This window comes from Drosophila suzukii, chromosome 3 (assembly GCF_043229965.1).
Source record: "Drosophila suzukii chromosome 3, CBGP_Dsuzu_IsoJpt1.0, whole genome shotgun sequence".
In the NCBI taxonomy this organism is placed as follows: Eukaryota; Metazoa; Arthropoda; class Insecta; order Diptera; family Drosophilidae; genus Drosophila; species Drosophila suzukii.
Genome location: NC_092082.1, coordinates 55,912,164 through 56,200,521, shown reverse-complemented (window position 1 = coordinate 56,200,521; position 288,358 = coordinate 55,912,164). Strand labels below are relative to the sequence as shown.

General features: G+C 41.6%; 2 protein-coding genes across 4 annotated transcripts; one reads left to right on the top strand and one right to left on the bottom strand.

Annotated features, from left to right (window-relative positions):
- Window positions 1-54,240: 54,240 nt before the first annotated feature.
- On the bottom strand, window positions 54,241-56,383 carry ND-MLRQ (NADH dehydrogenase (ubiquinone) MLRQ subunit). The gene is made up of 3 exons (XM_070995799.1): window positions 56,215-56,383; window positions 55,997-56,143; window positions 54,241-54,395 (listed from the first exon to the last, which is right to left on the bottom strand). Exons 1-3 carry the CDS (start codon window positions 56,254-56,256, stop codon window positions 54,333-54,335), a joined length of 252 nt encoding a protein of 83 aa, XP_070851900.1. The 5' UTR covers window positions 56,257-56,383; the 3' UTR covers window positions 54,241-54,332.
- Window positions 56,384-62,938: 6,555 nt separating this feature from the next.
- alpha-Cat (catenin alpha) lies at window positions 62,939-217,238 on the top strand. 3 transcript variants are annotated; one of them, XM_070996779.1, is made up of 12 exons: window positions 62,941-63,205; window positions 66,986-67,362; window positions 95,351-95,668; window positions 119,885-120,088; window positions 120,140-120,824; window positions 129,150-129,301; window positions 152,833-152,905; window positions 189,272-189,339; window positions 189,396-189,577; window positions 216,438-216,678; window positions 216,744-216,860; window positions 216,919-217,238. In XM_070996779.1, the coding sequence occupies exons 1-12, from the start codon at window positions 63,052-63,054 to the stop codon at window positions 217,081-217,083; spliced, it is 2,736 nt and encodes a 911-aa protein (XP_070852880.1). In that variant the 5' UTR covers window positions 62,941-63,051; the 3' UTR covers window positions 217,084-217,238. The 3 variants fall into 3 exon arrangements, with proteins under 3 accessions (XP_070852882.1, XP_070852880.1, XP_070852881.1); XM_070996780.1 differs by lacking the exon at window positions 95,351-95,668; XM_070996781.1 differs by lacking the exons at window positions 189,272-189,339; window positions 189,396-189,577; window positions 216,744-216,860; window positions 216,919-217,238 and having other exon boundaries at window positions 62,939-63,205; window positions 216,438-216,570.
- The last annotated feature ends 71,120 nt before the right edge of the window (window positions 217,239-288,358 follow it).

Here is a 288,358-nt window from a genome sequence, read left to right as displayed (position 1 = left end):
ATGGTTCAAAAACTAGTTGCGAAGCTCATTTCATTGTTTCGAAATCCCCACTCACCAATGGTGGCTTTCGCTCAGCATGGAAAAACTTAACTGAGCGATTCGAAAATAAGCGATTGTAGGTGAACAGTCACCTGAAAAATCTCTTCAATATGCAATCCATAACACAGGAGTCTGGAGCAGCCTTAAAAGAACTTTAACGCACTATTCAAGGTAGCTTAACGTCCTTAAAATTTTTCGGCATTAATATTGAGAATTGGAAAGTCGAAATTCCTACGTGGCTCGAGCTTGATACCTTTTTGACGGTTGCTCCACCGAAGCACCGAGCTCTTAAGGCCGTCGATAGCTTCCGATCTGCCAATTTCCTCCACGTCCAATCCAAAGAAACAATTCGAAAGACAGAATTTCTAAAAAATTTTAACACAAGGGTAGTTCGAAGGGTTAGTTGCGATCTATGCTTAAAGAAGAAGCACCTCGTGCGTATATGTCCACGCTTCCTACAAATGACGGTAGGCGATCGCCTATCTATATCCAAAGGAAACAGTTTTGCTCCAATTGCTTTGCAAGCAACCATTAATTCCGGGATTGCAAAAGCGCTTGCGACTGTTTCACTTGCCAAGATCGGCCTCACACGTTGTTGAATCGAAACAGAGACCCAACTATTACGCCGATTCCATTCGACCCTCCAAACAGTATTCGCCTCTGTTCCACAATTTCGTCCTATTCAGCGAAGTTTCCAGAGTACCCCGTACAAAAAGTCCCTCCTACGAATAATTCATCCGATTATTAAGGCTTATATCCAGCCTTAGATGGCTAGTACGCCAGCCAGGTATTAAATCTTACCAAAACCGAGTCTGCCAAAAGATCCATCCTCTACGGAAGTGCCACCACTTTCTGCGGCTTAGCGCCCAGAAACGGCTCCAGGAAGTACATATCCACAAGTGCTGCTCCAATTGTTTGGCTCACAATCAATCCAAGTACTCCTGCCGCAGTGATCATCACTGCCACAAGTGTGGAAAGGACCACCACTTTCTCCTATGTAAGGACGACCGATCTTCCCTTCAATTTTGGTGTTGAGCCTGCTATCGTGAGGTTCTTGCTACGGGTGTCATGTTTACGCCATATGGGCGTTTAATTTCTGGAGGCAGTGTCGAGCGGCGTTTTTCTCCGTATGTCTACATCTCGTTCGGTCGCACTGCCCACCGCTCTCCATCTCCAATTCTCCCGTGCTATTCCGCTTCGCTCTGGAGCGCTTAAATTAAGCTAGGCTTAAGCGAAAATACTCCTGTGCTTATCTTACCTTCCTATTTCAGCGACCAAGTCATCTCCGGTCCAATTACTTGGTCCAAGGCACGTTAACATGTTGCGGATGCCAACTGCCATCCAAACGGCATTACTTTTCACTGGAACAGCCCCTTTAATGCTTGTTTCTTCCAGATAATGATAATCCTTGCTTCCTGTAGTTGGTCTAGGTATACGTCCTTCACCGGTTATGCGTTGATCTGCCTGAAATCGACACAAAATCTCCATTTGCCGGTTTTTTCTTCACCATCACTCTGTTAGTGCTGCCTCTAAAAATTGCTCGATTCTCTCTTCCTTCTCGCATTGAACAACTGCCACTGACAACTTTTCTCCAGCCATCCGTTGTGTCTGTGCCAAGCAGGCATAAACATTACGTTACGACCTGTGTGAGGAAATGTTATCCCAGCACCAACGCGTCAACTACCCTGGTAATATCAGTAGGCTTATGGTCAGTCGTTTGTTTCCGAATTCGATTTCTACCTCGAGCTGTGCTTTTACTGCGCTGCATCTTCCGTCTGCGAACCTAACTTGGCATCTTGTCCTTGTAATCATTTCCAGAGGAGCCAAATTGTACGCCAGCTCTTCGCTAATAAATCTCGCTGTTGCCCCGGTGACTATTGTGGGTTTGTACAAATTTCCACCGATCGTCACCGCTGCGGACAACTACTGCTTTTCTTCGATTAGTTTGTCCGTTAGATTGGAGGGTTGTGTTTGATGCCCGTCAGTGTCATCGCACCTCCTGCACGTCCTCATTGCCAACCGCAGGTCTGGAGTTTAGTTCTTCTTTATGATCGCTAGCGTTTCCTTATTGCTGGTGGTCTTATGGTCTTATTAGGGTCTGTATCTCTTCACCTTGCTTCACCTGGTCTGCGAGCTTAGCGTTGTAACCACTTGGTAGGAATTACGTGTGAAAGCTTTCTATGAACTCGCTCCAAGTTCTCCACTGCTTATTGTTCGATATGAACCACTTTAACGCCTTACTCTGGAGCAGTTCCGGCATTGTTCGTGAAATTTCGTATGTGTTCGCGGGCCATCAACCTTCTCCAGGAATTCGAGTGGTTTCTCCAGGCCGTCCAATTTGAAAGACCATTCTCGGACCTGCTTCGCGATATTGGCGTAGTTCGGCTGGTTAAAACTTTGTTTTTCTCTGAACCTTTCTTATGGGCCCTGTTTTTTGGGTAAACTTTGCTTTCCCGGCTTGCATCCCTCCCATGCAATTCCCGCTTCTCGGCGTACTTTGCCCTAGTTCGGCACAGTGTTGTGCTCGATTTGAATAGTTTTATATTTGCAAATAGTGCTTAGTTAGTGTGCGACATGGGGAAAGTCCTTCTTGACGCGGTATATCAAACATCTTTCCATTTTGTTATTCATTTGTTTTTACTGCTGGGACAATCACGTTTTGGGCGCAAGATTTAACGAACTGTTTTCTATGTTTGTTCGCTACGGAACTCGGGCGGCTAGCACAATATATTCGTCCCACCAAATTTATAGTAAACTTAACCGCCCGGTACCAGTAACAACAAATCAGAATTCGGGCTATGAAGCGTTTATTCACGGCTCTGGGTTACAAGGTTTAGTTATCTTTTGGTGGTGCTTATTGCGCCAATGCTTCACGCAGTTTTCCGCTTTCGGGGCCTCCGCTGCTCCGGGTACTTCTGCCGTTACTCGCGAGAGATGACGAAGAGTTGGGCTTAGAGAAGCGTAACCATTCGCAGACTAGGGTAAAAAGGCGTCGGGCTCTTAAGACAACGGCCCTGGCAGTCACAGCCTCCTGTCCCTTGCTCTGTCCTGACCGGTCCCGCCAAACGCTCACTCAGTTTCCTTTGACGCTAAGGGCGACCGTCCGGATTACGTCAGCAGTCCCTGAAGCGAACACCCAGTAAAAGACGAACGTTCCAACCTAGCCTTCTCTTAGGGTTGCGTGGCTGGATTCAGGGTGCATTCCTGCGACGTCATGCGTTACTCGCCGTTGTCCTTACTTGTCGATGCTCCTGCGCTGCGATGCCCCTGCGCTGCGATAACTTCCGTATCTGGGTCTCGAGCTCTAAGGTTGTCGCCAACTGCGCGCGGCACCACACGATGGTCCAAAGTCCGCGGTTTTTCCGTTCGACCTTTCGCCCTCTGCGCGCGGCACCACACTAGGTTCAAAGTGCGGCGATTCGTCGGAAAGTATGTAACAGGCAGAAGGAAGCGTTTCCGACCCCATAAGGTATATATATTCTTGATTAGGATCACTAGCCGAGTCAATCTAGCCATGTCCGTCTGTTCGTATGAACGCTGAGATCTCGGAAACTATAAGAGCTACAATACTGGGATTTGGCATGCAGATTCCTGCGCAGCGCAAGTTTGTTTCAGCAGGGTGCCACGCCCACTCTAACGCCCACAAACCGCCCAAAACTGGGGCTCCTACAGTTTTAATGCTAGAATACATATTTATACTGAAATGTATTGTTCTCGTCAATACCTATCGATTGACCCAAAAAAAAGTTTGCCACGCCCACTTTAACGACCACACACCGCCCACAAACTTCAAAAGATCGTAAATATGAGCGCGGATATCTCGGAAACTATCAAAGATAGAGAATTGGGATTTCAGATTTAGATTTCGTAGCCTTGTACGAAGCGCAAGTTTGTTACGCGAATATGCCACGCCTACTCTAACGCCCACACACCGCCCAAGCCTGTGGCGCCTACAATTTTTATGCTAGATAAAAAATTTTAACTGAAGTGTATTATGCTCCTCAATACCTATCGATTGATCCGATTGCCACGCCCACTCTAACGCCCCTAACGCGTAAATATGTCTACCGCCCACATAACCATATATTGAGATCACGGGTAGGTGGCGCATTTCAATCTCGCTTTGCTGCTTGCATGTCTCCATTTGCCTTTGGTCCCTTTAGCTGAGTAACGGGTATCTGATAGTTGAGGTACTCGACTATAGCGATCTTCCTTGTTTTTATTGCTTTCGAAATTCTGAAGCATTAAAAGAATTATATCGCCAAGGGTAGAAGTTAACATGTCAAAAAACACCGAAGCTATCATATTTTTACACTTTTAAAAAATTATTTTTTTGATCATTTCCATGGGAGCTGTAGTATAGAGTTGTCCGATCCGGCTCGATCTGACCATTTATACTACATGCAACAAAAACAAGACTTTTGGAATGATTTCATACAAATAACTTGTAAGGAATTAAATAACTCCGCACATATTAAGCGAATAAAAATACGAAGGCCAGCCAGTTGCAGAATAGGCATCTAATTCGCATACTTGTGACACTGCGCGAAAAAAAAGTTTTGAGAAATCAGTTAGAGAGAGTATGCAGAGTACGAAGAAAGAGACGTTGGAGAGAACGAGGAAAGAGCCCTTGGAGAGTACGAAGAGAATTTGGAGAGTACGCAGATAGAGTTTGGAGAGTACGCAGATAGAGTTTGGAGAGTACGGAGCAAGGCAGTTTGGAGGGAAAGAACCCATAGACAGCAACAGACCGCGCCAGCAGTAGTATGAACAAGACAGCGCAAGGCGAGAGCGCAGCGGCGTGCCAACAACGGTACATAGCCGCACCTTGGACCGCAGTGTGGTGCCGTTCACAGAGACCGAGGACTTACGGTACAGGAAGCCTATATAAGCGGGCCCAGTCATCAATAATCAAAAAGCAAGTGAACAACGTCAAGTAAAGTCGAAGTCAAGGAGATACAGCCGTAAAGGTCAGCAAGGAGCAAGATCGCTACGTCAAGTCGTTTGGACAGCTACGTCGGACGGACTGCGAGAAGCATCAGCGCAAAAAACACCAGTCCAAGACAATTCAACTTTGTAGCCAAGAGCCGTGAATAAACGCCTCATAACCTGAATTCTAAATTGTAGTTACTGTTAACCGGGCGGTCATGTTTAAGTTTGGTGCGACGAACACACAAATCTTCTGAGCTAGCTATTAACGACACTGCGGGAAAAGAGAGTTTTGAGAAATCAGTTAGAATGTGTTTGCAGAGTACGAAGAAAGACTTTATAGAGTACGAGGAAAGAGAGTTTGGATAGTACAAAGAGATTTTGTAGAGGAAATCTAGAAAAAAAAGTTCGTTGAAAGCTTTAAAACTGAGAGACTAGTTTGCGTAGAAACGGACAGATGGACATGGGTAGATCGACTCGTCTAGTGATGCTGATTAAAAATTCATGTAAGTCTCCCGCACACCTTATATTAAATAAGTAGACAAAAAATGTGTTGCTCGGGACCGAACCCGTTCCCTATGGCTTCATAGACAAAAGCTATACGGACTAGGATACTTCGAAATGTTTTAACTCAAGAAATAAGTTACTCCTCCCTATTCGATCAGAACACAAAATTAGACAAAAAAACATTTTTATATGTTGTGTTAGTCATTTTTACTGAAAGTTTGTGACCTTTGCGCACAGCCTAAACTTTCATGTATAAAGTGTAATTGTGCCTAAATAAATAAATTGTATGTATACGCAGAATCGCAAAAAAGGGATGGGTACACCATGCTGGACTACGTGAAGGACGTTCGGCTAGCTTTTGTGCGACCAAACAATAAAATTTAAAAGGTGAAGTGCGCCTGTACACCCCCGCACAGAAGAGCGATTCCGATTTAAAATTATTTGTTCTTAAATATTAAAAGAAAAAAGAATTATGAAAATAAAATTATTTTTTATGTATTCCTCGGAAGAGCTAAAAGATATTTATTTTTTGCAAGCATATACATATATGCATTCCTGTGTAAAGTGTACTGGCGCGTTCTAATGTACATAATGAATTTATTTGGTGCATATAGGGGCGTTCTCGGGTACAGTTTACAGGCGCATTCTGAATAAATGCGTACCAGAATGGTATTGTTATTATCTTTAATAATTTTTTTTTGTTTTAAATTAATAAAATGAGGGAAACGCAAAAGAAAATAATGGGGATCCATGCTTCCTGTAGTTGGTCTAGGTATACGTCCTTCACCGGATTTGCGTTGATCTGCCTGAAATCGACACAAAATCTCCATTTGCCGGTTTTTCTTCACCATCACTCTGTCAGGGACCGAGTGGTCTTATTAGGGTCTGCACCTCTTCACCTTGCTTCACCTGGTCTGCGAGCTTAGCGTTGTAACCACTTGGTAGGAATTACGTGTGAAAGCTTTCTATGAACTCGCTCCAAGTTCTCCACTGCTTATTGTTCGATATGAACCACTTTAACGCCTTACTCTGGAGCAGTTCCGGCATTGTTCGTGAAATTTCGTATGTGCTCGCGGGCCCTCAACCTGCTCCAGAAATTCGAGTGGTTTCTCCAGGCCGTCGAATTTGAAAGACCATTCTCGGACCTGCTTCGCGATATTGGCGTATTTTGCCTGGTTAAAACTTTGTTTTTCTCTGAACCTTTCTTATGGGGACTGTTTTTTGGGTAAACTTTTCTTTCCCGGCTTGCGTCCCTCCCATGCAATTCCCGCTTCTCGGCGTAGTTTGCCCTAGTTCGGCACAGAGTTGTGCTCGATTTGAATAGTTTTATATTTGCAAGTAGTACTCAGTAGTACATGGGGAAAGTCCTCCTTCTGGACGCGGTATATCAAACATCTTTCCATTTTGTTATTCATTACGGCTGGGACAATCACGTTTTGGGCGCCAGGTTTATCGAACTGTTTTCTAGGTTTGTTCGCTACGGAATTCGGGCGGCTAGCATAATATTTTCGTCCCACCAAATTTATAGTAAACCTAACCGCCCGGTACCAGTAACAACAAATCAGAATTCGGGCTATGAAGCGTTTATTCACGGCTCTGGGTTACAAGGTTTAGTTATCTTTTGGTGGTGCTTATTGCGCCAATGCTTCACGCAGTTTTCCGCTTTCGGGGCCTCCGCTGCTCCGGGTACTTCTGCCGTTACTCGCGAGAGATGACGAAGAGTTGGGCTTAGAGAAGCGTAACCATTCGCAGACTAGGGTAAAAAGGCGTCGGGCTCTTAAGACAACGGCCCTGGCAGTCACAGCCTCCTGTCCCTTGCTCTGTCCTGACCGGTCCCGCCAAACGCTCACTCAGTTTCCTTTGACGCTAAGGACGACCATCCGGATTACGTCCGCAGTCCCTGAAGCGAACACCCAGTAAAAGACGAACGTTCCAACCTAGCCTTCTCTTAGGGTTGCGTGGCTGGATTCAGGGTGCATTCCTGCGACGTCATGCGCTACTCGCCGTTGTCCTTACTTGGCGATGCTCCTGCGCTGCGATGCCCCTGCGCTGCGATAACTCCCGTATCTGGGTCTCGAGCTCTAAGGTTTTCGCCAACTGCGCGCGGCACCACACGATGGTCCAAAGTCCGCGGTTTTTCCGTTCGACCTTTCGCCCTCTGCGCGCGGCACCACACTAGGGTCCAAAGTGCGGCGATTCGTCGGAAAGTATGTAACAGGCAGAAGGAAGCGTTTCCGACCCCATAAGGTATATATATTCTTGATTAGGATCACTAGCCGAGTCAATCTAGCCATGTCCGTCTGTTCGTATGAACGCTGAGATCTCGGAAACTATAAGAGCTACAATACTGAGATTTGGCATGCAGATTCCTGCGCAGCGCAAGTTTGTTTCAGCAGGGTGCCACGCCCACTCTAACGCCCACAAACCGCCCAAAACTGGGGCTCCTACAGTTTTGATGCTAGGATACATATTTATACTGAAATGTATTGTTCTCGTCAATACCTATCGATTGACCCAAAAAAAAGTTTGCCACGCCCACTTTAACGACCACACACCGCCCACAAACTTCAAAAGATCGTAAATATGAGCGCGGATATCTCGGAAACTATCAAAGATAGAGAATTGGGATTTCAGATTTAGATTTCGTAGCCTTGTACGAAGCGCAAGTTTGTTACGCGAATATGCCACGCCTACTCTAACGCCCACACACCGCCCAAGCCTGTGGCGCCTACAATTTTTATGCTATATAAAAAATTTTAACTGAAGTGTATTAGTCTCGTCAATACCTATCGATTGATCCGATTGCCACGCCCACTCTAACGCCCCTAACGCGTAAAAATGTTTACCACCCACATAACCATATATTGAGATCACGGGTAGGTGGCGCATTTCAATCTCGCTTTGCTGCTTGCATGTCTCCATTTCCCTTTGGTCCCCTTAGCTGAGTAACGGGTATCTGATAGTTGAGGTACTCGACTATAGCGTTCTTCCTTGTTTTTATTACTTTCGAAATTCTGAAGCATTAAAAGAATTATATCGCCAAGGGTAGAAGTTAACATGTCAAAAAACACCGAAGCTATATTTTTTTTACACTTTTAAAAAATTATTTTTTTGATCATTTCCATGGGAGCTATAGTATAGAGTTGTCCGATCCGGCTCGATCTGACCATTTATACTACATGCAACAAAAACAAGACTTTTGGAATGATTTCATACAAATAACTTGTAAGGAATTAAATAACTCCGCACATATTAAGCGAATAAAAATACGAAGGCCAGCCAGTTGCAGAATAGGCATCTAATTCGCATACTTGTGACACTGCGCGAAAAAAAAGTTTTGAGAAATCAGTTAGAGAGAGTATGCAGAGTACGAAGAAAGAGACGTTTGAGGGAACGAGGAAAGAGCCCTTGGAGAGTACGAAGAGAATTTGGAGAGTACGCAGATAGAGTTTGGAGAGTACGCAGATAGAGTTTGGAGAGTACGGAGCAAGGCAGTTTGGAGGGAAAGAACCCATAGACAGCAACAGACCGCGCCAGCAGTAGTATGAACAAGACAGCGCAAGGCGAGAGCGCAGCGGCGTGCCAACAACGGTACATCGCCGCACCTTGGACCGCAGAGTGGTGCCGTTCACAGAGACCGAGGACTTACGGTACAGGAAGCCTATATAAGCGGGCCCAGTCATCAATAATCAAAAAGCAAGTGAACAACGTCAAGTAAAGTCGAAGTCAAGGAGATACAGCCGTAAAGGTCAGCAAGGAGCAAGATCGCTACGTCAAGTCGTTTGGACAGCTACGTCGGACGGACTGCGAGAAGCATCAGCGCAAAAAACACCAGTCCAAGACAATTCAACTTTGTAGCCAAGAGCCGTGAATAAACGCCTCATAACCTGAATTCTAAATTGTAGTTACTGTTAACCGGGCGGTCATGTTTAAGTTTGGTGCGACGAACACACAAATCTTCTGAGCTAGCTACTAACGACACTACGGGAAAAGAGAGTTTTGAGAAATCAGATAGAAAGTGTTTGCAGAGTACGAAGAATGACTTTATAGAGTACGAGGAAAGAGAGTTTGGATAGTACAAAGAGATTTTGTAGGGGGAAATCTAGAAAAAAAAAGTTCATTGAAAGCTTTAAAACTGAGAGACTAGTTTGCGTAGAAACGGACAGATGGACATGGGTAGATCGACTCGTCTAGTGATGCTGATTAAAAATTCATGTAATTCATGACAAAAAATGGGTTGCTCGGGACCGAACCCGTTCCCTATGGCTTCATAGACAAAAGCTATACGGACTAGGATACTTCGAAATGTTTTAACTCAAGAAATAAGTTACTCCTCCCTATTCGATCAGAACACAAAATTAGACAAAAAAACATTTTTATATGTTGTGTGAGTCATTTTTACTGAAAGTTTGTGACCTTTGCGCACAGCCTAAACTTTCATGTATAAAGTGTAATTGTGCCTAAATAAATAAATTGTATGTATACGCAGAATCGCAAAAAAGGGATGGGTACACCATGCTGGACTACGTGAAGGAAGTTCGGCTAGCTTTTGTGCGACCAAACAATAAAATTTAAAAGGTGAAGTGCGCCTGTACACCCCCGCACAGAAGAGCGATTCCGATTAAAAATTATTTGTTCTTAAATATTAAAAGAAAAAAGAATTATGAAAATAAAATTATTTTTTATGTACTCCTCGGAAGAGCTAAAAGATATTTATTTTTTGCAAGCATATACATATATGCATTCCTGTGTAAAGTGTACTGGCGCGTTCTAATGTACATAATGAATTTATTTGGTGCATATAGGGGCGTTCTCGGGTACAGTTTACAGGCGCACTCTGAATAAATGCGTACCAGAATGGTATTGTTATTATCTTTAATAATTTTTTTTTGTTTTAAATTAATAAAATGAGGGAAACGCAAAAGAAAATAATGGGGATCCATGCTTCCTGTAGTTGGTCTAGGTATACGTCCTTCATCGGATTTGCGTTGATCTGCCTGAAATCGACACAAAATCTCCATTTGCCGGTTTTTCTTCACCATCACTCTGTCAGGGACCGAGTGGTCTTATTAGGGTCTGCACCTCTTCACCTTGCTTCACCTGGTCTGCGAGCTTAGCGTTGTAACCACTTGGTAGGAATTACGTGTGAAAGCTTTCTATGAACTCGCTCCAAGTTCTCCACTGCTTATTGTTCGATATGAACCACTTTAACGCCTTACTCTGGAGCAGTTCCGGCATTGTTCGTCAAATTTCGTATGTGCTCGCGGGCCCTCAACCTGCTCCAGGAATTCGAGTGGTTTCTCCAGGCCGTCGAATTTGAAAGACCATTCTCGGACCTGCTTCGCGATATTGGCGTATTTCGCCTGGTTAAAACTTTGTTTTTCTCTGAACTTTTCTTATGGGGACTGTTTTTTGGGTAAACTTTTCTTTCCCGGCTTGCGTCCCTCCCATGCAATTCCCGCTTCTCGGCGTAGTTTGCCCTAGTTCGGCACAGAGTTGTGCTCGATTTGAATAGTTTTATTTTTGCAAGTAGTACTCAGTTAGTGTGCGACATGGGGAAAGTCCTCCTTCTTGACGCGGTATATCAAACATCTTTCCATTTTGTTATTCATTACGGCTGGGACAATCACGTTTTGGGCGCCAGGTTTATCGAACTGTTTTCTAGGTTTGTTCGCGTCGGGCACTTAAGACAACGGCCCTGGCAGTTACAGCCTCCTGTCCCTTGCTCTGTCCTGACCGGTCCCGCCAAACGCTCACTCAGTTTCCTTTGACGCTCCGAGCGACCGTCCGGATTACGTCAGCAGTCCCTGAAGCGAACACCCAGTAAAAGACGAACGTTCCAACCTAGCCTTCTCTTAGGGTTGCGTGGCTGGATTCAGGGTGCATTCCTGCGACGTCATGCACTACTCGCCGTTGTCCTTACTTGGCGATGCTCCTGCGCTGCGATGCCCCTGCGCTGCGATAACTCCCGTATCTGGGTCTCGAGCTCTAAGGTTTTCGCCAACTGCGCGCGGCACCACACGATGGTCCAAAGTCCGCGGTTTTTCCGTTCGACCTTTCGCCCTCTGCGCGCGGCACCACACTAGGGTCCAAAGTGCGGCGATTCGTCGGAAAGTATGTAACAGGCAGAAGGAAGCGTTTCCGACCCCATAAGGTATATATATTCTTGATTAGGATCACTAGCCGAGTCAATCTAGCCATGTCCGTCTGTTCGTATGAACGCTGAGATCTCGGAAACTATAAGAGCTACAATACTGAGATTTGGCATGCAGATTCCTGCGCAGCGCAAGTTTGTTTCAGCAGGGTGCCACGCCCACTCTAACGCCCACAAACCGCCCAAAACTGGGGCTCCTACAGTTTTGATGCTAGGATACATATTTATACTGAAATGTATTGTTCTCGTCAATACCTATCGATTGACCCAAAAAAAAGTTTGCCACGCCCACTTTAACGACCACACACCGCCCACAAACTTCAAAAGATCGTAAATATGAGCGCGGATATCTCGGAAACTATCAAAGATAGAGAATTGGGATTTCAGATTTAGATTTCGTAGCCTTGTACGAAGCGCAAGTTTGTTACGCGAATATGCCACGCCTACTCTAACGCCCACACACCGCCCAAGCCTGTGGCGCCTACAATTTTTATGCTATATAAAAAATTTTAACTGAAGTGTATTAGTCTCGTCAATACCTATCGATTGATCCGATTGCCACGCCCACTCTAACGCCCCTAACGCGTAAAAATGTCTACCACCCACATAACCATATATTGAGATCACGGGTAGGTGGCGCATTTCAATCTCGCTTTGCTGCTTGCATGTCTCCATTTCCCTTTGGTCCCCTTAGCTGAGTAACGGGTATCTGATAGTTGAGGTACTCGACTATAGCGTTCTTCCTTGTTTTTATTACTTTCGAAATTCTGAAGCATTAAAAGAATTATATCGCCAAGGGTAGAAGTTAACATGTCAAAAAACACCGAAGCTATATTTTTTTTACACTTTTAAAAAATTATTTTTTTGATCATTTCCATGGGAGCTATAGTATAGAGTTGTCCGATCCGGCTCGATCTGACCATTTATACTACATGCAACAAAAACAAGACTTTTGGAATGATTTCATACAAATAACTTGTAAGGAATTAAATAACTCCGCACATATTAAGCGAATAAAAATACGAAGGCCAGCCAGTTGCAGAATAGGCATCTAATTCGCATACTTGTGACACTGCGCGAAAAAAAAGTTTTGAGAAATCAGTTAGAGAGAGTATGCAGAGTACGAAGAAAGAGACGTTTGAGGGAACGAGGAAAGAGCCCTTGGAGAGTACGAAGAGAATTTGGAGAGTACGCAGATAGAGTTTGGAGAGTACGCAGATAGAGTTTGGAGAGTACGGAGCAAGGCAGTTTGGAGGGAAAGAACCCATAGACAGCAACAGACCGCGCCAGCAGTAGTATGAACAAGACAGCGCAAGGCGAGAGCGCAGCGGCGTGCCAACAACGGTACATCGCCGCACCTTGGACCGCAGAGTGGTGCCGTTCACAGAGACCGAGGACTAACGGTACAGGAAGCCTATATAAGCGGGCCCAGTCATCAATAATCAAAAAGCAAGTGAACAACGTCAAGTAAAGTCGAAGTCAAGGAGATACAGCCGTAAAGGTCAGCAAGGAGCAAGATCGCTACGTCAAGTCGTTTGGACAGCTACGTCGGACGGACTGCGAGAAGCATCAGCGCAAAAAACACCAGTCCAAGACAATTCAACTTTGTAGCCAAGAGCCGTGAATAAACGCCTCATAACCTGAATTCTAAATTGTAGTTACTGTTAACCGGGCGGTCATGTTTAAGTTTGGTGCGACGAACACACAAATCTTCTGAGCTAGCTACTAACGACACTACGGGAAAAGAGAGTTTTGAGAAATCAGATAGAAAGTGTTTGCAGAGTACGAAGAATGACTTTATAGAGTACGAGGAAAGAGAGTTTGGATAGTACAAAGAGATTTTGTAGGGGGAAATCTAGAAAAAAAAAGTTCATTGAAAGCTTTAAAACTGAGAGACTAGTTTGCGTAGAAACGGACAGATGGACATGGGTAGATCGACTCGTCTAGTGATGCTGATTAAAAATTCATGTAAGTCTCCCGCACACCTTATATTAAATAAGTAGACAAAAAATGGGTTGCTCGGGACCGAACCCGTTCCCTATGGCTTCATAGACAAAAGCTATACGGACTAGGATACTTCGAAATGTTTTAACTCAAGAAATAAGTTACTCCTCCCTATTCGATCAGAACACAAAATTAGACAAAAAAACATTTTTATATGTTGTGTGCGTCATTTTTACTGAAAGTTTGTGACCTTTGCGCACAGCCTAAACTTTCATGTATAAAGTGTAATTGTGCCTAAATAAATAAATTGTATGTATACGCAGAATCGCAAAAAAGGGATGGGTACACCATGCTGGACTACGTGAAGGAAGTTCGGCTAGCTTTTGTGCGACCAAACAATAAAATTTAAAAGGTGAAGTGCGCCTGTACACCCCCGCACAGAAGAGCGATTCCGATTAAAAATTATTTGTTCTTAAATATTAAAAGAAAAAAGAATTATGAAAATAAAATTATTTTTTATGTACTCCTCGGAAGAGCTAAAAGATATTTATTTTTTGCAAGCATATACATATATGCATTCCTGTGTAAAGTGTACTGGCGCGTTCTAATGTACATAATGAATTTATTTGGTGCATATAGGGGCGTTCTCGGGTACAGTTTACAGGCGCACTCTGAATAAATGCGTACCAGAATGGTATTGTTATTATCTTTAATAATTTTTTTTTGTTTTAAATTAATAAAATGAGGGAAACGCAAAAGAAAATAATGGGGATCCATGCTTCCTGTAGTTGGTCTAGGTATACGTCCTTCATCGGATTTGCGTTGATCTGCCTGAAATCGACACAAAATCTCCATTTGCCGGTTTTTCTTCACCATCACTCTGTCAGGGACCGAGTGGTCTTATTAGGGTCTGCACCTCTTCACCTTGCTTCACCTGGTCTGCGAGCTTAGCGTTGTAACCACTTGGTAGGAATTACGTGTGAAAGCTTTCTATGAACTCGCTCCAAGTTCTCCACTGCTTATTGTTCGATATGAACCACTTTAACGCCTTACTCTGGAGCAGTTCCGGCATTGTTCGTCAAATTTCGTATGTGCTCGCGGGCCCTCAACCTGCTCCAGGAATTCGAGTGGTTTCTCCAGGCCGTCGAATTTGAAAGACCATTCTCGGACCTGCTTCGCGATATTGGCGTATTTCGCCTGGTTAAAACTTTGTTTTTCTCTGAACTTTTCTTATGGGGACTGTTTTTTGGGTAAACTTTTCTTTCCCGGCTTGCGTCCCTCCCATGCAATTCCCGCTTCTCGGCGTAGTTTGCCCTAGTTCGGCACAGAGTTGTGTTCGATTTGAATAGTTTTATTTTTGCAAGTAGTACTCAGTTAGTGTGCGACATGGGGAAAGTCCTCCTTCTTGACGCGGTATATCAAACATCTTTCCATTTTGTTATTCATTACGGCTGGGACAATCACGTTTTGGGCGCCAGGTTTATCGAACTGTTTTCTAGGTTTGTTCGCGTCGGGCACTTAAGACAACGGCCCTGGCAGTTACAGCCTCCTGTCCCTTGCTCTGTCCTGACCGGTCCCGCCAAAGGCTCACTCAGTTTCCTTTGACGCTCCGAGCGACCGTCCGGATTACGTCAGCAGTCCCTGAAGCGAACACCCAGTAAAAGACGAACGTTCCAACCTAGCCTTCTCTTAGGGTTGCGTGGCTGGATTCAGGGTGCATTCCTGCGACGTCATGCACTACTCGCCGTTGTCCTTACTTGGCGATGCTCCTGCGCTGCGATGCCCCTGCGCTGCGATAACTCCCGTATCTGGGTCTCGAGCTCTAAGGTTTTCGCCAACTGCGCGCGGCACCACACGATGGTCCAAAGTCCGCGGTTTTTCCGTTCGACCTTTCGCCCTCTGCGCGCGGCACCACACTAGGGTCCAAAGTGCGGCGATTCGTCGGAAAGTATGTAACAGGCAGAAGGAAGCGTTTCCGACCCCATAAGGTATATATATTCTTGATTAGGATCACTAGCCGAGTCAATCTAGCCATGTCCGTCTGTTCGTATGAACGCTGAGATCTCGGAAACTATAAGAGCTACAATACTGGGATTAGGCATGCAGATTCCTGTGCAGCGCAAGTTTGTTTCAGCAGGGTGCCACGCCCACTCTAACGCCCACAAACCGCCCAAAACTGGGGCTCCTACAGTTTTGATGCTAGAATACATATTTATACTGAAATGTATTGTTCTCGTCAATACCTATCGATTGACCCAAAAAAAAGTTTGCCACGCCCACTTTAACGACCACACACCGCCCACAAACTTCAAAAGATCGTAAGTATGAGCGCGGATATCTCGGAAACTATCAAAGATAGAGAATTGGGATTTCAGATTTAGATTTCGTAGCCTTGTACGAAGCGCAAGTTTGTTACGCGAATATGCCACGCCTACTCTAACGCCCACACACCGCCCAAGCCTGTGGCGCCTACAATTTTTATGCTAGATAAAAAATTTTAACTGAAGTGTATTAGTCTCGTCAATACCTATCGATTGATCCGATTGCCACGCCCACTCTAACGCCCCTAACGCGTAAATATGTCTACCACCCACATAACCATATATTGAGATCACGGGTAGGTGGCGCATTTCAATCTCGCTTTGCTGCTTGCATGTCTCCATTTCCCTTTGGTCCCTTTAGCTGAGTAACGGGTATCTGATAGTTGAGGTACTCAACTATAGCGTTCTTCCTTGTTTTTATTACTTTCGAAATTCTGAAGCATTAAATGAATTATATCGCCAAGGGTAGAAGTTAACATGTCAAAAAACACCGAAGCTATATTTTTTTTACACTTTTAAAAAATTATTTTTTTGATCATTTCCATGGGAGCTATAGTATAGAGTTGTCCGATCCGGCTCGATCTGACCATTTATACTACATGCAACAAAAACAAGACTTTTGGAATGATTTCATACAAATAACTTGTAAGGAATTAAATAACTCCGCACATATTAAGCGAATAAAAATACGAAGGCCAGCCAGTTGCAGAATAGGCATCTAATTCGCATACTTGTGACACTGCGCGAAAAAAAAGTTTTGAGAAATCAGTTAGAGAGAGTATGCAGAGTACGAAGAAAGAGACGTTGGAGAGAACGAGGAAAGAGCCCTTGGAGAGTACGAAGAGAATTTGGAGAGTACGCAGATAGAGTTTGGAGAGTACGCAGATAGAGTTTGGAGAGTACGGAGCAAGGCAGTTTGGAGGGAAAGAACCCATAGACAGCAACAGACCGCGCCAGCAGTAGTATGAACAAGACAGCGCAAGGCGAGAGCGCAGCGGCGTGCCAACAACGGTACATCGCCGCACCTTGGACCGCAGAGTGGTGCCGTTCACAGAGACCGAGGACTAACGGTACAGGAAGCCTATATAAGCGGGCCCAGTCATCAATAATCAAAAAGCAAGTGAACAACGTCAAGTAAAGTCGAAGTCAAGGAGATACAGCCGTAAAGGTCAGCAAGGAGCAAGATCGCTACGTCAAGTCGTTTGGACAGCTACGTCGGACGGACTGCGAGAAGCATCAGCGCAAAAAACACCAGTCCAAGACAATTCAACTTTGTAGCCAAGAGCCGTGAATAAACGCCTCATAACCTGAATTCTAAATTGTAGTTACTGTTAACCGGGCGGTCATGTTTAAGTTTGGTGCGACGAACACACAAATCTTCTGAGCTAGCTATTAACGACACTGCGGGAAAAGAGAGTTTTGAGAAATCAGTTAGAATGTGTTTGCAGAGTACGAAGAAAGACTTTATAGAGTACGAGGAAAGAGAGTTTGGATAGTACAAAGAGATTTTGTAGAGGAAATCTAGAAAAAAAAGTTCGTTGAAAGCTTTAAAACTGAGAGACTAGTTTGCGTAGAAACGGACAGATGGACATGGGTAGATCGACTCGTCTAGTGATGCTGATTAAAAATTCATGTAAGTCTCCCGCACACCTTATATTAAATAAGTAGACAAAAAATGGGTTGCTCGGGACCGAACCCGTTCCCGGATACTTCGAAATGTTTTAACTCAAGAAATAAGTTACTCCTCCCTATTCGATCAGAACACAAAATTAGACAAAAAAACATTTTTATATGTTGTGTTAGTCATTTTTACTGAAAGTTTGTGACCTTTGCGCACAGCCTAAACTTTCATGTATAAAGTGTAATTGTGCCTAAATAAATAAATTGTATGTATACGCAGAATCGCAAAAAAGGGATGGGTACACCATGCTGGACTACGTGAAGGACGTTCGGCTAGCTTTTGTGCGACCAAACAATAAAATTTAAAAGGTGAAGTGCGCCTGTACACCCCCGCACAGAAGAGCGATTCCGATTTAAAATTATTTGTTCTTAAATATTAAAAGAAAAAAGAATTATGAAAATAAAATTATTTTTTATGTATTCCTCGGAAGAGCTAAAAGATATTTATTTTTTGCAAGCATATACATATATGCATTCCTGTGTAAAGTGTACTGGCGCGTTCTAATGTACATAATGAATTTATTTGGTGCATATAGGGGCGTTCTCGGGTACAGTTTACAGGCGCATTCTGAATAAATGCGTACCAGAATGGTATTGTTATTATCTTTAATAATTTTTTTTGTTTTAAATTAATAAAATGAGGGAAACGCAAAAGAAAATAATGGGGATCCATGCTTCCTGTAGTTGGTCTAGGTATACGTCCTTCACCGGATTTGCGTTGATCTGCCTGAAATCGACACAAAATCTCCATTTGCCGGTTTTTCTTCACCATCACTCTGTCAGGGACCGAGTGGTCTTATTAGGGTCTGCACCTCTTCACCTTGCTTCACCTGGTCTGCGAGCTTAGCGTTGTAACCACTTGGTAGGAATTACGTGTGAAAGCTTTCTATGAACTCGCTCCAAGTTCTCCACTGCTTATTGTTCGATATGAACCACTTTAACGCCTTACTCTGGAGCAGTTCCGGCATTGTTCGTGAAATTTCGTATGTGCTCGCGGGCCCTCAACCTGCTCCAGAAATTCGAGTGGTTTCTCCAGGCCGTCGAATTTGAAAGACCATTCTCGGACCTGCTTCGCGATATTGGCGTATTTTGCCTGGTTAAAACTTTGTTTTTCTCTGAACCTTTCTTATGGGGACTGTTTTTTGGGTAAACTTTTCTTTCCCGGCTTGCGTCCCTCCCATGCAATTCCCGCTTCTCGGCGTAGTTTGCCCTAGTTCGGCACAGAGTTGTGCTCGATTTGAATAGTTTTATATTTGCAAGTAGTACTCAGTAGTACATGGGGAAAGTCCTCCTTCTGGACGCGGTATATCAAACATCTTTCCATTTTGTTATTCATTACGGCTGGGACAATCACGTTTTGGGCGCCAGGTTTATCGAACTGTTTTCTAGGTTTGTTCGCTACGGAATTCGGGCGGCTAGCATAATATTTTCGTCCCACCAAATTTATAGTAAACCTAACCGCCCGGTACCAGTAACAACAAATCAGAATTCGGGCTATGAAGCGTTTATTCACGGCTCTGGGTTACAAGGTTTAGTTATCTTTTGGTGGTGCTTATTGCGCCAATGCTTCACGCAGTTTTCCGCTTTCGGGGCCTCCGCTGCTCCGGGTACTTCTGCCGTTACTCGCGAGAGATGACGAAGAGTTGGGCTTAGAGAAGCGTAACCATTCGCAGACTAGGGTAAAAAGGCGTCGGGCTCTTAAGACAACGGCCCTGGCAGTCACAGCCTCCTGTCCCTTGCTCTGTCCTGACCGGTCCCGCCAAACGCTCACTCAGTTTCCTTTGACGCTAAGGACGACCATCCGGATTACGTCCGCAGTCCCTGAAGCGAACACCCAGTAAAAGACGAACGTTCCAACCTAGCCTTCTCTTAGGGTTGCGTGGCTGGATTCAGGGTGCATTCCTGCGACGTCATGCGCTACTCGCCGTTGTCCTTACTTGGCGATGCTCCTGCGCTGCGATGCCCCTGCGCTGCGATAACTCCCGTATCTGGGTCTCGAGCTCTAAGGTTTTCGCCAACTGCGCGCGGCCCCACACGATGGTCCAAAGTCCGCGGTTTTTCCGTTCGACCTTTCGCCCTCTGCGCGCGGCACCACACTAGGGTCCAAAGTGCGGCGATTCGTCGGAAAGTATGTAACAGGCAGAAGGAAGCGTTTCCGACCCCATAAGGTATATATATTCTTGATTAGGATCACTAGCCGAGTCAATCTAGCCATGTCCGTCTGTTCGTATGAACGCTGAGATCTCGGAAACTATAAGAGCTACAATACTGAGATTTGGCATGCAGATTCCTGCGCAGCGCAAGTTTGTTTCAGCAGGGTGCCACGCCCACTCTAACGCCCACAAACCGCCCAAAACTGGGGCTCCTACAGTTTTGATGCTAGGATACATATTTATACTGAAATGTATTGTTCTCGTCAATACCTATCGATTGACCCAAAAAAAAGTTTGCCACGCCCACTTTAACGACCACACACCGCCCACAAACTTCAAAAGATCGTAAATATGAGCGCGGATATCTCGGAAACTATCAAAGATAGAGAATTGGGATTTCAGATTTAGATTTCGTAGCCTTGTACGAAGCGCAAGTTTGTTACGCGAATATGCCACGCCTACTCTAACGCCCACACACCGCCCAAGCCTGTGGCGCCTACAATTTTTATGCTATATAAAAAATTTTAACTGAAGTGTATTAGTCTCGTCAATACCTATCGATTGATCCGATTGCCACGCCCACTCTAACGCCCCTAACGCGTAAAAATGTCTACCACCCACATAACCATATATTGAGATCACGGGTAGGTGGCGCATTTCAATCTCGCTTTGCTGCTTGCATGTCTCCATTTCCCTTTGGTCCCCTTAGCTGAGTAACGGGTATCTGATAGTTGAGGTACTCGACTATAGCGTTCTTCCTTGTTTTTATTACTTTCGAAATTCTGAAGCATTAAAAGAATTATATCGCCAAGGGTAGAAGTTAACATGTCAAAAAACACCGAAGCTATATTTTTTTTACACTTTTAAAAAATTATTTTTTTGATCATTTCCATGGGAGCTATAGTATAGAGTTGTCCGATCCGGCTCGATCTGACCATTTATACTACATGCAACAAAAACAAGACTTTTGGAATGATTTCATACAAATAACTTGTAAGGAATTAAATAACTCCGCACATATTAAGCGAATAAAAATACGAAGGCCAGCCAGTTGCAGAATAGGCATCTAATTCGCATACTTGTGACACTGCGCGAAAAAAAAGTTTTGAGAAATCAGTTAGAGAGAGTATGCAGAGTACGAAGAAAGAGACGTTTGAGGGAACGAGGAAAGAGCCCTTGGAGAGTACGAAGAGAATTTGGAGAGTACGCAGATAGAGTTTGGAGAGTACGCAGATAGAGTTTGGAGAGTACGGAGCAAGGCAGTTTGGAGGGAAAGAACCCATAGACAGCAACAGACCGCGCCAGCAGTAGTATGAACAAGACAGCGCAAGGCGAGAGCGCAGCGGCGTGCCAACAACGGTACATCGCCGCACCTTGGACCGCAGAGTGGTGCCGTTCACAGAGACCGAGGACTAACGGTACAGGAAGCCTATATAAGCGGGCCCAGTCATCAATAATCAAAAAGCAAGTGAACAACGTCAAGTAAAGTCGAAGTCAAGGAGATACAGCCGTAAAGGTCAGCAAGGAGCAAGATCGCTACGTCAAGTCGTTTGGACAGCTACGTCGGACGGACTGCGAGAAGCATCAGCGCAAAAAACACCAGTCCAAGACAATTCAACTTTGTAGCCAAGAGCCGTGAATAAACGCCTCATAACCTGAATTCTAAATTGTAGTTACTGTTAACCGGGCGGTCATGTTTAAGTTTGGTGCGACGAACACACAAATCTTCTGAGCTAGCTACTAACGACACTACGGGAAAAGAGAATTTTGAGAAATCAGTTAGAAAGTGTTTGCAGAGTAAGAAGAAAGACTTTATAGAGTACGAGGAAAGAGAGTTTGGATAGTACAAAGAGATTTTGTAGAGGAAATCTAGAAAAAAAAAGTTCATTGAAAGCTTTAAAACTGAGAGACTAGTTTGCGTAGAAACGGACAGATGGACATGGGTAGATCGACTCGTCTAGTGATGCTGATTAAAAATTCATGTAAGTCTCCCGCACACCTTATATTAAATAAGTAGACAAAAAATGGGTTGCTCGGGACCGAACCCGTTCCCTATGGCTTCATAGACAAAAGCTATACGGACTAGGATACTTCGAAATGTTTTAACTCAAGAAATAAGTTACTCCTCCCTATTCGATCAGAACACAAAATTAGACAAAAAAACATTTTTATATGTTGTGTGAGTCATTTTTACTGAAAGTTTGTGACCTTTGCGCACAGCCTAAACTTTCATGTATAAAGTGTAATTGTGCCTAAATAAATAAATTGTATGTATACGCAGAATCGCAAAAAAGGGATGGGTACACCATGCTGGACTACGTGAAGGACGTTCGGCTAGCTTTTGTGCGACCAAACAATAAAATTTAAAAGGTGAAGTGCGCCTGTACACCCCCGCACAGAAGAGCGATTCCGATTAAAAATTATTTGTTCTTAAATATTAAAAGAAAAAAGAATTATGAAAATAAAATTATTTTTTATGTACTCCTCGGAAGAGCTAAAAGATATTTATTTTTTGCAAGCATATACATATATGCATTCCTGTGTAAAGTGTACTGGCGCGTTCTAATGTACATAATGAATTTATTTGGTGCATATAGGGGCGTTCTCGGGTACAGTTTACAGGCGCATTCTGAATAAATGCGTACCAGAATGGTATTGTTATTATCTTTAATAATTTTTTTTTGTTTTAAATTAATAAAATGAGGGAAACGCAAAAGAAAATAATGGGGATCCATGCTTCCTGTAGTTGGTCTAGGTATACGTCCTTCACCGGATTTGCGTTGATTTGCCTGAAATCGACACAAAATCTCCATTTGCCGGTTTTTCTTCACCATCACTCTGTCAGGGACCGAGTGGTCTTATTAGGGTCTGCACCTCTTCACCTTGCTTCACCTGGTCTGCGAGCTTAGCGTTGTAACCACTTGGTAGGAATTACGTGTGAAAGCTTTCTATGAACTCGCTCCAAGTTCTCCACTGCTTATTGTTCGATATGAACCACTTTAACGCCTTACTCTGGAGCAGTTCCGGCATTGTTCGTCAAATTTCGTATGTGCTCGCGGGCCCTCAACCTGCTCCAGGAATTCGAGTGGTTTCTCCAGGCCGTCGAATTTGAAAGACCATTCTCGGACCTGCTTCGCGATATTGGCGTATTTCGCCTGGTTAAAACTTTGTTTTTCTCTGAACTTTTCTTATGGGGACTGTTTTTTGGGTAAACTTTTCTTTCCCGGCTTGCGTCCCTCCCATGCAATTCCCGCTTCTCGGCGTAGTTTGCCCTAGTTCGGCACAGAGTTGTGTTCGATTTGAATAGTTTTATTTTTGCAAGTAGTACTCAGTTAGTGTGCGACATGGGGAAAGTCCTCCTTCTTGACGCGGTATATCAAACATCTTTCCATTTTGTTATTCATTACGGCTGGGACAATCACGTTTTGGGCGCCAGGTTTATCGAACTGTTTTCTAGGTTTGTTCGCGTCGGGCACTTAAGACAACGGCCCTGGCAGTTACAGCCTCCTGTCCCTTGCTCTGTCCTGACCGGTCCCGCCAAAGGCTCACTCAGTTTCCTTTGACGCTCCGAGCGACCGTCCGGATTACGTCAGCAGTCCCTGAAGCGAACACCCAGTAAAAGACGAACGTTCCAACCTAGCCTTCTCTTAGGGTTGCGTGGCTGGATTCAGGGTGCATTCCTGCGACGTCATGCACTACTCGCCGTTGTCCTTACTTGGCGATGCTCCTGCGCTGCGATGCCCCTGCGCTGCGATAACTCCCGTATCTGGGTCTCGAGCTCTAAGGTTTTCGCCAACTGCGCGCGGCACCACACGATGGTCCAAAGTCCGCGGTTTTTCCGTTCGACCTTTCGCCCTCTGCGCGCGGCACCACACTAGGGTCCAAAGTGCGGCGATTCGTCGGAAAGTATGTAACAGGCAGAAGGAAGCGTTTCCGACCCCATAAGGTATATATATTCTTGATTAGGATCACTAGCCGAGTCAATCTAGCCATGTCCGTCTGTTCGTATGAACGCTGAGATCTCGGAAACTATAAGAGCTACAATACTGGGATTAGGCATGCAGATTCCTGTGCAGCGCAAGTTTGTTTCAGCAGGGTGCCACGCCCACTCTAACGCCCACAAACCGCCCAAAACTGGGGCTCCTACAGTTTTGATGCTAGAATACATATTTATACTGAAATGTATTGTTCTCGTCAATACCTATCGATTGACCCAAAAAAAAGTTTGCCACGCCCACTTTAACGACCACACACCGCCCACAAACTTCAAAAGATCGTAAGTATGAGCGCGGATATCTCGGAAACTATCAAAGATAGAGAATTGGGATTTCAGATTTAGATTTCGTAGCCTTGTACGAAGCGCAAGTTTGTTACGCGAATATGCCACGCCTACTCTAACGCCCACACACCGCCCAAGCCTGTGGCGCCTACAATTTTTATGCTAGATAAAAAATTTTAACTGAAGTGTATTAGTCTCGTCAATACCTATCGATTGATCCGATTGCCACGCCCACTCTAACGCCCCTAACGCGTAAATATGTCTACCACCCACATAACCATATATTGAGATCACGGGTAGGTGGCGCATTTCAATCTCGCTTTGCTGCTTGCATGTCTCCATTTCCCTTTGGTCCCTTTAGCTGAGTAACGGGTATCTGATAGTTGAGGTACTCAACTATAGCGTTCTTCCTTGTTTTTATTACTTTCGAAATTCTGAAGCATTAAATGAATTATATCGCCAAGGGTAGAAGTTAACATGTCAAAAAACACCGAAGCTATATTTTTTTTACACTTTTAAAAAATTATTTTTTTGATCATTTCCATGGGAGCTATAGTATAGAGTTGTCCGATCCGGCTCGATCTGACCATTTATACTACATGCAACAAAAACAAGACTTTTGGAATGATTTCATACAAATAACTTGTAAGGAATTAAATAACTCCGCACATATTAAGCGAATAAAAATACGAAGGCCAGCCAGTTGCAGAATAGGCATCTAATTCGCATACTTGTGACACTGCGCGAAAAAAAAGTTTTGAGAAATCAGTTAGAGAGAGTATGCAGAGTACGAAGAAAGAGACGTTGGAGAGAACGAGGAAAGAGCCCTTGGAGAGTACGAAGAGAATTTGGAGAGTACGCAGATAGAGTTTGGAGAGTACGCAGATAGAGTTTGGAGAGTACGGAGCAAGGCAGTTTGGAGGGAAAGAACCCATAGACAGCAACAGACCGCGCCAGCAGTAGTATGAACAAGACAGCGCAAGGCGAGAGCGCAGCGGCGTGCCAACAACGGTACATCGCCGCACCTTGGACCGCAGAGTGGTGCCGTTCACAGAGACCGAGGACTAACGGTACAGGAAGCCTATATAAGCGGGCCCAGTCATCAATAATCAAAAAGCAAGTGAACAACGTCAAGTAAAGTCGAAGTCAAGGAGATACAGCCGTAAAGGTCAGCAAGGAGCAAGATCGCTACGTCAAGTCGTTTGGACAGCTACGTCGGACGGACTGCGAGAAGCATCAGCGCAAAAAACACCAGTCCAAGACAATTCAACTTTGTAGCCAAGAGCCGTGAATAAACGCCTCATAACCTGAATTCTAAATTGTAGTTACTGTTAACCGGGCGGTCATGTTTAAGTTTGGTGCGACGAACACACAAATCTTCTGAGCTAGCTATTAACGACACTGCGGGAAAAGAGAGTTTTGAGAAATCAGTTAGAATGTGTTTGCAGAGTACGAAGAAAGACTTTATAGAGTACGAGGAAAGAGAGTTTGGATAGTACAAAGAGATTTTGTAGAGGAAATCTAGAAAAAAAAAGTTCGTTGAAAGCTTTAAAACTGAGAGACTAGTTTGCGTAGAAACGGACAGATGGACATGGGTAGATCGACTCGTCTAGTGATGCTGATTAAAAATTCATGTAAGTCTCCCGCACACCTTATATTAAATAAGTAGACAAAAAATGGGTTGCTCGGGACCGAACCCGTTCCCGGATACTTCGAAATGTTTTAACTCAAGAAATAAGTTACTCCTCCCTATTCGATCAGAACACAAAATTAGACAAAAAAACATTTTTATATGTTGTGTTAGTCATTTTTACTGAAAGTTTGTGACCTTTGCGCACAGCCTAAACTTTCATGTATAAAGTGTAATTGTGCCTAAATAAATAAATTGTATGTATACGCAGAATCGCAAAAAAGGGATGGGTACACCATGCTGGACTACGTGAAGGACGTTCGGCTAGCTTTTGTGCGACCAAACAATAAAATTTAAAAGGTGAAGTGCGCCTGTACACCCCCGCACAGAAGAGCGATTCCGATTAAAAATTATTTGTTCTTAAATATTAAAAGAAAAAAGAATTATGAAAATAAAATTATTTTTTATGTATTCCTCGGAAGAGCTAAAAGATATTTATTTTTTGCAAGCATATACATATATGCATTCCTGTGTAAAGTGTACTGGCGCGTTCTAATGTACATAATGAATTTATTTGGTGCATATAGGGGCGTTCTCGGGTACAGTTTACAGGCGCATTCTGAATAAATGCGTACCAGAATGGTATTGTTATTATCTTTAATAATTTTTTTTTGTTTTAAATTAATAAAATGAGGGAAACGCAAAAGAAAATAATGGGGATCCATGCTTCCTGTAGTTGGTCTAGGTATACGTCCTTCACCGGATTTGCGTTGATCTGCCTGAAATCGACACAAAATCTCCATTTGCCGGTTTTTCTTCACCATCACTCTGTCAGGGACCGAGTGGTCTTATTAGGGTCTGCACCTCTTCACCTTGCTTCACCTGGTCTGCGAGCTTAGCGTTGTAACCACTTGGTAGGAATTACGTGTGAAAGCTTTCTTTGAACTTGCTCCAAGTTCTCCACTGCTTATTGTTCGATATGAACCACTTTAACGCCTTACTCTGGAGCAGTTCCGGCATTGTTCGTGAAATTTCGTATGTGCTCGCGGGCCCTCAACCTGCTCCAGAAATTCGAGTGGTTTCTCCAGGCCGTCGAATTTGAAAGACCATTCTCGGACCTGCTTCGCGATATTGGCGTATTTTGCCTGGTTAAAACTTTGTTTTTCTCTGAACCTTTCTTATGGGGACTGTTGTTTGGGTAAACTTTTCTTTCCCGGCTTGCGTCCCTCCCATGCAATTCCCGCTTCTCGGCGTAGTTTGCCCTAGTTCGGCACAGAGTTGTGCTCGATTTGAATAGTTTTATATTTGCAAGTAGTACTCAGTAGTACATGGGGAAAGTCCTCCTTCTTGACGCGGTATATCAAACATCTTTCCATTTTGTTATTCATTACGGCTGGGACAATCACGTTTTGGGCGCCAGGTTTATCGAACTGTTTTCTAGGTTTGTTCGCTACGGAATTCGGGCGGCTAGCATAATATTTTCGTCCCACCAAATTTATAGTAAACCTAACCGCCCGGTACCAGTAACAACAAATCAGAATTCGGCTATGAAGCGTTTATTCACGGCTCTGGGTTACAAGGTTTAGTTATCTTATGGTGGTGCTTATTGCGCGAATGCTTCACGCAGTTTTCCGCTTTCGGGGCCTCCGCTGCTCCGGGTACTTCTGCCGTTACTCGCGAGAGATGACGAAGAGTTGGGCTGTTGGGCTTAGAGAAGCGTAACCATTCGCAGACTAGGGTAAAAAGGCGTCGGGCTCTTAAGACAACGGCCCTGGCAGTCACAGCCTCCTGTCCCTTGCTCTGTCCTGACCGGTCCCGCCAAACGCTCACTCAGTTTCCTTTGACGCTAAGGGCGACCGTCCGGATTACGTCCGCAGTCCCTGAAGCGAACACCCAGTAAAAGACGAACGTTCCAACCTAGCCTTCTCTTAGGGTTGCGTGGCTGGATTCAGGGTGCATTCCTGCGACGTCATGCGCTACTCGCCGTTGTCCTTACTTGGCGATGCTCCTGCGCTGCGATGCCCCTGCGCTGCGATAACTCCCGTATCTGGGTCTCGAGCTCTAAGGTTTTCGCCAACTGCGCGCGGCACCACACAATGGTCCAAAGTCCGCGGTTTTTCCGTTCGACCTTTCGCCCTCTGCGCGCGGCACCACACTAGGGTCCAAAGTGCGGCGATTCGTCGGAAAGTATGTAACAGGCAGAAGGAAGCGTTTCCGACCCCATAAGGTATATATATTCTTGATTAGGATCACTAGCCGAGTCAATCTAGCCATGTCCGTCTGTTCGTATGAACGCTGAGATCTCGGAAACTATAAGAGCTACAATACTGAGATTTGGCATGCAGATTCCTGCGCAGCGCAAGTTTGACCCAAAAAAAAGTTTGCCACGCCCACTTTAACGACCACACACCGCCCACAAACTTCAAAAGATCGTAGATATGAGCGCGGATATCTCGGAAACTATCAAAGATAGAGAATTGGGATTTCAGATTTAGATTTCGTAGCCTTGTACGAAGCGCAAGTTTGTTACGCGAATATGCCACGCCTACTCTAACGCCCACACACCGCCCAAGCCTGTGGCGCCTACAATTTTTGTGCTATATAAAAAATTTTAACTAAAGTGTATTAGTCTCGTCAATACCTATCGATTGATCCGATTGCCACGCCCACTCTAACGCCCCTAACGCGTAAATATGTCTACCACCCACATAACCATATATTGAGATCACGGGTAGGTGGCGCATTTCAATCTCGCTTTGCTGCTTGCATATCTCCATTTCCCTTTGGTCCCTTTAGCTGAGTAACGGGTATCTGATAGTTGAGGTACTCGACTATAGCGTTCTTCCTTGTTTTTATTACTTTCGAAATTCTGAAGCATTAAAAGAATTATATCGCCAAGGGTAGAAGTTAACATGTCAAAAAACACCGAAGCTATAATTTTTTTACACTTTTAAAAAATTATTTTTTTGATCATTTCCATGGGAGCTATAGTATAGAGTTGTCCGATCCGGCTCGATCTGACCATTTATACTACATGCAACAAAAACAAGACTTTTGGAATGATTTCATAAAAATAACTTGTAAGGAATTAAATAACTCCGCACATATTAAGCGAATAAAAATACGAAGGCCAGCCAGTTGCAGAATAGGCATCTAATTCGCATACTTGTGACACTGCGCGAAAAAAAAGTTTTGAGAAATCAGTTAGAGAGAGTATGCAGAGTACGAAGAAAGAGACGTTGGAGAAAACGAGGAAAGAGGCCTTGGAGAGTACGAAGAAAATTTGGAGAGTACGCAGATAGAGTTTGGAGAGTACGCAGATAGAGTTTGGAGTGTACGGAGCAAGGCAGTTTGGAGGGAAAGAACCCATAGACAGCAACAGACCGCGCCAGCAGTAGTATGAACAAGACAGCGCAAGGCGAAAGCGCAGCGGCGTGCCAACAACGGTACATCGCCGCACCTTGGACCGCAGAGTGGTGCCGTTCACAGAGACCGAGGACTAACGGTACAGGAAGCCTATATAAGCGGGCCCAGTCATCAATAATCAAAAAGCAAGTGAACAACGTCAAGTAAAGTCGAAGTCAAGGAGATACAGCCGTAAAGGTCAGCAAGGAGCAAGATCGCTACGTCAAGTCGTTTGGACAGCTACGTCGGACGGACTGCGAGAAGCATCAGCGCAAAAAACACCAGTCCAAGACAATTCAACTTTGTAGCCAAGAGCCGTGAATAAACGCCTCATAACCTGAATTCTAAATTGTAGTTACTGTTAACCGGGCGGTCATGTTTAAGTTTGGTGCGACGAACACACAAATCTTCTGAGCTAGCTATTAACGACACTGCGGGAAAAGAGAGTTTTGAGAAATCAGTTAGAATGTGTTTGCAGAGTACGAAGAAAGACTTTATAGAGTACGAGGAAAGAGAGTTTGGATAGTACAAAGAGATTTTGTAGAGGAAATCTAGAAAAAAAAGTTCGTTGAAAGCTTTAAAACTGAGAGACTAGTTTGCGTAGAAACGGACAGATGGACATGGGTAGATCGACTCGTCTAGTGATGCTGATTAAAAATTCATGTAAGTCTCCCGCACACCTTATATTAAATAAGTAGACAAAAAATGGGTTGCTCGGGACCGAACCCGTTCCCTATGGCTTCATAGACAAAAGCTATACGGACTAGGATACTTCGAAATGTTTTAACTCAAGAAATAAGTTACTCCTCCCTATTCGATCAGAACACAAAATTAGACAAAAAAACATTTTTATATGTTGTGTGAGTCATTTTTACTGAAAGTTTGTGACCTTTGCGCACAGCCTAAACTTTCACGTATAAAGTGTAATTGTGCCTAAATAAATAAATTGTATGTATACGCAGAATCGCAAGAAAGGGATGGGTACACCATGCTGGACTACGTGAAGGACGTTCGGCTAGCTTTTGTGCGACCAAACAATAAAATTTAAAAGGTGAAGTGCGCCTGTACACCCCCGCACAGAAGAGCGATTCCGATTAAAAATTATTTGTTCTTAAATATTAAAAGAAAAAAGAATTATGAAAATAAAATTATTTTTTATGTACTCCTCGGAAGAGCTAAAAGATATTTATTTTTTGCAAGCATATACATATATGCATTCCTGTGTAAAGTGTACTGGCGCGTTCTAATGTACATAATGAATTTATTTGGTGCATATAGGGGCGTTCTCGGGTACAGTTTACAGGCGCACTCTGAATAAATGCGTACCAGAATGGTATTGTTATTATCTTTAATAATTTTTTTTTGTTTTAAATTAATAAAATGAGGGAAACGCAAAAGAAAATAATGGGGATCCATGCTTCCTGTAGTTGGTCTAGGTATACGTCCTTCATCGGATTTGCGTTGATCTGCCTGAAATCGACACAAAATCTCCATTTGCCGGTTTTTCTTCACCATCACTCTGTCAGGGACCGAGTGGTCTTATTAGGGTCTGCACCTCTTCACCTTGCTTCACCTGGTCTGCGAGCTTAGCGTTGTAACCACTTGGTAGGAATTACGTGTGAAAGCTTTCTTTGAACTTGCTCCAAGTTCTCCACTGCTTATTGTTCGATATGAACCACTTTAACGCCTTACTCTGGAGCAGTTCCGGCATTGTTCGTGAAATTTCGTATGTGCTCGCGGGCCCTCAACCTGCTCCAGAAATTCGAGTGGTTTCTCCAGGCCGTCGAATTTGAAAGACCATTCTCGGACCTGCTTCGCGATATTGGCGTATTTTGCCTGGTTAAAACTTTGTTTTTCTCTGAACCTTTCTTATGGGGACTGTTTTTTGGGTAAACTTTTCTTTCCCGGCTTGCGTCCCTCCCATGCAATTCCCGCTTCTCGGCGTAGTTTGCCCTAGTTCGGCACAGAGTTGTGCTCGATTTGAATAGTTTTATATTTGCAAGTAGTACTCAGTAGTACATGGGGAAAGTCCTCCTTCTGGACGCGGTATATCAAACATCTTTCCATTTTGTTATTCATTACGGCTGGGACAATCACGTTTTGGGCGCCAGGTTTATCGAACTGTTTTCTAGGTTTGTTCGCTACGGAATTCGGGCGGCTAGCATAATATTTTCGTCCCACCAAATTTATAGTAAACCTAACCGCCCGGTACCAGTAACAACAAATCAGAATTCGGGCTATGAAGCGTTTATTCACGGCTCTGGGTTACAAGGTTTAGTTATCTTTTGGTGGTGCTTATTGCGCCAATGCTTCACGCAGTTTTCCGCTTTCGGGGCCTCCGCTGCTCCGGGTACTTCTGCCGTTACTCGCGAGAGATGACGAAGAGTTGGGCTTAGAGAAGCGTAACCATTCGCAGACTAGGGTAAAAAGGCGTCGGGCTCTTAAGACAACGGCCCTGGCAGTCACAGCCTCCTGTCCCTTGCTCTGTCCTGACCGGTCCCGCCAAACGCTCACTCAGTTTCCTTTGACGCTAAGGACGACCATCCGGATTACGTCCGCAGTCCCTGAAGCGAACACACAGTAAAAGACGAACGTTCCAACCTAGCCTTCTCTTAGGGTTGCGTGGCTGGATTCAGGGTGCATTCCTGCGACGTCATGCGCTACTCGCCGTTGTCCTTACTTGGCGATGCTCCTGCGCTGCGATGCCCCTGCGCTGCGATAACTCCCGTATCTGGGTCTCGAGCTCTAAGGTTTTCGCCAACTGCGCGCGGCACCACACGATGGTCCAAAGTCCGCGGTTTTTCCGTTCGACCTTTCGCCCTCTGCGCGCGGCACCACACTAGGGTCCAAAGTGCGGCGATTCGTCGGAAAGTATGTAACAGGCAGAAGGAAGCGTTTCCGACCCCATAAGGTATATATATTCTTGATTAGGATCACTAGCCGAGTCAATCTAGCCATGTCCGTCTGTTCGTATGAACGCTGAGATCTCGGAAACTATAAGAGCTACAATACTGAGATTTGGCATGCAGATTCCTGCGCAGCGCAAGTTTGTTTCAGCAGGGTGCCACGCCCACTCTAACGCCCACAAACCGCCCAAAACTGGGGCTCCTACAGTTTTGATGCTAGGATACATATTTATACTGAAATGTATTGTTCTCGTCAATACCTATCGATTGACCCAAAAAAAAGTTTGCCACGCCCACTTTAACGACCACACACCGCCCACAAACTTCAAAAGATCGTAAATATGAGCGCGGATATCTCGGAAACTATCAAAGATAGAGAATTGGGATTTCAGATTTAGATTTCGTAGCCTTGTACGAAGCGCAAGTTTGTTACGCGAATATGCCACGCCTACTCTAACGCCCACACACCGCCCAAGCCTGTGGCGCCTACAATTTTTATGCTATATAAAAAATTTTAACTGAAGTGTATTAGTCTCGTCAATACCTATCGATTGATCCGATTGCCACGCCCACTCTAACGCCCCTAACGCGTAAAAATGTCTACCACCCACATAACCATATATTGAGATCACGGGTAGGTGGCGCATTTCAATCTCGCTTTGCTGCTTGCATGTCTCCATTTCCCTTTGGTCCCCTTAGCTGAGTAACGGGTATCTGATAGTTGAGGTACTCGACTATAGCGTTCTTCCTTGTTTTTATTACTTTCGAAATTCTGAAACATTAAAAGAATTATATCGCCAAGGGTAGAAGTTAACATGTCAAAAAACACCGAAGCTATATTTTTTTTACACTTTTAAAAAATTATTTTTTTGATCATTTCCATGGGAGCTATAGTATAGAGTTGTCCGATCCGGCTCGATCTGACCATTTATACTACATGCAACAAAAACAAGACTTTTGGAATGATTTCATACAAATAACTTGTAAGGAATTAAATAACTCCGCACATATTAAGCGAATAAAAATACGAAGGCCAGCCAGTTGCAGAATAGGCATCTAATTCGCATACTTGTGACACTGCGCGAAAAAAAAGTTTTGAGAAATCAGTTAGAGAGAGTATGCAGAGTACGAAGAAAGAGACGTTTGAGAGAACGAGGAAAGAGCCCTTGGAGAGTACGAAGAGAATTTGGAGAGTACGCAGATAGAGTTTGGAGAGTACGCAGATAGAGTTTGGAGAGTACGGAGCAAGGCAGTTTGGAGGGAAAGAACCCATAGACAGCAACAGACCGCGCCAGCAGTAGTATGAACAAGACAGCGCAAGGCGAGAGCGCAGCGGCGTGCCAACAACGGTACATCGCCGCACCTTGGACCGCAGAGTGGTGCCGTTCACAGAGACCGAGGACTAACGGTACAGGAAGCCTATATAAGCGGGCCCAGTCATCAATAATCAAAAAGCAAGTGAACAACGTCAAGTAAAGTCGAAGTCAAGGAGATACAGCCGTAAAGGTCAGCAAGGAGCAAGATCGCTACGTCAAGTCGTTTGGACAGCTACGTCGGACGGACTGCGAGAAGCATCAGCGCAAAAAACACCAGTCCAAGACAATTCAACTTTGTAGCCAAGAGCCGTGAATAAACGCCTCATAACCTGAATTCTAAATTGTAGTTACTGTTAACCGGGCGGTCATGTTTAAGTTTGGTGCGACGAACACACAAATCTTCTGAGCTAGCTACTAACGACACTACGGGAAAAGAGAGTTTTGAGAAATCAGATAGAAAGTGTTTGCAGAGTACGAAGAATGACTTTATAGAGTACGAGGAAAGAGAGTTTGGATAGTACAAAGAGATTTTGTAGGGGGAAATCTAGAAAAAAAAAGTTCATTGAAAGCTTTAAAACTGAGAGACTAGTTTGCGTAGAAACGGACAGATGGACATGGGTAGATCGACTCGTCTAGTGATGCTGATTAAAAATTCATGTAAGTCTCCCGCACACCTTATATTAAATAAGTAGACAAAAAATGGGTTGCTCGGGACCGAACCCGTTCCCTATGGCTTCATAGACAAAAGCTATACGGACTAGGATACTTCGAAATGTTTTAACTCAAGAAATAAGTTACTCCTCCCTATTCGATCAGAACACAAAATTAGACAAAAAAACATTTTTATATGTTGTGTGAGTCATTTTTACTGAAAGTTTGTGACCTTTGCGCACAGCCTAAACTTTCATGTATAAAGTGTAATTGTGCCTAAATAAATAAATTGTATGTATACGCAGAATCGCAAAAAAGGGATGGGTACACCATGCTGGACTACGTGAAGGAAGTTCGGCTAGCTTTTGTGCGACCAAACAATAAAATTTAAAAGGTGAAGTGCGCCTGTACACCCCCGTACAGAAGAGCGATTCCGATTAAAAATTATTTGTTCTTAAATATTAAAAGAAAAAAGAATTATGAAAATAAAATTATTTTTTATGTACTCCTCGGAAGAGCTAAAAGATATTTATTTTTTGCAAGCATATACATATATGCATTCCTGTGTAAAGTGTACTGGCGCGTTCTAATGTACATAATGAATTTATTTGGTGCATATAGGGGCGTTCTCGGGTACAGTTTACAGGCGCACTCTGAATAAATGCGTACCAGAATGGTATTGTTATTATCTTTAATAATTTTTTTTTGTTTTAAATTAATAAAATGAGGGAAACGCAAAAGAAAATAATGGGGATCCATGCTTCCTGTAGTTGGTCTAGGTATTCGTCCTTCATCGGATTTGCGTTGATCTGCCTGAAATCGACACAAAATCTCCATTTGCCGGTTTTTCTTCACCATCACTCTGTCAGGGACCGAGTGGTCTTATTAGGGTCTGCACCTCTTCACCTTGCTTCACCTGGTCTGCGAGCTTAGCGTTGTAACCACTTGGTAGGAATTACGTGTGAAAGCTTTCTATGAACTCGCTCCAAGTTCTCCACTGCTTATTGTTCGATATGAACCACTTTAACGCCTTACTCTGGAGCAGTTCCGGCATTGTTCGTCAAATTTCGTATGTGCTCGCGGGCCCTCAACCTGCTCCAGGAATTCGAGTGGTTTCTCCAGGCCGTCGAATTTGAAAGACCATTCTCGGACCTGCTTCGCGATATTGGCGTATTTCGCCTGGTTAAAACTTTGTTTTTCTCTGAACTTTTCTTATGGGGACTGTTTTTTGGGTAAACTTTTCTTTCCCGGCTTGCGTCCCTCCCATGCAATTCCCGCTTCTCGGTGTAGTTTGCCCTAGTTCGGCACAGAGTTGTGCTCGATTTGAATAGTTTTATTTTTGCAAGTAGTACTCAGTTAGTGTGCGACATGGGGAAAGTCCTCCTTCTTGACGCGGTATATCAAACATCTTTCCATTTTGTTATTCATTACGGCTGGGACAATCACGTTTTGGGCGCCAGGTTTATCGAACTGTTTTCTAGGTTTGTTCGCGTCGGGCACTTAAGACAACGGCCCTGGCAGTTACAGCCTCCTGTCCCTTGCTCTGTCCTGACCGGTCCCGCCAAACGCTCACTCAGTTTCCTTTGACGCTCCGAGCGACCGTCCGGATTACGTCAGCAGTCCCTGAAGCGAACACCCAGTAAAAGACGAACGTTCCAACCTAGCCTTCTCTTAGGGTTGCGTGGCTGGATTCAGGGTGCATTCCTGCGACGTCATGCACTACTCGCCGTTGTCCTTACTTGGCGATGCTCCTGCGCTGCGATGCCCCTGCGCTGCGATAACTCCCGTATCTGGGTCTCGAGCTCTAAGGTTTTCGCCAACTGCGCACGGCACCACACGATGGTCCAAAGTCCGCGGTTTTTCCGTTCGACCTTTCGCCCTCTGCGCGCGGCACCACACTAGGGTCCAAAGTGCGGCGATTCGTCGGAAAGTATGTAACAGGCAGAAGGAAGCGTTTCCGACCCCATAAGGTATATATATTCTTGATTAGGATCACTAGCCGAGTCAATCTAGCCATGTCCGTCTGTTCGTATGAACGCTGAGATCTCGGAAACTATAAGAGCTACAATACTGGGATTAGGCATGCAGATTCCTGTGCAGCGCAAGTTTGTTTCAGCAGGGTGCCACGCCCACTCTAACGCCCACAAACCGCCCAAAACTGGGGCTCCTACAGTTTTGATGCTAGAATACATATTTATACTGAAATGTATTGTTCTCGTCAATACCTATCGATTGACCCAAAAAAAAGTTTGCCACGCCCACTTTAACGACCACACACCGCCCACAAACTTCAAAAGATCGTAAGTATGAGCGCGGATATCTCGGAAACTATCAAAGATAGAGAATTGGGATTTCAGATTTAGATTTCGTAGCCTTGTACGAAGCGCAAGTTTGTTACGCGAATATGCCACGCCTACTCTAACGCCCACACACCGCCCAAGCCTGTGGCGCCTACAATTTTTATGCTAGATAAAAAATTTTAACTGAAGTGTATTAGTCTCGTCAATACCTATCGATTGATCCGATTGCCACGCCCACTCTAACGCCCCTAACGCGTAAATATGTCTACCACCCACATAACCATATATTGAGATCACGGGTAGGTGGCGCATTTCAATCTCGCTTTGCTGCTTGCATGTCTCCATTTCCCTTTGGTCCCTTTAGCTGAGTAACGGGTATCTGATAGTTGAGGTACTCAACTATAGCGTTCTTCCTTGTTTTTATTACTTTCGAAATTCTGAAGCATTAAATGAATTATATCGCCAAGGGTAGAAGTTAACATGTCAAAAAACACCGAAGCTATATTTTTTTTACACTTTTAAAAAATTATTTTTTTGATCATTTCCATGGGAGCTATAGTATAGAGTTGTCCGATCCGGCTCGATCTGACCATTTATACTACATGCAACAAAAACAAGACTTTTGGAATGATTTCATACAAATAACTTGTAAGGAATTAAATAACTCCGCACATATTAAGCGAATAAAAATACGAAGGCCAGCCAGTTGCAGAATAGGCATCTAATTCGCATACTTGTGACACTGCGCGAAAAAAAAGTTTTGAGAAATCAGTTAGAGAGAGTATGCAGAGTACGAAGAAAGAGACGTTGGAGAGAACGAGGAAAGAGCCCTTGGAGAGTACGAAGAGAATTTGGAGAGTACGCAGATAGAGTTTGGAGAGTACGCAGATAGAGTTTGGAGAGTACGGAGCAAGGCAGTTTGGAGGGAAAGAACCCATAGACAGCAACAGACCGCGCCAGCAGTAGTATGAACAAGACAGCGCAAGGCGAGAGCGCAGCGGCGTGCCAACAACGGTACATCGCCGCACCTTGGACCGCAGAGTGGTGCCGTTCACAGAGACCGAGGACTAACGGTACAGGAAGCCTATATAAGCGGGCCCAGTCATCAATAATCAAAAAGCAAGTGAACAACGTCAAGTAAAGTCGAAGTCAAGGAGATACAGCCGTAAAGGTCAGCAAGGAGCAAGATCGCTACGTCAAGTCGTTTGGACAGCTACGTCGGACGGACTGCGAGAAGCATCAGCGCAAAAAACACCAGTCCAAGACAATTCAACTTTGTAGCCAAGAGCCGTGAATAAACGCCTCATAACCTGAATTCTAAATTGTAGTTACTGTTAACCGGGCGGTCATGTTTAAGTTTGGTGCGACGAACACACAAATCTTCTGAGCTAGCTATTAACGACACTGCGGGAAAAGAGAGTTTTGAGAAATCAGTTAGAATGTGTTTGCAGAGTACGAAGAAAGACTTTATAGAGTACGAGGAAAGAGAGTTTGGATAGTACAAAGAGATTTTGTAGAGGAAATCTAGAAAAAAAAGTTCGTTGAAAGCTTTAAAACTGAGAGACTAGTTTGCGTAGAAACGGACAGATGGACATGGGTAGATCGACTCGTCTAGTGATGCTGATTAAAAATTCATGTAAGTCTCCCGCACACCTTATATTAAATAAGTAGACAAAAAATGGGTTGCTCGGGACCGAACCCGTTCCCTATGGCTTCATAGACAAAAGCTATACGGACTAGGATACTTCGAAATGTTTTAACTCAAGAAATAAGTTACTCCTCCCTATTCGATCAGAACACAAAATTAGACAAAAAAACATTTGTATATGTTGTGTGAGTCATTTTTACTGAAAGTTTGTGACCTTTGCGCACAGCCTAAACTTTCATGTATAAAGTGTAATTGTGCCTAAATAAATAAATTGTATGTATACGCAGAATCGCAAAAAAGGGATGGGTACACCATGCTGGACTACGTGAAGGACGTTCGGCTAGCTTTTGTGCGACCAAACAATAAAATTTAAAAGGTGAAGTGCGCCTGTACACCCCCGCACAGAAGAGCGATTCCGATTAAAAATTATTTGTTCTTAAATATTAAAAGAAAAAAGAATTATGAAAATAAAATTATTTTTTATGTACTCCTCGGAAGAGCTAAAAGATATTTATTTTTTGCAAGCATATACATATATGCATTCCTGTGTAAAGTGTACTGGCGCGTTCTAATGTACATAATGAATTTATTTGGTGCATATAGGGGCGTTCTCGGGTACAGTTTACAGGCGCATTCTGAATAAATGCGTACCAGAATGGTATTGTTATTATCTTTAATAATTTTTTTTTGTTTTAAATTAATAAAATGAGGGAAACGCAAAAGAAAATAATGGGGATCCATGCTTCCTGTAGTTGGTCTAGGTATACGTCCTTCACCGGATTTGCGTTGATTTGCCTGAAATCGACACAAAATCTCCATTTGCCGGTTTTTCTTCACCATCACTCTGTCAGGGACCGAGTGGTCTTATTAGGGTCTGCACCTCTTCACCTTGCTTCACCTGGTCTGCGAGCTTAGCGTTGTAACCACTTGGTAGGAATTACGTGTGAAAGCTTTCTATGAACTCGCTCCAAGTTCTCCACTGCTTATTGTTCGATATGAACCACTTTAACGCCTTACTCTGGAGCAGTTCCGGCATTGTTCGTCAAATTTCGTATGTGCTCGCGGGCCCTCAACCTGCTCCAGGAATTCGAGTGGTTTCTCCAGGCCGTCGAATTTGAAAGACCATTCTCGGACCTGCTTCGCGATATTGGCGTATTTCGCCTGGTTAAAACTTTGTTTTTCTCTGAACTTTTCTTATGGGGACTGTTTTTTGGGTAAACTTTTCTTTCCCGGCTTGCGTCCCTCCCATGCAATTCCCGCTTCTCGGCGTAGTTTGCCCTAGTTCGGCACAGAGTTGTGCTCGATTTGAATAGTTTTATTTTTGCAAGTAGTACTCAGTTAGTGTGCGACATGGGGAAAGTCCTCCTTCTTGACGCGGTATATCAAACATCTTTCCATTTTGTTATTCATTACGGCTGGGACAATCACGTTTTGGGCGCCAGGTTTATCGAACTGTTTTCTAGGTTTGTTCGCGTCGGGCACTTAAGACAACGGCCCTGGCAGTTACAGCCTCCTGTCCCTTGCTCTGTCCTGACCGGTCCCGCCAAACGCTCACTCAGTTTCCTTTGACGCTCCGAGCGACCGTCCGGATTACGTCAGCAGTCCCTGAAGCGAACACCCAGTAAAAGACGAACGTTCCAACCTAGCCTTCTCTTAGGGTTGCGTGGCTGGATTCAGGGTGCATTCCTGCGACGTCATGCGCTACTCGCCGTTGTCCTTACTTGGCGATGCTCCTGCGCTGCGATGCCCCTGCGCTGCGATAACTCCCGTATCTGGGTCTCGAGCTCTAAGGTTTTCGCCAACTGCGCGCGGCACCACACGATGGTCCAAAGTCCGCGGTTTTTCCGTTCGACCTTTCGCCCTCTGCGCGCGGCACCACACTAGGGTCCAAAGTGCGGCGATTCGTCGGAAAGTATGTAACAGGCAGAAGGAAGCGTTTCCGACCCCATAAGGTATATATATTCTTGATTAGGATCACTAGCCGAGTCAATCTAGCCATGTCCGTCTGTTCGTATGAACGCTGAGATCTCGGAAACTATAAGAGCTACAATACTGGGATTAGGCATGCAGATTCCTGCGCAGCGCAAGTTTGTTTCAGCAGGGTGCCACGCCCACTCTAACGCCCACAAACCGCCCAAAACTGGGGCTCCTACAGTTTTGATGCTAGAATACATATTTATACTGAAATGTATTGTTCTCGTCAATACCTATCGATTGACCAATAAAAAAGTTTGCCACGCCCACTTTAACGACCACACACCGCCCACAAACTTCAAAAGATCGTAGATATGAGCGCGGATATCTCGGAAACTATCAAAGATAGAGAATTGGGATTTCAGATTTAGATTTCGTAGCCTTGTACGAAGCGCAAGTTTGTTACGCGAATATGCCACGCCTACTCTAACGCCCACACACCGCCCAAACCTGTGGCGCCTACAATTTTTATGCTATATAAAAAATTTTAACTAAAGTGTATTAGTCTCGTCAATACCTATCGATTGATCCGATTGCCACGCCCACTCTAACGCCCCTAACGCGTAAATATGTCTACCACCCACATAACCATATATTGAGATCACGGGTAGGTGGCGCATTTCAATCTCGCTTTGCTGCTTGCATATCTCCATTTCCCTTTGGTCCCTTTAGCTGAGTAACGGGTATCTGATAGTTGAGGTACTCGACTATAGCGTTCTTCCTTGTTTTTATTACTTTCGAAATTCTGAAGCATTAAAAGAATTATATCGCCAAGGGTAGAAGTTAACATGTCAAAAAACACCGAAGCTATAATTTTTTTACACTTTTAAAAAATTATTTTTTTGATCATTTCCATGGGAGCTATAGTATAGAGTTGTCCGATCCGGCTCGATCTGACCATTTATACTACATGCAACAAAAACAAGACTTTTGGAATGATTTCATAAAAATAACTTGTAAGGAATTAAATAACTCCGCACATATTAAGCGAATAAAAATACGAAGGCCAGCCAGTTGCAGAATAGGCATCTAATTCGCATACTTGTGACACTGCGCGAAAAAAAAGTTTTGAGAAATCAGTTAGAGAGAGTATGCAGAGTACGAAGAAAGAGACGTTGGAGAAAACGAGGAAAGAGGCCTTGGAGAGTACGAAGAAAATTTGGAGAGTACGCAGATAGAGTTTGGAGAGTACGCAGATAGAGTTTGGAGTGTACGGAGCAAGGCAGTTTGGAGGGAAAGAACCCATAGACAGCAACAGACCGCGCCAGCAGTAGTATGAACAAGACAGCGCAAGGCGAAAGCGCAGCGGCGTGCCAACAACGGTACATCGCCGCACCTTGGACCGCAGAGTGGTGCCGTTCACAGAGACCGAGGACTAACGGTACAGGAAGCCTATATAAGCGGGCCCAGTCATCAATAATCAAAAAGCAAGTGAACAACGTCAAGTAAAGTCGAAGTCAAGGAGATACAGCCGTAAAGGTCAGCAAGGAGCAAGATCGCTACGTCAAGTCGTTTGGACAGCTACGTCGGACGGACTGCGAGAAGCATCAGCGCAAAAAACACCAGTCCAAGACAATTCAACTTTGTAGCCAAGAGCCGTGAATAAACGCCTCATAACCTGAATTCTAAATTGTAGTTACTGTTAACCGGGCGGTCATGTTTAAGTTTGGTGCGACGAACACACAAATCTTCTGAGCTAGCTACTAACGACACTACGGGAAAAGAGAATTTTGAGAAATCAGTTAGAAAGTGTTTGCAGAGTAAGAAGAAAGACTTTATAGAGTACGAGGAAAGAGAGTTTGGATAGTACAAAGAGATTTTGTAGAGGAAATCTAGAAAAAAAAAGTTCATTGAAAGCTTTAAAACTGAGAGACTAGTTTGCGTAGAAACGGACAGATGGACATGGGTAGATCGACTCGTCTAGTGATGCTGATTAAAAATTCATGTAAGTCTCCCGCACACCTTATATTAAATAAGTAGACAAAAAATGGGTTGCTCGGGACCGAACCCGTTCCCGGATACTTCGAAATGTTTTAACTCAAGAAATAAGTTACTCCTCCCTATTCGATCAGAACACAAAATTAGACAAAAAAACATTTTTATATGTTGTGTGAGTCATTTTTACTGAAAGTTTGTGACCTTTGCGCACAGCCTAAACTTTCATGTATAAAGTGTAATTGTGCCTAAATAAATAAATTGTATGTATACGCAGAATCGCAAAAAAGGGATGGGTACACCATGCTGGACTACGTGAAGGACGTTCGGCTAGCTTTTGTGCGACCAAACAATAAAATTTAAAAGGTGAAGTGCGCCTGTACACCCCCGCACAGAAGAGCGATTCCGATTAAAAATTATTTGTTCTTAAATATTAAAAGAAAAAAGAATTATGAAAATAAAATTATTTTTTATGTACTCCTCGGAAGAGCTAAAAGATATTTATTTTTTGCAAGCATATACATATATGCATTCCTGTGTAAAGTGTACTGGCGCGTTCTAATGTACATAATGAATTTATTTGGTGCATATAGGGGCGTTCTCGGGTACAGTTTACAGGCGCATTCTGAATAAATGCGTACCAGAATGGTATTGTTATTATCTTTAATAATTTTTTTTTGTTTTAAATTAATAAAATGAGGGAAACGCAAAAGAAAATAATGGGGATCCATGCTTCCTGTAGTTGGTCTAGGTATACGTCCTTCACCGGATTTGCGTTGATTTGCCTGAAATCGACACAAAATCTCCATGTGCCGGTTTTTCTTCACCATCACTCTGTCAGGGACCGAGTGGTCTTATTAGGGTCTGCACCTCTTCACCTTGCTTCACCTGGTCTGCGAGCTTAGCGTTGTAACCACTTGGTAGGAATTACGTGTGAAAGCTTTCTATGAACTCGCTCCAAGTTCTCCACTGCTTATTGTTCGATATGAACCACTTTAACGCCTTACTCTGGAGCAGTTCCGGCATTGTTCGTCAAATTTCGTATGTGCTCGCGGGCCCTCAACCTGCTCCAGGAATTCGAGTGGTTTCTCCAGGCCGTCGAATTAGAAAGACCATTCTCGGACCTGCTTCGCGATATTGGCGTATTTCGCCTGGTTAAAACTTTGTTTTTCTCTGAACTTTTCTTATGGGGACTGTTTTTTGGGTAAACTTTTCTTTCCCGGCTTGCGTCCCTCCCATGCAATTCCCGCTTCTCGGCGTAGTTTGCCCTAGTTCGGCACAGAGTTGTGCTCGATTTGAATAGTTTTATTTTTGCAAGTAGTACTCAGTTAGTGTGCGACATGGGGAAAGTCCTCCTTCTTGACGCGGTATATCAAACATCTTTCCATTTTGTTATTCATTACGGCTGGGACAATCACGTTTTGGGCGCCAGGTTTATCGAACTGTTTTCTAGGTTTGTTCGCGTCGGGCACTTAAGACAACGGCCCTGGCAGTTACAGCCTCCTGTCCCTTGCTCTGTCCTGACCGGTCCCGCCAAACGCTCACTCAGTTTCCTTTGACGCTCCGAGCGACCGTCCGGATTACGTCAGCAGTCCCTGAAGCGAACACCCAGTAAAAGACGAACGTTCCAACCTAGCCTTCTCTTAGGGTTGCGTGGCTGGATTCAGGGTGCATTCCTGCGACGTCATGCGCTACTCGCCGTTGTCCTTACTTGGCGATGCTCCTGCGCTGCGATGCCCCTGCGCTGCGATAACTCCCGTATCTGGGTCTCGAGCTCTAAGGTTTTCGCCAACTGCGCGCGGCACCACACGATGGTCCAAAGTCCGCGGTTTTTCCGTTCGACCTTTCGCCCTCTGCGCGCGGCACCACACCACATTCGTCGGAAAGTATGTAACAGGCAGAAGGAAGCGTTTCCGACCCCATAAGGTATATATATTCTTGATTAGGATCACTAGCCGAGTCAATCTAGCCATGTCCGTCTGTTCGTATGAACGCTGAGATCTCGGAAACTATAAGAGCTACAATACTGGGATTAGGCATGCAGATTCCTGCGCAGCGCAAGTTTGTTTCAGCAGGGTGCCACGCCCACTCTAACGCCCACAAACCGCCCAAAACTGGGGCTCCTACAGTTTTGATGCTAGAATACATATTTATACTGAAATGTATTGTTCTCGTCAATACCTATCGATTGACCCAAAAAAAAGTTTGCCACGCCCACTTTAACGACCACACACCGCCCACAAACTTCAAAAGATCGTAAGTATGAGCGCGGATATCTCGGAAACTATCAAAGATAGAGAATTGGGATTTCAGATTTAGATTTCGTAGCCTTGTACGAAGCGCAAGTTTGTTACGCGAATATGCCACGCCTACTCTAACGCCCACACACCGCCCAAGCCTGTGGCGCCTACAATTTTTATGCTAGATAAAAAATTTTAACTGAAGTGTATTAGTCTCGTCAATACCTATCGATTGATCCGATTGCCACGCCCACTCTAACGCCCCTAACGCGTAAATATGTCTACCGCCCACATAACCATATATTGAGATCACGGGTAGGTGGCGCATTTCAATCTCGCTTTGCTGCTTGCATATCTCCATTTCCCTTTGGTCCCTTTAGCTGAGTAACGGGTATCTGATAGTTGAGGTACTCGACTATAGCGTTCTTCCTTGTTTTTATTACTTTCGAAATTCTGAAGCATTAAAAGAATTATATCGCCAAGGGTAGAAGTTAACATGTCAAAAAACACCGAAGCTATATTTTTTTTACACTTTTAAAAAATTATTTTTTTGATCATTTCCATGGGAGCTATAGTATAGAGTTGTCCGATCCGGCTCGATCTGACCATTTATACTACATGCAACAAAAACAAGACTTTTGGAATGATTTCATACAAATAACTTGTAAGGAATTAAATAACTCCGCACATATTAAGCGAATAAAAATACGAAGGCCAGCCAGTTGCAGAATAGGCATCTAATTCGCATACTTGTGACACTGCGCGAAAAAAAAGTTTTGAGAAATCAGTTAGAGAGAGTATGCAGAGTACGAAGAAAGAGACGTTTGAGAGAACGAGGAAAGAGCCCTTGGAGAGTACGAAGAGAATTTGGAGAGTACGCAGATAGAGTTTGGAGAGTACGCAGATAGAGTTTGGAGAGTACGGAGCAAGGCAGTTTGGAGGGAAAGAACCCATAGACAGCAACAGACCGCGCCAGCAGTAGTATGAACAAGACAGCGCAAGGCGAAAGCGCAGCGGCGTGCCAACAACGGTACATCGCCGCACCTTGGACCGCAGAGTGGTGCCGTTCACAGAGACCGAGGACTAACGGTACAGGAAGCCTATATAAGCGGGCCCAGTCATCAATAATCAAAAAGCAAGTGAACAACGTCAAGTAAAGTCGAAGTCAAGGAGATACAGCCGTAAAGGTCAGCAAGGAGCAAGATCGCTACGTCAAGTCGTTTGGACAGCTACGTCGGACGGACTGCGAGAAGCATCAGCGCAAAAAACACCAGTCCAAGACAATTCAACTTTGTAGCCAAGAGCCGTGAATAAACGCCTCATAACCTGAATTCTAAATTGTAGTTACTGTTAACCGGGCGGTCATGTTTAAGTTTGGTGCGACGAACACACAAATCTTCTGAGCTAGCTATTAACGACACTGCGGGAAAAGAGAGTTTTGAGAAACCAGTTAGAATGTGTTTGCAGAGTACGAAGAAAGACTTTATAGAGTACGAGGAAAGAGAGTTTGGATAGTACAAAGAGATTTTGTAGAGGAAATCTAGAAAAAAAAGTTCGTTGAAAGCTTTAAAACTGAGAGACTAGTTTGCGTAGAAACGGACAGATGGACATGGGTAGATCGACTCGTCTAGTGATGCTGATTAAAAATTCATGTAAGTCTCCCGCACACCTTATATTAAATAAGTAGACAAAAAATGGGTTGCTCGGGACCGAACCCGTTCCCGGATACTTCGAAATGTTTTAACTCAAGAAATAAGTTACTCCTCCCTATTCGATCAGAACACAAAATTAGACAAAAAAACATTTTTATATGTTGTGTGAGTCATTTTTACTGAAAGTTTGTGACCTTTGCGCACAGCCTAAACTTTCATGTATAAAGTGTAATTGTGCCTAAATAAATAAATTGTATGTATACGCAGAATCGCAAAAAAGGGATGGGTACACCATGCTGGACTACGTGAAGGACGTTCGGCTAGCTTTTGTGCGACCAAACAATAAAATTTAAAAGGTGAAGTGCGCCTGTACACCCCCGCACAGAAGAGCGATTCCGATTAAAAATTATTTGTTCTTAAATATTAAAAGAAAAAAAGAATAATGAAAATAAAATTATTTTTTATGTATTCCTCGGAAGAGCTAAAAGATATTTATTTTTTGCAAGCATATACATATATGCATTCCTGTGTAAAGTGTACTGGCGCGTTCTAATGTACATAATGAATTTATTTGGTGCATATAGGGGCGTTCTCGGGTACAGTTTACAGGCGCATTCTGAATAAATGCGTACCAGAATGGTATTGTTATTATCTTTAATAATTTTTTTTTGTTTTAAATTAATAAAATGAGGGAAACGCAAAAGAAAATAATGGGGATCCATGCTTCCTGTAGTTGGTCTAGGTATACGTCCTTCACCGGATTTGCGTTGATCTGCCTGAAATCGACACAAAATCTCCATTTGCCGGTTTTTCTTCACCATCACTCTGTCAGGGACCGAGTGGCCTTATTAGGGTCTGCACCTCTTCACCTTGCTTCACCTGGTCTGCGAGCTTAGCGTTGTAACCACTTGGTAGGAATTACGTGTGAAAGCTTTCTATGAACTCGCTCCAAGTTCTCCACTGCTTATTGTTCGATATGAACCACTTTAACGCCTTACTCTGGAGCAGTTCCGGCATTGTTCGTGAAATTTCGTATGTGCTCGCGGGCCCTCAACCTGCTACAGGAATTCGAGTGGTTTCTCCAGGCCGTCGAATTTGAAAGACCATTCTCGGACCTGCTTCGCGATATTGGCGTATTTCGCCTGGTTAAAACTTTGTTTTTCTCTGAACCTTTCTTATGGGGACTGTTTTTTGGGTAAACTTTTCTTTCCCGGCTTGCGTCCCTCCCATGCAATTCCCGCTTCTCGGCGTAGTTTGCCCTAGTTCGGCACAGAGTTGTGCTCGATTTGAATAGTTTTATTTTTGCAAGTAGTACTCAGTTAGTGTGCGACATGGGGAAAGTCCTCCTTCTTGACGCGGTATATCAAACATCTTTCCATTTTGTTATTCATTACGGCTGGGACAATCACGTTTTGGGCGCCAGGTTTATCGAACTGTTTTCTAGGTTTGTTCGCGTCGGGCACTTAAGACAACGGCCCTGGCAGTTACAGCCTCCTGTCCCTTGCTCTGTCCTGACCGGTCCCGCCAAACGCTCACTCAGTTTCCTTTGACGCTCTAAGGTTTTCGCCAACTGCGCGCGGCACCACACGATGGTCCAAAGTCCGCGGTTTTTCCGTTCGACCTTTCGCCCTCTGCGCGCGGCACCACACTAGGGTCCAAAGTGCGGCGATTCGTCGGAAAGTATGTAACAGGCAGAAGGAAGCGTTTCCGACCCCATAAGGTATATATATTCTTGATTAGGATCACTAGCCGAGTCAATCTAGCCATGTCCGTCTGTTCGTATGAACGCTGAGATCTCGGAAACTATAAGAGCTACAATACTGGGATTAGGCATGCAGATTCCTGCGCAGCGCAAGTTTGTTTCAGCAGGGTGCCACGCCCACTCTAACGCCCACAAACCGCCCAAAACTGGGGCTCCTACAGTTTTGATGCTAGAATACATATTTATACTGAAATGTATTGTTCTCGTCAATACCTATCGATTGACCCAAAAAAAAGTTTGCCACGCCCACTTTAACGACCACACACCGCCCACAAACTTCAAAAGATCGTAAGTATGAGCGCGGATATCTCGGAAACTATCAAAGATAGAGAATTGGGATTTCAGATTTAGATTTCGTAGCCTTGTACGAAGCGCAAGTTTGTTACGCGAATATGCCACGCCTACTCTAACGCCCACACACCGCCCAAGCCTGTGGCGCCTACAATTTTTATGCTAGATAAAAAATTTTAACTGAAGTGTATTAGTCTCGTCAATACCTATCGATTGATCCGATTGCCACGCCCACTCTAACGCCCCTAACGCGTAAATATGTCTACCGCCCACATAACCATATATTGAGATCACGGGTAGGTGGCGCATTTCAATCTCGCTTTGCTGCTTGCATATCTCCATTTCCCTTTGGTCCCTTTAGCTGAGTAACGGGTATCTGATAGTTGAGGTACTCGACTATAGCGTTCTTCCTTGTTTTTATTACTTTCGAAATTCTGAAGCATTAAAAGAATTATATCGCCAAGGGTAGAAGTTAACATGTCAAAAAACACCGAAGCTATATTTTTTTTACACTTTTAAAAAATTATTTTTTTGATCATTTCCATGGGAGCTATAGTATAGAGTTGTCCGATCCGGCTCGATCTGACCATTTATACTACATGCAACAAAAACAAGACTTTTGGAATGATTTCATACAAATAACTTGTAAGGAATTAAATAACTCCGCACATATTAAGCGAATAAAAATACGAAGGTCAGCCAGTTGCAGAATAGGCATCTAATTCGCATACTTGTGACACTGCGCGAAAAAAAAGTTTTGAGAAATCAGTTAGAGAGAGTATGCAGAGTACGAAGAAAGAGACGTTTGAGAGAACGAGGAAAGAGCCCTTGGAGAGTACGAAGAGAATTTGGAGAGTACGCAGATAGAGTTTGGAGAGTACGCAGATAGAGTTTGGAGAGTACGGAGCAAGGCAGTTTGGAGGGAAAGAACCCATAGACAGCAACAGACCGCGCCAGCAGTAGTATGAACAAGACAGCGCAAGGCGAGAGCGCAGCGGCGTGCCAACAACGGTACATCGCCGCACCTTGGACCGCAGAGTGGTGCCGTTCACAGAGACCGAGGACTAACGGTACAGGAAGCCTATATAAGCGGGCCCAGTCATCAATAATCAAAAAGCAAGTGAACAACGTCAAGTAAAGTCGAAGTCAAGGAGATACAGCCGTAAAGGTCAGCAAGGAGCAAGATCGCTACGTCAAGTCGTTTGGACAGCTACGTCGGACGGACTGCGAGAAGCATCAGCGCAAAAAACACCAGTCCAAGACAATTCAACTTTGTAGCCAAGAGCCGTGAATAAACGCCTCATAACCTGAATTCTAAATTGTAGTTACTGTTAACCGGGCGGTCATGTTTAAGTTTGGTGCGACGAACACACAAATCTTCTGAGCTAGCTATTAACGACACTGCGGGAAAAGAGAGTTTTGAGAAACCAGTTAGAATGTGCTTGCAGAGTACGAAGAAAGACTTTATAGAGTACGAGGAAAGAGAGTTTGGATAGTACAAAGAGATTTTGTAGAGGAAATCTAGAAAAAAAAGTTCGTTGAAAGCTTTAAAACTGAGAGACTAGTTTGCGTAGAAACGGACAGATGGACATGGGTAGATCGACTCGTCTAGTGATGCTGATTAAAAATTCATGTAAGTCTCCCGCACACCTTATATTAAATAAGTAGACAAAAAATGGGTTGCTCGGGACCGAACCCGTTCCCGGATACTTCGAAATGTTTTAACTCAAGAAATAAGTTACTCCTCCCTATTCGATCAGAACACAAAATTAGACAAAAAAACATTTTTATATGTTGTGTGAGTCATTTTTACTGAAAGTTTGTGACCTTTGCGCACAGCCTAAACTTTCATGTATAAAGTGTAATTGTGCCTAAATAAATAAATTGTATGTATACGCAGAATCGCAAAAAAGGGATGGGTACACCATGCTGGACTACGTGAAGGACGTTCGGCTAGCTTTTGTGCGACCAAACAATAAAATTTAAAAGGTGAAGTGCGCCTGTACACCCCCGCACAGAAGAGCGATTCCGATTAAAAATTATTTGTTCTTAAATATTAAAAGAAAAAAAGAATAATGAAAATAAAATTATTTTTTATGTATTCCTCGGAAGAGCTAAAAGATATTTATTTTTTGCAAGCATATACATATATGCATTCCTGTGTAAAGTGTACTGGCGCGTTCTAATGTACATAATGAATTTATTTGGTGCATATAGGGGCGTTCTCGGGTACAGTTTACAGGCGCATTCTGAATAAATGCGTACCAGAATGGTATTGTTATTATCTTTAATAATTTTTTTTTGTTTTAAATTAATAAAATGAGGGAAACGCAAAAGAAAATAATGGGGATCCATGCTTCCTGTAGTTGGTCTAGGTATACGTCCTTCACCGGATTTGCGTTGATCTGCCTGAAATCGACACAAAATCTCCATTTGCCGGTTTTTCTTCACCATCACTCTGTCAGGGACCGAGTGGCCTTATTAGGGTCTGCACCTCTTCACCTTGCTTCACCTGGTCTGCGAGCTTAGCGTTGTAACCACTTGGTAGGAATTACGTGTGAAAGCTTTCTATGAACTCGCTCCAAGTTCTCCACTGCTTATTGTTCGATATGAACCACTTTAACGCCTTACTCTGGAGCAGTTCCGGCATTGTTCGTGAAATTTCGTATGTGCTCGCGGGCCCTCAACCTGCTACAGGAATTCGAGTGGTTTCTCCAGGCCGTCGAATTTGAAAGACCATTCTCGGACCTGCTTCGCGATATTGGCGTATTTCGCCTGGTTAAAACTTTGTTTTTCTCTGAACCTTTCTTATGGGGACTGTTTTTTGGGTAAACTTTTCTTTCCCGGCTTGCGTCCCTCCCATGCAATTCCCGCTTCTCGGCGTAGTTTGCCCTAGTTCGGCACAGAGTTGTGCTCGATTTGAATAGTTTTATTTTTGCAAGTAGTACTCAGTTAGTGTGCGACATGGGGAAAGTCCTCCTTCTTGACGCGGTATATCAAACATCTTTCCATTTTGTTATTCATTACGGCTGGGACAATCACGTTTTGGGCGCCAGGTTTATCGAACTGTTTTCTAGGTTTGTTCGCGTCGGGCACTTAAGACAACGGCCCTGGCAGTTACAGCCTCCTGTCCCTTGCTCTGTCCTGACCGGTCCCGCCAAACGCTCACTCAGTTTCCTTTGACGCTCCGAGCGACCGTCCGGATTACGTCAGCAGTCCCTGAAGCGAACACCCAGTAAAAGACGAACGTTCCAACCTAGCCTTCTCTTAGGGTTGCGTGGCTGGATTCAGGGTGCATTCCTGCGACGTCATGCGCTACTCGCCGTTGTCCTTACTTGGCGATGCTCCTGCGCTGCGATGCCCCTGCGCTGCGATAACTCCCGTATCTGGGTCTCGAGCTCTAAGGTTTTCGCCAACTGCGCGCGGCACCACACGATGGTCCAAAGTCCGCGGTTTTTCCGTTCGACCTTTCGCCCTCTGCGCGCGGCACCACACTAGGGTCCAAAGTGCGGCGATTCGTCGGAAAGTATGTAACAGGCAGAAGGAAGCGTTTCCGACTCCATAAGGTATATATATTCTTGATTAGGATCACTAGCCGAGTCAATCTAGCCATGTCCGTCTGTTCGTATGAACGCTGAGATCTCGGAAACTATAAGAGCTACAATACTGGGATTAGGCATGCAGATTCCTGCGCAGCGCAAGTTTGTTTCAGCAGGGTGCCACGCCCACTCTAACGCCCACAAACCGCCCAAAACTGGGGCTCCTACAGTTTTGATGCTAGAATACATATTTATACTGAAATGTATTGTTCTCGTCAATACCTATCGATTGACCCAAAAAAAAGTTTGCCACGCCCACTTTAACGACCACACACCGCCCACAAACTTCAAAAGATCGTAAGTATGAGCGCGGATATCTCGGAAACTATCAAAGATAGAGAATTGGGATTTCAGATTTAGATTTCGTAGCCTTGTACGAAGCGCAAGTTTGTTACGCGAATATGCCACGCCTACTCTAACGCCCACACACCGCCCAAGCCTGTGGCGCCTACAATTTTTATGCTAGATAAAAAATTTTAACTGAAGTGTATTAGTCTCGTCAATACCTATCGATTGATCCGATTGCCACGCCCACTCTAACGCCCCTAACGCGTAAATATGTCTACCGCCCACATAACCATATATTGAGATCACGGGTAGGTGGCGCATTTCAATCTCGCTTTGCTGCTTGCATATCTCCATTTCCCTTTGGTCCCTTTAGCTGAGTAACGGGTATCTGATAGTTGAGGTACTCGACTATAGCGTTCTTCCTTGTTTTTATTACTTTCGAAATTCTGAAGCATTAAAAGAATTATATCGCCAAGGGTAGAAGTTAACATGTAAAAAAACACCGAAGCTATAATTTTTTTACACTTTTAAAAAATTATTTTTTTGATCATTTCCATGGGAGCTATAGTATAGAGTTGTCCGATCCGGCCCGATCTGACCATTTATACTACATGCAACAAAAACAAGACTTTTGGAATGATTTCATACAAATAACTTGTAAGGAGTTAAATAACTCCGCACATATTAAGCGAATAAAAATACGAAGGCCAGCCAGTTGCAGAATAGGCATCTAATTCGCATACTTGTGACACTGCGCGAAAAAAAAGTTTTGAGAAATCAGTTAGAGAGAGTATGCAGAGTACGAAGAAAGAGACGTTGGAGAGAACGAGGAAAGAGCCCTTGGAGAGTACGAAGAGAATTTGGAGAGTACGCAGATAGAGTTTGGAGAGTACGCAGATAGAGTTTGGAGAGTACGGAGCAAGGCAGTTTGGAGGGAAAGAACCCATAGACAGCAACAGACCGCGCCAGCAGTAGTATGAACAAGACAGCGCAAGGCGAGAGCGCAGCGGCGTGCCAACAACGGTACATCGCCGCACCTTGGACCGCAGTGTGGTGCCGTTCACAGAGACCGAGGACTTACGGTACAGGAAGCCTATATAAGCGGGCCCAGTCATCAATAATCAAAAAGCAAGTGAACAACGTCAAGTAAAGTCGAAGTCAAGGAGATACAGCCGTAAAGGTCAGCAAGGAGCAAGATCGCTACGTCAAGTCGTTTGGACAGCTACGTCGGACGGACTGCGAGAAGCATCAGCGCAAAAAACACCAGTCCAAGACAATTCAACTTTGTAGCCAAAAGCCGTGAATAAACGCCTCATAACCTGAATTCTAAATTGTAGTTACTGTTAACCGGGCGGTCATGTTTAAGTTTGGTGCGACGAACACACAAATCTTCTGAGCTAGCTATTAACGACACTGCGGGAAAAGAGAGTTTTGAGAAATCAGTTAGAATGTGTTTGCAGAGTACGAAGAAAGACTTTATAGAGTACGAGGAAAGAGAGTTTGGATAGTACAAAGAGATTTTGTAGAGGAAATCTAGAAAAAAAAGTTCGTTGAAAGCTTTAAAACTGAGAGACTAGTTTGCGTAGAAACGGACAGATGGACATGGGTAGATCGACTCGTCTAGTGATGCTGATTAAAAATTCATGTAAGTCTCCCGCACACCTTATATTAAATAAGTAGACAAAAAATGGGTTGCTCGGGACCGAACCCGTTCCCTATGGCTTTATAGACAAAAGCTATACGGACTAGGATACTTCGAAATGTTTTAACTCAAGAAATAAGTTACTCCTCCCTATTCGATCAGAACACAAAATTAGACAAAAAAACATTTTTATATGTTGTGTGAGTCATTTTTACTGAAAGTTTGTGACCTTTGCGCACAGCCTAAACTTTCATGTATAAAGTGTAATTGTGCCTAAATAAATAAATTGTATGTATGCGCAGAATCGCAAAAAAGGGATGGGTACACCATGCTGGACTACGTGAAGGACGTTCGGCTAGCTTTTGTGCGACCAAACAATAAAATTTAAAAGGTGAAGTGCGCCTGTACACCCCCGCACAGAAGAGCGATTCCGATTAAAAATTTTTTGTTCTTAAATATTAAAAGAAAAAAGGAATTATGAAAATAAAATTATTTTTTATGTATTCCTCGGAAGAGCTAAAAGATATTTATTTTTTGCAAGCATATACATATATGCATTCCTGTGTAAAGTGTACTGGCGCGTTCTAATGTACATAATAAATTTATTTGGTGCATATAGGGGCGTTCTCGGGTACAGTTTACAGGCGCATTCTGAATAAATGCGTACCAGAATGGTATTGTTATTATCTTTAATAATTTTTTGTTGTTTTAAATTAATAAAATGAAAATAATGGGGGATCCATAAGTACAACCGACGATATACATTTTTATCGGTTTTCGAGGTAAACAACGCTTCTTATATATGGTTTTAATTCATAGCACTTACAAATATGTCTGTCCCAAGGATAATTTTAAGCTTTGTGCGAGTGATTTGCAGAGCGAAAGATGTCAATGCATTTTACATTTGCAATTGGTTAACAGAGTAAGGGCTCCTGTTAAACGAAAATAGGCTTAGAAAAAGCTGTACGACGTAACAAAGTTATCCAATCGAAACATTTCTTGATGCAATGTAGTGGGTTATTTTAATATTCTTATGCAATTTGAAACATTTTCTTTATTTAAATTACAATAACCCAATAAACGTAATTTATTCATCAAAGTTTGGTGCAGCACTCTTAGTTTTTGAATAATCCCTCACAGGCGAGTAAAACTGAAACGAAAAAAGGTTGTTATTAATATAATTTTTTATACAAAAGTACACGTTCAAAAATCTTTAAAATTAGATGGGGGAGGGTATGTAAATTAGAACACTTTTTTTTCTGTTATTTAGTCATTTGGGGGTGCCACAGAAATCGCTTTCCGTTAAAATGGGGTGATTCTTACGTGTATCAATGTAAAGTGTACACGATTCTACCTTGATTAACTTTAAAAACAGAAATCGTTATACAAAGTTGTCCTTAAAAATTATACAAAATATTTGCTTTTCTAATTTTATTAATTAGATAGACAGAGTATATTAGATTCGTCGGAACGTATGTAACATGTATAAAGTATATATATTCTTGATCAGGATCACCAGCCGAATCGATTTAGCCATTCTAGAGTTTCTAGCGCAGCGCAAGTTTATTTCAGCAGGGTGCCATAATTGTTCAAATCAGACCATTTATTAAAAAGATATAAGCGAATAAAATAAAATCTTGGGAACAGTCACATTGCTACTTAGTTAAAAGACAAGTATAGCTGCCCCTAGCGGCTTAAGCTATCTCTTAAATTCGCGATAGTTTTTATAGGAGCACCGTCCAAGGGGTTACATTAAAAGCCTTAGAATAGTAGAGAAGCTACAAATTATTTTTTGTCAATGTCAAATTTGAAAAAATACTTTCATTCTGTTCGATGCGAGTTAGTTCAACATTGGTTGAGTTTTGTAAAATGATTTATTTTGATTGATTCTTGATTTTTAATTAAACTTTTTTTTGTAATAGGTAATCTTGAGAGTTGATTCTGGTCGCGGTATTGGTTGTATCCACCTGTGAAGAAGAGCGTAATGATCTAATGATTAAACTCAGCAAAGCGGTTCAAGACGCGGTCAATAATAGTTTCCGGCTCGCAAATTTGAACCGATAATGGTATATACATAGTTATTATGATTATTGTTATAGTTTATAACAATCATTATACTGCCATACATTTCAATTAGTGCAGAACTTTTCGTCGAACAATTTAATTACCCGACGCATTCCTCCAACTATGTCCATCTTCGGCTACAATATATAACGTAAATAACTTTTGGAGCCAAGTCCTAACAGTTCACCATAACTTTAAAATCTAAGCCCATTTCAGCTTTTCTAGAAAACTCAAAATGATTAATTGTTACCTTACAAAATTTATACAAACACAGAAATTTCGTTATATAACTTACTGTTCTACGAAAAGTATAATTTTTTTCAGCTGTCCGAAAACTTTAGAAATTTTCATTTTTAGCGGTGTTTTAATTAAATGGGCATATTAAGAAACCTGGCATGCGTATATCTACTTTGAAGTGGTATGCCAATAGCATGATCAAAACAACAAATTAATTTAAATTCTTATTTACAACATTCATTTGACGTTAAAACTTTGTTGGAGCTGTACGCAGGATATTCCATAAAATCGAAAAGGGGTAAAATGGAGTATGACTAGAAAATTATTTGAACGCTAATAAACTTATAATATATTTATGCGAGCAAATATACATTTTCCTAGCCCTTATCACTTGGCACACGAGAACTTCTAAGATAACCGAAATAGCCGCTCTAATAAAAATAAATTTACCTTATATTGTTTGTCTTTGTACTCTTGCCATGGCTCGGGATTTGATGTGCGGTTCCAAGTGACATCTGGGTTTCGAGTAGCCAGCCGAGCCATATAGTAGACGGCTCCAATAGCTCCCGCTCCAACACACACGTATAGTGGAATCAACTTTAAATTGTAGTATAAAATTACGGTTATGTAACAAATTAATTAAACCTAATTATGTAATTTTGGCTTACTGCTGGATTTTTTTTTAAACTTTGAAGCCCAAGTCCTTGCATTTTCCTTGATTGGTTAATAAACTTATTTACTTATTACAGAAATAAAAACTATTAGAAGCAAGTTATCTAATACTTTTACGAAGATCAGTGTGGTTGAATTTTTTAAAAATACAAAACCGTCGATTTAGACCAAAAAATACTAAGTTCTTTCTTATCTTTTGATATATTTTGCATACTCAAAAATACTTAATACTTTAGACCCACAGAGTGCGTGCCTATAATAGTGTTGTCACACCATGTCGGGTAACCCATAGACTGATCCTCTGCACACAACCGCTTAAAATCGCTGTTGCATTAAACAGTTGCAGGCCTTTCTTAGAAGTATATGAGAGGGAAGGCAGCGTGTTGATTGGGTTTTTCGAAAAAAAATTGAAAAACTACGATAAAACTAAATAAAAATTGATTGCGCCCAATTATTTCTTCATTGCCATCAACAAGTTAATCAAGGATGGGCTTTCAACTCAGGCGAGGGTAGTTAGAATTGAATATTGACTATTGTGGGTCAACAGAGACGCCAGCAGAGACTTCCAAATAATATAACCGCTTGGACTCTTTCAGTTATTTTAACACCTTACTCGCATTCGGTTCCTTGATCATATCTATTTTTTAAACCACGATACTAGCCAATTTGGAGAAATGGATGCGCCTATAAGTGAATTTTCTGTAAACCTAGTACTAACATCGCCAAAAACAGTGAGCTACCTATACGAGTGAGCGGGGTGCAAATAGGCAACTAACGTTTTTCGTCGGGTCTGTTTTTCAGAGCGGTACTAAGATGAGCTAAGGCAATATCAGGAAAAATACCAGATTTCTCGATAGAATTTTGATGAACGCCCATACCCGCGCCACTAAGAATAAAAGCTTCCGGTATGTCAGTGCAGAATCGGTGCTAAAACGAAAATCTACAAATGGATGGCAATACCCAAAACGCCTGCAGGTCAGTGCAGCTAAAAAAGGACAAGCCCAGCTCCTTGACAGAGCATGCTACATGCATTGCGGGTGAACTCTGAAAGCTTCGGTCACACTACAAAGACTAAAGAATCTCTCCATTATGAACGCATCGAGTTTGCACCCATATACCGTTTAACACACCGCAAATAATAAACAAACTTAAGCGGTGGGGAGGGAGGAATAATTCCGCGTTACAGGGATGAAAGGTAGATTTTTTGGTATTTTCCATCACCATTACCCAGCTCTATTAACCAGGGTTGGCCGAAACAGCTGACAATGGCGTGAAAAATGAATCACGGAGCAGGTCATTGTATTGTGTTTATTTATTTACCAAATTTTATTGAACGATGTTCTTTACAGCAAATAGAAAAACTACTTGGTCAGCGGATGAGAACATGGAATGGTTTATCAATTGCACCAAAAAATGTCGGGAATCCTAATTTTTCAAATCCTTTCATTCATTTTTTATTTTTCTCATTGGCCAAAAAGATGCCATACCATGGTTTTTGATATTCCAAATAGTCTGCCAATAGTTCTGTATTCCAAGAATGACACAAGAGAATAGAGGGCAACAGCAATACGATTATCCAATGGCTGGCGAAATTAATCAATTTGATAGGCCTGGTGCCATCCCCCCCAACTGCTCAAATGACTTCCTGTCAACGTGAAAGGATTTTTTGGAGAACACTTGAGAATTTTTCTGCGCTGGCATCTCGCAAACGTTTCCAATAAATATAAATGGGAATTAAATAATAGCTTAATTTTCCCTTTTTTATAGCTCATGCATGAGGGGCAAATTTTGCTCTGCGCTGTAATTGAAAATAGCATAGGATATTATTTGAATTAATTGTTTACTTAAGATCGCATTTAACAATACCACAGGACAGCTTATGCAAACGCGCTTGCCGATCGGAACACCACCGCGCTGCCTATCGAAAAATCAGAAATATACCTCGTAGTGGAAATTGGGTTTTAGGCGATCTATGTACTAAACTTAAGCCTACTCAGTTTAAGCCGAGTACTTAGATCGGCTAAGAGTTTCACTAGTCGAAAAATCTTATTCCTTGTAGTGTGACCGAAGTTTTCAAAGTTCAACCGCAATGCATGTGGCATGGTCTTACTGTCAACCAGCTGGGCTTGTTGCCAAACGGAAAACAAATCAATTGGAGCAATTCAAAAAAGAAGAGTCTGCTGGTGCACAAAATTAAAATAAATGAAATGTTCAACGAAAATTTGTATTAATGTAAATTATAAGTTTAAGGCTTCCTTCTCGTCCCACGTATGCTTCGCCATCTTTCCCGCGCCATCTGTAGTCCAGCTCCAAGTCCCAATAGGCTGGCCAATAATGGCGGGTGATGGCTCCTCCAGCTGTCCCTAAGCGGGCGACCTTATTTTTTTTGGAGGTAGAGTCTTCAATGGAGAGCTGGTCGAAGATCGTGCGGTGTGCCATGTTCCTTCACACTGGGATTTTCTAGTGGGTCTCCTTCAGCACTTCAACTATTCTGCGGATTTGCCCCGTTGTGGTATTGCTTCCTGTCGGTCAAGTCCTAGAATAATGGGCAACAGCTTGGATTAGGCGTCCTTTTTCATCTGCACTGACCTCCTTTAGCCGTTTTTGGTGTTTTTCTTCCATTTTTCATTTTTAAATTCCCCACCACTTCTGCACGAATACCGCCAAAGATTGAATTTCTTATTCTTTGGGCCGCGGCTAACGGCGTTCATCGATATTTCTATCTCTAAATCTGATATTTTTTTAAATTTAACCGCCAATGCATGTAGCATGGTCTTACTGTCAAGCAGTTGGGTTGGTTGGCAAATGGAAAACAAATCAGTTTCAGCAATTTATCAACGAAGTCTGCCGGTTCACAAAGAAATAAAAACATAAATAATCCGACTGTTTAACTGATGTTTTTACATATGTAAACTGGAAGTTTTAAAGAATTTTAAAGCTTTTTCATAATATCTGTGCCATCTGCAGTCCAGTTCAGTCGGTTCTAACTTGTGAAAATTGGGGTGGCGTTACTGTTGGCCCACAATAGTCCCTACTTAACTTTCTTTGCTTTGTGCAAAGGCTGTTTTACCGATCTGCTGTTCCGTCTAAAATTGCAACAACGATAGAAAAAACTAAAATGCAGAAAACCAGATATAACGATCTAGAAAGATATGGGGCAAGTCTGAGGTCTACTAATGCTTAAAGAATGCATTTGTGAAATTTTGTTTACTGCACCCTCCCAGAAGTTGTGCCAATATGCATACCCTGAACCATTCTATTAAGAGTTAATTCAAACATTTTGTAGAAAGTATTATTGAAATTAAACCTTTACAATACATATTGCTTAATTGGTCGAGGTTGTTTATGGCCCGTTTGATCCAGAAAGTGATTCACTGGATACTGGGACATGAACTACAATGTAAGTACCCTTCAGTTCTGGAGCAGTCTCCGGGTGACAAGTCGGAAGAAACACACTGCCGCTGTCGACGTCAGCAGAGAATTCGGCGCAGCGTAGAAGACTGCCGACGAAAACGGTTGGGCAAGAAAGATAAAAAGGTATTCGTAGATTTCCCTCTCTTCCTTTGTTTGATAACCTAGTGTTCTATGCCTTTAATAGGCTCTCGCAGAATCGCAATTTGGTGTTTCCATTATTCTCTCTTTTTGCTTAGAAAAGCAAAACAAAACAAAAAACGCGTAAAGGAGTGAGGAAAAAGGCTTGACTTCCCTTTCGGCGTTAATCGACGGAAAACAAGCGATTTAAATCGGTGAATCGGCAATTTTCAGTTTTCAAGTGCGTTTATACGTTTAAGTCAGGTAATTGATACTTTATTCAAGCCTAGTACTCACATCAAAGAAAACCGCGAGCTAACCATAGGAGAGAGGGAGAGGCAAATACGCGGCTAACGCTTTTCGTCGGGTCTGTTTTCCAGCGCGGTACTCAGATGAGCTAAGGAAATACCAGAAAATATACCAAATTTGGCGAGTGAATTTCGATAAACGCCGTTAGCCGCTGACCAAAGAATAAGAAAATTTATCTTTGGCGGTGATCGTGCAAAAGCGGTGGGGAATTTGAAAATTTAAAATGGAAGAAAATCACCAAAAAATAAGGACGCCAAATCCAAGCTGTTGCTCATTATTGTGTGACTTGACCGACAGGAAGCAATACCACAACGGGGCAAATCCGCAGAATAGTTGAAGTGCTGGAGGAGATCCACCAGAGAATTCCAGTGGGAAGGAGATCTCCATTGCGGACTCCACCTCCACCAGCTACTTGGCAGCTAAGGCGGAGATGCACAGTGGTTGAACCTGTGTGGATGCCGAGGCCAAAAATACTTTTAGTTGTTATATCGTTTCGAAATTTTCCCCACATTTCGATATAAATATTTTAATTATAGTAAAAAAAAATTGGACATCTCGCCTGACTATATCCTACCATACAAAATATCGGACCAAATTTCAAACGCGTTGCTATTTTCAGTTTCAAACCTTTTTATTTAAGTATTAATACATTTAAATAATATTTTAAGAGAAAGAGGCGTGTTTTATTATCCGCCCACCAATATTAATCCGTTAGTTTGGATTATAATGTTTAAATGACATGAAAAAAACATAACAATATTAATAAACGAAAATACAAATTATAGCAAAAGAAAACAAAATTTTAAAAAATAAATGATAATTTAAGTCATCGTGTAGTTAAAATGCTGATGCTGATAAAACTGACATTTTTAAATGTGGGAGCTTTCTTTGGCCAGGAACATAAGGATCTGAGCTCAGAAGTAATCTGTGCATCAAATCTGTGTTTGTGTCAATTTTAGAAGTCTTCCTGGAGTGCTGTCATCTAAAAATTTTGATGTCCTTATCGTTTGACTCTGCAGCTTCTTCTGATAATTCTCCAATCGGCACAAGTACATAATTTATGACATCTGGGGCATGAACTAAAATTTTGTGTTTGGATGGTGGAAGATGGTACCATGGATACAAGCTAATCAGTATCAAGTGCATATTCTCCAAATTTTGCCGCATTGGTTTTGTAGCCTAATGTGGCCTTCCGTAATTTTTCTGCATTGGTGCCGATTACTGTACACCAATAATTGAATATGTTCAAGGGAATAAAGAAATATCGCTATAAAAATTAAAATTTGAACCTAAAAAAACATAAAACACTAAGGACGAACATAAAGACACAGCAAAATGCAAAACAGCTGCTTTCACCTTGAAGAAAAAAAAAGACGATGTTAGTATATGGTTGATTATGCACAAATCTGCAAATATCTGCAGCTAGCTTTAAGTTTTTTTATACCTTAAGATATTGACAAATACACTGAATAAAAAATGAATCGGGGCATCTTGGGGGATCACAGTTAAAACTTTTATTAAGTATAAAAAACTCGAATACAAAAGATACTAAAAATATAATAAAGTAAAGAATTAATTTCAAAATAACGCCAACACAAGTTGGCTTTTATTTATATTGAAACTTAAAAATAATACCTTTAACTTCAAAATCCATTTTATATAATTTAAATTGGGCAGCGTAATTAGTTGACTGAACACTTTGAAGCTCGCTTTTGTTGTGAAATATTTGCGATGCGTGCAGCTGCGCTTTGCAAAAGAACACGTGTTCACAGCTTCAATTATATTTTTAGAAAGTCCCGTTAGATATCTAGAAAAACCCTGTTTGCTATGAAGAAGTTTGGTCATTTTAGAGGCGGTTTGTTACTTATCGCAAATTTTTGTTGTTATGATTTTTTTAATTTTGTCCTATGGGCGCAACCACTGTGAGATGGAGGATGCTCCAGCTTCTATAGGTAAGGAGGAGAAAATATTGCAGCTGGACTGCAGAATGGCGACATCCGTGGGACGAGAAAAAAGATTTATGTACATAAATAAAACATTCGTTGAACATATTATTTATTTTTAATTTAATTTCTATGTGTACCATCAGAGTCTTCTATTTTAAATTGTTCCAGTTGATTTGTTTTCCGTTTGTCAACAAACCGAGCTGCTTGACAGTAAGATCATGAAATCTCAAATTTTTTCTTGTGAAACAAAAGTAATATATAAATAAAACTAATTTAAAACTCATATATATTTTTAGTGTTATTAATCGACTCTGACAAATGTTTTCGCAAGGCGATCCCAATACAATTAATATAAATAAGTTAAAAAGACCACAAATATAAAATCTTATTTCTTTAACCTGTTTTTAACCATTTCTATCTATCAGTAACCAAGGACTTTTCAATAGGTGACCGCCCATATGTAAGACACGTATAAGACATGCGTGAAATCACAACTGATTTTGAACAATTTTCATATAAGCTGTCACGAGTAAATAAGCGGACATCCCATATAAATGTTTACATGGAGTGTCACCCGTGACGCACGCAGCTGACACGTCTTTGCTACAGCGACTTATCATTTCTAACAATTTCAGCGTTTTAATATTTATCAGATGAGGTGAGTTCTGAAGGTTAAGTACACCAGCAGTTAACGGCAGTCAATATGTAAGCAGACTTGTCATCATAATAATTGTGTGTAAAAAGTTCAGGTAGGTTTAAAAATATTGCCTCCCAATATTTTATGCAACAGGAGGTAACAAATTTATTTTACAGCAGTTCCACCAAGCTTGAATCCCCCTAAAAAATGGTGTCCCGGCACTGCTCGATTGCAGATAGTGGGATAAGGGTATATAAAAACATTTGCTTGCTGCTTTCCTGTCATTCCAAACCTCTTAACAAGAGTTGTAGTCCCATCGTCAATCGAAAAAGGCGTCGTCGCTTTATCGTGAACGGATTAACGAAATATATCTCTGGAAATAAGTGGTGTTTGTTTTATTTTCGAATAAGATGGGAACGCTGACCGATTTTGGACAGATTGCTCTGAAATGGGATCCGAAAAATTTGGAAATTCGTACAATGTCAGTTGAAAAAACACTTGAGCCTCTAGTACTACAAGTTACAACTCTTGTAAATACCAAAGGGCCGAGCAAGAAGAAGAAAGGTAATACTACTCTAACAATAATGGAATAACCAGTTTTGAAATAAATTTTGTTTAGTTTTGTGCAATTTGTATACACTCATTATTGTATACGAATAACACATACACTCAACGTCATATCTTGGGATATGTGTGATATAAAAAAAATAAAATTTTTTGTGTGGATAGTCCCAGCAATTGCCTTCATATTCAATTGTTTAAAACAATTTTAACCTCTTTGGTACTCTTATTATTCGTGCTTCCAAAACATTTTAAAATAACATGTTTTTAAAAGTTTGCGTACAGCTGGAGATAGTTGCATCTATTGCCAATTTAGTGATTTAATTATCCAGCTAAAGGTAGGCAATTACAAGACTCCGAAAGGAAGATTGTGTAAAATTGCATTTGGATGGAAAAAGCTATTGAGAAATTTTGCGGAATCAAAGGTCGCGCACACTCCTCAGTGCAGAGAGTCATTAAATTGTATATTTCCACCAGATCTATACTTCCCACGCTCCGAGAAGGCCGCCCATGCCGATTAACAAAAGGGGAAACAAGAAAGTAATATTTATGGTGCAAAACAATCAGTAACTGACCACCCGGGAACTGCAGCAAGAGGTGAAAAGTATCTTTTATAAAACCGTTTCATATTCTACTATCCGAAGGATTATAAAAAAATCTGGATACATGAGCTGCGTGGCTAGAAAGAAGACTTATATTTCAAAGATTAATCTAGAGAAAAGGGTCTAATTGCCAATGGGCCATGTTTCCAAACCTCCAGAGTTCTGGAAGTCCAAAAGAGCAGAGAAGCCCTCAAAAAACAAAACTTATGTTATGGGGGTGTATGGCTTCTAACGGCGTTGGAAATCTGCTGGGACTTAAACATATACTCAAACTGTAAACACAACTTTGTTAATTTTTAAGTAGTACATTTAAACTATTTATTTTATTTAAAAATTCTTTACTGAACCCGATGTGACTAAATCAATAAATATAGTCCTTACTTGTAGCGGTAGTATATAAATAAATAAATGAAATGAAATGGTTACAGAACGAATTTTATGTCCAACAAGAAAAGTACCCTAAACATACAGCCCATACTATATCAAGCTGTATGCAAACTTTTAAACATTATTTTACAAGTTTTTGGAGAAACAAGAATTGTAAGAGTACCAAAAAAGATAAAGTTATTTTAAATTATAGAATATGAAGGTAATTGCTGGGACTATCCACACAAATAATAATACTTTTGTATATCACTCCTACCCCAAGATTTTAATTGTCAAATGAAAATAATTTTCACTGTACGCAGAGATGTGAGTGCAGCACTAAAAAGGCGATTTGCCGCTGTTTCGTTCGATTCTGCATCCGTTGATTTTGTGCCAGTGCTGAACTGGAGGGTAATTACACAAAGGACTAACACATTTGTATGTACTTTTTTATGTGCATGCGGCGGGAGAGTAAAATCTCGTAAAAAGCCGATAGGTGGCGCTTTTTTGTTAGCTGAGCAGTGGGTGTCGGATAGTCTAGACCGTTGACAAACGCTTGTTTTCTTGTATAAAATTTAAAATCCAAAAAACTTGACATACTTGTGTGATTTTTGTTGCTTTTATGTGCAAAATCCGCTATGGGTCTATTCCTAAACGGTAGATCAATATCATAAAATCGTGTGGTACCTTAAACTAAAACTAATGTTATGTGTAAAATGTATATTATGTTTAAAAGTAAAAAGTAAGTACGCCTATGTCTGCGAAAAATAATTTGTCATTTGCAGGATCAGGGCCGATTTACAGTAACATTAAAATATGGTGACTGGAGGCAGTTTTTACCGTTCAGAGCCTTTTATGGCGATTTTAAGGACTCTCACTGTTGGGGCGGGGTGGCTTGATCACTGAAGTAGATGACGTCCCAAGATCGAATCACGGGGGTACTTTTGAATTTTTACGCGACGTGCGTGAACACTTTGAAAATATAACTACTTAAACCTAGCTTAGCTTAAGCGCTCCAGAGCGGAGACTTAGGGGAGAGATAGAGAGGGAGAGCAGAGGGCTGCGCGAGAGGGAAAACTGCCGTTCGACTCTGCCTCCAGAAGTCACTCGACTATACCCTTCTTTCTTGGTTTTTAAGAAACAATACGATTTTTTTTTGGCAGCCAGTGCGGCAAAAATGAAAAAAATTTTAAAAATATAAAAAGGTTGTTTTTTTTAGAGGTATAGAACTTTAAGTTGGCATTACTGTTCAAGATGGCGACCGATTTAACACCTGTCAAGTGATTTATTCTCAGTTTGGTTTGGCAATTCATCATGAGTAAACTCACGCCTGAACAACGCTTGCAAATAGTGCAGTTTTATTTCGAAAATAATGGTTCTGTGCGGAATACGTATCGCGCACTACGTCCATTTTATCGTCGACAAAATCGTCCATCAGAACAGTTAATTCGCTTAACCACGGAACGATTTCGCACCGCGTTTACTCTTATTGATAACTTGAAGCCTCGAGGCGCCGTACTGTGCGTGCAGAAGAAGCTATTGCTACTGTATAGCTTAGCATTGAGGAAGACCCGAATGAGTCCATCCACCATCAATCACAGGAATTGAATCTGGGTCCATCCACTTTATGGAAGAATTTGTCGAAGGATCTTGGTTTGCGTGCTTACAAAATCCAACACGTGCAAGAATTAATCATCAAGCAAGGCGTAGATTCGTCGAATGGACCCAAAACGAGATTTCCATTGTTCCCGATTTTCATAAGCGAATTTTGTTTAGCGATGAAGCGACCTTCTGGTTGAATGGCTACGTCAACAAACAAAACTGCCGCATTTGCAGTGAAGCTAACCCTTAAGTGTATGTCAAAATACATCCAGAAAAACTGACTGTTTGGTGCGCTTTATGGGCTGGTGGATTCGTTGGTCCGTACTTCTTCAAAAACGATGATGGCCAGAACGTTACAGTCAATGGTGATCGGTATAGAGCCATGATTACTAACTTTTTAATTTCTGAATTGAACAGCCATGATTTCCAGGAGCTGTACTTCCAACAAGACGGCGGAACATGTCACACAGCTTGTGCCACAATCGATTTATTGGAAGACACGTTTGGTGACAGTCTATTTTCACGTTTTGGACCTGTGAATTGGCCTCCAAGATCTTGTGATTTAACACCGCTAGCCTACTTTCTGTGGGGCTATGTAAAGTCATTGGTCTATTCGGATAAGCCACAAACGCTTGACCATTTGGAAGACAACATTCGCCCTGTTATTGCCGATATACGGCCACAAGTGTTGAAAAAAGTCATGGAAAATTGGACGTCCAGATTGGACTACATCCGAGCCAGCCGTGGCGGTCATATGTCAGAAATCATATTTAAAATGTAATGCCACAAGATTATCTTTCGAATAAAAAATTCATGTCAATCGAATAATCCATCGTTGTTTTATTGAAATTTAAAGTTCTATACCTCTATAAAAAACACCCTTTCTTTATATTATTATTCTCCTGGTTACCAGAGGAATTCTATTACCTTCTAAACGCAGTAAGGATTTGTAATTTTTGAATGACCTACTATTGCCCTATGATGTTGACCGCTAACCACATTTTTTTCAAAGGGGCGATATTTTTAAAAGGATAATTTAAATGACAAATTTTAACAGCATATAAATAGTCCATCATTGCTCAAATTTCGACAACTAATTCACCAAAGTTAGACACATAGGAAAAACCAAACCAATGATCTTTCCAAAAAATACCAACTCTGTTGGACATATTTCATATAAAATGTTCTTAATGTTTTAATTTTTTCTTTATAGGAAAATCGAAGCGTGCCAGTGCATTAGTTGCAGCTGTTGAAAAGGCAACCGAAAATTTTATTCAAAAAGGTGAACAGATTGCGTATGAGAACCCAGATATCACACAAGAAATGTTAACCGCTGTGGATGAAGTAAAAAAAACGGGAGATGCTATGAGCATTGCAGCTAGAGAATTTTCTGAAGATCCATGCAGCTCGCTGAAGAGAGGCAATATGGTGCGGGCAGCTAGAAATCTGTTGTCAGCTGTTACCCGTTTATTAATTTTAGCTGACATGGTAGATGTTCATTTGCTTCTGAAATCGCTCCATATTGTTGAGGATGATTTAAACAAACTAAAAAATGCATCGAGTCAGGACGAGCTTATGGATAATATGAAGGTATGAGTAAGACCAAAATTACATTAAAATTGTACGATATCAAGACACTGACCTACATTCCTATATATACATAGGGTGGAAATCTTAATGTTAGGACAATTTATTTTCCTGCCATTTAAGTATGAACTTATAAATAAGTGTTTTAGACCCCTAGAAAACTTTACATGTTGGCACCCAAAAAATGGATTTTGAAGGAACCAACATCAACAACTGTGGCTCCTACAGTTTAAGTGCTAAAAAAAGTTAGAGTTATATTGCTTAGTTTTCGTCAATACCACTCTAACACCCACAAGCCATTCAAAACTGTGGAGCCCACATTTTTCAAATTAAAAAAGTTTTTGCTGTATTGTCTCGTCAATACCTATCGAATGATCTAAAAAAAGTTTCCCAATAAGTTTGTAAAATATATACATATATTTATCTCGCGAGTAGGTCGCGCTTTACAATCTCTCTCTGCTGCTTGTGTCATCATTTCCCATTTGTTCCCTTTAGCTGAGTAACGGGTATCTGATAGTCGAGGCACCCGAGTATAGCCTTCTTCCTCGTTTTTAATGTTCTTACTGGGCAGGATATTCTTTGATATCAGAAGTTTTCATTAATGCATCAAAGTTATAACTCGTCTACTTTCTACGGTCATAGGAGCTAAGGTATTAGCTTTTTTTCAAGATATGTATATGGACAATTCTCCGATTTCTCGCCAAAGTCGTACGCATTCAACATGAAAAAGATGAATACGTCAACAAAATGTTGAATAATTACGAATATTAACGTCGCTCGGAGGGCTCGCTGAAAAGATTTTTTGTAATTAGAATCAATAGCAATTAAATTATATGTAGCCGTCTATAAAATTGTATGATACTTCACGAATATATGTATTGTTTACAAGTGCGGAAGGCAACTGTGTTCCGTCAAATTTACCCCCATTCTTAATCTTTTGCGATGACTTCTCGACCATTCGGATCATGTGTAGGCAGTTCTTTGTTATAGTACGAATGGCCATTTTGTACCCTTTTTTCAACTCAGTAAGGGAAACGCTTTCGACTCAATAAAGTATATATGCTTTTGATCAGCATCACTAGATGAGTCGATCTAGCCTTTTCGTCCGTTTGTACGTTAACTAGTCTCTCAGTTTTAAAGTTTTCGAGATGAAACATTCCGAATAGTCTTATTTCTATTGCAGGAAGTACAAATGATAAAAAAAAATAAAATAAATATAATTTTACAAAATTATAATATTGTTACTTGACTTCTTCTTTTAGAATTTGGAATAAAATTTATAGAAAGAATCGCCCGATTTTTATCATATAGCTGACATAGGAACGATCGGATAATTAATGTCAAAATAATTCGAAGATCGTTATATTTTGTTTTCGGTAAAAATACACGGTAGTAAACTAAAATGGAACATTACCTAAACATTTCTGTTATTAGATTTTAGTTTTCTTAAAATCGGAAACCTCTGTACATGCTCCCACGGGAACGACCTACAAGGGTATAACAACTTCGGTTTGCCGAATTTAGCTTTCTTTCTTGTTTGCAATAATTTCGTTCTGTGTTTTGGAGTAAGCGTAGTTATGACCACAATGCGGACATTCTTTAGAAAAGTAGCAAAATTAAACGGCATCAAAAACAGGCCTATTTATAGAAACGGCTTAAAAGATTTAAAAGTACTGCGATAAATGCGCGAGTGATAAATAAATCGTCGAGGGGCGTGCAATACGATCACCTATTGTCAAGGTTGTCCGGCATAAGTTATTTCATTGTTCTCTGGATCCTGGGCTTTGAAAGATATTGAATATATATATAAATATATATATATTTATAAAAATATTGTTCCTTAGTATACCTATTCACTTAAACACAATATATATAGATATATTATGTCAGAGGCATGCGACTTCTTCAATGGCTAATGGAGAGACTCGTCTTCTTTAATTGTTCATCGGGATTGGCACTTTATCTATCGATTTCGTTTATTTAAATGATTTTTAATGCGTTTTGAATGCTTCAAATGTTTTGATTTTCATTTGTTCTCCAATTGTTTTGTATGAGGCGGGCTATCTTCCTTTGGTTATGTATAAGTTTACTTTTGACTGGATCGATTAACACACTTCTTTTGCTAGACTACTTTGCTTAAAGTATAGGTCACTACGCCTCTGAACGGATGACTCGTACATCTTAACAATTTTTAGGAGCATGTGGATCAAGAGTACTGTAGCCACAAACATCACAGTACGTCGGATGTCGTCCTTATGGTAGATCCTCTCCACGTTCTTTAATCTTACCGGCAGCGGGGGCTCGACACATACGATTCTTTCGCGCTTCTATTCCGGTCTTCTTTAAACGGCTAAGGTCTTTTATACCAGTCTTGAGCTTTTACTTGGCCACCTAGGGTGTCTATTCCTCCAAACATCACAGTACGTCGGATGTCGTCCTTATGGTAGATCCTCTCCACGTTCTTTAATCTTACTGGCAGCGGGGGCTCGACACATACGATTCTTTCGCGCTTCTATTCGGGACAGTTGGATAGAGTAGCTGGTCTTGGTGGCGTAGACTCCATGGGCTGATGCCCAAGTCCAGAGAAAAATCGCCTTTCCTCGGAGCTGGCTGCTACCTTCAGAAAGACACCAGAGTGGATCCTCCTGTCTTCTTTAAACGGCTAAGGTCTTTTATACCAGTCTTGAGCTTTTACTTTGCCACCTAGGGTGTCTATTCCTCCATATCCGCTATCTTAGGAGTCAACGGCCGGCTGTCGCACTTTGCCAGCTTCCATTGTATGGTTACCAGATGGTCGATCGTGGCCGTTGTTCTAGCCACACGACACCCGTGAATTGCCAAATTGTATAATCTTCTGTCAGTCTATCGTCGTAGCTTCTCTATGTGACTCTTTGTATGGGAAGGGCGTACACGTCGCTATTTTTGTTGCCGCATAATTTTGATGTTTTTTTTTATTAATGTATCTAAGTTGTAAAAACCATCCGCTATGTGGGCGTAACCACTCTTATTTTAGTTACTGGATATGCAACCTAATTACTCTAAAATGCAGAAAGGAAATATTGTAAAAATTGGTAAGAAGAAAGAAGAACTGTACACGTGCGGCACTGCGTTAGAAAAAAATACTGGGGGAGTGTAGCGTAACGTGACGAGTGAGGCAAGGTCACGAAATCGTCACATCACACGTGGGAAATTTCCAAATAATTGTGTAATAAAATTAAGAACTCGTGTAAATTGATTGTCAGATAATTTTGACTAAAAAGATGGAACAAAAATTAAAAGACATGTCTAATTTCTATGTGTTTATACCTCCAGGCGATTGACTTCGATTCTTTTGTATTTATTTCTTTGAAACGTCTTCTATTTTTTGAAGACACTAATTTTTTAATTTCTTAAAAATAACAAACTAAGATTTAAATAAAATTTTAGGGTTTTTTTTATTTTAAACATATATGCATTTTGTTACTTACAAACCTAGGGGTTTTTGTTTTAAGTTGAAGCCGTTTTTTCCTCTACGAACTCACGTTGCAGCAAGTAGTGCAACTCGCTAACTATTATTATATGCTTATGGCGTTTCTGTATCTGCGTTGTTCGGCTTGTAAAAGAAAACGGGCCATGTATGTATGCATTTGAAGATGTTTCACTGCGGCACTCGACTGGTCCTATGGATGGTACTGGTAGCTGCATCTCCAATTTCTTGCTCACTGCACTTTTTGGATCTTTTGCCTTTTACTTTCAGTTTTTAACGGTTTGTATATTTACTTTTAGTTTATTTTGTTGTTTTTGTCGATTCCCTTTGATTGCCATTAATTAAATTTATTCGCCTTTATAGTTTAGGTTGTTCATGGATTGTTTTAATGCGCACTGTTTTCTTGACACTAGCATGTGACTTATTCACGGTTTTAAGCCAATGTTGGTCACCACTTTCTCCAGTGCATGATGTTGGTCCACGCGTCTCTGTAGAGAGCGTTTTTAAATTTTTTACAATCATCAGAATTTTGAGAACTAACAGTAATACAACGGCGAACTTCAGGGTTATTTTTTGGCTTCCCAAAAGGGCTATTAAGTCAATTCGTTCATAAGAGTATGTCCGAATAATGTAATCGATACTAGATGGCTGCCTGCAATCTCGGAAAAAGTTGCTTTGCTGCTGGTATATCTGCATATCTCCACAGCTGCTATTCGAGGCACTACAGCGTTTCCCTTGTTTTTTTTTTAATAAGGCTACCGCCGGTAGGTGTCGCATTTTAATCTCGCTTTGCTGCTTTTATATCTCTATTTAGCTGAGTAACGAGTACCTGATAGTCGAGGTACTCGAATATAGCGTTCTTCCTTGTTTGATTTCACGATATCGAATTTAATGTAATAAGCCCTCCGATGTTTTTAGCAGCCATCTCGCTCGCTCTAATTATGGCGTTTGTATTTCTGAGTTATTTAACAATCTGTTAATAATTTCTAAATAAAAAAGGAAATATATTTAATTAAGATCAAATAAGTATTTATTTTACCAATTCTAAATTTTTATTTTAAGTTTTTTTTTATTTGTTTTTATATGTTTTTTCTTAATATATTTACTACATTTGTTATGTAATTATTTTAACACAAGTAGATTTTTCTTGTAATGAATAGTGCTTAGATATAGCTAATTTTTGAGTTTTTGGTATAAAGCAGTGAAAGGATAAAGTGCCTTTAACAGTCATCGGTTTTTGGTATCTTTTTTCCAACTTTTTTTCTTCAACAGCATATTCCGCGTTAGTTGAAAATTTGACTGTTATATTTGCTAGAGACTTGGATGCCCATTCGAATAACACCCAGGGCGTTTGTATTGGGTAAGTTACTCTTTGCAGACTAGCTCTAGCGGCTAACATTTTAACTGTGCCGCCTAAGCCATCACACGCACCTTTGCCGTAAGAGGTGGGGAAAAAGTGCCATTCAGCCTTTACGAACATATCGATACAAATTTTGTTTAAGTCCTATGAACTCAACTAGCTCACAACGTGAACCAGTTCATCTATTGTCGATACATTATTCATTATTAATCACATTCTAAACGCCATTAGGTTCTAATAAGAGCGAGCGAGAAGGCTGCAAAGTGCTTTCGTTGAAAAAATAAAAGGCTTATTACATTAAATTCGATATCTTGAAAACAAAAAATGGCTCCAACCTATAAAAAAACCGATTGTAGGCAACGAACGGGGGCATATTTTAAAATTAAGTAAAAAAATTTTTTAAATTAAAATTAGTTTTTATTTTTAAGAAATTAAAAATTTTGTGAGTTCAAAAAAATGTATTTAAAAAGTAAAGGTTTCAGAGGATTTTATGCAAAACACATGAAATCAATCGGATAACTTTACTTTTTGAAAACTAGCTTTTTTTACAAACTTTTAAAAATTGTAACTAAAAAAATAATTTTTTTTCGTCCAAGTCCTGATACACGTGTTTAATTATTTACTGAAAAGTATACGTAAAAAAAGTTTCAGGCAAATCAAAAATGTCAACTTAAAAAAGCTGTTCGGCTTGTAAAAGAACGGCCCATATACAGACCTTTCCGCTTTTGAGAAAATTAAAAAATAATCACAAAAATATTACATGTTACATTATATATTGTTGAACGTTGATGCACTAAGAGCAGTACAAACAAGTGGCCCAAACGACACCAAGCACGTGTTACGCGCGGGTCCATTTTAATTTCGGGCAAATACGGTTCGCGAGGAAGGTACATAGAACAAATAAAGACAGGACAAAACATAGATCAACAAGACTAAAGCAAATGGGCTAAGATTTTAGTTTTTAGTACAGGGATAGAAGTTGAGGAACAAATTAAATGATATAGGTTGTTATAATTATTAGAAAGAACTCGAAAGGGCTCATGCTGATTAAAATTAGATGAACATCGTGGCAAGTTGATAGGATGGTAGCTTCGCATTAGTCTAACAGGAACATTGAAAGTTAGGCGGCTTACCAAATCTACAGAATCAATATCGCCTCTGATAAGATTATTCATAAATATAGTACCAAGCATAATTCTACGGCTTACTAGACTAGGCAAATTAATTAATAGCAATCTACTCGAGTAAGAAGGCAACCTGACGTTTTGATCCCAGTTCAAACCACGTAAGGCAAAAAGAAGAAATTGTTTCTGTACGGACTCTATACGGTCAATGTGCACTTGATACTGAGGACTCCAAACGGAAGAACAGTATTCTAAATTAGGACGGACAAGTGAGGTAAATAATAATTTGGTAGTGTATGGATCATCAAATTCTTTAGACCAACGCTTTATAAACCCAAGAATACTCATAGCTTTATTTACAGTAGAGGTTATGTGGGAGTCAAATTTAAGTTTAGGATCCAGGAGAACATCTAAATCGTTTACTGAGTATATTCGGTCCAGGGACATGTTCAGAAGAGAGTAACTCATGAAAGTTGGCGTACCCCTATAAAAAGTCATAACGTTGCATTTAAGATAGTTTAAATTCAAAAGGCTGTACTGACACCATTCCTGGAATCTATTAATGTCTGACTGCAAGCAGAAACCAGATTCAACATTATTATATGAAAAACAAAGCTTAACATCATCAGCACGATAGAAGGAAGATCATTTATAAACAGAGTAAACAGCAAAGGGCCTAAATGACTGCCCTGAGGCACTCCAGATGTCACGTTGATCATCTTGGAAACAGCGTTCTTGAACAAAACCCTCTGAGATCTACCATTCAAATAACTTGAAATCCAAGTTAACAGATTATTCGGAAACCCGAGCTGATCTAATTTGAATAAAAAAAGAGTCAAAGGCTTTACTAAAATCTGTATGTATAACGTCCGTCTGCAATTTTTTGTTAAATCCATCTAGTACAAAAGATGTTAATTCGAGCAGGTTAGTGGTGGTCGATCTACGCTTAACAAAACTATGTTGACACGGCGATATTAAAGAGGAGCACAAATGTTGCAACTGAGAGGTAATAATGCGTTCAAATGTTTTAGGAATTGCAGACAATTTGGAGATTCCTCTATAGTTCTGAACTTTAACTTTCGCACGCTTTTTGTGGAGTGGAATAATAAAAGAATCTTTCCACATAGTACGAAAAATAGATGATGAGATAGACAAATGAAAAAGTTTAAGAATGGGTTTACAAATAGTTCGGGCACAAAACTTAAGAACACACCCAGGGAGTCCATCTGGCCCCGGAGAATAGGTTGGCGTTACAGTTTCTAAATCACTTAAGAGAGAACTTTCGGTGATTACAGGAGAAAAAATACAATTTGCCCTGTTTAAGTGATTAGGGTAGCTAGAATTAGACCAAGAAACAGAACTATAAGTAGATTGGAAGAATTCACCAAATAAATCTGCAATTTCGGGATCCGTCGATGCCTCAATAGAGTTTAATCGTACGGATGATGGCAATGCTGAAGACTTTCGCTTAGCATTGACAAAGTTATACAATTTCCTCGGATCCTTTGAAAATTCAAATTTACATTGGTTCAAATACATGGAATAGCAATGAGTGTTAAGTACATTAAAATTAGTACGAGCCACCACATATCTTGAAAAATCTGATGGTCTACCCGACTTTTTTTTACTTTTTATAGAAGTTTGTTTTTAGGTTTCTAAGTCTTTGCAACTTTGGTAAACCAAGGTGGCCTGTCTAACTCAAGAGGAAAACTATCAGGAACACATTCACAGAAAAAAAAGTTTAGGACACTATAAAATAGTTCCGTAGCACTTTCAATATCCAAGCAATTATATAAATTTGTCCAGTTATATTGCGAAATCAAGTTGTTGAGTTTACTAAAGTCACATTTACGAAAGCATCTACTTTTAGTTGGGGAAAGTAAAGGAGAGAGGGTATCAACGCAGGGAAGACAAATTGTAAGTTCTAATGTGGGATGATACTGGTCTTCAGGCACAACTAGTGGGTCAATTCTAGATACCGTGACTTCAGACGGGTCTGAAACAAACACAAGATCTAGTTGTCTATTTAATGAATTCCGTATAAAGCTTACTTGCTGTAACGATAATTCTAGAAGACCATCAGCCGGATAACTTTAAAACTAAGAGACTAGTGCGCGTAAAAATGGAAGGACTGACGGATGTACAGACGGACATGGCTAATTCAGCATGTCTACTGATGCTAATCAAGAATATATATACTTTTTGGGGTTGGAAACGTCTCCTACCCAAGGGTAGAATAAATTATTAAATGCAAATCGAAGTGGAAGTCTTTTTGTGTACTTTGCCGTTAAACAAAATCTCCTATTAACAAGGTAAAATGTCATGATGATCTCTCCACCAACATACAAAAGTGTACAACATATCATATTTTGTGGCAAAAAATAATTACTCTTTGACCCAAAAATCCTTTTTCTAAAATTTAGGCTTAATGCCTTCCAAACCTTAAAACTTATCCAGATTCGATAAATGTTTGGCTAAAAATTTTACCAGTTGTCTTAAATTGGTCAAGGAGATTTGAACACGGAAATTCTCCACGAGGGAGATGGAGATATCCAAGCAGCTAAGCGACTGTTCTTAAGATTGCCCTTTTTATTTGGCTATAACTTTTTAATGAATGGTTTGATTCTAACTAGTTTTGACTCCTACATGGGTATTGATATTCTACATTTTAGCGTTTAAATGGGCGTGTGGCACCCTGCTGAGATAAACTTGTGCTGCGCTAGAGCCTCCCTTTCAAGTCCCAAAATCCTATTTTTTATAGTTTCCAAAATCTCAGCGTTGATATGAACGCGTTGACAATTTCCATTGTGTCTCTTAAGTGCGAAACTTGTGGGACCGAGTTTAACTCCGAATGGAAACATTTGTAGATGATTTTGTTTGCACCAATGTCCTTATGTCGAATTTTGTCGGATTTATTGATAAGGAATCGAAAAGATGTCCAACTATTTTAAAACAGGCAGATATATTTAATTCGCCTTACGAAATTTTAATTGCAGAAAAAAGTTTTCTTGCTGTACAATTATAGCAAGTGGTTTGACTCCCCAAACAAATGTTAAAGTAGCAATAAGATAAATATTCTTTGCCACAAATAAATAAATATCTAACGATGTTTGAAAGTTTACACAGCAAAACTTTAACATATTAATTGAATATGTTCATTCTAAGCAAAAAGCACACATTTGAAATCAGTAATAAGTTAACTGACGTATTTTTTTATAGCTCCGAAGAAAATCAAGTTTATACCTATTATTTTAATAAACACAAACTTCGAACTGCATTTGTTTTGTTGTTTTTGTGCATCGAACCCGGCATCTGCACTTGTGTGTGCGAACCAAATTTCGATTTACCGCCGTCTTTCAACTACCACCGCACCTCTACATAATCACTTGCCCTACACGTACGCAGTATCCATGTCTGTTACTGTGGCTTCATCTACCAAGCGCCTTCCCAGCAACAACAACAGCTGACAACAAAGACGCTCAACTTGCGTCTCTAAGAGCAAACCCTAAAACTCCCTGGCCTGGTCCAAGACGCGGAGCAGGGTATTCTCGGAGGCCTTTTGACTCGTTTGGATGGAATTGTAGCTGATCTAAAGCTGGTAGGAGAGCGGGTCGCGAGCGTTGAGGCTGAGGTGGCCGTGATAAGATCCGACAGGGATAAAGTGAACGAGCGTATCAACAATCTGTAGCACAAGGTCTGCGAACTGAACACTTTGAAGGAGAGTGTGGGCGAGTTAGAAGCCAAACTTTCATCTCAGCAAATGGCAACTCAGGCCTGCGAATTACGCATGCACGGTATCCAAATTATAAAATGTTAAAAACTGAAGACACTCTACCACAAACTCCGCTTTTTTTCTGCTCTATATTAATGAGCAGCTTTTAAGAGAGCACTATATAATTATTAAATGGGCCATGAAGCTTAAAAAGCATACAATTTTGTCAGCCGTCTTCACTCGCAGAGTGTTATACCGCATCGAGCGCATGGATGAGCCTTCAGCGCTCTCTCGTGTATAAAATTGTATCTTTCTATTTATTTATATATTTATCTGTAGTGTTTATGTCTTTATTTTTAATTATTGTTAATTGTCAAAAGTTTGCAACTATCTCTCTGTTTCTTGAATTCCTCATTTTCACTAAGGCGCGCTTCCCAGTAGGTCCTCAACATGTTCGACCAGACTGAAATAGGTAGTACCATAGCTGTGAGTTTAATTAGAATTTTAGTTAAGTACAAAAGGGTATTAAGGTCGTCCATATTAATGCACAGAGTCTTATGAAGAAAATTTATGAATTCTGGTACTTGTTCGTTCAGTCTAATGTTGATGTTATTTGCGTGTCTTGCCCGATTTTAGTGATTTGTCTATTGCGTGTGTTGATTATGTTGTTTGTCGTGCAGATCGTTTTAGTCATGCTGGTGGTGTCACTATTTATGTGAACAAAAAATGAATTCTACCGTTAAATATAAGCACCCAATCGATAGCGAAATTGAAAATTTGTTTTTAGAACTTTCAAGTAAAGATCTTTCTTCGAAAGCACTGATTGGATCCATCTACAGACGTTATTATTACTGGCCACTTGAATAGCAATATCTTAAGGGAAAAACATCTGCTTGATAGTTTCAAATCTATTGGCTTGTTTTAAGTTAATTTACATACTCGACACTCGACACATTTTACCACTACCTGTGATACTCTTCTTGACCTTTTCTTTGTTAATGTCTTACCTTTCCATGTTAATGACTTACCTAATGTTCTGTCCCCTGGTGATGTCCATTTATACGCTGATGATGTGCAGTTCTATGTTAGTAAGCCTCTATGTCAAGTTAATGATTGTATTAGTATGTGTAACACCCTGCTTTTCAAAATGAATAACTGGGCAATTGAAAACGGACTATGTCTAAACCCAAAAAAAGCAAGTGTATAGTTATTTAAAAAAAAGATTTCGACACTACGTATAATCTTCGTCGCACTGACCACACTTTTTTTTTTTATTCTTGACCTTAGCCTTAGTCAGTGGATTGACTTTAAGACAATATTTCATTTTCAAAAGATTGTGTGCACCCGTGAACCGCCTTACTTGTTTCAGAAACTTCTTCTAGCTCAATCGCAAAGAACACAAAACTTTATTATCCCTAGATATAAAACCTTATGCTCGAAAAGGCAATTCTTTATTAATGCTATTTGCCTAGATATAAAACCTTATGCTCGAAAAGGCAATTCTTTATTAACGCTATTTGCCTATGGAACAATCTACCTCATGTTCTTAAAACCATCAGAAGCGCGTCTCAGTTTATCTCTGAAATCAAAGAACTTATGTAAGTGACGTATACGCAAATACCCTGGATACCAAAACCAACATACAACCTGTATATCCCGAGATACCCATTATTCCAATTGTCAATAACATAAGTCCAGAGCCTACTATCGCAGTTATTCAAATCAATCCGACATAAAAATTTAACCCCTCAGACACAAATCTTTCCCACGCCTTCGATCGACGGCACCAGTAGTATAAACACTTCTCACGCCTTTATCGACGACGGCAGACATAAACAATATTCAAACTCTTAAACAAAGGGTCCAGCCTGAGAACCCATTCGTCAGCATAAAAGCTTTGGCCAATCCGAATCGAAATCAAACACGTTATAAAAACAAAACATGAAGAACCAATATAGTTATCCTTACATTTACGATGCTGAAGTAGAAAAACAAATTGAAGAAATGATAAGTCAAGTTATATTATCAGAAAATCCAAATCTCCTTATTGCAGTCCAATTGTAATGGCACCCAAGAAAAGGGATGCATCGGGTATACCCAAATTTCGTATGGCTATTGATTACAGAGGACTGAATGAAATAACTACCAATGGTAAATTCTCTATCCCGAACATGGACGAAATATTAGACAAGTTAGGGAAATGTCAATACTTTACAACATTAGATCTTGCTAAAGGGTTCCATCAAGTTGAAATGGACCCGGACTCTATTCAAAAAACTGCATTCTCCACTAAGAAGGGTCACTATGAATATACTAGAATGCCCTTCGGCCTTAAAAATGCACCCGCCACATTTCAGCGTTGTATGAGTAATATATTACACGACATAATAGGTACCCATTGTCTAGTATATTTAGACGACATTGTTATATTTTCAACCTCTTTACAAGAGCATATTCAATCTTTAAAAAAAGTATTCGAACGTCTTCGCAGATCGAAGCTCAAACTACAATTAGATAAATGTGAGTTTATGAAACGAGAAACTGAATTTTTAGGTCACATAATTTCAACTGAAGGAATCAGAGCAAATCCAAATAAAATTCAAGCTATTCAAGATTTTAAAATTCCAAACTCTCCAAAACAAATAAAATCATTTTTAGACCTTTGTGGTTTTTATCGTAAATTTATAAAAGATTTCGCAAAAATTGCCAAACCAATGACTCTCTGCTTAAAGAAAGGAGCAAAAATAAATATAAACGATCCTAGTTACAATGAAGCGTTTGAAAAATTAAAAACTTTAATAAGTAACGATCCAATTCTCATATATCCAGATTTTGAAAAGAAGTTTGATCTAACTACAGATGCAAGCAATTATGCATTAGGTGCTGTACTATCCCAAGAAGGGAAACCCATTTGTTTTGCCAGTAGAACTTTAAATGAACATGAGTTAAATTATGCAGCTATTGAAAAAGAATTATTAGCTATCGTATGGGCGACTAAGTATTTCCACCCCTATCTCTTTGGAAAAAGTTTTAAAATATGTTCTTACCATAAACCACTTGTTTGGTTACACAATATAAAGGAACCTAATATGAAATTACAACGTTGGAAAATAAAGCTTAGAGAGTTTGATTATGAAATAAAGTACATTAAAGGAAAAGAGAATCATGTAGCAGATGCTCTATCCAGGATTACAAAAAAGGAATCAAAAGATAACAAAATTGAAGAAGTATTTCAAAATGAAGACGATGTAGATACTAATGCAGCAACAGTGCATAGTGCACAAGAAGATAATGGCTATTGCATACAAATTACTGAACGACCAGTTAACGTTTTTAATCACCAACTTATATTTGAAAAGGGAAATCAAGACACTAACAAACTTACTCACTACTTTAACAAAACTATTAATAAAATTATTTACAGTGACTTGACTGAGACTTTGGCGAAAGACATAATTATACAATTTATATGTGGACACAATTTTGTTATGTACATTAATAATGACGAAGATTTTGCAATTTTTCAACGATCCTATATGAAATTAATAGTACTTCTCAACTTGCCTACATATGCAGACTTTCATGAAAAAATATTAAAATACATGAGAAAACAATACACCAAGAAATTAAAAAGACCTATGACACTTTTGAAATGAAATACTACTTCCCAGACGCACAAAAACTTATTCAAAACATTATTAATAAATGTGAAATTTGTAATTTATGCAAAGCAGAGCACAGAAAAGTTGCTCTTCCGTTTGAAAAAACTCCAGAAACCAAAAATATTCGCGATAAATATGTTATAGACTATTACTTTATTGACCAACGTAACATGCATCGACATTCATTCAAAATTCATTTCTATTATTGAAACAAAAACCACAGATTGGATTGAAAGTAAAAAAGCTCGTCTTAAAATCTTTAATATGACAGGAAAATTGAAAACCATTAAAATGGATCAAGATCCTGGCCTAGTATCTAAATCATTACAAAATTGGTTACAAAAGGAAAATATTAATATTGAAATTACAACTAGCAAGAATGGTATAGCCGATATAGAAAGGGTACATAAAACAATCAATGAAAAACTTAAAATTATTAACACACTTACGGACGCTGAAGTTAATGAACATAGAAAAGGCAACATACGTTTATAATCACGAAATAACCCATGATACCACAGGTAAAACTCCTGCTGAAATATTTCTTTACGGAATAAAACCAAGCAAAACAAGGAAGAACGCTATAGTCGAGTACCTCGACTATCAGATATCCGTTACTCAGATAACATACTTTAAAATAAGTTAGCCGCGAACTTTGTTCTCTCTCCCTTGCTCTCATTTCTCGGCTCTGCTTTTGTTTCAGCCAGCGCCAAGAATGAGAAAGCAACACATAAAATAGACAAAAAACATTTATATTTATGTATGCTTGCTAAACATACACAATTTTAAGGCACATTCTGTATTTCAAAATATTTGGTTGAATAGCTTTGTTTGAAAGAATTATATTTGCCGCGGATATTAGATTGCAATTTTTTACGTCCACACACATGCATAAATACATATGTATGTATGGATGTATGTCGTTTTCTGGCTCTAGTGTCAAGTCTTGTCCTAACTACTTTGGTCTGAGAGCATTGGACTGAAAACGGAAAAGTTTTTTTGGGACAATCTATAGGTATTTATTAAGCTAATTCATATTCTTTGAAAGAGATAAATAAAGATGTACAGATCTTTAAAGGTTTTTGCCCGTCAATGGGACAAATGGATAAAGGGTTCATTATTCAATAGAATAAGTTAGCCGCGCACTTTGCTCTCTCTGAGCGCCGGCAGGGCTTTTTTCTTTGCCGCTAAGTTCGGCCGGCAACTATTTACATACACACACATACACGCGTAAAAACATTTCGCATTGTCTGGCTCTGACGTCATAGCTTTTTTCTTTGGAGGTTTGTGGGCGTTAGAGTGGGCGTAGCAGTCTACTGAAACAAACTTGCGCTGCGTAAGAAGCTCAGGAATCTGTACGCCAAATCTCAATAGCCTAGCTCTCATAGTTTCCGAGATCTCAGCGTTCATCCGGACAGACGGACAGACGGACATGGCTAGATCGACTCGGCTAGTGATCCTGATCAAGAATATATATACTTTATGGGGTCGGAAACGCTTCCTTCTGCCTGTTACATACTTTCCGACGAATCTAGTATACCCTTTTACTCTACGAGTAACGGGTATAAATATGCAAAAACAAAAGGAACATAAGATAGATAACATTAATAAAGACCGCGAGGAACATGAAGTAGATCTGAAATACACTAAAGTTGAAAAAGAAATGAAACGTAAAGCTAAATTAGTAAACCCATTCAAAAAGACAGGAGCGTTAGAACAAAAAGACGAAAAGCACTGGCAAGAAACTAATAGGGGTCATAAAGTAGTAAAACACATAAGTAAATTTAAAAAAGCTAAAATGCAAATTCTCTCTCCGTATTCCAGGGAAATTGACAGTATTGATTCTGATAATGAAATTGATCATGATAGTGTCAACAAATTAGCATTACACCCATTACTTCGAACAACGGTTATTTACTTCTGAACACAGGGACTATAAAAATACTTCTAAAATATGAACATCATATGATTAAAATAAATCAAACTAAAATATTTGAAACATATCGGGAATTTATAAAATACGAAAACCAATTTAAAAACTTAGCAGACATTGCCTTAATATTAAAACAATGAAAACATGAAATTAAGGGAATTACTTTATCATCGAGACAAAAACGGGGATTAATAAACTTTTTAGGGACAGCTCACAAATACCTATTTGGAACATTAACTGAAGATGATAAAAAAGAGTTGGAGGATAAACTACAAAACTTACAAGAAATGGTAATTGAAAACAAAGAATGTAATGAAAAATTTCAAATAATAAATGAACAATCAAAAGATATAAACAAACTCGTAAAAGATAAACAAGAAGAAAAAGCAAATACCCTGGATACCAAACCCAACATACAACCTGTATATCCCGAGATACCCATTATTCCAATTGTCCATAACATAAGTCCAGAGCCTTCTATCGCAGTTATTCAAATCAATCCGACATAAACATTTAACCCCTCAAGCACAAATCTTTCCCACGCCTTCGATCGACGGCACCAGTAGTATAAAAACTTCTCACGCCTTTATCGACGACGGCAGACATAAACAATATTCAAACTCTTAAACAAAGGGTCCAGTCTGAGAACCCATTCGTCAGCATAAAAGCTTTGGCCAATCCGAATTAATTAAACAAAAGATGCAGCCTAGAAACCGTTTCATCGAGCCACAGATTTGACCAATCAAAATTTTTAATCAAAGTCCATTTTCGCTGTTCGCGTCGCTGTACCGTTAAGAACCATAGTTAGAACCAACAGCGCAAGTTCAGCAGGGTGTCACGCCCACTCTAACGCTAGAACCCGCCTAGCGCCTCATTTTTTATACCCGTTACTTGTAGAGTATAGTATACTAGATTCGTCGGAAAGTATGTAACAGGCAGAAGGAAGCGTTTCCGACCCCATAAAGTATATATATTCTTGATCAGGATCACATGTCCGTCTGTCTGTCCGGATGAACGCTGAGATCTCGGAAACTATGGGAGCTAGGCTATTGAGATTTGGCGTGCAGATTCCTGAGCTTCTTACGCAGCGCAAGTTTGTTTCAGTAGAGTGCCACGCCCACTCTAACGCCCACAAATCGCCTAAAACTGTGGCTCCTACAGTTTTGATGCTAGAATAAAAATTTTAACTGAAATGTAATGTTCTCATCAATACCTATCGATTGACCCAAAAAAAATGTTTGCCACGCCCACCCTAACGCCCATAAACCGCCCACAAACTTCAAAAAATCGTAAATATGAACGTGGATATCTCGGAAACTACCAAAGAGAGAATTGGGATTTCAGATTTAGATTCCGTAGCCGTATACGCAGCGCAAGTTTATTACGCGAATATGCCACGCCCACTCTAACGCCCATAAGCCGCGAAAACCTGTGACGCCCACAATTTTTATGCTAGATAAAAAATTTTAACTGAAATGTAATGGTCTCGTCAATACCTATCGATTAGTCCAAAAAATTTTCCACGCCCACTCTAACGCCCATAACGCTTAAATCTGTATACCGCCGGTAGGTGGCGCATTTTAATCTCGCTTTGCTACTTGCATATCTCTATTTAGCTGAGTAACGGGTATCTGATAGTCGAGGTACTCGACTATAGCGTTCTTCCTTGTTTTTTTTTTAATATTTTGTAAAAATTTAAATGAAATTTTTTTTTCTTATTATCGTTAAAAGTGATTCACCTGCTTTAGAATCTCCAAAAAATCGATTTTTTTTTGTATAAATATGTACTTAAACTAACCAAGAATGTTTCCCCAATTTTTCCCAAACAAATTTCAAGTACTTTAAAAGTTACGAAAGAGTTAGTAAGCAAGCGTCGAGCAAGTAGACGAGCAGCCGGAAAACTTTGTCGTGCGATTTCTCAATTTTTCGTTTTTATGATGTTACCTAATTGGCGAGAAAGATTGGGAAAAAAGTATACGTTCTATCGGAACGAGATAACATTTATTGTAGTCGTGATAAAATTATCTTTTAGTTGAACCTAAAACAACTTAAGAAAGTTATGATTAACCCACTTTTTACACAACATAAAGTACATTTTTTTTTTCGGAAAAATAGCAATTTTTTTAATTAAAAAAAAAACTTGAATTTCTTATTTTTGTTTAATTTTTTAGGTTTAACTTGAAGTAAATTTAAAAAAAAAATTTTTTTGATTTTCTTGCTTTATGTTCAATTTATTAGGTTTAACTAGAAGCTACACTATTGAAAATATAAAATTTTTTGGTTTTTTTTGTCTCAGATGGAAATTGCGACCTGCATCTTTCCCGCCCCAGGACATATGCAAATAAAGTTTCTCACTAGTGAATCGATTAAACAAATTTATTTTTATTTTTAACAATCACTCATTCACTATTACAATTTTTCAATAGGTCGAACTTATTTAATTCACTGCTCTTTTTCTCGCATTGTTGTACTGCTCGATTCGGATCTCAAAAACGGACTGCCTGCTCTCTAGTTCAATGATCCATAATCAAACCTCGGCTTAAGAGAATTTATCCCCAAAAATGGATAAAGAGAATGACTCAAGAGAGACAGAAATAGCTGACCACGGATTTCTCTCGGGTCTGTCAGAGTTATTTGAAAATTAGCTCTCGGCTCAAAGTTGTTTATAAACTGGGTAAAAGCCCCTAAATAATGTGTCATAAAACTCCCCTCATTCTAAATTGAATCGTCCCGATTCATTGGAACTGATGGGTATATTGAATTTAATTGATTGGTTAATTCGACAATGATATTTTCTTCTAGGGTATTTTCATTGTCGGGGATATTATTTATCTCAATATCGTAAATATTGCTTTCTGGTTCGATTTATATACGAATAAATAAATATTGGGTGGGCAAGAAAGTCATGTCGTTTTTTTTAGTAATCGTTTTTAATCTAATTTATTTACGACTAATCGAGCACCAGGGTCACACTTTTTAGTATCGTTTTAAAGCTTATTGTCTTAGGTACTATCGACGAAAATTTGGTAATTATTCGATAACATTTGTGGAAGCTATAGCAAATTAAACATGGAGGACCAAAGTGAGCATTTTCGGCATATTTTGCTTTTTTACTTCCGAAAAGGAAAAAAAGCGGTCGAAGCTCGCGAAAAATTGTGCGAAGTGTATGGTAAAGATGCCATGAGTGATCGCCAATGTCAGCGCTGGTTTGCCAAATTCAGGCTTGGAGATTTTGGAGTTAAAGACGCCCCACGTTCTGGTCGACCATCGGCCGTTTTTGACGAACAAATTCAGGCTTTGCTGGATGAAAACCGGCGCTATTCAACGCGGGAGATGTCAGAGAAGCTCAGTGTGTCGCATACAACGGTTGAAAACCATTTGAAGAAACTTGGCTACGTAAGCAAGCTCGATGTTTGGGTTCCGCATAACTTAAAGGAAATTCACCTAACTAAGCGTATCAACATCTGCTATTCTCTGCTGCAACGGATTAAAAACGATCCTTTTTTGAAGCGGATCATTACTGGCGACGAAAAGTGGGTTGTTTACAATAATGTCCAACGAAAAAGATCATGGAGCAAGAAAGATGAGCCAGCCCAAGCCACATCAAAGGCCGATATCCATCAGAGGAAAGTTATGCTGTCTGTTTGGTGGAATTGGAAGGGTGTAGTGCACTTTGAGCTGCTGGGACGGAATGAAACCATCAATTCAGATGTGTACTGTCGCCAGCTATCCAATTTGGCGGAAAAAATTAAAGAAAAGGAGCCGGCACTAGCTAATCGCAAGGGTATAGTCTTTCACCATGACAACGCTAGGCCCCACACATCTTTGGTCACTCGGCAAAAATTAACGGAGCTGAATTGGGAAGTGCTACCACATCCACCTTATAGTCCGGACTTAGCACCTTCAGATTACCATTTGTTTCGCTCTCTTCAAAACTCTTTGAATGGTAAAAACTTTGATTCAGATGAGGCTGTCGAAAACCACTTGTCTCGATTCTTTGCTGGAAAAGACCAAAAGTTCTTCGAGCGCGGAATTATGCAGCTGCCCGAGAGATGGTCATTAGTGGTCGAACAAAACGGCCAATACATAATTGATTAATTATAAGTCCTGATATAAATAAATCATCTTTGAAAATATTGAAAAAAAACGACATGACTTTCTTGCCAACCCAATAAATAAAAATTTTCTGAATTTTATTATAATCATTATAATTAAATATATAAATGTGAATATGATTAATATTAACATAACTGGTATTTCAGTTTGTTTAATTTGAACAAATGGATTTAGTATGTTAATATTATCAAATGAGAGTTCCGAATCATTAGATATAATATATTTGGATATTAAGAAATCTGTATATTTCCGAGCTGTGATGTATTCCAATATCTTATTGTCTACATTGGTGTATGAAATATTATTAATTATAGAGGTGCCATTAAAAGTAATTAAATATGACCCATTTAAATGAGTGTCATTAACTGTATTTTCTCCATTTACAAAAATGGCTCCATCTTGAATTACATCAACATTTTTATTTTTTTTCTCTGATTTTGTTACAAAAAGATTTTTCTCCATTTAGTAATCTGGTGAAACAAGATCCTTCTGGGCTAAGTGTGCAATAATTATTAAATATTTCTGTCTTAAAATTTGACATTTCATAGTACTTATTTCTACATTTTGCGACGTGATTATCAATTAATAATTTTCCATCATCATTTGAAATCGATCTTGAATTGTAAACGGTCGGTAATAATAGGGTATTTTATGTAAATTATAATAAGATCTTGATGCAAAGCGATTTTAAGTTCAGATATATCTAAAAGGTCTGTTATAATTACAGGTCTATCTTCGTGCTTATAAATTTCTTGTATATCGTCATTGTTTAGAATTTTAGTATTAGATCCATTAATTTTGGCGAGTGTTATTGTGTCCATTAAATTCATAGGATCGTAAGTAAGCAAGCGCAGACGATATTTTCTAAGCCGAATTTCTTGATCTTTAAAGGCTGTTTTGAATTCTTCATATAAAGATTTTATCTCTTTATATATTTTAGAGTTAATATCGAATTGTTCGTTATTATTTTGTATTAAATCATCGATTTAATTTTGGACAGTTATGAAATCATCATGATCTGGTGTTCCCGCTATCCATTTCCAAATAGTGCCTACTTCATTACTGCCTCTTTTCGATCTACTGGGTATAATTTGGGAGATAAGTATTTGGATAATTTTTAAATCGTGGGATATTTCCCAAAGAAAATTGTTGCTGTCGTGACTCTTTAGAAATTCTGTTTCAAGACTAATTATATCTCTGTAAAGACTTATATTAGTTATATGAAATAAATCTGCGTATGATTCATAAATAAGAACATCTTTGGTATCCTTGTAAAGAAGGAAATCATGGTTCGAGTAATCCATAATTTCGGATTTGGTTGTAGCTACCAGCAATAATAAGTACATTATTGAAATCATTATCTGTAATTTGAAACAAATTATTTAATATTATCTTTATGAATCGTACGGTTTCTGTTATTTATAATAACTTTATTAGGGAGCTTTTCCTTAACTACTTGTTTTTTGTATCTAGAATTAAGCTTGCTTCTTTCCCCATGTTTCTTTTCGTAAATTACCTCTCCTACGTGATAATTCTTATTTTGTCTATCTTTATTGTGGAAATGCAACATTTTCTCTTGAGCTTGTTGCAATAATTTAGAAATATCTTTGTGTTTGATTTTATTAAGTAGTATGTCAAAAGGTCGGTGGTTGGTTATTGAATGAATTGTTAAATTATATTTTTGTGCTGCTTTAACTATAATTTCCGAATAATCAATTAGATTAAGCTCATCTTTAATGCAGCGAGCAATTTCTGTTAAAGTATAGTGTGCCTTTTCTATTTGTCCGTTGGACGTACTATGTCGAGGATCTGCAAGGAATATAGATATCCCATGTCTTTGAGCAAAAGATTTGAATTGGGATGAAGATAAACTTGGGTCGTTATCTATCATCAAAGATTTGGCTAATGGAAATTGTTGTAAAATTTCTGAAACTTTATTTTCTATATTTAGTTTATTTAGGATTTCTTTTACGACCAAATATTTCGAATAGGAACCTATACAAGTAATGAATATAAGATTTTGGGCGTAATATATGTCAAGACGCAAATTTTCACCTTCTCTTTCTGGAATAGGCGCGTGACCGATAGGAATCTGTACTGGGTGTCTGTTGTATTTGTTTTGATTGCAGATTGTGCACTTCTTTATAAACTCCTTAAGCTTTTTGTATAAATTAGGCCAATAATATAGTCTAGTTATTTGTTTATAATTTTTATCAAGCCCTCTATGAGCTCTACAATGAGTTTCTGTGAAACTGTCTTCAGCGTCTTCGACATCCTGGACAAATGTCTAAATGTATAAAAATGTATTTATAAAATTGTCTTTAAGTGGTTTTAGAGTTCTATAAAAATCTTCTAGAGTACAGTGAACTCCTATTGTTATATTGGGTGGAATATATTCTCTTAATATTGATATTAAATTTTCTGGAGTGTCATACTCTATTATATGTCTAGTATTTCCGAATACATTAAGGGGGGCACTCTATGAAATGGGTTCAAAAATTCGATTTTTTTTTTATTGCTTTAATCGATAGATATATTATCTGAGAACATAATTGCAAAGTTTCAAAGTCGAATTCCTATTACTTTCGGAGATATAATTTCTAGAATTTGCTCGTGCATAGTCATGCCAGGTGTTCCTTGAACTATCTTTTTTTCTGAACCTAAACTTTGAAGCGCGTTTTCTCAAAACCACGTTTTTAGAGTCCGTCTTCACGATAAAAAAAAAAACCATTGAACCGATTTTCAAAAATGAACACTCATTTTGTAGGATATTGAACAGAGAAGTGCATGAACCACATAAATGCATGAAAAAAAATTTTTTTTCAATGTTTTTTCAATAAAAACAACAGAGTAAAAATTCACTTTTTTGTTTTTATATGGTTTTGTTGCTAATTTTAAAAAATTTCAATAGTTTTTGAGGTTCATGCACTTGAGACAAGCCTGCTGATTAATTTGATATATAATTTGTATGTTTCAGACTTCAACTTGAGACGATATCGTGAGGACGGGGAGACAACTTTTTTAAAACCAGGCGTGGGCGATGTTCAATATGTCCGCCATTTTTAATTTTTTTTTACAAACAAAACCTTGTTTTCTTAACTTCAGACTTATGTCTAAAGATATTGTAAACGGGAATATCCTGTGTTTTTTGGTTGATTTACAATAAAAAGAAGAAAACTGACAATCTTTTCTGCTGTTTCATAGAGTGCCCCCCTTAATGGACTCATGTATTGCATTACCTCCCCGTTGCTATTAGCAATTGTTGCTTAAACTGAATTAAGGGTTTCGGGTTTCTTGCATAACATTCTCAGAACTACTCTCTGCTGAATGCTGAGTATTTTGATCTGAGACCGATTCATTACTTTCCGTTAAGTTATTAATTTGGATCCTTGATAAAGCGTCCGCAACAACATTTGTTGCTCCTGGCTCATAAATAATTTTGGGTGAATAGCTTTCAATAAAGGAGAAATGGAAAATGAAAGAGGTTGGTGATCGGTATAGATCTCGATGTTGTTAACCCCATATAAGTAATTTCGAAGGTTTTTAAAAGCCCATACTATGGCTAAAAGTTCCTTTTTATTTGTCGCTTATAATTGTTCAGTTTTGGTTAGAGTTTTTGAAATAAATGTAATTGGTTTTCCTTCCTGAGAAAGAACCGCACCAATTGCTAAGTCAGACGCGTCAGTTGTTAGGGTAAATTTTTTATTATAGTCCGGTTGTACTAGTTCTTCTTGTGCTAAGCTCTCGAATATTTTTAGGGATCGGATTTTTTACAATTGTAGAAATTTTTTCGGGATCGGTTTTGATCACATTGTGAGAAACAACGTAACCGAGAAAGTTTGTTTCTAATTTAAAGAACTTTGATTTTTCAATCGAAATTTTCAGATTTGCGTTCAGCAAAATTTTAATAATGACAATTAAGTCTTTGTAATGTTGCTCAATTGTTTTTGAAAATATGATTATGTCATCCATATAAACATGACATGTTTTACCCACTTGTTCTCTCAAAATATCGTCCATCGCTCGTTGGAATATTCTAGGAGCGTTTGTCAAACCGAAAGGCATTCTTAGGAATTCGTATTTCCCATTATTTATTGAAAATGAGGTTTTTATGAATGTCAGGTTCGTTCATGAGAATCTGATGAAATCCAGATTCCAAGACAATTGTTGAAAAGTATTTGGCTTTTCCGAGATTAGATAAAATCACTGAAGGGTCCTGCATTGGATACCTATCAGGTATAGTATTTTCATTAAGTTTTTTATAATCAATTACGAGTCTTAGTTTTGGAGTTCCATCTTCATTGAAACCCTTTTTTGGTACCACTAGTACAGGGGAATTATAAGGACATCTACTTGGCTTTATAATTTCTTTTTTTAGCATTCGACTTATTGCAGAATTTACAAAATCTTAAGCTGATAGAGCATAAGGGTATTGTTTGCTGTAAATGGCCCTATCATTTACGGTGTTTATTTCACCGCGTATATCTGTCCTAAAAGGAATCTGCATATTTATTTTTGAATGCTCTTCATTTATAATATTTAATATTTCATTCTCCAGATCTTTTCTTTGATCTGCAGATGATATTTTTATGTTGTTTATTTTTTGATTGTCGGATAGTTCAACGACGGCGTGTTCAGAATTTTTCAATTCCAAACTTTTATTTTTGTCGGATATTTCAACGATGGCGTGTTCGGAATTTTTTAATTCCAAACTTTTATTTTTGGCTTATTTTTCAACGACGGCATGTTAAAAATTTTTCAATTCCAAACTTTTATTTTTGTCGGATATTTCAACGACGGCGTGTTCGGAATTTTTTAATTCCAAACTTTTATTTTTGTCGGATTTTTCAACGACGGCATGTTCAGGATTTGTATATCCCAAACTAAATTCGCTTTGATTACCCATTTCAGATTCGGATTTGATTTGAGCCTTTTCATCAAAGAATTTTTTTAATATAAACTCTTTTAATGGAAGAATGGTGTTTTCTTCTGTTAAAGAATGTTGGTTTAAATTGTTTCCGTTGTCATAATTTAATTTTTCTTCTATTCCGTTGTATTTAATAACTCCCTTAGCTGTGTCAATCACAGCTCCTATTTTTTTCAATAGGTTATAGCCGATCAGTAGATCTGAGTCTAGCCCTTCTATTTCATAAAAAGTATATCGCGTATCAAAAATAGTTATCATATGATAATATTTAATTATTGAATATCCATTCACTGTGGATACTGTTTTGTATATTGGAAGCTCATTCTTTTTTTTATAAACTCCTGCTCTAATATAACACGAGGTTGCCCCAGTGTCAATTAATATTTTTAATTTTTTATTTATTTTCGGGTCATTTCTAAATAAGTAGGTTAAGCCTACTCCTGACTTTTGTCAAAAAAATGGTTCTCCTCAATATTGTTTAGTCTCATTGTCTTGTTAGCCGGTTGGTTAACAGTTCCAGTTGGTACCCTTTTATTTTGGGCTTGTCCTTGCTGAGTGTTCTGGGTCTCAAATTTTTTTGTTTGATCCCACTTGTTCTGGCTATAATTATTATTTTGAAATTTATTATAGTTTTGATTATAGCCGTTGTTAGCTTTATTCTGAACCTAGATAGACTCGTCTACCTCCATTGGCTCTGGCTTATTTTGTGGCTGCCTATAGGTGTTCCACTGATTTTGTTGGTTATTGTTAAATCTACCCTGGTTCCAGGAATTATTTTTGTTCTGATTATAATAACCATAAGTATTTTTGTTCTGGTTGTTGTCATGATTAAACCTTAAATTATTATTGTTTCGCTGGTTGTTGTAATTGTTGTTTTGTTGTCTTTGCTTGTGGTTGAAATGTGTTTGACCATTTCCACCAGAGTTTGGTTCACTATTTTTTCTTTGAGTGGTTGAGAAACTATTTGCGAAATGCGCCCTCATGTTGTTGCTTTCCAATTCCTGAACTATGACCATTGCATTCGGTAGGTCAGGTGGATTCATTGAGAAAATTGTATCTGAAATTTGGCCGTTGAGGCCGGTAATGAAAACTCTAAGAGCAGTCTTCCTATGTTTTTCATTAATTTCTGCTGTTATCGGTTTGTTTCTACCGTAGGTCATAATTGTTTTATTAATAAGTAGAGTTAATTTTCTATTAACTGTACCATAATAATCCATAATGGAAAATTTTCCCTGACTCAAAACACTTAATTCCTGTTCAATAATATGAATTGGACGTTTGTCGCTAAAGACAAAGTGAAGTCAGGCCATTATGGCATCAAAATTTAATACCGTACCATTGTGGGTTAAGGCATCGTTTGCCGTTCCTGTTATTTTGTTTCTTAATATTGATAAGGCGGAATAAAATCTTTCACTCCCTCTGGCATATTGGCCCATGGCTATTTCAGCTGATTCTCTCCAGCTTACATATTTATCTTCTTCTCCTTTATATTCCCTAACAGATTTGATGATCTCATAAGATGTGTCGAACTTGATATTTGGATCTATAATCTCTATCTGATAATCCTCAACCGATTTAATTTTATGAGAAAGCTGCGATCTTAAGTTAACGATCTCTTCCTTTAATGGATTCAATTCAAAGTTTACAATTTGTTTAATTAAATCTCCTACATTTAACATTGTATTGTTTGTAATCGCCTGATGATGTTCTTGAGGCGGATTTATGTGTAGTTTTTTATTTGCTCCAGTCTGGCTTGTTGAAGGTTCTGACATTTTGAGAATATTTTCGAAATCAGAAATTAATTCTTCCACTTTGTATAATTATATTTCTTTTTTATAATAATAATAAAAAAAAGATAGTATCGCTCACGAATCGTCCCCCTTATTTTTCTTCTTGTTGTTCTTGGAGTCGTCCTTTTCTTGGATGATGATCCTGCTTGGGGTCGTTCTTCCTTTTTTGTATCTTGGGGTCTTCCTTCTTTCTTCGGTTTTTAATTTGGTGTCTTCCTTCATTTTTCAGTGCTTATTCTTGGCGAGGGATTGCCCTTCAGCCTTTTTTCTTTAAATGTTTTTTTGTTGATGATTTCGAAGACTTTTTTTTGTTAAATTTTGTTTTTTAACATTTTTTTAATTAAATTGTTTTCCACAATGGTTATTTGTTTTGTTTAATTTTGTTGTCACTTTTTAATTATTTTATATTTTCCGAGCAGTGAATTTATGTTACGGTCACTATTTTGTAATTTGACATTTAAGGGGATTATTCCATTAATTATTTTCCACCTAAGTTTGTATAGAGTTTAAGGGGATTATTGCATTTATTAATTTCCAACTTATTTTTATCAACACAGGCTTTATATATTCGTCGGTTGTATCGGGTTGTTGGCCGCGCAAAATTCCCTTTAAACCTTTTTTTTTTGGCTTTTAAATAGCTTTGTTTTAGAATTTTTTAATCACACGGCCCCACGTTGGGCGCCAACTAAGCTTCTCACTAGTGAATTGATTAAAAAAATTTATTTTTATTTTTAACAATCACTTATTCATTATTACAATTTTTCAATAGGTCGAACTTACTTAATTCACTGCTCTTTTTCTCGAATTGTTGTACTGCTCGATTCGGATCTCAAAAACGGACTGCCTGCTCTCTAGTTCAATGATCAATAATCAAACCTCGGCTTAAGAGATTTTATCCCCAAAAATTGATAAAGAGAATGACTCAAGAGAGTCGGAAAATAGGATGATGCAATTTGCCAATTAAATTCGAAGTCCAATCTTGGCCGGAAATTGGTGTTTACATTAGCGGAGTTTAGGGACCGCCTTGGGGATCTTTTTGTTTACGTTAGCGGACTCGGGACTCGCTTTGGGGATCTTTTGTTTACGTTAGCGGACTCAGGGCTCGCTTGGGACTCCGATTGCTTACAATATCGGTTTGGATGTTTACAGCATCCGTTTGATTCGGACTGCGTGAAATTGATCTGGGTGGGAATGATTTGGAGGCCTGCTTGGCAGAAATAGCTGACCACGGATTTATCTCGGGTCTGTCAGAGTTATTTGGAAATTAGCTCTCGGCTCAAAGTTGTTTATAAATTGGGTAAGAGCCCCTAAATAATGTGTCATATAACTTGCACACTTGAGGCGCCTTAGCGAAATGCTTGTACCAGGCATAAAATAACATTTACTTAATTGAAAAAAGAAGACTGTTGAAATATATAACAGTAAAACCGGAAAGTTTTGTTTCAATCGAAAATTTCTTTACTTCCCAAAAATAATCGCCAAATAAATCGATTTTTTTAAACTTCTAAAACAGGCTCCCCCCTTAAAGTTATAATTTAACTAAATAGAGTGCGAGAGGGATGGAAATATATTCATACAGAAAATCGGCTTCTTACGAAATTTCACTAGCGCCACATAGGTTTCACGTTATGTAGCGTGTTAGTAAAATTTCGTAAAAAAAAATTTTAAGAAAACGTCCCTTAAAGTGTCAATATCTATCGGCTTTGCAAAAATGTTTTGAATCGTTAGCAGAGTAACGGGTATATGATAGTTGAGGCTCTCGACTATAGCGTTCTCTTTTGTTTAAAATATATGTGGTAAGTTAGTAGGAAGTAATAGTGTCAAAGGGGAATAATAATAGAATAATTAAGAAATCAAAACCGGTGCACAATTATCTACAACATTCAATTTTTCTTTATTAGCAATTCGGTCGCAACGCTGGAGAACTTATAAAACAAGCAGCCAAACGTCAACAAGAACTTAAGGATCCCCAATTACGGGATGATTTAGCAGCTGCTCGTGCGATGCTTAAGAAGCACTCTACCATGCTTTTGACCGCATCAAAAGTATATGTTCGCCATCCAGAACTAGATTTAGCAAAAGTGAATCGCGATTTTATTCTGAAACAAGTTTGTGATGCTGTGAATACTATCAGTGACGTTGCCCAAGGAAAGTCATCCCAACCGACAGATATTTACAGCGGAGCAGGAGAGCTGGCTGCAGCATTGGACGATTTTGACGTAAGAAAAAAACAATAAGGTTTAAGATGTGCATTCCAGATAATGTATGGTATATATATTCATTATTGTGAATAGCAAAATTTGTGTATCATAGTTTTATAGCTTAGGCTGGGGGTTGGGTTTGGGGCTGGGTTGTTTTACCGAAAACGAAGTATATGATATAGTCGACCTTTTTTTTTTAAATTTGTTTTGAAACTCTGAGATATTAAAAAAATGATGTTCCTAAGAGTAGTAGATTTAAGGTAAAAAAAACACCAAACTTTAATTCAACAAATTTTGTTATTATTTTTGTGATAAATCCTATGGGAGCTATAGGATATAGTTGTCCGATCTAGTTCCGTCTTATATTCTACCTTCAGTAGAAAATAGACTTTTGAGAAATTCATCCCAATAGCTTTAATACTGAAAGACTAGTTCGCGTCGAAATAGACAGGCGCACAGACGGACTGACGAACATGATTAGATCAACTGGGTAAAGTAGCCATCCGGTGGACTTGATAACTGGTGACAAGATCATCAGAAAATTATCACTTACATTTTGTATGTTAGTGGATCTCAAAATCTACTGCATAGACAAAGGAATTAGGAAACCAAAAAACAAATAAAATTATGGCTAAGATTTAAAAAAAAGCTTTTTTTTTTTGCGTTTTTTAATTTTTAAATTTGTAAAAAATAATATTTTTTGTTATCGTGCCCACCGGCTTTCAAGTCGTGGTTTTAAGAAAGACGCGATTGAAGTGTGTTACGTCAAGCTAAACGACCTGAAGAACCTAACTTTCAAAGACTATATCTTCTAAATTATTGTTCCGATCGAATTGATGAAGTTTTGGGAGTGTAATATAGACAACTTTAACTAAACAATGGGAACAATAAAGGATTCCCTCCATATGTATGGAAATCTACTCTGACTTAGGGACAGATTAAATATCAATGTTAAGGGAAGAGCAAAATAGAATGAACAATTCATGAGTATACAACTTGGTATTCTGTCAGGAGCTGGTGAAAATAAGAGCTTGACAGTATCAAGACTCTGAAGAACATCAGATACATTAATCACTGGTTTGATAATAGAGTTCAAATGAGGTAGTGGGTATGGATAATCTTTATTTATAACACTATTGCATTTCGTATATGTCGATTGAAAACAAGAAATAACGTTAACTTCGGCAAGCCGAAGATTGTATACCCTTGCAGTTATAATTATTAAATTTAACTCGAATTTCTTAAAAATACAAAAAATGATATTCCCAATAGTATAAGATAATATGTCAAAAAACACCGAAGCTATAATTTGTTGTCATATTGTCGTATTATTTACCCAATTTCCACCCAATTTTTCGATCGTTCCTATGGCAGCTATATGATATAGTAGTCCGATTTTGATAAAACTAAATTCGAAATTCCGAACTAATTAAAAAATGTTATTTTCAAGCGTAGGAGTTTATATGTTAAAAAAGACCAAAGAAATAATTTTTTAAAACTTCTTTTACCCTCTGCAAGGGTATAATGAAGTCCGAACACAATTATAGAGTATTACCGAAGCATCTAACTAAAAAGCAGCAAGGGCCTATAAGTAGTACTAAAGGGCATAGAGTCTGATGTAACACCAGCATAAATAACTAGGGCGTTAGAAAATAAGAACTTAAAGCAAAATCACTTTTCAACATTTTAAACAAGGAAAGGAAGCCCCAACCGCTATTTACGGTAGCACTCGAACCAGACAACAGTTCTCTTAAGAAAAACAAAGTGCACGATTTCTTAAAAACGACACGGCCAAATTCATGCATTTTTTCAATCTCAGCTGACAGAGATGCCGTTGATAACCTTGCTAGTATTAGAGATAAAGTGTGTCAAAGTCAGTATTTTTTTCTACCGTCAAAATAAGAGATGAAAACTAGTTTCCATTGGCACGAAATGAAAAAAATAATTTATTAAATGTAAGGTGTATTTATATCGATCTGGCAAAACCGACAATTATATAGAGTTACCGCAGTTTAATTGTTACCATTTCACGCTTTGAGGTTGAATTCATAGGCGACTTTCGTGTGTTGTCCAATTCATGAAACGGTGTTTATGCACACACGAATCAGTCCATGTCATGAAATGAAAGCGTAAAATGGCCATCGCATAAACGCAGTATATTACATCGTAGAATCACTGTATCAGAACCACACAAACGCTACGGACTTGTACAATATGTGAATTGTCAAGAATATGTGCATATACGGTCATACTGCATACTGCGCCCAATGTGTGTATCTTGTGGAGAGCTTCATGACTCCGCATACTGCCCATCGAGCAATGACGATCCTCGCACTTAAAGGTGCAGCAACTGCGGTGGCAATCACTCCGCTAACTAGGGAGTTTGCCCAATGTATAAGCAGTTGAATAGTCGAATCCATCAGGAAGTGACTACGACGCGCTCTGTAAACTCATGGTTTAATGCATCTAAATCAAACCCAGACGTATTTTTTTTCGAACGGATGTGAATACCGCGGGACATGTCACCTTGCACGAGTGAAGAACAAGATACACTCCATATAGACAATTGTATGGGATGTCCGTATTTCACAAGTGATATTTTTTTTTTTTTTTTTTTTTTTTTTAAATGCTTTGCTATTTATTTATTGAATCTTCTCCCTTTGAATACTAAGAATAAGTGTATCAAATCTTTGACTAATTAATCTAACTCACAGTCATATGACTTATGTTGTGCTAAAGGGGCCCGAATGTTATAGCTGGCTTGGCAGGTCGTTGCGTTGTAGACGGGATCGGCTGGAAACCCAAGTCAAGCCTCTTGCGAGGCGATTAGGGTGCACAGAGAGTTTTTCGTTGTAGGACGCTTTTTGTTTGTCTATTTCATCTTTTACGGTAAGAATGCTTAGGTCCCTGTGGATGTTTTGGTTGCGAATATACCATGGTGCCCCAGTGATAGTTCGCAGGATTTTCGATTGAACGCGCTGTATAATGTCTATGTTGCTTCTGCTGGCGTTCCCCCATAGCTGGGAGCCATATGTCCAGATGGGCTTGAGAGTGGAGTTGTAGAGCAAAACCTTGTAGTCCAGACGCAGGGGCGAACGAGCGTTTAGAATCCAGTGGAAGCTGCTGGCCTTTAGTTTTAGATGTACTTTCTTGCGTTCGATGTGTCTTCTCCAGGTTAGTCGTCTGTCAAGGTGGACGCCGAGATACGTTACATCGTTGACTTGGGGAATCTCCGTGTTGTTCAATAATAGTGGAGGGCATGTTTGCCTGTTGAGAGTAAACATTATGTGTTTACATTTTTGTTCATTTATTTTAATCCGCCAATCAGATAGCCACCTCTCTACTACGAGGAGGTGGTTTGCTAGCTGTGTTGTGGCTCGGCCTGGGCACCTCGAGCGACTTAAAATTGCGGTGTCGTCACCGAACGTAGATGTTATTAGCTGCTCGTTCGTGGAAATATCCGCTGTGTATAGGAGGAACATAGTAGGCCCTAGCGCGCTTCCTTGCGGGATGTCGGATGTCGGATGTTGTTGTATTGCACCTTACTGCGAAGGTCCTGTTGTATAGATACGACTCAAAAAGCTTGTGAGTGTAATCAGGTAAGTGTGTTTTGATTTTGTGCATGAGGCCATCTAGCCATACTCGATCGAGGGCTTGAGATACATCGAGGAATATTGCGCTGCAGTATTCCCGATGCTCAAAGGCTGTGCGTATTTCTGATGTTATTCTCTTAACTTGTTCGATTGTTCCATGGTTTTGACGAAATCCAAATTGATGAGCAGGGATAACATTGTGTGCTCCTAGATATGGTAATATGCGAGTTAGAAAACATTTTTCGAACAGCTTAGACAGACACGATAATAAACTAATTGGTCTGTAGGACGACGGAATTGTGTGGTCTTTTCCGGCCTTCGGTATCATAATGATAATAGATTTTTTCCATTTTTTCGGATAGTAGCCGAGAGTTATAATCCCATTGAAGAGCTTACAAATAACCTCAATGGCAGAGTTTGGAAGTTCAATTAACATTTTTGGGGTTATTTGGTCACCGCCAGGGGCCTTTTTCGGTTTCAGTTCCCCAATGACTTTCGCGGTCTCCTTTGGCTTAAACAATGGTGGTAGGGAAATAGATTCAGATTCGATTTGTGGTAGGAAAAATGAACCAGTGGCAGGGTTCGGCTGGAAGACTTTTCTTAGATGTAAAGCAAAAGTTTCGGCTCTATCTTCGTAGCTGGGGGCCCAGATGTCAGATGAGTTTCTTATCGGAGTGACTGTTTCGATTGGAGAGCTCAGATTTGGGTGAGCCCACCACAGAGGATGTTTTGTACTGGTTGGCGATAGTTTTTTAATGTACTGCAGCTGTGCATTTTCTGTTTCTTGCTTTAGAGGTCGATTTAGTGAGCGAGTGGCTTCCTTAAGACGTTGTTTTGATGACGGCGATCTGTTGGTTTGCCAGGCTTGTCGCAGGCGCCTCTTTTCTAGGACCAACCGTTCAATTTGCAGATTAGTTTTGAAGTGGTTGGTTTGCACGTCCCTGCCTTGTGGTGTTGAGATAGTGGCTGCCTCCACGAATACTTCTTCAAGAGCATCGGTAGAGCAGTCGATGTCCGCTTCGATGTTGAAGTGAAGGGTTAATATGATGTGTGAGCTTACATACTTTTTATATTTTAACCAGTTGGTTCTGTGCGACGTCAGCCTGAGGGGGTGATCTGTGGTTTTTGTGCTTTGAAGAAGAGTTATTAGTACTGGCGAATGGTCTGACGACAGGTCCGAAAGCGCTTTGGCGCTTATTATATTGCGGGGAATGTTTTTTGTCACCGCAAAGTCTATTAGGTCTGGAACTTTCCTGGGGTCTGTTGGCCAGTATGTGGGGCTGCCAGGGGAAACATAGTCTAATTTGTTGTTCGGTTTTATGATTGCATTGTATAATTGCCTTCCTTTGGGAGTCACAAGGCGTGATCCCCAGTGCGTGTGTTTGGCATTATAGTCCCCTGCAGCTATAAAGCTGTTTCCAAGCAAGTTGTAGAAGTCCATGAATTGTCCTTCAGAAATTGTAAAGCGAGGCGGGCAGTAGACATGGTGAGGTTTCCGTTGCCTGACTGCACTTTGATAGACGTGGCTTGCAAGTAATTAGTTGAAAACCTTTGGTGAAAGTGGTGCTTGATGCGTTCCCTGATTAAGATGCCGGTTCCGCCGTGGGCTTTACCATCTGGATGGTCTGTGCGGTGGAAAGTGTAGCCTCTTATTTGGAAGTTGTATTTGTTTGTGAGGTGCGTATCTACCAGTAGCATAATGTCGATATGATTATCAATCAGGAACTGTGTTACTTCAAGGTTGTGCCGTGAAACGCCATTGGCGTTCCACATTGTTATTCGTAGATTTGCCATCTGATTATTTGGACTGCTTAGCTGCAAGTAGCTGTAACACCATGTTCTGGTTTTGAACCAGTGTTTGCATGGTCGTTTTCATGAATGACATGAGTTCCATCATACTTTGTTGCATGGTGACCATCATAGTTTCCAGAGTGCTTTGCGACTGTTCTTGGATCTGCTGAGCGTTTCCTAGATTAGACTGGAGTGGGTTTTCCGCCCCCGATCGAAGGGCATCGGCGTATGAGAATCCCTTCTGGGTATTTAGTTGACCAAAGGAGGATCTTGCAGCCGTGCCGAAAAATACTTCCGGCGTCGTACGCGAGTACGCATTTTGGGTATTCTGATGACGCGTTGCTATCACTTTTCGCATGCGGTCCTTCATCTCCTTGTAGACCGGACAGCCCCTGTAGTTTGCCGTGTGGTTACCTTGGCAGTTAACGCATTTTTTTTTGGGGTCTTCTTTGTTGGCAGGGCAGTTAGCCGAATTGTGGAAGTCTCCACAAGCTACACAGACTGTTCGAAGCGAACAGTATGCCCTGGTGTGTGCATACTCCTGACAATTTGTGCATTGCATTGGGCCGTTCCTTTTATGTGGCTCTTCCACGTTAATTCTTCGGTGCAATAAGTAGTGCAGGTTATAAATGGGGTGCACTTCATTTTTCTTCAAGACTCTGCTGTCTGCCTCCAGCTCGACCCTGAAGAGTGGTTTCGGCTCTTTTTTCCTGTTTATAATGTTACTGACGTTCTTTGCAGAAAACCCTTTTTCCTTGAGAGCATCGATAACTTCCTTGGCGGTTACGTCGGGCTCAAATCCTTTTATTACCACTTGCAGGCCCTTGCTGCTTTTTAGTTGGTACGTGTAGTAGCTTTTCCTAGCTTCCTCCAGGTATTTGGATACTGCTCGGAAATGTTCTTCATATTTGGTCTGAAGCTTGGTTTCATGGATATCCCCTTTTGTGAGCGGAACAACATGAAAGTTTCCGTCTCCGGTCAGCGCAACAATTTTGTTGACCAGGGCGTTCGAGATTTTCTCCCTAATGTAAATTGGTGGGGGCTTAGGTTTCGGTTGGGTCTCCTGAGCCCGTCCTGATTCATTTTCTGCTAGAAGCGCAAATCGATTGCTGTCGGATCTCCCGGGTAATATATCTTCTACTTGGACACGGTTTATTTTTGACTTGTTACCTACCGCGGTGTTCTGCGGGCTAAGCTTACGCTTGATATGGATGTGATAATGCAAATGAAAATTTTTCGAAGTCACTCGGGCGTCACTTGTTCTTATACACATTGGTCGTAAGGCCAATCACCTGCCGGGGACACGTCCCACGTAAAATCACTTGGGAAAATCACAGCATTTCCATTGAGTTTTAGCTTACGAAATCACTTGCAAGTGACACGTCCCAAGTGAAATCACTTGTGAAATTCAGAATATTTCCAATTAGTTTTCACTTATGAAAATATAGAACTTAAAGTACATACATTTTTATTTTTAATTTCAATTAAAAAGTGTTTTCTGGTTTTCTGTTAAAGGACAATTATTGTTAGTAAGCCTAGTTTTATGTTACGTTAATTTGCTTTTTACATTGAGGATCGCCTTCCTTAAACATTTGCCCGGGTTCTCCGAGTCCTTGGCCAACGCTCCTAAAAAAATGTATATGGGCTTAGTTTAAATAAAGCGTTTTATTTGTTTATTTGTATATTTACCTTTTAGAGCTGTGTATAACCCTTTGCGGGATTTTCAGTGGCGCAAGACATTTCATCATCCACTTTCGGCTAACGGAACCCATTGAATATTTTCAAAACTTACGTACTTTAAACTGAGATCGATGCCTAATATCTTAAACTTAAAGAAACGATTAAAGTAACTCTGCTGCGCACAATTTAAAGGGATGCTTCCCTTTCTCTTTCAATCACTCAAACACTCACTCACCAAGTCTTCCTCTCACCCCTTTGCTTGATTTCATTTGTTTTCTCTTCGCTGTTGGCGCGTGCCACTGCACCTATACCTTTTGTAAAGCAATAAATACCGACTATATAATTTTTACTTCTTGAGTAAAGAATACAATACAAATTATTTAAAATGTTAATATTAAAAGGTTTTAAATATTTGAATCAATTTTAACGGACTAATTTTCTATAACTAAACTAAGAAATTATGTTGTAATGATAATGTATAATACGTAAACATAACATTATGAGTAGATTTAATTTATTTAATTTTACTATAATCAAATAATTACTTGTATAAGACAATATTAGTTGTTTTTTTCGGTATACAATAATGCTTCTAAAATATTAGGGCATTCACATGTCGCTGCTTCTCGAACATTTTTCCGCCGAAATGTTACTCGCTAGCCGAAGATAACATAACTCCGCGAGCGCCGAGTGCCGGCAAATTAGAAGACAAAGAAAGATACGGAAATTTCCGAATATCTGTCTCTCTTTGTTGCAATACCGTTTTCGTAGGCAGTCTTCTACGCTGCGCCGACTTCTCTGCTGACGTTAACAGCGGCAGGGGGTTTATGTACAAAAAAAAAACAAAAAGGTTTTTGCCATCAGACTTGTCACGGCGTCCCTACGTCGTTTGATTTTGACTCCAAGTCCTTTACAAGCAAAAATGTGACATTTGCCAGCGCTTTAAAATCTTCCTCAATAAATCGCACTCAAAAGCACCTCAAAACAATATCAGCCTATGGAGCAGCAACAAAACCACTTAGAGGCTATGTTCTCTTACTTACAGCTAGCCTTATGCATGCATCCAATGCGTAATCAAAGCCTATTGTTAAAAATGTTGGTATCACATCAATCCAAATAATCAATGTCTTCAATACGTATATCCACGCAGAATGCTAACGGCGTTTTACAGCATAAACTTAAGTTATCTTAAGTTCTGCTTGACAAACATATCGACGTAATGTTGCTCTTAGAAACAGATCTTACAAATAAATATAACTGTAACTTAAGAGGTTACTCCTTTACGCAAGAAACCATCCCGATGGTAAAGCACACGGTGGGACTGGTATCTTAATTAGAAACCGTATTAAGCACAACCACTACAAGGATTTGGCAACTATATATATTTAAGCCACATTAATAAGAACAAAACTGGATATGGGTAATCAACTTACTCTAGCCGCAGTGTGTTGCCCCGTCGTTTCACTGTAAGAGAAGGTTAGTTTATGTAGTTCTTTAACTCATTAGGCGAGCATTCCATATCAGCAGGTTACTACATGCCAAGCACATACACTGGGGATCACGCCTCGTAACTCCAAAAACTTGACCACTCCGTCATTCAATAACCGAAGATTAACCGACTGGATTGGCTTCACATAAAACCATTTGGATCTGCTATAGGAAATATTTAACCTCTCACATTGAGATAAATCCTGTACTCTATCTTGAAGCTGACATCGACAACTTTGGAGTCCACCTTTGCCACCGCTGGTCGCATTTCAACTCCTCACACTGCTTACTGCAACTCCTCAAACTGCCTTACATGTAAAAGAAAACAAATCAACAAAACGACGAGAATGGCAGTCTCATAGGTCGCCATTTGCACGACAAATATTAAAAGACGCCTACCGCAAACTCACCAAAGCGTTAAAGCAACTATAAGCAAATACCCAAAGCCGCTATTATAGAGCAATTATCAATATCTTCCAAAAATCACTCTCTGTTGAGCGCTCATCCAACCCTATGTAGTAGTAGGCGGCTGGGCCCGCAGTGATGAAGACAGAGCCAGAACATTTGCAGAACACCTTAAAAATGTGTTCCATCCAAATCCTGCCGCAAATCCATTTACACTATCGCCTGTAACAAATGACTCTCAGCTTCAACGCAAGTTAATAAAATTTCGAAGAAACGAAATCGCTGGTATCATCAAAAATCATCTGGATCCGAAAAAATTTCCTGGCTCTTACCAAATAACTCCAAAAATTATTATTGAGCTCTCATATTGCGCAGTTTGCACTATCACACAGCTCTTCAATGCCATTAAAAGACTTGGCCACTTTCCATAGAGATAGAAAAAATCAGTATAATAATTATACCGAAACATGCCAAAGATCACACGTAAAGACCATTAAGCTACTATCATACTTATCCAAACTCTTCGAAAAATTCGTGCTGGCACGGATGAAGTAATTTCTAAGAATCTTTAATAAAACATCACAACAATTTGGGTTTCGTGAAAAACACGGAGCTATCGAGCAGGTCAATCGCATAACTTCTGAAATACGGTGCGCACTCGAAAATAGATTTTGATTTTTTAGATGTTGCCAACGCATTTGATATATTGGGTTGGCAAGAAAGTCATGTCGTTTTTTTTCAATATTTTCAAAGATGATTTATTTATATCAGGACTTATAATTAATCAATTATGTATTGGCCGTTTTGTTCGACCACTAATGACCATCTCTCGGGCAGCTGCATAATTCCGCGCTCGAAGAACTTTTGGTCTTTTCCAGCAAAGAATCGAGACAAGTGGTTTTCGACAGCCTCATCTGAATCAAAGTTTTTACCATTCAAAGAGTTTTGAAGAGAGCGAAACAAATGGTAATCTGAAGGTGCTAAGTCCGGACTATAAGGTGGATGTGGTAGCACTTCCCAATTCAGCTCCGTTAATTTTTGCCGAGTGACCAAAGATGTGTGGGGCCTAGCGTTGTCATGGTGAAAGACTATACCCTTGCGATTAGCTAGTGCCGGCTCCTTTTCTTTAATTTTTTCCGCCAAATTGGATAGCTGGCGACAGTACACATCTGAATTGATGGTTTCATTCCGTCCCAGCAGCTCAAAGTGCACTACACCCTTCCAATTCCACCAAACAGACAGCATAACTTTCCTCTGATGGATATCGGCCTTTGATGTGGCTTGGGCTGGCTCATCTTTCTTGCTCCATGATCTTTTTCGTTGGACATTATTGTAAACAACCCACTTTTCGTCGCCAGTAATGATCCGCTTCAAAAAAGGATCGTTTTTAATCCGTTGCAGCAGAGAATAGCAGATGTTGATACGCTTAGTTAGGTGAATTTCCTTTAAGTTATGCGGAACCCAAACATCGAGCTTGCTTACGTAGCCAAGTTTCTTCAAATGGTTTTCAACCGTTGTATGCGACACACTGAGCTTCTCTGACATCTCCCGCGTTGAATAGCGCCGGTTTTCATCCAGCAAAGCCTGAATTTGTTCGTCAAAAACGGCCGATGGTCGACCAGAACGTGGGGCGTCTTTAACTCCAAAATCTCCAAGCCTGAATTTGGCAAACCAGCGCTGACATTGGCGATCACTCATGGCATCTTTACCATACACTTCGCACAATTTTTCGCGAGCTTCGACCGCTTTTTTTCCTTTTCGGAAGTAAAAAAGCAAAATATGCCGAAAATGCTCACTTTGGTCCTCCATGTTTAATTTGCTATAGCTTCCACAAATGTTATCGAATAATTACCAAATTTTCGTCGATAGTACCTAAGACAATAAGCTTTAAAACGATACTAAAAAGTGTGACCCTGGTGCTCGATTAGTCGTAAATAAATTAGATTAAAAACGATTACTAAAAAAAACGACATGACTTTCTTGCCCACCCAATAGATTGGTTAGAAGGTCTCATGCATAAGATCAGATCAACGTTTCGTAATAATATACACAAACTATTAGTATCTTACCTATAAGACAGGAAATTCGCAGTGAAATGTAATTCTGCTATGTCTGACGATTACTCGATTGGAGCTGGAGTCCCCCAAGGCAGCCCACGCTATACGAGGGCAGTCCGTCACTATTGGAAGAGAAATTTACTATCGTGTAGTACATTCTCGTAGACGGCTACTGTCGAAAATTCAACCGAATCGGACTCGTAGTTTTGTTTTGACTGCGTGTGGAATCGGGCGTATCCGCGGATTTTAGAAAAATGGAGAAAGAGTAATATCGGTCTGTGATTCGATTCTTGTTTTTGGAAGAGAAATCGTGCAGCGAAATCAAAGAGCGCTTGGATGCTGTGTAAGGTGACTCTTCTCCTTCGATGGCGACCGTCAAAAATTGGTTTAACGACTTTCAACGTGGTCGCACGTCGGTTTTTGATGAGCTACGCCCAGGTGCCCCTAAAACGGCTACAACGGAGGATAACGTGACAAAAATCTACGATCTCGTATTGGCAGACCGCCGATTGAAGACACGCGAGATAGCTGAGACAGTCGGCATGTCAAAAGACCGCGGTCATATCCTGCATGAAATTTCGGGAATGAGAAAGCTGTCGGCGCGATGGGTGCCGCGTTTGCTCACTCCGGACAACAAACGCAACCGTGAGACCACTTCAGAGCAGTGTTTGACGCTGCTTAAGCGCAATCCGAAGGAGTTTCTGCGTCGTTTCGTGACCGTCGACGAAACATGGATCCACTGGTACACACCAGAGACCAAGGAACAGTCGAAACAGTGGACTTCACCCGGCGAACCTGCTCCGAAGAAGGCGAAGACTGTCTAATCGGTCGGAAAGGTGATGGCCACCGGTTTTTGGGATTCTCAAGGCGTGATCTACATCGAGTACCTGAAGAAGGGCAAAACGGTCACAGGGCTATACTATGCCGAATTATTGGGCCGATTCGCCGCCGAATTGCAGAACATACGGCCCCATTTGGCGAAGAAAAAAGTGCTCTTCCATCATGACAACGCACCGGCTCATATTTCCGCCCTCGCCAAGGCCAAATTGGTCGAATTGGGCTACGAACTGCTACCCCATCCACCATATTCTCCAGATGTGGCCCCGTGTGACTTCTTTTTGTTTCCAAACTTGAAAAAGTCACTCGCTGAACAGAAATTGGCGTCGAATGAGGAGGTCGTCGCCGCCACAGAGGCATATTTTGCAGACCTCGAGAAAACGTATTTTTCAGACGGGTTAAAGAAGTTGGAGCAAGGTCAAGTGTATCGAGCTAAAAGGAGATTATGTTGAGAAATAAATCGCCACTTTTCCAAAATTTTGGTTTTTCTTTTGGAGGCTAAGTACTTATCGGACCACCCTCGTACTTGCCACTTGTCAATACCAATTCTGTATGACACTTTTAAAGCAAATTCGAAAAAACGAATCCATGCATGTAGAGGACTTACTCCATACTCGAGCACATGGGAGTTCTTCGGCGTAAATTTGTCCGATTGAACATCAACGACAGTCATGAATTCTAAGGGCTTCGCTCCACAGATTGGGCAAGACTGCGTCGAATTGGTTTCTGTCAAAATATTAAGAACTTTCCCATTAATTAATGTAATTTTCAGTTCAAAATTTATAGGGAAAACGCTGTTGCTCTCACTTGTAAAACCAAACGGCACTAAATTTTCAATTTCCGAGTCCAGTCGTTTTTACTCTGCTCTGATATGACTTTGTGTTTCTTTTATGAATTCAATTTTTAGAGGACTGCAAAATCGAACAGACTGCGGAGACCGACTCATCCAAATAACTCGACCTATCGAATCCACTAACTTAAGCGGAATTAGTGTTGTCACAAACAAAGACTGATCGAATGTGTCTATAGCTTCCAGTGCCAAATTTTGCTTGTAAGCGCTTTGCCCAGTTGCACCGTCAAATCCATAACTGGCAATTAATGTCAAACAAGTAATAACAAGTTCTGTAATGAGACAGACGCGACAGATTCTGTAATATATAGACCTTTAGGTCTGCATATATCTTTTGCACCAATAATTTGCTTGTAGCTTGCGTAAATATCACAATTTCTCTTTTTACTTTCCAGTCTAATGCTCATGTACTGTTTGCTGGTAAAGCCATTCTCCATCAAAAAATCTGAAGCTTCTTCTGGAGTTAATGGTACAAGCTCAGCTTTCGTTGTTGCTTCCTCCGCGGGTTCAAGCACGCTTTCTTGGCAGCGATAGCAGTTGCATGAGCAAGAAGATTGACATCATTATCATTTTCTGCTGAAACTTCGCAAGCTAATCTATGCTTCAATCGAAAACACCCTTCATCATAGCTTAATCGTGGCCGTCCTCCACTATTGGGCGATTCTTTAATATAGTCTGATGGCTGAAATTGCATTGAAAATGCAAGAAAACATTTTTTTATTCCAGCATCAACATTAGAAACATAGTTCTTAATCCTCTTTTTTAAAGGATCCTATATTTTTTGTTTTAAGTTTCCAATTCGATGCTGCAACACAAAGTTGTAAAGGCTTTCGGCTTCGTGTCCATATGCCAGCCAATACTCTAGCATTTCTACATAACTTGGGTCTATGTTGTCTAGCAAAAAGTTTTTTTTGTAAAATTTAGCAAAAACAAGCAAAAAAGGTTTATGTCATCGTATTGTAAATAAATTCAAGAACAAAACTGCGTTAATAGCTTTTACAATCCGGCACAATCCAACCTATTTTTATTCCACGAAACACGAAAAATGCTATGTTAAAATTGTTTAACATACAACTTTACAAAAGCACATATACACAAATACACATCACATTACACAAATATTGTATTAAACACATAAATTTTACATACCTCCACTAATATTTTCCATTTTACTTTGTTTTAAATTGTTAAGTATAACTTTTGCAATCTTACTTTAAAATGTGCTATTAGCGCGCAAAAAAGTCAACGTTTCTGATCAACGAACAGCTGAATTTCAGGACCTCGGAATTTAGCAGGGCTGCAATTTCAGTAACGAAATTGCGACTTTTAAATGCAACGTATATTATTCTAAGAAGATAAAATGTTTTTTCGTAACTTGAAAAAAATTCGTTTTTGCAAAAAATTGGGCATTGGGACCAGTGTGCAGCTGTAAGAGATGCATACCCGATGCCCCGCATTAACTACATCCCGGACCAACTGAGGGAAGCGCGGTACATCAGCAGCTTGGACCTGAAGGACCGCTTGGACCTGAAGGATGGATACTGGCAGATCCCACTGGAAGAAAGCAGCAGGCAATACACGGCTTTCACAGTACCAAGCAAACGTTTTTTCCAGTGGAGGGTAAACCGTTTGGTCACCACTATGCGTCTGCAACCTTTCAGCGGGATTTGGACCGAGTGATTGACCCCGAAATGTCACTTCACGCATTCGCTTCCCAGGATGACATAATATTGATCGGCTCACGCTGGAAGAACACAAGGAAAACCTAGGAGAAGTGTTCCGGAGTCTAAAGGAAGCAAACCTGAGGCTGAATCCCGAAAAATTTTGTAAGAAGGAACCTGTACCTGGGACATCGAGTGACTCCTTCACTAGTCACTCGATAGGAACCGATCTGGAAGGCTACCACTCTAAAGTGGCTCTGCATCGAAAGCTCTTCAAAAAGGATCGCCAGATGAGCCCTGGAGTTACAACAGTACGACTTCGAGAAAGCGTACAGAAAGGGTCAGCTAAACGTGGTGGCTGAAGCCTTGTCAAGATAACCACTACTGGAGACGCTGCGAGGCTTACAACGGCGCCAATAGTTTCAGGAGGTTGCAGCTGGATCAAGGGCATTTGCGAAAAGATAAGGATACAGCCGCTAAGGTACCAGAATTATGTGATGGAAGGGGAGGCCCTTTACAGAAGTATTCCACTCAGAGCGGGCAGCGAAGACGTCACAATATGAAATTTGTGCGTCCCAAAGTCGCTCCGGGAAACAGGGTTGAGGGAAAACCAGCGGGACACATAGGAAGCCGAAGGACAACTGCACGGCTGGCAGCCCGATACTACTGGCTAGGCATGCATAGAGACGCACGAACCCATGTGGGGAAATGCCATATGTGCATGAGATTTAAACCAAATCAAGTGCAGGCGGCTGGCAAAATGCTAACCCAAGTGCCAGAGGAGCCATGCCGTCCGTCCGCAGAGACTCTGAAAATTTCCGAAGACAGAGCTTGAAGTTAAGCTACAAGCTTTAGTGAATCACACGACCCAACGACTTTTAACTTTATGTTCAGACTTAATAACAAGTTTGGGCAGCAATTCACTTGACTTGCAGATTATATTTTCCTATGGGTTTGACGGTAGCATCGGACATTTTGCTTGCACCAAAATTTTTTGAGTGGCCCTGGAAAAGATGCAAATTTGTTCGCAACAACTCTTATTTCTCTTAGAATAGTTCAAATACGATCTGGCTAAAGAATTTGGAACATCAAATCGGGACAGTCCGAAAAATGTTGTAGGCCGATAAAGTTACAGTTCGTGAAGGAAAGTAAAGAATTGATTTTATCGGAGTACAATAATTTGGAAAACAATATTTCCAGTCTACAACTGTTACAAAGGATTACTGAAAATACCAAAATTTCAGTAAAATTTGTGCTATCTCTTAGAGCAATAGACGGAAAAGTTCTAAACGTTTTGACAGGCACAAAATCCATGCAAAAATTTGAAAAATATGCTTTACCAACAGCTCTTCTTTGTATAGATGCATATCCGAGGTACCCAATGACCGCTACTTTACATAAAATATTGGTTCATGGAGCAGATATAATTCGAACCAGTATTTTTCCGATAGGTATGTTGGGCGAAGAAGCTTCTGAGGCTACAAACAAATTTTACAAAAATGATCAGATAAACCATACCAGATAGTGTGATGGCATATCAACGATGTCAGACCTGTTCCCTGCTACGACCCTGCTACTTCCTCGTTACGTTTAAAAATTTCAAAGATCGAGAAAATCATTTTCCAAGAGAAGCATTGTGTATGTTAAACACAAATGAAAATTTGTACGTAAGTGACTCAGACTCTGAGGACCAAAATTCCCTAGAATTGTCAGAAGAAGAACCTTAAAGGATTACAATCTCTTAAATCCATCTATTCGTCCGTTCAACTCTCGGTTTCTATACCAATCATATGAAATCCCACATTAACGGTCAACGTGGCGTCCACAACATTTGACAGAAAGATCATGATCACTAGAATATACAGATTGTCAGTTTCTGTTTCAATACCACTTGCGAGCTGAGCTTAAAAGCAAGGGAATCTGATCCCACTTTTCCGTTTTCTTTGTTGACAATTGTTGTGATTGGTACTGAAAGGCACGCTAACCGTCCATGTCACTTTCGAAATCTATATAGTATAGCAGGTGGCAACGCTTCGTCGTCGGCATCGATTGACGATGAATTATCGATCAAGAATGGATGGTGTGACCAGACGGAGAAACATAGAAAAGTTGGAGAACGCTGTAACAAGCAGCGAGCTGCTGGGGGAATTTATATTCGTCGAGGCAGGTGCAGAGGAACGGAATGCAAACTTGATCGAGACCCGGGGCCGTGGAACTCAGGATAGAGCTGTGACCGTCGCGGGGCATCAAGGAAGCAACGAGGGAGCGCCGAGGCAGAGTACTCAAAGGCTACAGGATACACGAGGATTAAAGCCGGAGAGGAGGATTGAGTTTATTTTGTTTCCCGAAGAAAGGGGGGAACGTGAGGAGCTGAGTAACTCTCCACAAATTGCAGCGGCAATTATACATGGTGGCCTGCCACCACTTGGAGAAAGACAGTTTGAAGAAAGAGAGTTGAACGAGAGGTTGGAGAAAGAGAGTTTGGAGAACTAGAGGTTGGAAAGAAAGAGAGGGAACGGAGAATTCGATGGCAGAGTGAGGGGGCCGTGTGCAAAAGAAAATAACGGAAGGCACCGGACTTTGGACTCTGCCGTGGACTTTGGACCAGGAGAAGAAGTGCTACATCTCAGCAGCAAGACGGCGCGCCTGCGTGCCACATGCCACAGGAGGTACAGCAGGATAGCGCCAAGAAATCGGACTCTAGGTGGAAGCCGTGGGGCTAAGCCAAAGAGGCCAAACTGAATCCGTGGTCTTTTGACCTGGAGTGGAGAGTACCAGGGGGCCGGGCGCAAAATGGAAATAACGGTTCCCGGATGCCCTATGTTAGGCCGCAGAGCTCTTAAAGCTAAATCAGTCGATCACGAGGAGTCAATCCAGCAAGATCAGTTAGTTATCAAAAAACCAAGTCAACCAGCAGCACGAGAACTTCAAGTCAACAACAACAAGACAAGTCGCCGTGGGAAGCCTACAAGGAGCAAGATCGCTTCGTCGAGACGTTCGGGATTGGGACATCAGGAGGTAGCTGAGGCCCAAAGGGCATCGCCCGGCTAAGTCAAGGAGGTTTTGCCACACCCTGGCACATCGCCCGGCGGTACCGTCAGAGTCGAGCAACGAGTCCTGCGACGAGGAACCTTGAACTTGAAGGGAAAGTTGTCTAAACCTAGTGTGCCTTGCCCGACTGAGCATGACCTGGCGCGAAGGACGAGCGAAACCCCGAGTGCCAGAGAACCACACTACCAGCCAGAAAGGGCGAGCAGACGACCGGTTGAGGCATTCAAAAGGCCTTTTCCTGGAAATGCCCAAAGGTTCGGCAATTCCCGGAACGGCGATCGTCCAAAACCTCAAGGGACAGAGACTACGATACATCGAGCCCCGCAGCAAGCGAGATAAGGAGCAGAGCACAGGACATCAGTAGACGTCACCGACAGCCACGTCACGATCGCCGCGGAGAACTCATTGAGGAGCTTAGGAACGTCACGGACGCCAAACAATAGGGTGAGGCTGGGGTGGAGCGTTCGTCTGGGTGCTAGGTGTAAAGCGAAGTGAACTTCTAGGCAGCTTCCTGGCGATAGCCTTGACTGTCAGCGCGAACTGTGCAAGACCCTAGTGGGACCGTCCGATACAGAGAAAGGGACGGGCGGTCATTGTCTCGAAAGGCGTTGCCCTGGAGCGCGAGGCACCTGTTCTGAGAACAGTGACACCTCCCTAAGCCCGCAAGGCCAATCTCTCTGCGAGTCCAATGCGCGAAAAAAGGTCTCGAGGGGCACTACGAGCATCCCGATATACAGGAAGGAGTCCGTGATCACCGAGTCAATGCGTCGACGAGCCACTGTTATCCTTTGAACTCAGTGCTTTCTCACTGATCTACGGGCAGTCACGTCATATAAATTTGGTGTGACGAACACACAATCTACTGAGCTTGATTCGTGAATCTCGTAGCGAGCAGATCAACAAAACCAGTTCGTTACAGTACTTAGCAGTCCACCTCGACAGACGCACTTTAGATTTCTTTGTCTTGCTTAAACAAGTGCAGTTTTTTGTAATGAGAAAATATTAAAAATAAAGATATAAATTGTTTTAGAGCTATATTTAAAGTAAAAATGGGAAAAGCTGGTGTTATAAGCTTATTAGAACGTCAAAAAGTAGACTTTTTTCACTCGCAAGGACTGTCCAATCGGAACATTGCCAAAAAGATAAATCGCAGCTCCAGGACTGTTGATAGATACTTAAAAGATCCAGAGAAATATGGAAAAAACTTCAAAGGAAAAAAAAGAGAACTATCTGAACGAGCAGTACGCAAAATTGTTAGAATTGCATCAAATTCGACTAAGTCCGCAGCTAAGATTAAGGAATTAGCCGGAATAAAAGCAAGCCTTTCAACTGTTCAGCGTACAATCAGAAATGCAGAACACCTAAAGCATCTAGAAACCAAGAAAAAACCTCCTCTGAATGCAATACGCAAAGAAAAACGGCTTCGATTCGCGAAAGAATACATGACGTTGAATGTTCAATCTGACACTCGGCTTAATGTTGGGCGTTCTGTTGTTTTTACTGATGAAAAACGTTTTAATTTAGATGGCCCCGATGGCTTTCAATATTATTATCACGATTTGTGAAAAGATGAGCTATATTTAAGTAGCTACCACAGCCGAGAAGGTGGAGTAATGTTGTGGGGTGCCATCACGTTTTATGGAACAATTTACTTGATTTGTATCGATCAGAAGATGAACGGCGATCGCTTCAAAACATTGTTGGAGTCCGTATTTCCAAAATTAAATGATCTCTTTGGACCAATTCCTTGGATTTTTCAACAAGACAATGCTCATATTCATAACGCTCGAGTAGTAAAGTCGTTTATTTCGAGTCAAAACGTTAATATCATGACCTGGCCACCATATTCTCCAGATCTTAACGTAATTGAAAATGTTTGGGGCTGGCTAACGCGGATGGTATGCGAAGGAGGAAAGCAATACGAAGATAAGGAAACATTAACTGCAGCTATTAAACGTGCTTGGAGCGAGATTTCGTTGAAATACATAGATTGCCTTGTATTATTCTAAGAAGGACCGGAGATATGAAGTTATTACTAACAAAGAATGCAGTACTCATTACTGAATTTTTTATTTTTAATTTCTAATAAATCAAATATTAACACCAACTGCAAATTTAAGTTAAAAATAAGTTACTTTTTTAAAAAAAAAATATTATGTCTAAGTGCGTCTATTCCAGTGGTCGGCACACACATACCATCACAAGTTTGCCTTGCATTAGTGTGAGTGTAACAAACACGAAGTTTGCGCGCGGCGTGCTGAAGCGAGACGTTTCTCTGCTTTGCACTGAGATCCTCTGCCGCAGCAACAAAAAAGCGCGCCGAAGTTGAGAAAAAAATTACCCGAAGACCCATGCCAAAGTCACACGAACATGTACGTTATACGTGAGCGAGCAGAGGATGGGCAGAACACTTCCCTATGCTCACTAGATAGGCCGCTGCCGACCACTGGTCTATTCTGTTGACCAAGAAAAATGTGACCTATTTTAAGTTGGTTAAAGAAAATTTATGAAAACACAACTTATGTTATATTTTTATAATATTTTGAATATTATAATTGAAGTATTATTAAATAACCAAGGTTTTTGCATATTAACTTTTTTTCAATAATCATTAAAATAATAAATATAAAGCAAATTTGTGTGGAAAACAAAGTGCGTCTAACCCAAGACCAGTAGTGTATAACTAAAAGCTAATAGTCTTCACTGGCTTATCAACGCTCGGTCCTCTTAGTCTTGACCACAAGGTTTTGCTCTACAACTCCGTACTTAAACCTACCTGGACCTATGGCTCCCAGTTATCAATCGAAGATCCTGAGGTGGTACGTTCGCAACGAAAACATACAGAAAGACCTCAATATTCAACCAGCCGGAGATGTAATAGCTGAACAGAAAGAGAAATACCACAGCAGGCTTTCGCACCCTAACCACCTCGCGCGAGTGCTAACTCGGCTGTGCAGCCGCTCCCGTATTCGTCGTAATGATCTTCTAACCCAGAGATTAAATCTTGGGACATGCAACCCTAAAATAATTGAGTTGTTAGTTAATGTTTAGTTATAAGATTTAATGACTTATTGTTAGTCTCAACACACGAGAACATCCCATAATTAAAAGCGAAGAATTTAAAATTTGCTTGAATTCTTCTTTACTTTCCTAAAACGGTATTTTGAATGTTTTGACGATTTAAATTCGTCAAGTAGCTGCATGCTAAAATCGTTTTGCCTATTTTACAAATTTTTTCAGTTTTGATTGATTTAAATTCTTAACAGTTTCGCGGTAAGTTGTAAGGTTTTCGGTGTAGATGGTCGTTACTAATCCTCTCAAATTGTTGACGTTAAAATCGGGACCTACACGTGGCATTTGTTCTTTTATACAATAATGATATAAAATGGTTTCAGCTCAAACTAGAGTCGATATCTTAATACGCGTTTTCAGGCCTATCACTGATCCACTCGACCACTATAGACAATTTATTTATATTTATTTATAATAACAATTTGACTGTCTTACAAAATTAGACCATTATTTATTTACCTCGATGGTTGCTAAAAAATCGAATTCGCTTTGAATCCCCAATTTAAAAATTGTTCGCCAAAAACAGCTTCTTCCCAACTTTGACCTCAATTTTCTCACAATCCTTGCGTAGGCAAACTTTTTTGTGAACACAGTTTAAATTGGCGATTCAAAGCAAATTAAAATTTATAGCAGCCATCGGATTGATAAATTAGGAATGTGTTACTATTTACTATTAACACATTGATTTTTCCCTTGTGCGACATAAATAAATAAAACATACACACCTATAGTCTTCTGAAAAAATCTTTAACAAAGCCACAGAACCGCCACAATATGATAGTGAGTTATATTTTTGATTGAAATAATAAAACTCAGAGAAAAAGTCTTTTTGTTTGATGTCAAGTTTTATATAAAAATTTCAGAATAATGATTATTTTATAAGTTTTAAATAAAAATCTCTAAAATAAAAATCATTGCGGTTTTGTAAAATATAATGTCTAATAATGTCAGTGGTGTGCCTGGAATTTTCTAGGAATTTTCTTTGTCAATGGTTTTGGGCAGTTTGTAGGCGTTTGTTTTCTTTAGGTCAATTGATAGGTATTAACGAGAACAATATATTTCAGTTAAAATTATTACACTAGCATTAAAACTGCGGGCGTGGCACATTAGCATAACAAACTGCTGCGTTCTAAGTTAAGGAATCTAAATCTAAAATCCCAACTCTAGCTCTTATATTTTCCGAGACCTAAGCGTTCACACGGACAGGCGGACATGGCATACATATGTTACATACTTTCCCCCGAAATCAATATATCTTTTTCTCTACAAATAAAGTGTACAACTAAAGCTTATAAAATGCCAAGATGCTAAACCAGGAGAAAAAAAATGTTTATAGGCGGAGTCATTTTTGCAAGAACAAGATTTACACGTATAGGATATATAATTAAAGCGCCCTAACTTTGCCTCTTTCTCTCTCTCTTGCCTTTTTTCTGAAAAGATTACGTTCAATTTTCCTAATTTGTCGATTCTTGAATTATTGAGACGAAAAGGTGTCGCTCTTTTTTTAACTTTCAGTTTAATTTTATTTTTAAGACAATGAATTTTAAAGTTGATAGAAAGGAGAAAATCATGAATTATATAGTTTATATAAAATGATTTAAAACAGAGAGCAGAGTGTGTAAATGTATACTGTTTAGAAAAATTATTTTGGGCAAATAAAAACAAGGATCTTTAAAATCATTACTTGTGGGTTAACTTTTTCTAAAATAAGTTATTTATTAAATTTATTCAAAAATTACAATTTTTCTTGATGTATGTATATTAAATTTTATGCAGGGATTAAAAATAACAAAAAATCACCTGCTTATAATATCCATGAAGAAGGTTTGCACCTTTCTGTCAACATTTTAATTCATTGCCATTATTGCCATTCATTGCTAAATAACTAAACGCAACAGAGACCCAAATATACAAATTTTAAAAAGGAAAAAAGTAAACCAGTAAGCAGCTATAAAACATACGAATGGTACATACGAATGAAATTATACACTAACACAACCAAAGAATCTAGCACAGGCAACGCACACTGGGAAGATCGAAAATCCACATCGAAAACGTACTCCATAAATTTTGCTGTTATTCCGTTGTACTGTTGTTACACAGCTTCTTGTCTACCTATATAATCTTTGGTATAACTAAATAGCTTTTGAGACTAATTAACTTTTAATATACATCAGATTGTTAAATAAAAACTGGTGAAAATGTTATCAAGCAACAATAAAGGCAATATAGAATGACACCTTATTTGTAATATTTTGAGACTCAATTGTAAAAATTCGAGACTCAATTGTAAAAATTCGAGACTCAATTGTAAAAATTCGAGACTCATTTGCTAAAATCGAAAGACAAGATTCTGGAGGACGTTTTAAAAGAAAAATGTTGTCCCATAACGTTGTTCTGAGGTCCTCGAAATTCCAAAATTCCGATAAAGGAAACTAGATTTCTACCACTTTTGGAAAAACCGTTAATTTAACGGAATCTTATGCAATCCTTAACAAAATTTTGCCTACATAACTTAGTTTCAAAATTAAAGAGAAAAGTTTCTTAAATTCAAAAAACAAATTTTTGTTTGCTCATAAACGGCTTTAACTTTAAACTTTAAATCCCATGGGATTCCTTAACTTTTGGCATACAACACATTCTTGTAAAAAGTCTCATTTGAACAACAAAATGGACAGTTTTTTCAGGGTATCCATACTCTTAGAAGAGCTCCATACAAACAACTTTAGTTAAGCAGTTCTTTTTTTCAAAAAGTCGCAGAACTAAAGTTTTTTTGTCTGGAGCTCTTTTAAGAGTATGGATAACCTGATAAAAGTGTGTCGCATGTCAAAAGTTGAGGATTCTCAAGGGCTATACACCTAAAAATTTAATTTGAAATCGTTAGAGCCGTTTTGAGAAATCAGAAAAAAAGCTACAAAATCGGAATAAAAAAAACTTTTGTCCATAATTTTTTAACGGTGGTATATAGACGAATCATGTTAGTAAGGCGTACAAAGCATTTCAAAATATCTTTCTAACAAATTATAGCACAAGCCTGTAGCTGTACTTCACATTTATAGCTGTTTTCTGGTCAAACTAGCTAGTTTTTCCAAAAGTGGTAGAAGTAAAGTTTCTTTTATTAAGCTCTTTAACATCATCTTAAATTTCCAGGACCTTCAAATAGAGTTTGTATACGCACAAAAAAGAGTCAATGCTCAGGTAGTGTCAGTGTAAGAAGTAATGAACTGGTAAATGTGGCAATTTTTGTTAGCTTTAGTAATTCACACGTGAACAAAATTTAGTTATTTATATTTTTTTATTTATTTTCTCGCCAAAAAACTTGCAGGTTTTTCCAAAAGTGGTAGAACTAATGCTTCTTATATTTCTTCTAGAACTTTCAGGATTCTAAAATATCGTTTTCGGACAAACTGACAAACATAATAAAATTTTCATTCAGTCCCCCAAATCTTGTTTTGCGTATTACTTTTAAACGGAGCATCCGATTTTGACAATTTTGCCCTGCTAACAATGGTTAGCAAGAGGATATGCTTTAAAATGTTTTCTTATGGTTTACGACAGTAACGCCGTTCTCAAACTCCAGTTTTCTGAATGTGCTTTTGGGCTAATCGAAGTTTTACTTGTCAAAGACGCTAACCTTTTCGCTCGGAACCGCTATAAATGCAAAGATTTTAACCTTTTGCTTGCTGAAACTATTTCGTTTGCTTTAATATTTTGAAATTTATTTTTCTTTTGTGTAACGGATGCTGCAGGAAGGAATTGTTATGGATCCTATGACTTATAGCGAGAAGCGATCACGTCAATTGCTTGAGGAACGCTTAGAGAGTATTATTAGTGCAGCTGCACTAATGGCAGATGCAGACTGCACTAGAGACGAACGTCGAGAAAGAATTGTGGCTGAATGCAATGCTGTTCGACAAGCTTTACAAGACCTGCTTACTGAATATATGTCAAACGTAAGTATTTTTGTATTATACTGAAATTACTAGTAATGGGTTATTTTTTAGATGAGTCAAAAAGATAACAGCCCTGGACTCTCTCGAGCAATAGATCAAATGTGTCGAAAAACTCGTGACCTGAGAAGGCAATTACGAAAGGCTGTTGTGGATCATGTTTCGGACTCATTTTTAGAGACTTCAACTCCTCTGCTAGATTTAATTGAAGCTGCCAAGATGGGCAATGAAAAAAAAGTTCGTGAGAAAGCTGACATATTCACTAAGCATGCTGAAAAACTCGTTGAAGTTGCTAATCTAGTATGTAGCATGTCAAGCAATGAAGATGGTGTTAAGATGGTTCGATATGCTGCTGCTCAAATCGAAAGCCTTTGCCCGCAAGTCATAAATGCAGCCTCTATTTTGACCGTACGACCAAATTCAAAAGTAGCTCAAGAAAATATGACTACCTATAGGCAGGCTTGGGAGGTGCAAGTTCGAATTTTAACCGAAGCAGTGGATGATATAACAACAATTGACGACTTTTTGGCAGTATCCGAGAACCATATTCTTGAGGATGTAAATAAATGTGTAATGGCTTTACAAGTTGGAGATGCCACGGATTTGCGCGCTACAGCCGGAGCAATTCAGGGCCGTTCCGCGCGAGTTTGTAATGTTGTTGAAGCTGAAATGGATAATTATGAACCATGTATATATACCAGACGAGTACTAGAGGCCGTAAAAGTTCTTCGAGAGCAAGGTATGTATTAATCTAGGGCTTAGTAAAGCAGTCGCAATTTAAACTTTGAAATCAGAAAGAACATAAAAAGACAAGGGGTGTGTACCGCAAAAAGACGTATTGATGTTATTTCCTATATACGAAAGAAAAGTTTTATTTTTAGTCTTTTTTTTTTGTGTCTTAAAATACATAGTTTTAAGTGGTTTTTAGATTAAAGCAAGAGAAAACGTCGAATCTTCGAATAAGATGAAGACATATAGAAGCAGCAAAGCGAATGTCCCCGAGACTACGCTACCTAGTGAGCATTACTTATGTGCTAATAACTTTAAAAATTTAAAAATTTTTGGCACATATTAAATTTTTTACGAGTATATAAAGGCCAATCTAAAGAGTTTATTTACATTCCGCTATTTACATTTTTTGTGGCTGCATTTGTGGTTTCCACAAGTTATCAGCAATCTTGTTGTTTTGCTTAGTTCAATCCTCTTACGCTTTGTTATCTCAAAATGCACAGAAAGGTCTGTACCTGGAATGCGGTCACAGTATTGCAACAACTAAAATAATTGCATATCAAGACTCTAAGAAAATAAATTGGTTTGGGAGAAAGAGAAAAAGTGAAAATTTGGAAAATTTGATCTGTTGGGGCCGGTGGGGATAAATAACGCCCGCTAATAACCTAGTTGTATTTTTACTTTAAATATGCGTCGAATGACATTTAAACTGTCAAGATCGGATGCTCCGTTCAAAAGTAATACGCAAAACAAGATTTTGGGGGACTTCTCAAAATGAAAAAAAAGTTCTGTTTGTCAGTTTGTCCGTTTGTCCCAAAATGATGTTTAAGGATCCTGGAAATTTTAGATGACGTTAAACAGCTCAATATAAGAAACTTTAGTTCTACCACTTTGGGAAAAACTAGCTAGTTTGGCGGGAAAACAGCTATAAATAGCTAAATTTTGTTCACCCGTAACTTGTGAACTACTAAAGCTACAGGCTTGTGCTATATGTCGTTAAAAAGGTATTTTTAATACTATTTAAGTCTTTCGAACATGATTTTTCTCCGTTTAAGAATTATGGGCGATACTTTTTTTAATCCGATTTTTTTCAGCTTTTTCTCTGATTGCTCAAAAATGTAGATTTCAAATTAAATTTCAGGATGTGTAGATCTTGAGATTGCTCAACTTTTGACGTACGACACAAAAAAAAAGAACCGCTTGAAAGTTATTAATACAATAACGCGGCACGCTACAATAGAAAATGTTCGTGTGTGTAAAATCTTAAACATTTTTCTGAAGCGGGTCAAAGAAGTAAATTTTAGAAAGGTTTTTTCTTTTCGAATGTAAATTTTTTTTTTGTCACAAATAATGATATCAGGACTTTTGTATGTTAAAGGTGCGGTCGTCACTATTTTGTTACCTCCTTAAGAGGTGTTTTTGTTTGTTAATATATCTACAGGTAATCTATAAAATGTAAATCGTTGGTTCCAACTGTCCAATCAATATGATATATGACTTTTATAGTTCCCCTGGTTGGTTTGCTGGTCAATTAAACTTTGTGTGTACTACAGTGGGCAAAAAGTAAGGTGAGTTTTCAATTTAAACTTCGCTGTCCTAACATTTCAGGCTTGTTAGGACTGGGCCAAATTTCATGTCAATGTCATTATCAGTAATATAATTACGTTTGTGTTTACTAAACGACCAAGAGCGCATTTTTCAATTTTTCGACAATAAGCGCTCAATTTCGTCCAAAAAAGTCGTGGCGTTAATATGTGTGAAGCAATGCTACCTGACTATCAGGACAAGCTCATGCATGATTACGGGAGATGAGACTTGGATTTATGCTTACTACCCAGAAACAACCGAACGATCATGATGAAAGTTTTTTTTTTCGATTTTCGTGGTTTGGTGCACTATGAATTCGTTCCACGCAACCAAACTGTTAGAAAGGAATATTATTTCAACGTTACGCGTCGTTTGCGTGAAGAAATTCGTCTGAAAAGACCAGAAATTTGGGCCAACAACTCTTCGATTTTGAATCAAGATAATGCACCGTCTCACACTGCACTCGTTCTTCGTAGCCATTTCCCGAAAAATTCGACGCATATCGTTCCGCAAACACCATAATCGCCTGACTTGGCTCCGTGTAACTTCCCAAAACTTAAGCGGGGGGTTTTGAGCCGATTGAGGAGATAAAAGCTAAAGGCGCTGATTGCTATACCGGAAAGAGACTATCTGGCATACTTTGAGGATTGGAAAAAACGTTTGCATTAGTGTATTTTGTCGGGGAGAAATAATTTTGAAGGGGATGATTTTGATTTAGAAGAATAAGTAAAGTTTTATATTTTACAAACAAATTCACCTTCCTTTTTGCCCACAGTAGTATGTCAGTAATAAATTAAAAGCCAAGTCCATATGTAAACATCCTGAGAATAGTGCAGTAGAATATTTATTTCTGGAAATTTCCAGAACTACTAATTAGTAGCCCAAATAAATTTTGTAATAATATTGGTTAGGTGTAGTTTTAATGTCAAAAATTTTGCTGTCAAGTACCACGTTAAATTACTGCAATATAATTTAAGAAGATAATTTCAATAGTGATATCCTAAGAGATACACGCCTTTAAAATAACAAAGAACAACTATATATTATCTTGGTAAACTCCTCCTTTCCAACACACTACCAAAACACGCAATTACGTTATTTTTTGTGGCCAATAACAAAAAAGTCCTTATATATGAACAATTGATCGTACTTTTCTAAACATGACATAACCTTCTTGACGTATTACTTTGACTTACCAGTTCTTAACAAAACAATAGTTTTAAAATGCTTTAAAAATATTGACAATGACCATCTAGACTAGGAATTAGACTTCTGATATTGAATCGGTATTTATAGTTTACCATCAGTAGACCAACAAGTGACCTTATTTCAGAAGAACTCAGCTAGCTGTTCGACAATTTTTCCCGGCCTAAAGTAAAAAGTAACTTGTTAGTGAAATTAAGGCAGCTATTAAAGGCGCAATGAGGCATACAAACAGAGGAAACGGTACAAGACTTTAGCACTATACTCCATTGAGAAAGAATGTGTCAGGTCTAATTGATTCAGCTAAAACTAATTTTGACAGTTTAAAGTTTACTAATGCGAAATCATTTATTCAAACATGGAAAGTAATCAAAATTAAGCTGAGTAACGGGTATCTGATAGTCGAGGCACTGGACTATAGCCTTCTTCCTTTTGTCTTATTAATTAAAAATCCCCACAACCTAAGACAATTGTAGTCTATTAATTTAAGGTACGAGAGCAAATTTTAACCACTTCATAATTTACATAAACTCATAATTTGCAAATAGTACACTAAACAGTTTTTGGGCCTTGAAATATTTTATCCAAACATAATTTACATTAGTTGTTTGGCACACGCTTTACATCGAATCGCGGAAACAGTTTGATTGGCATTCCCAGATGTGAACAAATATGTTTTGAGCATATTAGAAAAGTATTTTTAAAATCACCTTCCCGAATGCGTGCTTATAATGCTACTCGAACATGGATTATCTTTCACACCCCACAAAAAAAAGTTTGCCACGCCCACCCTAACGCCCACAAACCGCCCAAAAACTTCAAAAAATAAATAATATGAACGGTGATATCTCGGAAACTATCAAAGATAGAGAATTGGGATCTCAGATTTTGATTTCGTTGCCTTGTACGCAGCGCAAGTTAGTTACGCGAAAATGCTACGCCCACTTTAACGCCCACAAACCGACCAAACCTGTGACGCCCACAAATTTTCATGCTAGATAAAAAACTTTAACTGAAGTGTATTGGTCTCGTCAATTTTTATCGATCGATCCAAAAAAATGTTTGCCACGGTTACTCTAACGCCCATAACGCTTAAATCTCTCTACCGCCCACATAACCATATATTGAGATCACTGGTAGGTAGGTGGCGCATTTCAATCTCGCTTTGCGGCTTGCATACCTCCATTTCCTTTTGGTCCCTTTAGCTGAGTAACGGGTATCTGATAGTCGAGGTACTCGTCTGTAGCGTACTTCCTTGTTATGTTAAATTCTTCGATTGATTTTATTTCGGTTTAAGTCTGGCACGCAGGCCTTGCGCACAGCGGGGAAGTATGTTAACAAAGCATTTGTGCATAAATTCACCACGCTGGTAACCAATCAAATTTAAGCACGGCCCCTGAAGGCGGCTATGCATAATAGTCAGTTAAACGATTCTTATAGACCACTTATTACTCACTATCGCTGTATGTGAAAACATTATATTCACTGTTTAAGCTAAGGGGTGTGAAGTGTATGTATATAAGTAAGACGGCATATGGTTGTGAAACATACCGACACTGCGACAGTCGACTACCTGGTGGTCAAATTACACATGAACTTGAAACTATGCTGGCGGGTGGACTTTTGTATATTGATGGTAGCAAAATGCTACAAAGACTAATGCTATTCTGTACAGTCTTTATCCAATATGCACGGATACTACAGATATTTTCATTGGTTGCTGAGGGTTTGGCGCGTTTGGTGTAGTTTTGTGAGAGTTAGATTTGGTATCTTATACTTCCTTGTAAAAAGAAATAGTTCGGTCTATTCTGGGTTAACTGCCAGTCCACAATCAGCTGTCCACCTTGAGAGGGTGGATAGGGCTGTCTCCATCAGATTGCAAAGAGTTTGCGGGAACTTACCCTGCAGTAGGAAACCCACGTCATTCGCGTAGGCTACCACTTTAGTGCCCGCCTTTTCTAGAAGTGATAGTTGTTTGTTGACCGCTATAACCTATAGAAGAGGTGATAGTACACCCCTTGTGGGGTTCCTCTGCTGACATTCCTGTTCGAGTGAGCTGCTCCCATAGTGGAGTACACTACTCTGCTGGTGAGCATGGTGTGTATGAGTCCCACTATGGGCCGCTCAATGCCCAGTTCAGTCAGAGCACCAGTAATCGCCGTTGGGAAACTAGAGATACTAGATACTAGAGAGTGGAGAGCGGTATCTGTTGATCTGCCTTGCGGTACGCGTGCTGTGCGTCAGAGAGTAGGCTTGGGTTGATGGTTAGCCTGATATGGATGTCAAATAGCCTTTCCAGGGTCTTTAAGAAGAAGGAAGAGAGACTTATCGGGAGGAATTCCTTTGGGTTGGTGTGGGAGGGTTTGCCGGCTTTCGGTATAGTTTAGAGCAAGGCAGCCGTGGAAGATGGCTGTCAGCTAGGGTAGGGATATAACTAGTGTCCGTTGTAGCTGGGCCGGGAAGAACCTGTCCGGGCCGGGGGATTTGAAGGGCTTAAAAGAGTTATTAGCCCACTTAATGCGGTTAGGGTTCGAGATGTTGTCTATACTCTGGTCGTCAAGGTTCTGCTCTATGTAGAGGTCCTCCACTACTTAGGTGTTTTTAGGGAAGTGAGTGTCTAACAGGAGTTCAAGGGTTTCCTGGCTGTTTTCCATCCAGCTATCAGCATTGTTTTGTGGGTAGCCTATGGTTGCTGGAGATTTTGCTAAGATTCTTCTGAGTCTGGATGCCTTCGCAGCAGATTCTATGCTACTGCAGAAGTTATCCCATTCTCTTCGTTTCGATATTCTTATTTCCTTTTTGTATAGGCTTAATTTCTTATGGTATATGTTCCAGGAGGATTCGCTATTGTTGTATTTAGCTTTATTGAAGTAAGTTCTACACTCTCTTATAAGGTTTGCCAGGGTTGTGTTCCACCATGGCGGTTTGTGCATTGCTTTGACAGTTCTGCTTGGACAAGCCCTTTTTATGGCCTCACCGCAGATGTCAGTAACTAGGTTTTCTAACTCTTGACCGTTGAGTACGTGTGTCGGTGAAGCGTGTAAGGTTCTGAGGAGATTTTTTTAGTATCCCCAGTTGGTTAATCTTAATCTTATGTTCTTTGCGGGAGGACAGTCTAGAGCTATTGTAAATTCTATGTAACGGTGGTCTGAGAATGAGTGCTCGATCCTTACCTTCCACGCTTCTAGCTGGTTAAGTAGGGGATCAGATATTTGTGTAATGTCTAAAACTTCCCTCCTATTTCTAGTGATGAAAGTTGGGTCATTACCTTTGTTGCAGATGAATAGATTTGATTGAAGGATATAGTCGTAGAGTAACTCACCCCTTTCGTTTGTGTTTGTACTTCCCCATTGTGTGGTGCCAATTAGCGTCCCCACCCAGGATGAGTTCCTTAGATGAGTGTGTATGTATGTATGAGTTGTTGTGTAGTGATGTTTGGTAGTGGCCCTTCGAAGTCGTGACTCAGATAGAATGATGCTATGGTGTGATGAGTGTTTTCATTTAGCTCCAGTCTGACCGTAGTGAGGTCGCCTTCTCTAAACTGAGGAATAAGAAATGCGTTAAAGTGTGTCTTTGTAAGAATGCAGGTTCTGGTTTTACCCTTACCCTTGGTGTAAAACAGCTTGTGTAGGGGGTTGATAAGCCACAGATGTTGTTACCAACAATCCATGGCACTTGAATGAGGACTACGTCTATGCTGGCTGTTGCCAGGCAGCCAGGTTTTCTGCCGCTAGTTTTTCTGTGTCGTAGATGCGAAGTTGCATCTTATCGAACCCGTAGTTCACCCGGTATTGTTGCTCTGCGAGGGGTTCCAAGCAGGCCCTGTTCAAGAGAATTACCACGTTCATAGAGACGCGCTCGGTTTTCTCCACCTTAACCACCTTCAAACCATCTGTCGGAAGCTTAGGGTTGAACCTGGTCAGCAGGCTGAGGATAGCCCCTGGTTCCGAGGGTTCCGACGGCAGCCACAAACTCGCTCTCGGTCGAGACGGGATGTCTGCAGCCTCGCAAACTGCCAACTTTGCCCCGGGGTAGACCTCGCCGACCTTGTTAATAGCCGCCTTGTAAAGTACTGCCGATCTCTCGTCTTCACAGGCGATCAACTTAACGTTGCCCTGGTACCAGGGTACCCTGGTGGCGGACCTGGATTCTCGTCCAGCACTTTTAAGGCCACTGACGCAAGGGTCCGTCTAACCCCATTGGTTCCTTGGGATCCTTCCGCCTTCATCGCTCTGGTCGATGACGCCAATGATCTTCTGATCCTTTACTACTTCAGCAAAGGATCTCGACCATGTGCGGTTGGTTATCTTGGCCTTCTTGCTCGCTGGTTGAGCTGTCTCCATCGACCTCTCTCGCTTGTTGCTGTTGCTGGCGGTCATAGCGATGTCGAAGTCTGGGATTGCCGCCTTTGCCCATGCTATGTCTTCTTGGATTTTTTGGTAATCCAATTTCGACGTATGGGGTTGGTGGTCAGCCGTTTGAGGATACGGAATGCTTTCTTTCGTTCCAGAGGTCATGCCTGGTTAGGTGGTGTCCTCTTGAACTCCTTGGCCCTGGTGCTTACCAGAAGACCGGCTTTGGCTCTCCCCTTAGGTTGGATGAGCTGGTTAGCCATCCCTGCGCTGGTGGGAGGCTTGGGCTGGTCTTTTTGGTGTATTATGCTTATACGGCTGCGTTGTTCGCTGGCCTTGGCGGGAGTCGAAGTCACATGGATTTGGGTTTTTGGAGCAGTGTTTATGCTCGTCTTATCGTCGCTGGTTGCGACTTCTGACTTTTTAAGAGTGTCGGGCTCTTGTTTGGTGTTGTTGCTTTTTTGTATTACATTTCTCCATACTTAAATCCCACGAGCTGCGGAGAAGGGACAGGTCCACCCGGGCAGAGATCCGCTGTACCCGGGTATGGCTGACTTAGAACAGGCGGTCGCCACTTGCCTGAGCTCACCGTTTGAGACTGAGTTGTTTGTTGACTCGGGCTCCCAGCCAGATTGACTCTCGGCACGGTACGAGTGACATGAGTGAGATGACGAGTGAGATGAGTGGAGAACCAGGGCGCTCGCTATCCGCAACCTACGACCCGATCGGTAGCCTTCAGTTCGGCGCCCTCTGAGCCTTCCCACTAGCTCTTTGGCCGAACTGAAATGTATTAGACTTGTCAATACCTATCGATTAATCAAAAAAAAGTTTGCTACGCCCACCCTATCGCCCTCAAACCGCCAAGGCCTGTGGCGGCAACAATTTTCATGCTAGAAAAAAAAGTTAACTGAAATGTTTTAGTCTCGACAATATCTATCGGTTGACCCAAAAAAGTTAGCCATGTCCTCTTTAACGCCCATAACGCTTAAATCTGTCTACCGCCCACATAACCATATTTTGAGATCGCGGGTAGCTTGCGCAGTTTAATCTCGCTTTGCTGCTTGCATATCTCCATTTCCCTTTGGTCCCTTAAGCTGAGTAACGGTTATCTGATAGTCGAGGTACTCGACTGTAGCGTTCTTCCTTGTTTTTAATAAATTCAAAACTAAGCAGGTTTTAATGTTTCTTTTAAGTTATGATGAAATTTGATCAACGTGTGGGAGCAGCAGTTGGAGCCCTTGCAAATAGCACCAGTAAAGATGTCGATGAAAATGACTTTATTGATGCTTCTCGCTTGGTATACGATGGAGTTCGAGAAATTCGACGAGCCGTTTTAATGAACCGAGTAAGTAGTATTTTTAAAATTGCAACCCTATTTCATGCTAACAGCGTACCGAATAATACAATTTAAAAGAATGTATTTATTTGATAATACATTCGTATAATCATATTTTCTTGACAAAAGGGGTTGTCACAACTTGTGTATGTTAAGGTTGCGAACGACAGTAGTTTTTTACCTCTTCAAGCGCGCTTTTTTTACATTAGAAGTTTTTTTTTGTTTTCAAGCTCTACACTGCACTATGGGGAATTTGACCACTTTTTGTGGCATTAACTAATAAATCAAGAACGAAGGAACATTTAAAAGTGTTGTTTTGTGAATCAATTTAAAAAAAATTAAAATGAAAAAGATAAACGTGATCCCGCTTAAAAAAGGAATTTTTTTGATTTTTACCAAAGTAATATTACTTTGAAAAAATTTTTTTATAACGAAACCAAAAATAATTGAACATAAAAATAGTGTCGTTTTTTATTGCCCATTTTTTAAATGAAATTTTTATTTTTTTTATTTTGTTACCATTATAATTCTTAAAAAACCACTAGAATCCTTTATATCAACGTTAAGCAAGAAGATGGTGTAAAATAATTTTAAAAGAATTGTTATTTAATAACAAAAATAAATGCACACTGATTTTATAAGATAACATAACTGGCATTTACAAGAAAGAAATGCGGGAAATATACAGTTTAGGTCGGGTCTTAAAAGCCAAATATTAGAAAAAGTACCCAAAAGAGCAATTTTATATTGACTGAGCCTAATGAGAACTAAATACTCTACAAGACAAGGTTACAGAGATGGAAACAGCCGGAATCACTTTGTAGCTCTATTTTTTTTCAGGTTAGAATTTACACGCGAATATACGAGCACCACAATCAATAATTACAGTATCAATGTCACAAACACAAGTTAGAAACCCCTCGGATTAACAAGGCTTAACAATGGTGCGCACTGTGGTTTGAATAATACAAGACTTCTTAACCCTTTCAGTACTTTTTGAAAATGACGAATTTTTGTGAAAATCTACTTTTTAAACTTTTCTACTTCCAGAAATATTACTTTTTTTAATATTTCCGGAGTTTGAACTTAAAAAAATATGTTTATATTTATTCTAAATTTTTCTCATTCGGGGTACGCCGCAACACAATATGCCTGTATAGCCAATTATCTGTATTGTTTTGATAAAGCGTGTCGAATGAACATAGATCGTATAATACATTTTCGTCCAAAAAAAGTTGATGTTAGAACTTTTGTATGTTGAATGTTCGATCATCACTAGTTTTTTTACCTCGCTAAGACGTGTTTATGTTTGCTATCAGAACAATATCAATAACAATATTAGAAGACTAATTACATGTTGAGGATTCGGAAAGTTTAGACAACCACCGAAAAAATACTTATATATCTCGATTTTTATCGCTATAGATGAACTTTTTCAAAAATGGGTTTTGACATCTTATTTTCTTTTGTCTCATACCTACATTAACTTGAAAGGGAAATCGGTGTAAGAGAAATATCTATTTTAACTTAAAGTCGCAATGATAAGACCCAAACGCGATCTAAGCCGGAGAAACCTTAATGGGCTTTGGCTTATTTCGATGTGCACTTTCCGCACGTGAGGTTCAAGTTGTGCTTATAATTTGAAATAAAAAAAAATTGTTCACAGTGTTATTGTTATTTCATTTCCAAACTGTAACCTCTAGTACTAAATAAGTTACTATCATCCAAAAATCGGGGTTGTTTTCGGCGCATTGGAAAAAGCATGAAAAGTTATTTTCACTGAGCTGAGATCTAGTTTTTGACGTTCAATTACTTTCAACGTGTAATACGTCAAAGCTGAAGAATTTCAGATTCTTACAGGTTCTGAGGTTTTAAAAATCAAATCTCCAGTTTTTTAAAAAACCTGTACAAAAAAATGTTATTTAGCTCTAATTTTGTTATAAATTGTTGTAAAAACGAATAAGTCAACGTAAAGTGTTTAAATCTTAAATTTATTTTTCCAATTAAGTTTAAAACACATCTTTAGCATCAGGCGTTTAGGAACTGTGACCTTTGAAGTTAATGGCCCCTAAGTTATCTCAGAAGACCACAGCAGTTTCTTTCTACTGGGTAATTTAAGAATACCGATTCCATTTGTCCAAATATGTATTTAAAATCTCGATGTATATTGCACAAACTTCTTCGCTTGACTACTCGACTTTGCTTTTGGGTATAGGCTTTTCATAGCAGACAACCATACTAAAAACCAAGAAAGAATGCTATAGTCGAGTACCTCGACTATCAGATACCCGTTCCTCAGCTTAAGGAACCAAAGCAGCAAAGCGAGATTGAAATGCGCCACCTACCCGCGATCTCAATATATGATTATGTGGGCAGTAGACAGATTTAAGCGTTTTGGGCGTTAGAGTGGGCGTGGCTAACTTTTTTGGGTCAACCGATAGATATTGTCAAGACTAAAACATTTGAGTTAGAATTTTTTTCTACCATGAAAATTGTTGCCGCCACAGGCTTTGGCGGTTTGAGGGCGATAGAGTGGGCGTAGTAATCTTTTTTTTTTAACACATCAGTTTGTGGGTGGTAGAGTGAGCCTGGCATATTCGAGTAATAAACTTGCACTGCGTACAAGGCTACGGAATGTAAATCTGAAATCCCATATCCCAAATCATACGGACAAACGGACAGACGGACAGAGCGTCATGGCTAGATCGACTCGGCTAGTGATCCTGATCAAGACTATATATACTTTATGGGGTTGGAAACGCTTCCTTCTGCCTGTTATATATTAATTTCCCTTTAGCTGAATAACGGGTATCTGATAGTCGAGGTACTCGACTATAGCGTTCTTCATTGTTTTTGTTTAAGAATATTATGGGATATCGTAATTGCCAGCTATTCAAAAAGTATAAAAAAAAAGAGAAGAGACATCTCAGTGATTATTTGTGAAAAAAAAATTATTTTGTCAGAAGCAAAGATATGGCGATGCCATATTTTAGTTGAGTTTTTTTTTATTTTAAAAATACATTGTGTTAAAAAAAAAATTTAAATGCTCATTAATTATTATTTCTGCAACGCTTTCAGATAAAAATAACATCCATAACGGTTATGGTGCAAAATATATTCAAAACTTTATAAAAAAAATTTATCGCGCCTTTTTGCAAATCGGCATTTAAATTTTTCTAAAAAAATATAATGTTTAGGAACTTATTTCCAAAAATTTCTAAATGTGACCTCCATTACTTTCCCTATATTTTAAAAAACTTTTAAAATTTAAGAAGAGCAATAACATAAATTTGGCGGACAAGCCGGTGATAACTTTTAGCTAGTCGCATCGTTTACATAGCGAGCAGAACGGTCGAAAACTGTTTTTTACAACACAATTAATTAATTAAAAACAAGAGAGATCGCTATAGTCTTTTTTGCCTATAACTTTTTAAAGAATAATCCGATTTGAACTATTTTTGGTATTTAGGTGGATATTAATGGATTTGGTGGATAACCCAATAGCGAAAGTGTACAAACAATTCGAGTGCAAAATCTATCTCAAGGCGCTACAGCGAAAAAACTTTTATTTTTATTAAAAAATATAAAAGTCTCAAATCAGTCTTATATTTGACACGTTAAAAAAAAAAGTATTACAATCTATAACTTTTTTGTATAAAAATCAAAAATTTAAAAAAGAAACGAATAATTCTTATTTTATAATTATACCCGTTACTCGTAGAGTAAAAGGGTATACTAGATTCGTCGGAAAGTATGTAACAGGCAGAAGGAAGCGTTTCCGACCCCATAAAGTATATATATTCTTGATCAGGATCACTAGCCGAGTCGATCTAGCCATGTCCGTCTGTCCGTCTGTCCGTCTGTCCGTCTGTCCGTCTGTCCGTCTGTCCGGATGAACGCTGAGATCTCGGAAACTATGGGAGCTAGGCTATTGAGATTTGGCGTGCAGATTCCTGAGCTTCCTACGCAGCGCAAGTTTGTTTCAGTAGACTGCCACGCCCACTTTAACGCCCACAAACCGCCCAAAACTGTGGCTCCTACAGTTTTGATGCTAGATAGAAAATTTTAACTGAAATGTAATGTTCTCATCAATACCTATCGATTGACCCAAAAAAAATTTGCCACGCCCACTTTAACGCCCACAAACCGCAAAACCCTGTGACGCCCACAATTTTCATGCTAGATAAAAAATTTTAACTGAAATGTATTGGTCTCGTCAATACCTATCGATTGATCCAAAAAAAAATTTGCCACGCCCACTTTAACGCCCACAAACCGCAAAACCCTGTGACGCCCACAATTTTCATGCTAGATAAAAAATTTTAACTGAAATGTATTGGTCTCGTCAATACCTATCGATTGATCCAAAAAAAAATTTGCCACGCCCACTCTAACGCCCATAACGCTTAAATCTGTATACCGCCGGTAGGTGGCGCATTTTAATCTCGCTTTGCTGCTTGCATATCTCCATTTAGCTGAGTAACGGGTATCTGATAGTCGAGGTACTCGACTATAGCGTTCTCCCTTGTTTTTAGATTGAACATTTTCATCGGTTTATCCATGCTTTTATACGTGTTGCGTCAATTTCGATGTTATTTGATTAAAGCAAGAACGGAAGCTAACTTCGGCACGCTGAAGTTTCTATACCCTTGCAGGTCGTTGCCGTGGGAGCATTGTACGTACAGACTCTGTACTTCAGTGCTTTCCGATTTTTAGAAAACTAAAAGCTAAAAACTTAACCTTGTAAAAATTTAATTTTACCTATGCTAGAGACACTTTGTCTTTTAAGATCTCTGTTTCAAACAAGCTCTTTAACCATATGTTCTGGAGATTTCTGGCCGGCACTTATGGTGGTGAAGGTATTCGAAACTAGGAACAAGAATACAAGTAAAAGAAAAATACCCGTAGAATACCTTATTCTTCTACTTTAGCACCTTCTTTAAAAAACAAAAAACTAGCTTAACTCTTTTTTGTCGGAATACCGGAGGCTTGCGTAGTAAGCTATTTAAATAGTATTGTGTTTACTGAGGCCTGGTTAAAATCGGAGATCCAACTACGAAATTTTTCCTGGTAAGTACTCTATTTATAGGCTAGGCATGATCGACCATCCGGGCGAGGAGGTGGCGTCTTAATTGCCGTGGGATACTTGCTGAATTTATTGCATTTATATGTGTAAGGCTATCGAGGCTAGCACCTCTAGCTCAACCTGATGATCTATATCATCCTGCTTTCAAGGTCTTATTCGACACTGGTGCTGTTTTAGTAGAAAAATCAGAGAAGGTAACTAAGCGATTACATTGTTTTCGCATGGCTGACTGTCGGAGGCTAAACTTACAGGCATTGAGTCCGATCTCTACTCATCCCAAAATATGGATGATGCTATAAACGAAAGCTCTCTACTTGTTGATCTTCAAAGTGTTACCCGTCTACTTACCTGGTCCCGATTCCTGGCTGCGATCTCAAATACTGCGCGGAGGCCTTATGCAAGCTCCTTCACAAATTGTTTGCCTTATCTTTAGAATCTTCACAATTTCCCCATATCTGGAAGAAATCGTTTGTAATTCCTCTCCACAAGAAGGGTAGCAAAGTGACAGCATATAATGATAGAGGTATCTCTAATTTGGAAAATTTATTACTCCCCAGTTGAAGCACCTCTGTAGCTCAGGTATACCTATCTTCATGTGAAGACAGTTTATGAAACGTAGATCAACAACTACTTACCTTTTGGAAATTACTTCATTTGTGATAAGGGGATTGAAAAAATATTTTCAAATATACGTCATTTACACTGACTTTAGGAAAGCATTTGACTTTAGAAAACTGAAACTTATATGAATTGCAGAAATCAAGGATCGCTTTTTAAAAGTTCTCTCTCTTGTATACTCCACGTTACCTCCGGTGTGCCACATGGGAGCCACCTGGCCGCTACTTTTTTACTTTACTTATTAATGACCTTCCCTCAGTTAAAACTCATTCTCGTGTACTAATGTACGCACATGATGTTACAATCCGATTTGAATAATTTTCAAACATGGTGCTCTGACAATTTACTGGCTTTGAGCTTGCGGACTCTGACTATCAGTCGTTGGCGCCAGTTGATATACTCCTGGGCAGCGACTACGTTTGGACCGTGTTCACCGGTCAAAAAATGTTCGACAACCAAGGGAACATCATCGCCATTTTGACCATATTTGGATGGGTCATAATATCTATCGTTATTACTGGATGTTCATCTACAACAACAATGCACACGGCTATTGACATTGACGCATCGCTACGGCGCTTTTGGGAGCTGGAGGATGTCAACCAGGAATTCCATGGAAAACCAGAGGACGATGAAGTTGAACAGCACTTTTACATCGTTACATCGTCGATCTTCCGTTCAAAAACTTCAAGGAACAGTTTTCGGACACTTTACAGGGAGCGCTAACAAGATTCCGGGATGTAGAGCGCCGCCTAAAGAAAGACCCCAGTCTGCATTCACAGTACGTGCAATTTATGCGAGATTATCTTCAGTTGGGCCACATGCGAGAACTGTCGCCAGAAGACATTGACAAAAGGCCGAGCTTTTACTTGCCAAATCATCCTGAAATTACCCAAAACTTACGGGTCGCATTTGACGGCTCAGTCAAGGACACGAATGGACGGTCCTTAAACGAAGCTCTGCACATTGGACCCAGCATTCTACGAAATCTTTTCTCGATTTGTATGCGTATCAGAATGTTCAAGTTCGTCTTCTCAGCAGATATTGTCAAAATGTATCGACAAATCTGGGTGGCTGCCAACCATTGTGGCAATCAGCGAATTGTTTGGAGAGAAGATGAAACGACTCCTATTAAACACTATGAACTGTCCACGGTACATAAGGCACATCCTGCGCACCACTTTTGGCAATGAGGGTCCTGGATCAATTAGCTCACGATCATCAACACAGCTTTCCTACCGCTGCAAAGATCTTGAAGGAGCAGTTTTATGTGGAAGACGTACTGACCGGAGCACATACCGAGGAGGAGCTCATTTGCAATCAAAATGAGTTGATCCAGTTGATGAACTGTGCAGGAATGGAACTTGGTAGATGGGTTTCCAATTCATCACGTGTCGCTAACAGATCTCTCGCTACAACCGAAGTACAAGGCAAAGGATCCAATTCTACAGCAAAAGTTCTTGGCATTAATTGGGATTCAGAAGAGGATATGTTATCCTACAAAGTTTCCCTTACAACAAATCCGCACAACACCAAACGCCAAGTGCTGTCAGATGTGGCACGCGTTTTTGACCCGCTGAGTATTCTGTCGCCAGTGGTAGTGCACTTTAAAATTCTGTTCCATGAATTGTGGCTAATCGATCTCGGCTGGGACACGGAGCTTCCTCCGAAAATTCCGGACTGGTGGAATAAATGCCGTAACGACCTACACATCCTTCGAGATCTACGCCTGCCACGCTTTGTCCAAAACAATGAAGATCACATCGAACTTCATGGGTTTTCAGATGCCTCCATCAAGGCAAATTCCGCAGTCATCTATAGCAGAGTGGTGCGAGCAGATGACACCGTATCTGTTTCACTCATAGCAGGAAAAACCAAAGTTGCTTCGCTGAAGCAGCAGTCTCTACCGCGGCTTGAACTTTGTGACGCTTTGCTACTGAGCCGACTGTTCTTATCAGTCAAGGCTGCACTACAGCACAAGGACATTGAAGTACATGCATGGTGTGACTCAACCTTAGTCTTGGCTTGGACCGCAAACTACTGACGGAAAACAAGCCATTTCACAGCCGCTCCCAGTTGGTGAAGCTCTCGCCCATTATCTGCAAGGATGGCCTTCTTCGAGTTGGTGGATGACTGGACAACTCACAATTACCAGCTGATGTGAAGCACCCTATACTGCTTCCGAAGTCGAACCGCATCACAAGAATGATTTTGGAACACGAGCCAGGATCCAGGAGATTCTGAACTTTTTCTAATTGTTCGTCAAAAGTACTGGATCTTTGGTGGGCGCAACCTGATAAGAAATCTGGTTCACAACTGCATCAAATGTTTTCGCCAACGTAAACTCACGGAGCACCAATTCATGGCCGATCTACCAGGCATCCGTATAACAGAAGCTTTACCCTTCCAGCACTCAGGCTGTGACTATGCTGCTCCATTTAAACTAAAGGAAAGGAGAGGGCGCAATCCCCGAAAATCTAAGGGCTAAATATGCCTCTTTGTTTGCCTTGTAACATCAGCCATACATTTGGAACTGGCCACCGATCTTAGTACAGACACATTCCTGGCATGTCTTCGGCGTTTCATGTCCTGTGAGGAGTTGAATAACTCCCCACAAATAGAAGCAGCAGCAGATGGCCGGCCGCTTACCAGATACGCGGCGAATTCGCGTAGTAACGGCGCGGCGGGGAGAACGAGAGAGTTTGGAGACCAAGGGTGGAGATCGAGAGAGTTTGGAGACCAACGAAGGAGAGCGAGAGAGTTTGGAGGCCAATGAAGGAGAGCGAGAGAGATTGGAGACCAAGGATGGACAGCGAGAGAGTTTGGAGACCAATGAAGGGGAGCGAGAGAGATTGGAGACCAAGGATGGAGATCGAGAGAGAATGGAGACTTCGCGGCCAGAGCAAGAGTGCCGTATGCGGAAGGGGATAACGGAACTCCAATGGACTTTGGACTCTCCCGTGAACTTTGGACCGGGAGAGGAAGTGCCACATCTCGGCAGTGGAGCGGCACACAGGCGTGCCACAAGCGGCACGGGAATCAGCGGAACGGCAGCAGTGGGCGGAACATCTATTGGAAGCGGTACATAAAGGACAAGTGGGTCATCCAGGAGGCATGAACTTTGGACCCAGAGTGGAGACATCCAGCGGGCCGTGCGCAAAAGGGAAATAACGGTGCTTGGAGGCCCTATATAAGGCCGCAGAGCGCTGGCAGCTGGATCAGTCGATCACGAGGAGTCGAACCTTCAAGATCAATTAAAGTACCAAATAAACAGTCAGTCAAGCAAATAATCTACGAGGGAGCTACAACCAAGCGAGTCGTCGGAAGCAGCGCCGTGGGAAGCATACAAGGAGCAAGATCGCCACGTCGAGACGTTCGGGATTAGGACATCAGGAATCTCCGAATTGAGACACAGGTGGCTGAGTTCTGAAAGGCATCACGCGGCTAAGTCAAGGCGTTTGTTTTCTAACTTTGTCACGACCACACCCTGGCGAGTCGCCCGGCGGGTCGGTCAGAGACAAGCAAAAGAGTCCTACGACGAAGAGCCGTAAGCTTGGGGAGGAAAGTTGTCTGCGACCCAGCGTACCTTGCCCGACCAAGCAGGACCTGGCGTGACGGACGAGCGGTAGATCGATTTGTGGTTTCGAAAGGCGTCAGCCTGGAGAGCCCTGCGATTACCGGCGAAGTTCCCGAGCAGCGACCGCCCAGCTCCCCGAGCGCCAGAACAACGAGATACTGGTCAGAAGACAGCGCAGAGGACATCGATAGCAACGCCAGCAGACATTTCCGGCAGCCACGTTACCATCGCCGCGCGGAGCTCATTGGGGAGCGCAGGAGCGTCGCGGACGTCACGCATTAGGGTGAAGCCGGGTGGAACGTTCGTCTGCGCTAGGCGTAAAGCGAAGTGAACCGCTAGACAGCCTCCGGGCGGCAGCCTTGACTGTCAGCGCGAACTGAGCAAGAACCTAGCGGGACCGTCCGGGACAGAGCAAGGGACAGGTATTGCCTCGAAAGGCGTCAGCCTGGAAAGCAAGGCTTGTTCACCCTAGTCTGAGAACGGTGACGCTTCCCTAAGCCCACAAGGCCGAACTCTCTGCGGGTCTAAGGCGCTACAAGCGACCCCGAGGCGACGCGTCGGCAAGCAAGCAGAGGCGGCCACTACGAGCGTCCCGAGACCCAGGATCCAGAGGAGGACGAGTCAACGCGTCGAGAAGCCAGAAGGAGGAGCACCAGCAGCCGGCGGAACCAGAACAAGGAGATACAGAAACCAGCATAGCCACACACCCGCTGTACCAATACCACGAGAATAAATCCCACTGTTACCATTTGAACACTTTGTTTTCTCACTGATCTACGGGCAATCACGTCATATAAATTTGGTGGGACGAACACACAATCTTCTGAGCTAGCCGCACGAATCTCGTGGCGAGCAGACATACAAAATCAGTTCGTTACAGTCCCTTCGAGGAAAATGCTCACAGATCTTCAGCGACAACGGGACGAATTTTGTTGGTGCCAAAAGAGCATTAGATGAGATGCAAATATTTTTATCTTCGCAGGAGCATCAACGCAATCTAACACAATAGCTGGCTAATGATGGAATCAAATGGAGTTTTATACCTTCCCATTCGCCACATTGGGGAGGGAAGTGGGAGTCATCAGTACGTTCCGTTAAATTGCATCTGCGTCGAGTTGTGGGAAAAACGGTTCTAGCCTTTGAACAAATGCAAACTCTGATCGCTCAGATCAGTGCAGTGGTAAACTCGCGACCGTTATGCTACACACCTGACCTTACCTACTTGTCTCCGGCGCACTTCTTAATTGGACGCCCATTCACAACTGTTCCAGAGTGAGATCTGACTCATTTGCCGATCAATCGTCTGGACTATTGGCAGCACTTGCAATCGATGTATCAAGAGTTTTGGAAACGCTGGCATCAAGAGTATTTGACATCCCTACAGAAACGTCAAAAGTGGAGCAACATCGCATTAGATAATATAGTCCTCGTCAAGGACTCAAATCTCCCTCCAGCAGCTTAGTTACTAGCCCGTGTAGTGGAAACTCATCCTGGACCAGATTGACTTGTAAAACTTAAGACGTCTACTGGAGAGATGACCTTGCCCATCACCAAGTTAGCTGTACTGCCTAATTCTGAATCACAGTTTTAGGGCGGCCCAGGATGTTGATGAACGCATTAAAGCCGTTATTTAATTTTGAATCTTATTCTATCTTTGGTATATGAAATACTAACTTTGCCCTTTTTAATATATTTTTGTGCTGCGTCACACTTTAGAGATTTTTTAGGACTTAGTGTTAAGACTACAACAGAAAGCATCGGACACACAAAAAATGTGACAAATTTAATAATTGAAATACAGTCCACTCAAATGGGGAAATAAAACGTTTTTATTCTAAACCATTCCCTTTTATTGCGGTCAGGTAATGGACAGGTGCGCATTTTCTGGTAGCTTTTGCTTGACTCCCTTTTATAACATGTTTATGACCCATTTGTGGAAAGGAGAGAAATTTAGACAATTTACCAGTTAAACGTTCTGGAGCGGAAACAAAAATGTGTGTTCGAAAATATTCCACATCTGAGAATCATTAACTTGTGACATTTATTTTATTGGGTTTTTTTTGATTTTTTTAATTAGTTTTACAATCAAAGGAAACATTATTCCCCAACATGATCGGACATGTTCCTCTAAGATAACCATCTTGAGTACGTGATCAAACCTTTCCCCAACATGATCGGATATGTTCCTCTAAGATAACATCCTTTGGATGCTATGGTTGTGCGATCTTTCTCACGTGCGCCTTTTTCACCTGACTATTAATTGCACATAATGAGGGGAAGGATACATGATCAATATTGTCACATGGGGATGTGAGGGCGATGGGGACAATCTCCTCTGATACTTTCGAGTTTGCGGAAAAATGTTTTCTCCATTATTCAAGAAAATGTTGTTCGAGATTTTGTATACAGCAAAGTAAAATCATGTGGTGTTTCTATGAAAAAACTACTATTCAGGTTTGGATCTTTTTCGAATACAATTCCAATTCCTTTAGAATAAAATAATTATTATTATCAAATAAACCTTGAACATTAATCGAAACAGTCAGGGTATTCCCTAAACTGTTGAATTGCTGAATTGTTGAAAATTCAACAGAAAATTTCAACAATTAAGGGAACGACCCTAAAAGTTTCCTGTTGAATTTCCAATTAATGATGTCTGCTGTTTGTCAGATTGTCAAAATGTCAGGCTGTGCTTGCCAAAGATTATGTTTAAAATTAAGGAAAATGCCGAGAATAAGCCAAAAAACTTAACTATTAGAACTGCTAACAGTCAGCATCCTATCATATATCCTTTATTTGCATATTTTATACGCTTGCAATTCCTCCATGTTTACAAGTGACCAGAGTTACCCTCAAACTTTTAGTCGAGAACAGCGACAACAATGTTTGTGATAAACGATTATAGGAACTAGATTGATCAACTCTTGTGTTCCGTCATTCTGTCTGTCAGTCTCCAACAAGCCACCTTAGTTCAGTAAAGAGTTGACATACCTTAGAAATAAGAAGTCCAGACTTTATGGGAAATTCAAAGATACCGGTTCTCTATCTATTTATTCTAGATACTTAAGTTCTCGGTCTAGTTTTACCGTGCTTAACTCTCTGTGTTACAAAAACTATTTAAATCGTTGTAAAGTTCAATTTTTGTCAGAACCCAAGAAAGTTTTATAATTTTGTTAGCACTAAGCGTAAATCCACCAATTATCCTTACTCGTTAACTTATGAAAATATTACCGCATAACTGATCAGGCAATAACCGATCTTATTGCCAACTTTTCTTAAACGACATATTCTACTTTATCTCATTCTTCACAACCGTATTCTAACACTGTATCCAGGTCTAATTTAGTATTCTGTCCCACCTTAAATGAAGACTCTTTGCTTGTCGATCTTCAACGTGTCAAGCCTGTATCCTGGTCCTGATGGTATTCCTGGCTGCGTGCTTAGATATTGCGCAGAGGCCTTATGCAAGCCCCTTCTCAAATTACTTACCTTATATTTAGAATCTTCACAGTTTCCCAATTTGTGGAAGAAATCGTTTGTAATTCCTCTCCACAAGAAGGGTAGCAAAGTGGAAGCATGTAATTATAGAGGTATCTCTAAATTGTCAGAGGTCCCAAAACTGATTGAAAATATTATTACTTCCGACTTGCAGCACCTCTGTAGGTCAGTTATATCTCCGTGTCAACACGGGTTTATAAAACGTAGATCAACAACCACTAACCTTTTGGATCTTACATCATTTGTAATAAAGGGATCTACAATCATCTTCAAACAGACACCATTTACACTGACTTTATTTAAGCATTTGACTCTGTTAATCACGCTCTTCTGGTTAGAAAACTGGATTTATTAGCGTTCCCTGATGATCTTTTAAGATGTATCTTAAGTTATCTGAATTGCAGAATTGTCCCACAAGGGATCGCCCTGGGGCCGCTACTTTTTACTTTATTTATAACTGACCTTTCCTCAGCATTAATTCACTTTTCGTTTACTAATGCACGCAGATGATGTTAAATTATGCCTGCACTACAAGAATACTTCTTGCATGTCCAACTTATAATCAGATTGAAATAATTTTCAAGCATGGTGCTCTGACATTTTACTGAACTTAAATAGCTCTAAGTGTAAGGTTATGACTTTTTGTCGAGTCAATCCTCAATATGCGACATATACGCTGAGTAAGGACTCATTGGATAGAATAACTCTAGTAAACAATCTTGGCGTTCTTTTGGACCCAAGACAAAACTTTGCTGATTATATTTCGTCCATGGTGAATAAGGCTATGAGTTCGCTAGGCTTCAATAAAAGTTGGTCGTTGTTAATTTCGCTTGAGTGTGGATCTACTCCTAATTAACTTACCCTCCCTAGTCAACCACATAACGATGCTTGGAACAGTCTTTATTTATACCCTTACTCGAGGTGAAATTAATAGCCCCGACTTGATTAGCATGCTTAACTTTTCTGTTCCATGCAGATTCACTTAAAAACACATTCCCCTAATTTTAAATCATTGTAGATCTATGACTTGCATGAAGTGTATTATGTTCTGACTCTATTCGACTTTATCCTATTATCTTAAAATCTGACTTTGTGCCTCTCTTAAAACGGTTAATATTATATTTTCTAGCACAGAATTAGATTTTCCTCGAACTTTATCTTTATTTTTCTAAGCGTCTATCATCTCGCGAATTCGTGCCGTACGACACACAACAGCACGGCGGTTGTAAGAGAGTCAACAGAGTTGATGTCGTAACTTTCGTTAATTATGAAAATGTTGTAGATTCTGATGGCGACCTGAGGAACTCCGACAAGACGGCACCAAAAAACATTTTAAAACGCTATTCGGATTGTATTCTAGACGGAATACCACAGACTCGTGTAACAACAGGTCATTTTCAAATTAAGTTAATAAATCCACAAAAGACAGTGCAGCGCAGGCCTTATAAACTTAGATGTGAAAGAGCATGAACGTTATAAAATCTATGAGTTTCTAAAATCTTATAATATTCGCCCCAGCGAACCTTTTGCTAGTCCGAGGATGCTCGTTAAAAAGAAAAACGATAGTGACCGTTTTTGTGTTGATTTCCGTGCTTTAAATGAGAACACAGTCGCAGACAAGTACCCATTGCCTCTAATTTCAGACCATATTGCTAGGTTACGTGGGACAAACTATTTCTCATGTCTCGATATGACCAGCGGTACATCCAGATTCAATTGAGCGTACCGCTTTTGTCACGCCTGAGAGTCAATATGAATTTTTGAGTATGCCGTGTGGTTTTAAAATATAATGCTTTGGGTAACATTGCATACACTTACGTCATCGTGTACATCGAGGATGTTTTTACATTGTGCTAGAATCCTTGAACAAGGCTAGATTTTCATTCAACGTTACAATGTGTTCCTTTCTTAATTAGGGTTGGATATCTTTGATTTTAAATGAGCAATGGACAAGTCCGCCCTAATCCACGCTAAATTCAGGTGTTGATAGAACTTCCACCCCCAAAAACCAAAAATGCAACTAAGACAATTTATAGGGCTAGCTTCTTACTTTCGAGAGCTTGTGCCAACATTTTCAGAGACTTTTAAACTCTTGTATTCGCTTACCTTAAGAAATACTGTGATTTCGTTTGGCTGTTAGAGCATAAAAAATTTACTCCAATATAGTATCTGTTTTAACCCAGAAGCCGGTGCTAACAATATTCGACCCTCAACACTCGATATTACTGCACACAGATGCTATCTCAATCACCTATGGGGCAATATTATTGAATAGAAAAAAAACGCCATGTTATAGAATATTTTAGTAAATGCACATCACCTGCTGAATCGAAATACCACACCTAAGAATTTGATAGTTTGACAGTCGTCACTGCTATTAAACATTTTCGTTATTTCTGACAGGGCCGAATATTTGTAGTATTTACTGATTGCAACTCGCTAAAAGCTAGTCGTACAAAATATGACCCATCAACAAGGTGCATCGAGGGTGGGCCCTCTTACAGTCGTTTTTTGATATCCAATATACGAAAGGAGAACGAATGGCACACGTAGATTTTTTGTCAAGGAATCCGCTGGTGAAAGAATTGGCTAGATTCTGAACAAATACGTGAACTTGAGGTGGCAAAGTTAGTAGCTAAGCTTAAAAACAACGAATTGCCGAAAAACTCAAATAAAACTTATGAATTGAGAAAGGGGGTTTTATATAGGAAAATACAGAGAAACGGTAAGACCAAATGTTTGCCAGTAATCCCTAGGGCATTTAGATGATTAATGATTAATATCATGTCCACGAATCTCTAATGCACTGCATCACTTGTAAACTAGCTAAGCCACCAGTGAGGAATATGCAGGTCGCATTACATCCGCTTCGTAAGGTAGAAATTCCGTGGCACACCGTGCATATTGACATAACGGGAAACATGAATGAAAAAAACGACTTAAAGATGTGCTTTATTTGTCTGGTAGATGCGATCACAAAATTTGTTTATTTTCATAATACCTTAAGAATTGGCACTGAAAGTTCTATCAAAGCCGTTAAAGCCGTCGTGTGTTTGCTCGGAGCGCCCATTCGCATTATAGCGGATCAGGGACGTAACTTTGCAAGCTCAGGATTCCGTGAAATTTGGTCCTTCCCAAAAAATTAAGCTTCACTTAACTGATACAGGTGCGACTAGAGCAAACTGCCATGTAAAACATATAATGATCACGCTTAGGAGTATGTTGGCCTTTTGGCGGTAAGTGATAAAGAGGATAATTTAACTGAAAGGGAACATTAAACAAAACAAGGAAGAACGCTATATTCGAGTACCTCGACTATCAGATACCCGTTAATCAGCTAAAGGGACCAAAGGGAGATGGAGACATGCAAGCAGCAAAGCGAGATTGTAATGCGCCTACCCGCTATCTCAATATATGGTTATGTGGGCGACAGACAGATTTTAGAGTTATGGGCGTCAGAGTGAGCGTGACAAACTTTTTTGGATCAATCGATGGGTATTGACGAGACTAACACATTTCAGTTAAAATTTTTTTTCTAGCATGAAAATTGTGGGCGCCGCAGGTCTGGGCGGTTTGTAGCCGTTAGAGTGGGTGTGGTAAACTTTTCTTGGGATCAATCGGTTGGTATTGACGCAACTAATACATTTCAGTTAAAATTTTTTATCTAGCATGAAAATAGTGGGCTCCACAGGCTTGGGCGGTTTGCGGGCGTTAGAGTGGACGTGGCATGTTCGCGTAACAAACTTGCGCTGCGTACAAAGCTACAAAATCTAAATCTGAAATCCCAATTCTCAATCTTTGATAGTTTCCGAGATATCCGCGTTCATATATACGATTTTTTGAAGTTTGTTGGCGGTTTATGTACGTCGTGGCACCCTGCTGAAACAAACTTGCTCTGCGCAAGAAGCTCAGGAATCTGCATGCCAAATCCCAATATCCTAGCTCTTATAGTTTCCGAGAATTTGCGAAATTCCTCGTTCATACAGACAGACGGACATGGCTAGATCGACTCGGCTAGTGATCCTGATTAAGAACATATATCCAAAAAGCTTTTCTTATCGGAAATAAGAAAAATATGTGCTCACAGCTGGTTAATTTGCGAAAAAATAACTGTACACTCGAAGATTCCAGAAATTTCTATGGCAACCACGCGTGTTTTCGGTTGGGCATTGAATAGACGCACTTTAGATTTCTTTGTCTTGCGTAAACCAATTCCTTGGATTTTTCAACAAGACAATGCTCACATTTACTATGTTTATGCTAAGGATTTCATGATTTCTTAAAAGCGTGAAATAAAATTTGTTCCTGTTTATGCGACCCGGCCGAATTCATGCATTTTATCAATCTCAGCTGACAGAGATGCCGGACAAGTGGAAAAAGGTGTGAGCGATTACTAAACCGATTATTTTTTTCGATTCGCATGAAATAGTCTTGCTAGTATTAAGGATAAAGTGTGTGCAAGCCAGTATAAAATATTTTCTACAGTCAAAATAAAAGTTGAAAACTAGTTTCTGTTGGCACTGAATGAACAAATAATTTGTTAAATGTAAGGTATATTTATGTATTTATATCGATCTGGCAACTCCGATAATTATAAAGAGTTACCGGAGTTTAATTGTCACCATTTCACGCTTTGAAGTTGAATTCATAGTCAACTTTCGTGAGTTGCCGAATTCACGAAATGGCGTTTATGCACACACGAATCGGCTGAAATCGCGAAATGAAAGCGTGAATTCGGCATCGCATAAACACAGTAATTGATAACGCTCGAGTCGTTTATTTCGAGTCAAAACGTTAATATCATGACCTGGCCTTCATATTCTCCAGATCTTAACGTAATTGAAAATGTTTGGGGCTGGCTAACACGGAAGGTATACGAAGGAGGAAAGCAATACGAAGATAAGGAAACATTAACTGCAGCTATTAAACGTGCTTGGAGCGAGATTTCGTTGAAATACATAGATTGCGTCTATTCTGTTGACCAAGAAAAATGTGCCTTATTTTAAGTTGCTTGAAGAAAATGTTTGAAAACACAACTTATGTTATATTTTTATAATATTTTAAATATTTTAATTGCAGTATTATTAAATATCCAAGGTTTTTACATATTAACTTTTTATCAATAATCATTAAAATAATAAATATAAAATAAATTTGTGTGGAAAACTGAGTGCGTCTAAGCCAAGACCAGCAGTGTACTGTATGGGGTCGGAAACGCTTCCTTTTGCCTGTTACATACTTTCCGACGAATCTAGTATACCCTTTTACTCTACGAGTAACGGGAATAATATAACAAGACATACGCAGGAATGATAAGAATTAGGCCAAAAATAATAAAGTATAACGTAGGAGACCACGTGTTGTTAAGAAATGAAGAGCGTCACCAAACAAGGCTTGACCCAAAGTTTAAAGGACTTTTTGAAATATTCGAGTTACTAGATGGAGATCGGTACGTTTGAAAATCAATAACAAGTAAAATAACGTATAAGTATGCGCATTAATTTTTGAGTGCATTGCCTTGTCTATTCGGCAATTAATGAAGTTAATGATGATATAGACAGCTTAAATGGAGATGCGTCTGATTCCTAGGTGGGAATAATGATATGGATGGCACGGTAAATGCATTGGAATCCCAACTGAAGATAGAATTACCGCACCGCACCATAATGTCATTTCATGAATTTGTCTGTGTTGTATAAACAGGGGCTATTATAATTTTATGTATTGGAGAATGCATGAAATTCATAGCATAAACATAGTAAATGACTTTCAATTCAAAAAGAAATCAAAAGGAGTTTAAAATTAAGTGGAAAGCAAGGCAGATCAAGATAGCAATAGATTGCTGCCGAGTAAGGTCTGTTCGTAGAGCGCTGATATACTTGTTAGAGAAAGACGGCAAAGAGTGTACGAGAATCGAGTAGAAAGTCGGAAAATTACTTTTGGGAAGTTGGTTCAGAAAGTGCTGAGAAGACGAGCAGAACTTACTGTGCTGGAAACCGAATTTCTTAAAATATGAAAAAATCAAATAACATACATACATTTTTGATCAAGAGCACAGCTGAGTCGATCTAGCCATGTCCGACTGTCTGTCCGTTAGTATAAACGCTGAGATCTCGGAAACAATGGCATGTAGATTCTTCAGCTTCTTGCGTAGCGGAAGTTTATTTAAAAACAAAACTGACGCCCACAAACGCCCATAACGCTAAAACCTGTCTAGCGCCAAATTTTTTAATATTTTGTAAAAATTTAAATGAGAATCATCAATACCCATATATGTACATGCCAAAAATACTGAAGTCGGACTATTCATTATAAAAATACACCTGTTTCATTCGCCTCAAAAACTTTTACACAAGGTGAAAGCAATAAATCTACAATGGAACATAAACTTCCAGGAATTTATTGGGGTGATCAACATTCAGGTCACACTTATATGGAAAAAAAAATTGATTATTAGAACAGATCACAAACCATTAGTATACCTCTTCTCTAAAAAATCCTTCATCAAAACTATTTAGAATTATTAGGCGACAGGAAAGCAGGACAGCCGATGTTCTTTTACGAATAGAATTTAAGGAAACAAGCAACTAACAACATACCTAAGGTTACAACAATATCATCATCGACTACCAAAAATTCAGGGAAAACTATTGAAAATAAACGCAATGAAAAACCAATGGTATATGAAGCTATAAACCCCAGGGATTTTAATAACTATGAATTCCTAAAATTTAATAAAAATAAATGTTTTATACAAGAATATAAATGTAAGGTAGTCACTTGTGTAGGGTGTCCAAGTGATGCTACTGATATCCGAGAGAAAAACACGTTAAGTATATGTATCAATCTTTGAATCTTTATCGCCCTTTCGTTCTTTGCCTCCGCTCTTGTTTTTTAGAGTATACATACATATTTATAACTTTAATATATTTGTTGTACATATTTATGTGCGTTTGCAAACAATTGTAAGGTCAACCAAATGTTTACAAATATATCGGTGGATTTAGATCTCTTCTTTCCAAGGCCAGTGATCACAAAGTTGGCAAATTAAAACAAAAGAGAACGCTATAGTTGATGCCATCGACTATTAGATAACCGTTACTCATCTAAGTGTACTGGGAGCACTCAGGGTGTGCGAGGAATATAGAGATATATATAACTGTTTTATGAGCGGTCCGAATTGTACAATTGATAATCAAAACAAAATCTAATGTTTTGGAACATTGATAATCAAAACAAAATCAAATTTTTTTTCAAAACCTTTAACAATTTAAGCACTAGGCAGGACTTAGAGTTATGGGCGTTTGTGGTCGTTAGAAAGAGCATGGCACCTAGCTGTAATAAATTTGCGCTCAAGAATTTCTTCCGAGATCTCTTTTAACAAGCAAACAACAAGTTTTATTTGTGTTTGATTTCCGATACCCAATTCATGTTCATCCATGTTTAAACCGATATGTAGTGAAATAAAGAACAGTCTCTCACAAACTTTGGGCAAAATGGTAGTGTCCTAAAATTTTGGCTTGCCAGGATTGTATACCCCAATGTAGACTAGGCATTAAACTAACTTTAAAGAGCCAAGGTTTCGCTGTGATCGATAGTCCACTGCCCAGACGAAGGAGCCATCTCACTTTCCTCTCCTTGTCCCTTTCGAAAGCACAGGTAGCCACAATATGCTGCTTACAGGTAAGCCACATGTCTAGAGTAAACCCAATGTACATTACCGTGGAGTCCCGTCCAGGCTGAAGCGATAAGTGTTCAGCTGTTAAGGTAATTGCAGCAGCTTGTCATTTTAAGAGGGGTATTATAAGTCCTAGCGGATTAAAATAGCAGCGATGGTCAGAGGGATGGTCGGCCGTCAATGCGTTTCGTTTATTAGCATCACATCAATTGGATTAGCAATAACACAGTGCTCTAACTCGAGACTTTTGCCAGTGAGACCATTGGCGTTCCAAAATAAAAAGCGAATGCCTTAACTAGACATTTCTCCTGATCTTAGCGGCATCAGAAGGCGAACTGCCCGTAAACTGACTCTCAAGAAGCTCCATCGTTTTTATTATCTGGTCAACACGGGAGATAAGTAGTTTAAAGCCAGCACTAGACAAAGGAGCCTCAGGTAAGTGTTGCATAACATTGGAAGTGCTAGAACCAGATGACGGGGAGAGTATAAATTTAATTGATGCTTGTTTTTTGGTTGTTCAAGATTTGCGTCGATCAATTGCATCTAAAAAAGCTGGACATTTGCGGCAGCCTGCACTGTGGTTTTAACCGCAATTTATGCACTTACATTGATCCAGACCTAACGGGACAAAACACGGTTTCGAGATTCATGATCCCCACCACACTTTGCGAATTTGGGAAGCAAGATACATTATGTTTTTGTGTGTCCAATATCCTGTCAATTATAACACCTAACAACTTAATCTCGACGTTTAGGAGGGACTAAAGAAATTGACTAATATGCCATAGAAAAAAAAGCATATGTAAAAGAAAAACTATAACTCAATATGAACGCTCTTATACCCTCTGTACAAATTCAACGGATTCTTGGTAACATAGATAATCGCTGCAGCGAACAACAATCCGTATCCGAATGGACAGGACGTGCAAATTCAGTTACTCAAAAAAAAATAGAAAACACCGCAAAACTGAAAACTATTTATACGCTAACATATAGAATGTTTTCAGCACCAAATCATTAATTCATTGCTATTAGCAAATTAATCAATTATGCGATTTTTTTGCCATTCGGGCAAGCGTAGAGTAAATTATATAGGGACTATTTTGGCTAGATGTTTAAAATGTGAAAAGCAGTCGATAAATACTTTTTTTATGTCTTCGGACGATGTTTATCCAGCGGAAGAAAATGCAGTAATAAAACGGACTCTTTAATATGCGGTTTTTACAGTATTTTGGTTTCGAAGTGAAATATTTCGATAAACCATGGACTTCCAAGATAGTATATCACTTGATTAGACATACAGATTCTAGGGCTTCTTACGCAGCGCAAGTTTGTATCAGAGCAGTGCAACGTCCATTTTAACTCCTGTAAGTCTGTCTGACGCACTAATTTTTTAAGACTTTGTTTCAGTGTAAATTGATATGGATTTGATTGATAAAGACCTATCTAAATGCTAAAATTCTTACTAATAGCATTATTATTTTAAAAGTTAAGACTAACTAAGTTCATCAGGCTTTGGCATTGTCATTGATACAGCTACCCTCTGCTAGGTGTCGTGGCGCTCGGTAGTGTCGATATAGTCATGTACACCCGCCCGTATCTAGCGATTCTTGTGCAGCCGGTTATGATGTCCATCGGACTGATGTTTTTTTTTTTTTTTTATAAGTAATTTAAACAAAACTGGTAGTTTTGCATAAGTATACCTTTGCAGAGGGAATTCGAATTGTGGACAGAAGTTTGAAGACGTTTCCGACCCCAAAAAGTTCAGTTTAAAGGTAGCGATTAAACTTTGAAAATCTTATATTTTATACATAAAATAGCGTGCCGATCGGGCGACTATAAGTCTATTCACTCAAAGGGGGTTTCCGCTTGAGCGGCCAAATTCTGCGTCAGCGACTTTTTCTTTTCTCGCTTAAGCGGCATTTCAGGATTTTATTGAGAAAAAATGAATTTTGACTGCAATGGCGTTGATATAAGGATATGGTCCATAGAACCTTCCAACGGCTCGCTATTTTTAATGAAGTGACCAACCTTACGTTTTTGGCAAGACTTGGCACCTATAGCACCAAAACGTACACTATTTATTTAAAGAAAAAGCCATTTGAAGGCGCATCGACCTTCCAAAACGGTTGCTTAAATCCAACAGCCGGATCTATCTTGTGAAAATTCTCGTGGCATCACTGTTGGCCAAAAATAGTCCCTATTCAATTTTCACTACGATTGCCTGATTGGAATACTTAACCTTGATCAATTTGGTGATAGCAACGAAGAAATCAATTTCCGCTAGAAAGATTTCATATGGCAGCGTTCAAAATGTATTTTTCGAAAAAAATTCAATTTGCACGTTCTCTTCCTTTGGATGCGGTTTGCTTATGCCGATCAGCTAGCTGTCCACAACAGCGATTTTCTAGGTAAACAAGAATCACAGTTGCACTTCTAAGCGGCTGTGTGAATAGGCAATATATCCCTAGCTCCCATAGAAACGCTCGGTTCAAATATGCCGATTTTCCATATTTTTGAAAAATATTAAGCAGCCTAAAAGCTAGCAACATGAAGTCAGGACATCATATTGGGCGATTGGATATCCGACTATATCCTACAGCTACCATGGCAGCTAAAGGGTAAAATAGATACAAGTTTGAAGTTTTTCAAGATATTTGCCTATAGCTCTAGTTTACAGCCAAAATGATCCAAGAAGGGTGATAGTATTTCCTGGTAGAGTTAGACCCATGATAAAAAAAAAAGAAGTCAAAAATATTTATTTTGCATACGTTCGTTTTTAAGTCAATATTAATTTGTATCTTCGTGTTTTTAATTATATCTCGATTCGCGCTTAGCGAATTAATGCTATGTATGTATGTTTTAGCTTACAACAATGTCACCCTTTAATTTTGTCGAACAAATGAATAGGGTACATCAAGTAAATTATGACCTACAACTCAGCAAATTTTGGGCCCTCACCAACGACTCCATCGGAAACGATTGCTTCCGAAAAAAGTCAATTTATTTTAAGTGGTTATATACACTCCTCTCTCCCTTAAAATAATATAAATCATTAAAAACAATTTCTTAATTTTTTTTAGAGTTCCGAAGACCTTGACACTGATACTGAATTCGAACCTGTTGAGGACTTGACGTTGGAAACTCGAAGTCGATGTAAGTGATTATTACAATATTATATAACTACACTTTTGCTCCGTAAGTTTAATATAAAAAACTTTATTTAATTTTATTCTTAAACCGATATAATATGCTTTTGATTAGAAGAACACCGACCTGAATGTTACAAGTCTATAACTTAACTCGCCCTCTAACTCCTACTTCATTTACGATGAAACCTCGGTTCTGGGCTTTAAAGCTTTTGATGAGTGATTTTATTACTACTGAGTTGTACTTTTTGAATTGTACTTTGGATTCCGCACTTGGGTCCCGAAATCTGAGTGTCCTGAAGTGTGGGAACGCGCCGATTGTCAAAACTGCGGCTCATTCTAATTGTTTAGTCTATAGTCGGTGGTTTTTAGATTCATGGTGGATTTCCATTGGCTTGCTTATGGAATGGTGGTAATTTTCTATTACAATTATTTCTTAGATGGTGTCTCGAAATTTGACCTGTCCTCAGAACGAAAAATTTGGATATAATGAAACATTTTCTTTTATGTTGATATTAGGTTGATCGTTACAATTTCTGAATATTTCGGTGTGTATTCCTTTGCGCTTATGCTTATAATTGTAATTACAAATGTTGTTGTGGTAATTATTAAGAATACATTATTATACTTCGTATCTTCTACATTTTTTTTATTTGCTTGAACATAAGATAAAGTTTCTAATTTTGTTACATTGTTTTTTATGTTAACACTTTGTGTGTATTCTAGCATTGTATTTGAAAGGGTAAGTTCGTTTAATTGTACTGAACAGTAAAGAATTTTAACGAGGTTAATGTTATTTTTGATGCTAAGGCAACTTTTATTAAAAAATGTTTTAGGGATATTCCATGTCAAAAAAATATTTGGTTCAACATAATTTATTTGTAAATTTCAAATAAAATCAAAATTTCATTGGTATCACTTTGGTCTAATCATTGTGTTTTAACTTAGATTAAATTTACCAAGCCTTATCCACTGCATTCCTAACTCAATATTTTCTACATCGAATTTCCGTGAAATGTTGTAAGTCAAAAATTAATACGTTAACTTGTTGTTCTCTTTTCTTATCTTCTTTTAGTTTATGTACACCCTCGATTCCATTATTAATTACATCAATAATCTTGCTTAAACCTGTGTTTTGTTTACTGTTTTCTGATAAGCTATTTATTATACCCGTTACTCGTAGAGTAAAAGTATAAAAGTATACTAGGTTCGTCGGAACGTATGTAACAGGCAGAAGGAAGCGTTTCCGACCCCCGAAAAGTATATACATTCTTGATCAGGATCATTAGCCATGTCCGTCTGTTCGTCCGTCCGGATGAACGCTGAGATCTTGGAAACTATAATAGTTTTTACGCAGCGTAAGCTTGTTTCAGCAGCGTGCCACGCCCACTTTAACGCCCACAAACCGCCAAAAACTGTGGCTCCTACAGTTTTGATGCTAGAATAAAAGTTGGAACTGAAAAGTTTACCACGCCCACTTTAACGTCCACAAGCCACCCACAAACTTCAAAAAATCGTAAATATGAACGCTGATATCTCGGGAGTTGGCATTTCAGATTTAGATTCCGTAGCCTTGTACGCAGCGCAAGTTTGTCACGCGAATATTCCACGCCTGCTCTAACCGCCCAAAACTGTGGAGCCCACAATTTTAATGCTAGAATTTTTAACTGAAATGTATTAGTCTCGTCAATATCTATCGATTGACCAAAAAAAAAGTTGCCACGACCACTCTAAATCTAAATCTGTCTACCGCCCACATAACCATAAATTGAGATCGCGCGCGCGGTTCGTTTCAATCTCGCTTTGCTGCTTGCATATCTGTATTTCCCATTTGTCCCTCTAGCTGAGTAAAGGTACTCGACTATAGCGTTCTTCCTTGTTTTTTGTTCTAATTCTTCCTTACATGAATTGATTGTAAATGTGAAGAATTAACGCAAGCTTAGTATATCTTTTCTCAATATCAGTTTCGGTTCCTCTTATTCATAATTTTTCGTTTTTGCCAATTATGTAGAGCTACACACATAAATTTTAATACCGGTAATTTTTTTTTAAGTTGTTCTGCTAAATATTGGTTTTGTATAATTTTATTAATTTCATCGGCTTCTTTAAAAAGTCCTTCAAATGTTTGTTCTGTCTTTGTTATGTTTACGCTTAATTAGTGATATTCAAAATTCGTTGGAATATCTATGGATCCAGTTTAAAATACGAGGTATCCGTTTTGGGCCTTTAATACATGAATTGATTGTAAATGTGAAGAATTAATTCAAACTTAGTATATCTATTCTCAATATCAGTTTCGGTTCCTCTTATTCTTAATTTTTCGTTTTCGCCAATTATGTAGATTGATTGATTGATTTCTTGTGATTTTCCCATTTCATTGAATACTTTTATTGTTGCTTTTAGCTTCTAGCCAGTCTCTACTTTTGACTTCTACGAGAGTGGCGAACTTCGAATATATGTCGATACATGACAAAAACTGTTAATTTCCTACCATGTAGATATCCATCCAATCTTCTTTAAACCGATTGACTGTCTTTTCAATTCCTGGGTGTAATAAATCTTTACGTCTTTTCAATATATTTTCCTTAAACTCTGCGTATGTGAGGATGTCTTCTAATTTTGTGGTGCATTTTACGAATTTTTTCAGATGGATTTGAGCTTATTATTTCCACTTAAGCTTGTTGGAGTATAATGAAAATCTGAATCGTTTTAAAATTATATTGCGCTCCTTTTTGTGCATAAATATTCTTTAATTATAACTTTTGCAAAAGTGTCTGTAATTTCTTTGTAAATTATTTAAGTTTTTATACCCGTTACTCGTAGAGTAAAAGGGTATACTAGATTCGTCGGAAAGTATGTAACAGACAGAAGGAAGCGTTTCCGACCACATAAAGTATATATATTCTTGATCAGGATCACTAGCCGAGTCGATCTAGCCATGTCCGTCTGTCCGTCTGTCCGTCTGACCGTCTGTCCGTCTGTCTGTCCGGATGAACGCTGAGATCTCGGAAACTATGAGAGCTAGGCTATTGAGATTTGGCGTACAGATTCCTGAGCTTCTTACGCAGCGCAAGTTTGTTTCAGTAGACTGCCACGCCCACTCTAACGCCCACAAACCGCCCAAAACTGTAACTCCTACAGTTTTGATGCTAGACAGAAAATTTTATTAAAATTTTAACTGAAAGGTATTGTTCTCATCAATACCTATCGATTGACCTAAAAAAAAGTTTGCCACGCCCACTTAAACGCCCACAAATCGCGAAAACCTGTGACGCCCACAATTTGCATGCTAGATAAAAAATTTTAACTGATATGTATTGGTGTCGTCAATACCTATCGATTGATCCAAAAATAAATTTGCCACGCCCACTCTAACGCCCATAACGCTTAAATCTGTCTACCGCCGGTAGGTGGCGCATTTTAATTTCGCTTTGCTGCTTGCATATCTCAATTTCCCTTTGAGTAACGGGTATCTGATAGTCGAGGTACTCGACTATAGCGTTCTTCCTTGTTAGTTTATGAAAATAGTATGTTACATTCCTAACGTCTTCGTTTCCTTTTATTAGCTCGAGTTGTCGAGAGAAACAATTAAAGGGTTTCTGTTATTGAAATATAATTTTGATTAACTTCTTGTGCACTGTGTACTGTTGCTTCTACACTGTTGGCAGCTTCACCGAACATGTTTTCTTCGGAAACATCTCCAAACACATTTTTTTCTATTTTGACCCTTGTTAGTGCGTCAGACTAAAGGTTTGTGGTCACTTAAAAATTATAAAGATCTACCAAAGAAGTATGATCCAAAATATTTTGTAGTCCATCCGATGGCTAATAATTATTTTTCAATCGTGACATAGTTTATTTCATTTTCATTCAGAGTTCTGCTAGCATAACAAAATTGGTTTATGATTTTGTGATTACACTGCTGCTATAGCCATGTTGCTAGCATATATAAAACCTTCATTTTTTCGAATGCTTCTACGTATAATTTCTCTTAAATATTTATTGTGGCACCTTTTTTTAATTTCATAGTCATCGGCATGACAAAGTTTGGTACATAAACTTTAAAATGGTTTTATTTCTTTCGGTGATTTTTGTATGGGGAAATTTATAATGGCACTTATTTTCTTTGGAGTTGGTTTTATTTCTGTTGTGGTGACAACCTAGAAATTCTGTTTCTCTTTCATATATTCGCATTTGTCTAGTTTTAACTTTAAATTTGCATCTTATAGCTTTTCGAATACCTTTTTTAGTGTTAAAATGTGTTTTTCCAATGAAGTGGAAAAAATTATTATGGCATCCAAATAAACTAGACAATCCTTGTAAATTAATTCTTCAAATAGGTTGTTCGTACATCTTTGGAAAGTAGTGGGGACATTTTTAAGGCCAAATGGCATTCGTGTATATTCGTAATGATTATGTTTTGATGAAACAACCGACTTTGCATTAGATTCAGGATCCATTTGAATTTGATGAAATCCTTTTGATAAATCGAGGCTTGTGAAATACTGACATCATCCTTGTTTGTCTAATTTTTCACCAGAGCTCGCATATAACTGTCGACCGTTTCTCGTTGTCTGCAAATAAGTGTCTTTTCCTGACTCTTTACGAAAAGACTTAGAGAGCAACCGATTTATGGATTCTTGAGTGAGCTCACTCGCGCTCAGAGCGAAACCGTTTTTTTCTATTCTGTTTTGTTCTGGTTGTGCCAATACCGTTTTGTCGTGTTCAGTGAAACAAAAGGTCTTTTGCGTATTTATTGGTATACATTCACACGCATAGGCAAGAAAATCGTAAAGCGTCTGTTTGTAGACGAAATAAATTAATTGCAATCGTTAACCAAAATATTTGAAAATAAATTTGAAATTGTTCTATTAAACAAATTATATTATTTTTATACCCGCTACTCGTAGAGTAAAAGGGTATACTAGATTCGTCGGAAAGTATGTAACAGGCAGAAGGAAGCGTTTCCGACCCCATAAAGTATATATATTCTTGATCAGGATCACTAGCCGAGTCGATCTAGCCATGTCCGTCTGTCCGTCTGTCCGGATGAACGCTGAGATCTCGGAAACTATGAGAGCTAGGCTATTGAGATTTGGCGTGCAGATTCCTGAGCTTCTTACGCAGCGCAAGTTTGTTTCAGCAATGTGCTACGCCCACTCTTACGCCCACAAACCGCCCAAAACTGTGGCTCCTACAGTTTTGATGCTAGAATAAAAATTTTAATATAAGTGTATTCTTCTCATCAATACCTATCGAGTGACCCGGAAAAAAAATTGCCACGCCCACTCTAACGCCCACAAACCGCCCAAACCTGTGACGGCCACAGTTTTCATGCTAGATAAAAAATTTTAACTGAAATGTATTGGTCTCGTCAATACCTATCGATTGATCTAAAAAAAATTTTGCCACGCCCACTCTAACGCCCATAACGCTAGAATCTGTCTACCGCCGGTAGGTGGCGTATTTAAATCTCGATTTGCATATCTTCATTTCCCTTTGGTCCCTTTAGCTGAGTAACGGGTATCTGATAGTCGAGGTACTCGACTATAGCGTTCTTCCTTGTTTTTCATGTGAAGACCGTTTGCGTTGAGTTTTTCGGTCAATCGGTTTTTTGCTGATTGAGAATCAGCGAGCGTTTGTCGTTCCGCTCCTTACGCACTGCTCATTGAAAGAGCGACATACAAAGATCTCAACGAAAAGCGCTCAACAGAAAACATAAATGAAGACAGCAAGAGTCTCTTGCTCAAAGCGAGAGCGAGAGAGTATGAACTTTTTCGGTTGTGCTCGCAACGAGAGCGAACAGTTATCTTCCACCTATGTTTTTTACCCATTCTTGGTATCGGAAATTTATCGTTAAGATTTCGTTAAAATTTCTGTAGTCTATTACTACTCAAATTTTTTTTCTTGCCTGAGGCATAAGTTTTGTGAAGGTAAAATTCGCCTTCTTTGTACTGAATATCCTTGTATTCGAATAAAACCTTTTTCAAACTTCCTTTATATTATTCCCGTTACTCGTAAAGTAAAAGGGTGTACTACATTCGACGGAAAGTATGTAACAGGCAGAAGGCGTTTCCGACCGCATAAAGTATATATATTCTTGATCAGGATCACCAGCCGAGTCGATCTAGCCATGTCCGTCTGTCCGTATGAACGCTGATATCTCGGAAACTATACGAGATTGGGCATGCAGATTCCTGAGCTTCTTGCGCAGCGCAAGTTTGTTTGAGCAGGATCCCTCCCTCCCTAACGCCCACAAACCTCCTAAACAGCGGTCTTATCCCTTTTATCCCCATCGTACATAATAGTAAGTTTATCTTTTCCAAACATTACTGTTCCATCACTAAAGTTTATTTTAGCTCTGTATCCATTTAAATAATCTTTTCCTATTAAAATATAATAATTGTCTAAAAAAATGTGTAAAAATAAAATTGCTCTCTATTTGGCTCAAACTTTACTTGGTTCCATTATTAAACTTTAATTTAGTTCCAATGATCCGTATAATGTATAAACTTTTTTTTTTCCCTTAAGTTACCTTTCCTTAAAGTACGTAAACTTAAATTATAAAAATGCGCTTTATCAAATAGAAAAGGAAAAACCACATTGTGAGTATGTATGCGACCTGTATAGCAAAGCCAGTAAAGTCAAAAAGAATAACAAATTTCAGAGAAAACAGAAAAAAATCAAATCAAAACGCCCACTCTAACGCCCATAACGCTAGAATCTGTCTACCGCCGGTAGGTGGCGTATTTAAATCTCGATTTGCATATCTTCATTTCCCTTTGGTCCCTTTAGCTGAGTAACGGGTATCTGATAGTCGAGGTACTCGACTATAGCGTTCTTCCTTGTTTTTCATGTGAAGACCGTTTGCGTTGAGTTTTTCGGTCAATCGGTTTTTTGCTGATTGAGAATCAGCGAGCGTTTGTCGTTCCGCTCCTTACGCACTGCTCATTGAAAGAGCGACATACAAAGATCTCAACGAAAAGCGCTCAACAGAAAACATAAATGAAGACAGCAAGAGTCTCTTGCTCAAAGCGAGAGCGAGAGAGTATGAACTTTTTCGGTTGTGCTCGCAACGAGAGCGAACAGTTATCTTCCACCTATGTTTTTTACCCATTCTTGGTATCGGAAATTTATCGTTAAGATTTCGTTAAAATTTCTGTAGTCTATTACTACTCAAATTTTTTTTCTTGCCTGAGGCATAAGTTTTGTGAAGGTAAAATTCGCCTTCTTTGTACTGAATATCCTTGTATTCGAATAAAACCTTTTTCAAACTTCCTTTATATTATTCCCGTTACTCGTAAAGTAAAAGGGTGTACTACATTCGACGGAAAGTATGTAACAGGCAGAAGGCGTTTCCGACCGCATAAAGTATATATATTCTTGATCAGGATCACCAGCCGAGTCGATCTAGCCATGTCCGTCTGTCCGTATGAACGCTGATATCTCGGAAACTATACGAGATTGGGCATGCAGATTCCTGAGCTTCTTGCGCAGCGCAAGTTTGTTTGAGCAGGATCCCTCCCTCCCTAACGCCCACAAACCTCCTAAACAGCGGTCTTATCCCTTTTATCCCCATCGTACATAATAGTAAGTTTATCTTTTCCAAACATTACTGTTCCATCACTAAAGTTTATTTTAGCTCTGTATCCATTTAAATAATCTTTTCCTATTAAAATATAATAATTGTCTAAAAAAATGTGTAAAAATAAAATTGCTCTCTATTTGGCTCAAACTTTACTTGGTTCCATTATTAAACTTTAATTTAGTTCCAATGATCCGTATAATGTATAAACTTTTTTTTTTCCCTTAAGTTACCTTTCCTTAAAGTACGTAAACTTAAATTATAAAAATGCGCTTTATCAAATAGAAAAGGAAAAACCACATTGTGAGTATGTATGCGACCTGTATAGCAAAGCCAGTAAAGTCAAAAAGAATAACAAATTTCAGAGAAAACAGAAAAAAATCAAATCAAAACGCCCACTCTAACGCCCATAACGCTAGAATCTGTCTACCGCCGGTAGGTGGCGTATTTAAATCTCGATTTGCATATCTTCATTTCCCTTTGGTCCCTTTAGCTGAGTAACGGGTATCTGATAGTCGAGGTACTCGACTATAGCGTTCTTCCTTGTTTTTCATGTGAAGACCGTTTGCGTTGAGTTTTTCGGTCAATCGGTTTTTTGCTGATTGAGAATCAGCGAGCGTTTGTCGTTCCGCTCCTTACGCACTGCTCATTGAAAGAGCGACATACAAAGATCTCAACGAAAAGCGCTCAACAGAAAACATAAATGAAGACAGCAAGAGTCTCTTGCTCAAAGCGAGAGCGAGAGAGTATGAACTTTTTCGGTTGTGCTCGCAACGAGAGCGAACAGTTATCTTCCACCTATGTTTTTTACCCATTCTTGGTATCGGAAATTTATCGTTAAGATTTCGTTAAAATTTCTGTAGTCTATTACTACTCAAATTTTTTTTCTTGCCTGAGGCATAAGTTTTGTGAAGGTAAAATTCGCCTTCTTTGTACTGAATATCCTTGTATTCGAATAAAACCTTTTTCAAACTTCCTTTATATTATTCCCGTTACTCGTAAAGTAAAAGGGTGTACTACATTCGACGGAAAGTATGTAACAGGCAGAAGGCGTTTCCGACCGCATAAAGTATATATATTCTTGATCAGGATCACCAGCCGAGTCGATCTAGCCATGTCCGTCTGTCCGTATGAACGCTGATATCTCGGAAACTATACGAGATTGGGCATGCAGATTCCTGAGCTTCTTGCGCAGCGCAAGTTTGTTTGAGCAGGATCCCTCCCTCCCTAACGCCCACAAACCTCCTAAACAGCGGTCTTATCCCTTTTATCCCCATCGTACATAATAGTAAGTTTATCTTTTCCAAACATTACTGTTCCATCACTAAAGTTTATTTTAGCTCTGTATCCATTTAAATAATCTTTTCCTATTAAAATATAATAATTGTCTAAAAAAATGTGTAAAAATAAAATTGCTCTCTATTTGGCTCAAACTTTACTTGGTTCCATTATTAAACTTTAATTTAGTTCCAATGATCCGTATAATGTATAAACTTGTTTTTTTTCCCTTAAGTTACCTTTCCTTAAAGTACGTAAACTTAAATTATAAAAATGCGCTTTATCAAATAGAAAAGGAAAAACCACATTGTGAGTATGTATGCGACCTGTATAGCAAAGCCAGTAAAGTCAAAAAGAATAACAAATTTCAGAGAAAACAGAAAAAAATCAATTTAATTTAGAAATTTAAAAAACTAGTTACGAAACCAAATGAAAAGAAGGCTTGTCAAAGTTAATTTGGTGAGGTTCTTGTGTCGTGCGTTGGACCCTATTTTCAACAAATTTCAGAGACCTCTTCAACGACGAAAACGCTTTTCTCGCGGGATGTTCAATAATGAGTCACCCTATCTTTATTATAACATTCCTTGGTCTTATATGCCTAAATAAAACCCCCTCGACCAGAATTTCAGACAAACTAACATAATTGTATCATTTAATAAAAACCAGAAAAGAAAAAAGAAAAGAAGTAAAAACCAAAGTAATTATACCCGTTACTCGTAGAGTAAAAGGGTATACTTGATTCGACGGAAAGTATGTAACAGGTTCTTCTGTCGTGCGTTGGACCCTATATTATTCCAATTTGAACAAATTTCAGAGACCTCTTCAACGACGAAAACACTTTCCTCGCGGGTTGTTCAATAATGAGTCACCCTAACTTTATTATAACATCTCTTGGTCTTGTATGCCTAACCAGAAAAGAGAAAAAGAAAAGAATAACAAACCAAACTAATTTATTCTAAAAATAATGACAAGGAAATTGCGCGTTTTACAATTACAAGAAAAGTTCCTACTTAGAATTCTCATTCGAATTCTCCGCGTTTCACATACACACGGGCTATTCTCGTTTTTAAATATACATATTGAGTTTATTTTGCTTTTTACTTTACGCTATTTTTATAATATATTACAATTATGATATTTTTCTACTTTGAATAATTATTTGTAGTCCCATATCTATACATTTTATGTTTTGATTATTTCTTTTGTGAAATATCGTTTGTGGTGGGTGGGAATAAGCCCTGAAAAACAAATGTTAGCAGTAGATTTTAATATTTTGAAATATTTAATAAATTTTATGGTGAAGCTTGAGTGGACCCCTAACTAGCTATCGTGATTGGTTTGGATAGCATAGAAAATTCAGGAATAATTTCAACAGAAAAACGGGAAAATCTTTTTTCTGCATACAGCGTCATCTCTGATACATTGCATGAACTACAAACCAATATTTTAAATAGATTGCGTGGAAATCGGCGAACTCCGTTTCGCCACCAGATGGCTACGTTTTATGTAACATTTCGTTTGGTGCAGAAACTTTTTTGTTTTGATTTTTATTTGAAAAGGAAAATTTTTATTTCATTTCACAACAGTAATGAATTCATTTCGATTACAAAAATGAAGTGTTATTTAGTTGAACTTCTCTAAGTAAATGAAAGTGAATCCAAAGTAAACAAATTGAAGCTGCTAGAAGACCGAGGCATACGATTCTCAAGGGATGATTCGTTTGAAATCCTAAGAATATCAGCTACTGACGGAACTCGTAAACAACATGATCGCAATGAGAGGATGTTCAATTTACGTAGCAGAATAGTATCATTTAGGCCTGGTCAGGATGTTTTTCGTAGAAATTTCCAACAGAGTTGTTTTTTAAAAGGGTTAACGCAAAGCTTGCACCAATGTTTGCTAAAGCGCGGGTGAGGAGAAAACTAGGTCAAAAGGCCAACTGGCCAAATCGCTCCAATCTAGTATCACCCTTTGATGGCATTGCTCTTTCCCAAAGTGTAATGCGGGGGATTTTTAATGTATCTTGTCGCTCTCTTGCCCACAAAGCCTGGAAGTAGAAGAGAATGAGTCACTTAGCTCAGCTCAATAAGGTGGCGCTCAAGAGAAATTAGGGAATTAAAGTTGATTGATAGTAGTGGTTTTCAAAATTGGTGGAAATTTTCATGAGGTTCTGACACGCGTGTCTTGGTCCTTTCTAAATCTTACGCCAACCAAGGCAGACGTGCATTGCAAAGTCAATTCCTAAAATAAATAATCGTGGGTTATTCCTCACTGGGTAAGGTAGTCAATTTTATTCAGGTACCAGGTGTGCTTTGACCTTTATTCTCCTATCCATTAGTTTTCCAATCGAAACTACGCTCCGAACGCCAGACGTTCCAGGCAAAGTTTAGCCCCCCTGAAAGCGATCGGCCAAGACCAAACCGGCGGCCAGTTTCATTACAAGCGCATACGCGACGTTCACAGCTACGAAGAGCGCGACAGAACCTCGGATAAGTCGGAAAAACGATCGGAAAATCCCGCTAATCGCGGTTCAAAAATTTGCCGGCTGTGACCATTTTTCTTTTTGTGGGTGTGAAGAAGAAGACAAAAAAGCACGCACACACACAAAACCTGCTAGAATCCCACGTACAGTAACAGCTCATGTTATTGCCTTCGTTTAATGGCCTATTACTTATTTTTCTTCTTGAGTTACCTTTCCTTAAAGTACGTAAACTTAAATTTAAAAAATACGCTTAAACAAATAGAATAGGAAAAACTACATTGTGAATGTGTATGCGAATAGAATAACGAGTTTCAGAGAAAAACAAAAAAAATCAATTTAATTTAGAAATTTAACAAACTAGTTATGAAACCAAATGAAAAGAAGGTTTGTCTAAGTTAATTTTGTGAGGTTCTTGTGTCGTGCGTTGGACCCTATTTTCAACAAATTTCAGATACCTCTTCAACGACGAAAACGCTTTCTTCGCGGGATGTTCAATAATGAGTCACCCTATCTTTATTATAACATCTCTTGGCCTTATATGCCTAAAGAAAACCCCCTCGACCAGAATGTCAGACAAACTAACATTACCTGAACTGTATCATTTAATAAAAACCAGAAAAGAAGGGAAATCGCGCAGCGAAATCAAAGAGCTCTTAGATGCTTTGTACGGTGACTCCTCTCCTTCGATGGCGACCGTCAAAAATTCGTTTAACGAGTTTCAACGTGGTCGCACTTCGGTTTTTGATGAGCCACGCCCAGGTGGGCCGAAAACGGCTACCACGGAGGATAACGTGACACAAATCCACGATCTCGTATTGGCAGACCGCCGATTGAGGATACGCGAGATAGCTGAGACAGTAGGCATGTCAAAAGACCGCGTGGATCATATCCTGCATGAAATTTTGGGCATGAGAAAGCTCGGCGCGATGGGTACCGCGTTTGCTCACTCCGGACAACAAACGCAACCGTGAGAACAGTTGAGAGCAGTGTTTGACGCTGTTTAAGCGCAATCCGAGGGAGTTTCTGCGTCGTTTTGTGACCGTCGACGAAACATGGATCCACTGGTGCACACCAAGGAGCAGTCGAAACAGTGGAGAAGAAGGCGAAGTCTGTCCCATCGGCCGGAAAGGTGATGGCCACCGTTTTTTGGGACTCACAAGGTGTGATCTACATCGACTACCTGGAGAAGGGCAAAACGTTTATTTCGAAAATTTTTTTACTAAGATGGGCAGAAAATCAGGTCGAAGTTCTTCTTTTAGAGTTACGCGACCAAAAAACGGTCTTTACCCCAAAACCGTTACGTTTTGGAGAAAGAAACGTTCATAAAAATGATTATTCATCACATCCTCAAACTTTAAACGCGTTTTTCTCGAAACCGTGTTTTTCAAGGTGGTGTGCAGGAGGATTGCGCAAAATCTATTCGATGAATCAAGCTGAAATTTTGAGGGGTCAAATTGAATGTATAATCCGAGGTACTGACGTAGGGGTTTCTTATAAAAATTTTTTCAAATTGTTTTTCACACTTTAAAAACGAATTATTTCTTCCCAAAATACGCCATTTTGACAATTTTCAAAAATGTTTGAAATCCCAACGTCAGTACCTCAGCAACTGGATTACGAATAACGGAGTATTTTCATTTTTTGTTTCAGACGACTTATGTGCGGTGTATCCTGCACACCTTTTAGGTCCGTAAATTTGGTAGTGTCTCGTTTTAGCTTCGGTCACCAGTACACTTTGTTGATAAAACTGTTGTACATAAAAATATATAAACTTAAATAATAAACTAACAAAATACAAAAATAATTATTCAAATAAATCTCCCACTCAATTCACCACACACAACACCTTCTCTCATATAGACCTTACTTTCTGCTCTCTCTCCTTAACTTCTGTCGCAAACTGGACAATCTCTGATGACCTTTGCACGAGTGATCATTTCCCTATCCTTACTTCCTTATTTCCTATCTAACCAAAAAACAATTCTTCAAAATCAAAGAAAACAATTGGGAAAAATTCTCCGTATTTACTACAAACCTCAACAAACATCAACAAAGAAACAGCCGCCATCAACAAAATATTAATATAAAGCGCGCACCACAATCATCACAAAACCCACACTCACACAAAGTTCCTTGGTGGAACAAAAAACTAACACAAATGCATCAAACGAAGAAAATCGCACTTAAAAGAGACATTTCGCAAACCAACATTATTAGCTTTCGTAGAGCAAACGCACTTCTTAAAACAGAAATTAAAATAAGAAAAAGAGAAGCCACCATCTCATTTACATCTACTATACAAAGTAGCACACCAACATCAACAATATGGAACAACATTAGACGATTTTGTGGATTAAATCAATGTAGACAAATACACTGCGTAAACAACACAACTAACACACAAGAAATAGCAAACCAATTCGCACAACACTGGTCTTACCTTGCCACAGATTACTATTTCGACCTACAATTCAGATTTCTTAAATTTAAACCAATAATTATAAACCACAGCCCATCCACATCTGCAACACAAACATAAAAAACATAACGAAAATACAATTCTTAAAAGGATTTACACCAGGACTCAGTAGATATTCATACCCGATGATCAAAAATAGCTCTGCAGTTGCGACTAGCGCAGTAATTTATAAGTTTTAGAACTAACAGCGTTAGGAAGCCTTAAACAATAAATAATAATAATATTAAAACATAGATTATTCCAATTTAACAAAATTTTTAACACATACATCCCATACTCAAACCAAATAAGAACAAAACGGACATTACCTCCTACAGACCCATTTCTCTTAACTACTGCATAAGAAAACAAGGAAGAACGCTATAGTCGATAACCTCGACTATCAGATACCCGTTACTCAGCTAAAGGGACCAAAGGGAAAAGGAGATATGCAAGCAGCAAAGCTAGATTAAAATGCGCCACCTACCGGCGGTAGACAGATTTAAGCGTTATGGGCGTTAGAGTGGTATTGACGAGACCAATACATTTCAGTTAAAATTTTTTATCTAGCATGAAAATTGTGGGCGCCACAGGTTTGGGCGGTTTGTGGGCGTTAGAGTGGGCGTGGCAATCTTTTTTTGGGTCAATCGATAAGTATTGATCAGAACAATACATATCATTTAAAACTTTTATTCTAGCATCCAAACCGTAGAAGCCACAGTTTTGGGAGGTTTGTGGGAGTTAGAGTGGGCGTGGCACTCTGCTGAAACAAACTTACGCTGCGTAAGAAGCTCAGGAATCTGCATGCCAAATCTAAATAGCCTAGCTCTTATAGTTTCCGAGATCTCAGCGTTCATCCGGACAGACGGACAGACGGACAGACGGACATGGCTAGATCGACTCGGCTAGTGATCCTGATCAAGAATATATATACTGTATGGGGTCGGAAACGCTTCCTTCTGCCTGTTACATACTTTCCGACGAATCTAGTATACCCTTTTACTCTACGAGTAACGGGCATAAAAATGTTAAAAATTAACTTAGTAAAATGCCCTTCAATTAAAGAAGAAATGCCTCTAAGGGTACAAAATAACATTTCAGTCATTTTCCTACTCTGAACTACGAATGGTTTAGTTGTTTCTTGACGACCTGTGTTGTGAGCCGGCTGAAGACTTGTTTTGAATAAAGAACAAGAAACCACGCTATAGTCGACGATCTCGACTATTACTATTACCGTTACTCAGCTAAAGGTAGTGCGAGGTAGATGGAGATAAAAACAACAGAGGACGCTATAGTTGATGACTTCGACTATTAAGTACTCGTTACTCAACTGAGGGGAGTGCAAAGGAGACGGAGATATGCAAAGCGACTGTTCCCAAGATTGCACACTTTATTTGTTTTTTAACTTTTTTATAAATGGTCCGATTTTAATTTTGTCATGTAGATGCGTACTGATAATAAGAATAAAGTTTCATTTAAATGTTTACACAATATTAAATAAGGTTAACGTTAGAGAGGGCGTGGCACCCAGCTGAAGCAAACTTGTGCTGCGCATGCCAAATCCCAACTTTCTAGCTTTTTGTTGTTTTCTAAATATCAGCGCTCATACGGACGAACAGACAGACGAACAGACAACTCGGTCAGTAATCCTGATCAAGAATATATATACACTATAAGGTCGGCAACGCTTCCGACGTTACATAATTCCGAAGAATTCAGTATACCCTTATACTCTGCGAGGAACGGGTTTAAAAATGTGGGCGCTGGAAAGAATTAAGCGTTAAGAGCGTAAGCGTGCGCAAGAACCTCAAAAATCTGCACGCAAAATACCGACTCTCTACCTTTTATAGTTTCCGAGATCTCAGCGTTCATACGGACAAAATCACATGGCTAGATCGACTTGGCTAGTGATCCTGATCAAGAATATATGTACTTTATAGGGTCGGAATTGTTTTCTTCTATCTGTTACATACTTTTCGACGAACCTAATATTTATTTATCTATTTAAGATGATAGTAAAGTTTACAAAACTAATACTAACACTGGGAGTGTAGTGGCCTTCAACTACGTATGTATTTATTTACTTAATCTAACAATTTATTTATTTATTTACTTAATCTAACAATTTATTTATTTATTTACTTAATCTAACAATTTATTTATTTATTTACTTAATTAACAATTTTTTTTTACATTTAGATTTACATATATTCTTAATTTAAGGGGTTGTGATGAGTTTCCATATGCTATGTTATAATTTTGTTTCTTTTAAAAATGTTATTGTTGGGGCGGGGTGGCTTGATCGATGAAAATAGGTGAAGCCCCAAGATCGAATGGTACCCAAATTAAACGCCCTTTTGACGTTAACAGTAATTATTGTTCGATGTTTTCTATTGATGGGTTTCTAAGGTACTGTATGACGTTAACGTTATTGACGAGATTTAGTTTTGTTTGGGCTATGTCGGGGCATGAATTAAGAATGTGATCCATATTAATTGGGGTATGTGTAAGGAAAATTGGACAGTTTCGTGAGCTGGTGCGATCTAAATAATATTTATGTGTCAGGTTTGTATGTCCTAAACGCGGTCTAGTAAATTTAATTTGATCAAGGCGAGTTATTTGTTGTTGTGTTTTGTTTGAGTAGAAAGATGTGTGTGCGTTATTTGTGTTGATGTTTTAGTACCAATTATTGCATTTTAAAAGTATGTTGTTTTTGGTTTCGTCGAGCTGTTGTTTTAAGAATTTGTTGACGTCTTTTGTGTTTAATTTTTAGTGCTAACTTTGCTGCTTTGTCGGCATTGTCGTTTCCTTTAATGTTGCAGTGTCCTAATTTTGGGTAGTGCTTTGTTAGGATTGAACGGATTAGGGCTGGGTACATGTTATTGTTAGTGCGTGTTTTTTATAGCTTCGATGGCTCCTAGAGAGTTGGAGCATATAACGAATTTAACGTGCATTTTAATATTTTTAGGGCTTCAAGGACGCCTAAGATTTTAGCTGATTGTATTGAAGAGTAGGGAGGTAAACTTCCGAAAGCTAAGGTTTCTGTGGTGATTGCGAATGTTGTTATGGAGTTTTGTTGGGATCCGTCGGTGTATATAAAGTTGTGAAAAGTGATTTTGCTTCGTTAAGTGTTTGGTATATATCTGGTAAAGTTTTATTTTTGTTGTAAATGTGTAATTATGTATTAATAGCGTTGCTAGGTTGTTGCCAGGCTGGTTTTAATTTGATGATTATTTTTGGTTTGTAGGGTATGTTGTATTTTTGACATATTTTTATTAATCGTTGAATTGTTAAGGTTCATTTTTTTGTGTTCTTTTTTGGCTTAACTAGTTTAAGAATGTAATAGGGATTTAAAGATTTTTGCTGTCAGGTGATCATGTTTTTGTTCAATTGTTGGTGTATTTGTTTCATATAAAAGATTGTGAATAGGTGTTGTGTAAAATGCTCCCAGAGAAAGCCGGGTTGCGGAGTTAAATGATGTTTTTAATTTGTTCAAAGCATTTCTTGTTAATCCAAAGTCCAAAGAATTTGATTGATGTTGTGTTGTTTATAATGGTGCTGTTACAATTGTGTTTTTCACAAATGTGTAGGTGCTGGCATTTTGATGGTGAAAAAGATGCACCTGTGTGTAGTTACCACAATTTTCAATATCTAGGAAGAGTGGGTTTAGGTTGTAAATAATGTTTTTGTTTCTTTTTAGGTTTCTTATTATAAAAAATCGTCTGCATATGCGCTGAAATTAATGTTTTTGCGAGTTTGTTAAAAGCTATTATAAATAAGACGACTGATATCGGTGAGCCTTGAGATATTCCGTTATCAAGAGGACGTGTGGTAGAGTTTTGTGTTCCTACTCGGACTGTTATTTTTCGGTTGTTTTTAATATATTTTTTATTTATTATTTTACTTATCGCCAATGGATAAATCCTTATCTGGCTACATATGACTACCTTAAATCTACTATTGAGAATTAATTAAAAAATATTCCCTAAGGGTTTGCCTTAGCATATCTTTATTGGCCCTCCAGCTGAATCTAATGCTAGAAGGCAAAGAATTAAACAATCTAAGAGCCCTTAGTAGTGGCTCATTGTGAGCATAATTAGTCCTGACCGCACGGTCCAGGAATGGAATCATGGTACGGAGATTCCTGGCAGGAACATTAAAATTGATGCATCACAACAGGCAAGGACAATCAATATTTCCTACTAGCAGATCGTTCAGAAAGAGAAGGCCAGCAGTTGCACGGCGATCCTTCAAGGAACAAGTGTAAAGCAGGAAACACTGACTATCATAGTGCGGTGCCGGTTCAGTAAAATGCAAGGACTGCAATGAAAACTTCAAAAACTTTTTGCTGCAACCTCTCAATCCTATTGATCTGGACCCTTCCCGAGGGAAGTTGTCCCTAGAACGGACAAAGGCAGAGTATACAGACAATCTGGAATACGGATCTTTGAATAATAAAGTGTTTCGCTTAACAAAGCCGAACATTGCATAAGCCTTTGGTAATATAAAATTCAGGTGTTCTTTAAACAGAAATTTGTCATCAAAGACAATTACAGAACGTTTCGCATAACGAACGATGTGGCATTTGTTAAGGTTTAAGGCAAACTATTCTTGGAACACCAACTACCGATACTATCTAGGTCACATTGAAGCAAATTCGAATCATTTACGTTACTGACAGTCCTATAAATCTTTAGGTCATCCGCATATAAAAGGAAGCTAGAAAAATGGATACAGGCACAAATGTCATTTATAAAAATAATGAAAAGTAAAGGGCCAAGGGAGCTACCCTAAAAAAGTCCAGATGTCGCTTTATAAGGATGGGATAATGCAGCACCTACTTCAACATGATAGCGTCGGTTATCCAAATACGACGCTATCCAGTTAAGAAAAGAGGAGTGAAAGCCAAGTTTGGAAAGTTTAGCCTTTAGGGCAGAGTGACAAACCTTGTCAAAAGCTTTGGCAAAATCTGTGTAAATCGTGTCCATCTGCAAATGATCCTCAAATACATTTATACAGTGATTGGTAAAGACAGCCAAGTTGGTCGTCGTAGATCGATTATTTCTTTCGAGCAATTTAGCTTTGTTGCTGATCTTAGAAATTGGCCTATAGTTAGAAATATCAAATTTACTTCCTCCTTTATGGGCCGGCGTGCCTCTAGAAATTTTCCATCTAATTGGGAATATTCATTCTGCCGAAGTCTCTATCTCTACGAAAAACGGAATAATTACGGATCGAAGAATTCATTCGAACTACCAGTATGATAATGTCGTAGTCACTCTGGGAAGTATTCATAAAGACAGACTGCGTTTTAGTTCTCATGCCGGATATATTTTGAAAGCATATTTTCAGGCCATTATTTCCTGAATGATTCCTGTTTGAGTTTACTGCAGGCAAGCCCCTAGCTGGTTGCCAGTCAGCGGATATTGTTGAAGAGGAATTCTCAACATCCAAAGTAGATGTCGGCCTCGCATGATCATAAGTACTATTAAGTACCTTGCGCAACGTATCCGTACGTATTTTTATAGGCAGGTTGAGATCGTCGTTCCATTTAATAATAGTGCAGTCGAATTGGGAATATGTAGACGACCATCCAAAGGGCGTAGAAGAAATTGCATCAGTAGAGAGAGGCGGTGAAGAGCACAGTGATGAGTGTATCCGACTACTCATAAAAGAGAGCGCTATCCCAAAAGACGCGCTGAGCGCATTAGTATCAGAATCCGAAGATAGCAGCATCCGATGTTGGTTAAACTCCATATCTAGAGAACATGATTTTAATGAGCGGGTTCCAACCTAATGAAGAGTAAGAATCCAGCCGATGTTCTAGGTACTTCGGGAGAGAGGCGCGAGATTATGAGAGCGCAACTCCGAGGAGCGCGCCGATATTAGAGCCAGGCGGACGGCGAATGTCGCGCAAAGCGGACAACAAAAGCTCCAGCTGATGTTGTTGATGGTGCAACGGGAGAGAGGCGCAAAATGATGAGAGCGTAACTCCGAGGAGCGCGCCGATATTAGAACCAAGCGGACAGCGAATGTCGCGCAAAGCGGACAACAAAAGCTCCGGCTGATGTTGTTGATGTAGCGTCAGGAGAGCAACGGAAAATTATGTGAGCGCAAGTCCGAGGAGCGATCCGATATTAGAGCCAGGCGGACGGCGAATGTCGCGCAAAGCGGACAACAAAATCTCCAGCTGATGTTGTTGATGGTGCGTTAGGAGAGAGTCAGAAGATGAAGAGAAGGCAGTGAGAAAGGCAAGCAGCTGCCGATGTTGTTGGGAAAGCGACTCCGACAAATGAGGAAAGGCATGAAGAAGATGTCCCGCAAAAGTATCAACGCCAGTGTCGTCGAACAATAGGGGTTTTTTGATGGCTGAATTGATGATGAAGTTTGTCCAGGCTCCGGCAAATTAGATAAGATTCCATCCCCTACCACAATGGCTTGTTCTCTATGAATAAATCCACTGGAGCCACTCCAACAACATGTTTATTGGGCTTGTTGTTGTTCCTTCTCTTCTTATTTCGAACCTGTATGAAATTTCCTCTCTCAATATCCAGAGCATGATTAGAAGGGTCAACGACCGCCGAAGGCGAAGCAGCAGCAGCCGCATATGACTGGGGAGCTGCAGCTGCGTTGGTAGGCCTCGGTAGACGAGGTTTGGGATTCACATTTAAATTCTGAGTCAATGCATCATCTTTAGGGGGGAACGCCTCCAAGAATTTATTATGACGGCCCTGATATAAGCGCTCCAGGGCTTTCAATTTATAATCAAATTCGTCAATTTTAGAATTCGAATCATCAATCACAGAGGGTTTTATTCAAAAACGCTGTTTCCAAGATGATCAACGTGACATCTGGAGTGCCTCAGGGCAGTCATTTAGGCCCTTTGCTGTTTACTCTGTTTATAAATGATCTTCCCTCTATCGTAACTCACTCTCGTGTACTAATGTATGCTGATGACGTTAAGCTTTGTTTTTCATATAATAATATTGAGTCTGATTTCTGCTTGCAGTCAGACATTAATAGATTCCAGGAATGGTGTCAGTACAACCTTTTAAATTTAAACTATCTTAAATGCAACGTTATGACTTTTTATAGGGGTACGCCAACAGAACATGTCCCTGGACCGAATATACTTAGTAATCGATCTTAGATCCTAAACTTAAATTTGACTCCCACATAGCCTCTACTGTAAACTACTGGGTTTTACAAAGCGTTGGTCTAAAGAATTTGATAATCAATACACTACCAAATTATTATTTACCTCCCTTGTCCGTCCTAATTTAGAATACTGTTCTTCCGTTTGGAGTCCTCAGTATCAAGTGCACATTGACCGTATAGAGTCCGTACAGAAACAATTTCTTCTTTTTGCCTTACGTGGTTTGAACTGTGATCAAAACGTCAGGTTGCCTTCTTACTCGAGTAGATTGCTATTAATTAATTTGCCTAGTCTAGTAAGCCGTAGAATTATGCTTGGTACTATTTTTATAATAATCTTATCAGAGGCGATATTGATTCTGTAGATTTGGTAAGCCGCCTAACTTTCAATGTTCCTGTTAGACTAATGCGAAGCTACCATCCTATCAACTTGCCACGATGTTCATCTAATTTTAATCAGCATGAGCCCTTTCGCGTTCTTTCTAATAATTATAACAACCTATATCATTTAATTTGTTCCTCAACTTCTATCCCTTTACTAAAAACTAAAATCTTAGCCCATTTGCTTTAGTCTTGTTGATCTATGTTTTTTCCTGTCTTTATTTGTTCTATGTACCTTCCTCGCGAACCGTATTTGCCCGAAATAAAATTGGGCCCGCGCGTAACAAGCACGTGCTTGGTGTCGTTTGGGCCACTTGTTTGTACTGCTCTTAGGGCATCAACGTTCAACAATAATAATAATAATAATAATAATAATAATAATTCGCAACCACACAGCTATCACATTGCCACAGTATGTTTGGATTTAATAAAAGTTTGAGCACATCGTCCGGTAGGACTACACAAGAAGTATGATAGGCGCGACGGCACAAAGAACAGCGAACAGCATCCGAATCGCGGAGATGGGCCAATGTAACATCGGTATTGCACTCGGGACAGCGGGGAAGTAACATAGCGAGAACTTTAAGCACGTCTGAACGCAAAGAAAGCTAGATGACGACTGATTTTGAAATACATTTATTTATTTATTTATTTCGTCAACAGTTGGTACCTTAACTGGCTAATTGTCTATTACTAAACTAAATATTAAGGGACGAAAAGTAATTGTAAAGGGTTTTCTTAATTAATTCCCTGGGGGAGCATGGGTGCAGCCGCATGTGAGATGGAAATTTGTTCCAGTAGAACAAGGCTCTACACAGAGGCTCATTAAAAGCATAGTTAGCTCTATAGGCCGGAATAAAAAAAGGTTCAAATGGCCTTAAAGACCTACCAGGTACGGAAAAGCCTATGCTATGCTCAGCAGTGCAGGGCAGTCTATTTTGGAGGACAGCAGGTCACAAATAAAAACTAGTGCGCTAGTTGTTCTACGATCTTGTAGGGAAGAAAGGTGCACAAGATGACATTTCGCAGAGTAAGAGGGAACCGGGTCATTAAAGTTTAGAGAAAGAAGGGCAAAAGGTAGGAATTTTTTTTGAACACGCTCATTACGATTGATGTGTGTAATACCAGTCGGACTCCAGAAAAACGAAGCATATTCCAATCTGGACCTAATGAACGAAAAAATTAGGCTTAGTTTCGTGTACGGATCTTTAAATTGCGTGGAATTTCGCTTTACAAAACCATACATAGCGTATGCCTTTGGAATTATGTAATTTATGTGATCAATGAAAGTAAATTTAGTATCAAACATAAGAAAGAACATGGGAACTAATGGAGTACGAGCTAAGGACATTCATTAATCGTTTGCTGTACCTAACGTAGAAACATTTTGACATGTTCAGAGGCAACTTATTACGAGAACACCAATTTCCCACCTTTGCAAGGTCATTTTGAAGAAGTTCACTATCGGAGATTGAATTCACAGACCTAAATATTTTAAGATCGTCCGCAAACAACAGGAATTCAGAATATGTTATGCAATAGCTTAAATCATTAATGAAGATAATGAATAGAAACGGACCCAATGCACTTCCCTGAGGAAGGCCAGAAGTAGCCACATACGGGTTTGAGAAAACACCATTGCACTCTACTCTATAAATCCGCCCATCTAAGTAAGATTTAAACCAATTTAATATTGATGAATGAAATCCCAATTTCTGCAATTTTGCCAATAAAGCGTTATGGGAGACTTTGTCAAATGCTTTGGCGAAGTCGGTGTAGACTACATGATGATGACTGATGAACGAGTGGATGCAAAAAAGGTTAAACTCAGCTAAGTTAGTGGTAGTTGACCTTCCAGGCATAAAACCATGTTGGTTAGGACTGATGATCCGACCAGCAAGAAAAGTTAGCTGCTTAGCTACAATTCGTTCACACATTTTTGAGACATTACTTAGCTTTGCAATTGACCTATAATTTGAAACAACATTTTTGTAACCAGACTTGAATATAGGAGAAACTGTGGCAAGTTTCCATCTATGCGCAAATACGCCAGTGGAAAGAGACTTGTTGAAGATCATTTTTAGGGGCTCACAAAGAACACCTATACAGTTTTTCAAAATAAATGGAGAAAAGCCATCGCAGTCTAATTTTCCTGAGTCGTTAAAACTCTCAGCCACCATATGACAGTCCAAATCAGTAACATCTAAGCACCCAATATTTAGCATCGTGGCAATGGCACTGAGTGAATCATCGTCATTCCACAGCGAGCTCGGTTCAAAGTTAGATGCAAAGTACTTAGCAAATAGATTAGCGACCCCAATATCTGAAGAAGCTGAAAAACTTTCATATGACATATGGGAAGGAAAGTAGGAGGTTGTTCGTTTAGAATTGACAAAGTGCCAGAACGCTTTAGGATTGGTAGTTAGTTTACACTCAATATCAGCAATATATTGGCTGTATAAGAATTTATTGAGGAACTCAAACTCACGCTTATGTTGTTTGTACCGATCAAAGTCAGCAGCATCACCGCTTTCTATGTAGCGCTTATAAAATTTATTTCGGAGATTTTTGTATTTTTTTTTAGTCCTTGTGTGTACCATGGTAGTCTATAAAAACTTTGAACTCTAGTTTTAGCGTATCTTCCTATAATAGCAGAGAGAAAAGATATTAAAACTTTATAGGTTGTGTTCACATCCGCATGCGAGAGGACTTCCGCCCATCTGATATTAGAAATATCACTACGGATAGAATCTAAACTGCTAGAATTAATATAGGTAAGAGGCAAGCGAGAATTATTTGGTGAGAAAATATAACAAGTAATTAAGATTAATAGGGGCTTGTGATGAGCATCACACGCAGCTAGAGGATTATCGCTGCAACATAAAGTAAGGCATAAATCAGGGTGTACAAAAATTAGATCTAGAAGCTTATTTAAGTTATTAAATACATGGTTAATCTGGACTAATCCCATACTAAGAAGCTCATCGATGACTAAGATTTCGTGGGGAAGATGCAAATTACTGGGAACCATTGCTGAAGACTCAAGATCATGAGCCCACACGAGCGAAGATAGGTTGAAGTCGCCCAAACCACATATATATTGGCCATCTTCCAGCTCCTGGTATAGGTGGGCAATGTTGTCCACATGCGCTTTATATAAATCAAAACTGCTGCTTGGGGGTATGTATGATACTGTCAGGAAAATTGTTTCCGTAGGACCAGCGAGAGATACACAGAGTTGGTCGAGCAGAGAATCCTCGTTCTAAAGACGAATAGCAATGCAACGAAGCTCACGCCGCACAGCAATTAAAACTCCGCCACCTCTGGAGCATCGTGTTTTAACGAAATCTCGATCCTTACGGAACACATAATAAAGATTTGTATCAAAGAATTTATTATCGAAGAAATCCATATTGGGCCAGGTTTCAACAAAAATGATGACGTCATGATCACCATGAGACGTTGCCTGGAAAAGGGATTGAGCTTTCGTACGTACACCACCGATATTTTGAAAATAAATATTGAAATTTGTATTGTTAGCGCATATCCGGTCATCCTTGGTCATGCTATCAATAACTGGTCCAGCATCATGACCCGAATCCGTAAGAGGCCTCGCTGGGATTTTATCATAATTAATAAAATTATTTGTAAGAACCTTCAGTAAAGTAGTGGTACGGATACGAATAGGCTGGTGATCGGCGCTCCAAATATTAGGTGGGCAGTCAATATAAGCATTCAAAATATAAATGCACGCAGGTGAAACCACTCCTGGTAATAATGAGCGAGAACGTACTACAGCAGCTGCAGTCCATTGTTGTTGTTGATGGCGAAAGCATCTCCAGAGAGCCCCTTCAGAGAGAGCACTCTGAGAGGCATCCAGCCAAATGTGTCGATAAAAGTTTTTGTAGAAAGTCGAACTTCAGAAAGGTAGAGACGGAGAGCGCATAACTATTAGGCGATGAAGAGTGAGAATCCAGCCGACTATCTAGGTACTTCGGGAGAGAGGCGCAAGATGATGAGAGCGCAACTCCGCGGAGCGTGCCGATATTAGAGCCAGGCGGACGACGAAAGTAGCGCACAGCGGACAACAAAAGCTCCAGCTGATGTTGTTGATGGTGCAACGGGAGAGAGGCGCAACTCCGAGGAGCGCGCCGATATTAGAACCAGGCGGACAGCGAATGTCGCGCAAAGCAAACAACAAAAGCTCCGGCTGATGTTGTTGATGAAACATCAGGAGAGCAACGGAAAATGATGTGAGGAGCGCTCCACGGAGCGCGCCGAAATCCGAGCCAGGCAGACGGCGAATGTCGCACAATGTGGACAACAAAAGCTCCGGCTGATGTTGTCGATGGTGCGTTAGGAGAGAGTCAGAAGATGAAGAGAAGGCAGTGAGAAAGGCAAGCAGCTGCCGATGTTGTTGCGAAAACGACTCCGACAAATGAGGAAAGGCTTGTAGACGATGGCCCGCAAAAGTATCGACGCCAGTGGCGTCGAACAATAGGGGTTTTTTGATGGCTGAATTGATGATGAAGTTTGTCCAGGCTCCGGCAAATTAGATAAGATTCCATCCCCTACCACAATGGCCCGTTCTCTATGAATAAATCTTTTGACCTTAACTGAGTTCGGTCAGAAATCGTTTTTGAAGACTGTATCGTAAAGCTGATCGGGGATACCAAGCTTGAAATTTACAAACTTTAAAGTTGTAACGTCAACATCTTTTTTTACAAGTTTTGCACAAGTGAGAGAACTAGCATCCACCTTAAGCTTGGTGGACACATATTTTAAAACAGTATTCGGCTCTGTATCAGTTGCAAACTTTCCGACATGCAAAAATTTCTTGGTCGGCAAAACAGGAAGATCTTCGGCATTAGGAGCCACTCCAACAACATGTTTATTGGGCTAGTTGTTGTTCCTTCTCCTCTTATTTCGAACTTGTATGAAATTTCCTCTCTCACTATCCAGAGCATGATTAGAAGGGTCAACGACCGCGGAAGCCCTAGCAGCAGCAGCCGCATATGACTGGGGAGCTGCAGTTACGCTGGTAGGTCTCGGTAGACGAGGCTTGGGAGTTACATACTGATTCAATGCATCATCTTTAGGGGGGAACGCCTCCAAGATTTTATTATGAAGGCCCTGATATAAGCGCTCCAGGGCTTTCAATTTATCATCGAATTCATCGATTTTAGAATGCGAATCATTCGCAACCACACAGCTATCACATTGCCACAGTATATTTGGATTTAATAAGAGTTTGAGCACATCGTCCGGTAGGGCTACGCAAGAAGTATGATAGGCGCGCGGCACAAAGAAGAGCAGCGGACAGCATCCGAAGCACGAAGCTGGGCCAATGTAACATCGGTTTTGCACTCGGGGCAGCGGGGAAGTACGTCTAAGCGCAATGAAAGCTGGATGACGACTGATTTCCAATCGATAAGTTGGTCTATTATTGAGTGTGCACCCACTTGATCAAATGCTCTTGCAAAGTCAAGAGAGAAGAGTGAGATGTGCTTTTTGGTGTTTGTGACTTTGTTATGAGATGGACTACGAAAAGACGATTTTTTTCTAAAGACGATTTTCCATTTTTGAAACCGAATTGGTTTGGATGTATTTGCTTATTATTTTGCAATTATTATGCAATATTTATACCCGTTACTCGTAGAGTAAAAGGGTATACTAGATTCGTCGGAAAGTATGTAACAGGCAGAAGGAAGCGTTTCCGACCCCATAAAGTATACATATTCTTGATCAGGATCACTAGCCGAGTCGATCTAGCCATGTCCGTCTGTCCGTCTGTCCGTATGAACGCTGAGATCTCGGAAACTATAAGAGCTAGGCTATTTAGATTTGGCATGCAGATTCCTGAGCTTCTTACGCAGCGTAAGTTTGTTTCAGCACGCCCACTCTAACGCCCACAAACCTCCCAAAACTGTGGCTTCTACAGTTTTGATGCTAGAATAAAAGTTTTAAATGATATGTATTGTTCTGATCAATACCTATCGATTGACCCAAAAAAAGTTTGCCACGCCCACTCTAACGCCCACAAACCGCCCAAACCTGTGGCACCCACAATTTTCATGCTAGATAAAAAATTTAAACTGAAATGTATTGGTCTCGTCAATACCACTCTAACGCCCATAACGCTTAAATCTGTCTACCGCCGGTAGGTAGCGCATTTTAATCTAGCTTTGATGCTTGCATATCTCCTTTTCCCTTTGGTCCCTTTAGCTGAGTAACGGGTATCTGATAGTCGAGGTTCTCGACTATAGCGTTCTTCCTTGTTTTCTTATGCAGTAGTTAAGAGAAATGGGTCTGTAGGAGGTAATGTCCGTTTTGTTCTTATTTGGTTTGAGTATGGGATGTATGTGTTAAAAATTTTGTTAAATTGGAATAATCTATGTTTTAATATTATTATTATTTATTGTTTAAGGCTTCCTAACGCTGTTAGTTCTAAAACTTATAAATTACTGCGCTAGTCGCAACTGGAGAGCTATTTTTGATCATCGGGTATGAATATCTACTGAGTCCTGGTGTAAATCCTTTTAAGAATTGTACTTTCGTTATGTTTTTTATGTTTGTGTTGCAGATGTGGATGGGCTGTGGTTTATAATTATTGGTTTCAATTTAAGAAATCTGAGTTGTAGGTGGAAATAGTAATCTGTGGCAAGGTAAGACCAGTGTTGTGCGAATTGGTTTGCTATTTCTTGTGTGTTAGTTGTGTTGTTTACGCAGTGTATTTGTCTACATTGATTTAATCCACAGAATCGTCTAATGTTGTTCCATATTGTTGATGTTGGTGTGCTACTTTGTATAGTAGATGTAAATGAGATGGTGGCTTCTCTTTTTCTTATTTTAATTTCTGTTTTAAGAAGTGCGTTTGCTCTACGAAAGCTAATAATGTTGGTTTGCGAAATGTCTCTTTTAAGTGAGATTTTCTTCGTTTGATGCATTTGTGTTAGTTTTTTGTTCCACCAAGGAACTTTGTGGGAGTGTGGGTTTTGTGATGATTGTGGTGCGCGCTTTGTATTAATATTTTGTTGATGGTGGCTGTTTCTTTGTTGATGTTTGTTGAGGTTTGTAGTAAATACGGAGAATTTTTCCCAATTCGTTTCTTTGATTTTGAAGAATTGTTTTTTGGTTAGATAGGAAAAAAGGAAGTTAGAATAGGGAAATGATCACTCGTGCAAAGGTCATCAGAGATTGTCCAGTTTGCGACAGAAGTTAAGCAGAGAGAGCAGAAAGTAAGGTCTATATGAGTGAAGGTGTTGTGTGTGGTGAAATGAGTGGGAGATTTATCATTTAGGAGTGTAGGATGCGATTGTTTTATGAATTTGGAGATTATTTTGCCTCTTGTGTTTGTGTGTAGTGATAACTAGTTGGGGGTGCCATCCGTTGAAGTCTCCTGTTACGACTATTGTTTGGTTATTTGTATTTATAACATTATTAAGGTTATTGCGTGAAAATGTTTTATTTGGTGCTATGTCGATTGAGTATATTATTATAGTTCGTTTGGATTCTGTTTTGGCTGCTATTGCTTCAAGGTCTTCATTGATAATGTGTTGCGTATGCTGGAAAGAATTGTGGACTAGAAGAGCTACCCCTCCAAATCTGTTAGTTGCTATGTTAGTGATTAATGTGTAGTTAAGGGGGTTCACCGATTTTCAAGCGCTTTTTCGGATATTTCGTGTAAGTAAACTATTCAAGGTTTTTGAATAATTATTTTTGTATTTTGTTAGATTATTACTTAAGTTTATATATTTTTATGTACAACAGTTTTATCAAGAAAGTGTACTGGTGACCGAAGCTGGAACGAGACACTACCAAATTTACGGACCTAAAAGGGTGTGCTGGATACACCACACATAAGTCGTCTGAAACAAAAAACGAAAATACTCCGTTATTCGTAATCCAGTTGCCGAGGTACTGACGTTGGGATTTCGAACATTTTTGAAAATTGTCAAAATGGCGTATTTTGGGAAGAAATAATTCGTTTTTAAAGTGTGAAAAAAAATTTGAAAAATTTTTTATAAGAAACCCCTACGTCAGTACCTCGGATTATACATTCAATTTGACCCCTCAAAATTTCAGCTGGATTCATCGAATAGATTTTCCTGCACACCACCTTGAAAAACACGGTTTCGAGAAAAACGCGTTTAAAGTTTGAGGATGTGATGAATAATCATTTTTATGAACGTTTCTTTCTCCAAAACGTAACGGTTTTGGGGTAAAGACCGTTTTTTGGTCGCGTAACTCTAAAAGAAGAACTTCGACCTGATTTTCTGCCCATCTTAGTAAAAAAATTTTCGAAATAAACGTTTTGCCCTTCTCCAGGTAGTCGATGTAGATCACACCTTGTGAGTCCCAAAAAACGGTGGCCATCACCTTTCCGGCCGATGGGACAGACTTCGCCTTCTTCTCCACTGTTTCGACTGCTCCTTGGTGTGCACCAGTGGATCCATGTTTCGTCGACGGTCACAAAACGACGCAGAAACTCCCTCGGATTGCGCTTAAACAGCGTCAAACACTGCTCTCAACTGTTCTCACGGTTGCGTTTGTTGTCCGGAGTGAGCAAACGCGGTACCCATCGCGCCGAGCTTTCTCATGCCCAAAATTTCATGCAGGATATGATCCACGCGGTCTTTTGACATGCCTACTGTCTCAGCTATCTCGCGTATCCTCAATCGGCGGTCTGCCAATACGAGATCGTGGATTTGTGTCACGTTATCCTCCGTGGTAGCCGTTTTCGGCCCACCTGGGCGTGGCTCATCAAAAACCGACGTGCGACCACGTTGAAACTCGTTAAACGAATTTTTGACGGTCGCCATCGAAGGAGAAGAGTCACCGTACACAGCATCTAAGCGCTCTTTGATTTCGCTGCGCGATTTCCCTTCCAAAAACAAGAATTGAGTCACAGACCGATAATGCTCGTTCTCCATTTTTCTAAAATCAGCGGACACGTCCGATTCCACACGCAGTCAAAACAATACTACGAGTCCGATTAGGCTGAAATTTCGACAGTTGCCGTCTCTTATCGGACTGCCCTCGTATAACGTAGATGTTCGTGTGACTTCGGCATGGGTCTCCGGGTCTTTTTTTCTCAGCTTCGGCGCGCTTTTTTGCTGCTACGGCAGAGGTTCTCAGTGCAAAGCAGTGAAACGTCAGGCTTCAGCACGCTGCGCGCCAATTTTGTGTTTTGAATACTCACACTAATGCAAGGCAAACTTGTGATGGTATGTGTGTGCCGACCGCTGTCTTAAACCAATGCACATCGGAATGAATTTCCTTTTTTTTTTGGCATAAACTCTAATTTTAAAAATACGGATTTCAAATTTTTTTACATAACAGTGAGACTATAGTGAAATTTCGATTTTCATTATTCTTTGATTTTGACCGCGCCCACATGAACCACCCCTTTCCGCGAAGGTAATTTTAACGATACGGATTTCAATTTTTTTGTACATAATATTGAGACCATTGTAAAATGTTGATTTATTTTGTTTTGATTTTGACCACGCCTACATGAACTACCGCCGGCCGCGAAGGTAATTTTAAAGATAAGGATTTCAATTTTTTTCAATAATATTGAGACTATTGTTAAATTTTGGTTTTTATTCTTTTTTGATTTTGACCACGCCCATTCAGCCGCCCCAATATTATAATTTTTATTTTACTCATTATCTATATTTAACTCGATATCTAAATTTAGTTCGAACTCGAAATGCGTGCTATCAATTACTGCTTCAACAGGGTGTGCCTCCCATAGCGAAATTGGAAATTGGAACACGTCAGTAAGGTTATTTTAGGGACTACTCTCTCTAGCGTGCATTAATCTATCACGTTTATAGAGCTTATTTCGAGCTTCAGTATTCCATAATCTGGGCACCGTGAACCAAGAGCTTGTGAACAGTAGCTGTCGTCGGATACCACGGATATTTCATAACTTAACCAGTTGCTGCGATGATTCTTCACCCTTACTTCCCGCAGTTCGCCCCTACGCCCCTACTAATGTGGAGTTGTTCCGAATCTATTTAAATATTATGAAATGGCGCAAGTATGCGCAAAAGTTATTAGCTTCATTTAATCATATATACAATATACATATTACCACATTTGCACTTTTCGCAATCCCGCTTACTCTTACTTCCACGAAACACAAATATTTTTATTTATACGTTAACTTCTACATAACACAAGGTTCAATAAAACAACTAAATACAGCACGAAACAAAAGCAATTCTAGTGTAAGCCCTCTAAGCAATATTATACATATCTTGACGAAAAATTTCCATAATTTAACCGAAAGGAATACGCGACATTTGCTAAAAAATAATTAATTAAACATTTGGCAGGTTTCGTAGAAAAATTAAGGCGCACCCAACCTAGCTCGAACAGCTGACTTTATAGTGTTGCCAAGGACCCAGGGATGGTCAGAAAAATATTTTTAAAATAGTTTTATGATAGTTGAACATTTCTTAAACGGATTAAAAAAAAATGCTGAACATTTCACAAAATAATTTTTGACTTTATGCCAAACAAAGGCTTGTCCAAGTAAATTTTGCAATCCGAATTGGACACCTCCAAAAATGGTTTTTGATCGCGTCAACAATCTTCTGGCGACAAAAATCGTTGACCACACATTTTTCTCTTGTGTGAGAGCTCGCATTGTCACGGTGCACAATATTTCGTCTGCTCTTGTTCTATTTTCGAGTTTCTTCGAAGACTTAAGAATTGTCAACGTTGCTCATGCAAAGCAGTCATCACTTTACCTGTTTTACTGAAAAACCAGGCAACCATTTTCTTCGAAGTGCTTCTTTCACGAAGATCGTTTTTTTCGGGCTCATAAGCATAGATTCATGATTCGTCACCTGTGTCAATCTTATTAACGTCTTTTCAAACACCGCGATTGTATTGTTCCATAATTTCTTTTAACCAATCTACACGAGGTATTTTTTGAGCGATTGTCAAAATGTGCGGGATCCATTAAGAACAAATATTTTTTACGGCCATGTGTTCATGCAATATCGAATGTAAGGAAGAAATGCTCAACGAAGCCTCTACCTCGCACGGCAACAGTGATCTCTGGCACAACGAGCAAGCGTCGGCAATAATTGAATTCATTGAACCAGTTTTTCACAGTGCTATATGATAGTCTTCATCGCCATCCAAAGATTAAAGTTCATTGATGCACTCTTGTCTTGATAATCCAGGTCGAAAGTTATAAAAAATTATTGCATGAAAATTTTCACTAGTTAAATTAATTTTTCTGCCGAGTTAAGTTTTGGATCAATCGTTAATCGATATCAAGCGTACCACATGTAAAAGTTGTATGAATCTTTTATCGATAAAAGACCAACAGTTGTTTGGGAAAAGGCCAATGGGTTCTAATGTAGCTAGAAGTGACCTAGGCCAAAAACTTAAATAGCAGCCCTCGTAGAAAGTTACCAATTTTCAAAATGTGATATTTGTGATTATGCCTTGTACTTACTTTCGTTGTTTGAAGGTAGTCAAGTTAGATTGAAAATTCCTCATGTTTATGCTCACAATATCGTAATGTAAAAACATAATCGACTTAGCGTCGCTTGTGACCGGAAGTATTTATCTTGTTCTATGTGGCTTTTAAATTTTTAGTTTTATATCTGTGGTACTGTAATCCTGTTTTTTTGTAGGTAATTGTCTATTTAATTGTAGAATTGTTAACAAAATTAAATTGTTATAAAGCCTGTGCATTTGTTATTGTAACTCTCTGTACGCGGTTGTGCATGCGATTCAATAGCTTTTAGATTTGTTTCACATAGCTCTCTGTAATCCCTTTCCCGTTTCTTTTCTTGTAAACTGTTGTCGAGTATATTTTGTTTATATTTCGCAAGCCACGCTCAGTCGATAGTTACTCTCTCGTGCTCTCTTGCATTTGCAGTTACGCACTCTTATACTTTTGTGTTTTTTTCCCTAAATTTGTATTTTTGATCCCAGGGTAAAATTGAGCACGTGATGGATGCTTGACGCTGACCAATGATCGCTTTAAGAAACCTTTTGATTTTCTTATGAGCGTAGTTGCTGAATTCAAAGGGTTGATAATAAAAAAAAACAGAAGTTAGTCCCGAATGCCAACTTAACCTCCAGCATTTTTACCCGATCGATAACGGCAGCTATGTCGGCATCCACCGGCGCTGGTGGAGTCCACCGGCTCTAAAGGAGTCCCTTGTTCCGCTAGTTAGCCTAAAATGTCAAACACTACGGAGCTTTCTGTGCCTATAGCAGAAGAAAGCTCTTTAGGAGTCCCTGGTCCCGATAATCAGACGGACGATGTTCAAATTGCTGGTGGGGGAAGAAAGGAACTCTCATTTGTTGTTTATAGGATGCCATTTTTTGTTTCTGAACCCCTGAAACCACATCTGCAGATGTTTTGGAATTCATTGAACAAGAATTCCTTTCGCGAACCACTACAGTGGGATATCTTCCTTTAAAATATCTGATTTTCCTCCAGTGTTTTCTGTACTAAATTCTAAAAGTTTTTGGCTCAATGATGAAATTAATCATGGAAATTTCACAAAGATGAATTTTGTGTTGCGTCACGGATTTGTCAATTGTTTGTGCCAAAAGGTAAAATCCATTCTAAAGGCAAGGTATAATTAAACGTACTCCATATACGGAAGATGTGCCGCTCAGATTCTTAAACAAATCCAATAGGGCTCCTCCCAAAATTATTAAGCTCCAAACCCTCCGTCCCAAACTTCAACGTCAAATTTTCTCGGGCGGTTATCTTCGCTGGTCGACTTTCCATGACCTTTGCACAGCGATATACATAGACAATCCAAGTCTAACGCGCGTTGAAAAGTTGTTAAAATTAAGTTCTAGTGGAGAAGCTCATTCCATAGTTTCGAAATCCCGACTCATTAATGACAGCTTTCGCTCAGCCTCGAAAAACAAGCGATTGCAGGTGAACAGTAACCTAAAAACACTCTTTAATGTGCAATCAAGAGCGGAGGAATCTGGAACAGCCCCAAAGGAATTTTAACGCACCATTCAAGGTTTAACATCCTTACAATTTTCCGGCATTAATATTGAGTATTAGGACCCTTTTCTGGTTTATATGTGATCGACAAAGGTACCAAAGCTCACGCTCTCATTCTTGAAGCACTACATCCAAAATAAATCAGAAATATCTACGTCGCTCGAGCTTGATTTTTTTTTTTTTGACTGAGTGCCATCGAACCCTTGGACCGTCGATAGCTTCCGATCTGCCAATTCCCTTCATGTTCAGTCCAACGACACAGATTGAATGGGAAAATTTCCAAGAATAAATTCGTTCACTACTAAAGTCGTCCCAGTACTTAGAGACTGCGATCTGTGTTCAAAGAAGAACTACCCCGTGCATATATGTCAATGCTCCTTACAAACGATCTCCTATCATATATCCAAAGGAAACAATTGTGGCCCAATTGCTTTGCAAGCAGCCATAAATTTAGCACGCCCAATTCCACATAGAATTGCATCCTTCTCAGAGCAGGTTTTCAACGCGCAAGGGACTGCGAGATCCATAAAGGACCCGATTGTAAAAGTGCTTCCTAAAAATAATCCATCCGGTTAGTTTGGTCCACATCCTGCCTTGGCTGGCAGACGTTCCCGTTTTATCCTACCAACGTCGAGTCTGCCAAAAAAACCAACTTCTACGGAAGAGCCACAACTTTCTGCGGCTTAGCGCTCAGAAACTGCTCTAGGAAGTACGTATCCACAAGTACTGCTCCTGTCGCAGTGGTCATCTCTGCCACAAGGGTGGAAAGAACCACCACACTCTTCCCGGACGACCCATCTTTGCTTTCATCATGCCCCTTTAGCCTACTACCCTGAGGTTCTTGCTGCGGATGTCCTCGCAAAGGGGGTAGAATGTTTACGCCAAAAGGTCTTTTAATTTCATTAAGTAGTGTCGAGCGACAGTTTTATTTATACATCCACGTCTCGCTCCCTCGCACTACCCTCCGCTCTCCCTCTCCATCTCTCCCCAAGTCTCCGCTCTGGAGCGCTTTAGTTAACCTAGCTTTTCACAGTTATAATTAACAAGTGTCCAAATAAACACCCACGCACGTCGCGCAACAACCCGAAAGTTCTTCCGTTTTTTTCGTACCCCTTTTTTAGCGATCAAGTCACCCCCCGTCCCTGCTCCCTACACACCATATTTTATCTGAATTTCACCTTCTTCCGAGCGAGACAGGAATAACATGAGTTTGCAGCACAATTATTGCTGCTGGCGGCAAAGCAGTTAACAAAAATTGATACCAGCGGATTCAATATTGACGACAGACACATCTAGGCATACTGTGTGAAAAGTTCAGTAAAAGTAAAAATAGACCTTAAAACGGCTGCACAACACATATTAGAAATTAATATTAAACTAATTTATTAAAAGCGCAGAAAAGAAAAATACACTCGACTTACCATTTTGTGGTAGTATAAATATACGTGACTATTTTAAATAGTTCTTGATATTGTTTATCAAAACAAAAATTTTTTAAATATTAAATAATTATAGGGCCAGACAGGTTTAAGAGTTTTGGGCGTTAGAGTGGGCGTGGCACCCTGCTGAAATAAGCTTGCGCTGTCTCAGAACCTCAAGACGCTGCATGCCAAGTCCCAACTTTCTAGGTTTTATAGTTATCAAGATCTTACCTTTCATATTGAAGAACAGACGAGCATGGCTAGATCGACTTGGCTAGTGATCCTGATCAAGAACATATAGTTTTCATAGGGTCGGAAATGCTTCCTTCTACCTCGAACAGGTGTAACATACTTTCCGACGAATCTCTATACCTTTTCACTTTACGAGTAAGTAACAGGTACAAAAATGTTTCGATATACTCCGAATTGTGATCCCAATTTACGTTTGTCGTGGTAAAAGGTTGGGAAACAAGGGTCATTACATAGGCTAAAAATTGTATGAAAGTTAACTTTCCCAACTTATAGGTCGACCCAACCAAAAAACTCTACTCGAAGCAAGCATGCATATTCGTTTTTGTAATTTTTTAACTTGTATACTTTTTAGCAAGTGCTCATACTGGCGACCAAACAGTTGACGAATATCCGGATATCAGTGGCATATGCACAGCACGAGTAAGTCATAGTCGAAAATAATCCACGATATCTGTAACGCAAGATATTTATTTTAGGAAGCGATGCGGAAAATGACAGAAGAGGACAAACAGAAAATTGCTCAGCAGGTTGAATTATTTCGTAGAGAAAAACTTACTTTTGATTCTGAAGTTGCTAAATGGGATGATACTGGAAATGACATTATTTTTTTGGCTAAACATATGTGCATGATTATGATGGAAATGACCGACTTCACCAGGTAATTTCTCCATTACACACATATTATTATAAGAACATTCGGTAAACTTCCTCCGCAGTGTGGCTGCAGATACTCTGGACTTTTCTAGAAACTAGCGCATTTAACCATTTTTATTTTGTATACATTTATATCTTATATATATATTTTCTGAACCCACTGAAATGATTTAATAATTATCTATAATATAATCTAGAGTGACGAAATATTTTTCAGTTCGACAATATGTTTCAAATCGGGAATATACTGTACATTAGTTTATATATACAAATTATGAAATGCAAAATAACGGAAAACGCTATAGTCGGAAATACGGAAATACTCAGTTAAAGAAGCGGAATGGAGAAGGAGATATAGTATGCAAGCAGAAAAGAGTCTTTCCGAGATTGCAGGGCGCCACTTTGGCGATTATGTTATTTGGTCATAACTTCTTAATGAAGTTTAAACAATTTGTAGATATGAATATAGGTATTAATATACAAAACAAAACCCCATTTACAATTTTACAAAATATTTTAAATTTGAACGTCAGAAATACGTGGGCGTGGCACATTCAGCACAAACTTGCGCTCCGTACGAAGCTAAGGAATCTGAATGTAAAGACTAAACTCTTTAGCTCTTATAATAACTATGATCACACCGAAAGGCGGTAATGTCCGACTAGTCAAGAGATACTTTTTGGGGTAGGAAACGACCCGTAGCTTAGATGGCTCGGCTGACACTGCACTATGTGCTGACTGCATTGGTCAGTGTGCCGTTGATTCGGTGTGTTAGTGAGACATAATATGCTGGTCAGCAACTCTCATCTACAGTGGGTGTTACTGAGCGCCTGGTACTGTTCCCAACTTAACTACTGCTTGATTTGTTGGGTGCTGGTCATGTTGAGCACCCTTAGGTACGAACACTTTTACTCTACGAGTAACGGGTATAAAAACCATCAAAAAACGAACATACTTTTTACTAATTAAAATAGCTCTTAACCATTTTTTATTTATTTTGTAGGGAAGTGTGGGGTGTGGTGACCAACGATTCATTTTGTATGTCACTTTTAAAAAAGTTAATGTTTTTCAAAAGCTTAAAAGCAGAATTTCGTATAAAGCTGATAATTCTAACAGACCGTCAACGAAGTCATGGACAGATAAAGGCGTGGAGACAAGTGACTCAGTGGAAGGGGACCAAGAAATGTCAGGGAGAATGAAATCACCCAAAACAATCAACAGATTCCTGTCGGAAAGATCAGGTAGAACAGTTTTTATTGCCGACAAATGGTTCTCATAAATTATTAAGTCGGATCCAGGTGGAATATAAGAACATGTTACAAAAATATATAATATAAATAATTTTACAATAACGAATTCAATGTCATTGGGATTAAAAAAGTATATTCTTGGACGTTGATGCACTATGGTCAGTACAAACAAGTGACCCTACGACACCAAGCAATGCTTGTTACGCGCGGAGCCCTTCACCGTTTTGGGCGTTTAAGCAAAATCGCGGACAAAGAAAAAGACAATGTAACATTAGACAATTCAAAATATAGGTCAAAATACGTATAGACAAAATACATCAAGTAAAACTAATTAGTTACTAGGGAGGATAGTATTATTGATTTAAAGATAGGAAGTGAGTCGGTAGTAGATATTAGGTGATATTGTCTATTATAATCATTGCAAAGTACTCTTAAAGGTTCATGCACTGCATAATTAGATTTACAGTGATTTAATATTAAAGAAATATAGTTTCTAGTAAATCTATTTGGCACATTAAAATGCAGGCGACCCAGTAACTCGGGACTCTCTACATCACCATGAATAAGATTTCTAATAAACGTAATACCAAGCATAGTTCTACGGTTAGCTAGCGATGGTAAGTTAATTAGAAGTAGTCTACTAGAGTAGGATGGTAGTATTAGGCTTGTATCCCAGTCAAGTCTCCGTAAGGCAAATATTAAGAAGTTTTTTTGCACAGACTCAATCTGGTCTATATGCACCCCATATTGGGGACTCCAAACAGGAGCGCAGTACTCAAGAATTGGGATCATCGAATTCCTTCGACCACCTTTTGATATCGGAAAATTTTTGTTTAAGATCCATGTAGACTCCAAGGACTTCAGCATGCGTTATCCTATCTAACGCACAACCACTCAAAGTATACGTTAAGTAATGGGGGCTAGCACGAAAAAAGGTTATTAGTTTACACTTAGAACCATTTAAATTCAATTCATTATCCCTGCACCATATTCATTTTCCCATGCACCATATTCTATCCGATGTTAAAGTAGAGGTAACGACAATTAGCACCCCACCCCCCTACGAGGAAAGCAATCAGTTCTATACGTATTAAAATTGTTGGACAGAACTTCAGAGTCTGAGGAGTCAGAATAAAGCTTAGGTAGCTTCATATTGAGTCCCCTAACATTTTGATAGGCCAAAAATAAACTGCTCAGTTTTTTGGCTCAGTTACTACTGTGGAAGGCCTATTATTGGTTCTCCGTCTGTTTGGAACAAATTCTCTACTGACCAAATCATCATTAAGCCAAAAACTTTTAAAATTTAGTACATTACATACTTCAGGAGGAGCAGATTTTTTAAATGAAGATATCCTACGAACAAATTTTAACACTTTCACCGTGATGTTTTTTGATGGGAATTCTTGTTGTACAAATTCCAAAACATCTGAAGATATGGTTTCAGGGGTTAAACGATACACAACTAATTACTTTCTATATGAAACAACGGAGAGGCTGTTTCTTCTTATAGAGCTAACTTCCCCTGTAGGCTCCTCCAGAGCTTTCGGTACTCTTTAAAACTCTTAAACTCTTTGAAATCAGCAAGTTTCTTAAACAGTTTCCAAAAACGATTAATGTTCAGCGCCACATAGCCATTCAAATCGCACAACCGTTAAACAAACAATAAAACTCAATTCACTTTCAACCATGGTAAAAATTTAACTGTACACCTAAAGGTATTTATACCTTAGTTCTGGGTTTCAATTGAATAAATAAAGTTGTACAATTTCTAGTTCACAAAAATAAATCATGGTTTCTTAGTTATCGGCCGTGGAAAATATATATAATATATAATGTCAACAAACACCAAAAAGAAATTAGTCTTCATTACCTACAAAATGATTGAAATATGATGGTGCGACTTTCATAGGGCGCAAAATAAAAAATCACAAAATATTAAGAACTTTTGCTAAAAATCTTATTAATATTTGTAAATATTTATCTTTCTTGGATTGCCACAAATCTTTGCTCTGGCACTGCTAGAACCCACATAAATGGACTACGTTTTTTAATTTTTGGTCCACCTTCTTAGTCAAATTGTATTACAAACAAATTAAGCGAACTCTAAATAATATTGTAAATAAATTGAGGCAAGATAAGAAAAATCGACTAGAATTATTTACAATTTTTGACTAGACGGTTTGGCACCTTATTTGGTTCAGATCGGTATCGGGTTTTTTTAACCTTAAGTAACAGTTATTTAAGATTTTTTCCTCAAGAGGTAACATTAAGTCTTCTACATCAAACTATGTATCGGTCAAAACATTTGGGACAGTTCAAGAACTGTGACAAAGCACAAAATACAAGAGTTTTTAGTGGATTTATTTCGGCTGGCTCTATTGGCCTCCGGGGCGACGCATTTGAAAACACCAACCGCCTGCTCTTGCCATGTCCCGAACGGTCCCTACAAGGTTTCGCTCTGTTCGCGCTGAGAGTCGAGGCTTACGCATGGAAGCTGCCTAGCAGTTCAGTTAGGTTTTCGCCTGATGCAGAAATTCCACACTAACCTCACTCTAATGCTTGGCGGCCGTGACGATTCTGCGCTGATCGATGAGTTCTCCGCGGCTGTCGTAATGTAGGTACTGGCGACATTTTCTGCTGCCGATGTCCTATGCTCTGCTCCTGGATATGCTTCTACGAGACTGTATATATCGTGGTTTCTGGCTCTAGAGGATTCGGTCAATCGCCTTTCGGGAACTTGAAGACCAAACCCGGTCGACTGCTCGCCATTCCTGGCTGTTGGCGTGAATCTCTGGCACTCGGGGTTTTGGTCAGTTACGGTTCTGGGATTTCGCCGGTAACCGCTGGACTCTTCAGGACAACGCCTCCTGAAAACCGAAGATCGATTGAACGACGAAGAGGGCGCACGCCTGAGTAGTGTTTGGGTACTTCTGCCTGTGATTAGGCCATTTTCCCGATCGATCTCAAGGTTTCTCGTCGCAGGTCTTACTGCTCAACAGAAGATATGCCAGGCTTAGTCGTGACAACAGTAGAAACAAATCGCCTTGACTTAGCCGTGTGTTGCCTTTAGGACCTTAGCTACCTTTGCCTCAATTCGGAGATTTCTGATGTCCCAGTCTTCAACGTCTCGACGTAGCTAACTTGCTCCTTGTACACAGAGAAAAATCTGACGTTCTCATCTGAGTTGAAAATGATATAGAACGATATTTTTAAGTTGAAAATTTATTTTACTCGAATCAAGTTGGATCGGCGGTATTTAAGTACATTGTATGTACAAATAAACTATTAGTTCAGTCCTTAGTGTATACTTATTAAAAAGTTGTTAAATAAACTCAATTAAACTTTTCTCTCCTCACCATTTCGTTTTTATATTGATACCAAAACGTACTTACACGGTTTTTAAGAACGAATGTTCTCAATTCAAGACCAATGTTCTCAATTCAAGAACAATGTTCTCAATTCAAGAACAATGTTCTTAGATAGTTTTCTCTGTGTAGGCTTCTCAAGGCATTGATTCCGACGACATGACTTGTTGTTGTTGACTTTTTTGCATTTGATGCTGATCGATCCTTTGTCCTCTACCGTTTGTTCCGTTATTCTCCTTTGCACACGGCACCGTCGTTCTGCCCTTGAAGTCTCCACTCTCTCTCTCTCTCTCCAAACTTTCGTTCTCCAAACGCACTTTTTCCAACTTCTCGTTCTCCAAACTCTCAATCTACACTTTCTCCGACTTCTTTCTCCAAATTCTCATCCAACTTCTCGCTCTCTTCAGCTTGCCATTACTTTTCGGTAACTCGCGGCGTATCTGGTAGACGGGAGGCCACCATATACAGCTGTGTATATATATCGGTTTATTAGCATAGTCCTTTTTGTTAGTTGATCGCTGTTACATTTTTTTTGTAGAATGGATCATAAAGATACAAAACAAGGGTCATTTTCATATTTTTGCACACGGGCACAACATTTTGGCTGTTCACTGAAATAGCAGTTTTTGATTTTCTACCAGGAAATGTCACGAAAATTTTTGTTATTTGGTGAAAATTGGGTTTAATAAAGACCATTATTAATAATTGAACCATAATACACTATAACTATGGAAAAAATTACTTTAATGGGTAGATGAATCTTAGCTGGTCTTTTTTGGTGGAACAGGTTTCTCGTTCCGCTCTTTACGCACTGCTTATTGAAAGAGCGACATACAAGTACAAAGAGCTCAACGAAAAGCGCTCAACAGAATACATAAATGAAGACAGCAAGAGTCTATTGCTCAGAGCGAGAGCGAGAGAGTATGAACTTTTTCGGTTGTGCTCGCAACGAGAGCGCAAGAAGAAAAACAGTCAACAGTTATTTTCGAGCTATGTTTTTCACCCATTCTTGGTATCGGAAATTTAATATTTCTTTAAAATTTCTCTAGACTATTACTACTCTAATTTTTTTCTTGCCTACCATCCAAATGGGTGAACAGTAAGAAGATTTAAATTTACGAACTGTTCCCCGTTCAATTCTTTCCATTTTTTGGCTATTGACATCTTCATCAAATGTTAAAGGGCATTTATAAGGGTCCTCATGTTTAGTTTGATCCTTTTGTTAAATAGTACTTGTGAAGGTCAAATTTTCGCCTTCTTTGTACTGATTATCCTTGTATTCGAATAAAACCTTTTTCAAACTTCCTTTATATTATTCCCGTTACTCGTAAAGTAAAAGCATTTCCGACCCCATAAAGTATATATATTCTTTATCAGGATCACTAGCCGAGTCGATCTAGACATATCCGTATGAACGCTGATAACTCGGAAACTATTCGAGCTAGACTATTGGGATTTGGTATGCAGATTCCTGAGCTTCTTGCGCAGCGCAAGTTTGTTTGAGCAGGGTGCCACGCCCTCTCTAACGCCCGCAAACCGCCTAAACAGCGGTCTTATCCCTTTTATCCCCATCGTACATGATAGTAAATTTATCTTTTCCTAACATTACTGTTCCATCACTAAAGTTTATTTTAGCTCTGCATCCATTGAAAGGCATAGTTCGCATACCAAGCATTATTTGGGTTTTCCATACCACGAATATTATGTAAAATTGCTTTATTATCATTTTTATGCTTGTTAATTCTCTTCTAACACAGATGGCTCAATGATAGCTGTAATTTGTCGCCTCAAATATATGTTTTTATCAGTATATTTTGAGAAACGTCATTTTGTCCTATACTGATTATGAAATGTCCTTAATATGGACATTTCAGCAGGACAATGATCCTAAACACACCAGCAAATTGACCAAGGAGTTGTTTAGCCCAAAAATAATTGACGTAATGCCGTGGCCAGCACGGTCCCAGGACTTAAATCTGATTGAGAATTTATCGAATTTATCGTTAAGTTGCCAAGAAATCCCCGACTTCTAGGCCGCAGCTTTGGCAAGTTGTGCAGGAGAGAGGACTTGGTAGACTTCATGCCACGTAAATGTAAGCCTGTAATAGCCTATACAACAAAATATTGGGTCGTAATCAAATCGTTATTTAATAGGATTAAGTTATTTATAAGCCATATTGAATTTTATCATATATTTTTTAAAGACTATTTCAATGAAAATCATAATTAGTCTTTCTTTTTTGTTATTATCCATATTTACTAAAATATTGAAGTACCCAACAGGAGTTAAATTATTTAAAAATAAATAATTAAAACTATTGTATCTAAGATTTGTCTCAATGTTGTGTTTATATTAGTGTTTTTCAATTTTATACGGGCAGGTATGCACTGCTATTTTAATGAACACAGATGTAATTGTGCCGGCAATTTTATGCGAGGGCTGCTATATAAGTTTCTGGCCTAGGTTACTTCTAACTATATTAAAACCCATTGTTCTTTTCCCAAACAAATTTTGGTCTTTTATCGATAAAAGATTTGTACAACTTTTACATGTGTGACGTTTGATATCGATTAACGATTGATCAAAAACTTAATTCGGCAGAAAACTTAAATTAACTATTGAACATTTTCGAGCAATCATTTTTCCCAACTTTCGACCTGGATTATCAAGACAAGAGTGCGTCGATGAACTTTAATCTTTGTATGGCGATGAAGAACTGAACTGAAGCACTGTGAAAAACTGGTTCAATAAATTCAATCGTGGCCGACACTCTCTTGTTGTGCCAGAGATCACTGATGCCGTGCGTGAAGTGATAATGCAAGATAGAGGCATCCTTGGGAATTTCTTACACCAGCATATATTCGATATTGCACGAACATCTGGCCGTAAAAAATGTTTGTTCTCAATGGATCCGCACATTTTGACAATCGCTATATCTTGCCTTCAGAACAGATTTTACCTTTTGTCACAAACAATTGACATGATCACTACGGATTTTGCAGCAGGATAAGGTTGGAACGTTTATAGTGAATGAATTAGGGTTAAATCGGATTTTACTGATAAAGCCATGACGGATAATAATTTATATTTTAATTTAGATGTAAGGAAACGGAATCAGACCAGAAACAAATTGGAATTTAGGAACCAATCGAAATCCGTAAAACTATAGGGTCACACTGACGCTCGAATAGGCAAATCCGATAACAAAGCAACACAAAATTGAACTTTGTGAAATTTCCACGAGCCATTTCTAGTTTTCAAAAATATTTGGGTGCTCCTGAGTAAAATTCTCATACAAACTCATATAAACTAAAAAGTACTACTACCGTGGATGGCCTATTATTAGTTATTAGTCTGTTGGGAACAAATTCTTTAATGATTGGTTAATTTCATCATTGGGCCAAAAACTTGCAGAATTTATTACAGTAAATACTTCAGGAAAAGCAGATATTTTAAAGGAAGATATCCGACTGTAGTGTTTCGCGATAGGAATTCTTGTTCAATGAATTCCAAAACATCTGCAGATGTGGTTTCAGGGGTTAAGAAACACACAAATAATGGCATCCTATAAACAACAAAAGAGAGTGTGTTTCTTCCCCCACTAGCAATTTAACACCGTCCGTCTGATTATCGGGACCAGGGACTCCTACAGAGCTTTCTTCTGCTATAGGCACATAAAGCTCCGTAGTCTTTGGTCCCTTAGGCTGACTAGCGGAACAAGGGACTCCTTTAGCGCTTTCGGTAACAATGGGTACCGCCGGCACAGGCCAAATCACAGAGCACAAGATAAATATTACCGGTTACAAGCGACGCTAAATCGATTATATATTTACATTACGATATTGTGAGCCTAAATATGATTAATTTTCAATCTAACTTGACTACTTTCAAACAACGAAAGTAAGTACAAGGCAGAATCACAAGTATCAAATTTTGAAAATTGGTAATATTCTAGGAGGGCTGCTATTTAATTTTCTGGCCTAGGTTACACTTCTAGCCATATACGAGTAAAAAAAGTTTGGCCTTTTGTCGATAAAAGCTCTATACAACTTGTTCATGTTTGACCACGTTTGAAATCAATTAACGATTAATCAAAAACTTAACTCGGCAGAAAAATGAAATTAACTCATGCACATTTTCGCGCAATCATTTTTTTACAACTATTTATTTTTTTTCACTTTGTATATCCAATATATCTGTGAAGAATTGGTTTCCTGAATTCAAAAGAGTTGTCGAAAAACAGTTTTTTGCCTGAAGTAATCGAAGAAATTCAAACAAGAGAAGTCGGATGACAATGCGAGCTCTCACACGTTAGCTCAAACCAGCGCCTTTTTGACCGGCCAAAACGTCGAATTAATAGGTCATCCGCCGTACAACCCTTCCCTGGCACCCAATGACTTCTTTTTATTCCCGCACATCAGAGTAAAATGCGTGGTTAACAATTTTCGTCTTTTTGGCGATAATTCGTGAGCGATACTACTTTTTTTATTATTCTTATTTAATAAGAAATTTGTGTTGATAAAAATAAGTTGGAAATTAATAAATGCAAAAATCCCCTTAAACTCTATACAAGCGGCAAAAAAATAAAAAGTTTGTGTTGATAAAAAAAAACTAAGGTGGAAAATAATTAATGGAATAATCCTCTTAAATGTCAAATTACAAAATAGTGATCGTAACATAAATTCACTGCTCGGAAAATATAAAATAATTAAAAAGTGACAACAAAATTCATCGAAACAAATAACCATTGTGAAAAACAATTTAATTAAAAAAAATATTTAAAAACAAAAATTTACAAACAAATCTTCGAAATCATCAACAAAAAGACATTTAAAGAAAAAAGGCTGAAGGGCAATCCCTTGCCAAGAAATAAACACTGAAGAAAGAAGGAAGACCCCAAGTTAAAAAAGAAGGAAGACCCCAAGATACAAAAAAGGAAGGACGACCCCAAGCAGGATCATCATCCAAGAAAACGAAGACCCCAAAAACAACGACAAGAAAAATAAGGAGGACGATTCGTGAGCGATACTATCTTTTTTTATTATTATTATTATTTAATAAGAAATTTGTAAAAAGAAATATAATTATACAAAGTGGAAGAATTAATTTCTGATTTCGAAAATATTCTCAAAATGTCAGAACCTTCAACAAGCCAGAACGGAGCAAATAAAAGACTCCACATAAATTCGCCTCAAGAACATCATCAGGCGATTACCAACAATACCATGTTAAGTGTAGGAGATTTAATTAAACAAATTGTAAATTTTGAATTGAATCCATTAAGGGAAGAGATCGTTAACCTAAGATCGCAGCTTTCTCATAAAATTAAATCGGTTGAGGATTATCAGATAGAGATTATAGATCCAAATATCAAGTGCGACACATCTTATGAGATCATCAAATCTGTTAGGGAATATAAAGGAGAAGAAGATAAATATGTAAGCTGGAGAGAATCAGCTGAAATAGCCATGGGGAAATATGCCAGAGGGAGTGAAAGATTTTATTCCGCCTTATCAATATTAAGAAACAATATAACAGGAACGGCAAACGATGCCTTAACCCACAATGGTACGGTATTAATTTTTGATGCCATAATGGCCAGACTTGACTTTGTCTTTAGCGACAAACGTCCTATTCATATTATTGAACAGGAACTAAGTGTTTTGAGTCAGGGAAAATTATTCATTATGGATTATTAAGGTACAGTTAATAGAAAATTAACTCTACTTATTAATAAAACAATTATGACCTACGGTAGAAACAAACCGATAACAGCAGAAATTAATGAAAAACATAGGAAGACTGCTCTTAGAGTTTTCATTACCGGCCTCAACGGCCAAATTTCAGATACAATTTTCTCAATGAATCCACCTGACCTACCGAATGCAATGGTCATAGTTCAGGAATTGGAAAGCAACAACATGAGGGCGCATTTCGCAAATAGTTTCTCAACCACTCAAAGAAAAAATAGTGAACCAAACTCTGGTGGAAATGGTCAAACACATTTCGACCACAAGCAAAGACAACAAAACAACAATTACAACAACCAGCGAAACAATAATAATTTAAGGTTTAATCATGACAACAACCAGAACAAAAATACTTATGGTTATTATAATCAAAACAAAAATAATTCCTGGAACCAGGGTAGATTTAACAATAACCAACAAAATCAGTGGAACACCTATAGGCAGCCACAAAATAAGCCAGAGCCAATGGAGGTAGACGAGTCTATCTAGGTTCAGAATAAAGCTAACAACGGCTATAATCAAAACTATAATAAATTTCAAAATAATAATTATAGCCAGAACAAGTGGGATCAAACAAAAAAATTTGAGACCCAGAACACTCAGCAAGGACAAGCCCAAAATAAAAGGGTACCAACTGGAACTGTTAACCAACCGGCTAACAAGACAATGAGACTAAACAATATTGAGGAGAACCATTTTTTTGACAAAAGTCAGGAGTAGGCTTAACCTACTTATTTAGAAATGACCCGAAAATAAATAAAAAATTAAAAATATTAATTGACACTGGGGCAACCTCGTGTTATATTAGAGCAGGAGTTTATAAAAAAAAGAATGAGCTTCCAATATACAAAACAGTATCCACAGTGAATGGATATTCAATAATTAAATATTATCATATGATAACTATTTTTGATACGCGATATACTTTTTATGAAATAGAAGGGCTAGACTCAGATCTACTGATCGGCTATAACCTATTGAAAAAAATAGGAGCTGTGATTGACACAGCTAAGGGAGTTATTAAATACAACGGAATAGAAGAAAAATTAAATTATGACAACGGAAACAATTTAAACCAACATTCTTTAACAGAAGAAAACACCATTCTTCCATTAAAAGAGTTTATATTAAAAAAATTCTTTGATGAAAAGGCTCAAATCAAATCCGAATCTGAAATGGGTAATCAAAGCGAATTTAGTTTGGGATATACAAATCCTGAACATGCCGTCGTTGAAAAATCCGACAAAAATAAAAGTTTGGAATTAAAAAATTCCGAACACGCCGTCGTTGAAATATCCGACAAAAATAAAAGTTTGGAATTGAAAAATTTTTAACATGCCGTCGTTGAAAAATAAGCCAAAAATAAAAGTTTGGAATTAAAAAATTCCGAACACGCCATCGTTGAAATATCCGACAAAAATAAAAGTTTGGAATTGAAAAATTCTGAACACGCCGTCGTTGAACTATCCGACAATCAAAAAATAAACAACATAAAAATATCATCTGCAGATCAAAGAAAAGATCTGGAGAATGAAATATTAAATATTATAAATGAAGAGCATTCAAAAATAAATATGCAGATTCCTTTTAGGACAGATATACGCGGTGAAATAAACACCGTAAATGATAGGGCCATTTACAGCAAACAATACCCTTATGCTCTATCAGCTTAAGATTTTGTAAATTCTGCAATAAGTCGAATGCTAAAAAAAGAAATTATAAAGCCAAGTAGATGTCCTTATAATTCCCCTGTACTAGTGGTACCAAAAAAGGGTTTCAATGAAGATGGAACTCCAAAACTAAGACTCGTAATTGATTATAAAAAACTTAATGAAAATACTATACCTGATAGGTATCCAATGCAGGACCCTTCAGTGATTTTATCTAATCTCGGAAAAGCCAAATACTTTTCAACAATTGTCTTGGAATCTGGATTTCATCAGATTCTCATGAACGAACCTGACATTCATAAAAACCTCATTTTCAATAAATAATGGGAAATACGAATTCCTAAGAATGCCTTTCGGTTTGACAAACGCTCCTAGAATATTCCAACGAGCGATGGACGATATTTTGAGAGAACAAGTGGGTAAAACATGTCATGTTTATATGGATGACATAATCATATTTTCAAAAACAATTGAGCAACATTACAAAGACTTAATTGTCATTATTAAAATTTTGCTGAACGCAAATCTGAAAATTTCGATTGAAAAATCAAAGTTCTTTAAATTAGAAACAAACTTTCTCGGTTACGTTGTTTCTCACAATGTGATCAAAACCGATCCCGAAAAAATTTCTACAATTGTAAAAAATCCGATCCCTAAAAATATTCGAGAGCTTAGCACAAGAAGAACTAGTACAACCGGACTATAATAAAAAATTTACCCTAACAACTGACGCGTCTGACTTAGCAATTGGTGCGGTTCTTTCTCAGGAAGGAAAACCAATTACATTTATTTCAAAAACTCTAACCAAAACTGAACAATTATAAGCGACAAATAAAAAGGAACTTTTAGCCATAGTATGGGCTTTTAAAAACCTTCGAAATTACTTATATGGGGTTAACAACATCGAGATCTATACCGATCACCAACCTCTTTCATTTTCCATTTCTCCTTTATTGAAAGCTATTCACCCAAAATTATTTATGAGCCAGGAGCAACAAATGTTGTTGCGGACGCTTTATCAAGGATCCAAATTAATAACTTAACGGAAAGTAATGAATCGGTCTCAGACCAAAATACTCAGCATTCAGCAGAGAGTAGTTCTGAGAATGTTATGCAAGAAACCCGAAACCCTTAATTCAGTTTAAGCAACAATTGCTAATAGCAACGGGGAGGTAATGCAATACATGAGTCCATTAAGGGGGGCACTCTATGAAACGGCAGAAAAGATTGTCAGTTTTCTTCTTTTTATTGTAAATCAACCAAAAAACACAGGATATTCCCGTTTACAATATCTTTAGACATAAGTCTGAAGTTAAGAAAACAAGGTTTTGTTTGTAAAAAAAATTAAAAATGGCGGACATATTGAACATCGCCCACGGCTGGTTTTAAAAAAGTTGTCTCCCCGTCCTCACGATATCGTCTCAAGTTGAAGTCTGAAACATACAAATTATATATCAAATTAATCAGCAGGCTTGTCTCAAGTGCATAAACCTCAAAAACTATTGAAATTTTTTAAAATTAGCAAAAAACCATATAAAAACAAAAAAGTGAATTTTTACTCTGTTGTTTTTATTGAAAAAACATTGAAAAAAAATTTTTTTTCATGCATTTATGTGGTTCATGCACTTCTCTGTTCAATATCCTACAAAATGAGTGTTCATTTTTGAAAATCGGTTCAATGGTTTTTTTTTTATCGTGAAGACGGACTCTAAAAACGTGGTTTTGAGAAAACGCGCTTCAAAGTTTAGGTTCAGAAAAAAAGATAGTTCAAGGAACACCTGGCATGACTATGCACGAGCAAATTCTAGAAATTATATCTCCGAAAGTAATAGGAATTCGACTTTGAAACTTTGCAATTATGTTCTCAGATAATATATCTATCGATTAAAGCAATAAAAAAAATCGAATTTTTGAACCCATTTCATAGAGTGCCCCCCTTAATGTATTAAGAAATACTAGACATATAATAGAGTATGACACTCCAGAAAATTTAATATCAATATTACGAGAATATATTCCACCCAATATAACAATAGGAGTTCACTGTACTCTAGAAGATTTTTATAGAACTCTAAAACCACTTAAAGACAATTTTATAAATACATTTTTATACACTTAGACATTTGTCCAGGATGTCGAAGACGCTGAAGACAGTTTCACAGAAACTCATTGTAGAGCTCATAGAGGGCTTGATAAAAATTATAAACAAATAACTAGACTATATTATTGGCCTAATTTATACAAAAAGCTTAAGGAGTTTATAAAGAATTGCACAATCTGCAATCAAAACAAATACAACAGACACCCAGTACAGATTCCTATCGGTCACGCGCCTATTCCAGAAAGAGAAGGTGAAAATTTGCGTCTTGACATATATTACGCCCAAAATCTTATATTCATTACTTGTATAGGTTCCTATTCGAAATATTTGGTCGTAAAAGAAATCCTAAATAAACTAAATATAGAAAATAAAGTTTCAGAAATTTTACAACAATTTCCATTAGCCAAATCTTTGATGATAGATAACGACCCAAGTTTCTCTTCATCCCAATTCAAATCTTTTGCTCAAAGACATGGGATATCTCTATTCCTTGCAGATCCTCGACATAGTACGTCCAACGGACAAATAGAAAAGGCACACTATACTTTAACAGAAATTGCTCGCTGCATTAAAGATGAGCTTAATCTAATTGATTATTCGGAAATTATAGTTAAAGCAGCACAAAAATATAATTTAACAATTCATTCAATAACCAACCACCGACCTTTTGACATACTACTTAATAAAATCAAACACAAAGATATTTCTAAATTATTGCAACAAGCTCAAGAGAAAATGTTGCATTTCCACAATAAAGATAGACAAAGTAAGAATTATCACGTAGGAGAGGTAATTTACGAAAAGAAACATGGGGAAAGAAGCAAGCTTAATTCTAGATACAAAAAACAAGTAGTTAAGGAAAAGCTCCCTAATAAAGTTATTATAAATAACAGAAACCGTACGATTCATAAAGATAATATTAAATAATTTGTTTCAAATTACAGATAATGATTTCAATAATGTACTTATTATTGCTGGTAGCTACAACCAAATCCGAAATTATGGATTACTCGAACCATGATTTCCTTCTTTACAAGGATACCAAAGATGTTCTTATTTATGAATCATACGCAGATTTATTTCATATAACTAATATAAGTCTTTATAGAGATATAATTAGTCTTTTCTTTGGAAAATATCCCACGATTTAAAAATTATCCAAATACTTATCTCCCAAATTATACCCAGTAGATCGAAAAGAGGCAGTAATGAAGTAGGCACTATTTGGAAATGGATAGCGGGAACACCAGATCATGATGATTTCATAACTGTCCAAAATTAAATCGATGATTTAATACAAAATAATAACGAACAATTCGATATTAACTCTAAAATATATAAAGAGATAAAATCTTTATCTGAAGAATTCAAAACAGCCTTTAAAGATCAAGAAATTCGGCTTAGAAAATATCGTCTGCGCTTGCTTACTTACGATCCTATGAATTTAATGGACACAATAACACTCGCCAAAATTGATGTATTTAATACTAAAATTCTAAACAATGACGATATACAAGAAATTTATAAACACGAAGATAGACCTGTAATTATAATAGACTTTTTAGATATATCTGAATTTAAAATCGCTTTGCATCAAGATCTTATTATAATTTACATAAAATACCCCATTATTACCGACCGTTTACAATTCAAGATCCATTTCACATGATGATGGAAAATTATTAATTGATAATCACGTCGCAAAATGTAGAAATAAGTACTATGTAATGTCAAATTTTAAGACAGAAATATTTAATAATTATTGCACACTTAACCCAGAAGGTTCTTGTTTCACCAGATTACTAAATGGAGAAAAATCTTTTTGTAACAAAATCAGAGAAAAAAAATAAAAATGTTGATGTAATCCAAGATGGAGCCATTTTTGTAAATGGAGAAAATACAGTTATTGACACTCATTTAAATGGGTCATATTTAATTACTTTTAATGGCACCTCTATAATTAATAATATTTCATACACCAATGTAGACAATAAGATATTGGAATACATCACAGCTCGGAAATATACAGATTTCTTAATATCCAAATATATTATATCTAATGATTCGGAACTCTCATTTCACATACTAAATCCATTTATTCAAATTAAACAAACTGAAATACTAGTTATGTTAATATTAATCATATTCACATTTATATATTTAATTATAATGATTATAATTAAATTCAGAAAATTTTTATTTATTTATTTATTCGTATATAAATCGAACCAGAAAGCAATATTTACGATATTGAGATAAATAATATCCCCGACAATGAAAATACCCTAGAAGAAAATATCATTGTCGAATTAACCAATCAATTACATTCAATATACCCAACAGTTCCAATGAATCGGGACGATTCAATTTAGAATGAGGGGAGTTATATGACACATTATTTAGGGGCTCTTACCCAATTTATAAACAACTTTGAGCCGAGAGCTAATTTCCAAATAACTCTGACAGACCCGAGATAAATCCGTGGTCAGCTATTTCTGCCAAGCAGGCCTCCAAATCATTCCCACCCAGATCAATTTCACGCAGTCCGAATCAAACGGATGCTGTAAACATCCAAACCGATATTGTAAGCAATCGGAGTCCCAAGCGAGCCCTGAGTCCGCTAACGGAAACAAAAGATCCCCAAAGCGAGTCCCGAGTCCGCTAACGTAAACAAAAAGATCCCCAAAGCGGTCCCTAAACTCCGCTAATGTAAACACCAATTTCCGGCCAAGATTGGACTTCGAATTTAATTGGCAAATTGCATCATCCTAATTTCCGACTCTCTTGAGTCATTCTCTTTATCAATTTTTGGGGATAAAATCTCTTAAGCCGAGGTTTGATTATTGATCATTGAACTAGAGAGCAGGCAGTCCGTTTTTGAGATTCGAATCGAGCAGTACAACAATTCGAGAAATAATACAAGAGCAGTGAATTAAATAAGTTCGGCCTATTGTAAAATTGTAATAGTGAATACGTGATTGTTAAAAATAAAAATAAATTGTTTTAATTCACTAGTGAGAAACTTTATTGGCGCCCAACGTGGGGCCGTGTGATTAAAAAACTCTAAAGGAAAGCTTTTAAATAAACCCGAAAAAGTTTAAAGGTGAAAAAGGAATTTTGCGCGGCCAAAAACCCGATACAACCGACGAATATATAAAGCCTGTGTTGATAAAAATAAGGTGAAAATTAATAAATGCAATAATCCTCTTAAACTCTATACAACCGGCAAAAAAATAAAAAGTTTGTGTAGATCAAAAAATAATAAGGTGGAAAATAATTAATGGAATAATCCCCTTAAAATCTCAAATTACAAAAAAAAGTTCGTAACATAAATTCACTGCTCGGACAATATAAAAAATTTATTTATAAACAATTTAATTAAAAAAAATATTTAAAAACAAAAATTTACAAACAAATCTTCGAAATCATCAACAAAAAGACATTTAAAGAAAAAAGGCTGAAGGGCAATCCCTCGCCAAGAAATAAACACTGAAGAAAGAAGGAAGACCCCAATTTAAAAAAGAAGGAAGACCCCAAGATACAAAAAAGGAAGGACGACCCCAAGCAGGATCATCATCCAAGAAAACGAAGACCCCAAAAACAACGACAAGAAAAATAAGGAGGACGATTTGTGAGCGATACTATCTTTTTTTTAATGTTATTATTATTTAATAAGAAATTTGTAAAAAGAAATATAATTATACAAAGTGGAAGAATTAATTTCTGATTTCGAAAATATTCTCAAAATGTCAGAACCTTCAACAAGCCAGAACGGAGCAAATAAAAGACTCCACATAAATTCGCCTCAAGAACATCATCAGGCGATTACCAACAATACCATGTTAAGTGTAGGAGATTTAATTAAACAAATTGTAAATTTTGAATTGAATCCATTAAGGGAAGAGATCGTTAACCTAAGATCGCAGCTTTCTCATAAAATTAAATCGGTTGAGGATTATCAGATAGAGATTATAGATCCAAATATCAAGTGCGACACATCTTATGAGATCATCAAATCTGTTAGGGAATATAAAGGAGAAGAAGATAAATATGTAAGCTGGAGAGAATCAGCTGAAATAGCCATGGGGAAATATGCCAGAGGGAGTGAAAGATTTTATTCCGCCTTATCAATATTAAGAAACAATATAACAGGAACGGCAAACGATGCCTTAACCCACAATGGTACGGTATTAATTTTTGATGCCATAATGGCCAGACTTGACTTTGTCTTTAGCGACAAACGTCCTATTCATATTATTGAACAGGAACTAAGTGTTTTGAGTCAGGGAAAATTATTCATTATGGATTATTAAGGTACAGTTAATAGAAAATTAACTCTACTTATTAATAAAACAATTATGACCTACGGTAGAAACAAACCGATAACAGCAGAAATTAATGAAAAACATAGGAAGACTGCTCTTAGAGTTTTCATTACCGGCCTCAACGGCCAAATTTCAGATACAATTTTCTCAATGAATCCACCTGACCTACCGAATGCAATGGTCATAGTTCAGGAATTGGAAAGCAACAACATGAGGGCGCATTTCGCAAATAGTTTCTCAACCACTCAAAGAAAAAATAGTGAACCAAACTCTGGTGGAAATGGTCAAACACATTTCGACCACAAGCAAAGACAACAAAACAACAATTACAACAACCAGCGAAACAATAATAACTTAAGGTTTAATCATGACAACAACCAGAACTAAAATACTTATGGTTATAATCAGAACAAAAATAATTCCTGGAACCAGGGTAGATTTAACAATAACCAACAAAATCAGTGGAACACCTATAGCCAGCCACAAAATAAGCCAGAACCAATGGAGGTAGACGAGTCTATCCAGGTTCAGAATAGGGCTAACAACGGCTATAATCAAAACTATAATAAATTTCAAAATAATAATTATAGCCAGAACAAGTGGGATCAAACAAAAAAATTTGAGACCCAGAACACTCAGCAAGGACAAGCCCAAAATAAAAGGGTACCAACTGGAACTGTTAACCAACCGGCTAACAAGACAATGAGACTAAACAATATTGAGGAGAACCATTTTTTTGACAAAAGTCAGGAGTAGGCTTAACCTACTTATTTAGAAATGACCCGAAAATAAATAAAAAATTAAAAATATTAATTGACACTGGGGCAACCTCGTGTTATATTAGAGCAGGAGTTTATAAAAAAAAGAATGAGCTTCCAATATACAAAACAGTATCCACAGTGAATGGATATTCAATAATTAAATATTATCATATGATAACTATTTTTGATACGCGATATACTTTTTATGAAATAGAAGGGCTAGACTCAGATCTACTGATCGGCTATAACCTATTGAAAAAAATAGGAGCTGTGATTGACACAGCTAAGGGAGTTATTAAATACAACGGAATAGAAGAAAAATTAAATTATGACAACGGAAACAATTTAAACCAACATTCTTTAACAGAAGAAAACACCATTCTTCCATTAAAAGAGTTTATATTAAAAAAATTCTTTGATGAAAAGGCTCAAATCAAATCCGAATCTGAAATGGGTAATCAAAGCGAATTTAGTTTGGGATATACAAATCCTGAACATGCCGTCGTTGAAAAATCCGACAAAAATAAAAGTTTGGAATTAAAAAATTCCGAACACGCCGTCGTTGAAATATCCGACAAAAATAAAAGTTTGGAATTGAAAAATTCTGAACATGCCGCCGTTGAAAAATCCGACAATCAAAAAATAAACAACATAAAAATATCATCTGCAGATCAAAGAAAAGATCTGGAGAATGAAATATTAAATATTATAAATGAAGAGCATTCAAAAATGAATGTGCAGATTCCTTTTAGGACAGATATACGCGGTGAAATAAGCACCGTAAATGATAGGGCCAATTACAGCAAACAATACCCTTATGCTCTATCAGCTTCAGATTTTGTAAATTCTGCAATAAGTCGAATGCTAAAAAAAGAAATTATAAAGCCAAGTAGATGTCAATATAATTCCCCTGTACTAGTGGTACCAAAAAAGGGTTTCAATGAAGATGGAACTCCAAAACTAAGACTCGTAATTGATTATAAAAAACTTAATGAAAATACTATACCTGATAGGTATCCAATGCAGGACCCTTCAGTGATTTTATCTAATCTCGGAAAAGCCAAATACTTTTCAACAATTGTCTTGGAATCTGGATTTCATCAGATTCTCATGAACGAACCTGACATTCATAAAAACCTCATTTTCAATAAATAATGGGAAATACGAATTCCTAAGAATGCCTTTCGGTTTGACAAACGCTCCTAGAATATTCCAACGAGCGATGGACGATATTTTGAGAGAACAAGTGGGTAAAACATGTCATGTTTATATGGATGACATAATCATATTTTCAAAAACAATTGAGCAACATTACAAAGACTTAATTGTCATTATTAAAATTTTGCTGAACGCAAATCTGAAAATTTCGATTGAAAAATCAAAGTTCTTTAAATTAGAAACAAACTTTCTCGGTTACGTTGTTTCTCACAATGTGATCAAAACCGATCCCGAAAAAATTTCTACAATTGTAAAAAATCCGATCCCTAAAAATATTCGAGAGCTTAGCACAAGAAGAACTAGTACAACCGGACTATAATAAAAAATTTACCCTAACAACTGACGCGTCTGACTTAGCAATTGGTGCGGTTCTTTCTCAGGAAGGAAAACCAATTACATTTATTTCAAAAACTCTAACCAAAACTGAACAATTATAAGCGACAAATAAAAAGGAACTTTTAGCCATAGTATGGGCTTTTAAAAACCTTCGAAATTACTTATATGGGGTTAACAACATCGAGATCTATACCGATCACCAACCTCTTTCATTTTCCATTTCTCCTTTATTGAAAGCTATTCACCCAAAATTATTTATGAGCCAGGAGCAACAAATGTTGTTGCGGACGCTTTATCAAGGATCCAAATTAATAACTTAACGGAAAGTAATGAATCGGTCTCAGACCAAAATACTCAGCATTCAGCAGAGAGTAGTTCTGAGAATGTTATGCAAGAAACCCGAAACCCTTAATTCAGTTTAAGCAACAATTGCTAATAGCAACGGGGAGGTAATGCAATACATGAGTCCATTAAGGGGGGCACTCTATGAAACGGCAGAAAAGATTGTCAGTTTTCTTCTTTTTATTGTAAATCAACCAAAAAACACAGGATATTCCCGTTTACAATATCTTTAGACATAAGTCTGAAGTTAAGAAAACAAGGTTTTGTTTGTAAAAAAAATTAAAAATGGCGGACATATTGAACATCGCCCACGGCTGGTTTTAAAAAAGTTGTCTCCCCGTCCTCACGATATCGTCTCAAGTTGAAGTCTGAAACATACAAATTATATATCAAATTAATCAGCAGGCTTGTCTCAAGTGCATAAACCTCAAAAACTATTGAAATTTTTTAAAATTAGCAAAAAACCATATAAAAACAAAAAAGTGAATTTTTACTCTGTTGTTTTTATTGAAAAAACATTGAAAAAAAATTTTTTTTCATGCATTTATGTGGTTCATGCACTTCTCTGTTCAATATCCTACAAAATGAGTGTTCATTTTTGAAAATCGGTTCAATGGTTTTTTTTTTATCGTGAAGACGGACTCTAAAAACGTGGTTTTGAGAAAACGCGCTTCAAAGTTTAGGTTCAGAAAAAAAGATAGTTCAAGGAACACCTGGCATGACTATGCACGAGCAAATTCTAGAAATTATATCTCCGAAAGTAATAGGAATTCGACTTTGAAACTTTGCAATTATGTTCTCAGATAATATATCTATCGATTAAAGCAATAAAAAAAAATCGAATTTTTGAACCCATTTCATAGAGTGCCCCCCTTAATGTATTCGGAAATACTAGACATATAATAGAGTATGACACTCCAGAAAATTTAATATCAATATTAAGAGAATATATTCCACCCAATATAACAATAGGAGTTCACTGTACTCTAGAAGATTTTTATAGAACTCTAAAACCACTTAAAGACAATTTTATAAATACATTTTTATACACTTAGACATTTGTCCAGGATGTCGAAGACGCTGAAGACAGTTTCACAGAAACTCATTGTAGAGCTCATAGAGGGCTTGATAAAAATTATAAACAAATAACTAGACTATATTATTGGCCTAATTTATACAAAAAGCTTAAGGAGTTTATAAAGAATTGCACAATCTGCAATCAAAACAAATACAACAGACACCCAGTACAGATTCCTATCGGTCACGCGCCTATTCCAGAAAGAGAAGGTGAAAATTTGCGTCTTGACATATATTACGCCCAAAATCTTATATTCATTACTTGTATAGGTTCCTATTCGAAATATTTGGTCGTAAAAGAAATCCTAAATAAACTAAATATAGAAAATAAAGTTTCAGAAATTTTACAACAATTTCCATTAGCCAAATCTTTGATGATAGATAACGACCCAAGTTTCTCTTCATCCCAATTCAAATCTTTTGCTCAAAGACATGGGATATCTCTATTCCTTGCAGATCCTCGACATAGTACGTCCAACGGACAAATAGAAAAGGCACACTATACTTTAACAGAAATTGCTCGCTGCATTAAAGATGAGCTTAATCTAATTGATTATAAGGAAATTATAGTTAAAGCAGCACAAAAATATAATTTAACAATTCATTCAATAACCAACCACCGACCTTTTGACATACTACTTAATAAAATCAAACACAAAGATATTTCTAAATTATTGCAACAAGCTCAAGAGAAAATGTTGCATTTCCACAATAAAGATAGACAAAATAAGAATTATCACGTAGGAGAGGTAATATACGAAAAGAAACATGGGGAAAGAAGCAAGCTTAATTCTAGATACAAAAAACAAGTAGTTAAGGAAAAGCTCCCTAATAAAGTTATTATAAATAACAGAAACCGTACGATTCATAAAGATAATATTAAATAATTTGTTTCAAATTACAGATAATGATTTCAATAATGTACTTATTATTGCTGGTAGCTACAACCAAATCCGAAATTATGGATTACTCGAACCATGATTTCCTTCTTTACAAGGATACCAAAGATGTTCTTATTTATGAATCATACGCAGATTTATTTCATATAACTAATATAAGTCTTTATAGAGATATAATTAGTCTTGAAACAGAATTTCTAAAGAGTCACGACAGCAACAATTTTCTTTGGGAAATATCCCACGATTTAAAAATTATCCAAATACTTATCTCCCAAATTATACCCAGTAGATCGAAAAGAGGCAGTAATGAAGTAGGCACTATTTGGAAATGGATAGCGGGAACACCAGATCATGATGATTTCATAACTGTCCAAAATTAAATCGATGATTTAATACAAAATAATAACGAACAATTCGATATTAACTCTAAAATATATAAAGAGATAAAATCTTTATCTGAAGAATTCAAAACAGCCTTTAAAGATCAAGAAATTCGGCTTAGAAAATATCGTCTGCGCTTGCTTACTTACGATCCTATGAATTTAATGGACACAATAACACTCGCCAAAATTGATGTATTTAATACTAAAATTCTAAACAATGACGATATACAAGAAATTTATAAACACGAAGATAGACCTGTAATTATAATAGACTTTTTAGATATATCTGAATTTAAAATCGCTTTGCATCAAGATCTTATTATAATTTACATAAAATACCCCATTATTACCGACCGTTTACAATTCAAGATCCATTTCACATGATGATGGAAAATTATTAATTGATAATCACGTCGCAAAATGTAGAAATAAGTACTATGTAATGTCAAATTTTAAGACAGAAATATTTAATACTTATTGCACACTTAACCCAGAAGGTTCTTGTTTCACCAGATTACTAAATGGAGAAAAATCTTTTTGTAACAAAATCAGAGAAAAAAAATAAAAATGTTGATGTAATCCAAGATGGAGCCATTTTTGTATATAGAGAAAATACAGTTAATGGCACCTCTGTAATTAATAATATTTCCTACACCAATGTAGACAATTAGATATTGGAATACATCACAGCTCGAAAATATACAGATTTTTTAATATCCGAATATATTATATTATATTATTATATCGGAACTCTCATTTGAGAATATTAACATACTAAATCCATTTATTCAAATTAAACAAACTCAAATACCAGTTACGTTAATATTAATCATATTCACATTTATATATTTAATTATTATTGTTATAATCAAATTCAGAAAATTTGTAATATTCAAACCATGGCAAATTCGTATAGAAATCGAACCAGAAAGCAATATTTCCGATATTGAGATAAATAATACCCCCGACAATGAAAATACCCTAGAAGAAAATATCATTGTCGAATTAACCAATCAATTACATTCAATATACCCATCAGTTCCAATGAATCGGGACGATTCAATTTAGAATGAGGGGAGTTTTATGACACATTATTTAGGGGCTCTTACCCAGTTTATAAAAAACTTTGAGCCGAGAGCTAATATCCAAATAACTCTGACAGACCCGAGAGAAATCCGTGGTCAGCTATTTCTGTCAACCAGACCTCCAAATCATTCCCACCCAGATCAATTTCACGCAGTCCGAATCAAACGGATGCCGTAAACATCCAAACCGATATTGTAAACAATCGGAGTCCCAAACGAGCCCTGAGCCCGCTACGTAAACAAAAAAACCCCAAAGCGAGCCCCGAGTCCGCTAGCGTAAAAAAAAAGATCCCCAAAGCGGTCCCTAAACTCCGCTAATGTATACACCAATTTCCGGCCAAGATTGGACTTCGAATTTAATTGGCAAATTGCATCATCCTATTTTTCGACTCTCTTGAGTCATTCTCTTTATCAATTTTTGGGGATAAAATCTCTTAAGCCGAGGTTTGATTATTGATCATTGAACTAGAGAGCAGGCAGACCGTTTTTGAGATCCGAATCGAGAAGTAGAACAATTCGAGAAAAAGTACAAGAGCAGTAAATTAAATAAGTTCGACCTATTGAAAAATTGTAATAGTGAATAAGTGATTGTTAAAAATAAAAATACATTTTTTTAATCAATTCACTAGTGAGAAATTAAATTTGCACACTTCAGGCGCCTTGGCAAAATGCTTGTACCAGGTACAATATTACATATGGGCATTTCCAGAGGTCTCGAACGTACGTTCGTACGCACTTTGTACCAAAAAATAAAAATAATTAAATAAACGCTTTCGGAATTTTTTTTTTTTGCTATTCGATAGAATTTTTTTAGCTCTTTGCTTAGTGTAAATTATGGGGTTTATTGAGCTATAATTTTCATAATATTGGCAAAAAACATGCGGTAGCGAACGTATACAAAATGGAAGTCGAAGCTATCGGGCTGAAACTTTCTCAAAAGTCTTATATCTTTTGAAGGTAGTATTTAGTTCGGAACCAGCCGGATCGGACAACTATACCTATAGCTCCCATAGGAATAGGCGAAAAAAAAAAATATTTAAAAATTATATCTTTGGTCGTTTTTAACATATAACCTCCTAAGCTTGGAAATAACATTTTTTAATTAGTTTTGAATTTCGAATTAAATTTATTTTATATCCTATATAGCTGCCTTAGGAGCGATCGGAAAATTTGTGGGAAAATAATATGAAACAAATTATAGAGTCGGTGTTTTCTGACATATTATCTTATACTATTGAGAATATCATTTTTGTGTTTTTAAATTTAATAATTATAGCTGCAAGGGTATATAAGCTTCGGCTTGCCGAAGCTAACTTTCTTTCTTGTCTAATATGCCATACCCATCAATGCCTGAAACTCTGGTTTTGTATCCATTTAAAGAAAACGAATCCAAAGTTGAAGAATATAACGAAATATTTAAAAAAGGTAAATAGCTCTTAAAGTCCGTTTCCAAAGAAGAATCGGCCATGTTTAATAATTTTGAATATTTTCTCAGCCCTCTTGAAATTTCATATGAGCAGTACAAGTTCGCCATTCGGTCTACCTTAAAAAAGACCCAAGTATTTCTTCGTCCCCAGTTTTCTGATAGGTTGCTGAATGCTTATGATAGAAATATTTAAGGCTTGCATAGAGCAAACATGGATATTCAATTTATCCTAGATGCTTACGCCTGTTGTAGTTATACAATTAACTACATAAATAAATCCAACCGTGGCGTGTCGCAACTGCTTCAAGAAGCAATGACAGAAATAAGCCATGGAAGTGTATCCGTCAAAAGAAAGCTGCATACAACATTTTAGGTTTACACTTGACTGAGGCTAGTAAAGGGAATGTTTTTATTAACACTTGCCATCCAGATAAAAGGGTCCGGATAGTCCGAACTAACAGAGACGCGCAGGAATCTACATACCAAATCTCAACTTTCTAGCTCTTATTGTTTCCGACGGACAGACGGACATGGCTAGATCGACTCGGTTAGTAATCGTCATCAAGAATAAATATATTTTATGGGGTCGAAAACGCTTCCTTCCTTCAATAATGATGATGTTAACACTAGGAAATTCTTTGTCTCTGTAAAACATTCTAATAGTAACTAAAGCAAACCAATAAGCGGTGTTATTTATTGTTGACCACAGAAAAATAGACCTTAGGACGTATGTATACCAAATACTGAGACAGTTTTGAGCACCTCTGCCTTATACCAACAAATCATGAACTGAAATGATATGATTTTAGAAATTATTTATACTTAACATTTTATAGACATGCGATACGTAAATAATTTTTGATTCTAAATTGCAGAGGACGGGGACCGTTAAAAACTACTATGGATGTTATCAATGCAGCTAAGAAAATATCAGAAGCTGGTACAAAGCTGGATAAACTTACCAGAGAAATTGCAGAACAATGTCCAGAAAGCAGCACAAAAAAGGACTTGCTTGCCTATTTACAACGTATTGCCCTATATTGTCATCAAATCCAAATAACGTCAAAAGTAAAGGCTGACGTTCAAAATATAAGTGGAGAACTTATAGTATCTGGGGTAAGAATCATTTGAATATAATATAAAAGTAATAATAATATCATTGATATTCATAATTATTTTAGCTGGATAGCGCAACATCGTTGATTCAAGCCGCCAAAAATTTAATGAATGCGGTTGTATTAACAGTAAAATACTCATATGTGGCCTCGACGAAATATACTAGGCAAGGAACTGTGTCTGTAAGTTTCGTCATTAAAATAGGTCATGGAGATTTAATAATTTGAATTTATTTTGTAGTCTCCAATTGTAGTATGGAAAATGAAAGCTCCAGAAAAAAAACCTTTGGTTAGACCTGAAAAACCGGAGGAAGTTAGAGCAAAAGTTCGCAAGGGGTCTCAAAAAAAGGTTCAAAACCCTATACACGCATTGTCTGAATTCCAAAGTCCCGCTGATGCTGTTTAAAATTAATTATTTGCCCATATCCATAAATTATTGAGATTGTCTTTTCTCAAAAGCGATTCGGACGCTGCTACTTATCCAATTTTATCAAAAAACACATTCTTATATTAACATATATAATTGACATTATAATAAAATATTCAAATATACGAAAACAATCTTTTGATAATGCATTTTATATATACTGGTTAAGTTTTCAATTTGAAAAATGTATAAAAAAAAGCTTCGCCTGCAAATAAATTAAGAGAGGAAATAGAGTTATATAAGTCGAAAGTTTAAAAGCATATTAGTCACCTATTTCTTAAATGTATGAATGCGGTGCATAGCTCCATTTGTGGTTGTTGGGGTGGGGTGGCCTGATCGCTGAAAATAGCTAAAGTCCCAAGAATCGCAAAAAACACGGGGGTACTTTGGGGTTTTTTGCGCGACGTGCATAGGTGTACACTTTGAAATAAGAACTAGTTAAGCTTAACTTAACTTAAGCGCTCCAGAGCGGAGCTGCGACTTTGGGGAGAGATGGAGAGGGAGAGTGTAGACATCTGGATAATACATATAGGTTAGGTAGGTTAGGTAGGAGTGGTTGGAGACTAAATATTAGTCCCCTCACTTAGGCCACAATGGGCCCCTTGTGATACCACATGATCTCTGAAAGATCCGTTTCCCTAGCTCATGGGTTTGCTGCCTTCGCGAAGTATTCTGTTCTTCTTAAGAAACATAGTAGTTTTTGAATGCTTACGTCCTGGATGGCCGCAAGGTTCGGAAGTGTGTAGCTACCTAGGGTTTGAAAGCGCTTTAGGTTATGCGCTGGGCAGAAGCATAGGAGGTGTTCGATGCTCTCCTCTTCGTCTATCTCTTTGCAGCTGCGGCAGAAGTCGTGGTTACTTAGACCCAGCCTTGTCGCATGAGTCCCTATGAGACAGTGGCCCGTGAGGGCATTTAGGAGAGTGGAGATGTCCTCCCTACTACATTGTAGGAGAGTTTTTGTTCTTTTCGTGTTATAGTTTGGCCATGTGAGTCTAGAATTGTGGCATATTGAGATTGAGTTCCAACGGTTGTTGGAAAGAGTATACAATCTCTGCCTGAGAAGGAGCTTGCAGGTAGCCATGGGCATCCCTACCGTGTCCTTATCACGAAGGATATCGGCGGTTGTCCCCTGTCTTGCCAGCTCGTCTGCTATGCAGTTGCCCTCAATGTTGCGGTGCCCAGGCACCCAGATGAGGCTGATTCTCAGATGAGTGGCCATCTCGTTAAGAGATTTGCGGCATTCAGAGATTGTTTTTGAGCTCGTTGTGTAGGAGTCGAGGGCCCTGAGGGCAGCTTGACTATCCGAGAATATGAAGATATCACTGTCTTTATGTACAGACGTGTTCAGGTGGGTAGTGGCTTCCTGAATTGCCATCACTTCCGCTTGGAAAACACTACAGTGGTCTGGTAGGCGGAATGAGACTTTTATGTCTAGTTCGGGGGAGAAGACTCCCCCACCTGTTTGGGAGTTAAACTTGGAGCCGTCAGTGTATATGTTGACGGCGTTTACGAATTGATGTGGGAGGTTGTCCCAGTCTGAACGGGTGGGTATATGAATTTTGTATCTTCTTTCGAAGTTGACTATGGGTGGGACGTAGTCTGTATAACGTGGTAGGGGTGAATGTTTTGATAGGATAATGGAGTGACCCGTGGAGCCCGTTGTCCAAGCCGCTGCTTCACGGAGTCTCAGCGCTGTTGCAGATGCCCAGCTTTTGGCAAGTAGGTCCAGGGGTTGGAGATCGAGAATTGTGTTTAGTGCCTCGGTGGCGGTAGTGCGCAGCGCCCCACTGATGCAGAGCTCTGCGCTCCTTTGGATCTTGTGAAGGATCCGGAGGTTGCAGTTCTTATCTAGAGAAGGCCACCAAACGATGTTTCCGTAGAGGAGAATGGGCCTGACTATTGCAGTATATAGCCAGTGAACTATCATGGGGGAGAAACCCCACTTCCTCCCTATGGCTTTTTTACAAGCGAAGAGGGCTATGGCCGCTTTGCGTGTGCGATCTAGGATGTTATCAGTCCAGAGGAGCTTTTTGTCAAGAATGACACCTAGGTACTTTGCTTGGTTGCTAAGGGTTAGGCGCGTTTGGTGTAGTTTTGGGGGAACTAGAATTGGTACCTTGTACTTCCTTGTAAAGAGAACTAGTTCGGTCTTTTCCGGGTTAACTCCCAGTCCACAGCCAGCCGTCCACCTGGAAAGGGTGGATAGGGCTGTCTCCATTAGATTACAAAGGGTTTGCGGGAACTTGCCCTGCAGTAGGATAACCACGTCATCCGCGTAGGCTACCACTTTTGTGCCCGCCTCTTCTAGAAGTGATAGCAGTTTGTTGACCACCAAAACCCATAGAAGAGGTGAGAGTACGCCCCCTTGTGGGGTTCCTCTACTGACATTCCTGGTCGAGAGGGCCGATCCCATAGTGGAGTGCACTACCCTGCTGGTTAGCATGGTGTGTATGAGTCCCACTATGGGCCGCTCAATGCCCAGTTCAGTCAGAGCACCAGTGATCGCCGTTGGGGTGACGTTGTTGAAGGCGCCTTCTATGTCTAGAAACGCTGCAAGAGAGTATTCCTTATTGTGGAAGCCTCGTTCTATACTGTACACTAGAGAGTGGAGGGCGGTATCGGTTGATCTACCCTTACGGTACGCATGCTGTGCGTCAGAGAGTAGGCTATGGTCGATGGTTAGTCTGATATGGGTGTCAATTAGCCTTTCCAGGGTCTTCAACAAGAAGGAAGAGAGACTGATCGGGCGGAAGTCCTTTGGGTTAGTGTGGGAGGGCTTGCCGGCTTTCGGTATAAAGATTACCTTGACGTCCAGCCACCTTGTTGGAATATGGTTTAGAGCAAGGCAGCCGTGGAAGATGGCTGTCAGCCAGGGAAGGGACATATCTAATGTCCGTTGTAGCTGGGCCGGGAAGAACCCATCTGGGCCAGGTGATTTGAAGGGCTTAAAAGAGTTAACTGCCCACTGAATGCGGTCAGGGTTTGAAATGTTGGCAATACTCTGGTCGTCTAGATTCACCTCTATGTGGAGGTCCTCCACTACCTGGGTATTGTTAGGGAAGTGTGTGTCTAACAGTAGTTCAAGGGTTTCCTGACTGTTTTCCGTCCAGCCATCAGCATTGGTTTTAAGATAGCCAATGGTAGCTGGAGCTTTAGCTAGAATTCTTCTGAGTCTGGATGTCTCCGCAGTAGATTCTATGCTACTGCAGAAGTTAGCCCAGGCTCTTCGTTTTGATATTCTTATTTCCTTTTTGTATAGGCTTAGTTTTGAATGATATAGATTCCAGGAGGATTCGCTATTGTTGTATTTAGCTTTATTGAAGTAAGTTCTACACTCTCTTTTAAGGTTCGCTAGGGTTGGGTTCCACCATGGGGGTTTGTGCTTTGTTTTGACTGTTCTACTTGGGCAAGCCCTTTTTAAGGCCTCACCGCAGATATCAGTAAAAGTGTTAACTAGGCTATCTAATTCTTGACGGTTGCGTATGTGTGTCGGAGGAGCGGGTAGGTTCCTGTTGAGGAGATTTTTATAGTATCCCCAGTTGGTTAATCTTAGATTAGTTATGTTCTCGGCGGGAGGATGTTCAAGACTTATTGTAAATTCTATGTATCGGTGGTCCGAGAATGAGTGTTCGATCCCCACCTTCCACGCGTCTAGCTGGTTAAGTAAGGGATCAGATATTAGAGTAATGTCTAGTACTTCCCTCCTATTTCTAGTGATGAAAGTTGGGTCATTACCTTTGTTGCAGATGAATAGATTTGATTGAAGGAGATAGTCGTAGAGTAACTCACCCCTTTCGTTGGTGTTTGTACTTCCCCATTGTGTGTGGTGTGAGTTAGCGTCCCCACCCAGGATGAGTTCCTTAGATGAGTGAGTGCGTATGAGTTCTTGTGTAGTGGTGTTTGGTAGTGGCCCTTCGTGGTCGTGAGCCAGATAGAATGATGCTATGGTGTGATGGGTGTGTTCGTTTAGCTCCAGTCTGACCGTGGTAAGGTCGCCTTCGCTAAACTGTGGAATAAGAAATGTGTTAAAGTGTGTTTTTGTAAGAATGCAGGTTCTGGTTTTACCCTTGTCCTTGGTGTACAATAGCTTGTATAGGGGGGTTGATAGGCCACAGATGTTGTTACCAACAATCCATGGCTCTTGAATGAGGACTACGTCTATGTTGCCTGTTGCCAGGCGGGTGAGGAGGGCAGCGGATGCTGCCTTGCTGTGGTGCAGATTAATTTGCAGAAACTGCACCATCTTTGGGACTGGGGTCGGGCTGGGTACCCTCCGCTTCCTCCGCTATGTCCTGGAGGACAGAGCGCCCTGGTCGGGTTGTGTCCTGGGTGCACAGCTGTTTCAGGCTCTCCGTCAGCTCCGAGTCGGTTGACACGTAGCCGGTGAGGGTGGCCTCCTCGTGATCTGGTTCGTCGTCGCTCGGGGGTTCGTACGACGCACAGGCAGCCAGGTTGTCTGCCGCTGTTTTATCGGTGTCGTAAATACGAAGCTGCACCTTGTCGAACCCGTAGTTTACTCTGTGCTGCTGGGCTGCGAGGGGTTCCAAGCAGGCCTGGTTTAGGAGGATAACCACGCTCATGGTGACTCGCTCGGTTTTCTCCACCTTGACCACCTTCCAACCGTCTGTTGGCAGTTTTGGGTTGAACCTGGTCAGCAGGCTGAGTATAGCCTCTGGTTCCGATGGTTCCGACGGCAGCCACACCCTCGCTCTCGGTCGAGACGGGATGTCCGCAGCCTCACAAACTGCCAGCTTGGCCCCGGGGTAGACCTCGCCGACTTTGTCAATTGCAGCCTTATAGAGTGCTGCCGATCTCTCGTCTTCGCAGGCGATCAACTTTACGTTGCCCTGGTACCACCCTGCATCTGTGCAATCGGGTGGCGGTCCTGGGTTCTCGTCCAGCACTTTCAAGGCCACTGTCGCAAGGGCCCGTCTAACCAGACCCCAATGGTTTCTTGGGATCCTTCCGCCTTCATCGCTCTGGTCGATGACTCCAATGATCTTCCGATCCTTTACCACCTCCGCAAAGGATCTCGACCATGTGCCGCGGTTGGTTACTTTGGCCTTCTTGCTCGCTGGTTGAGCTGACTCCATCGACCTCTCTCGCTTGTTGCTGGTAGTCATAGCGATGTCGAAATCTGGGATAACTGCCTTCGCCCAGGCTATGTCCTCTTGGATTTTCTGGTAATCCAATTTCGAAGTCTGATCCTCACGTATAATACATATAAGTATTAAGTATATTTAAGTTAGCATATAAGTCATTTAATAGACCTTATACATGTATACAAGTTTTTTTTAATATTTCCAGGATTATTTACATCTATATCTATATTTAAATGAGGATAAATGATAAATAAAATAAATGAGCATAAATCTAATCCAGGTGGAAAACTAATAAAAAAATAAGAAAACTGAAAACAAGAAATGCGTGCGTCTTTGTGTGTATACATGCATTTTTAGCTGACAGGATAAAACAGATTCGTTTAAGCCTCCTTAACCAAGTCCCCCCATTTTTTCCTATTCCGGTTTGTCCCTCGTAATTTGATTGAATTGAAATTGTTATCTTAGCAGGACAGCCAAGTGCGGCCCTCGAAGTTATTGGAAAAGGCAAAGGCAGAATCTTAAACAAAGGTAAAAGCAATGTCGCTGAAGGCAAGGGCAATATAGCTGAGATTGAATTAAAAAATTTGTTTATTAATTCCATAAGTGGAACCGCTTTACGGGTTGGATAGCTTGTACGCATTTGTGTGTGTATACATTTACAGCTGATGGGGAAAATGAGATTCGTTTAAATATAAATTATTTATAATATACACTGATAGTCATGTAAAAAATATTTCATTTGCCAATCTTAAACAGCTTTAATACATTTCTTTCAAAGGGCAAAACTGGTTTCAAATTAAAAAAATTTCTTTACTATGTCTAAACAAATAAAATTGTTTAAACAAGTAGTTTTACGGCTTTCCCTCTGCCTAGTCTCCAACACCCATGTAAAGTTCTAATGAACGCAAGAATACTTAAAGCAAGATATGCGTGCGAATTAGTTTTATTCGTTATAAAAAAGTATAATTTTTATTTTAAAATTTTATTTTATTGGTGATTGACCTTAATTCATAAACTCACTAATACATCAAGACACGTTTACTTCTTATTATTAGGTATGACCAGAGCTTGCAAGTAACTGTTGACCGTTTCTCGCTGTCTGCAAATAAGTGTATTTTTCGGACTCTTTACGAAAAGACTCAGAGAGCAACCGATTTATGGGTTCTTGAATGTGCTCGCTCGTGCTCAGAGCGAAACCGTTTTTTTCTATTCTGTTTTGTTCTGGTTGTTCCAAGACCGTTTTGTGGTGTTCAGTGAAGCAAAAGGTCTTTTGCGTATGTATTGGTATACATTCACACGCATAGGCAAGCAAATCGTTAATTGCGATCGTGAATTGAAAAAAAATTTTAAATTGTTCTATTAAACAAATTATATTATTTATTTTTCATAACAACGAAAGTAAATGTGAAGACCGTTTTCGTTGAGTTTTTCGGTCAATCGGTCTTTTGCTGACTCTCATTGTGCGAGCGTTTCTCGTTCCGCTCCTTACGCACTGCTCATTGAAAGAGCGACATACAAAGAAACATAAATAAAGACAGCAAGAGTCTCTTGCTCAGAGCGAGAGCGAGAGCGAGAGAATGTGAACTTTTTCGGTTCTGCTCGCAACGAGAGCGCAAGAAGAAGAAGAAGAAACGGTCAACAGTTATTTGCGAGCTATGGGTATGACCGGACGCGGTTTCAATCCGAGAGCGCATAGTCTGTAGGTGAATTCTATTCCCTTTCGGTACGACTCCGTGCCGACAGCTTCGGCGGCCGCCTGGAGAGCCCTGCGATTACCGGCGAAGTTCCCAAACAGCAATCGCCCAACTCCCCGAGTGCCAGAACGACGAGATACTGGTCAGAAGACAGCGCAGAGGACATCGACAGCGACACCAGCAGACACGTTACCATCGCCGCGCGGAGCTCATTGGGGAGCGCAGGAGCGTCGCGGACGTCACGCATTAGGATGAAGCCGGGTGGAACGTTCGTCTGCGCTAGGCGTAAAGCGAAGTGAACTGCTAGACAGCTTCCTGGCGGCAGCCTTGACTGTCAGCGCGAACTGAGCAAGAACCTAGAGGGACCGTCCGGGACAGAGCAAGGGACAGGTATTGCCTCGAAAGGCGTCGGCCTGGAGAGCAAGGCTTGTTCACCCTAGTCTGAGAACGGTGACGCTTCCCTAAGCCCACAAGGGCCTAGAGCCTAAGCCCGAACTCTCTGCGAGTCTAAGGCGCAACAAGCGACCCCGAGGCAGCGCGTCGGCAAGCAAGCGGGGGCGGCCACTACGAGCGTCTCGAGGCCCAGGATCCAGTGGAAGCCGAGTCAACGCGTCGAGGAGCCAGAAAGAGGAGCGCCAGATGCCGGCGGAACCAGAGCCGGGAGATACCGAAGCCAGCCCAACCACACACCCGCTGTACTAATACCACGAGAATAAACCCCACTGTTACCATCTGAACCCTTTGTTTTCTCACTGATCTACGGGCAATCACGTCATATAAATTTGGTGGGACGAACACACAATCTTCTGATCTAGCCGCACGAATCTCGTAGCGAGCAGACACACAAAAATCAGTTCGTTACATCTGGCGCCCAACGTGATTGTCCCAACAGTGAGAACAGCGCAATAAAAATGGGAAAGAAGTGGATTCACCGCCTCAAGAAGGAGGACTTCGCCCATGTCGCACAGAGGCTTAATGTCGCCCTGGAGGGCAGGCTAGAAGACATGAGGAGGGCACTGTCGGAGTACTATTCACACAGGAGAGAGTCAAGCCAGGATAAGAAAACAACAGCGCTGACCCCGAGACCAAGCCAGTCGGACTATGCAAAGGTCGCTAAACTGGTCCGCGAATGGTCGTTCAGGTTCGACGGGGCGGAAAAACCATTTGAGTTCCTGGAGCAGGTAGAATGGTCCACCAACACGTACGGCTTGGATCTTGATATGATCCCTCGAGCGATGCCGGAGTTGCTAAAAGGAAGGGCTTTGAAACCTAGGCAGAGTTCATAGAAAGCTTACACACATATTTTCTGCCAAGAGATTTCTTCACCAGGCTAGCGGACCAGGTCCGGCAACGGAACCAAGGCTTCAGCGAGTCGTTCAAGGACTACATGATCGACATGCAGACGATGGTGAGGCCACTTAACTACTCTACGAAAGAAACGTTAAGGGTCATTAAAGAGAACTGCACACCAAGCCTACGGATTTTCTTGAGAGCATACAAAGTGTCGGACCTGGATACGCTAATGATCCTAGCCTATGAGTATGAAGAACTTGAAAAGGAACGGGAAGTTTTCGCACAGGAGAACAAGTTCTCAAAGACCAAGTCGGCGTCACCAACGCAGGTGACATGCAGAAGATGCGAGGAGACAGATAACCCGGACACACGACGAAATAACCAATGGTCACCACCACACCAAGCTAGACGACAGCAGGCAACAGACGCACCACGCGGAGGCAATTGGACACCACCCCCACAGCAACAGAGACAGCCAAACAATACCGTGTGGAGGCCGCCAAGCAACACACAGAGGCCACAAGATGCCACCCATATCACAGACCCGCAGGAGGCCTGTCGAAAATGCTTTGGGATCGGACACTGGGCTAGAGGATGTCGAAACCAGAGGCTGTTATTTGGCTGGATATGGGGCAAGGTGGGTGCCAGGAGCGTCGATTGCTACCAACGATCGGGAAATGGCCAGTGATCTCAGCCGCAGAGAGGCGAGCGGGGATCGCACAATGCCACCTCTCCAAACTAACGGGCAAGCTAATCGAGGAGGAGCAGCAGTTGTCCGCAGCTGTGATGATTGGTGGGAACAGCTACAAAGCCACAATCGACACCGGAGCAACGGCAAGCTTTGTTAGCGAAGAATTAGCGGACATTATTGCTGCTCTAGGAAGGATTACGAAGACGAGACGGCAAGTTAGATTGGCAGATGGAAGGTGCGGCGGAATTGATGCGCAGCTCGAGGTGGAGGTCAAATTCGGCAACAAACAAGTGACCATGAGCCTGTTGATTTTTCCCGGAGTAGTGGATCCACTAGTTTTGGGATGGAACTTCCTGAAACAAGTCGGAACCGAGATAAGGTGTGCTGGACACGAGATAATAATACCAGCCAGGAACCGACACAATGGATGGCTCGAGGAGAAGCTATCAGTAGCAGTCGTTCAACAAGTAAACGAGTTGGACGATACTACAGCGTTTCTTGAAGCAGAGCTGGTAGACTTCAGCACAATGACGGGAACATCGAATATGGCAGAACACCAGATCAAAATGAAGGATGACAAGCCAATCAAGCAGAGATACTACCCCAAGAACCCGAAAATTCAAGGGGAAATCAACGCAAAGGTGGACGAGTTTCTCCAAATGGGGTTCATAGAGCATTCAAAGAGCCCATACAGCTCTCCCATCGTGATGGTGAAAAAGAAGACAGGCAAGTGGAGACTGTGTGTCGACTTCAGGCAGATCAACGCGAAGTCAGCTAAGGATGCCTGCCCAATGCCCCGCATAAACTACATCCTGGACCAACTAAGGGAAGCGCGGTACATCAGCAGTTTGGACCTGAAGGATGGATACTGGCAAATCCCACTGGAAGAGAGTAGCAGGCAATATACGGCGTTCACGGTACCAGGCAAAGGTCTGTTTCAGTGGAGGGTAATGCCGTTCGGACTTCACTCGGCGTCGGCAACGTTTCAGCGAGTTTTGGAAAAAAGTAATTGGCCCCGAGATGTCACGCATTCGCTTACCAGGATGACATAATAGTGATCGGGCGCACGCTGGAAGAACACAAAAGAAACCTGAGAGAAGTGTTCTGGCGTCTAAAGGAGGCAAACCTGAGGCTGAATCCAGAAAAATGTCAATTCTTTAAAAAGGAACTGCTGTACCTGGGACATCGAGTGACTAGCGAGGGAATAGGAACAGATCCAGAAAAAGTAGCCGCCATCGCCGAACTGGAATCGCCATCGAACGTCAAAGAGCTCCGGCAATACCTAGGAGTAGCGTCGTAGTACCGCCGGTTCGTACCAGATTTTTCCAGAATCGTCAAACCCCTGAATGACCTGCTGCGCAAAGGCAGTAAGTGGGAGTGGACTCCAGAGCACCAGATGGCGTTTGATGAAGTAAAGGCAAGACTCGTGGCAGATCCGGTGCTAGCATGCCCGGACTTCAGTAGAACTTTCATTCTGCAAACAGACGCCAGCGACTTCCGCATCGGAGCAATACTGACCCAAGACACCGAAAAGGGCGAAAGAGTAATCTCCTACTCGAGCCGAACACTGAACGGCGCGGAAAAGAACTACTCAACAACGGACAAGGAGTGCTTGGCGATCGTCTGGGCGATCCGGAAGCTCAGGCCATATCTGGAAGGTTACCACTTTACGGTAGTAACCGACCACATGGCCCTGAAGTGGTTCAATAGCATCGAAAGCCCTTCAGGAAGGATCGCCAGATGGGCCCTGGAGCTACAACAGTACGACTTTGAGATAGCGTACAGAAAGGGTCAGCTAAACGTGGTGGCCGACGCATTATCAAGACAACCACTACCAGAGACGCTACGAGGTTTAAAACAGGCATCGGCGACAATAACTTCAGGAGGGTGCAGCTGGATCAAGGACATGGGCGAAAAGATAAGGACCCAACCGCAGAAGTACCCGGACTATGTTATGGATGGTGAGACACTGTACAGAAACATACCTCACCGAGCAGGCAGTGAAGACGTCGCGTCATGGAAGATGTGCGTCCCAAAGTCGCTACGAGAAACAGTGTTGAGGGAAAACCACTACGCTCCGTCTGCGGGTCACGTAGGAAGCCGGAGGACAATTGCACGGTTGGCAGCCCGATACTACTGGCCAGGCATGCATAGAGACGCCCGAGCCCACGTGAGAAAATGCGGTTTAAGCCCAATCAGATGCAGGCGGCTGGGAAGATGTTGACCCAAGTGCCGGATGAACCATGGGCCACGGTATGTGCAGACTTCGTAGGACCCCTACCAAGATCTAAGCACGGGAACCAAATGCTGCTGGTCATGATAGACAGGTTTTCGAAATGGACGGAACTGGTGCCCCTGCGCAGTGCGACAGCAGAGTCGCTCAAGACGGCGTTTAGGGAACGGATAATCGCAAGGTACGGGGTCCCGAAGGTGGTTATAACGGACAACGGAGTGCAGTTTGCAAGCCGCATCTTTAAAGGTTTCCTGGCTGAGATGGGTATCAGGCAACAAATAACCGCACCATACACACCACGAAAGAATACAACCGAACGAGCAAACAGAACGATCAAGACCATGATTGCGCAATTCGCAGGGCAGGACGACAGAAACTGGGACAAGAAGTGGCCGGAGATTATGCTTGCAGTGAGCACGAGCACATCGGAATCCACCGGCCATACACCGGCGTTTCTAACCCAGGGCAGGGAACCACGTCTACCCAGCAGCCTATATGATAAGGAAACCCTAGGCACTGAACGAGCTACGGAGACCCCTGAGGAAAATGCCAACAAACTGAGGGAGGTATTCGAGATCGTGCGGCGAAATATGGAAAAGGCGTCCCAGGACCAAACCAGACACTACAATCTGAGAAGGAGGCAATGGTCACCAGCGGTGGGCGACATAGTGTGGGCCAAGGAACATCACCTGCCCAAAGCGGCTGAAGGATTCGCTGCAAAACTAGCTCCGAGGTACGATGGCCCTTACCAGGATGTAGATTTCGTCTCTCCAGTGATCTGCAAAATTCGCCACACACAGTCGAAGAAGGAAAGGACAGTTCACATTGGCGAGCTCACGCAACAACAAAACGAGAAGACAGCAGAAACGTCAGATGTCTAACAACAGGTACGAGGCGACAGAATTAGGCGTCAGGCCGAAGCGAGAGTCATCCATACGCCACTCGGAAAGGACAATCAGGATAGCACAAGGACATGGATAAGGATTTCACGTTGATCCAGACTGCGAGGCCACAGGATTATGCGTCAGGCCTAGGCGAGCAGAAAGGTCAACCATAAGGGTAGGTCACAAGGAAGTGGATAAGGATGGATGGTGATCCCGACCGCAAGGCAACAGGATTCAGCGTCGGGCAGTTGCCAGAGTCATCCGCGATTACGCCAGGCGGAAGGGACACTTACAAAACGGCACAAGGATACGGGTAACGTGTAGGGATCCAACCGCAAGGCAACAGGTTTCAGCGTCGGACGCGAGCCAGAGTCAACCGATTACGCCACAAGCAACACAAGTCGCGCAGTCCAGACATACACCTCAGCATCCGGAGATTCTATACGGAATGCGCCGGACGATCTCGTCTAGTTGTTACCCGAGGAAAAGGGGAGGACGGTGCAGAATCAGATCTACACCGTAGCCAGCTGGTCACACAAGACAGAAACACGCACCACACCAAGAGTTAACTAAAAAAAAAAAGAATGGGGCATGCATGGGCCGCACCAGCAACCTGAAATTAAAAGGGGGCTTAATGCAGGAAGCAGAAACGGACATCATAATACTTACCTGCTGTCCCGGTTGCAAAGTGAATGCGAAGTCTTCTCCGCACCCGCTCTCGAAAGCTGCCAATATGGAGTCAGATGCAGCCAACAGAGGACAAGTGAAGGGCGAAAGAGGACGAGAAGAGAGAAAGGGATGAGATCAAAAGGATTAAAAGAAATGCAAAAAAAAAACTTACATATAATAGTTGCAAAATCACCACGAGCCAGGGAAGGGGGCGCCTCGATAGGCGATCGATTGGCACTAGACGATAGTGCGATCGATGGGCACACGAAAATGGAAATATCGGCCAATGTGGAAATATCGCAACGAGCAGGTGGCAACGCCGCACCGTCGGTATCGATATTCGCAGAAACATCGATTACGCAGGGATGGTGTGACCAGGCGGAGGAACCATGGAAAGGAGTAGGACGCAGCAATAAGCAGCGAGCTGCGGATCGATAGCCCATGAGTATTGATGTTCCAGTGGAAACACGGGAAATATCGGTGCGGGAGATTTAAAGTTGCTACGAGGAGGAAAACCAGCGCTGTAGGAACTCAGTAGAGTTAAGAGCGTCGAGGGAGCATCGAGGGAGCAACGAGGGAGCGCCGCCGAAATCCCAAGGACTCGAAGGCTAGGATATGCAAGGAAACGCCGGAGAGTAGGAACAAGTTTTAAATGTTTTCCGAAGTAAGGGGGGAATGTGAGGAGTTGAATAACTCCTGAATAACTGGCCGCTTACCAGATACGCGGCGAATTCGCGTAGTAACGGCGCGGCGAGGAGAGTTTGGAGACCAATGACGGAGAGCATGAGAGTTTGGAGACCAAGGATGGAGATCGAGAGAGCATGGAGACTTCGCGGGCAAGGCAAGAGTGCCGTGTGCAAAAGCGGATAACGGAACTCCACCGGACTTTGGACTCTCCCGTGAACTTTGGACCGGGAGATGAAGTGCCACATCTCGCCAGTGGAGCGGCACACAGGCGTGCCACAAGCATCACGGAAATCAGCGGGACGGCAAAGTGGGCGGAGCATCGATTGGAAGCTGTTCGTGGAGGACAAGTGGGTCAACCAGGAGGCACGGACTTTGGACCCGGAGTGGAGAGATCCAGCGGGCCATACGGAAAAGGAAAATAACGGTTCCCGGAGGCCCTATATAAGGCCGCAGAGCGCTGACAGCTGGATCAGTCGATCACGAGGAGTCAAACCTTCAAGATCAGTCTTTTTTAACTTCATCCTTGGCTCAAATCTATTTCTATGCAACAGGGGTAATACCCCCACCTTTATCACAAAAAATAGCCAAACAGTCATTGACCTTACCATGGTGTCAGGTAATCTGCTAGAAGCAGTCAGAAACTGGGAAGTCTCAAACGAACACTCTTTCTCTGACCATAGATTTATAGAAACCACTTTATCGCTAGACCCTCCTACTCCAGCTGAATTCGTCAACCTTAGACGTACCAACTGGCGCGCTTATAGGGAAGCCCTACTAAACATTCTTCCAATAGAACCCCCAAGTGACAACAGTGATATACTCAGTCTTGATAACATAGTAGGGATGTTCACGAATGCCTGCAGCTCGGCTTTCGAAGCAGCCCACCCTAAACGCAAACCGAGAGGAACCAGAAAGCCTCCTTGGTGGACACAGAAACTTTCAGAACTCAGATCCAGTTGCAGAACCCTTTTTAACAGGGCAAAAGCAGGAAATGAGGATCTAAAATGGCAACAGTACAAGTTAGAACTAGCCTCCTACAAGAAGGCCATAAGGAAAGAAAAAAGATCAGCTTGGCAGACCTTCTGCTCAAACATAGAGGAAACAGCCGATGCAGCTCGGCTTAGGAAGATCCTCTCCAAAACAACCCCCTCCCTGGGGTACCTTCAAAAACCAGATGGCTCGTGGACAGACTCTAGTGAGGAGTCCCTAAGCCTACTACTAGACACCCACTTTCCGGGTAGTCTCCCGGCAGAACGTCTCCCAGGAAATCATGCAGCTCTAAGCATTGACTTGGAAACGCTTCTTTCCGAACGCAACATAAGTTGGGCCATAAACAGCTTCAAACCCTTCAAATCACCAGGACCCGATCATCTCTCACCTGCGCACATCCAACACGCAGGTCAACTTGCCATCAACTGGCTAAAGACAATTTTCCGTACCATTCTTAGGATAGGAACGTTGCCATCATCATGGAGGGAAACAAAGGTAGTCTTTATACCCAAAGCGGGCAAAGCCTCGCACACGACGACGAAAGATTTTAGGCCCATAAGTCTGACATCCTTTCTCCCTAAGAGCTTCGAGCGACTGATTGGACTGCACATCAGGTCAGTCATGGACTCGAAACAGTTATCAGCAGCGCAGCATGCATATTCAAAAGGCAAGTCCACCGAATCAGCTCTACACGCGGTAGTCAGCCAAATCGAAAAGTCACTCAATCACAAGGAATACGCACTTGCTGCATTTCTGGACATAGAGGGCGCTTTCAACAATGTTCTCCCTACAGCCATAACCGAATCCCTCACCGACCTGGGTGTTGAGATCCAAATCGTGGAGTTAATCCATAAATTGCTGATGAGCAGAATGGTAACCTCCACGCTAGGAATCTCAACACAAACAAGGTTCGTGAACAGGGGAACCCCTCAGGGTGGTGTACTCTCCCCCCTGCTATGGAACATCGCAGTAAATAAGCTGTTGTGCTACATGGAAGGGGGTGGATGCAAGGTTGTGGCATATGCGGACGATGTAGCCATTATTTTCTCAGGAAAATTTCCTCAGACACTATGCGATCTAATGACCGCCAAACTTAAAATACTCTCTGACTGGACAACAGAAAGAGGTCTAGGGGTAAACCCCTCGAAAACGGAACTGGTGCTGTTTACAAACAGATACAAGATTCCTCAACTAAACCCACCAATATTAAATAACTGCTCTCTCTCCTTCAGTAACAACGCCAGGTATTTGGGGTTAATATTAGATAAGCGTCTGACATGGAGACTAAACAGCCAAGAGAGAACGAGGAAGGCAACAATTGCCCTCTACTCCTGCAAAAAGGCCATCGGTACGAAATGGGGCATGTCCCCAAAAATCGTCAACTGGATACACACAGCGATAGTTAAGCCTATTCTGCTCTACGGAGTGTCAATATGGTGGCCCGCGCTAATGAAGCGGACAACCACAACAAACCTAAACAAGGTACAACGAATGGCATCCTTATGCATAAGCGGAGCCCTTCGCACCACCCCCAACGAGGCGCTAAATGCTATTCTGAACCTTCCAAGTCTGGACTTAGCCGGCATGGAACGAGCTAAGATAGCTGCGGTTCGGATGAGGGACTTAGGGCAGTGGAAGCCCCAAATATACGGTCATGCCAGGATACTCCAGCAGGACACAATGATCCCACCCAGTACAGATCTATGTAAACCTATTGAATACATCCACACCCCCTTTGAAGCCTTGCTCCCAACCAGAGAAGACTGGGAACAAGGCCAGCCGGGCCCTACAGAGGCAGTCAATTTCTACACTGACGGCTCAAAATTAAATAATCAAGTCGGAGGAGGTATATACTCCGAACAACTTAATATCAGGAAATCCTTCTGACTTCCGGATCGCTGTAGCGTCTTCCAGGCGGAAGTATTTGCCATAATTGAAGCTTTGATGCTTCTGAACGATGCAAACTGTCAGAATAAACTGATTAACATCTATAGTGATAGTCAAGCGGCTATCAGGTCGATTATCTCGACCAATACAAACTCCCACACCATATCAAACTGCCGCAAATCTCTGCACGAGATGGCTCTGCAGTTTAAAATTTACCTGATTTGGGTCCCGGGTCACCGGAACATTACAGGCAACTGTATTGCAGATGAGCTGGCCAGGCATGGCACTACCGTTCCTCTCCTTCCGGACAAGGAGAACATCGGTATGCCGATGGCCACCTGCAAGCTTAACATTAGAAATCAATACAAGAAACTTGCGAGCCTAGCATGGACACATGTTAAGCACTGTCGCATCTCTCGCCAGACATGGCCAATCATCGACGCGAAGAGAACTTCGGAACTATTAAGACTAAACCGTACCGAGTGCGGAATGGTAATACGAATGTTAACAGGCCACTGGTTGGTTGGCACACACGCAAGCAGATTGCGCGCGCCCCGAAACGATTTCTGCAGAAGCTGCAGGGACGAGGAGGAAGAGGAAACGGTGGAACACCTGTTCTGTTCCTGCCCGGCCCTGTGCAGATCTAGACTGTACCACTTAGGGAATCCCTTCATGAACAGTCTATCCGAACTGGCGAACATAAGCCTAAAACGAATAATAAAATTCATTAAAGCAACCGGATGGGAATTATGCTAAGCCAGCTGCAATAATGGCAGCAGATTTTTAAGAAAGGGGATACAGATCGACGCGGTACCACAATGGACCTTTTAAGGACTAAGTGTGTCAATGATTTGGCAGCCGCTCTAACCTAACCAAGTGAACAGTCAGTCAAGCAGATAATCTACGAGGGAGCCACAACCAAGCGAGTCGTCGGAAGCAGCGCCGTGGGAAGCACACAAGGAACGAGATTGTCACGTCGAGACGTTCGGGATTGGGACATCAGGAATCTCCGAATTGAGATTAAGTCGGCTAAGTCAAGGCGTTTGTTTTCCAACTTTGTCACGACCACACCCTGGCGAGTCGGCCGGCGGGTCTGTCAGAGACAAGCAAAAGAGTCCTACGACGAAGAAAAGTCAGCTTGGGGAGGAAAGTTGTCTGCGACCCAGCGTACCTTGCCCGACCAAGCAGGACCTGGCGTGACGGACGAGCGGTAGATCGATTTGCGGTTTCAAGAGGCGGCCGCCTGGAGAGCCCTGCGATTACCGGCGAAGTTCCCGAACAGCCACCGCCCAACTCCCCGAGTGCCAGAACGACGAGATACTGGTCAGGAGACAACGCAGAGGACATCGACAGCGACGCCAGCAGACATTTCCGGCAGCCACGTTACCATTGCCGCGCGAAGCTCATTGGGGAGCGCAGGAGCGTCGCGGACGTCACGCATTAGGGTAAAGCCGGGTGGAACGTTCGTCTGCGCTAGGCGTTAAGCGAAGTGAACTGCTAGACAGCTTCCTGGCGGCAGCCTTGACTGTCAGCGCGAACTGAGCAAGAACCTAGCGGGACCGTCCGGGACAGAGCAAGGGACAGGTATTGCCTCGAAAGGCGTCGGCCTGGAGAACAAGGCTTGTTCACCCTAGTCTGAGAACGGTGACGCTTCCCTAAGCCCACAAGGGCCTAGAGCCTAAGCCCGAACTCTCTGCGAGTCTAAGGCGCAACAAGCGACCCCGAGGCAGCGCGTCGGCAAGCAAGCAGAGGCGGCCACTACGAGCGTCCCGAAACCCAGGAGCCAGCGGAAACCGAGTCAACGCGTCGAGGAGCCAGAAGGAGGGCGCTCCTCCGCCGACGGGACCAGAGCCAGGAGATACCGAAGCCAGCCCAGCCACACACCCGCTGTACTAACACCACGAGAATAAATCCCACTGTTACCATTTCAACCCTTTGTTTTCTCAGTGATCTACGGGGCAGTCACGTCATATAAATTTGGTGGGACGAACACACAATCTTCTGAGCTAGCCGCACGAATCTCGTAGCGAGCAGACACAAAATCAGTTCGTTACATCTGGCGCCCAACGTGATTGTCCCAACAGTGAGAACAGCGCAATAAAAATGGGAAAGAAGTGGATTTACCGCCTCAAGAAGGAGGACTTCGCCCATTTCGTTCAGATGCTTAATGTCGCTCTGGAGGGCAGGCTAGAAGACATGAGGAAGGCACTGTCGGAGTACTATTCAGAAACAGAGAACGACCCACAACTTGGCGACATCTGGGCCGAGCTGGAAGCAACATACCACGACAGAGCCGGCCCAAGCATTACGTTAACAAACGCTGAAGGGGACAACCTGGTGGCAAGCCTGAGCTTTGACAACATGCAAAAAGAGTCCCACAGGAAAGAATCAAGCCAAGATAAGAAAACAGCAGCGCTGACACCGAGACCAAGCCAGTCGGACTCTGCAAAGGTTGCTAAACAGGTCCGCGAATGGTCATTCAGGTTCGACGGGGCGGAAAAACTTCCTGGAGCAGGTAGAATGGTCCACCAACACGTACGGCTTGGATCTTGATATGATCCCTCGAGCGATGCCGGAGTTGCTAAAAGGAAGGGCTTTGAAATGGTTCATCGCCAACAACAAGCAATGGAGAACCTAGGCAGAGTTCATAGAAAGCTTACACACATATTTTCTGCCCAGAGATTTCTTCACCAGGCTGACGAACCAGGTCCGGCAACGGAAGCAGGGCTTCAGCGAGTCGTTCAAGGACTATATGATCGACCTGCAGATGATGGTGAGGCCACTTAACTTTTCTATGAAAGAGACGTTAAGGGTCAATAAAGAGAACTGCACCCCAAGCCTACGGATTTTCTTAAGAGCATACAAAGTGTCGGCCCTGGACACGCTAATGATACTAGCCGATGAGTACAAAGAACTTGAAAGGGAACGGGAAGTTTTCGCACAGGAGAACAAGTTCTCAAAGACCAAGTCGGCGTCATCAACGCAGGTGACGTGCAGAAGATGCGAGGAGACAGATAACCAGGACACCGCGGAAATGACCAATGGTCACCACCACACCAAGCCAGACGACAGCAGGCAACAGACGCACCACGCGGAGGCAATTGGACACCACCCCCACAGCAACAGAGACAGCCAAACAATACCGTGTGGAGGCCGCCAAGCAACACACAGAGGCCACAAGATGCCACCCATATCACAGACCCGCAGGAGGCCTGTCGAAAATGCGGTGGGATCGGACACTGGGCTAGAGGATGTCGAAACCAGAGGCTGTTATTTTGCTGGATATGGGGCAAGGTGGGTGTCAGGAACGTCGATTGCTACCAACGATCGGGAAATGGCCAGTGATCTCAGCCGCAGAGAGGCGAGCGGGGATCGCACAATGCCACCTCTCCAAACTAACGGGCAAGCTTATCGAGGAGGAGCAGCAGTTGTCCGCAGCTGTGATGATTGGTGGAAACAGCTACAAAGCCACAATCGACACCGGAGCAACGGCAAGCTTTGTTAGCGAAGAATTAGCGGACAATATTGCTGCTCTAGGAAGGATTACGAAGACGAGACGGCAAGTTAGATTGGCAGATGGAAGGTGCGGCGGAATTGATGCGCAGCTCGAGGTGGAGGTCAAATTCGGCAACAAACAAGTGACCATGAGCCTGTTGATTTTTCCCGGAGTAGTGGATCCACTAGTTTTGGGATGGAACTTCCTGAAACAAGTCGGAACCGAGATAAGGTGTGCTGGACACGAGATAATAATACCAGCCAGGAACCGACACAATGGATGGCTCGAGGAGAAGCTATCAGTAGCAGTCGTTCAACAAGTAAACGAGTTGGACGATACTACAGCGTTTCTTGAAGCAGAGCTGGTAGACTTCAGCACAATGACGGGAACATCGAATATGGCAGAACACCAGATCAAAATGAAGGATGACAAGCCAATCCAGCAGAGATACTACCCCAAGAACCCGAAAATTCAAGGGGAAATCAACGCAAAGGTGGACGAGTTTCTCCAAATGGGGTTCATAGAGCATTCAAGGAGCCCATACAGCTCTCCCATCGTGATGGTGAAAAAGAAGACAGGCAAGTGGAGACTGTGTGTCGACTTCAGGCAGATCAACGCGAAGTCCGCTAAGGATGCCTGCCCAATGCCCCGCATAAACTACATCCTGGACCAACTAAGGGAAGCGCGGTACATCAGCAGTTTGGACCTGAAGGATGGATACTGGCAAATCCCACTGGAAGAGAGTAGCAGGCAATATACGGCGTTCACGGTACCAGGCAAAGGTCTGTTTCAGTGGAGGGTAATGCCGTTCGGACTTCACTCGGCGTCGGCAACGTTTCAGCGAGTTTTGGAAAAAAGTAATTGGCCCCGAGATGTCACGCATTCGCTTACCAGGATGACATAATAGTGATCGGGCGCACGCTGGAAGAACACAAAAGAAACCTGAGAGAAGTGTTCTGGCGTCTAAAGGAGGCAAACCTGAGGCTGAATCCAGAAAAATGTCAATTCTTTAAAAAGGAACTGCTGTACCTGGGACATCGAGTGACTAGCGAGGGAATAGGAACAGATCCAGAAAAAGTAGCCGCCATCGCCGAACTGGAATCGCCATCGAACGTCAAAGAGCTCCGGCAATACCTAGGAGTAGCGTCGTAGTACCGCCGGTTCGTACCAGATTTTTCCAGAATCGTCAAACCCCTGAATGACCTGCTGCGCAAAGGCAGTAAGTGGGAGTGGACTCCAGAGCACCAGATGGCGTTTGATGAAGTAAAGGCAAGACTCGTGGCAGATCCGGTGCTAGCATGCCCGGACTTCAGTAGAACTTTCATTCTGCAAACAGACGCCAGCGACTTCCGCATCGGAGCAATACTGACCCAAGACACCGAAAAGGGCGAAAGAGTAATCTCCTACTCGAGCCGAACACTGAACGGCGCGGAAAAGAACTACTCAACAACGGACAAGGAGTGCTTGGCGATCGTCTGGGCGATCCGGAAGCTCAGGCCATATCTGGAAGGTTACCACTTTACGGTAGTAACCGACCACATGGCCCTGAAGTGGTTCAATAGCATCGAAAGCCCTTCAGGAAGGATCGCCAGATGGGCCCTGGAGCTACAACAGTACGACTTTGAGATAGCGTACAGAAAGGGTCAGCTAAACGTGGTGGCCGACGCATTATCAAGACAACCACTACCAGAGACGCTACGAGGTTTAAAACAGGCATCGGCGACAATAACTTCAGGAGGGTGCAGCTGGATCAAGGACATGGGCGAAAAGATAAGGACCCAACCGCAGAAGTACCCGGACTATGTTATGGATGGTGAGACACTGTACAGAAACATACCTCACCGAGCAGGCAGTGAAGACGTCGCGTCATGGAAGATGTGCGACCCAAAGTCGCTACGAGAAACAGTGTTGAGGGAAAACCACGACGCTCCGTCTGCGGGACACGTAGGAAGCCGGAGGACAATTGCACGGTTGGCAGCCCGATACTACTGGCCAGGCATGCATAGAGACGCCCGAGCCCACGTGAGAAAATGCGAGATTTGCATGCGGTTTAAGCCCAATCAGATGCAGGCGGCTGGGAAGATGTTGACCCAAGTGCCGGATGAACCATGGGCCACGGTATGTGCAGACTTCGTTGGACCCCTACCAAGATCTAAGCACGGGAACCAAATGCTGCTGGTCATGATAGACAGGTTTTCGAAATGGACGGAACTGGTGCCCCTGCGCAGTGCGACAGCAGAGTCGCTCAAGAAGGCGTTTAGTTAACGGATAATCGCAAGGTACGGGGTACCGAAGGTGGTTATAACGGACAACGGAGTGCAGTTTGCAAGCCGCATCTTTAAAGGTTTCCTGGCTGAGATGGGTATCAGGCAACAAATAACCGCACCATACACACCACGAAAGAATACAACCGAACGAGCAAACAGAACGATCAAGACCATGATTGCGCAATTCGCAGGGCAGGACGACAGAAACTGGGACAAGAAGTGGCCGGAGATTATGCTTGCAGTGAACACGAGCACATCGGAATCCACCGGCCATACACCGGCGTTTCTTACCCAGGGCAGGGAACCACGTCTACCCAGCAGCCTATATGATAAGGAAACCCTAGGCACTGAACGAGCTACGGAGACCCCTGAGGAAAATGCCAACAAACTGAGGGAGGTATTCGAGATCGTGCGGCGAAATATGGAAAAGGCGTCCCAGGACCAAACCAGACGCTACAATCTGAGAAGGAGGCAATGGTCACCAGCGGTGGGCGACATAGTGTGGGCCAAGGAACATCACCTGTCCAAAGCGGCTGAAGGATTCGCTGCAAAACTAGCTCCGAGGTACGATGGCCCTTACCAGGATGTAGATTTCGTCTCTCCAGTGATCTGCAAAATTCGCCACACACAGTCGAAGAAAGAAAGGACAGTTCACATTGGCGAGCTCACGCAACAACAAAACGAGCAGACAGCAGAAACGTCAGATGTCTAACAACAGGTACGAGGCGACAGGATTAGGCGTCAGGCCGAAGCGAGAGTCATCCATACGCCACTCGGAAAGGACAATCAGGATAGCACAAGGACATGGATAAGGATTTCACGTTGATCCAGACTGCGAGGCCACAGGATTATGCGTCAGGCCTAGGCGAGCAGAAAGGTCAACCATAAGGGTAGGTCACAAGGAAGTGGATAAGGATGGATGGTGATCCCGACCGCAAGGCAACAGGATTCAGCGTCGGGCAGTTGCCAGAGTCATCCGCGATTACGCCAGGCGGAAGGGACACTTACAAAACGGCACAAGGATACGGGTAACGTGTAGGGATCCAACCGCAAGGCAACAGGTTTCAGCGTCGGACGCGAGCCAGAGTCAACCGATTACGCCACAAGCAACACAAGTCGCGCAGTCCAGACATACACCTCAGCATCCGGAGATTCTATACGGAATGCGCCGGACGAGCTCGTCTAGTTGTTACCCGAGGAAAAGGGGAGGACGGTGCAGAAACAGATCTACACCGTAGCCAGCTGGTCACACAAGACAGAAACACGCACCACACCATGCATGGGCCGCACCAGCAACCTGAAATTCAAAGGGGGCTTAATGCAGGAAGCAGAAACGGACATCATAATACTTACCTGCTGTCCCGGTTGCAAAGTGAATGCGAAGTCTTCTCCGCACCCGCTCTCGAAAGCTGCCAATATGGAGTCAGATGCAGCCAACAGAGGACAAGTGAAGGGCGAGAGAGGACGAGAACAGAGAAAGGGATGAGATCAAAAGGAGTAAAAGAAATGCAAAAAAAAAACTTACATATGAAAGTTGCAAAATCACCACGAGCCAGGGAAGGGGGCGCCTCGATAGGCGATCGATTGGCACTGGACGATAGTGCGATCGATGGGCACACGAAAATGGAAATATCGGCCAATGTGGAAATATCGCAACGAGCAGGTGGCAACGCCGCACCGTTGGTATCGATATTCGCAGAAACATCGATTACGCAGGAATGGTGTGACCAAGCGGAGGAACCATGGAAAGGAGTAGGACGCAGCAATAAGCAGCGAGCTGCGGATCGATAGCCCATGAGTATCGATGTCCCAGTGGAAACACGGGAAATATCGGTGCGGGAGATTTAAAGTTGCTACGAGGAGGATAACCAGCGCTGTAGGAACTCAGTAGAGTTAAGAGCGTCGAGGGAGCATCGAGGGAGCAACGAGGGAGCGCCGCCGAAATCCCAAGGACTCGAAGGCTAGGATATGCAAGGAAACGCCGGAGAGTAGGAACAAGTTTTAAATGTTTTCCGAAGTAAGGGGGGAATGTGAGGAGTTGAATAACTCCCCACAAATAGAAGCAGCAGCAGATGGCTGGCCGCTTACCAGATACGCGGCGAATTCGCGTAGTAACGGCGCGGCGAGGAGAGTTTGGAGACCAATGACGGAGAGCATGAGAGTTTGGAGACCAAGGATGGAGATCGAGAGAGCATGGAGACTTCGCGGGCAAGGCAAGAGTGCCGTGTGCAAAAGCGGATAACGGAACTCCACCGGACTTTGGACTCTCCCGTGAACTTTGGACCTGGAGAAGAAGTGCCACATCTCGCCAGTGGAGCGGCACACAGGCGTGCCACAAGCATCACGGAAATCAGCGGGACGGCAAAGTGGGTCAACCAGGAGGCACGGACTTTGGACCCGGAGTGGAGAGATCCAGCGGGCCATACGGAAAAGGAAAATAACGGTTCCCGGAGGCCCTATATAAGGCCGCAGAGCGCTGACAGCTGGATCAGTCGATCACGAGGAGTCAAACCTTCAAGATCAGTCTTTTTTAACTTCATCCTTGGCTCAAATCTATTTCTATGCAACATGGGTAATACCCCCACCTTTATCACAAAAAATAGCCAAACAGTCATTGACCTTACCATGGTGTCAGGTAATCTGCTAGAAGCAGTCAGAAACTGGGAAGTCTCAAACGAACACTCTTTCTCTGACCATAGATTTATAGAAACCACTTTATCGCTAGACCCTCCTACTCCAGCTGAATTCGTCAACCTTAGACGTACCAACTGGCGCGCTTATAGGGAAGCCCTACTAAACATTCTTCCAATAGAACCCCCAAGTGACAACAGTGATATACTCAGTCTTGATAACATAGTAGGGATGTTCACGAATGCCTGCAGCTCGGCTTTCGAAGCAGCCCACCCTAAACGCAAACCGAGAGGAACCAGAAAGCCTCCTTGGTGGACACAGAAACTTTCAGAACTCAGATCCAGTTGCAGAACCCTTTTTAACAGGGCAAAAGCAGGAAATGAGGATCTAAAATGGCAACAGTACAAGTTAGAACTAGCCTCCTACAAGAAGGCCATAAGGAAAGAAAAAAGATCAGCTTGGCAGACCTTCTGCTCAAACATAGAGGAAACAGCCGATGCAGCTCGGCTTAGGAAGATCCTCTCCAAAACAACCCCCTCCCTGGGGTACCTTCAAAAACCAGATGGCTCGTGGACAGACTCTAGTGAGGAGTCCCTAAGCCTACTACTAGACACCCACTTTCCGGGTAGTCTCCCGGCAGAACGTCTCCCAGGAAAACGCAACATAAGTTGGGCCATAAACAGCTTCAAACCCTTCAAATCACCAGGACCCGATCATCTCTCACCTGCGCACATCCAACACGCAGGTCAACTTGCCATCAACTGGCTAAAGACAATTTTCCGTACCATTCTTAGGATAGGAACGTTGCCATCATCATGGAGGGAAACAAAGGTAGTCTTTATACCCAAAGCGGGCAAAGCCTCGCACACGACGACGAAAGATTTTAGGCCCATAAGTCTGACATCCTTTCTCCCTAAGAGCTTCGAGCGACTGATTGGACTGCACATCAGGTCAGTCATGGACTCGAAACAGTTATCAGCAGCGCAGCATGCATATTCAAAAGGCAAGTCCACCGAATCAGCTCTACACGCGGTAGTCAGCCAAATCGAAAAGTCACTCAATCACAAGGAATACGCACTTGCTGCATTTCTGGACATAGAGGGCGCTTTCAACAATGTTCTCCCTACAGCCATAACCGAATCCCTCACCGACCGGGGTGTTGAGATATAAATCGTGGAGTTAATCCATAAATTGCTGATGAGCAGAATGGTAACCTCCACGCTAGGAATCTCAACACAAACAAGGTTCGTGAACAGGGGAACCCCTCAGGGTGGTGTACTCTCCCCCCTGCTATGGAACATCGCAGTAAATAAGCTGTTGTGCTACATGGAAGGGGGTGGATGCAAGGTTGTGGCATATGCGGACGATGTAGCCATTATTTTCTCAGGAAAATTTCCTCAGACACTATGCGATCTAATGACCGCCAAACTTAAAATACTCTCTGACTGGACAACAGAAAGATGTCTAGGGGTAAACCCCTCGAAAACGGAACTGGTGCTGTTTACAAACAGATACAAGATTCCTCAACTAAACCCACCAATATTAAATAACTGCTCTCTCTCCTTCAGTAACAACGCCAGGTATTTGGGGTTAATATTAGATAAGCGTCTGACATGGAGACTAAACAGCCAAGAGAGAACGAGGAAGGCAACAATTGCCCTCTACTCCTGCAAAAAGGCCATCGGTACGAAATGGGACATGTCCCCAAAAATCGTCACCTGGATACACACAGCGATAGTTAAGCCTATTCTGCTCTACGGAGTGTCAATATGGTGGCCCGCGCTAATGAAGCGGACAACCACAACAAACCTAAACAAGGTACAACGAATGGCATCCTTATGCATAAGCGGAGCCCTTCGCACCACCCCCAACGAGGCGCTAAATGCTATTCTGAACCTTCCAAGTCTGGACTTAGCCGGCATGGAACGAGCTAAGATAGCTGCGGTTCGGATGAGGGACTTAGGGCAATGGAAGCCCCAAATATACGGTCATGCCAGGATACTCCAGCAGGACACAATGATCCCACCCAGTACAGATCTATGTAAACCTATTGAATACATCCACACCCCCTTTGAAGCCTTGCTCCCAACCAGAGAAGACTGGGAACAAGGCCAGCCGGGCCCTACAGAGGCAGTCAATTTCTACACTGACGGCTCAAAATTAAATAATCAAGTCGGAGGAGGTATATACTCCGAACAACTTAATATCAAGAAATCCTTCTGACTTCCGGATCACTGTAGCGTCTTCCAGGCGGAAGTATTTGCCATAATTGAAGCTTTGATGCTTCTGAACGATGCAAACTGTCAGAATAAACTGATTAACATCTATAGTGATAGTCAAGCGGCTATCAGGTCGATTATCTCGACCAATACAAACTCCCACACCATATCAAACTGCCGCAAATCTCTGCACGAGATGGCTCTGCAGTTTAAAATTTACCTGATTTGGGTCCCGGGTCACCGGAACATTACAGGCAACTGTATTGCAGATGAGCTGGCCAGGCATGGCACTACCGTTCCTCTCCTTCCGGACAAGGAGAACATCGGTATGCCGATGGCCACCTGCAAGCTTAACATTAGAAATCAATACAAGAAACTTGCGAGCCTAGCATGGACACATGATAAGCACTGTCGCATCTCTCGCCAGACATGGCCAATCATCGACGCGAAGAGAACTTCGGAACTATTAAGACTAAACCGTACCGAGTGCGGAATGGTAATACGAATGTTAACAGGCCACTGGTTGGTTGGCACACACGCAAGCAGATTGGGCGCGCCCCGAAACGATTTCTGCAGAAGCTGCAGGGACGAGGAGGAAGAGGAAACGGTGGAAAACCTGTTCTGTTCCTGCCCGGCCCTGTGCAGATCTAGACTGTACCACTTAGGGAATCCCTTCATGAACAGTCTATCCGAACTGGCGAACATAAGCCTAAAACGAATAATAAAATTCATTAAAGCAACCGGATGGGAATTATGCTAAGCCAGCTGCAATAATGGCAGCAGATTTTTAAGAAAGGGGATACAGATCCACGCGGTACCACAATGGACCTTTTAAGGACTAAGTGTGTCAATGATTTGGCAGCCGCTCTAACCTAACCAAGTGAACAGTCAGTCAAGCAGATAATCTACGAGGGAGCCACAACCAAGCGAGTCGTCGGAAGCAGCGCCGTGGGAAGCACACAAGGAACGAGATTGCCACTTCGAGACGTTCGGGATTGGGACATCAGGAATCTGCGAATTGAGATTAAGTCGGCTAAGTCAAGGCGTTTGTTTTCCAACTTTGTCACGACCACACCCTGGCGAGTCGCCCGGCGGGTCTGTCAGAGACAAGCAAAAGAGTCCTACGACGAAGAAAAGTCAGCTTGGGGAGGAAAGTTGTCTGCGACCCAGCGTACCTTGCCCGACCAAGCAGGACCTGGCGTGACGGACGAGCGGTAGATCGATTTGCGGTTTCAAGAGGCGGCCGCCTGGAGAGCCCTGCGATTACCGGCGAAGTTCCCGAACAGCCACCGCCCAACTCCCCGAGTGCCAGAACGACGAGATACTGGTCAGGACACAGCGCAGAGGACATCGACAGCGACGCCAGCAGACATTTCCGGCAGCCACGTTACCATTGCCGCGCGGAGCTCATTGGGGAGCGCAGTAGCGTCGCGGACGTCACGCATTAGGGTAAAGCCGGGTGCAACGTTCGTCTGCGCTAGGCGTAAAGCAAAGTGAACTGCTAGACAGCTTCCTGGCGGCAGCCTTGACTGTCAGCGCGAACTGAGCAAGAACCTAGCGGGACCGTCCGGGACAGAGCAAGGGACAGGTATTGCCTCGAAAGGCGTCGGCCTGGAGAGCAAGGCTTGTTCACCCTAGTCTGAGAACGGTGACGCTTCCCTAAGCCCACAAGGGCCTAGAGCCTAAGCCCGAACTCTCTGCGAGTCTAAGGCGCAACAAGCGACCCCGAGGCAGCGCGTCGGCAAGCAAGCAGAGGCGGCCACTACGAGCGTCCCGAAACCCAGGAGCCAGCGGAAACCGAGTCAACGCGTCGAGGAGCCAGAAGGAGGGCGCTCCTCCGCCGGCGGGACCAGAGCCAGGAGATACCGAAGCCAGCCCAGCCACACACCCGCTGTACTAACACCACGAGAATAAATCCCACTGTTACCATTTCAACCCTTTGTTTTCTCAGTGATCTACGGGGCAGTCACGTCATATAAATTTGGTGGGACGAACACACAATCTTCTGAGCTAGCCGCACGAATCTCGTAGCGAGCAGACACAAAATCAGTTCGTTACATCTGGCGCCCAACGTGATTGTCCCAACAGTGAGAACAGCGCAATAAAAATGGGAAAGAAGTGGATTTACTGCCTCAAGAAGGAGGACTTCGCCCATTTCGTTCAGATGCTTAATGTCGCTCTGGAGGGCAGGCTAGAAGACATGAGGAAGGCACTGTCGGAGTACTATTCAGAAACAGAGAACGACCCACAACTTGTCGACATCTGGGCCGAGCTGGAAGCAACATACCACGACAGAGCCGGCCCAAGCATTACGTTAACAAACGCTGAAGGGGACAACCTGGTGGCAAGCCTGAGCTTTGACAACATGCAAAAAGAGTCCCACAGGAAAGAATCAAGCCAAGATAAGAAAACAGCAGCGCTGACACCGAGACCAAGCCAGTCGGACTATGCAAAGGTTGCTAAACAGGTCCGCGAATGGTCATTCAGGTTCGACGGGGCGGAAAAACTTCCTGGAGCAGGTAGAATGGTCCACCAACACGTACGGCTTGGATCTTGATACGATCCCTCGAGCGATGCCGGAGTTGCTAAAAGGAAGGGCTTTGAAATGGTTCATCGCCAACAACAAGCAATGGAGAACCTAGGCAGAGTTCATAGAAAGCTTACACACATATTTTCTGCCCAGAGATTTCTTCACCAGGCTGACGAACCAGGTCCGGCAACGGAAGCAAGGCTTCAGCGAGTCGTTCAAGGACTACATGATCGACCTGCAGATGATGGTGAGGCCACTTAACTTTTCTATGAAAGAGACGTTAAGGGTCAATAAAGAGAACTGCACCCCAAGCCTACGGATTTTCTTAAGAGCATACAAAGTGTCGGCCCTGGACACGCTAATGATACTAGCCGATGAGTACGAAGAACTTGAAAGGGAACGGGAAGTTTTCGCACAGGAGAACAAGTTCTCAAAGACCAAGTCGGCGTCATCAACGCAGGTGACATGCAGAAGATGCGAGGAGACAGATAACCAGGACACCGCGGAAATGACCAATGGTCACCACCACACCAAGCCAGACGACAGCAGGCAACAGACGCACCACGGGGAGGCCATTGGACACCACCCCCACAGCAACAGAGACAGCCAAACAATACCGTGTGGACGCCAAGCAACACACAGAGGCCACAAGATGCCACCCATATCACAGACCCGCAGGAGGCCTGTCGAAAATGCGGTGGGATCGGACACTGGGCTAGAGGATGTCGAAACCAGAGGCTGTTATTTTGCTGGATATGGGGCAAGGTGGGTGTCAGGAGCGTCGATTGCTACCAACGATCGGGAAATGGCCAGTGATCTCAGCCGCAGAGAGGCGAGCGGGGATCGCACAGTGCCACCTCTCCAAACTAACGGGCAAGCTTATCGAGGAGGAGCAGCAGTTGTCCGCAGCTGTGATGATTGGTGGGAACAGCTACAAAGCCACAATCGACACCGGAGCAACGGCAAGCTTTGTTAGCGAAGAATTAGCGGACATTATTGCTGCTCTAGGAAGGATTACGAAGACGAGACGGCAAGTTAGATTGGCAGATGGAAGGTGCGGCGGAATTGATGCGCAGCTCGAGGTGGAGGTCAAATTCGGCAACAAACAAGTGACCATGAGCCTGTTGATTTTTCCCGGAGTAGTGGATCCACTAGTTTTGGGATGGAACTTCCTGAAACAAGTCGGAACCGAGATAAGGTGTGCTGGACACGAGATAATAATACCAGCCAGGAACCGACACAATGGATGGCTCGAGGAGAAGCTATCAGTAGCAGTCGTTCAACAAGTAAACGAGTTGGACGACACTACAGCGTTTCTTGAAGCAGAGCTGGTAGACTTCAGCACAATGACGGGAACATCGAATATGGCAGAACACCAGATCAAAATGAAGGATGACAAGCCAATCCAGCAGAGATACTACCCCAAGAACCCGAAAATTCAAGGGGAAATCAACGCAAAGGTGGACGAGTTTCTCCAAATGGGGTTCATAGAGCATTCAAGGAGCCCATACAGCTCTCCCATCGTGATGGTGAAAAAGAAGACAGGCAAGTGGAGACTGTGTGTCGACTTCAGGCAGATCAACGCGAAGTCCGCTAAGGATGCCTGCCCAATGCCCCGCATAAACTACATCCTGGACCAACTAAGGGAAGCGCGGTACATCAGCAGTTTGGACCTGAAGGATGGATACTGGCAAATCCCACTGGAAGAGAGTAGCAGGCAATATACGGCGTTCACGGTACCAGGCAAAGGTCTGTTTCAGTGGAGGGTAATGCCGTTCGGACTTCACTCGGCGTCGGCAACGTTTCAGCGAGTTTTGGAAAAAAGTAATTGGCCCCGAGATGTCACGCATTCGCTTACCAGGATGACATAATAGTGATCGGGCGCACGCTGGAAGAACACAAAAGAAACCTGAGAGAAGTGTTCTGGCGTCTAAAGGAGGCAAACCTGAGGCTGAATCCAGAAAAATGTCAATTCTTTAAAAAGGAACTGCTGTACCTGGGACATCGAGTGACTAGCGAGGGAATAGGAACAGATCCAGAAAAAGTAGCCGCCATCGCCGAACTGGAATCGCCATCGAACGTCAAAGAGCTCCGGCAATACCTAGGAGTAGCGTCGTAGTACCGCCGGTTCGTACCAGATTTTTCCAGAATCGTCAAACCCCTGAATGACCTGCTGCGCAAAGGCAGTAAGTGGGAGTGGACTCCAGAGCACCAGATGGCGTTTGATGAAGTAAAGGCAAGACTCGTGGCAGATCCGGTGCTAGCATGCCCGGACTTCAGTAGAACTTTCATTCTGCAAACAGACGCCAGCGACTTCCGCATCGGAGCAATACTGACCCAAGACACCGAAAAGGGCGAAAGAGTAATCTCCTACTCGAGCCGAACACTGAACGGCGCGGAAAAGAACTACTCAACAACGGACAAGGAGTGCTTGGCGATCGTCTGGGCGATCCGGAAGCTCAGGCCATATCTGGAAGGTTACCACTTTACGGTAGTAACCGACCACATGGCCCTGAAGTGGTTCAATAGCATCGAAAGCCCTTCAGGAAGGATCGCCAGATGGGCTCTGGAGCTACAACAGTACGACTTTGAGATAGCGTACAGAAAGGGTCAGCTAAACGTGGTGGCCGACGCATTATCAAGACAACCACTACCAGAGACGCTACGAGGTTTAAAACAGGCATCGGCGACAATAACTTCAGGAGGGTGCAGCTGGATCAAGGACATGGGCGAAAAGATAAGGACCCAACCGCAGAAGTACCCGGACTATGTTATGGATGGTGAGACACTGTACAGAAACATACCTCACCGAGCAGGCAGTGAAGACGTCGCGTCATGGAAGATGTGCGACCCAAAGTCGCTACGAGAAACAGTGTTGAGGGAAAACCACGACGCTCCGTCTGCGGGACACGTAGGAAGCCGGAGGACAATTGCACGGTTGGCAGCCCGATACTACTGGCCAGGCATGCATAGAGACGCCCGAGCCCACGTGAGAAAATGCGAGATTTGCATGCGGTTTAAGCCCAATCAGATGCAGGCGGCTGGGAAGATGTTGACCCAAGTGCCGGATGAACCATGGGCCACGGTATGTGCAGACTTCGTTGGACCCCTACCAAGATCTAAGCACGGGAACCAAATGCTGCTGGTCATGATAGACAGGTTTTCGAAATGGACGGAACTGGTGCCCCTGCGCAGTGCGACAGCAGAGTCGCTCAAGAAGGCGTTTAGTTAACGGATAATCGCAAGGTACGGGGTACCGAAGGTGGTTATAACGGACAACGGAGTGCAGTTTGCAAGCCGCATCTTTAAAGGTTTCCTGGCTGAGATGGGTATCAGGCAACAAATAACCGCACCATACACACCACGAAAGAATACAACCGAACGAGCAAACAGAACGATCAAGACCATGATTGCGCAATTCGCAGGGCAGGACGACAGAAACTGGGACAAGAAGTGGCCGGAGATTATGCTTGCAGTGAACACGAGCACATCGGAATCCACCGGCCATACACCGGCGTTTCTTACCCAGGGCAGGGAACCACGTCTACCCAGCAGCCTATATGATAAGGAAACCCTAGGCACTGAACGAGCTACGGAGACCCCTGAGGAAAATGCCAACAAACTGAGGGAGGTATTCGAGATCGTGCGGCGAAATATGGAAAAGGCGTCCCAGGACCAAACCAGACGCTACAATCTGAGAAGGAGGCAATGGTCACCAGCGGTGGGCGACATAGTGTGGGCCAAGGAACATCACCTGTCCAAAGCGGCTGAAGGATTCGCTGCAAAACTAGCTCCGAGGTACGATGGCCCTTACCAGGATGTAGATTTCGTCTCTCCAGTGATCTGCAAAATTCGCCACACACAGTCGAAGAAAGAAAGGACAGTTCACATTGGCGAGCTCACGCAACAACAAAACGAGCAGACAGCAGAAACGTCAGATGTCTAACAACAAGTACGAGGCGACAGGATTAGGCGTCAGGCCGAAGCGAGAGTCATCCATACGCCACTCGGAAAGGACAATCAGGATAGCACAAGGACATGGATAAGGATTTCACGTTGATCCAGACTGCGAGGCCACAGGATTATGCGTCAGGCCTAGGCGAGCAGAAAGGTCAACCATAAGGGTAGGTCACAAGGAAGTGGATAAGGATGGATGGTGATCCCGACCGCAAGGCAACAGGATTCAGCGTCGGGCAGTTGCCAGAGTCATCCGCGATTACGCCAGGCGGAAGGGACACTTACAAAACGGCACAAGGATACGGGTAACGTGTAGGGATCCAACCGCAAGGCAACAGGTTTCAGCGTCGGACGCGAGCCAGAGTCAACCGATTACGCCACAAGCAACACAAGTCGCGCAGTCCAGACATACACCTCAGCATCCGGAGATTCTATACGGAATGCGCCGGACGAGCTCGTCTAGTTGTTACCCGAGGAAAAGGGGAGGACGGTGCAGAAACAGATCTACACCGTAGCCAGCTGGTCACACAAGACAGAAACACGCACCACACCATGCATGGGCCGCACCAGCAACCTGAAATTCAAAGGGGGCTTAATGCAGGAAGCAGAAACGGACATCATAATACTTACCTGCTGTCCCGGTTGCAAAGTGAATGCGAAGTCTTCTCCGCACCCGCTCTCGAAAGCTGCCAATATGGAGTCAGATGCAGCCAACAGAGGACAAGTGAAGGGCGAGAGAGGACGAGAAGAGAGAAAGGAATGAAATCAAAAGGAGTAAAAGAAATGCAAAAAAAAAACTTACATATGAAAGTTGCAAAATCACCACGAGCCAGGGAAGGGGGCGCCTCGATAGGCGATCGATTGGCACTGGACGATAGTGCGATCGATGGGCACACGAAAATGGAAATATCGGCCAATGTGGAAATATCGCAACGAGCAGGTGGCAACGCCGCACCGTTGGTATCGATATTCGCAGAAACATCGATTACGCAGGAATGGTGTGACCAAGCGGAGGAACCATGGAAAGGAGTAGGACGCAGCAATAAGCAGCGAGCTGCGGATCGATAGCCCATGAGTATCGATGTCCCAGTGGAAACACGGGAAATATCGGTGCGGGAGATTTAAAGTTGCTACGAGGAGGATAACCAGCGCTGTAGGAACTCAGTAGAGTTAAGAGCGTCGAGGGAGCATCGAGGGAGCAACGAGGGAGCGCCGCCGAAATCCCAAGGACTCGAAGGCTAGGATATGCAAGGAAACGCCGGAGAGTAGGAACAAGTTTTAAATGTTTTCCGAAGTAAGGGGGGAATGTGAGGAGTTGAATAACTCCCCACAAATAGAAGCAGCAGCAGATGGCTGGCCGCTTACCAGATACGCGGCGAATTCGCGTAGTAACGGCGCGGCGAGGAGAGTTTGGAGACCAATGACGGAGAGCATGAGAGTTTGGAGACCAAGGATGGAGATCGAGAGAGCATGGAGACTTCGCGGGCAAGGCAAGAGTGCCGTGTGCAAAAGCGGATAACGGAACTCCACCGGACTTTGGACTCTCCCGTGAACTTTGGACCTGGAGAAGAAGTGCCACATCTCGCCAGTGGAGCGGCACACAGGCGTGCCACAAGCATCACGGAAATCAGCGGGACGGCAAAGTGGGTCAACCAGGAGGCACGGACTTTGGACCCGGAGTGGAGAGATCCAGCGGGCCATACGGAAAAGGAAAATAACGGTTCCCGGAGGCCCTATATAAGGCCGCAGAGCGCTGACAGCTGGATCAGTCGATCACGAGGAGTCAAACCTTCAAGATCAGTCTTTTTTAACTTCATCCTTGGCTCAAATCTATTTCTATGCAACATGGGTAATACCCCCACCTTTATCACAAAAAATAGCCAAACAGTCATTGACCTTACCATGGTGTCAGGTAATCTGCTAGAAGCAGTCAGAAACTGGGAAGTCTCAAACGAACACTCTTTCTCTGACCATAGATTTATAGAAACCACTTTATCGCTAGACCCTCCTACTCCAGCTGAATTCGTCAACCTTAGACGTACCAACTGGCGCGCTTATAGGGAAGCCCTACTAAACATTCTTCCAATAGAACCCCCAAGTGACAACAGTGATATACTCAGTCTTGATAACATAGTAGGGATGTTCACGAATGCCTGCAGCTCGGCTTTCGAAGCAGCCCACCCTAAACGCAAACCGAGAGGAACCAGAAAGCCTCCTTGGTGGACACAGAAACTTTCAGAACTCAGATCCAGTTGCAGAACCCTTTTTAACAGGGCAAAAGCAGGAAATGAGGATCTAAAATGGCAACAGTACAAGTTAGAACTAGCCTCCTACAAGAAGGCCATAAGGAAAGAAAAAAGATCAGCTTGGCAGACCTTCTGCTCAAACATAGAGGAAACAGCCGATGCAGCTCGGCTTAGGAAGATCCTCTCCAAAACAACCCCCTCCCTGGGGTACCTTCAAAAACCAGATGGCTCGTGGACAGACTCTAGTGAGGAGTCCCTAAGCCTACTACTAGACACCCACTTTCCGGGTAGTCTCCCGGCAGAACGTCTCCCAGGAAAACGCAACATAAGTTGGGCCATAAACAGCTTCAAACCCTTCAAATCACCAGGACCCGATCATCTCTCACCTGCGCACATCCAACACGCAGGTCAACTTGCCATCAACTGGCTAAAGACAATTTTCCGTACCATTCTTAGGATAGGAACGTTGCCATCATCATGGAGGGAAACAAAGGTAGTCTTTATACCCAAAGCGGGCAAAGCCTCGCACACGACGACGAAAGATTTTAGGCCCATAAGTCTGACATCCTTTCTCCCTAAGAGCTTCGAGCGACTGATTGGACTGCACATCAGGTCAGTCATGGACTCGAAACAGTTATCAGCAGCGCAGCATGCATATTCAAAAGGCAAGTCCACCGAATCAGCTCTACACGCGGTAGTCAGCCAAATCGAAAAGTCACTCAATCACAAGGAATACGCACTTGCTGCATTTCTGGACATAGAGGGCGCTTTCAACAATGTTCTCCCTACAGCCATAACCGAATCCCTCACCGACCGGGGTGTTGAGATATAAATCGTGGAGTTAATCCATAAATTGCTGATGAGCAGAATGGTAACCTCCACGCTAGGAATCTCAACACAAACAAGGTTCGTGAACAGGGGAACCCCTCAGGGTGGTGTACTCTCCCCCCTGCTATGGAACATCGCAGTAAATAAGCTGTTGTGCTACATGGAAGGGGGTGGATGCAAGGTTGTGGCATATGCGGACGATGTAGCCATTATTTTCTCAGGAAAATTTCCTCAGACACTATGCGATCTAATGACCGCCAAACTTAAAATACTCTCTGACTGGACAACAGAAAGATGTCTAGGGGTAAACCCCTCGAAAACGGAACTGGTGCTGTTTACAAACAGATACAAGATTCCTCAACTAAACCCACCAATATTAAATAACTGCTCTCTCTCCTTCAGTAACAACGCCAGGTATTTGGGGCTAATATTAGATAAGCGTCTGACATGGAGACTAAACAGCCAAGAGAGAACGAGGAAGGCAACAATTGCCCTCTACTCCTGCAAAAAGGCCATCGGTACGAAATGGGGCATGTCCCCAAAAATCGTCAACTGGATACACACAGCGATAGTTAAGCCTATTCTGCTCTACGGAGTGTCAATATGGTGGCCCGCGCTAATGAAGCGGACAACCACAACAAACCTAAACAAGGTACAACGAATGGCATCCTTATGCATAAGCGGAGCCCTTCGCACCACCCCCAACGAGGCGCTAAATGCTATTCTGAACCTTCCAAGTCTGGACTTAGCCGGCATGGAACGAGCTAAGATAGCTGCGGTTCGGATGAGGGACTTAGGGCAGTGGAAGCCCCAAATATACGGTCATGCCAGGATACTCCAGCAGGACACAATGATCCCACCCAGTACAGATCTATGTAAACCTATTGAATACATCCACACCCCCTTTGAAGCCTTGCTCCCAACCAGAGAAGACTGGGAACAAGGCCAGCCGGGCCCTACAGAGGCAGTCAATTTCTACACTGACGGCTCAAAATTAAATAATCAAGTCGGAGGAGGTATATACTCCGAACAACTTAATATCAAGAAATCCTTCTGACTTCCGGATCACTGTAGCGTCTTCCAGGCGGAAGTATTTGCCATAATTGAAGCTTTGATGCTTCTGAACGATGCAAACTGTCAGAATAAACTGATTAACATCTATAGTGATAGTCAAGCGGCTATCAGGTCGATTATCTCGACCAATACAAACTCCCACACCATATCAAACTGCCGCAAATCTCTGCACGAGATGGCTCTGCAGTTTAAAATTTACCTGATTTGGGTCCCGGGTCACCGGAACATTACAGGCAACTGTATTGCAGATGAGCTGGCCAGGCATGGCACTACCGTTCCTCTCCTTCCGGACAAGGAGAACATCGGTATGCCGATGGCCACCTGCAAGCTTAACATTAGAAATCAATACAAGAAACTTGCGAGCCTAGCATGGACACATGATAAGCACTGTCGCATCTCTCGCCAGACATGGCCAATCATCGACGCGAAGAGAACTTCGGAACTATTAAGACTAAACCGTACCGAGTGCGGAATGGTAATACGAATGTTAACAGGCCACTGGTTGGTTGGCACACACGCAAGCAGATTGGGCGCGCCCCGAAACGATTTCTGCAGAAGCTGCAGGGACGAGGAGGAAGAGGAAACGGTGGAAAACCTGTTCTGTTCCTGCCCGGCCCTGTGCAGATCTAGACTGTACCACTTAGGGAATCCCTTCATGAACAGTCTATCCGAACTGGCGAACATAAGCCTAAAACGAATAATAAAATTCATTAAAGCAACCGGATGGGAATTATGCTAAGCCAGCTGCAATAATGGCAGCAGATTTTTAAGAAAGGGGATACAGATCCACGCGGTACCACAATGGACCTTTTAAGGACTAAGTGTGTCAATGATTTGGCAGCCGCTCTAACCTAACCTAACCTAACCAAGTGAACAGTCAGTCAAGCAGATAATCTACGAGGGAGCCACAACCAAGCGAGTCGTCGGAAGCAGCGCCGTGGGAAGCACACAAGGAACGAGATTGCCACTTCGAGACGTTCGGGATTGGGACATCAGGAATCTGCGAATTGAGATTAAGTCGGCTAAGTCAAGGCGTTTGTTTTCCAACTTTGTCACGACCACACCCTGGCGAGTCGCCCGGCGGGTCTGTCAGAGACAAGCAAAAGAGTCCTACGACGAAGAAAAGTCAGCTTGGGGAGGAAAGTTGTCTGCGACCCAGCGTACCTTGCCCGACCAAGCAGGACCTGGCGTGACGGACGAGCGGTAGATCGATTTGCGGTTTCAAGAGGCGGCCGCCTGGAGAGCCCTGCGATTACCGGCGAAGTTCCCGAACAGCCACCGCCCAACTCCCCGAGTGCCAGAACGACGAGATACTGGTCAGGAGACAGCGCAGAGGACATCGACAGCGACGCCAGCAGACATTTCCGGCAGCCACGTTACCATTGCCGCGCGGAGCTCATTGGGGAGCGCAGGAGCGTCGCGGACGTCACGCATTAGGGTAAAGCCGGGTGCAACGTTCGTCTGCGCTAGGCGTAAAGCAAAGTGAACTGCTAGACAGCTTCCTGGCGGCAGCCTTGACTGTCAGCGCGAACTGAGCAAGAACCTAGCGGGACCGTCCGGGACAGAGCAAGGGACAGGTATTGCCTCGAAAGGCGTCGGCCTGGAGAGCAAGGCTTGTTCACCCTAGTCTGAGAACGGTGACGCTTCCCTAAGCCCACAAGGGCCTAGAGCCTAAGCCCGAACTCTCTGCGAGTCTAAGGCGCAACAAGCGACCCCGAGGCAGCGCGTCGGCAAGCAAGCAGAGGCGGCCACTACGAGCGTCCCGAAACCCAGGAGCCAGCGGAAACCGAGTCAACGCGTCGAGGAGCCAGAAGGAGGGCGCTCCTCCACCGGCGGGACCAGAGCCAGGAGATACCGAAGCCAGCCCAGCCACACACCCGCTGTACTAACACCACGAGAATAAATCCCACTGTTACCATTTCAACCCTTTGTTTTCTCAGTGATCTACGGGGCAGTCACGTCATATAAATTTGGTGGGACGAACACACAATCTTCTGAGCTAGCCGCACGAATCTCGTAGCGAGCAGACACAAAATCAGTTCGTTACATCTGGCGCCCAACGTGATTGTCCCAACAGTGAGAACAGCGCAATAAAAATGGGAAAGAAGTGGATTTACTGCCTCAAGAAGGAGGACTTCGCCCATTTCGTTCAGATGCTTAATGTCGCTCTGGAGGGCAGGCTAGAAGACATGAGGAAGGCACTGTCGGAGTACTATTCAGAAACAGAGAACGACCCACAACTTGTCGACATCTGGGCCGAGCTGGAAGCAACATACCACGACAGAGCCGGCCCAAGCATTACGTTAACAAACGCTGAAGGGGACAACCTGGTGGCAAGCCTGAGCTTTGACAACATGCAAAAAGAGTCCCACAGGAAAGAATCAAGCCAAGATAAGAAAACAGCAGCGCTGACACCGAGACCAAGCCAGTCGGACTATGCAAAGGTTGCTAAACAGGTCCGCGAATGGTCATTCAGGTTCGACGGGGCGGAAAAACTTCCTGGAGCAGGTAGAATGGTCCACCAACACGTACGGCTTGGATCTTGATACGATCCCTCGAGCGATGCCGGAGTTGCTAAAAGGAAGGGCTTTGAAATGGTTCATCGCCAACAACAAGCAATGGAGAACCTAGGCAGAGTTCATAGAAAGCTTACACACATATTTTCTGCCCAGAGATTTCTTCACCAGGCTGACGAACCAGGTCCGGCAACGGAAGCAAGGCTTCAGCGAGTCGTTCAAGGACTACATGATCGACCTGCAGATGATGGTGAGGCCACTTAACTTTTCTATGAAAGAGACGTTAAGGGTCAATAAAGAGAACTGCACCCCAAGCCTACGGATTTTCTTAAGAGCATACAAAGTGTCGGCCCTGGACACGCTAATGATACTAGCCGATGAGTACGAAGAACTTGAAAGGGAACGGGAAGTTTTCGCACAGGAGAACAAGTTCTCAAAGACCAAGTCGGCGTCATCAACGCAGGTGACATGCAGAAGATGCGAGGAGACAGATAACCAGGACACCGCGGAAATGACCAATGGTCACCACCACACCAAGCCAGACGACAGCAGGCAACAGACGCACCACGCGGAGGCAATTGGACACCACCCCCACAGCAACAGAGACAGCCAAACAATACCGTGTGGACGCCAAGAAACACACAGAGGCCACAAGATGCCACCCATATCACAGACCCGCAGGAGGCCTGTCGAAAATGCGGTGGGATCGGACACTGGGCTAGAGGATGTCGAAACCAGAGGCTGTTATTTTGCTGGATATGGGGCAAGGTGGGTGTCAGGAGCGTCGATTGCTACCAACGATCGGGAAATGGCCAGTGATCTCAGCCGCAGAGAGGCGAGCGGGGATCGCACAATGCCACCTCTCCAAACTAACGGGCAAGCTAATCGAGGAGGAGCAGCAGTTGTCCGCAGCTGTGATGATTGGTGGGAACAGCTACAAAGCCACAATCGACACCGGAGCAACGGCAAGCTTCGTTAGCGAAGAATTGTCGAACAATATTGCTGCTCTAGGAAGGATTACAAAGACTAGACGGCAAGTTAGGTTGGCAGATGGAAGGTGCGGCGGAATTGATGCGCAGCTCGAGGTGGAGGTCAAATTCGGCAACAAACAAGTGACCATGAGCCTGTTGATTTTACCCGGAGTAGTGGATCCATTAGTGTTGGGATGGAACTTCCTGAAACAAGTCGGAACCGAGATAAGGTGTGCTGGACACGAGATAATAATACCAGCCAGGAACCGACACAATGGATGGCTCGAGGAGAAGCTATCAGTAGCAGTCGTTCAACAAGTAAACGAGTTGGACGATACTACAGCGTTCCTTGAAGCAGAGCTGGCAGACTTCAGCACAATGACGGGAACATCGAATATGGCAGAACACCAGATCAAAATGAAGGATGACAAGCCAATCAAGCAGAGATACTACCCAAAGAACCCGAAAATTCAAGGGGAAATCAACGCAAAGGTGGACGAGCTGCTCCAAATGGGGTTCATAGAGCATTCAAAGAGCCCATACAGCTCCTCCATCGTGATGGTAAAAAAGAAGACAGGCAAGTGGAGACTGTGTGTCGACTTCAGACAGATCAACGCAAAGTCAGTGAAGGATGCCTACCCAATGCCCCGCATAAACTACATCCTAGATCAACTAAGAGAAGCGCGATACATAAGCAGTTTGGACCTGAAGGATGGATACTGGCAATTCCCACTGGAAGAGAGTAGCAGGCAATATACGGCGTTCACGGTACCAGGCAAAGGTCTGTTTCAGTGGAGGGTAATGCCGTTCAGATTTCACTCGGCGTCGGCAACGTTTCAGCGAGTTTTGCACCAAGTAATTGGTCCCGAGATATCACCTCACTCATTCGCGTACCAGGATGACATAATAGTGATCGGTCGCACGCTGGAAGAACACAAAAGAAACCTGAGAGAAGTGTTCCGGCGTCTAAAGGAGGCAAACCTGAGGCTGAATCCAGAAAAATGTCAATTCTTTACAAGAGGAACTGCTGTACCTAGGACATCGAGTGACTAGCGAGGGAATAGGAACAGATCCAGAAAAAGTAGCCGCCATCGCCGAACTGGAACCGCCATCGAACGTCAAAGAGCTCCGGCAATACCTAGGAGTAGCGTCGTAGTACCGCCGGTTCGTACCAGATTTTTCCAGAATCGTCAAACCCCTGAATGACCTGCTGCGCAAAGGCAGTAAGTGGGAGTGGACTCCAGAGCACCAGATGGCGTTTGAGGAAGTAACGGCAAGATTTGTGGCAGATCCGGTGCTAGCATGCCCGGACTTCAGTAGAACTTTCATTCTGCAAACAGACGCCAGCGACTACCGCATCGGAGCAATACTGACCCAAGACACCGAAAAGGGCGAAAGAGTAATCTCCTACTCGAGCCGAACACTGAACGGCGCGGAAAAGAACTACTCAACAACGGACAAGGAGTGCTTGGCGATCGTCTGGGCGATCCGGAAGCTCAGGCCATATCTGGAAGGTTACCACTTTAAGGTAGTAACCGAGCACATGGCCCTGAAGTGGCTCAACAGCATCGAAAGCCCTTCAGGAAGGATCGCCAGATGGGCTCTGGAGCTACAACAGTACGACCTTGAGATAGCGTACAGAAAGGGTCAGCTAAACGTGGTGGCCGACGCATTATCAAGACAACCACTACCAGAGACGTTACAAGGATTAAAAGAGGCATCGGCAACAATAACTTCAGGAGGGTGCAGCTGGATCAAGGACATGGGCGAAAGGATAAGGACCCAACCGCAGAAGTACCCGGACTATGTTATGGATGGTGAGACACTGTACAGAAACATACCTCACCGAGCAGGCAGTGAAGACGTCGCGTCATGGAAGATGTGCGTCCCAAAGTCGCTACGAGAAACAGTGTTGAGGGAAAACCACGACGCACCGTCTGCGGGACACGTAGGAAGCCGGAGGACAATTGCACGGTTTGCAGCCCGATACTACTGGCCAGGCATGCATAGAGACGCCCGAGCCCACGTGAGAAAATGTGGTTTAAGCCCAATCAGATGCAGGCGGCTGGGAAGATGTTGACCCAAGTGCCGGATGAACCATGGGCCACGGTATGTGCAGACTTCGTTGGACCCCTACCAAGATCTAAGCACGGGAACCAAATGCTGCTGGTCATGATAGACAGGTTTTCGAAATGGACGGAACTGGTGCCCCTGCGCAGTGCGACAGCAGAGTCGCTCAAGAAGGCGTTTAGGGAACGGATAATCGCAAGGTACGGGGTCCCGAAGGTGGTTATAACGGACAACGGAGTGCAGTTTACAAGCCGCATCTTTAAAGGTTTCCTGGCTGAGATGGGTATCAGGCAACAATTAACCGCACCATACACACCACGAAAGAATACAACCGAACGAGCAAACAGAACGATCAAGACCATGACTGCGCAATTCGCAGGGCAGGACCACAGAAACTGGGACAAGAAGTGGCCGGAGATTATGCTTGCAGTGAACACGAGCACATCGGAATCCACCGGCCATACACCGGCGTTTCTTACCCAGGGCAGGGAACCACGTCTACCCAGCAGCCTATATGATAAGGAAACCCTAGGCACTGAACGAGCTACGGAGACCCCTGAGGAAAATGCCAACAAACTGAGGGAGGTATTCGAGATCGTGCGGCGAAATATGGAAAAGGCGTCCCAGGACCAAACCAGACGCTACAATCTGAGAAGGAGGCAATGGTCACCAGCGGTGGGCGACATAGTGTGGGCCAAGGAACATCACCTGTCCAAAGCGGCTGAAGGATTCGCTGCAAAACTAGCTCCGAGGTACGATGGCCCTTACCAGGATGTAGATTTCGTCTCTCCAGTGATCTGCAAAATTCGCCACACATAGTCGAAGAAAGAAAGGACAGTTCACATTGGCGAGCTCACGCAACAACAAAACGAGCAGACAGCAGAAACGTCAGATGTCTAACAACAGGTACGAGGCGACAGGATTAGGCGTCAGGCCGAAGCGAGAGTCATCCATACGCCACTCGGAAAGGACAATCAGGATAGCACAAGGACATGGATAAGGATTTCACGTTGATCCAGACTGCGAGGCCACAGGATTATGCGTCAGGCCTAGGCGAGCAGAAAGGTCAACCATAAGGGTAGGTCACAAGGAAGTGGATAAGGATGGATGGTGATCCCGACCGCAAGGCAACAGGATTCAGCGTCGGGCAGTTGCCAGAGTCATCCGCGATTACGCCAGGCGGAAGGGACACTTACAAAACGGCACAAGGATACGGGTAACGTGTAGGGATCCAACCGCAAGGCAACAGGTTTCAGCGTCGGACGCGAGCCAGAGTCAACCGATTACGCCACAAGCAACACAAGTCGCGCAGTCCAGACATACACCTCAGCATCCGGAGATTCTATACGGAATGCGCCGGACGATCTCGTCTAGTTGTTACCCGAGGAAAAGGGGAGGACGGTGCAGAATCAGATCTACACCGTAGCCAGCTGGTCACACAAGACAGAAACACGCACCACACCAACAGTTAACTAAAAAAAAAAGAATGGGGCATGCATGGGCCGCACCAGCAACCTGAAATTCAAAGGGGGCTTAATGCAGGAAGCAGAAACGGACATCATAATACTTACCTGCTGTCCCGGTTGCAAAGTGAATGCGAAGTCTTCTCCGCACCCGCTCTCGAAAGCTGCCAATATGGAGTCAGATGCAGCCAACAGAGAACAAGTGAAGGGCGAGAGAGGACGAGAAGAGAGAAAGGGATGAGATCAAAAGGAGTAAAAGAAATGCAAAAAAAAAACTTACATATGATAGTTGCAAAATCACCACGAGCCAGGGAAGGGGGCGCCTCGATAGGCGATCGATTGGCACTAGACGATAGTGCGATCGATGGGCACACGAAAATGGAAATATCGGCCAATGTGGAAATATCGCAACGAGCAGGTGGCAACGCCGCACCGTCGGTATCGATATTCGCAGAAACATCGATTACGCAGGGATGGTGTGACCAGGCGGAGGAACCATGGAAAGGAGTAGGACGCAGCAATAAGCAGCGAGCTGCGGATCGATAGCCCATGAGTATTGATGTTCCAGTGGAAACACGGGAAATATCGGTGCGGGAGATTTAAAGTTGCTACGAGGAGGAAAACCAGCGCTGTATGAACTCAGTAGAGTTAAGAGCGTCGAGGGAGCATCGAGGGAGCAACGAGGGAGCGCCGCCGAAATCCCAAGGACTCGAAGGCTAGGATATGCAAGGAAACGCCGGAGAGTAGGAACAAGTTTTAAATGTTTTCCGAAGTAAGGGGGGAATGTGAGGAGTTGAATAACTCCCCACAAATAGAAGCAGCAGCAGATGGCTGGCCGCTTACCAGATACGCGGCGAATTCGCGTAGTAACGGCGCGGCGAGGAGAGTTTGGAGACCAATGATGGAGAGCATGAGAGTTTGGAGACCAAGGATGCAGATCGAGAGAGCATGGAGACTTCGCGGGCAAGGCAAGAGTGCCGTGTGCAAAAGCGGATAACGGAACTCCACCGGACTTTGGACTCTCCCGTGAACTTTGGACCTGGAGAAGAAGTGCCACATCTCGCCAGTGGAGCGGCACACAGGCGTGCCACAAGCATCACGGAAATCAGCGGGACGGCAAAGTGGGTCAACCAGGAGGCACGGACTTTGGACCCGGAGTGGAGAGATCCAGCGGGCCATACGGAAAAGGAAAATAACGGTTCCCGGAGGCCCTATATAAGGCCGCAGAGCGCTGACAGCTGGATCAGTCGATCACGAGGAGTCAAACCTTCAAGATCAGTCTTTTTTAACTTCATCCTTGGCTCAAATCTATTTCTATGCAACAGGGGTAATACCCCCACCTTTATCACAAAAAATAGCCAAACAGTCATTGACCTTACCATGGTGTCAGGTAATCTGCTAGAAGCAGTCAGAAACTGGGAAGTCTCAAACGAACACTCTTTCTCTGACCATAGATTTATAGAAACCACTTTATCGCTAGACCCTCCTACTCCAGCTGAATTCGTCAACCTTAGACGTACCAACTGGCGCGCTTATAGGGAAGCCCTACTAAACATTCTTCCAATAGAACCCCCAAGTGACAACAGTGATATACTCAGTCTTGATAACATAGTAGGGATGTTCACGAATGCCTGCAGCTCGGCTTTCGAAGCAGCCCACCCTAAACGCAAACCGAGAGGAACCAGAAAGCCTCCTTGGTGGACACAGAAACTTTCAGAACTCAGATCCAGTTGCAGAACCCTTTTTAACAGGGCAAAAGCAGGAAATGAGGATCTAAAATGGCAACAGTACAAGTTAGAACTAGCCTCCTACAAGAAGGCCATAAGGAAAGAAAAGAGATCAGCTTGGCAGACCTTCTGCTCAAACATAGAGGAAACAGCCGATGCAGCTCGGCTTAGGAAGATCCTCTCCAAAACAACCCCCTCCCTGGGGTACCTTCAAAAACCAGATGGCTCGTGGACAGACTCTAGTGAGGAGTCCCTAAGCCTACTACTAGACACCCACTTTCCGGGTAGTCTCCCGGCAGAACGTCTCCCAGGAAAACGCAACATAAGTTGGGCCATAAACAGCTTCAAACCCTTCAAATCACCAGGACCCGATCATCTCTCACCTGCGCACATCCAACACGCAGGTCAACTTGCCATCAACTGGCTAAAGACAATTTTCCGTACCATTCTTAGGATAGGAACGTTGCCATCATCATGGAGGGAAACAAAGGTAGTCTTTATACCCAAAGCGGGCAAAGCCTCGCACACGACGACGAAAGATTTTAGGCCCATAAGTCTGACATCCTTTCTCCCTAAGAGCTTCGAGCGACTGATTGGACTGCACATCAGGTCAGTCATGGACTCGAAACAGTTATCAGCAGCGCAGCATGCATATTCAAAAGGCAAGTCCACCGAATCAGCTCTACACGCGGTAGTCAGCCAAATCGAAAAGTCACTCAATCACAAGGAATACGCACTTGCTGCATTTCTGGACATAGAGGGCGCTTTCAACAATGTTCTCCCTACAGCCATAACCGAATCCCTCACCGACCGGGGTGTTGAGATATAAATCGTGGAGTTAATCCATAAATTGCTGATGAGCAGAATGGTAACCTCCACGCTAGGAATCTCAACACAAACAAGGTTCGTGAACAGGGGAACCCCTCAGGGTGGTGTACTCTCCCCCCTGCTATGGAACATCGCAGTAAATTAGCTGTTGTGCTACATGGAAGGGGGTGGATGCAAGGTTGTGGCATATGCGGACGATGTAGCCATTATTTTCTCAGGAAAATTTCCTCAGACACTATGCGATCTAATGACCGCCAAACTTAAAATACTCTCTGACTGCACAACAGAAAGATGTCTAGGGGTAAACCCCTCGAAAACGGAACTGGTGCTGTTTACAAACAGATACAAGATTCCTCAACTAAACCCACCAATATTAAATAACTGCTCTCTCTCCTTCAGTAACAACGCCAGGTATTTGGGGTTAATATTAGATAAGCGTCTGACATGGAGACTAAACAGCCAAGAGAGAACGAGGAAGGCAACAATTGCCCTCTACTCCTGCAAAAAGGCCATCGGTACGAAATGGGGCATGTCCCCAAAAATCGTCAACTGGATACACACAGCGATAGTTAAGCCTATTCTGCTCTACGGAGTGTCAATATGGTGGCCCGCGCTAATGAAGCGGACAACCACAACAAACCTAAACAAGGTACAACGAATGGCATCCTTATGCATAAGCGGAGCCCTTCGCACCACCCCCAACGAGGCGCTAAATGCTATTCTGAACCTTCCAAGTCTGGACTTAGCCGGCATGGAACGAGCTAAGATAGCTGCGGTTCGGATGAGGGACTTAGGGCAGTGGAAGCCCCAAATATACGGTCATGCCAGGATACTCCAGCAGGACACAATGATCCCACCCAGTACAGATCTATGTAAACCTATTGAATACATCCACACCCCCTTTGAAGCCTTGCTCCCAACCAGAGAAGACTGGGAACAAGGCCAGCCGGGCCCTACAGAGGCAGTCAATTTCTACACTGACGGCTCAAAATTAAATAATCAAGTCGGAGGAGGTATATACTCCGAACAACTTAATATCAGGAAATCCTTCTGACTTCCGGATCACTGTAGCGTCTTCCAGGCGGAAGTATTTGCCATAATTGAAGCTTTGATGCTTCTGAACGATGCAAACTGTCAGAATAAACTGATTAACATCTATAGTGATAGTCAAGCGGCTATCAGGTCGATTATCTCGACCAATACAAACTCCCACACCATATCAAACTGCCGCAAATCTCTGCACGAGATGGCTCTGCAGTTTAAAATTTACCTGATTTGGGTCCCGGGTCACCGGAACATTACAGGCAACTGTATTGCAGATGAGCTGGCCAGGCATGGCACTACCGTTCCTCTCCTTCCGGACAAGGAGAACATCGGTATGCCGATGGCCACCTGCAAGCTTAACATTAGAAATCAATACAAGAAACTTGCGAGCCTAGCATGGACACATGATAAGCACTGTCGCATCTCTCGCCAGACATGGCCAATCATCGACGCGAAGAGAACTTCGGAACTATTAAGACTAAACCGTACCGAGTGCGGAATGGTAATACGAATGTTAACAGGCCACTGGTTGGTTGGCACACACGCAAGCAGATTGGGCGCGCCCCGAAACGATTTCTGCAGAAGCTGCAGGGACGAGGAGGAAGAGGAAACGGTGGAAAACCTGTTCTGTTCCTGCCCGGCCCTGTGCAGATCTAGACTGTACCACTTAGGGAATCCCTTCATGAACAGTCTATCCGAACTGGCGAACATAAGCCTAAAACGAATAATAAAATTCATTAAAGCAACCGGATGGGAATTATGCTAAGCCAGCTGCAATAATGGCAGCAGATTTTTAAGAAAGGGGATACAGATCCACGCGGTACCACAATGGACCTTTTAAGGACTAAGTGTGTCAATGATTTGGCAGCCGCTCTAACCTAACCTAACCTAACCAAGTGAACAGTCAGTCAAGCAGATAATCTACGAGGGAGCCACAACCAAGCGAGTCGTCGGAAGCAGCGCCGTGGGAAGCACACAAGGAACGAGATTGCCACTTCGAGACGTTCGGGATTGGGACATCAGGAATCTGCGAATTGAGATTAAGTCGGCTAAGTCAAGGCGTTTGTTTTCCAACTTTGTCACGACCACACCCTGGCGAGTCGCCCGGCGGGTCTCTCAGAGACAAGCAAAAGAGTCCTACGACGAAGAAAAGTCAGCTTGGGGAGGAAAGTTGTCTGCGACCCAGCGTACCTTGCCCGACCAAGCAGGACCTGGCGTGACGGACGAGCGGTAGATCGATTTGCGGTTTCAAGAGGCGGCCGCCTGGAGAGCCCTGCGATTACCGGCGAAGTTCCCGAACAGCCACCGCCCAACTCCCCGAGTGCCAGAACGACGAGATACTGGTCAGGAGACAGCGCAGAGGACATCGACAGCGACGCCAGCAGACATTTCCGGCAGCCACGTTACCATTGCCGCGCGGAGCTCATTGGGGAGCGCAGGAGCGTCGCGGACGTCACGCATTAGGGTAAAGCCGGGTGCAACGTTCGTCTGCGCTAGGCGTAAAGCAAAGTGAACTGCTAGACAGCTTCCTGGCGGCAGCCTTGACTGTCAGCGCGAACTGAGCAAGAACCTAGCGGGACCGTCCGGGACAGAGCAAGGGACAGGTATTGCCTCGAAAGGCGTCGGCCTGGAGATCAAGGCTTGTTCACCCTAGTCTGAGAACGGTGACGCTTCCCTAAGCCCACAAGGGCCTAGAGCCTAAGCCCGAACTCTCTGCGAGTCTAAGGCGCAACAAGCGACCCCGAGGCAGCGCGTCGGCAAGCAAGCAGAGGCGGCCACTACGAGCGTCCCGAAACCCAGGAGCCAGCGGAAACCGAGTCAACGCGTCGAGGAGCCAGAAGGAGGGCGCTCCTCCGCCGGCGGGACCAGAGCCAGGAGATACCGAAGCCAGCCCAGCCACACACCCGCTGTACTAACACCACGAGAATAAATCCCACTGTTACCATTTCAACCCTTTGTTTTCTCAGTGATCTACGGGGCAGTCACGTCATATAAATTTGGTGGGACGAACACACAATCTTCTGAGCTAGCCGCACGAATCTCGTAGCGAGCAGACACAAAATCAGTTCGTTACATCTGGCGCCCAACGTGATTGTCCCAACAGTGAGAACAGCGCAATAAAAATGGGAAAGAAGTGGATTTACCGCCTCAAGAAGGAGGACTTCGCCCATTTCGTTCAGATGCTTAATGTCGCTCTGGAGGGCAGGCTAGAAGACATGAGGAAGGCACTGTCGGAGTACTATTCAGAAACAGAGATCGACCCACAACTTGTCGACATCTGGGCCAAGCTGGAAGCAACATACCACGACAGAGCCGGCCCAAGCATTACGTTAACAAACGCTGAAGGGGACAACCTGGTGGCAAGCCTGAGCTTTGACAACATGCAAAAAGAGTCCCACAGGAAAGAATCAAGCCAAGATAAGAAAACAGCAGCGCTGACACCGAGACCAAGCCAGTCGGACTATGCAAAGGTTGCTAAACAGGTCCGCGAATGGTCATTCAGGTTCGACGGGGCGGAAAAACTTCCTGGAGCAGGTAGAATGGTCCACCAACACGTACGGCTTGGATCTTGATATGATCCCTCGAGCGATGCCGGAGTTGCTAAAAGGAAGGGCTTTGAAATGGTTCATCGCCAACAACAAGCAATGGAGAACCTAGGCAGAGTTCATAGAAAGCTAACACACATATTTTCTGCCCAGAGATTTCTTCACCAGGCTGACGAACCAGGTCCGGCAACGGAAGCAAGGCTTCATCGAGTCGTTCAAGGACTACATGATCGACCTGCAGATGATGGTGAGGCCACTTAACTTTTCTATGAAAGAGACGTTAAGGGTCAATAAAGAGAACTGCACCCCAAGCCTACGGATTTTCTTAAGAGCATACAAAGTGTCGGCCCTGGACACGCTAATGATACTAGCCGATGAGTACGAAGAACTTGAAAGGGAACGGGAAGTTTTCGCACAGGAGAACAAGTTCTCAAAGACCAAGTCGGCGTCATCAACGCAGGTGACATGCAGAAGATGCGAGGAGACAGATAACCAGGACACCGCGGAAATGACCAATGGTCACCACCACACCAAGCCAGACGACAGCAGGCAACAGACGCACCACGGGGAGGCCATTGGACACCACCCCCACAGCAACAGAGACAGCCAAACAATACCGTGTGGACGCCAAGCAACACACAGAGGCCACAAGATGCCACCCATATCACAGACCCGCAGGAGGCCTGTCGAAAATGCGGTGGGATCGGACACTGGGCTAGAGGATGTCGAAACCAGAGGCTGTTATTTTGCTGGATATGGGGCAAGGTGGGTGTCAGGAGCGTCGATTGCTACCAACGATCGGGAAATGGCCAGTGATCTCAGCCGCAGAGAGGCGAGCGGGGATCGCACAATGCCACCTCTGCAAACTAACGGGCAAGCTAATCGAGGAGGAGCAGCAGTTGTCCGCAGCTGTGATGATTGGTGGGAACAGCTACAAAGCCACAATCGACACCGGAGCAACGGCAAGCTTCGTTAGCGAAGAATTGTCGAACAATATTGCTGCTCTAGGAAGGATTACAAAGACTAGACGGCAAGTTAGGTTGGCAGATTGAAGGTGCGGCGGAATTGATGCGTAGCTCGAGGTGGAGGTCAAATTCGGCAACAAACAAGTGACCATGAGCCTGTTGATTTTACCCGGAGTAGTGGATCCATTAGTGTTGGGATGGAACTTCCTGAAACAAGTCGGAACCGAGATAAGGTGTGCTGGACACGAGATAATAATACCAGCCAGGAACCGACACAATGGATGGCTCGAGGAGAAGCTATCAGTAGCAGTCGTTCAACAAGTAAACGAGTTGGACGATACTACAGCGTTCCTTGAAGCAGAGCTGGCAGACTTCAGCACAATGACGGGAACATCGAATATGGCAGAACACCAGATCAAAATGAAGGATGACAAGCCAATCAAGCAGAGATACTACCCAAAGAACCCGAAAATTCAAGGGGAAATCAACGCAAAGGTGGACGAGCTGCTCCAAATGGGGTTCATAGAGCATTCAAAGAGCCCATACAGCTCCTCCATCGTGATGGTAAAAAAGAAGACAGGCAAGTGGAGACTGTGTGTCGACTTCAGACAGATCAACGCAAAGTCAGTGAAGGATGCCTACCCAATGCCCCGCATAAACTACATCCTAGATCAACTAAGAGAAGCGCGATACATAAGCAGTTTGGACCTGAAGGATGGATACTGGCAATTCCCACTGGAAGAGAGTAGCAGGCAATATACGGCGTTCACGGTACCAGGCAAAGGTCTGTTTCAGTGGAGGGTAATGCCGTTCAGATTTCACTCGGCGTCGGCAACGTTTCAGCGAGTTTTGCACCAAGTAATTGGTCCCGAGATATCACCTCACTCATTCGCGTACCAGGATGACATAATAGTGATCGGTCGCACGCTGGAAGAACACAAAAGAAACCTGAGAGAAGTGTTCCGGCGTCTAAAGGAGGCAAACCTGAGGCTGAATCCAGAAAAATGTCAATTCTTTACAAGAGGAACTGCTGTACCTAGGACATCGAGTGACTAGCGAGGGAATAGGAACAGATCCAGAAAAAGTAGCCGCCATCGCCGAACTGGAACCGCCATCGAACGTCAAAGAGCTCCGGCAATACCTAGGAGTAGCGTCGTAGTACCGCCGGTTCGTACCAGATTTTTCCAGAATCGTCAAACCCCTGAATGACCTGCTGCGCAAAGGCAGTAAGTGGGAGTGAACTCCAGAGCACCAGATGGCGTTTGAGGAAGTAACGGCAAGATTTGTGGCAGATCCGGTGCTAGCATGCCCGGACTTCAGTAGAACTTTCATTCTGCAAACAGACGCCAGCGACTACCGCATCGGAGCAATACTGACCCAAGACACCGAAAAGGGCGAAAGAGTAATCTCCTACTCGAGCCGAACACTGAACGGCGCGGAAAAGAACTACTCAACAACGGACAAGGAGTGCTTGGCGATCGTCTGGGCGATCCGGAAGCTCAGGCCATATCTGGAAGGTTACCACTTTAAGGTAGTAACCGAGCACATGGCCCTGAAGTGGCTCAACAGCATCGAAAGCCCTTCAGGAAGGATCGCCAGATGGGCTCTGGAGCTACAACAGTACGACCTTGAGATAGCGTACAGAAAGGGTCAGCTAAACGTGGTGGCCGACGCATTATCAAGACAACCACTACCAGAGACGTTACAAGGATTAAAAGAGGCATCGGCAACAATAACTTCAGGAGGGTGCAGCTGGATCAAGGACATGAGCGAAAGGATAAGGACCCAACCGCAGAAGTACCCGGACTATGTTATGGATGGTGAGACACTGTACAGAAACATACCTCACCGAGCAGGCAGTGAAGACGTCGCGTCATGGAAGATGTGCGTCCCAAAGTCGCTACGAGAAACAGTGTTGAGGGAAAACCACGACGCACCGTCTGCGGGACACGTAGGAAGCCGGAGGACAATTGCACGGTTTGCAGCCCGATACTACTGGCCAGGCATGCATAGAGACGCCCGAGCCCACGTGAGAAAATGTGGTTTAAGCCCAATCAGATGCAGGCGGCTGGGAAGATGTTGACCCAAGTGCCGGATGAACCATGGGCCACGGTATGTGCAGACTTCGTTGGACCCCTACCAAGATCTAAGCACGGGAACCAAATGCTGCTGGTCATGATAGACAGGTTTTCGAAATGGACGGAACTGGTGCCCCTGCGCAGTGCGACAGCAGAGTCGCTCAAGAAGGCGTTTAGGGAACGGATAATCGCAAGGTACGGGGTCCCGAAGGTGGTTATAACGGACAACGGAGTGCAGTTTACAAGCCGCATCTTTAAAGGTTTCCTGGCTGAGATGGGTATCAGGCAACAATTAACCGCACCATACACACCACGAAAGAATACAACCGAACGAGCAAACAGAACGATCAAGACCATGACTGCGCAATTCGCAGGGCAGGACCACAGAAACTGCCGGAGATTATGCTTGCAGTGAACACGAGTACATCGGAATCCACCGGCCATACACCGGCGTTTCTTACCCAGGGCAGGGAACCACGTCTACCCAGCAGCCTATATGATAAGGAAACCCTAGGCACTGAACGAGCTACGGAGACCCCTGAGGAAAATGCCAACAAACTGAGGGAGGTATTCGAGATCGTGCGGCGAAATATGGAAAAGGCGTCCCAGGACCAAACCAGACGCTACAATCTGAGAAGGAGGCAATGGTCACCAGCGGTGGGCGACATAGTGTGGGCCAAGGAACATCACCTGTCCAAAGCGGCTGAAGGATTCGCTGCAAAACTAGCTCCGAGGTACGATGGCCCTTACCAGGATGTAGATTTCGTCTCTCCAGTGATCTGCAAAATTCGCCACACACAGTCGAAGAAAGAAAGGACAGTTCACATTGGCGAGCTCACGCAACAACAAAACGAGCAGACAGCAGAAACGTCAGATGTCTAACAACAGGTACGAGGCGACAGGATTAGGCGTCAGGCCGAAGCGAGAGTCATCCATACGCCACTCGGAAAGGACAATCAGGATAGCACAAGGACATGGATAAGGATTTCACGTTGATCCAGACTGCGAGGCCACAGGATTATGCGTCAGGCCTAGGCGAGCAGAAAGGTCAACCATAAGGGTAGGTCACAAGGAAGTGGATAAGGATGGATGGTGATCCCGACCGCAAGGCAACAGGATTCAGCGTCGGGCAGTTGCCAGAGTCATCCGCGATTACGCCAGGCGGAAGGGACACTTACAAAACGGCACAAGGATACGGGTAACGTGTAGGGATCCAACCGCAAGGCAACAGGTTTCAGCGTCGGACGCGAGCCAGAGTCAACCGATTACGCCACAAGCAACACAAGTCGCGCAGTCCAGACATACACCTCAGCATCCGGAGATTCTATACGGAATGCGCCGGACGATCTCGTCTAGTTGTTACCCGAGGAAAAGGGGAGGACGGTGCAGAATCAGATCTACACCGTAGCCAGCTGGTCACACAAGACAGAAACACGCACCACACCAACAGTTAACTAAAAAAAAAAAGAATGGGGCATGCATGGGCCGCACCAGCAACCTGAAATTCAAAGGGGGCTTAATGCAGGAAGCAGAAACGGACATCATAATACTTACCTGCTGTCCCGGTTGCAAAGTGAATGCGAAGTCTTCTCCGCACCCGCTCTCGAAAGCTGCCAATATGGAGTCAGATGCAGCCAACAGAGAACAAGTGAAGGGCGAGAGAGGACGAGAAGAGAGAAAGGGATGAGATCAAAAGGAGTAAAAGAAATGCAAAAAAAAAACTTACATATGATAGTTGCAAAATCACCACGAGCCAGGGAAGGGGGCGCCTCGATAGGCGATCGATTGGCACTAGACGATAGTGCGATCGATGGGCACACGAAAATGGAAATATCGGCCAATGTGGAAATATCGCAACGAGCAGGTGGCAACGCCGCACCGTCGGTATCGATATTCGCAGAAACATCGATTACGCAGGGATGGTGTGACCAGGCGGAGGAACCATGGAAAGGAGTAGGACGCAGCAATAAGCAGCGAGCTGCGGATCGATAGCCCATGAGTATTGATGTTCCAGTGGAAACACGGGAAATATCGGTGCGGGAGATTTAAAGTTGCTACGAGGAGGATAACCAGCGCTGTAGGAACTCAGTAGAGTTAAGAGCGTCGAGGGAGCATCGAGGGAGCAACGAGGGAGCGCCGCCGAAATCCCAAGGACTCGAAGGCTAGGATATGCAAGGAAACGCCGGAGAGTAGGAACAAGTTTTAAATGTTTTCCGAAGTAAGGGGGGAATGTGAGGAGTTGAATAACTCCCCACAAATAGAAGCAGCAGCAGATGGCTGGCCGCTTACCAGATACGCGGCGAATTCGCGTAGTAACGGCGCGGCGAGGAGAGTTTGGAGACCAATGATGGAGAGCATGAGAGTTTGGAGACCAAGGATGCAGATCGAGAGAGCATGGAGAATTCGCGGGCAAGGCAAGAGTGCCGTGTGCAAAAGCGGATAACGGAACTCCACCGGACTTTGGACTCTCCCGTGAACTTTGGACCTGGAGAAGAAGTGCCACATCTCGCCAGTGGAGCGGCACACAGGCGTGCCACAAGCATCACGGAAATCAGCGGGACGGCAAAGTGGGCGAAGCATCGATTGGAAGCTGTACGTGGAGGACAAGTGGGTCAACCAGGAGGCACGGACTTTGGACCCGGAGTAGAGAGATCCAGCGGGCCATAAGCAAAAGGGAAATAACGGTTCCCGGAGGCCCTATATAAGGCCGCAGAGCGCTGGCAGCTTGATCAGTGGATCACGAGGAGTCAAACCTTCAAGATCAGTACCATGTACCAAGTGAACAGTCAGTCAAGCAAGTAATCTACGAGGGAGCCACAACCAAGCGAGTCGTCGGCAGCAGCGCCGTGGGAAGCACACAAGGAACGAGATCGCCACGTCGAGACGTTCGGGATTGGGACATCAGGAAACTCCGAATTGAGACACAAGTGGCTGAGTTCCGGAAGGCATCACACGGCTAAGTCAAGGCCTTTGTTTTCCATCTTTGTCACGACCACACCCTGGCGAGTCGCCCGGCGGGTCTGTCAGAGACAAGCAAAAGAGTCCTACGACGAAGAACCGTCAGCTTGGGGAGGAAAGTTGTCTGCGGGTGGAACGTTCGTCTGCGCTAGGCGTAAAGCAAAGTGAACTGCGAGCAAGGCTTGTTCACCCTAGTCTGAGAACGGTGACGCTTCCACAAGCCCACAAGGCCGAATTCTCTGCGATTCTAAGGCGCAACAAGCGACCCCGAGGCAGCGCGTCGGCCAGCAAGCAGAGGCGGCCACTGCGAGCATCCCGAAACCCAGGAGCCAGCGGAAGCCGAGTCAACGCGTCGAGGAGCCAGAAGGAGGGCGCTCCTCCGCCGGCGGGACCAGAGCCAGGAGATACCGAAGCCAGCCCAGCCACACACCCGCTGTACTAACACCACTAGAATAAATCCCACTGTTACCATTTGAACCCTTTGTTTTCTCACTGATCTACGGGGCAGTCACGTCATATAAATTTGGTGGGACAAACACACAATCTTCTGAGCTAGCCGCACGAATCTCGTAGCGAGCAGACACAAAATCAGTTCGTTACAACATTCTACTTGGATGTTAGAAAAGGGAGTGAGGGAAAGCCGTGAAACTATTTTTTTTTTAACCATTTTTTTATGTTAAGCTCAGGAATGCAATTTCAATTTTAAAACAACAAGTTAAGTTTGTAATATGATTCGATCTCTTATACTAATTCCATCGCGAAAGGTAGCTCTCTCTATCTAGCTCTCTCGTTTTTTGTATACTTGCATTCTTGGGCCCAGCATTCGGCTGGCTGTCCCCTTGTAAAATCAGTACGAATTCTGATCTCGACATTAAATTCACTCTCGTCTCGCCTGCTGTACTCTCTTTCGCTAATAAATTGTTAACGAGCTAAAGCAACCTGAAATTCGTATTTTTATACCCGTTACTCGTAGAGTAAAAGGGTATACTAGATTCGTCGGAAAGTATGTAACAGGCAGAAGGAAGCATTTCCGACCCCATAAAGTATATATATTCTTGATCAGGATCACTAGCCGAGACGATCTAGCCGTGTCCGTCTGTCCGTCTGTCCCTCTGTCTGTCCGTCCGGATGAACGCCGAGATCTCGGAAACTATGGGAGCTAGGCTATTGAGATTTGGCGTGCAGATTCCTGAGCTTCTTACGCAGCGCAAGTTTGTTTCAGCAATGTGCCACGCCCACTCTTACGCCCACAAACCGCCCAAAACTGTGGCTCCTACAGTTTGGATGCTAGAATAAAAATTTTAGCATAAGTGTATTCTTCTCATCAATACCTATCGAGTGAAAAAAGATGCTACGCCCACTCTAACGCCCACAAACCGCCCAAACCTGTGACGGCCACAGTTTTCATGCTAGATAAAAAATTTTAACTGAAATGTATTGGTCTCGTCAATACCTATCGATTGATCCAAAAAAAATTGTTCCACGCCCACTCTAACGCCCATAAGGCATAAATCTGTCTACCGCCGGTAGGTGGCGTATTTAAATCTCGATTTGCTGCTTGCATATCTCCATTTCCCTTTGGTCCCTTTAGCTGAGTAACGGGTATCTGATAGTCGAGGTACTCGACTATAGCGTTCTTCCCTGCTTAATTTAGCAATAACTAAAAAAAAGCTTATTAGTTCAACATTGGTCACCCCGACGTGATTTGTGCATAAATAATACTAATTGAAAATCATATAAGTCTATTTATTGACTTTTTCGTCCTTGCGGCTGCGGTGCATTGGCGGAGCAACAATCATAAGGCCTTAAATGCAGTGAGCGCTATAAATAAATGGCAGGTGGTGATTGCGTAAATTACATATAAGGCGAAATATCAGCTATACATAGAAGCGTACAAGGCCAAGTAACGGGCTAATGTTCCCTCGTTTGCTTTGCGGTCATCTTCCCGCTGGAGCCGAATTTCGGGCATTTTGTCTGCTGGGTTTGTTGTTGTTGTTGTAGCCACTTTTGGAGATGTTTCCACTGATGCAAACAGAGAAATATTTTTAAAGCGCAAGGCAACGGCTTTATTTAATAGAGTGGAGCGTTTAGTGGATTCCCTATCAAGTGCGGCGTTAACTTCAAGCGACGAATCCGGTCTTCATGTGAGGTTGGAGTTGATTGATGAGCTTCAAGAGTAGTTTAAAAAGGTGCTCGGTGAGCTCAAAGAATTGGATTTCGAGGAAATTGAAAGTGATTTAAGTGAAAAATTTGATGACATTCTCGTAATTCTGAAGTCATCGGTTCGTTCCGAAATTTCAAAGCGCGCCTCACAGTTTCTTTCGCACTCAACTTTTGCTGACGGCATCACTCCGGGAGTTTTCGGCCCCCAGCAGCGTCAGCCTCGACATAGGGCGGCATTGCTGCTCCCACTGGAGCTTCCAAAATTCACTGGAGGTTATGCAAATTGGTCTGACTTTTATTCTATGTTTACCACGATCATAGATAGTCATCCGGACCTCAGCAACGTAGAAAAGCTGCAGCATCTACGATCATGCCTGAGGGACGCAGCGTTGGATACTATTCGCTCTTTGGAAATTTTGGATGGCAACTACGCAATTGCTTTAGATTTGCTGCAGAATAGATTTGACAATCGACGATTGAGCGCTGGCAGCTTGATCAGTGGATCACGAGGAGTCAAACCTTCAAGATCAGTACCATGTACCAAGTGAACAGTCAGTCAAGCAAGTAATCTACGAGGGAGCCACAACCAAGCGAGTCGTCGGCAGCAGCGCCGTGGGAAGCACACAAGGAACGAGATCGCCACGTCGAGACGTTCGGGATTGGGACATCAGGAAACTCCGAATTGAGACACAAGTGGCTGAGTTCCGGAAGGCATCACACGGCTAAGTCAAGGCCTTTGTTTTCCATCTTTGTCACGACCACACCCTGGCGAGTCGCCCGGCGGGTCTGTCAGAGACAAGCAAAAGAGTCCTACGACGAAGAACCGTCAGCTTGGGGAGGAAAGTTGTCTGCGGGTGGAACGTTCGTCTGCGCTAGGCGTAAAGCAAAGTGAACTGCGAGCAAGGCTTGTTCACCCTAGTCTGAGAACGGTGACGCTTCCACAAGCCCACAAGGCCGAATTCTCTGCGATTCTAAGGCGCAACAAACGACCCCGAGGCAGCGCGTCGGCCAGCAAGCAGAGGCGGCCACTGCGAGCGTCCCGAAACCCAGGAGCCAGCGGAAGCCGAGTCAACGCGTCGAGGAGCCAGAAGGAGGGCGCTCCTCCGCCGGCGGGACCAGAGCCAGGAGATACCGAAGCCAGCCCAGCCACACACCCGCTGTACTAACACCACTAGAATAAATCCCACTGTTACCATTTGAACCCTTTGTTTTCTCACTGATCTACGGGGCAGTCACGTCATATAAATTTGGTGGGACAAACACACAATCTTCTGAGCTAGCCGCACGAATCTCGTAGCGAGCAGACACAAAATCAGTTCGTTACAACATTCTACTTGGATGTTAGAAAAGGGAGTGAGGGAAAGCCGTGAAACTATTTTTTTTTTAACCATTTTTTTATGTTAAGCTCAGGAATGCAATTTCAATTTTAAAACAACAAGTTAAGTTTGTAATATGATTCGATCTCTTATACTAATTCCATCGCGAAAGGTAGCTCTCTCTATCTAGCTCTCTCGTTTTTTGTATACTTGCATTCTTGGGCCCAGCATTCGGCTGGCTGTCCCCTTGTAAAATCAGTCGAATTCTGATCTCGACATTAAATTCACTCTCGTCTCGCCTGCTGTACTCTCTTTCGCTAATAAATTATTAACGAGCTAAAGCAACCTGAAATTCGTATTTTTATACCCGTTACTCGTAGAGTAAAAGGGTATACTAGATTCGTCGGAAAGTATGTAACAGGCAGAAGGAAGCGTTTCCGACCCCATAAAGTATATATATTCTTGATCAGGATCACTAGCCGAGACGATCTAGCCGTGTCCGTCTGTCCGTCTGTCCCTCTGTCTGTCCGTCCGGATGAACGCCGAGATCTCGGAAACTATGGGAGCTAGGCTATTGAGATTTGGCGTGCAGATTCCTGAGCTTCTTACGCAGCGCAAGTTTGTTTCAGCAATGTGCCACGCCCACTCTTACGCCCACAAACCGCCCAAAACTGTGGCTCCTACAGTTTGGATGCTAGAATAAAAATTTTAGCATAAGTGTATTCTTCTCATCAATACCTATCGAGTGAAAAAAGATGCTACGCCCACTCTAACGCCCACAAACCGCCCAAACCTGTGACGGCCACAGTTTTCATGCTAGATAAAAAATTTTAACTGAAATGTATTGGTCTCGTCAATACCTATCGATTGATCCAAAAAAAATTTTTCCACGCCCACTCTAACGCCCATAACGCATAAACCTGTCTACCGCCGGTAGGTGGCGTATTTAAATCTCGATTTGCTGCTTGCATATCTCCATTTCCCTTTGGTCCCTTTAGCTGAGTAACGGGTATCTGATAGTCGAGGTACTCGACTATAGCGTTCTTCCCTGCTTAATTTAGCAATAACTAAAAAAAAGCTTATTAGTTCAACATTGGTCACCCCGACGTGATTTGTGCATAAATAATACTAATTGAAAATCATATAAGTCTATTTATTGACTTTTTCGTCCTTGCGGCTGCGGTGCATTGGCGGAGCAACAATCATAAGGCCTTAAATGCAGTGAGCGCTATAAATAAATGGCAGGTGGTGATTGCGTAAATTACATATAAGGCGAAATATCAGCTATACATAGAAGCGTACAAGGCCAAGTAACGGGCTAATGTTCCCTCGTTTGCTTTGCGGTCATCTTCCCGCTGGAGCCGAATTTCGGGCATTTTGTCTGCTGGGTTTGTTGTTGTTGTTGTAGCCACTTTTGGAGATGTTTCCACTGATGCAAACAGAGAAATATTTTTAAAGCGCAAGGCAACGGCTTTATTTAATAGAGTGGAGCGTTTAGTGGATTCCCTATCAAGTGCGGCGTTAACTTCAAGCGACGAATCCGGTCTTCATGTGAGGTTGGAGTTGATTGATGAGCTTCAAGAGTAGTTTAAAAAGGTGCTCGGTGAGCTCAAAGAATTGGATTTCGAGGAAATTGAAAGTGATTTAAGTGAAAAATTTGATGACATTCTCGTAATTCTGAAGTCATCGGTTCGTTCCGAAATTTCAAAGCGCGCCTCACAGTTTCTTTCGCACTCAACTTTTGCTGACGGCATCACTCCGGGAGTTTTCGGCCCCCAGCAGCGTCAGCCTCGACATAGGGCGGCATTGCTGCTCCCACTGGAGCTTCCAAAATTCACTGGAGGTTATGCAAATTGGTCTGACTTTTATTCTATGTTTACCACGATCATAGATAGTCATCCGGACCTCAGCAACGTAGAAAAGCTGCAGCATCTACGATCATGCCTGAGGGACGCAGCGTTGGATACTATTCGCTCTTTGGAAATTTTGGATGGCAACTACGCAATTGCTTTAGATTTGCTGCAGAATAGATTTGACAATCGACGATTGAGCGCTGGCAGCTTGATCAGTGGATCACGAGGAGTCAAACCTTCAAGATCAGTACCATGTACCAAGTGAACAGTCAGTCAAGCAAGTAATCTACGAGGGAGCCACAACCAAGCGAGTCGTCGGCAGCAGCGCCGTGGGAAGCACACAAGGAACGAGATCGCCACGTCGAGACGTTCGGTATTGGGACATCAGGAAACTCCGAATTAAGACACAAGTGGCTGAGTTCCGGAAGGCATCACACGGCTAAGTCAAGGCCTTTGTTTTCCATCTTTGTCACGACCACACCCTGGCGAGTCGCCCGGCGGGTCTGTCAGAGACAAGCAAAAGAGTCCTACGACGAAGAACCGTCAGCTTGGGGAGGAAAGTTGTCTGCGGGTGGAACGTTCGTCTGCGCTAGGCGTAAAGCAAAGTGAACTGCTAGGCAGCTTCCTGGCGGCAGCCTTGACTGTCAGCGCGATCTGAGCAAGAACCTAGCGGGACCGTCCGGGACAGAGCAAGGGACAGGTATTGCCTCGAAAGGCGTCGGCCTGGAGAGCAAGGCTTGTTCACCCTAGTCTGAGAACGGTGACGCTTCCACAAGCCCACAAGGCCGAATTCTCTGCGATTCTAAGGCGCAACAAGCGACCCCGAGGCAGCGCGTCGGCCAGCAAGCAGAGGCGGCCACTGCGAGCGTCCCGAAACCCAGGAGCCAGCGGAAGCCGAGTCAACGCGTCGAGGAGCCAGAAGGAGGGCGCTCCTCCGCCGGCGGGACCAGAGCCAGGAGATACCGAAGCCAGCCCAGCCACACACCCGCTGTACTAACACCACTAGAATAAATCCCACTGTTACCATTTGAACCCTTTGTTTTCTCACTGATCTACGGGGCAGTCACGTCATATAAATTTGGTGGGACGAACACACAATCTTCTGAGCTAGCCGCACGAATCTCGTAGCGAGCAGACACAAAATCAGTTCGTTACAACATTCTACTTGGATGTTAGAAACGGGAGTGAGGGAAAGCCGTGAAACTATTTTTTTTTAACCATTTTTTTATGTTAAGCTCAGGAATGCAATTTCAATTTTAAAACAACAAGTTAAGTTTGTAATATGATTCGATCTCTTATACTAATTCCATCGCGAAAGGTAGCTCTCTCTATCTAGCTCTCTCGTTTTTTGTGTACTTGCATTCTTGGGCCCAGCATTCGGCTGGCTGTCCCCTTGTAAAATCAGTACGAATTCTGATCTCGACATTAAATTCACTCTCGTCTCGCCTGCTGTACTCTCTTTCGCTAATAAATTGTTAACGAGCTAAAGCAACCTGAAATTCGTATTTTTATACCCGTTACTCGTAGAGTAAAAGGGTATACTAGATTCGTCGGAAAGTATGTAACAGGCAGAAGGAAGCGTTTCCGACCCCATAAAGTATATATATTCTTGATCAGGATCACTAGCCGAGACGATCTAGCCGTGTCCGTCTGTCCGTCTGTCCCTCTGTCTGTCCGTCCGGATGAACGCCGAGATCTCGGAAACTATGGGAGCTAGGCTATTGAGATTTGGCGTGCAGATTCCTGAGCTTCTTACGCAGCGCAAGTTTGTTTCAGCAATGTGCCACGCCCACTCTTACGCCCACAAACCGCCCAAAACTGTGGCTCCTACAGTTTGGATGCTAGAATAAAAATTTTAGCATAAGTGTATTCTTCTCATCAATACCTATCGAGTGAAAAAAGATGCTACGCCCACTCTAACGCCCACAAACCGCCCAAACCTGTGACGGCCACAGTTTTCATGCTAGATAAAAAATTTTAACTGAAATGTATTGGTCTCGTCAATACCTATCGATTGATCCAAAAAAATTTTTCCACGCCCACTCTAACGCCCATAACGCTTAAATCTGTCTACCGCCGGTAGGTGGCGTATTTAAATCTCGATTTGCTGCTTGCATATCTCCATTTCCCTTTGGTCCCTTTAGCTGAGTAACGGGTATCTGATAGTCGAGGTACTCGACTATAGCGTTCTTCCCTGCTTAATTTGGCAATAACTAAAAAAAAGCTTATTAGTTCAACATTGGTCACCCCGACGTGATTTGTGCATAAATAATACTAATTGAAAATCATATAAGTCTATTTATTGACTTTTTCGTCCTTGCGGCTGCGGTGCATTGGCGGAGCAACAATCATAAGGCCTTAAATGCAGTGAGCGCTATAAATAAATGGCAGGTGGTGATTGCGTAAATTACATATAAGGCGAAATATCAGCTATACATAGAAGCGTACAAGGCCAAGTAACGGGCTAATGTTCCCTCGTTTGCTTTGCGGTCATCTTCCCGCTGGAGCCGAATTTCGGGCATTTTGTCTGCTGGGTTTGTTGTTGTTGTTGTAGCCACTTTTGGAGATATTTCCACTGATGCAAACAGAGCAATATTTTTAAAGCGCAAGGCAACGGCTTTATTTAATAGAGTGGAGCGTTTAGTGGATTCCCTATCAAGTGCGGCGTTAACTTCAAGCGACGAATCCGGTCTTCATGTGAGGTTGGAGTTGATTGATGAGCTTCAAGAGTCATTTAAAAAGGTGCTCGGTGAGCTCGAAGAATTGGATTTCGAGGAAATTGAAAGTGATTTAAGTGAAAAATTTGATGACATTCTCGTAATTCTGAAGTCATCGGTTCGTTCCGAAATTTCAAAGCGCGCCTCACAGTTTCTTTCGCACTCAACTTTTGCTGACGGCATCACTCCGGGAGTTTTCGGCCCCCAGCAGCGTCAGCCTCGACATAGGGCGGCATTGCTGCTCCCACTGGAGCTTCCAAAATTCACTGGAGGTTATGCAAATTGGTCTGACTTTTATTCTATGTTTACCACGATCATAGATAGTCATCCGGACCTCAGCAACGTAGAAAAGCTGCAGCATCTACGATCATGCCTGAGGGACGCAGCGTTGGATACTATTCGCTCTTTGGAAATTTTGGATGGCAACTACGCAATTGCTTTAGATTTGCTGCAGAATAGATTTGACAATCGACGATTGGTTTTTCAGGCACACATTACTGAGAATCTGGGACTTAAAGCGGTGCAGAGTGGTTCCGTCTGGACACTTTGGGAGCTGTCCGATAAGTTCAACGCTCATATTCGTGCTCTCAAAGGACTGGGCTCGACGGAACAAATCGTCCAAGTCCTGTTCCTAAAGTTGGATCCAGCATGTTAGGCAAAGTGGGAAGAGCGCTTAGAGGACCCTGCCTTCGTCAATTTAATTCCTACGTGGGAGTCAATGGCATCATTTCTGGAGCAGCGATGCAGGACGTTGGAGACTGTGGATTTCGCCATGGCAAACTATGCGCCGGGCAATCAGGTGGGAAGTAATAGAATACCCAATGCGCGTAGATCAGCATTTGTTGCCTCGAATCCTAACCCTTGGATTTGCATATTCTGCAATGATGCGGGGCATTCCATTTCTTATTGTCAGAATTTTAAAATCCTGTCTCCTGCGAATAGGCTTCAAAAAGCGAAACGGCTGTGCCGAGCCAATTATACGTGCTACTGAGGAAATATTGGACTGTGAAGCACATTTTGTAAGACACGTCGTTCGTTCGCCAGCTGGTGATTATTCTGTTCGGCTGCCTGCCAAGTTCAATCTAGATCTTTTGGGAGAGTCCTACCAACAAGCTTATCGAAGATTCTTGTCCCTAGAGAGAAAGTTGAATCGTCAGTCAGCCTTGAAGGCTCAATATGCAGCATTCATAAAGGAATACCTCGATCTAGGACAAATGTCATCAGTTTCTGCCGCTGACATCGGGTTGTGCCGATACTTCTTGCCTCATCATTGCGTCATAAAGGAAGATAGCTCCACTACAAAGCTTCGCGAGGTTTTTGATGGATCGGCGGTCAGTTCCTCAGGCTATTCTCTCAACAATGTTCTTATGGCAGGCCCTGCTATTCAGCCTAAGCTGTTCCAGATTCTTCTTCGGTTTCGTTCACACCCAGTAGCAATCACAGGAGACACTTGCAAAACGAACCGTTGTGTTAGGGTTCAGGCTGAGGACAGACATTTGCAATGCATTTTGTGGAGGGACTCCCCCCAGGATCAATTGCGGGTGTTTAAGCTAGACACCGTTACTTATGGCACGAAGCCAGCATCATTTCTGGCTGTGCGAGCTATGCATCAGTTGTCAGCTGACGAGCATACAGCGTTTTCGCTTGGGGCTGAGGTCATTCGTCGCGATTTTTATGTGGATGATTTGATATCTGGAGCCAAGTCCAAGGAAGAGGTAGTCATCATTATGGATCACGCATCAAAACTTCTAGCCAAGGGAAAATTTAAGCTTAGAAAGTGGTGCTCAAATGTGTCGGCTGTTTTGGATGGAGTTGCAGACAAGGATATGGAGTCCTATTTGAAGTTTGGTGATGGCACTGATTTTGCAAAAACCTTAGGTCTTGCTTGGGATCTAGTTTCTGACCAACTATTGTTTTCCTTTTCGGTCTTACAGTCAACATCAAGCCCCTGCAGACGATCTGTCCTGTCTGCAATAGCGCGATTTTACGATCCCCTCAAGTTGGTTGGACCTGTGATCACAAAATCGAAAATTTTCATCCAACAACTGTGCAAGGAGAAGTTATCCTGGGACGAAAGCCTTTCTGAGTCACAGAATACGGAATGGAGTGCTATATGTACGAGCTTTGGGCAGATTAGGCATGCGTCAATTCCTCCTCGGCTGATTCGTTCTCCAAACTCTGAGAGTGAAATTCATGGATTTTGTGATGCCAGCATAGAAGCATATGGTGCCTGTGTCTACATCGTTTGCAACGGCCGATCTCAATTACTTTGATCAAAGTCAAGGGTAGCCCCCTTGAAAACACTCACTGTGCCCAAGCTGGAACTGTGTGGGGCGGAACACCTGTCTAGGCTCATCGCAGAAGTGGCTGGGACGAGTGCATTTGAGGGAAAGGTTTACTGCTGGAGCGACTCTGCTGTTGCGCTTTTTTGGATTCATGGATAGCTGCCATTCAAGAGCTAACTGAGTCAGTGGAGTGGCGATATGTTCCAACTTCTTTAAATCCAGCTGACAAGTGGCGCACCGCAAAACCTGGCCTGGTTGTCGATGACTTAGTTCTGGTCAAGGACTGAAACTTACCTCCCACGAAGTGGCCCCTCGCCAGAGTGATCGAGCTTCTGTTCGGAGGAGATGGGGTTGCTCGAGTTGCCGTTCTGAAGACAGCATCAGGCGTGACAAAGCGAGCAGTAAACAAGCTGTGTCTGCTTCCCCTTAAGGATGGTGTTGAAACCCAGGTTTCCAACGGAGGGAGTATGTCGGGTCACGCAGCAGCTAATTAACGTCTTAGTTCGATCTCTTATACTAATTGCATCGCGAAAGGTAGCTCTCTCTATCTAGCTCTCTTGTTTTTTGTGTACTTGCATTCTTGGGCCCAGCATTCGGCTGGCTGTCCCTTCGTAAAATCGGTACGAATCCTGATCTCGACATTAAATTCACTCTCGTCTCGCCTGCTGTACTCTCTTTCGCTAATAAATTCTTAACAAGCATAAAGCAACCTGAAATTCGTACTTTTATACCCGTTACTCGTAGAGTAAAAGGATATACTAGATTCGTCGGAAAGTATGTAACAGGCAGAAGGAAGCGTTTCCGACCCCATAAAGTATATATATTCTTGATCAGGATCACTAGCCGAGTCGATCTAGCCATGTCCGTCTGTCCGTCTATCCGTCTGTCCGTCTGTCTGTCCGGATGAACGCTGAGATCTATGGGAGCTAGGCTATTGAGATTTGGCGTGCAGATTCCTGAGCTTCTTACGCAGCGCAAGTTTGTTTCAGTAGAGTGCCACGCCCACTCTAACGCCCACAAACCGCCCAAAACTGTGGCTCCTACAGTTTTGATGCTAGAATAAAAATTTTAACTGAAATGTAATTTTCTCATCAATACCTATCGATTGACCCAAAAAAAAGTTTGCCATGCCCACCCTAACGCCCATAAACCGCCCACAAACTTCAAAAAATCGTAAATATGAACGTGGATATCTCGGAAACTATCAAAGATAGAGAATTTGGATTTCAGATTTAGATTCCGTAGCCTTATACGCAGCGCAGGATTGTTACGCGAATATGCCACGCCCACTATAACGGCCTTAAAACGCGAAAACCTGTGACGCCCACAATTTTTATGCTAGATAAAAAATTTTAACTGAAATGTATTTGTCTCGACAATGCCTATCGATTGTTCCAAAAAAAATTGCCACGCCCACTCTAAAGCCCATAACGCTTAAATCTGTATACCGCCGGTGGGTGGCGCATTTTAATCTCGCTTTGCTACTTGCATATCTCTATTTAGCTGAGTAACGGGTATCTGATAGTCGAGGTACTCGACTATAGCGTTCTTCCTTGTTTAATTTAGTAATAGCTAATAAAAAAGCTTATTAGTTTAACAGTGTAATATCTGTTAAATAATATCAATGGGCTTATAAAGAATTTGTATTTAAACGAATCTCATTTTTCCTGTCAGTTGAATTTGTGTTTAAACGAATCTCAATTGAGCGCTTGTCGCTGGCACGGGGACGCTAGGTATGACTGGACGATCGCGTCCCGACACGGGTAACTATGGTTAGTACGGTGCCGGAAAACAGGCGATATATGAACTGAGGTGGGTTAACGAGGGTCAACCGCTGATAGAAGTAATGAGTCGAATGGGATATACAGTGGTGCTCATAGACTTAAGCCACTGACACTACCATAAACTGTTTTCTTAATAACTTTTTTGAACATATTTATTTCGGCCTGAAATTTGTGCATTTTGCAACACTGTTATTTAAGCATCTGATCACAGTAAAAAATGACAAGTAGGTATTCGTATTTTCCAAAAAATTGACTAAATGTCAAAAAGGAGTATTGTGCTCTGCTCATATACTTAAGCCACCTTGAGCTAAAATCGTCAAACTTGTGTTTTTTCCGGAAAAGTTGTGCTAGTTATTTCCTAAACTAAAGTATTGAATACTAAATACGTTTCCGAAAACAATTTGACCGCTATGGCTAAAAATAAGAATTCAAATTCGGCCGAAAGAAAAACACAAATATTCAAAAAATTTGTAAGACTTTACATTTTTCGCGTGGCCAAGTCAGAAATGCGATTGCATTTTATAAGAATCATGGAACCTGGGAAAGTGTTCCACGTGAAAAGCCCAGAAAAACCACTTTAAACGAAGATAGACGGATTTCCAAAATCAGTAAAGCCGATCTGTTCTAGACTTGGACGCAAATCAGGGGTCAAATGGTGGCAGATTATGGCGTGAATGTGTCAACTCAGACCATAAGAAGACGGCTAAATGAATTTGGGTTATATGGACGCATTGCCTAAAAAAACCATTGCTGTCAATTAAAAATGTTAAAAAGCGCCTTCAATTCGCCAGAGAGCATATTCAAAAAGGTCCCAATTTTTGGAACATGATTGTTTGGAGCGACGAATGCAAGTTTAATGTCTTTGGGAGTGATGGTAAACCATATGTACAACGTTCTCCCAACAAACAATTGGACCCCAAATACACGAAGAAGACTATTAAACATGGTGGGGCTTCGATTATGGTCTGGGGCTGTTTCACCGCATCGGGCGTAGGTCCCCTAGGGAAGACAGAAGGCATTATGAACGGCGAAATGGACAGGGACATCCTTGTTAACAATTTATCTGGAGAATATGTCGATAATTTGCCACTTGCCTGGATATTTCAACAGGAGAACGACCCGAAACACACCAGCAAAATAGTCAAGTCGTGGCTTAATTTATGTTTTGCAATGGCCACCGCAGAGCCCCGACTTTAACCCTATAGAGAACTTGTGGGGAATTGTTAAACAAGTCGTTGGCCAAAAAAAACCAGCAAATAAAAACGATTTGTGGCGAGTTTTGCAAGAAGAGTGGAAGAAAATCACCCATCAACAGTGCGCACGTCTTGTGGACTCAGTGCCAAAGCGTTGCTCCGCTCTTCTTAAGCAGAAAGGTCATCCCACTCAATATTGAAGTAAATTTATTAAAAGTATAAGGAATATTGGGAAAATTTTAACTTTTTCAACCAATATGTTCCAGGTGGCTTAAGTATGTGAGCAGGACATTTTGGAGATGGTCTCAGATTTTTTAAGTTTTTCGTTGAATGTATATTTTTATAACTTGGTTATTCTTCTATTAGAACACTGATATATAGAACTTATGTGACACAAAAAATTGTAGCTGTGAAATAAAAACTTTTCCTAATTTTCGTTTAAATTTTTGGTTGAAGTCTTGTGGCTTAAGTATATGAGCACCACTGTAGGATTGCAACTAACTTTATCGTGCTGTTGATCAGAGCTTAAATACTATTTTGACCCGAAATTGGGTGTATAAAATATCTTCTATGTATGGTCTCTGAGTTGGCGCTGCTCATCTACTTAAGTTGACCTGGTTTTATTTTGCTGTCAGTAGGCCGATCGTGCAGGCTGCAATGTCAGCAGTATACCGCACCGCACCGTTGGGCTGTTGCGCTGAGTCTTGACCGAACGTAGCACCGTTGGTTTTCCGGGTTGCTACTGTGCGCCTGGTCGCTGTTCCGTATAAGTTGCATTGATTGTATGTCCCGCTCGTTGACACCTTACATGTGTTTGACGCATATACGCAGTCCGATTCTACCTGAGTCCCTTCTCTTATTGGACGATTCGTTCGTCCTGGTTTTTTGGCGAGTTGTCCTAGCGTTGCACCGTAGCAACAGTCCTATTTTACGTGCCGATGTGTCATCTTGGGACGATTATTCAGATTCCGGTGTCGAATGCAGTTTGGAATCCGCTTTGACATGTACTTAATACTTAATAAATTTGCTTAGTTTTACCATTGAGTATATATATATATTTTTGCTGAGGTTTCGTATATCATCTATAAGACTGCATTGTTCTGCGCGTAGGGTCCTATCGCAATGGTGCGTGCTGGTCACTACAAAAGCCTTCTGGACATTGACTGTTTTATGAGTTCTACCAGTGTCCCCAATTGTTGGTCTTTACTGGCTAACATCCTCGGGTTTTATGTACGCCGTCCAAACCTTACGGTCTTGATCCGTATGGTCCTATTATAGATGGCCAGCGTTATCCTCTAAATCTGCCGGGTTCCTCAGGACCGTTTTGCTGTTGTTCTGTTGGCTGTGCTTGCTGTTACCTTGGGTCCTCCAGCGCCGATTACTGATGCCTTGGAGATTT

Bases quoted from the DNA above. Each gene is read 5' to 3' on its own strand.
- ND-MLRQ (XM_070995799.1), bottom strand. From the start codon at position 56,256: ATGCAAGGACTTGGGCTTCAAAGTTTAAAAAAAAATCCAGCA. The intron at 56,144-56,214 runs GTAAGCCAAAAT...TACAATTTAAAG, and splicing joins GTTTAAAAAAAAATCCAGCA to TTGATTCCACTATACGTGTG. The intron at 54,396-55,996 runs GTAAATTTATTT...TTTTCGTTTCAG, and splicing joins ACAAAGACAAACAATATAAG to TTTTACTCGCCTGTGAGGGA.
- alpha-Cat (XM_070996779.1), top strand. From the start codon at position 63,052: ATGGGAACGCTGACCGATTTTGGACAGATTGCTCTGAAATGGGATCCG. The intron at 95,669-119,884 runs GTAAGAAAAAAA...CGGATGCTGCAG, and splicing joins CAGCATTGGACGATTTTGAC to GAAGGAATTGTTATGGATCC. The intron at 216,679-216,743 runs GTAAGAATCATT...TAATTATTTTAG, and splicing joins GAGAACTTATAGTATCTGGG to CTGGATAGCGCAACATCGTT.